General features: G+C 46.9%; 41 protein-coding genes, 1 long non-coding RNA gene, 2 other non-coding genes and 2 pseudogenes across 64 annotated transcripts; 21 read left to right on the top strand and 25 right to left on the bottom strand.

Moving 5' to 3' along the window:
• Positions 1-1,686: 1,686 nt before the first annotated feature.
• On the bottom strand, positions 1,687-3,458 carry LOC112881204 (sugar transport protein MST5-like). The gene is made up of 2 exons (XM_025945886.1): positions 2,415-3,458; positions 1,687-2,298 (listed from the first exon to the last, which is right to left on the bottom strand). The coding sequence occupies exons 1-2, from the start codon at positions 3,456-3,458 to the stop codon at positions 1,825-1,827; spliced, it is 1,518 nt and encodes a 505-aa protein (XP_025801671.1). The 3' UTR covers positions 1,687-1,824.
• A 3,320-nt stretch (positions 3,459-6,778) lies between these two features.
• On the bottom strand, positions 6,779-9,148 carry LOC112879618 (CDGSH iron-sulfur domain-containing protein NEET). Its single transcript, XM_025943957.1, has 2 exons — positions 8,837-9,148; positions 6,779-7,169 (listed from the first exon to the last, which is right to left on the bottom strand). The coding sequence occupies exons 1-2, from the start codon at positions 9,046-9,048 to the stop codon at positions 7,070-7,072; spliced, it is 312 nt and encodes a 103-aa protein (XP_025799742.1). The 5' UTR covers positions 9,049-9,148; the 3' UTR covers positions 6,779-7,069.
• Positions 9,149-12,110: 2,962 nt separating this feature from the next.
• On the top strand, positions 12,111-14,634 carry LOC112880500 (growth-regulating factor 11-like). Its single transcript, XM_025945141.1, has 3 exons — positions 12,111-12,555; positions 13,315-13,539; positions 13,903-14,634. Exons 1-3 carry the CDS (start codon positions 12,297-12,299, stop codon positions 14,217-14,219), a joined length of 801 nt encoding a protein of 266 aa, XP_025800926.1. The 5' UTR covers positions 12,111-12,296; the 3' UTR covers positions 14,220-14,634.
• A 631-nt stretch (positions 14,635-15,265) lies between these two features.
• Positions 15,266-19,235, bottom strand: LOC112880499. Its single transcript, XM_025945140.1, has 4 exons — positions 18,657-19,235; positions 16,491-16,727; positions 16,163-16,380; positions 15,266-15,760 (listed from the first exon to the last, which is right to left on the bottom strand). The coding sequence occupies exons 1-4, from the start codon at positions 18,903-18,905 to the stop codon at positions 15,586-15,588; spliced, it is 879 nt and encodes a 292-aa protein (XP_025800925.1). The 5' UTR covers positions 18,906-19,235; the 3' UTR covers positions 15,266-15,585.
• Positions 19,236-22,272: 3,037 nt separating this feature from the next.
• LOC112880589 (probable protein S-acyltransferase 12) lies at positions 22,273-27,074 on the top strand. The gene is made up of 7 exons (XM_025945298.1): positions 22,273-22,631; positions 24,499-24,688; positions 25,206-25,297; positions 25,972-26,098; positions 26,179-26,264; positions 26,608-26,673; positions 26,745-27,074. Exons 1-7 carry the CDS (start codon positions 22,431-22,433, stop codon positions 26,859-26,861), a joined length of 879 nt encoding a protein of 292 aa, XP_025801083.1. The 5' UTR covers positions 22,273-22,430; the 3' UTR covers positions 26,862-27,074.
• A 133-nt stretch (positions 27,075-27,207) lies between these two features.
• Positions 27,208-33,893, top strand: LOC112880587 (DNA-directed primase/polymerase protein). The gene is made up of 14 exons (XM_025945294.1): positions 27,208-27,563; positions 27,670-27,797; positions 27,869-28,038; positions 28,138-28,284; positions 28,479-28,530; positions 28,884-29,058; positions 29,570-29,652; positions 30,659-30,868; positions 31,279-31,410; positions 31,990-32,122; positions 32,926-33,033; positions 33,152-33,217; positions 33,298-33,554; positions 33,642-33,893. Exons 1-14 carry the CDS (start codon positions 27,491-27,493, stop codon positions 33,720-33,722), a joined length of 1,815 nt encoding a protein of 604 aa, XP_025801079.1. The 5' UTR covers positions 27,208-27,490; the 3' UTR covers positions 33,723-33,893.
• Positions 33,894-34,216: 323 nt separating this feature from the next.
• Positions 34,217-40,902, top strand: LOC112880588 (tetratricopeptide repeat domain-containing protein PYG7, chloroplastic). Of its 2 annotated transcripts, none has more exons than XM_025945295.1 (5): positions 34,217-34,612; positions 35,074-35,125; positions 35,372-35,661; positions 36,205-36,351; positions 40,235-40,902. In XM_025945295.1, exons 1-5 carry the CDS (start codon positions 34,232-34,234, stop codon positions 40,514-40,516), a joined length of 1,152 nt encoding a protein of 383 aa, XP_025801080.1. In that variant the 5' UTR covers positions 34,217-34,231; the 3' UTR covers positions 40,517-40,902. The 2 variants fall into 2 exon arrangements, with proteins under 2 accessions (XP_025801080.1, XP_025801081.1); XM_025945296.1 differs by having other exon boundaries at positions 34,304-34,612; positions 35,078-35,125.
• An 818-nt stretch (positions 40,903-41,720) lies between these two features.
• On the top strand, positions 41,721-43,543 carry LOC112879867 (protein CURVATURE THYLAKOID 1B, chloroplastic-like). The gene is made up of 6 exons (XM_025944285.1): positions 41,721-41,941; positions 42,062-42,159; positions 42,266-42,352; positions 42,447-42,509; positions 42,604-42,641; positions 43,177-43,543. The coding sequence occupies exons 1-6, from the start codon at positions 41,845-41,847 to the stop codon at positions 43,235-43,237; spliced, it is 444 nt and encodes a 147-aa protein (XP_025800070.1). The 5' UTR covers positions 41,721-41,844; the 3' UTR covers positions 43,238-43,543.
• A 969-nt stretch (positions 43,544-44,512) lies between these two features.
• On the top strand, positions 44,513-48,778 carry LOC112879866 (protein SUPPRESSOR OF FRI 4). Of its 4 annotated transcripts, none has more exons than XR_003226203.1 (8): positions 44,514-44,903; positions 45,518-45,615; positions 45,947-46,067; positions 46,189-46,586; positions 46,966-47,081; positions 47,194-48,102; positions 48,177-48,263; positions 48,372-48,426. XR_003226203.1 is itself a non-coding variant. In XM_025944283.1 (8 exons), exons 1-8 carry the CDS (start codon positions 44,713-44,715, stop codon positions 48,441-48,443), a joined length of 1,137 nt encoding a protein of 378 aa, XP_025800068.1. In that variant the 5' UTR covers positions 44,514-44,712; the 3' UTR covers positions 48,444-48,778. The 4 variants fall into 4 exon arrangements, 3 of the variants coding, with proteins under 3 accessions (XP_025800067.1, XP_025800068.1, XP_025800069.1); XM_025944283.1 differs by having other exon boundaries at positions 47,194-47,247; positions 48,372-48,778; XM_025944282.1 differs by having other exon boundaries at positions 44,513-44,903; positions 47,194-47,247; positions 48,177-48,778.
• A 556-nt stretch (positions 48,779-49,334) lies between these two features.
• Positions 49,335-51,547, top strand: LOC112883411 (extensin-like). Its single transcript, XM_025948707.1, has 3 exons — positions 49,335-49,577; positions 49,892-51,208; positions 51,332-51,547. Exons 1-3 carry the CDS (start codon positions 49,496-49,498, stop codon positions 51,361-51,363), a joined length of 1,431 nt encoding a protein of 476 aa, XP_025804492.1. The 5' UTR covers positions 49,335-49,495; the 3' UTR covers positions 51,364-51,547.
• A 106-nt stretch (positions 51,548-51,653) lies between these two features.
• LOC112883412 (mitochondrial amidoxime reducing component 2-like) lies at positions 51,654-54,289 on the bottom strand. The gene is made up of 8 exons (XM_025948708.1): positions 53,971-54,289; positions 53,719-53,868; positions 53,172-53,348; positions 52,987-53,075; positions 52,814-52,878; positions 52,576-52,678; positions 52,071-52,181; positions 51,654-51,945 (listed from the first exon to the last, which is right to left on the bottom strand). The coding sequence occupies exons 1-8, from the start codon at positions 54,122-54,124 to the stop codon at positions 51,817-51,819; spliced, it is 978 nt and encodes a 325-aa protein (XP_025804493.1). The 5' UTR covers positions 54,125-54,289; the 3' UTR covers positions 51,654-51,816.
• Positions 54,290-58,059: 3,770 nt separating this feature from the next.
• On the bottom strand, positions 58,060-61,015 carry LOC112882551 (mitochondrial amidoxime reducing component 2-like). The gene is made up of 8 exons (XM_025947630.1): positions 60,763-61,015; positions 60,510-60,659; positions 59,860-60,036; positions 59,659-59,747; positions 59,494-59,558; positions 59,240-59,342; positions 58,519-58,632; positions 58,060-58,404 (listed from the first exon to the last, which is right to left on the bottom strand). The coding sequence occupies exons 1-8, from the start codon at positions 60,908-60,910 to the stop codon at positions 58,276-58,278; spliced, it is 975 nt and encodes a 324-aa protein (XP_025803415.1). The 5' UTR covers positions 60,911-61,015; the 3' UTR covers positions 58,060-58,275.
• Positions 61,016-61,210: 195 nt separating this feature from the next.
• LOC112882550 (ALA-interacting subunit 5-like) lies at positions 61,211-63,353 on the bottom strand. The gene is made up of 8 exons (XM_025947629.1): positions 63,228-63,353; positions 62,880-62,941; positions 62,685-62,759; positions 62,475-62,591; positions 62,291-62,361; positions 61,910-62,207; positions 61,522-61,817; positions 61,211-61,378 (listed from the first exon to the last, which is right to left on the bottom strand). Exons 1-8 carry the CDS (start codon positions 63,319-63,321, stop codon positions 61,342-61,344), a joined length of 1,050 nt encoding a protein of 349 aa, XP_025803414.1. The 5' UTR covers positions 63,322-63,353; the 3' UTR covers positions 61,211-61,341.
• Positions 63,354-71,103: 7,750 nt separating this feature from the next.
• LOC112882039 (ALA-interacting subunit 3-like) lies at positions 71,104-73,773 on the bottom strand. 2 transcript variants are annotated; one of them, XM_025947002.1, is made up of 9 exons: positions 73,650-73,773; positions 73,356-73,493; positions 72,980-73,038; positions 72,795-72,869; positions 72,582-72,698; positions 72,411-72,481; positions 72,002-72,299; positions 71,570-71,859; positions 71,104-71,425 (listed from the first exon to the last, which is right to left on the bottom strand). In XM_025947002.1, exons 2-9 carry the CDS (start codon positions 73,441-73,443, stop codon positions 71,371-71,373), a joined length of 1,053 nt encoding a protein of 350 aa, XP_025802787.1. In that variant the 5' UTR covers positions 73,444-73,493; positions 73,650-73,773; the 3' UTR covers positions 71,104-71,370. The 2 variants fall into 2 exon arrangements, with proteins under 2 accessions (XP_025802787.1, XP_025802786.1); XM_025947001.1 differs by lacking the exon at positions 73,650-73,773 and having other exon boundaries at positions 73,356-73,643.
• Positions 73,774-73,969: 196 nt separating this feature from the next.
• On the bottom strand, positions 73,970-75,740 carry LOC112882041 (dihydroneopterin aldolase 2-like). 4 transcript variants are annotated; one of them, XM_025947006.1, is made up of 5 exons: positions 75,551-75,729; positions 75,305-75,369; positions 75,013-75,236; positions 74,664-74,868; positions 73,970-74,544 (listed from the first exon to the last, which is right to left on the bottom strand). In XM_025947006.1, the coding sequence occupies exons 3-5, from the start codon at positions 75,179-75,181 to the stop codon at positions 74,334-74,336; spliced, it is 585 nt and encodes a 194-aa protein (XP_025802791.1). In that variant the 5' UTR covers positions 75,182-75,236; positions 75,305-75,369; positions 75,551-75,729; the 3' UTR covers positions 73,970-74,333. The 4 variants fall into 4 exon arrangements, with proteins under 4 accessions (XP_025802791.1, XP_025802789.1, XP_025802790.1 ...); XM_025947004.1 differs by lacking the exon at positions 75,305-75,369 and having other exon boundaries at positions 75,551-75,740; XM_025947005.1 differs by having other exon boundaries at positions 75,305-75,729.
• A 159-nt stretch (positions 75,741-75,899) lies between these two features.
• Positions 75,900-79,556, bottom strand: LOC112882038 (ultraviolet-B receptor UVR8). Its single transcript, XM_025947000.1, has 6 exons — positions 78,938-79,556; positions 78,618-78,757; positions 78,280-78,474; positions 77,528-77,656; positions 77,170-77,325; positions 75,900-76,560 (listed from the first exon to the last, which is right to left on the bottom strand). Exons 1-6 carry the CDS (start codon positions 79,411-79,413, stop codon positions 76,358-76,360), a joined length of 1,299 nt encoding a protein of 432 aa, XP_025802785.1. The 5' UTR covers positions 79,414-79,556; the 3' UTR covers positions 75,900-76,357.
• Positions 79,506-82,459, top strand: LOC112882040. The gene is made up of 3 exons (XM_025947003.1): positions 79,506-79,874; positions 81,238-81,489; positions 82,017-82,459. Exons 1-3 carry the CDS (start codon positions 79,635-79,637, stop codon positions 82,128-82,130), a joined length of 606 nt encoding a protein of 201 aa, XP_025802788.1. The 5' UTR covers positions 79,506-79,634; the 3' UTR covers positions 82,131-82,459.
• Positions 82,460-82,891: 432 nt separating this feature from the next.
• Positions 82,892-85,328, top strand: LOC112882042. The gene is made up of 2 exons (XM_025947008.1): positions 82,892-83,181; positions 84,974-85,328. The coding sequence occupies exons 1-2, from the start codon at positions 83,008-83,010 to the stop codon at positions 85,046-85,048; spliced, it is 249 nt and encodes an 82-aa protein (XP_025802793.1). The 5' UTR covers positions 82,892-83,007; the 3' UTR covers positions 85,049-85,328.
• Positions 85,329-88,447: 3,119 nt separating this feature from the next.
• On the bottom strand, positions 88,448-91,417 carry LOC112881201 (protein ACCELERATED CELL DEATH 6-like). Its single transcript, XM_025945885.1, has 3 exons — positions 90,688-91,417; positions 89,291-89,958; positions 88,448-89,179 (listed from the first exon to the last, which is right to left on the bottom strand). The coding sequence occupies exons 1-3, from the start codon at positions 91,415-91,417 to the stop codon at positions 88,448-88,450; spliced, it is 2,130 nt and encodes a 709-aa protein (XP_025801670.1).
• Positions 91,418-95,095: 3,678 nt separating this feature from the next.
• LOC112881593 (glutathione S-transferase T3-like) lies at positions 95,096-106,866 on the top strand. 6 transcript variants are annotated; one of them, XM_025946367.1, is made up of 8 exons: positions 95,096-95,235; positions 95,331-95,466; positions 102,509-103,089; positions 103,175-103,275; positions 104,126-104,183; positions 104,603-105,589; positions 105,772-106,206; positions 106,284-106,866. In XM_025946367.1, the coding sequence occupies exons 7-8, from the start codon at positions 105,784-105,786 to the stop codon at positions 106,806-106,808; spliced, it is 948 nt and encodes a 315-aa protein (XP_025802152.1). In that variant the 5' UTR covers positions 95,096-95,235; positions 95,331-95,466; positions 102,509-103,089; positions 103,175-103,275; positions 104,126-104,183; positions 104,603-105,589; positions 105,772-105,783; the 3' UTR covers positions 106,809-106,866. The 6 variants fall into 6 exon arrangements, with proteins under 6 accessions (XP_025802152.1, XP_025802154.1, XP_025802149.1 ...); XM_025946369.1 differs by adding an exon at positions 104,433-104,500 and having other exon boundaries at positions 104,603-106,206; XM_025946364.1 differs by lacking the exon at positions 104,603-105,589.
• On the bottom strand, positions 96,386-97,666 carry LOC112881594. The gene is made up of 3 exons (XR_003226494.1): positions 97,595-97,666; positions 96,868-97,505; positions 96,386-96,784 (listed from the first exon to the last, which is right to left on the bottom strand). It is a non-coding gene; the product is annotated as an uncharacterized LOC112881594 (long non-coding RNA).
• On the bottom strand, positions 106,706-111,859 carry LOC112881592 (transcription termination factor MTERF2, chloroplastic). 3 transcript variants are annotated; one of them, XM_025946362.1, is made up of 9 exons: positions 111,196-111,859; positions 110,343-110,480; positions 110,004-110,249; positions 109,793-109,906; positions 109,483-109,665; positions 108,831-109,048; positions 107,916-108,444; positions 107,027-107,826; positions 106,706-106,944 (listed from the first exon to the last, which is right to left on the bottom strand). In XM_025946362.1, exons 1-7 carry the CDS (start codon positions 111,790-111,792, stop codon positions 108,117-108,119), a joined length of 1,824 nt encoding a protein of 607 aa, XP_025802147.1. In that variant the 5' UTR covers positions 111,793-111,859; the 3' UTR covers positions 106,706-106,944; positions 107,027-107,826; positions 107,916-108,116. The 3 variants fall into 3 exon arrangements, with proteins under 3 accessions (XP_025802147.1, XP_025802145.1, XP_025802148.1); XM_025946360.1 differs by having other exon boundaries at positions 107,942-108,444; XM_025946363.1 differs by having other exon boundaries at positions 107,976-108,444.
• Positions 111,860-113,526: 1,667 nt separating this feature from the next.
• Positions 113,527-119,353, top strand: LOC112883585 (TORTIFOLIA1-like protein 2). The gene is made up of 8 exons (XM_025948908.1): positions 113,527-113,712; positions 114,495-115,269; positions 115,690-115,884; positions 115,976-116,078; positions 116,671-117,314; positions 117,845-118,552; positions 118,639-118,820; positions 118,919-119,353. Exons 2-8 carry the CDS (start codon positions 114,643-114,645, stop codon positions 118,974-118,976), a joined length of 2,517 nt encoding a protein of 838 aa, XP_025804693.1. The 5' UTR covers positions 113,527-113,712; positions 114,495-114,642; the 3' UTR covers positions 118,977-119,353.
• Positions 119,222-123,917, bottom strand: LOC112883586 (protein STRUBBELIG-RECEPTOR FAMILY 5-like). The gene is made up of 16 exons (XM_025948909.1): positions 123,651-123,917; positions 123,416-123,554; positions 123,199-123,270; positions 123,052-123,117; positions 122,891-122,962; positions 122,716-122,787; positions 122,498-122,569; positions 122,344-122,409; positions 122,031-122,096; positions 121,694-121,953; positions 121,257-121,528; positions 120,682-120,947; positions 120,444-120,564; positions 120,232-120,368; positions 119,920-120,076; positions 119,222-119,773 (listed from the first exon to the last, which is right to left on the bottom strand). Exons 1-16 carry the CDS (start codon positions 123,754-123,756, stop codon positions 119,639-119,641), a joined length of 2,079 nt encoding a protein of 692 aa, XP_025804694.1. The 5' UTR covers positions 123,757-123,917; the 3' UTR covers positions 119,222-119,638.
• A 91-nt stretch (positions 123,918-124,008) lies between these two features.
• Positions 124,009-124,081, top strand: TRNAE-CUC. Its single transcript has one exon. It is a non-coding gene; the product is annotated as a tRNA-Glu (tRNA).
• Positions 124,082-124,183: 102 nt separating this feature from the next.
• Positions 124,184-128,667, bottom strand: LOC112882044 (organic cation/carnitine transporter 7-like). 3 transcript variants are annotated; one of them, XM_025947012.1, is made up of 7 exons: positions 128,575-128,591; positions 128,402-128,479; positions 127,230-127,498; positions 126,713-126,950; positions 124,988-125,528; positions 124,697-124,899; positions 124,184-124,614 (listed from the first exon to the last, which is right to left on the bottom strand). In XM_025947012.1, the coding sequence occupies exons 3-7, from the start codon at positions 127,496-127,498 to the stop codon at positions 124,390-124,392; spliced, it is 1,476 nt and encodes a 491-aa protein (XP_025802797.1). In that variant the 5' UTR covers positions 128,402-128,479; positions 128,575-128,591; the 3' UTR covers positions 124,184-124,389. The 3 variants fall into 3 exon arrangements, with proteins under 3 accessions (XP_025802797.1, XP_025802796.1, XP_025802798.1); XM_025947011.1 differs by lacking the exon at positions 128,402-128,479 and having other exon boundaries at positions 128,575-128,667; XM_025947013.1 differs by lacking the exons at positions 128,402-128,479; positions 128,575-128,591 and adding an exon at positions 127,678-127,737.
• A 3,745-nt stretch (positions 128,668-132,412) lies between these two features.
• LOC112881200 lies at positions 132,413-136,469 on the bottom strand (annotated as a pseudogene).
• A 4,570-nt stretch (positions 136,470-141,039) lies between these two features.
• Positions 141,040-141,922, top strand: LOC112881199. The gene is made up of 2 exons (XM_025945884.1): positions 141,040-141,837; positions 141,902-141,922. Exons 1-2 carry the CDS (start codon positions 141,133-141,135, stop codon positions 141,920-141,922), a joined length of 726 nt encoding a protein of 241 aa, XP_025801669.1. The 5' UTR covers positions 141,040-141,132.
• A 50-nt stretch (positions 141,923-141,972) lies between these two features.
• On the top strand, positions 141,973-143,545 carry LOC112881198. Its single transcript, XM_025945883.1, has 2 exons — positions 141,973-142,042; positions 142,442-143,545. The coding sequence occupies exons 1-2, from the start codon at positions 141,973-141,975 to the stop codon at positions 143,194-143,196; spliced, it is 825 nt and encodes a 274-aa protein (XP_025801668.1). The 3' UTR covers positions 143,197-143,545.
• A 13,725-nt stretch (positions 143,546-157,270) lies between these two features.
• On the top strand, positions 157,271-157,879 carry LOC112881197. The gene has a single exon (XM_025945882.1). The coding sequence runs from the start codon at positions 157,271-157,273 to the stop codon at positions 157,877-157,879; it is 609 nt and encodes a 202-aa protein (XP_025801667.1).
• An 858-nt stretch (positions 157,880-158,737) lies between these two features.
• LOC112883394 (mediator of RNA polymerase II transcription subunit 8) lies at positions 158,738-164,456 on the bottom strand. The gene is made up of 12 exons (XM_025948691.1): positions 164,134-164,456; positions 163,859-163,983; positions 162,872-162,996; positions 162,586-162,769; positions 162,353-162,457; positions 162,086-162,153; positions 161,066-161,323; positions 160,879-160,932; positions 160,587-160,793; positions 160,319-160,372; positions 159,697-159,757; positions 158,738-159,190 (listed from the first exon to the last, which is right to left on the bottom strand). The coding sequence occupies exons 1-12, from the start codon at positions 164,376-164,378 to the stop codon at positions 159,018-159,020; spliced, it is 1,659 nt and encodes a 552-aa protein (XP_025804476.1). The 5' UTR covers positions 164,379-164,456; the 3' UTR covers positions 158,738-159,017.
• Positions 164,457-165,518: 1,062 nt separating this feature from the next.
• Positions 165,519-167,104, top strand: LOC112883068. Its single transcript, XM_025948287.1, has 2 exons — positions 165,519-166,359; positions 166,450-167,104. Exons 1-2 carry the CDS (start codon positions 165,826-165,828, stop codon positions 167,047-167,049), a joined length of 1,134 nt encoding a protein of 377 aa, XP_025804072.1. The 5' UTR covers positions 165,519-165,825; the 3' UTR covers positions 167,050-167,104.
• A 316-nt stretch (positions 167,105-167,420) lies between these two features.
• LOC112882661 (probable E3 ubiquitin-protein ligase ARI8) lies at positions 167,421-169,164 on the top strand. Its single transcript, XM_025947768.1, has one exon. It carries the CDS (start codon positions 167,461-167,463, stop codon positions 169,072-169,074), a length of 1,614 nt encoding a protein of 537 aa, XP_025803553.1. The 5' UTR covers positions 167,421-167,460; the 3' UTR covers positions 169,075-169,164.
• Positions 169,165-171,772: 2,608 nt separating this feature from the next.
• On the top strand, positions 171,773-177,637 carry LOC112881618 (NADPH--cytochrome P450 reductase-like). Its single transcript, XM_025946399.1, has 18 exons — positions 171,773-172,441; positions 172,564-172,623; positions 172,725-172,801; positions 172,900-172,957; positions 173,046-173,129; positions 173,229-173,265; positions 173,769-173,838; positions 174,012-174,212; positions 174,295-174,387; positions 174,497-174,725; positions 174,808-174,891; positions 174,971-175,122; positions 175,215-175,311; positions 175,512-175,661; positions 175,754-175,831; positions 176,099-176,221; positions 176,426-176,539; positions 177,188-177,637. The coding sequence occupies exons 1-18, from the start codon at positions 172,103-172,105 to the stop codon at positions 177,266-177,268; spliced, it is 2,127 nt and encodes a 708-aa protein (XP_025802184.1). The 5' UTR covers positions 171,773-172,102; the 3' UTR covers positions 177,269-177,637.
• A 1,611-nt stretch (positions 177,638-179,248) lies between these two features.
• On the bottom strand, positions 179,249-182,448 carry LOC112881196 (annotated as a pseudogene).
• Positions 182,449-183,525: 1,077 nt separating this feature from the next.
• LOC112883109 (zinc finger protein 10-like) lies at positions 183,526-184,056 on the top strand. The gene has a single exon (XM_025948342.1). It carries the CDS (start codon positions 183,526-183,528, stop codon positions 184,054-184,056), a length of 531 nt encoding a protein of 176 aa, XP_025804127.1.
• A 2,609-nt stretch (positions 184,057-186,665) lies between these two features.
• On the bottom strand, positions 186,666-188,219 carry LOC112881195 (F-box protein At5g03100-like). Its single transcript, XM_025945881.1, has 3 exons — positions 188,118-188,219; positions 187,045-187,911; positions 186,666-186,941 (listed from the first exon to the last, which is right to left on the bottom strand). The coding sequence occupies exons 1-3, from the start codon at positions 188,217-188,219 to the stop codon at positions 186,666-186,668; spliced, it is 1,245 nt and encodes a 414-aa protein (XP_025801666.1).
• A 1,861-nt stretch (positions 188,220-190,080) lies between these two features.
• TRNAR-UCU lies at positions 190,081-190,153 on the bottom strand. Its single transcript has one exon. It is a non-coding gene; the product is annotated as a tRNA-Arg (tRNA).
• A 136-nt stretch (positions 190,154-190,289) lies between these two features.
• On the bottom strand, positions 190,290-192,763 carry LOC112879359 (BTB/POZ domain-containing protein At3g05675). Of its 3 annotated transcripts, none has more exons than XM_025943595.1 (2): positions 192,735-192,763; positions 190,290-192,371 (listed from the first exon to the last, which is right to left on the bottom strand). In XM_025943595.1, the coding sequence occupies exons 1-2, from the start codon at positions 192,758-192,760 to the stop codon at positions 191,054-191,056; spliced, it is 1,344 nt and encodes a 447-aa protein (XP_025799380.1). In that variant the 5' UTR covers positions 192,761-192,763; the 3' UTR covers positions 190,290-191,053. The 3 variants fall into 3 exon arrangements, with proteins under 3 accessions (XP_025799380.1, XP_025799381.1, XP_025799382.1); XM_025943596.1 differs by lacking the exon at positions 192,735-192,763 and adding an exon at positions 192,515-192,715; XM_025943597.1 differs by lacking the exon at positions 192,735-192,763 and adding an exon at positions 192,515-192,715 and having other exon boundaries at positions 190,290-192,368.
• Positions 192,764-192,796: 33 nt separating this feature from the next.
• Positions 192,797-200,179, bottom strand: LOC112879358 (cyclic nucleotide-gated ion channel 17-like). The gene is made up of 7 exons (XM_025943594.1): positions 199,854-200,179; positions 196,591-197,095; positions 195,708-195,920; positions 195,066-195,370; positions 194,826-194,937; positions 193,906-194,142; positions 192,797-193,713 (listed from the first exon to the last, which is right to left on the bottom strand). Exons 1-7 carry the CDS (start codon positions 199,907-199,909, stop codon positions 193,006-193,008), a joined length of 2,136 nt encoding a protein of 711 aa, XP_025799379.1. The 5' UTR covers positions 199,910-200,179; the 3' UTR covers positions 192,797-193,005.
• Positions 200,180-201,018: 839 nt separating this feature from the next.
• LOC112882165 (trihelix transcription factor ASIL1-like) lies at positions 201,019-205,124 on the bottom strand. Its single transcript, XM_025947150.1, has 2 exons — positions 203,007-205,124; positions 201,019-201,368 (listed from the first exon to the last, which is right to left on the bottom strand). The coding sequence occupies exons 1-2, from the start codon at positions 203,998-204,000 to the stop codon at positions 201,358-201,360; spliced, it is 1,005 nt and encodes a 334-aa protein (XP_025802935.1). The 5' UTR covers positions 204,001-205,124; the 3' UTR covers positions 201,019-201,357.
• Positions 205,125-211,778: 6,654 nt separating this feature from the next.
• LOC112883622 (hydrophobic protein OSR8) lies at positions 211,779-213,079 on the bottom strand. The gene is made up of 2 exons (XM_025948961.1): positions 212,817-213,079; positions 211,779-212,210 (listed from the first exon to the last, which is right to left on the bottom strand). Exons 1-2 carry the CDS (start codon positions 212,907-212,909, stop codon positions 212,085-212,087), a joined length of 219 nt encoding a protein of 72 aa, XP_025804746.1. The 5' UTR covers positions 212,910-213,079; the 3' UTR covers positions 211,779-212,084.
• A 6,482-nt stretch (positions 213,080-219,561) lies between these two features.
• Positions 219,562-225,155, top strand: LOC112879925 (probable protein phosphatase 2C 70). 2 transcript variants are annotated; one of them, XM_025944367.1, is made up of 12 exons: positions 219,562-219,781; positions 219,988-220,137; positions 220,642-220,705; positions 221,668-221,776; positions 221,874-222,027; positions 223,238-223,363; positions 223,443-223,566; positions 223,644-223,720; positions 223,802-223,854; positions 224,477-224,531; positions 224,614-224,792; positions 224,880-225,155. In XM_025944367.1, exons 2-12 carry the CDS (start codon positions 220,021-220,023, stop codon positions 224,884-224,886), a joined length of 1,065 nt encoding a protein of 354 aa, XP_025800152.1. In that variant the 5' UTR covers positions 219,562-219,781; positions 219,988-220,020; the 3' UTR covers positions 224,887-225,155. The 2 variants fall into 2 exon arrangements, with proteins under 2 accessions (XP_025800152.1, XP_025800151.1); XM_025944366.1 differs by having other exon boundaries at positions 219,564-219,781; positions 224,906-225,155.
• A 14-nt stretch (positions 225,156-225,169) lies between these two features.
• Positions 225,170-225,951, bottom strand: LOC112879927 (mavicyanin-like). The gene is made up of 2 exons (XM_025944368.1): positions 225,795-225,951; positions 225,170-225,708 (listed from the first exon to the last, which is right to left on the bottom strand). The coding sequence occupies exons 1-2, from the start codon at positions 225,949-225,951 to the stop codon at positions 225,362-225,364; spliced, it is 504 nt and encodes a 167-aa protein (XP_025800153.1). The 3' UTR covers positions 225,170-225,361.
• A 648-nt stretch (positions 225,952-226,599) lies between these two features.
• LOC112879924 (transmembrane 9 superfamily member 8-like) lies at positions 226,600-230,127 on the bottom strand. Its single transcript, XM_025944365.1, has 7 exons — positions 229,846-230,127; positions 229,045-229,209; positions 228,836-228,945; positions 228,640-228,745; positions 228,409-228,521; positions 228,170-228,323; positions 226,600-228,033 (listed from the first exon to the last, which is right to left on the bottom strand). The coding sequence occupies exons 1-7, from the start codon at positions 229,957-229,959 to the stop codon at positions 226,876-226,878; spliced, it is 1,920 nt and encodes a 639-aa protein (XP_025800150.1). The 5' UTR covers positions 229,960-230,127; the 3' UTR covers positions 226,600-226,875.
• A 4,746-nt stretch (positions 230,128-234,873) lies between these two features.
• Positions 234,874-238,079, top strand: LOC112882832 (cytochrome b561, DM13 and DOMON domain-containing protein At5g54830-like). The gene has a single exon (XM_025947989.1). The coding sequence runs from the start codon at positions 235,108-235,110 to the stop codon at positions 237,772-237,774; it is 2,667 nt and encodes an 888-aa protein (XP_025803774.1). The 5' UTR covers positions 234,874-235,107; the 3' UTR covers positions 237,775-238,079.
• The last annotated feature ends 266 nt before the right edge of the window (positions 238,080-238,345 follow it).

Here is a 238,345-nt window from a genome sequence, read left to right as displayed (position 1 = left end):
TACCATGATTTAAAAGAAAACGAGCAAAACTACCGGGAGAAACCGCGGATTCGTCCCAAAGTTTAAGAAGGTAAAAAATACTTTTTCTATGGTCTAATATGACCAATTCAAGCAACACAGGAAAGCGTCTCGACTGTGAAGAGATTTGCAAAGCACGACGTCAAATTTGCAGGCTTAGCAACCATTTGGTAAGCAAGAATGAGTCGAGAAGGGTTCCACTAGTTGGTCGGCACACAATTCAATATGCCCATCTGACCATCTCTGAATTCAGCCCCGATGACTCGACCTAACCTAAGATTTGGAAGAGATTTCCCCTCTATACGCACACAGGTTCAGTTTGGCACGTCAGAGCGTGAGAGCGAGGCATCAGATATCCAGATGTGTGGCGCAGCTGTAGCTGCGGATGCTCTCCAGCGCTGCCGGATGCTGTTGGGAGCTCATCGGCTCCACTTCTCTGATCGCAACACACCTGGCTGAATTTTCGTGCAGGTGTCAATGGAGACGGCGAGCGGCTGCGGGAGCCAGGCCAAGTCGTCGTCCCCGGCCTCTCTCCTTCTCGGACCCGGAAACCAACACGATGCAGCGCCATGGAGAGGAATGTGGCGTGAGCGCAAGCGCTGAGTGATCCGTACGTCCCCATGTTTTCATCCCGCCGGCGTCGGGCTGCGCCGGCGGTGGGGATGCGACCTCCCCAATCGGCGTCCTCGGGCATCTCGTCGCTGGAGTCCTTCGCCGAAGCCGGTGAAGACCCTGGACCGCCTTCATGCTGAAGCAGGTTATCTGTTGGATACGGCGGCGGCGGAATCCTCGGGGCTCGGTGCCGAAGATACGGGCGGTTGCCGCCGGCGATCGGAGAAGGGGCGTTGCAGGGTGATCTGCGGTGAAAATACGTTTTTGCAAATCAGCCCCTCATTTGGATTGCTATTTTTCTCCGCAATCCAAATACTTACATAACCCCCCCTCCATTTCGGAACGCTACTATTCTCCGCGATCCGCATATTTACACAAAGCCTCTGGTTCGGATCGCGATTATTCTCCGCGATCCAAATATTTACACAAACACCCCTATTTTAGATCGGGGTTACTTTCAGCGATCCGAATATGTACACAAAAATCCCTGGTTTGGATCCCGATTATTCTCCGCGATCCGAATATTTACATGTCGGTCCCTGGTTTGGGCTGCTATTCTCCTCGCTCTCCCATGGCCCCGACCGCCCTTCCCGTCCGCCGCCGCTCGCCGACGACATGGACTTAGGGTCCGTTCGTTTCCGGGCTCTAAAGCCCGGAACCTCTAAACTTTAGAGGCCTGGAAACGAACGGCCCACTAAAGTGCGAGTACTGTAGCGATTGGAGCGCTAGAGATTTTAGATACCGCGACGGCTCTAACGCCCTCTAATGCGCCCTGCTCCTCGCCCCGCGAGCCGCCGCCCTGCTCCTCCCGCCGCGCGCCGCCCTGCTCCTCCCCCCGCGCCGCCCTGCTCCTTCCCCCGCGTCGCCCTGCTCCTCCCCCCGCGCCGCCCTGCTCCTCCCCCGCGCGCGGCCGCCCCGCTCCTCCCCCCGCGCCGCCGGCCCTGCTCCGCCCCGCCGCGGGGAGGAGCGCGGGGCGGCGGCGCATGAAACCGAAGAAAAAAAATGCTGCTGACAACTCGGCACATGAAACCGAAGAAAAAAAGAGAGAAGGTAAAACAGTTTAGTTAGTACAAGATGTGCTAGGAGTATGTATGATCAAATCTACAACAACATTCATGTGTGTTCTGCACTCTATCTATCGATCCATCAAATGTACTTGGCTGATGACGAGGCTTTGCTCGGCCTCATCATCAGCTAGCTCATCTCTAGCGCTATCCTCTTCCTCATCTCGGCGCTGCGCGCGTCGGGGGAGGTGTCGACGACGAACTTCCTCCAGAACCAGTGCTTCTTCCAGATGTGCGCCATCTCCTCGACGGGCACGTTCTTGGTCTCCGGCAGCAGCATGGCGATGAAGAGCGTCATGAGCAGCACCCAGCCGCCGAAGAAGTAGAAGAGCCCGAACCGGAGGTGGCAGAGCAGCGTCAGGAAGATCTGCCCGATGAAGGCCGTGAAGAACATGTTGACGGCCACCGTGACGCTCATCGCCGCTGACCGCACCGCCAGCGGGTAGATCTCGCTGGGGATCAGCCACCCCATGGGGCCCCACGACCAGGCGAACCCGGCCACGTACACGCACACGAACAGCACGATGCACATGGCATACTGCTCCGAGATGGCGCCCGTCCCGCTCATGCCGAACTGCAGCCCGATGAAGGTGCCCACCAGGATCTGCGTGCAAGAATTTGGATCATGGCGACGGCATCAGACACAGAATAACGCATTCAGACACATTCATGGGCAAGCTCGGGAGGGAAGAAGAAGAAGATGAGCAGCGGCCGGCCGACCTGGGAGATGATCATCTGCGTGCCGCCCTGGAGGAAGAGGGCGCGGCGGCCGACCTTGTCGGCGGTCAAGACGGCGACGAAGGTGGAGAAGACGTTGACGAGGCCGGTGATGATGGAGGACACGAGGGAGGCGTTCTGCTTGAACCCGACGGTCTTGAACAGCACGGGCGCGTAGAACATGATGACGTTGATGCCGGTGAGCTGCTGGAAGAAGGGGATGAGCAGCGAGAACGTCAGCTGGGGCTTGTACTTGCCGCCGAAGAAGAGCTCCAGCCACGGGTTCTCCACGGCCTTGGCCTCCTCGCTCGCTGTCGACAGGTCGTCGAACTCCTCGCGGACGTCGCCCACGCCTCGGATCTGGGCCAGCGTCTTGCGCGCCGTCGCGGTGTCGCCGCGCTGGATGAGCGATGTCGGGGTGTCCGGGATGGCCAGCGAGCCCAGCGCGATGACGCCGGCGGGGACGGCGCCGAACGCCACGGCGATGCGCCACCCCCACCCGCCGGGGATCTTGGACGCGAAGTAGTTGGTCATGTTCGCCGTCAGGATCCCCACCGTGATCATCAGCTGGAACATGATGTTGAGCATCCCGCGCTGCTGCGCGGGCGCCATCTCCGAGATGTAGAGGGGGGACGCTTGGATGGAGAGCCCGACGCCAGCGCCGACGAGGATCCGGCCGGTGAGCAGCATCGGGAAGTTCACGGACACGCCGCCGAGGACCGCGCCGCACACGTACGCGGACCCGGCGGTGAACAGGGTCCACTTCCGGCCGAAGGCCCGGGTCAAGGGGCCGGCGAAGAAGGCGGCGGTCATCGCGGAGAGGAAGAGGGAGGAGCAGAACAGCGTGAGGAGCTGGCTGTCGAACTTGCAGTACTGGTTCACGACCACCTGCTTCTTCATCTCCTCGTAGATGGACGGGAAGAACTTGACCAAGAATGGCTCCGTCGACGTCAACCCGGCTGCACGATCACCATGGCGGCGGCGACAACAACAGCAGAAAGCAAAGAAACCCCTCGTCAGAGCAGAGCAATCCCCCTGATTTGGCATTCTAGCCTATCTATGCCATGGTGCTCACTCACAGGTGAGGCCGATGTCATAGCCGAAGATGCAGCCGGCGACGGAGGCGATGAGGCAGGCGAAAACGACGATGCCGGTGATTTCGCCGGGGTACGTCTTGTACCTCGTGGTGTGATGCACGATCACGGCTCCCGCCATTGTGCCCGGCCCCGGCGGCGGCGGAACCAAACCGGTCCGCCGGTCGATCGATCGACGACTCTCTCGGCGGGAAGGGGGCGTCAGGAGGTGTGGGCCCCTCCTGTTCGTCCTTGCGCGGCGGGGGGAAGAATGCGTCAGGGCGGGAGCGGCGAGCACTTAAACCGGTGAAGGGCCCGGCGAGTGGTGCGGCGGTCCCGTCCTAAATCGTAGGACGCATGCCGGTCGTCGTGTCCTCTCCCGGGCGCGAGTCCGTGTCCCCCAGGAACGCCCGTCGCCATGGTTTCAAGGTCAACCACGGCTTTGAAGCTTCTAATCTTGGACACCGCGGTTTCCAATTTTAGCATGCTGCATCATGCGCCGCACCGCACCGCACCGCACCCAGGAACTGATGCAAACTGGAGGCAAATGCAAAGTTCAATTTGCAAGTCTACCCTTCAGATGGATATCAAGCTTGGAGCTGCTGTTGTACAGGTCATTTTTCAAGCGAATCCATCCGCCAGGGTATGATCCTCTGCTGCACAAAGAAGCTACGGCTTGTATAGGACTTGTACGCACCGTAGCCGTAGTGGATTCTGTACTGAGGATGATCGGCCTTTGAAATTCCACGGCAGCTGAAGTTTTCAGTTTGGGAATTGGTCTCAGATGACGCATCCACTGCAAATGCATGCACGGTGTTGGTGAGTGGGAGCAGGTGAGATCCGTCACGGACGCTGCCTGGCCATTGGGGCAGTAGCACCAACACGGCAACATGGTTTGCAGGCGTAGGGTTGATCTCCATAGCACAGTCCATGACCGGCTGACTGCATGAACGATGCATGAGAGAGAGACTGAGCTGAGCTGAGACGCAGTCAGCTGCTGTCTATAGTAGCACGCCACATCTTAAGTTCTTAACTGAACAACTATACTCCATCAAGAACAAAAACTACCAAAATATGACGAAAAACTGAGTTTTTTTTGCTTAAACTGCAAAGAGGAATGAAACAAACACTGGCACGATAGGTTGAACAAAACTTAGGGTCCGTTCGTTTCCGGGCTCTAAAGCCCGGAACCTCTAAACTTTAGAGGCCTGGAAACGAACGGCCCACTAAAGTGCGAGTACTGTAGCGATTGGAGCGCTAGAGATTTTAGATACCGCGACGGCTCTAACGCCCTCTAATGCGCCCTGCTCCTCGCCCCGCGAGCCGCCGCCCTGCTCCTCCCGCCGCGCGCCGCCCTGCTCCTCCCCCCGCGCCGCCCTGCTCCTCCCCCGCGCGCGGCCGCCCCGCTCCTCCCCCCGCGCCGCCGGCCCTGCTCCGCCCCGCCGCCGGGCCGCCCCCTCTCTCCCCCCCAGCCCCCCGCGCGCCGCCGCCCCGCGCTCCTCCCCGCGCCGCCGGGCCGCCCCCTCTCTCCCCCCAGCCCCCCGCGCGCCGCTCCCCCGCGCTCCTCCCCGCGCCGCCGGGCCGCCCCCTCTCTCCCCCCCAGCCCCCCGCGCGCCGCCGCCCCGCGCTCCTCCCCGCGCCGCGCCGCTGCTCCTCCCCGCGCCGCGCCGCTGCTCCTCCCCGCGCCGCCGCCCCGCGCTCCTCCCGCGCGCCGCCGGCCCCTGCTCCTCCCCGCGCCGCGCCGCTGCCCCCTGGTCCTCCCGTGCGCCGCGGCGGAGGCCGCCGAGGCCGCGCCGCCGCCCCCTGTCGAGCGCCACCGAGAAGCAGAGGAACAGTTGAGGGCAGAGAGAGAAGTCGGATAACGAACAGCTCTCTAACAAGAGCTCTTAAATCTTTGGACCTCTAATCTATGGGGCTGTTTTTTAGACCCCTCTAGGGGGAACCGAACACACCCTTAGCCCAGAGCCGCGGCTGATGGTACAATACAATAAGATCGCCCAGTCGCGCTTGCCTACCGCTCCTCGTGGCTTTTGGCTTTCGCCGTCCTCGTCCTTCCTTCCGCCGCCTACTCATCCATGCTCGACTACATCCCCTTCTCCGCACCCGGCGGCCGTGTGCAGCAGTGGCGAAGATCCCCGAGTCATCTGTGTGGTACATGCCGCACGGCGGGCTCATCAACCAAGCGGGAGAGCTCCAGAACGCCGCGCTGCTCAGCCGCAAGCGCCTCCCGCTTCCCCTGCTCGACCGCCACGCCTCCGTGCTCGGAATATCCGACCCCGCCGCCGTCTGGTATCACGCCGTGCAGCTCCTCTAGCACCAGGAAGCGGAGGTAAAAGGCTGCGCCTTTTGCCTTCAAATGTGGCCGGACGGGTTGGACGCGGCAGGTATTGCTGGATTTCGATGTGATTTCTGCCGGCGCATTTCTGCAGTTTTTGCTTGCCGCTTCCTCCGTTCTGCAAGAGATGATTTAGCGATGGTTTGTTGCCTGGAAGATGGCGCCTTGTGAAACGAATCAAGCGGCACTTGTTGTCTTGTTTGTTTGGAAGATGATTCAAGATGGTGCCGATTCCTGATTTCGAAAACATCATGTGTTGTACTTTATCAGAGGAAGACGTTGAGCTCCAATGCTGATGATGCAGCCATCATGTGCAGTTGTAGGCTTGCAGCTGCAGCTGCAGCTGCAGCTGCTGTCCAACGATACCCATTACATGGAACAGAGCTATGGATTATCGTATCGCTACGAGGAACTCGGAACGAAATATATAACCGCGCGCGCCAAAGTATACGCACACCCTGCAATGAAGCGCAACAAGTGCACGGCCCCTGCAGAGAGCAGCAGTGCACAGTGTGCTGCAGCCACTGTAACTGTAAGTGTGTGTGACAGGGTCCTTGCGGATTCATGGTTCCTCGTACAACAATTTTATTGAATGCTTGTCTACGGGCCCAGATGGCAGACCCGATTTACGGATTTAGTACTACATACTGTATGTGCTTGCTTCTGTAAGGACTGGGGTTTTATTTTGGGCACCGTACATTGGAGGTACAAGTGCAGAACTGCGGCAGATCTCGAGTACCTGAATTCAAGTGAGTTTCTTCTTCTTCTTTTTTTGTTTTCCTTTCCCTTCTAGCACATGTTATTATTCAGTAAAGCACATTAACAATATGCCAGGAACAAGTGGTACAATTGTACTGGAACTTCCTGCAAGCAGCAGGTACAGACATGCAGTTATTTAGATGTTCCTAGGCCTTAACAATCATAATGCAACCATCTGGAGAATGTATCAACAACAGAACTTCGTCACCAGCAGAACCACAATCTCATAACTTCATTGAACATTACGCAGTACTACATATCTCCATGATTATCCATCTCTCGGGACTACATGTATCATCTCATCTCTCATCGACCCTTTCCACAGACCTGAAGCTGTCGTATCATGAGCAACTCATTTTATTTTCTGATTGAAGGATCAAAGCAGCCGTGATAGGCTGTTTAGTTGTACACTTTAATAAAAATCATATATCATGACATGCAGATACCGGTCAGCTCAACGCTCAACCTAACCCTAGGACAAGAAACTCCATCTACTTCTTAACGAGCAGGGGCCCCACATTATCACCAGTTGCTTTGTTGTGTTTCACATGGGTTCCATCGCACAGTGGGAATGTTCCTGATCTCCAGCACCTTATCACAAAGAAAGCAATCAAGGTCAGCACAGTTGGAAACGGTGAGCAAATGCAATGTTAAGAGAATAATTATGGAGTTGGTTGGTAATCTAAGTGGCTAAAACCGTGCAGAACTCTGCACATGCATACATCTGTGCTCGCAGTGTAAAAAATCGATCAATCTTTGTGTAGAAGTATCCATAATGAACTGGGTTCAGTTGATACAATTTTGTGCCAGGTAAGACATGCTCATGTATAGGCAGGTGGGATCAAAATAAGCCCATGCTTGATATCGAAAATAGCATCATGGTAATGTCATAAGCATTCTTAGTTCACTCAGACAAATAAATTGTTTGCCAGATGTGTAAAATTTCCTGTGTGTGACCCCCACTGCAGACACAAGAATTTGTTTGGACTGTTTTTTGCTGGCAAATATTCTCACTGGAAGACATTTAGAATTGCATATGGTGTCAGTGCAAGTTCCTCTGCAGTTAGGTCATAACTCCATGTAGTATGGCTCAGTAGATCATTCATATGGTTGCAGTTGTGCTTGTGTACAGAGATATTTTAACTCCAGTGAAATGCTCCATTTTTTTTACCTCTTTAGTATGCTATATGTGATCAAATTTACTGATCTCTGTGACACAGCATCTCTGATATTATTAACACAATAAATTCCAAAGAGTTCTGAGGACCATGAAACAGAGCATTAAAAGTATCAGGGCTTGTTTGGTTCGTCAGGACTAAACTTTAGTCCCATCACATCGGATATTTTAACACCAATTAGAAGTATTAAATATAGTCTAATTACAAAACTAATTGTATAAATGGAGGCTAATTCGCGAGACGAATCCATTAAGCCTAATTAGTCCACGATTTGACCATGTTGTGCTACAGTAAATATGTGCTAATGATGGAATAATTAAGCTTAATAGATTCGTATCGTGAATTAGCACTAGCTTAGTTTTATAGTTAGCTCATATTTAATCCCTCTATTTGGCATCCAAACATATGATGTGACCCAGAATAAAGTTTAGTCCCGGTATCCAAACACCCCCTTAGTCGATCACAAGGAATCTACTGCCTCCAGTTTAGTTCTTTCTTGCATCGACAGTTTAATATTTATTACTGAACACAGTCCGGTTCAGCACCTCAGCGGTACAACTGGTGCTGCATTGAACTAGATATAGCAAATTCAGAAGTACGATGGATAGATGTTTCTTATGTACTTGTTCTGAGTTTTCTCGAAGCTCCTCTCAGGACTAGAATTATGCAAAGCTTCTGTTAGGATCCCTAGCACATTTATAGAATATTAGAAAGGAATCAAAGTGCAGTGTGCAGTGATTTCAAGCACGTGGAGCTGAAAACAGTATCTCCGCTTATATTAACACAAGAAGACGTTCTGTGGCTTATTGACTTGTTCTTAGAATTACCATGGAAATACATTGTTTGGGGCTGAGTTGAACAGGCTGCCACGATATAAAGCAGGTTAAATTAGCAATTCTATCAAGCAAAAACGTTGTGCATTTTAAATTAAAGAACAGAGTTCGGTTAAATTACCCGTCCATCTAGAACACCAACACACTACACGCGATCGTCCTCTGCTCGTCTCTCTTTCTCTATCGGCACCAAGCAAAGCATGGGACATACAGGGTGAGAGGGAATCCGGTGAGAAGCTGGCCGTACCGGCAGTAGGCGGTGAGCGGCTTGGCGAGCTCGCCGGTGAGGACGGTGTCGACCACCTTGTCCTCCTCCTTCCTGATGGCCGGGTTTATCCCGCCGCCCGCGCCCGCCTCTGCCCGCACGGCCACCATGCCGCGCCGGGGCCTCGGCGCCTGCGCGCTGGGCGGGGCGGCGACGGGGAAGCGGCACGCGGCGGCGCAGAACGGGGTCGCCATGGTCTTAGCAGGTTCCAGCAGGTTTGCAGGTTGTTGGCTTCTTGACTGGGCTTCAGATGGAGATTGGTTTGGTGGGAGGCTGGGAGTTGTTGTGGATGGCTTGGGTTCTTGAAGTCGGGGGGAGGGAAGGTGTGCGTGGCCGCCTGCGGAGGGTTTGAGGTGTGTGGCGAGCACAAGCCGCGGCGGCCAGAATCCAGATGGATGGCGCGGCTGCCCTTTAGTTTGTCGCTTCTCGCATGTCCTGTTCTTTTCTTTCCTCTCTCTTTTGGAAGCATTTTTCTGAAGCTTTAGATTTTTCATTTTGGATTGGGATGCACTGATGAACTATAAAATGGTGGTTTTGGCTTGCGCATGCAATTCGAGCAGCCTAATTTTAACCAGGCCGCACAGGACCAGACCAAGGACATGCACGGTGTGGCATGTGCACGGCTAGTCGCCAAGCCAAAACTAAAGGAGCTAGGTCTATTAGTAAAGATTTTGTACACACTGCTAAAACTAATCTTTCTATTAAATCTTTACATGTCAAGAGAATAAAAAGTCCTCACCTTCCATGCATTGGTTTCAAGGCCGGAACCCGGAAGGATAGAGAAGTAACCGTGGCGGTCATCAGCAAGTCAGAGTTGGGGAGAAGGAAGAGAGCACGCGTGGCAGCAACGCCAGGACAGCAAACGGGCCGATTCCATGGCGCCCTGCTGTTGATCGACGCCGCGTACCGACGCGCGCGTACGGCCGTGGCCATCAAAGGCGGTAGGGCCCGGCCTGCCCGGTTGGCCGGTGAGCGCGAACGGGCCCGGCAGCACGCAGGCAGCGGCCACCCGGCCCGGCGGCCTTGATGGCCGTCGCGTACACGCGGGCGCCACCGGCCGCGCCCACCCGTCAACGACGCGGCGGGCGCGTGGGGTGGGGGACGGGACCACCAGCAAAGGCGGGAACGACGAAAGCGTGACCAGAGGAGAGAGAGGAGCCGGCCGGTGGTGCGGTGTGGTGGGTGGTCACGAGTCACGACGGCTCAGGAGCGCCCGTGCCTCCTGACTCACTGACTCGTTGGGTGCGCCCGGCAGCCAGACGGACAGACCCGACGCCCCCACTCGCCAGTCCCTCACCATACCCATATCGGAACTGATCTTTTGTATCCCTTTTCCTAAGCGTAGACAAATAGTCTCGCGTACAAGCATAATTAAGTCATAATATGGACAATGCCAATAGGAAAATACTATATATGGTGTTTAGTAAAGTGTCGTATACTACATTACAATCCATCTTTCCACAACAAACAACCATATTTTAGATGGGAAAGCAAATTTAGCGTATTCTCAGTTGTCTCGGTAGCATGTTGGCATAGCTAGTCAACTATAATTAGAGGTCGTAGAGCCCTATCCCCTCGGGACTATTGGTTACATGATGTAATTAGTCCTCTGAATGCACTTTGTGTTTTTTAATAAGCTCAATTTGTCATGCAAACCACTAGATTTGAAACTTTCATAAACCGCTCTCAATTTAAAAATCTTAAACTAAGTGTGAGTCAAGACCACTCTTTTAAAACAATTGCAGATTAAAAATATTATGAAAAACAGCATTGACTTATGGATTTGCATTGTTTGGGATTCATTATGAATTTTAGTTGTAAATTACTTCCAAAGAACTTGTGTTGGTTGTTTGAACCACCGGACAACTTGCGTAAAGCACTTTAAGAAGCTTGGCTTGACGCGGAAGAACCATCAATTTTTTAGGCATACCTCCAGATTGTCAAGTCGATGACATGTCTTCTATGCCATGCAGCGTGAAGCGTGACACCTGTATGGTCTATTGAATCATCAAACATCTGGTGCAAATCTCTTAAAAAGTTTAGGTTCATGTGGAAGAAGCATCATTTCGTTAGGCATACCTCCAAACTATAGAGTCAATGATGTATTTTCCGTACCCTGTAAGGTGACACTTGCATGGTCATTTGAACCATCAAACAACTAGAGCAAAGCACTTAAAAAGTTTAAATAGTTTGGTTGGCATACATACAACACTACAAATTGTATTATGTTTTCCACGTCATATAAGGTGACACTTGTATGGTAATTTTTGAACCATTACACAACTGGCGTAAAGCACTTAAAAATCTAGATTCCAGGGAAGAAAGGTTGGTTGGCTAGGCATACATCCAAATTATAGCGTGGATGTACATTGTTACATGTCAAGTGCCGACGTACTTTGTCGTGTTTTAGATAGGGATACATGTAGCATGACATAACTCAGAACTATATTGCTAAGCGAACAACTACGATTATTGTGGTCCCTTTTGCAATATTTGAGGTTATAATTGTAAGCTAGCCGAGAGATGCAATTAAATTCCAAAAAAGAAGTATGAACGCGATTTGCTGATAGCTATTGTTCTTATTTGTGTTCAAAACTAAAATGATGTTACAAGAGTTGAATGTGCTTCATCATATGTTCAATGTTGAAAAAAAAAGTTTCAGAAGTAATGATTTTTATGCATATTGCACAAATTCTGAAGATGTGCTAGCAGCCATGGTCTTCCATTTGCAAATAATTAGAGTAGCATATTTTTAAGAAGATGATATTTTGTCATCAATTACAAATTCAAGTATAAAGAACAATATCATCCCAACAAGTATGGAAGTTAATGCAGAAGGTGTTAAAAAACTGGCCAACAAATACTATGTTTCCACAGCTAGTAGCTCCAAATAATCAATTGAAAAAGGAAAAAAGCCCAAGAAACCCGTACATCCTCCATCCTCACCTCCGCTGCTCAACCAAATAATCTAATGCAAACGCATTGTGATTGATTGCACCAGCATAAAAAAAAACAGAAAAAAAACGATGCTCACACAGGCACACAGCACCTCCAGAAGTAGAAAGCATGTCTTTTTAAAACCTTACCATTCCCATGCCAAGCCTGCAACGCGCCACCATTGAATGCCCAAAATCCAGGGTCCATACTCCCACCCAACCCCCCGGGTGCCCCTAGCGGTTTGGGTTCCAGAGCTTCCCCACCCCCCGGGACGCCGCACCTGATAACAAACACCACCACGGCCCCAATCTTTTTTTTTTTTTCCCTCGGCACGGCCCTGTCCCTCCCTCCTCCCTTCCCTTCCCTTCCCCCCCACCGGACCCGCGCCCGTCAAAGCGAGAGCGCCGTATCACCGGCCTTTCCTCGCGTCCCCCTCCGATCCGCGCCCCCCAAAGATACCTTTTTTTTCCCACCCGCTTCCCCGCGCCGCCGTTTTGCTGCGACCATGGCGGCGGAGGGGGAGGCCAAGAACCCGTCGGGCGGCGGAGGCGGAGGCGGAGGAGTGGATAACCCCCAGGTAGAGGCGGCGCCGTCGGTGCCGGCGCCGGCTGAGGGGGAGGCGGTGTTGGTGGCGGCGCAAGGGACGGGGCAAGGACCGGAGGGGGAGAAAGCGGATCAGGAGGGGGAGAAGGACGACGGCGCGTGCAGAGATCTGGTCCTGGTTGAGGATCCGGAGGTGGTCGCCGTCGAGGATCCGGAGGAAGGTACGGTGCCTGTTCTCCCCGGCTATGGCCGTGGTACTACTTGCTGCTAGTGTATCGGCTGTCAGATGCATGGATACGGTAGTGCTACTAGTTCTTGACGTCTTTTCCCTACTGAAACAGTTGCCGTGAAACAGAAAGAAAAGAAAATATTCTTTTTGGGTGCTTGTATCTTTACTTGCCAATAAATTTGTGCAGCTGTTTTGTTTCATCTGGCAAGGCTGAGATTATTTGTTCAGTGTATCCACACTGTAACTTGTCGTTTATAGGTTTAACAGCGCCTTTTGTTGCCAAGTACGAGGGGATTTCAGGGGGTTTCCTCTTGCTCCGTTTTAGCTGTATTCATAGTTTTGTAATACTTTTGTTCTGTTGTTGAGAATACGCGCAAAACATCAGAGGCAAGGGGAATAGTTATTGCTGTTGTACGAATCTGTTAATTCTCTTAGTTACTTAAAGGTTGAAAGCTTCAGAAAAGGCAGTTTGTTTTATTCTAGCTCCTTTATTATGTTCGTTTGACTTGTAGCCATGCTAGAAAACTGAAGACCTTCCTTTCACTCCCTTTGCTGTTTTGTTACTTTTCACTGATACAGTGGACATGAATTTTAAGCTTATTAATGTTGTTCAATCATTATTGTCTGCTTTTGTGCTCACTGTTTGAACTAAGTACTCGAGCATATAGCTACATGTTGAGTATTTATATCTATTTGCCCTTAAAATTCTTAGCTGAGCGCCTCTGAGAACTTTTTTGTATGTTTGTTACAGCTGCAGCAACAGCAGCACTTCAGGAAGAAATGAAAGCGCTCGTGGCATCGATCCCTGATGGTGCTGGCGCAGCATTCACAGCGATGCAACTTCAGGAGCTAGAGCAGCAGTCTCGGGTATATCAGTACATGGCTGCCCGAGTACCTGTGCCTACTCATCTCGTCTTTCCAATATGGAAGAGTGTAACTGGTGCATCCTCTGAAGGCGCCCAGAAGTACCCTACCTGTATGCCTTCTAACCTGTTTCATCATCTGTGTGCTCCTCCTGTGAAAATCTGTTGAATTTTTTGGCAGACCTTCACCAAGTGTTCACTAGATATCAGCGTTAGTTGTTTGCAATGTGTAGGGTAGTACAAGAGATAAATTTATCAATATCATTTTAAGTTGTCCTTGTTTGTATAGGTTAAGTCATATTATTAGCTAAGCAAGGTTAAGATGAAATGCAACTTGATGCACATGTTACTAAGGGATAATGGAGGAACCTGGTTGAATTAGGCTTAGGGCATCTTACTAAATGCATAAAGTTGGAAATTCTTATATATGAATTATTTTAGGCATTCTAACAGATCTGTATAACTGGATTGAACAGTGATGGGCTTGGCAACACTGTGCTTGGACTTTGGGAAGAACCCCGAGCCGGAACCTGGGAGGTGCCGGCGAACAGATGGTAAAAAGTGGCGATGCTGGAGAAATACAATCCCAAACGAAAAATACTGTGAACGTCATATGCATCGTGGTCGCAAGCGTCCTGTACAGCTTGTTGTCGAGGACGATGAGCCTGATTCTGCGTCAGGATCGAAATCCACTCCCGGCAAGGCTACCGAAGGTGCCAAGAAGGCTGATGACAAGAGCCCAAGTAACAAGAAGCTTGCAGTGGCAGCACCTGCTGCTGTGCAGTCTACATAATTGAAGCAGCATTAGTAGTCGCAGAAAGAGCATAACAGCGCTGGCAACTAGCGCCCGCTTCTTATTGCATGTAATCCCCAAAAGACTGTAGTGTGGTCTTAGCTATAACCTCATTAAGCAAGCACAGTGTCTGTGCGAGGAAGCTGCAAGAACTTCCCTTTAGCTGTCACTGAAAATTTCACTCTTAGGTGTATAGTTTGATTTAGCGTTGTCGCGCCTTCGGCCTTCAGGTAGGCGATGCGGCATGATCTGATAAATCCTCCCTGAACTGACAATTTCGCATTGTGACCCAAGAAGCCGATGGAAGAACTTGTGAGACTGGATACTGTGCTTTTTTATGTTTACCTTTGTTGGCCTGTGCACTTATCTGATTTGTCAGTTGTATAACAAGTGGAAGGTCATTAATTTTATGCCTTGTGGAGAGATTCAATTACTTCCTGGATGTGAGCAGAGTAGATTTCAACCCAGTGCTCAGAATGTGTATGTTTTGGTGATAGTATGCCAAAGACTCACCGAATGTCTGGAGCAACCCAATTCGGTTTGCGCAATTTAGATGTCAGTTTTGTTTGTTTGGTTGGGTGGACTGGCATTGAGATTCCTGTCGTAGCAATTTTTTTTTTCTTTTGAAACATGGTGCCATGTTGTTAGTAGTGCCTGAGAGGGCATTTCGCATCGGCTAAAGCTGGAGGTTCCTGCGCCGCAGACGTTGCATCAAGCCTACACACAGTTCGTGTATCTGGTTGTGAAAGTGAAGCTTGAACATGTGCTTAATTTGGGAGATCGTACAACATTAATGGAACAATGTAGATTTATTTCTGTACCTGGTACTTCTTCCTTTATTGAGATGGTGACGCCTGATTTGAAAATCAATTGTCCTTGCATAAATATAACGTAGCATTGAATTTGAGGGCCAGTGAGACGAAGCGTTGCATCAAGCTATCGGTTAGAGAGTTCTGCAAGCATGAAACAAACACCAAATGCATTGTCCAAAAGTTGCAGGAGCATAACGATGCATCACGCGAATCGTGCCTGCAGGATATCGACGCTACCGGCATCAAGCATTGCACATCTTTGTTATACTTGGTGAACGAAAGGAAAGGAAGTTTCGCCATAGGAATTTACATCGCGGAAAGCAATACATTGATGAAGTTGATGGTTCTCTCTACAGAAAACAAAAGAAGAAAAAAGAAGAGAAAACGTAAGTGTTTTCTGGGTCTCTATTTCCTTTACAGTTGCTGCAGCACCCTCATCCCCTCAGATGGTTGTAGTCAGGTAGTCGACACAGGAAACCAGATTAGTAGCAAGTGTTTATATATAGTACACCTGAATGGAAACTAGTTTGATCCAGAGCGCAGGCCTCTTGCGCTCAGAATATCTCCTCCTCTGCCTGGAGCTTTTGAAGCGCTTTCTTTGCATAGATAGTGATTGCAGCAGTGGAAGCTGCGGCGATTGTGAACCCGATTCCATTGTAGATAATCTGATCCACAGACAAGAAGGACCCCTTGCTAGTTGCTACAGCCAAGCTTTGAAGAAGTTTCCCACTGCTCCCGAAAATTAAAAGAGGTTAGATTCTCCGAACAAGAAACAGAAAATATATACTACAGCAGCTCAACATATAAAGTTTATGCTCAAAATACTACAGAATAGGTTGCACGTCATGACTCCAGTTACATGCATGAACAAGCTAACTGACAATATACAGCACCATCAAACTGCGATGATAAATACTAGAAAAACAATTATTGGGTGATTACGAAAAACAGCTATCACAAAAAAGTACATGAGATGTAACGTGATAAATGTTGCTTAGAAAGTGTTGCATATTCATTTAATAACAACACAAATTCACCACAATGGTTACCAAGCATGCTCCACAAAAATGCAGAAATAAGATAGCAACCACAGCGTCAAAAAAATGGAAGGGGCAAGAGATATGTACAAACCTGTATATTGCAAGGAAAGTTTCATGTATGGTTCCAGCCATTGAACCAGCTATGTATGGGCAATATTTGACATTTGTAGCCACAGAAGCATAGTTAAAAACTATATATGGAAATGGAGAAATCCTGAGCAAAGCAACAGCCCTAAATTGATGATGCCAATCTCCTTCGCCAGCAAGCCTTACAAAAGCTGCTTTCTTTGGCCACTTCTCCAACCATCTCTGCGGAACCATTACCAACCAAATGTTCAAAACCAAGTAATTTGCTAATCGGTCTCCTATTCTATTTGGATATAAACATGTGGAAGAAAAGGTGACAGTAAGAGACTCACATGTATCCTACAGTGGAATGCAGAGCCTATAAAATAAGGCAATGACATGCCTATGCTCATCCCCGCTTGGATTATCAAAAAGCCATAAAGATATCCAAAAGTCATCCCCGCAAGCCACATGAATGGTGAAGAAGGTAACAAGACACTTGGGAACAAGGCGATTGCGCCAAAACATATTAGAGCAATAGCTGGTCTGCTGAAAGTTGTTGATTCCCAGTAAAGAATAGGTGCAACAACCTGTCAATGACAACGCGAAAATCAAGGTCAGCAAGAAACTTAGAACACAACTCCAGGGATAATAGGGCGTTGAAAGCTACTGAAGTAAGCCAGGTAACCAGTCTATTCAAGTGGATTATGAGGTGGTCACCCTAAACTGGTGCAGACAAATAGATGATGCAACTGATTCGCTTGATTCAACAGAATGATACTGTAAGTTCTCTGGTCTGCTGAACTGAAGATGTCAGAGTCCAACCTTTAGCATAATGCCTATGATCATCCACTTCCTTGGAGAGCTCTATCCCATATAATTTATATTGAAGGTCGCAAACAAGCAGCGTTGACAAGCACATGACCTCTAATTAGGGCTGCTCCTTGCATGTGCTATTGACCTACTTGTACATAAGAGTCTGATCTGACCTGGTATTGTAAACCTTTGGAAAGGATGATAAGGTTTAATTACCGATTATGGTTCGACTTGTAAACATGAATTTGACAATTATTCCAATCCTTATGTAAAAAGTGGTATCACAACTAATAGCAGTCTGGTCAATTTATGTTGCAGTGCAAGCAGACACTAACGGAGCACCAGTCCATATCTTAAATATAAAAGCCAGTCACAGGCAATGGCAAGCATTAACAGAAAGCTGTGGCTCCTTGGTGTATGATGCTTTTTGTTTTCCAAGAGTTGTTGGACACTAGCAGTAGCAGAACTCTAAGTCAACTAATCATTAACAATGACATCCTCATCCAATCCCAACACCCCCAAAAGTTGGTTTCCAAAGAGATCTATCAATACTCCATGACATAATAAATTAAGATCTTTGAACACACCGCAGCAAAATAAGCTAGCAAAACACAACTTTGCATCACCAACCTCAACACCCAACCAAAACGTTTTGCCAAAAAGGACTTCTAGCGTATTCCTCATGAACTAACCATAAACCCACAATAACAGGAGCATGGAAAGATAATGGAAGCTATTTTACATACAACTACTTCTGGGAATGGCTTTTCACAACGGGAGTTTGCTTCCAAGCAAGAACATAAATCAAGTGGGTCCAGAGCCCAAATGCCAGGACACAATGTACTTCTTCCAGGTAGAAGCTTCCATGTGCCATGTGCCGTTGCTTGTTGTAAATGGGCATGCTTTCCTCCACCAAAGTGAGATCATTTAATTAAAAGGCTATGGAAGAATTGCAAACATGATGTTCTTGACTACTAAGAGTAACAGTACCACATCTTCACAGCAAAAAAAAAAAAATCAAGAACGAGTTGGATTGTGAGATTATTCCTATCCATCCACCTTTTAGTGAAAGCATATACACTACCGAAGCACCAAGAGTGCAGACCCCACATATTGGTCCACTAGATATTAGTGAAAGCATTGACGGATGTCAAAACTTGGTGAATTGGCAAAGAATTTCTCCATCTCTCATATTCCAGCTGGGAATAATGCTAAATTCACACATTGAACAGCGACATCCCCATCCGACCCAGTCATATGCAAAATTAAAATCTAAGCGAAATCTACTGGTAGCTTTCTTCCCACTTTCAAAGAGCTGGCTATTCTAAACTCTGCTACAGATTGAGATCCTAAAACGCTCAACAACCTCAACCTCCAGCTGATAATATAGGCAAAAGGAAAATTAGTCACCTATTCTTACTAGCTAGCCACGGCAAAAAAAACAACCATAACAATACAAATGGAACAATGAAGATGTTTCTACCACAAACAAAAAATATCAGCAAATATCCAAACATTCCCGCACAAATCCGCAAATCACGTCGCAATCGACGGTTCGACGGACATAAACTGAGCAGAATTAAAAGAGAGAGGAAAGATCTCGCGTTGGCGACGAATCCCCGCACGATCCGCGACGGACGCAATCGAGGCGGCGGCGGAAGAGAGGGGAGGGGGCGCAGGAGAGACGGGGCGAAAGCGCGCACCTTCTTAATGACGAGCGGGCCGAGGAAGACGACCGCCGCCGCTCCGGCCCCCGCGAGGAAGATCCCGAGCACGGCTATCTTGGCCCACCACCGGATCGCGCGCCACCGGAGCACCCTGGGGCACTCCGCCGCGGCGGCCGCCTTGACGGCCGTCGCGGCGTCGGCCTCCCCCTTGACCGCCACCTCCACCTCCTCCGGGATCCTCACGTACTCGCCGCGTCTGCCATTGGCGGACCCCGGCGAACCCATCGACCGTGGGGACGCGATCAGGCTAGCATCCGCGGGGGGGCACGGCCCCGGGCTGTCCGGGAGGGGAGCCGCCGGATCGGCTGCGACCCGAGCGGAATTGTGCTCGGGTCGGGCGGGTTCCGGCGAGCTCGGCGTGGTCGGTGAGGGCGCGGCTAGGGTTTGGGTCCGGGAGGCCGTCGGAGCCGGAGGCGTTTATGATGAGGTGGAGGAGAGAGGCAGCGGCATTGGAGCGGACTCGGAGAGAGAGGGGGGGCCGAGCCAGAGAGGAGGAAGGAATTCTAATTTCTGCGAGTATTTTAATGGCGAGATTTTTCCGGTGCCAAATTGGACAGAGAGGAGAGAGGGTGGGAGGGAGGGGGAGGGAGAGAGAGAGAGAGAGTGTCCCAGGGAGGATAACGTGGAATGACATATCTGCCCCCCTTCGGGTTGCTTATTTGTGTGTGGTTTGTACGCGCATTGTTTTTGTGTTGCGTGCCTACAGGCGTATGCGGATTACGATCTGATTACCAGATCAGTGATGATAAGTAATAGGCTACTTGTGTTAGCAACTACACTGCAGCATATTAGAACAATTTCATGTCCATGGTCTCATGTAAGAATCGCATGTATTTGTTTGTGTATTAAATACTACGGTAAAATAGTTGGGTCCCTCTTTGAAGCATAATCACAGCAAGACGGGCACGTCCAAGATGGAGGCCCAGCATAGAAAAATCACAGTATAAATACTGGCCTAAACCCATCCTAGATCTGAACGACTGGCCTCAAAATGTATGACAACGAGATAAAGTCTGTTTGTAGAGGTGTCACGTGCCAAAAGGAAACCCCCCCCACCTTTGATGTTTGCGGTCCGAGGCCGTGCGCGTCAACGGTACCGGGCATGGTGTTTTACATGCCTACCCGTACCTCGCGGGGAAAAAAAAAGACAGGAAAAGGAAAACGTGATTACGCTAAAGCCGTGGTAAACGGGGAGGATGAGCTAGTAACAACCGAGGGCATTTACGTAACTGCCTCACTCGAAGCAGCAAAAGGGTGGAGCTCTGCCGGTAAACGTTGGTGCTCAGAGTTCCAGGCCGGACCGGCGCGTCAGCGACCTGCGAGCGGTCGGTCGGTCGGAGCCCAAGCCCAGCTCAGCTCCGCGCTCCGCAGCAGGAGGTGGCGGGTCGGTCGGCAGCCGAAAGCGACCGCCGACGCGCCACCACCGGTGGGGGCTGGGTGTGGGTCCCACCCCCGGAACACGGTGGCAGTTGTTTCTTGGAGCCTAGCCCACGCTTCCTGACGCGCGGGACCCGCGGCGCGTTTGACGCGCGCTCCTGGAGACGGTGGGCGCGCAGCGGGCGAGGTGTACGTACTCCGTCTAGGAAGAGGGTGGTCAAAAGGTGAAGATTCGTCTCGTTTCGCCCGCAGGCCGAGGCGCCGTACGCACCGTGAAACCTCCCAAAAGGGTACCTCCGTAGATGTTCAATCATGAGCTAGCTCTGGTATATCCAGCTCGATGGGCACGTCCGCCCAGCTCACTCGCTTTTGTTCCAATGATTTGGCTCCCATCGGCTCATCTTAGCTCGGGACAGCGCTTAATTATTGCCCACTCATCTGCTGCCGTTCGTCATCAAATGCCGAGTAAGTTATTCAGGCGTGTTGGTCAGGACGAGACGAACTCCAAAGCTAACCTAACCACATGTGTTCGACCGAGACCAGAAGGATTGGAAGCAAAACATACTCCGGATTGGCCACACAGTGTTTGGTCAAGCCGTCAATGCCGCAATAGTATTCCTCGGAGAAAAAAAAAGAGAAGAGGCCATGTTAGCAGTACTGAAAAAACAATGTCAGGGTAACGAGCTGAGCTGTCTTATCGAACCCCAGTGGACAGTGGTGGCTACTTGCTCATCTCGCGCAGTAATGCAAACAGCTGCACGAGTAAAATCGAGAAACTCCAAGAACAAGAAATGTAGGCACCGACCGATCAGTTAAAAGAGTGAAGGCACGGAACTACAGAAAGGCAGGGTTAGGCTGGCAAGGAAGAAAGATGGACGAGTCGTATTTTTTTTTTTAAAAAAGCAATGTGCCGTCCATGCATCCATAAAACCAAATCTTTGATCAGACTATTGTAGGTTGCAGCTCCGGAACATCGCTGCCCATTGCACGGCGGCATCGCCGTTCACCAACGGCACCGGCAATCATGTTGCGTGGATAAGCAAGCAACAAGGACAGTTACTAGCACCAGTGTACCGTGCCGCATTAGCACTGACGAGAGAAAGTGGCAGACCACACATCTGTAGCAGCAGCTGGGGGCTGCGCACGCGTCTAACGAGTGCTCCTCAGCTAGCTAGCTTCTTGCCACCACGCCACCCGGGGTGTGTTTAGATCGCAAATCTTTATAATATTTAGAACTTTTTGCTACTGTAGCGTTTTCGTTTGTATTTGACAAATTTTATCTAATTATGGACTAACTAGGCTTAAAAGATTCGTCTCGTGATGTACAATTAAACTGTGCAATTAGTTATTTTTTTACATACATTTACTGCTCCATGCATGTATCCCAAAATTGATGTGATGGAGAGTGAGTATAAAAATTTGGAATTTGGAAAGGATCTAAACGGGGCCCTGTACGCCGAGGAAACCGATGGACGGATGGATTATCGACGCCCGCACGCATCCCCCTGCTGCACCAGGCCAGGGGGCACGGCACGCCGCGTGCACGACCGCGCTGACGCCGCGGCCAGGCGGCCGGGCCGGGGCGTGTCGTGTCGCCACCGGGCCGCGCCATGCGTCGTCGTCGTCGTCGGCTCCGCGCCCGCGCCCGCGCGCCGGCCGGCCCGTCGACGCCGGCGGACGAGGTCACGAGGCGCCGCGCGGGATCTAGCGAAATAGTAGGCGGATCATGCGTGTCGCGTTGCGCGGTGCCCGCGCGGCCTCATGGCGTACGGCGATTGAACCTGACCGAACCGCCGAATCACGCCGGTAGCATGTTCTCACCCAGCTCGCCGTAGCAAGCCTGCCGTGGTGGTGGCCAGTGTCCAGCTCGAGCTTGTTCATCGCCCCAACTACCTGATCAGATCCGGCCCAGCTGCGCCGAGGCCGAGCAAACTGCCATTAGCTAGGCTCTACATTGGCTTGGTTGCTCCGAATCGTGTAAATTCTTGCTCGAAAACGCAAACTCCTCTCCTCTGCCTCCATTACTTTTGCTCGAGGCTTTGCACCCTTTTTTTTCCCAATGCCGTGACGCCTTGGATAATGGATATATGCGTCACGGTCAAGTCAACAAAAGCAGTTACCCTACCTTCACTCTACCGGGACTATAGGCGCGAGCGCAACAGATCGGTGGGCCCCGCCGTCAGCAAACAAACCGTCATCACCACCGGGCCCCGCTAGTCAGCGGGCCGCGCCAAGCCCACCCCGCGACAGCCAGCGCGCGCCGCCACCGACGCGCAGCCCCCGGCCTTCTCCCGGCACCCTCCCCGCCTGCCGCCGCGTCGGCCGTTTGCCTCCTCCCCGCAGGCGAGTCCCCCACCTCGCCTGCTTCCAGTGATGGACTGCTGCCGCCACGTGAACCCGTTCCGCGCCTGCGCGGGGCTGCGCGGGCTGGGCTACCTCATGGTGGCGCTCGTGGCCGCCATCGCCGCCGCCTCGTACTACGCGGTCGTCGTCTACGCCTGGGGGCCCGTGCTCCTCGACGGGGGCGCCGCCGCGGCGGGGGCCGCCGCCGTGCTCGCCGCCTTCCACGTACTCGTAAGCGCCGACGCCCTTACTGCTGATTCCCTTTCTGTTAAGATCTATTCCTATAGTGCCGTCAGTGCCGTCACTGCGTCACAAATTTGCAATACGGGGGCTAGTCATAGAAGCCTCTGGAGCCCGAGAGATTCCACAAAATACTGGCTTGACTATCGGTTTCAAGTAATACTCCGAGAAAAGTGCAGAATTGGATTTGATTTCCATGGGTCATCTCTTCATCGATCACATTGGACGCCCACCATCATGACTGCTTTGAAACTTGCGGTCTTGAGATGCTAGGGTTAGTTAAGCTATGCTTGTCCAATGCGCATCTCAGTCATGTGCACTGTGGGTACTGGAGTTATGATGCGCAGCTGTTTAGACCTGTACTGTTGTGCCATTGCGAAAATAGATTTGACTTGTGAAGCAACTCAGTCATGTGTGGGAACAGTTCGGCTAGGTACTGTGGGTGACGATTAATCGTGGTTGACCCAAGGAGTGGAAAGGTTGCTCGGATTGAGCATGTTGGACACTAAACTAGTTAGTGGCGTATTTTGTTGGGTGTGGTAACTGATATGTGTTGGTGGAGGCTAAGCTACAATCTCCGCTCATCCTCAAGCTGCAACTTTGACGTTTCATTTTATATAAATATGTTACTAAATAGTTGTGAAAATGTTTTTTCATAACAAAAATTTAACTATACCATTTTCACATAATTTAGCGGCCTCCAGATGCCTTGTTTTTCATGTTAGTGGTCAAAGCTAGAGAAGTTCGGCTGCACGTTTCTTAAACATCATGTTTCTGAATGGAATATTAACTAAATACGTGTCAGCTTTTTGAGATATATGAGGTTAACTAAATGGCAGCTTCCTTGGAAATTTTTGGGGTTTAGTTCGAATTTGAACTACATAATTTATACTCCAATGAAATACCACTCATCCAGAGTCCAGACACCTGCTTAGGGATTTAGGTACCACTGAAATAATGTGAAAACTGTGAAACTCGATAATGAAGGTTTCAGTCCCCAAAGGAGAAAAATGGCATTAGGTTTTCCATTGGGTATTAATTTGGTGAATACACATTTCTGAAAGTGAGGTGATGCACGTGGAGTGTCGAGATTCTAATATCGTATGCTGTATTTTAAGTTTTAAATCCAGCATACTGCAATCCTCAATAAGGATCATGGTGCCTTCATGACTAACAAGGCTATTGTCGAGTTTGCGAATTTAAATAGCTGAGTATATCTGAATAAAACCATTTTGAAATACACCAAAATTGGATTTGCTAATGAGTTTCCTAACTAAGGCCTTTTTGGCTAGTTGTTCTCATCAAACAGTCTGGTAGTATCTTTCCTTTCATCACCGGATAGCAGGATTTTACGTTGAAGCTTTAGTTCAACTACATAGAATAAAAGGGCCTTCAGAACTGTCCTTCTCTTCTTGGTTATCTTCTTTGCTTTAGCTGCTTTGGCCCTACCCTTACTGCATAGCTCCTTTTGTTTTGTCGTGTATAATTTTTCTTTTATATGTAAATACCAGTACCACTGCAGGGGTTTTCCTGCTGTTTTCTCTAAAAAACAGTCTGGTAGCAGAGAAATCAATCTGCGCTATGTTTTTTTGACATCTTATTTGTGTACTTCACTATTTTTTGCTTTAGCGTTGCTATTTTCTTGCATAAATAAGATGTTCCGATTCCTAGATTCCATATTGGAAAAAAATAACTTTATTCTTGTAGTGTCTGTGAGAATATTTCATTTTAGACATGGTAGCTTTGAGTTATTATATTTTTACTTCCCAACATGGGCTTTAAAACGAGAAATACAAATCATGATTATATTTGATTCTGTCTTGCTTAAACTTCTTCAGGGATCTTGTTTCTTCTGCAGCTTGCAATGATTATGTGGTGCTATTTGATGGTTGTTTTCACTGATCCTGGTTCCGTACCTGAAAACTGGAGACATGATGCCGAATATAGTGGGGATCCTGGTTCCTCTTCAGAGGAGCAAGGAAGTGCACCTAGATATTGCTCTCGCTGTCAAAATGGCAAACCTCCCCGCTGTCATCATTGCTCTGTCTGTAAGTCATGTTTCCTGTTGATGGCAACTAATCTTTCAACTTATGACCACTGCTTGAAAAGTTGCAATCGAGTCCTGGTTGTTTGTTCATTAGTGAGTCTTTTATCAAAGTCACATGTTAATAGTGTTTGTGACAGTTATCGCATATCTACGTTAACTTTTTTTTGCACTGTTCAGTTTTTCGGTTCCTGATCCGGATCTTCTTGTTGATGTTTCTCACTTTCTTGCAATGATTAAAAAAGCAAGACCTGTCAACTTGCTGCAAAGTATTTAGTAGCTATAGTTGCATTGCATATTGACCAGTCCTTGTATAGTAAATTTACCAGATATGCTACATAGCCAAGAAGCTCTTCTATTTTCCTCTGTTTTATTAGCTTGGCTGAGGATCTGCTATCTAGCTGACCTTTATCTTTTTGAAACAGCTTATCTAATTTCTATTGTGTCCTAGGATGAATAAGTTAGATGTCATCCAGTCCTTCACCATGTTCTTGTTTTAACCTTTTCTTTTGACTATGCAGGTAACAGATGTGTGCTTAAAATGGACCATCACTGCATATGGGTAGTGAATTGCGTTGGAGCAAGGAACTACAAGTATTTTCTCCTTTTCCTGGTACAACTGAATCATTTTTAGCATAAACAGAAATTCATTGGTGTCCTGGGTTCGGGCGTCCCCTTTAGCATAGATATAGGTAACCGAACATGTCGCAATGTTTCAAAAAAAAGCATCACGAAAATCATGCATGTAGTATAAACAGAGTACATAAACCTGCACAGATTCAATTTCAAATGTGTGTTTGTCATCTCTTTTATGTTGAAAATTATTTGATTCTCCTGCAATAAGGAGCCTGTAAATGCTAACCAAGGCCTTCAACATTTTCCCTTCAAGTTTAACCATTGTACTTATTTGGTTGTTCTTGCGAACATGTAATACATACTTGACATTACTTTTATGGTTTGGTTTTCTTGAAAATCTGAAGCGGATACTTGGCAATACTTTGCGGTTTGGTTGTTCTTGCAAATATGCAATAAATACTTGGCAATGCTTTTGAGCTCTTTCTGCTGCTAGATAAGTTTGGCAACCATTGGCAAACAGCCCTAAAGTCAAGCCCAGGCTTGTACTTAGAACAAAAGAGATATGACTGCTTTTTAATTTTTATTTTCTCAAACACGCGTGTTCTTATTTACCTATTACCTCTCCTGTAGCAATAGTTCTCTGTTTCCCCATTTACATGCCTTATTTCTTGCTATGTGTTTCTGTTAAAGTTCATTTTCTATCTCATATAGGTGTATACATTTGCTGAGACAGTGCTGGATACCTTGGTACTAATTCCAAACTTTGTTGAGTTCTTTCAAGATGAAAGCAGGCGTTCCAGCTCCCCTGGGGATACTGCTATTCTATTTGTTGCTTTTGGTAAACCTTTTTTCCCCCTTGGAAGCGCCAAACTTACCTCAAAGTTGTTCAAGTTACTTAACAACTGGTCTTTATTGCAGTTCTCAATTTAGCATTTGTGCTGAGCCTTCTCTGTTTCATTGGCATGCACACATCTCTCGTTACAAGTAATACAACTTCTATAGAGGTAATTCTGTGAACATTAATGCTCGTGCTTTAATTGTTTTGCACAATTCATAAATTAAAGGAATGTGTTGAGGAAACATCAAACTTCATCCTGTTAATTTGGAAACTGGCCAAATATGGCCATCATGCACTGCAAGATTAACATGCAGTGTTCATCAAAGGAAATTGTATAGCACGCACATAAGGTTTCCCACTGTCCAATTATTTTAATTCGGATTTTGGTAGTTTTCGTATCCTGCTCTGCAGTTATTTAGCACTACATCCCAATAGATTAATAGCTTGTTCCCTTGATGGCATTTCCAAAACAATACAACATGATTGTCTTGGATCAAAACTTGTTCCAGGTCCACGAGCGAAAGAAGTCAGTTTCATGGAAATATGACCTAGGATGGAGAAGAAACTTGGAGCAGGTAATCTTTATAGCATATTCATTTGTCTGATTTTATATCGTACGTCCCGTATGTAATACAGGTTACTGCAGGTCTTTGGCACCAAAAAATTGTTCTGGTTCGTTCCCTTGTACTCTACAGAGGATCTGCATAACATCCCTGCGCTTCGAGGCCTTGAGTTCCCCACTCGTTCTGAGGCAATTGTCTAATCGCATATGATGTCTAGCATCAGTGTGTTCTATGACATAGGGCCGTCTCACCTGTAGACTATTGGATTTCTGTACAGAAATTTGTTATTTTTTTTTGGTACAGAAACACGCATGCCGATTCTTTTGTACACTAGCTGTAAGAACCAAACAAAGATTCACACGATCGTGTTAATTCTTTGTTGACTTAAACAGTTTCAGTTTTTTCCCCTTGTAGTTACCCTAGAAGAAAGGGATGCTAGCAATTGATGGTTAACAGTTTCCTTTCATTTGAAATTCTTTTTTTTATTGGATGACACGTAACAGTGTTCTATTTTTTTCGGTGGCAAACGATCTAAGTTTGGCCTTTTTTTGGCAGAGAGTTAAATTTCTCTCAAAATAAACCCAAAAAAATCTGGCCTGCCACAGTTAAAATAAAAAACGAAGTCAACACTGTCAGTGCCCATGAAGACCGACCCACGCGTCAGTGACAGTGAGTCCCAGCAAACTAACGACCCGCGCTCAACAAGGAGGGAAAAAACAGTTTCCCGCTCGCGAGCACTTGGTCAGATAAACCCCGCAAAACCGAACGGACCCTAGAGAGAGATCTCGCCAGCGCGGGCGAAATCGCAGCCCCAATCGAGTCGAGGGCGATGGCGGCCTACGATCCCAAGGACGACGTCGACCGCCTCTTCGCCTGCTTCAAATGCGGCGTCTCCCCTCCCCGTACGCTAATCCCCTCTTCCAAAATCTGCTATTTTGTTTTCCCATTTTGCAATGACTCCTGATTCTCACTGTCGGTGATTCGGCTCGCCTTTTCGATGGCCTCCAGAGTCGGCTTTCAGGGAGAGGGCGCTCCCGCGGGGTAAGAAGTCGCGGGTCTCCCCCACGGCGGGGGTCGCTGGTAGCGGTGGCGGGAGCTCCTCTCTTGCTCCCATGCCAGACGCCGCGGTGGAGAAGGTGAGGTCGAGGCATTCCACTGTTCCTGTTTTCCAGACTTCAAGAAAACTGAGGAGTTCTGCGCTTCCTAGCATGGCGCGCCGTCATCGGCGGCGATCAAATTTACAGGCCGCAAGCAGATGTCCCCAATCGTGTTCTACGGTTCACCGCAAGGCGTCCCGGTGAAGAAGCCACTCAGCCTCTTGAGGCTGCTGCGTGAGATCCGCATTGATCTGAAGAAGGAAACCGACTTGATCCCCAGGTGTGGAATTTAGTCCATTGGCCGCATTGGCTCTGGTGCTAACACATAATGCTCGTTTTGGTCTGAGTCAATGTTTTATGTTTGTTGTGGGCTATACAGGGATGTTGTTTGGGCTACATTTCCTAGGCAAGAGGAGGCGATCAGGTTCTCCAAGGCACACGCGCATGCCAATGTCTTCAGCTATCAAGATCATATGACCGGGACAAGAAGGTTCCTTGTGTCTACATACGACGAGTTCTGGAGAAGGTTGAGTCCTTAGTTAACTGCATCTCTTGCATTCCATTTCACTTCTTGTTTGCGTGTGCATAACTGCCCTCTTGCAGTTGAAAATGGGTCAATTACTTCTTAGCTAACTTGAAGTTTTATTTCTTTTCCCTAAATGGCCAGCCATTTGTACAACCTGCACTTAGTCATCGCTTCTTATTTCTGTATTCTTGCAGGTACAATGATATGGATTCCAAGATTCGCCATCACTATGAAGTTATCCAGGAGGTAAGCCATCGTTTGTTGATTTTATGTTCAAATGGTCATAAATTATATGTTGCACCTTGCATGGTATGTTGGTATCTTGCAAGTAAGTCTTTTTTTCTCAAATGGGGTTGATCTATTCCTGTATGGCTGGATCTGATGTGGTGAATAAGTAAAGAAAAGGTTGATAAAGCACATAAATGTCATTGACCTTCGTTTATGGTGCCTATATTCATTGAGTTGGTAAATTGTTTCAAATGAATTCTTGCTTTAACTTTGTAATCTGTTTCAGCAGGCACGGGTTATATTATCCTGTTAAAATATAGTGTTATCTTTTAACTGTCATGTCTGTCCTAACACCTTGATTGTTTCTACAGGGTTCACCTTGCCACATTTACTTTGATCTCGAGTTTGAGACAAGATTGAACAAAAATCGGGATGCAGATGAAATGGTCGATATATTAGTTGCTTTCATATTCAGTGCCTTACGTGACAAATATTCTATTGAAGGTCAAGAAGAGTGGATCACAGAGTTAGACTCATCAACTGAAGGTGTCTCAATTATCTTTAGTTTGATTCAAATAATCTAATCTGGTGCAATCCTAACAAATTGCTATTAAAATTATAGTTGGAATGCGACAATATAGAGCATGCCAATTTGAATTTATTGAAGTGACTTATCTCTAATTTTTTTAGTAAACGTGGAATAATTTTAGTTTATAATGCAGTCTGGTACTGTTATGAATCATTGAATTGTATGCTACATGGTGAACTTCAGTTATAGCAAAGTAAGTGGCATACACTGATTTGCTAGGAAGTCACTATTGCTCAAGTCTTCTTTTTTATGCACTTCACAGTTCACACACAGCTGTTCCATCCATCTGGTATTCATGTTAAAATTGAAGAGTGGAGAAAGTGAATACATTTCAAAAGGGGAGCGAAGTTGAAACACTTTCCATTTTACAAAGTGTTTCTATTATTTCCATCTTCATAGTATTTTACATTATCTTCTATACTGCTTAATGGTAATCACATGACAACTATTATCCTTTTCTCTTCTTAGAGAAGTTTTCACGCCATCTAATCATTCGTATACCCAAGACTGCATTTAAAGACAACTCCCATGTTGGTGCATTTGTCTCTGAGGTATTATTCAGTCTTGATCTCCATTTTTGTTGTTATCAGAAAATATGTTACTTCTGCCGCTACTGTTGATTTACTGGTTATATTCAAGCACACAACAGTTTTAAAACTTCTTTTGAGCAGTATTTGGATATAATGTAGCAAAATTTAACAGCATGGAAGCAAAAAAAAGGTTTTACTGTGGATTGCGTGTTGCATTATTGGTAGACTCTAGAGTAGAGTATGCATGTTGCATAATGCTATAAGACCACATCTTAGGCACAAAACAATCATGATAACATAACAATAAAACAGTTTTGTATCTCTAGCCTCTCTTCATCCACTAATGGAGATGAACTGAAGCCTTTATTTCTCTCTCCATTTCCCCCTCTCTTGATCAATGCAGAGTACAAAACCTGCAACTTGTTTGCTCTTAATCCTTTAAAAGATAACTTGTGTGTGCACCCACATTATTGGAGAAAGGATTCAAAATGGAAGACATCTAAATTATTGCCTACCAATCATGTAAACCTGAGACCTCCACAGTAGGGGTCTCCCCTACTCCTGCTACACACATTGCTGTGGTGTAGATAGTGGATACACTGTAACTGCTGCCTGTATGCTGTAGTGTGCTTTTTAAATTAATGCTGTTTGAAGAAACTGGGTGTTTCTTTAGGGTTATTGCATATTCGTAATTGCTCACTAAAATAGCGATGTAAGGAAATCACCATTTTTTCTCTTTTGATCTTTATTGGTTTCTCTTGTCCTCAAAGAAGAGCCAAGAATGGCTCCTAACTTGTCTGCAGTGTTGTGGAGCTGTTAATAGGAGGATTCATGTTATATCTGTGTTTAAGGACCTTTGGAAGAACTGTCACATTTCTCCAATAGTGTTTCTGCTTTTTAAATCTACATCCATATAAAAATTGCAAGTAATTATCTTTGGATCGACTGTGTTTCAATCCATCTTATCTCGAAATAGAAATGAAACATTGTTTTGGTTTCTGAAATGAAGTTTTATTCCTCCCTACAGGTCTGTTCGCAAATTGCAGCTCACCGTGCAGCCAATCCTGACCTTGATAAGCTGTATATTACAAAAGAGAGCTCTACAGGTCCTGTCGATCAGCTCTTTATGGATACTGCTGTTTATACTCGTAATCGTTGCTTCCGTTTGGCTTTCTCATCGAAGTCTGGGAAGAAATCATTTCTTGTGCCTAGCAGGCGCTTCAAATGCAAGGAAATGGTGAGCTCTTGATCACACATTATTTTTGTTATGAAGTGAATACGCTTTTGAGAGCCAAAGCTAAACTGATCCTGTTTATAGATAAATCCCTCTTATTGTTTTGTAATAGTGTCGTAATAATGTTCTAAATGTTTCTATGAGGCCTTTTGCCTTAATTCTGGGCCGCATCAGACAATTCAGGTGGAAGTTTGCACTTCTGTTTCTATGCTTGCAGGAATATAAAAGATGCTCAGTAGATGCAGTATTATAGTAAAATATGTAATCTCGGCTTCCTGTTTCTTTCCTGTTTTTGTTATGTTATTATCTGTCATGCCAGCAGTCAATAGTCTTCTATATATGTTATTGGAAAGCATATGCGATTTTTATCTGTATCACTATTGCAATCTGACATTGTATTCTAATTGTCACAGAATGATAAAGATGTCTTTATGGAGTCACTTATTTGCAGATTAGATGATAACTGTGATAAACTTTTGATATGCAAACTGGACTTGGAATGCAAGAAAACATTGCATTTTGACTCTGAATTCAGTATGCCTCGAGTAAGTATTTGCAATTTGCATCAGAGCATTATATTTTTCCTGCTAGTGTACTTTTCTGAAAAATAATCTGCAACTACTGAACTTCAAGTATGACTGACTTATTGAAATCATAATGTTATGTTCCCTATATGTTTCCTACATCTATATATAAGACAAATGTGAGATTCAAGGCAAAGGTACTTCAGTTGCCTAAGGGTTATGGATCCTTTTGTTTATCAGCAAACATAGAAAAAGATATAAAAAATCTCTCATCAATCAAGAGACAAAGAGAATCTACGTGTTATGCCCCTTATTTGTGTGGGGCCAGTAAACCTAATAAAAAACAGCCTGAAAAGGCCAGAGCCTGGCCGTGGCTGATTTTGGCTTCATTAATCTTGAACACTATGTTCAGAACTTGTGCATATTCTAGTTTGAAAATTTTGAAAGTATGTTGGTGCCTACATGATGTTATACAGTTGACCTTTTTTACTGTCCTTGAGAGGTACCGAGGTGCTTGGCATTTTTTCCCTTAAGAAAATGAATCAAATTTTAGCATATGCTAATTTTGTATCTATCTTTTCTGTATTTTGCCATGGCCAGATTCAAGGAAGGAACAAGGAACCCATTGCTACTTATCGAAGCGATTTTCCTCATGAATACACCTATGGAAAATCTCCCTTTCCAGCTTTGGATGGCTTTATTGAGTTTATTGCTTCTTTTGGAAATGTTTCAGGTTGTTAGTCTTCCTTGTAATTTTCTTTTTTCTTGCGGGTCTCGTATTTGTCTTTCTATTTGTTCCGATAGTCATTTATATTTCTAATGTGTGTTTATGTATACCCCAGAAGACGTTTTTCCATGTTTGTTGCCTTAGACCTTTTCGAATTTTGTAATGGATGTTCATGTGCATAATCATGTTATAGGACTTAGTTTTACAATATAGCATTACATTAGCTGTGATATAGTTTCTTTCTGTTTCTGAAGGTGAGGAATGGTAGGCTCTCATGCTTGTTTTCAAAAATCAGAATTCCTGAAATAGAACAACTGATGCATACTACTGTCAAATGCAAATCTGGCCGGGACACTGCTATGCATTCTTGTAATTAACTGCAGTTACTTGAACACCTCCGAAATTTTGTGGAGTCAGATACCTGAATCCAAGTTGCATTCCATCAGATTCAGATGTATCCATGTCCAGGTGACATCTTGTCCAATATCTTTGCTTTTATCCTTATTCCTTTTTGCCAAAACTGGATCCGAGTTGGATTTGGGCACCTTTGTGTCTCCAAATACAGACTTGACTGGAGCTGGCTTGTTATCAACTTCATCATTGTCTGTACCCAGGGCTCCTAAAAAATCTTCTGAGGAATAAAAAAGGTTGATCAAATAGTATACAGTATTGGCATGTTTCTACTGTATTTGCATAATGTAATGTTGAAGGCAAATAAATCCTTCATCCTATGATGTGCTACTTTTCAATAATGGGATAATTGGATATATATTGTTACCTGAAACATTGATGCGTTCATTTCACTGCAGGAAAGATTCGATCCTGGTACTGGTTTTCACAGGATGGTTTGATGATCTATAGCATGTCAAGGAGCAGGTACTGTGAGCATATTGGAAGAGAGCATAAGAGCAATCATGGTAACAATAACATTTAAAAAGCAGCAATGACAATTTTTCCCTGCAATATCAGCTGTTTCAAATGCTGTGCTATTTCTTGCTCACATTAGCTAATCACCAGTTATGTCAAATGCACCAGTGATGTACATTGTTGATTTCCAAACAGCAGCGTACTATCAGAAGTGTTATGACCCCGACTGTCAAGGTAAGCTAGGAGCATCCATGCATTGATTCTCAGTTCACAGATTATCTTTTTTCTTTCATAACATCAATGCTTCGGAGTAGGTTACCGTTCTCCATTGCGTCCTGTACCCTGGGATGTGATGCCTGAACTTAGCTCTGTAGTGGAGTCAGCCAAGACAGAATATCAGGGCGAAGTTGTGGAAATCAATTTCGACGACAGCAGCAGGAACGGGTGTTATCTGTCTGATGGTAAATCTGTCATGGAGAGTCATGAGGAGGATCCTGGTTGGTGGGAAGAAGCTGTAAAATTTGCTGACAGCATCGAGAACATCGAGCACATTTCTGACCTGTGTTACTCGGTTAGTAGTACTCTTGGTTCTCTGTTGTTGATTTTGCTGTGCTCAGTCTGCCCAGCTGTTATAGCATACCGTTCCACGTATTTGCAGGATGATGATGATTTCTGGATGAACGCAGAAAGGATTATGGAGCAGATTGAGGGGCAAAAAGGATCACAGAGCAATACATAGGGTTTCCTGCAGTCGCATTGCTACTGAACACGCCCGTGCTATTCGTGTCTGGGTAATCGTTCCGTGAGTATGTAGTTTCGGTTTTGTGGATGTAGCTGTTCCTCAACGGTGGTGTAATGCCGAACAGAAAATTTTCAAATAATGTTTATTTTAATAGAAAATTGCAACAACTGGTGGTAAACTGAAAACTGTTATGTCGAAGCATCCAAAAGCCGACATTTTTCTGCGAAAGGGGAATTGTACTGAAAATGATGAAGCACTATCTGCCAAATTGCAGGAAGCACCCTGGTACAAAGGATTTTCCGTACACAACCATGGATGCTCCCTTCACCATCTTCATCGCCGGCAACTCCGGCGATCGCCGGAGCCCGGTCGAATCCACCTCCCTCTATAGGAAGGGAGGGGAAGAACTCACCCGCCATGCTAAAAGAATCGCAATTTCCTAAGTCATCCATTGACTGACGGTGTCGGTTTCTTGTAGATGGAGGCTAGCGAGTGACGGTTATGCTATGGCAACGGTTGGATCCCAGAACGAACGGCCCAGATTTCGCGGCAGGACAATAAACGGCTGTGGTCTAAGCGGCGCGCAGCAGGCCTATCTATCTTCCAGCTCGGGAATCCCATCCTCCTCGGCTCGGCCATGGCGCGCCTGCTGCTCTTCCCGTCGCAAGCGTGGGTCGATCCCGGCCTCCTCCTCCTCCGCCCGGCGGCGCCCTCGTCGGTCTCCAAGCCTCCCGCGCACAGCCACCACGGAGGTCGTGTCTTCATCGCCCGCGCCGCTGAGCGCGCCTCCGGGCCTCCTCCCGCCGGAGCTCGCCGCCTCCGGCTCCTCTCTGCTGTCCGCCGCCGCCCTCTTCCTGCCATATGCTGGAAGGAAGGTGCTTTTCTTGGTGAGCAAGCCCAGCTTGTAGGGGTTTCCGTACGCGCCGAATGATATCTTCTTTTGTTTGGAGCTACCAAATCCTTCAGCCTTTTGGAGTATACGGAGTTCTGTTCCATTTTTAGATATATTTTCTTCTTCAATTAAAGGTACTTAGGATATCCTGCAGTTTCGTTTACAAATGCTCGTCTCCAGATAATTTCAGTCTTTAACTTGTTCTCGATGCCTGCTAATTCTAACTACAATGGAATGAACAGCTGAGAATGTTTAAAAGGGTGGGCTGTAAATGTTTAAACGAGTTCAAAAATTGCGGAAGTAAAGCTTCTTTTCAAACCTTGCATTGATACACCTATGCGCACAATGGCTGCTTCTTTTCTTGCTGCTGTCTTCATTAACTAGAAGAACCAATTTTCACCACTATGTCTTAGCTTCAATCCGATCTTAATTGGGGTTTGTTTCTTTGTTGCTAAGGAAGGCAGATCACCAACCAGAGGAGTCATTTTAGCTTCAGAAAATGTAGATGGTAAGTTTCTACCAAACATTTCCAGAAAAAAAGTCGCATATTGACCTCTTATAATGAGCATTTCAATATTTTGAAACTACATATTTACTGTTTGCTGTTAAGTGAGAATAGTCTCGATTGGTAGTGTGATTGTAAATGTGTGATAATGAGGCTAGCAATGTGATCCTATGCTGTTTAATAGTGCTTCAAGTTAGGAGTCACTTCTCTGCAACTGTTTTTACTGATATATGCTGTCCTATATACCAGAAGCTTTCTGTCACCCTTCAGACAAGGATAATAGGAGAAGCAGGAATTTGCTTCTTCAATTCGGTGCACTTCCATGTTGCACTACAGTTTGGTTGAGTACTGCACAATCAGCACAGTCTAGTGTGGGAACAAAGTTAAATATGGTTTATGAGGTCGGAGAGCTGTTTGAGCTGGGAATTCAGCTGTCATATCTTCTCATACTACTTGGTCTGCTTGGAGCTGGTACATTTTTTGTCATTCGTCAGGTTCTCGTTCGTAGAGAGCTTGATCTTTCTGCCAAAGAGCTGCAAGTAAGCCTCTCGAAAATTTGGTTTTGGTTGCATTACAATATAGAGCTATCTTTTGCATTTAAAATCCTACAGAAATGACGTGGCCCTGAAGTGTAAAAATTTGTTTTGATATAGATACTGCATTAAATATTGACACTGTGGATTAGAAAATAATACCATATCTTCCTTCTGTACCACTACCAGAATTCTTTCTCCATCTTAAACCTGACTACTCCATCCATTCTTCTCTATTTAGCTTACTCTATAGAAAAGAAGGGAGTATCTCGTTTAGGAAGAAGCGAAGTTACATGCTGTTATGAAATTGTAGTACTTTAAATTTGTATTATTTAGAAATAGAGCTGATCTACTCCATGATAATGGTTAAAATCCTCATATCAAGCTAAGAGAAGGCCATTGTTTGTGCTGATAGAGGTGGCCTGATGTGGATGATTCGTAGAACATAATAAAACTGCCATCAAATTTCATGAGTTATTCTAATTTCATATTTACATCTTATAATAATCTTTCTTGCGATTTACTAAATCCCACCAACATAATTACTAGGAACAAGTGAGAAGTGGTGATGCAAGTGCTACAGAGTATTTTGAGCTTGGAGCAGTTATGCTACGGAGAAAATTTTATCCAGCCGCTATCAAATATCTGCAGCAAGCAATTGAAAAATGGGACAGAGATGAGCAAGATCTTGCGCAGGTTAGTTATGCTCAACTACTTGGTAAATTTTTCTGCATTTTAGAATCTAGCCAATGGCATGTATGCATTCTGATAGGCATCTGAACAGTTTTGATTGCTTTCTTGATACGTTATTTTGGTTTGCTGAGTTAATCACCATAAGCTGTAGAATGACCCTTTTATGGCACCCGAGATCCAATGCTCTGTATTGGACAGTTTATTTTCTTGTTACCCATTAAAAGAATAAGCTAGAAGTATCCAATAATATGGAAATGTGGAGGGTTGTGTTAGGTTTGGCGAACCAGCGTAAAAAATCAGCCACTCTAATGGAAATGAAACCCATAAGAAATTCGTTGGGGCGTAACCCTCTTAGCGACGCGCTACATCGGAACCCGGGTGTGGTGTTAAATGGGCAAGGGCCGGGTCGTCTTCCCCTTAGGGGCGCGTCGTATCGTGATCCGGGTACGATGATAAGTGAGCAAGGGTCGGGTCGTCGCAGCCTCTGTGGCGCGCTACATCTGCGCCCGGGTGTAGTGAAAAATGAGCAAGGGTCTTCGCATTTCTCTCGACGGGTGCGAAGGGTAAGGAAGCTAGCCGAGCCAACTAGGATTCGTCTAGGTAGTTGGAACGTAGGGTCTCTAACAGGTAAGTTAAGAGAGCTAGTCGATGTAGCAATTAGGAGGCGTGTAAATATTCTATGCGTGCAGGAGACTAAATGGAAGGGCCAGAAGGCGAAGGAAGTGGAGGGTTCTGGCTTCAAGCTTTGGTACACGGGGACAATCTCGGGTAGGAATGGTGTAGGCATCTTGATCGATAAGAGCCTTAAGGATGGAGTTGTAGATGTTAGGAGGCAAGGCGACCGGATTATCCTAGTGCGGTTGGTTATTGGAGATTTGGCTCTGAATGTGATCAGTGCCTATGCCCCTCAGGTAGGTCTTAGTGAGAGCTCCAAGAGTCAGTTCTGGGAAGATCTTGATAGCATGGTTAGTACCGTGCCTATCAGTGAGAAGCTCTTCATAGGAGGAGACCTCAATGGCCATGTGGGTGCGACTAATGTAGGATATGAGCGAGTACACGGGGGTTTCGGGTATGGTAGTAGGAACGAAGGGGGGGAGGATGTTTTGAATTTTGCGTTGGCCTACGACCTGCTGTTAGCGAATACCCTCTTTAGAAAGAGGGAGTCCCATCTAGTGACCTTCCATAGTGGACAATACTCGAGCCAAATCGATTTTATCCTTGCTAGGAGAGAGGATAGACGTGCCTGCTTAGATTGTAAGGTGATACCTGGGGAGTGTGTTGTCCCCCAACACAAGCTTGTGGTGGCGGATTTTCGTTTTCGGGTACGTGCCCACCGGGACAAACGTGCCAAGATTGCGAGAACGAAGTTGTGGAAGCTTAGAGGGGAAGAGGCTCAGACGTTTAAGGAGAGGATGCTAGGCGAGGGGCCTTGGGAAGAAGGAGCAGATGTAGATGATATGTGGCTAAAGATGGCGACATGTGTTCGGAAGGTGGCCTTAGAAGTGTTTGGTGTGAGTAGGGGAGGCAAGCAGGAAGTGAAAGAGACTTGGTGGTGGAATGACGAGGTGCAAAGGGCTATTAAGGAGAAGAAGGAGTGTTTCAAACGCCTTCACCTCGACAAGAGCGCAACCAACATCGAGGGATATAGATTAGCGAAAAGGTCTGCAAAGCGAGCTGTAAGTGTAGCGAAAGGTCAGGCTTTTGATGACCTGTATCAACGGCTAGGTACGAAGGAAGGAGAGAAGGACATTTATAGGATAGCTAGGACCCGCGAGAGGAAGACAAGGGACATAAACCAAATCAAATGCATCAAGAATGGGACAGGTCGACTTCTGGTGAAGGATGAGGAGATCAAGGACAGATGGCGAGAATACTTCGACAAGTTGTTTAATGGGGAACATGAGGGTCCTACCTTCGAGTTGGACGACTCATTTGATGATACCAACAGACGCTTTGTGAGGAGGATTCAGGAGGCAGAGATCGGGGAGGCTTTGAAGAGGATGAAGGGAGGTAAAGCGATGGGTCCCGATGGCATCCCCATTGAGGTGTGGAGATGCCTGGGCGAGAGGGCGGTAGTATGGTTAACTAAGCTTTTTAACCTAATTTTCCAGTCAAACAAGATGCCGGAGGAATGGAGGAGAAGTATATTAGTACCGATCTTCAAGAATAAGGGAGATGTTCAAAGTTGTACTAACTACCGGGGGATTAAGCTGATGAGCCATACGATGAAACTTTGGGAGAGGGTTATCGAGCATCGCCTAAGAGGATTGACAAGGGTGACCCAAAACCAGTTTGGGTTCATGCCTGGGAGGTCGACCATGGAGGCGATTTTCTTAGTACGACAGTTGATGGAGAGATATAGAGAGGAGAAGAAGGACTTACACATGGTCTTTATTGACCTAGAGAAGGCGTATGATAAAGTACCGAGAGACGTCATGTGGTGGGCCTTGGAAAAACACAAAGTTCCAACTAAGTATATTACCCTCATCAAGGATATGTACAAGGATGCGATGACTTGTGTTCGAACATGCGATGGCGATACCAGTGACTTTCCAATTAAAATAGGACTACATCAGGGGTCAGCATTGAGCCCTTATCTATTTGCTTTGGTGATGGATGAGGTCACAAGGGACATACAGGGTGATATCCCTTGGTGTATGCTCTTTGCTGATGATGTGGTGCTAGTTGATGAGAGTAGGGTAGGGGTTAATATGAAGTTAGAGCTGTGGAGACACACGTTAGAGTCGAGGGGGTTCAGACTGAGTAGGACCAAGACCGAGTATATGATGTGCGACTTTAGCCCGACTAGGCATGAGGATGGGGACGTTAGCCTTGAAGGTCAAGTGGTGGCCAAGAAGGATACTTTCCGGTATCTAGGATCAATGCTTCAGAAAGATGGAGACATTGATGAAGATGTTAGACATAGAATTTCAGCCGGGTGGTTGAAGTGGCGGCAGGCTTCGGGCATCCTCTGTGACAAGAAGGTGCCACAGAGGCTAAAAGGTAAGTTCTATAGGACGGCGATTCGCCCAGCGATGCTATATGGTGCTGAATGTTGGCCTACAAAAAGGCGACATGTCCAGCAACTGAGTGTAGCAGAGATGCGTATGCTGCGCTGGTTCTGCGGGCATACAAGAAGGGATAGAATCCGGAACGATGAGATTCGAGATAGGGTCGGGGTGGCACCTATCGATGAGAAGTTGATTCAACATCGGTTGAGATGGTTTGGACATGTACAACGGAGGCCTCCTGAGGCGCCGGTGCGTAATGGAGTTCTAAAGCGGGGCGATAATGTAAAGAGAGGTAGAGGTAGACCTAGACTAACTTGGGACGAGACGGTTAAGAGAGACCTTAAGGAGTGGAATATCGCTAAGGAATTAGCTATGGATAGGAGCGCTTGGAGATTAGCAATTAATGTACCTGAACCGTGACCTTTGTTACTTTTTGTTTAACCCCTAACCCTTCCTTTGGCTTGTGTACTTTTTGTGTTTCTTATTCTTGTTTTCTGTGGGTTTCATCTCTAGTCTACCCCAACTTGCTTGGGACAAAAGGCTAAGTTGTTGTTGTTGTTGTTGTATCCAATAATATATACAGGCTGATCCTGTTACAAAAACACATATATGCTGTGGTCAAAGTTGATTGTGTTAGTACAACAGTATTTAGAAAGTAAACTAAACAACTATTTATAAAGAATGTGCAGCTCTCTTTGGCACAGATTGCTACTTCCAGGTGGAATCATACTCCGTGTAACATGTATTCCTTATCCTGATATTGTATCCTGAGTTCGGTACATAATTTATGCTTAAGAATTCAAAACAGTAGAATCATGTCCAGGGTTATCTCATTTCACACGCTCTTTCTCAGACACTTTTTCTTTGTTGGTCAGGTGTACAATGCCCTGGGGGTCAGTTACAAACGAGATAACAAACTGGACAAGGCAATCCAGCAGTTTGAGAAGGCCGTGGAGCTCCAACCAGGCTATGTGACGGCTTGGAACAACCTAGGCGACGCGTACGAGCAGAAAAAAGACCTGAAGTCGGCCCTCAAGGCCTTCGAGGAGGTCCTCCTCTTTGATCCCAACAACAAGGTTGCAAGGCCGCGCGTGGACGACCTCCGGCAGCGCGCCAGCATGTACAAGGGCGTGCCTGTAAAGTCTGAAAAGCGATAGCTGTATTCCCTTTTGGGGCTAAAAGTGTGCATTTGTCCAGTCCCCATGGCAGAATAGCAGTTCGATTTTTGAACGGTAGCATTTGTAAACATGATGAGAAGCTGTAGTACCCTCGGAATGGTTCCTGAAGAAAGGCAGATGTAATATGCTTATCTTGTTCGCCCCAATGCAGAATGTGCTGTAGGAGCCTGTGATTCTGTTCGTCTGCTGATGTGCTGTATTGTAAGATGGAGGCGGTGACAGAGAGATTGCCATAGAGGGCCTTACAAGGTTTCTGCAGCAGTGTTGGGAGGTGTCGTCCGGGGTTTCTAATGTTCATTTCATTCTCGAGGAAGCTGCATATATGTTTCTTAATGCATAGTAAAATGAGTGGTTTTGGGGATTTTTGGGTGAATTCGTTTTGTATGCGTGTTTAATCATGTTCATATTTTATAGTTAGATGCGTGCTCGACCCAAAAGAGTTAGTGGCAATTTCATTGAGAGCAGAAGTTAAAGCCTCTGATGGCGCCACTCTTCTTTGATATGGGGTGTCCTAAGTTCTCTATAGTGTTTTTTTTTGTGACAAAATACATAGTACGTATACATGTGTACCTCTCTGCAAGGTACTAGTACATATATACATAGTATATACATGTACTAGTACAAAGTTTTGCGATATAATGAAGGTTCCTAGGTGTGATGCACTGCAAAAGTGTACACTAAGAGGCTGTTTGATACCTCGGACTAAATTTCAATCCCTATCTCATCGAATGTTCGACACTAGCTAGAATATAGACTAATTATAAAACCAATTGTATAAATGGAGACTAATTCGCGAGACGAATTCATTGAGCCTAATTAGTTTATAATTTGACTACGTTGTGCTATAGTAAATATGTACGAATGATGGATTAATTAGACTTAAAATTCAGCTTGTAAATTAGTCTACATTTATACCATTAGTTTTATAATAAATCTATTTAGTACTCAAATATCTCATGCGACGGCCACGAGACATCCCTAAGCGACGACGTCCTAGCCGAGTCGTTATCCGCTCGTACCGGATCTATGTTTTTCCCCTTCGAAACTGGGGTTGGCAGACACTATCCGTAGGGCGATTCCCGACCCCACAACGTGTGGTGCGCGCCCTGCCCAAAATCCGCTCCCCTGCCGCTCCACCACACTCGCACGCCCGCCGTCGCTGTCGCGCGCTCGCGTCCCTCCCTCCGCCGCGCGCCTCCCCCCCTGCCCCCTCCCGCACAAAGCCGCCGCCGAGCCAGGCCACCCACCTTCCGCCTCCTCCCCGCCCACCACGTGATCTGATCTGAGCGCGCAGCTGCTGCCATCCCATGGCCACCGCCTGCCGCTTCGCCGCGCCGCTCGGCCTCGCCACGCTGCCCCGCGGCCGCGTCCCCGCCGGCGTCGTCGTGGCCGTCGCCCAATGCGGTGAGAGCACCTTCCTCGCCGGCCCCGCCGCTTGCTCTCTCGATCCCGCTCTTCTCCTAGTGGTTACGCGACGGTGGTTATCCAGCTAACCGCGTGCTTTTTAATTGACCCGACAAGCAGGCTCCAAGGTCTCGAGAGGCGTCGCCGTCAGAGCAACGTCCGGCGGCGAGGGCGTGACGGAGGATGTGCCGGAGATCGTCAAGGCTGCCCAGGACGCGGTCAGCATCCCTACGCCCTCCTCGTATTAGTCTCCTTTTGAGTTGCTGCTAGCTGCCTGTTTGCTGCTGCGCAATTTGCGTTACCGTGAGCGTTGTCTCTAGGCAGTGGGACAAAGTTGAGGACAAGTACGCCGTGGCCACCATCGGCGTCGCCGCCATCGTCGCGCTCTGGACGGCGGCAGGGGCTCTCAAGGTACAGGACGAAGACGACCTGCTATAGGTTTACCTTGCTCTTCACTTATGTGCAGATATGTGAAGTTGAAAACATGCTCTTCTTGTGCACTCAGGCCATCGAAAAGCTTCCTCTCCTGCCTGGTGTCCTTGAGATTGTTGGAATCGGCTATACTGGGGTAAGTTCTGAAGCATTTCTACTTGCATAGATTCTGTTGAGAGTTATTACTGATGGACTCCTTTTATGAACATCTCTGGAATGTGTTGCTGCAGTGGTTCACATACCGCAACCTCGTCTTCCAGCCAGACAGGTGAGACACACTGTTCTTGCAATCCTTTTTAACTTTACAACTTCGTTCTGTAATCCACCTTTCTTCTTCTACCAAGACCATATTATTGTTCCTTTTCTCTTCCTGAACCATAAAAAAGTACCACAAGTAGGAAGTAAACCGTGGGATGATTAAGTTCTTTTTGTGACCTATCAAATAGCTTATGAACACTCTTCAATTAAAAGATACATGTCTTGAATTACACCAAATTTAGTTTTCCAGGACTTAGCTGATGACAATATGTTTTACGTTATGCCGTGACACAAATGATATAACAGTTTTATGCTTAATTCTACTGAAAACTGCTTCAGGAATATTGTTGCAAAGAGATCATTCTTTTACACAAATTGCTTTGCTATGAGCTTGTACCTGACCGATTATGTTCTTGATGCAAAGACAGTAATTTTTTTTAAAGAAGAACAATATTATTGCTACTATGCTTGCATAAAAGAGGAACTAGCTATAGTTTGGTATATTTTCTAATGCTTATCAAGTGTTATGTGCTGATGAATTACAGGGAAGCTCTTATCAGCAAGGTCAAGAGCACTTACGAAGAAATCACCGGGAGCAGCAGCTGATCAAGCATCATTTAGGGATCCGTAAGCAGATGCTAGAATTGCATCCGCGAGCACTGAGCTGCCATGCAAGTGAAAGTGCTAACATTTGAGACTCGATCATGTACTGTTTCTGGTCCTCTGACTTGAGTCAGAGAGAAACCTCTGCTGATGAGCTAGTCGTTTGCTTATATTGATGTAATATTTATAACATATTTCCAGTTCCTTTCCAGATTACTGCGCACTCGGAAGCCTCATATGGGATTGAAGAGGACATTGATTGGCTCGTTGATTTTTAAAACAATTCAGACTTATAATCTTTTGGCTGAATGTTTCTGTACCAATGAGCATTGATATATCTTCTCTTAAGAAAGAGCATTACTTAACACCCCCCCCCCCCCCCCCCCTTTTGTGGGACTAGAAACTGAACTCCAGCTGAAGACCCGTTAAAGGCGACCACCAGCTAATTGAAAACAAGAGAATACAAATTATCCAATCCTACAATGTTCTTACTAGTCATTGATCAACTTTTATTGTACACATACAAACTATGAGTCCTGAAGGTTTCCTAGTTTGCCTTGTACACAGAACGTATGATATACCTGTTCTGCCCTTGATAAAATGCCAGTATCGAATTCGAATGAGTGTTTTACTTCTTTGCCGTATGATCTACCCTCTCCTATATCTTCCCATTCTCTTTCTGTCCCTGGCTCTTTGCTGCCTTCTGTGGCTGCTTTCATGTCGATCATAAGAAATGACGAGCAGTGACCCATCATCGCGTTTGTACCTCGAGAACAGCTAACCTTTCTGTTTTCATGCGTGTTAACAATGCAAAATAACTACTCAGATCATTAGATGGATTCAACCCGGCCCCCAATGCGAAGTGGAGTTGATTCTAGATGATTGGTCGCCGTCGGTGTCTCTTCTTCATGGTATTCATGTTTGCAGATCGCCTTTGGGCTTGTGGAGCTTTTGTAGCTGAAAGGTTTCCAAGTTATGAAGCCCATTCATGTGGATGTTGCCGCTAGAATTCCAGTTAACGCAGACACAGGCTTGCTGATTGATTTTAGCACTTAGCAGAGCAGCTATCTTCTTCGTGCTCGGAGCTCGGGGGGGACGATTCCCAATGGGCCAAGATGGTCGGTTAAGAAGAAAGAGCCTTGGTCCAAGGCCCTAAAGGAGAGGCCGTGAGAAGGGGGGGAAGTCCACCCCCACGTCGGTCAGAGCCCGAAACCGAATCACCACCAGCACACGGGCACCGCGGTCCGCGGTGTTATATTTGCAAAGAGCCCCCTCCAAATCCCGCACCGCCCGACCAAGCCCCCAACCCGCACGAGACGAGAGCCGCCGCGTCCGCTGCGTCTTCGCCCGCGCCTTCTTCCTCCCTCCCTCGCTCGTTCCCCCGCCTCCCCGGCCTCGCCGAAACCCTAGCCCTGTAGCCCAGGCCCCGCCGCCGTAGAGGGAAGGAGAGAGCGGCGTCAGGAGGAGGGGGGGCGCCGATGGGGAAGAAGAAGAAGCGCGTGGAGAAGGTCTTCTGCTACTACTGCGACCGCGAGTTCGACGACGAGAAGATCCTCGTCCAGCACCAGAAGGCCAAGCACTTCAAGTGCCACGTCTGCCACAAGAAGCTCTCCACCGCCTCCGGCATGGCCATACACGTCCTCCAGGTCCACAAGGAGTCCGTCACAAAGTGAGAACACGCCCTCCCCTTCCCTCCCGCTCCTCCCCTCCCTCCTCGATCCGCGCCCGCCTCGATCCGGCACGGTTGGGTGGATTGGGGGCTCGGCTCCGCTGATTGCCGCCGGCGCTTTGCCCTGCTTGATTTGATCTGTTTTTGGCCCCTTGTTATTGCACGGCTTAGTCGGTGGATTGCACGTGCGCCGCCTGATTGGCGCAACTGTTGAGGGCTGAATTTTGGGAAACACCCTCATTGTCTGTGCATCCAAAGTTTTCTACTCTTCCCTTCAATTTTTCAATTTTTTCTAGTCTTTCGAAATTAAATCCTCTTCGACAGCCCCTCTTATTATGACCTGAGTGTTGTTCTGGATGATAAGCTTGTGTTGGGAGTTGTTATGAGCATAAGCCCGTAGCTTGGCGCTTTGCTCGTTTTATTAATGTCTGTCATACTTGATTTGAGCATGTCGGTGTTTACAAACATGTGAGCCTTGATAACCTCTCACTTGAGTTTATTAGCCTTATCTGTTACTCCCACAAAAGTGCATTTTTTTTCCAAGTACAACTTTGTGCACTAATAACAACTCTTAACCGTTAGTTACGGATATGTTAAACCATTTTTGGCTACAGGGTTCCTAATGCAAAGCCTGATAGGGAGTCAACAGATATTGAGATCTTTGGAATGCAAGGAATCCCTGCACATGTATTGGCTGCTCACTATGGAGAAGGTATGACGGTTTCTCTACTGTATTATGTCCCCCCTATGTTTTATGGATCACTGGGGAATGCTGAAAACTGTCATGAATTTAGAAGGGCACTGTCTCTGTAGTTTCTTGTTTTTGATAGTAGCAGTTGTTTTGTCGTCTTCTCACAAGGAAAACACTATATATCGGAGGTTTCTTTAATACTCTTAACAAGCATACAAGGCTCACATAGAGGAAAATCGATTATCAACGCACAGGAAATAAATTGACTTTAAGAGCTGAACTCGCTAGTTTACATTTTTCCAGAAAGAGCGTTATAAGTTCCCACTTTACCTGACACCTGTTTCACGTGCAGAGGAAGATCCTTCAGCAAAGGTAGCCAAAGTAGAAGTGCCGCAGGTAAGGCCTGTTATTATGCCTAATTCGCTAGGCATGGCATTTCCTCCACGACCAGCTTATGGTGTAGCACCTCCAATGTAAGTTCTTTGCTTCCTCCTGTCTGCTTGCAACAATTTAATATTTGTGTTCCCCATTCCATATGTAATCATTATGAGCACTCATTTTGGAAATTTTCTAAATCTTTCACATTGCTGGCAGCTATAATCCTGCACTGAATCCTTTGATGGCCCGACCTCCAATTTGGCCTACTCCACCAGCACAAGCTTGGTATCCACAACAAGTAGCATACCCACAACAACCACCAGTTTCAGTTGCTCCAGTAGTTGCTGGGATGCCACCACAACAGCCACTATTTCCTATTCAGAATGTGCCTACTCCTATGACATCAGCACCTGCTAATGTACTTCAGACATCGTTTCCTATGGCTCCTCCAGGAGTACCTTCACCTGTTGCCCCTCAGATTTCCCAGCCTTTGTTTCCTGTTAACACTTCCGTTGTCAATGGAGCTGCAAGTTCCCCATTTGTAGCATCTGTTGCACCTGGAACCATCTCGGCAAGCTCTCCTCCAGCAGTTGGATATGGAGCCAATAACCAAGGTAAGTTGATCTTTAAACCCTTTTTTTCAATGGTGCAGTAGTGCAGTGTGCTATATGCCTATGTCTTCATTTCCTGTGGGAAAATATGGTTGACTTCAGCATGTGCACTGTTGAATTTGTGTAGACGAAATCAAAGACACACATAGACAGATAACTGTTATTATCACATCTTAAAATGACTTTATTTTTGTTATCCTGAAAGAGAAACTAGTTTGATAGGAAATGTTCTGTATATTGCCCTTTTTATTTTTATAACTTCAATATATTGTCATGATGGGACTCAGGTGAATGATGCTTGTCTATCCAGTATTTGTTTTTGTCCATGGTGCAAGGTATGCTCTCAATGAACTTAATTACATGTGCTTCCCCCCTTTTCCAGGCACTGGTGGTCCAGCAGTTGGATCTTCACCCGCAGTATCCAATAACAAAGCATCTGGTACCCAGCCAGCTACAAATGAGGTTTATCTGGTGTGGGATGATGAAGCAATGTCAATGGTATGCTTCTACTCTTTATCTCTTGTTCTTTTAGATTACTTGTGCTTTTGGTGCATTATGGCAATATGACTTGAAAATGTTAATAATCTCGATTGTTTGTTGACTTCTGTAGGAGGAAAGAAGGTTGTCGTTGCCCAAGTATCAGGTGCATGATGAAACTAGCCAGGTAAGTTGTGTATTTTATGTTTAAACTATTATTTTAGTTTCTCATACTTAAGTTCCCTGCTGTTCTGCATTGAGTGATAGAGATATGATGTTTTGATGCTTTCAACCAATTCTTACGTAAAGTGTATGCATGGTATTTGTATCTTTTTTTTTGTGCTGTTCTCATCTAGGCAGTTCATTGTAGGGTGGTAGGATAAATGTTAATATTAGGCTGACATTATTAGCCATGCATGTTGCGTCATGCGCTTGTGTGTAAGGAGTGAGTGAGTGAACATCTTGGAAGGTTTCACTACTCTTGACTTGTTTATTATATAGGAATACGAACTTGTCCTTTTGTTTTCCTTGGTGATACTATGGACACAATAGGTACATTTGGTGATACAGACATTTCTTTTGTGCCTAACTTAAATGGTAAATTAAAATAGCATCTCAGTTTACAGCCAATTCTTATTTGTTCCGTGGATAGAACTGCCACTTTCATTTTCACTTATTTTTTTGGCACATGGAAAATTAAAATAGTATTCTCAGTTTACCTACTCAGTTGTGAACTTACAGTCACAAGGGTATGTTATTCTTGAATGTTTTGTGGGGAATATGAAATAGGCTCATCCAGTCATAGCAATGTTAGTCTGAGATGATTCGTGTTCTATGCTACCTTTTTACATTTTCACAATGTCTCCGCTGTGTTTATTTGATTGATCACCTATATCCTGCTGATTTCGCGCACATGAGGAGTTCCAAGTAGGTATTTACATTGTTCTTCCTAATAGTAAGTTTTCTATAATCTGACAAATCTCGTGGTGCTGTGATAATGACCTGAGGGTTATCGACCAAGCCCTGGACGGTTGGCAAATCTGTATGTATTTAATTTCAATTGAAGCATTATTTTTATTCATTGCCAATTCACTGCATGCAAATATGGGTTTGTAGCAAAATAGGTGGCTGAGGTTCTGCCAATACGGTAGCATTTATTGTAGCTTAATTTTGGTCGAGAATGTGGCAAGAGTTTTGCTCCAGGTCAGCTTTCATTTGGCCAGCGAGCCTGAGATGGTGCTTGAATCTTTGTTCCTGAGGCATCTACCATATCTAACACCAAGTTTTTTGTTTCGTGATTTGTATGAACAGATGAACTCAGTTGACGCAGCAATTGATCGAAGAATATCAGAAAGTCGGCTAGCAGGACGCATGGCCCTATGAAGAAGCTGGGCCTTGCTTGGTAGATTACCCCTTTCAGTTCGGCGATGGACCCTGCCTGTGTGCATGTATCGCCTTTCAGCAGTGGTCCTGTTCATTTAGTTAGTCGATGGAGTTACTGCAGTTAAAGAATGTGCTGTTTCTGACTTGTTGGACGGTGTCGAGCTTTTGCTCTTGTATCCTTCCAGCTGAAGGAAATGAATGTTAGTCTTTAGAAGTTATTTGGTCCATTTTTATTTTACCTCACTGGGAATCTGATGATGAATTGTGGCAAGTTCTGCCCTGTTATAGCCTAATGATATGTTCCTGATGGTTTTTACTGTTTGCAAAGCAAACTCCAAATTGTTGCCTATTTTAATAACGTGTCCCAACTGTTCCAAGAATATCAGGGATGATGCAATCTTGGAATTTTCTTTCCACTGCCCTGATTATTCGTCCTTTAAACTTTAACCTGGTTGGAAACTGTTGTATGTAGAATCTCTCTTGAGTGTCATGTGCAACTGGTTCTTTTATGGTTCCAGGTATGTTTCTAGGTGCTGCAAGTTACATCCTTAGTCCCTAGACCTGTAGATCCTCACAAGTCACAAGATGTGTGCATGACTATACCAAGTAGTAGCAGTGCCCAATTCCGAGTGGGGCCTATCTTGAGTGATCCCCAAGCAAATGAAAAGGGGAGGGCGAGACCTTCCCAATCTGCATTTCTCTGGGCACGAAGCAAGCATCTGTGCCAAGATTGCCAAAGGAGAAAAGGGCGCCGGGCCGGCAGCCGAATCCGAAACCTCAAAATCACCAACGAATCCAATCATTTCCATGCTGCTTCACTCGTATACAGTGACGCTTTTACCCCAGCTAGCAGCTACCCAAGTGAGGTGCGCTTGGCTCTGGCAGAAAAGCTCACACATGGCTCGGTCTCGGCAACTCTTTCACTGCTCTCTTCAGCCCTTGCTTCACTTGTCTGTCGAGCTCAGCTTTAGGCGCCTTTTGTTTAACCAGGGCATGGCTGCTATAACAACCCCGGACCTACGGCTCGCACGGTCGCCACGCATCCTTCCGCCATGGAGGAGAGCACCGCGTGCCTGCGCCCGTTGCGCCTGCTCTTCGTCGTCTTCGTCTCCTTCGCCTTCGTCGCGCGATGTGGTGCGTGTGATGTGTCCATCTCCTTCTTCCATGATAATCTGTTCTTCAGATTGCATTTGGATTTTGTGTACGAGAATTTTTGGGTCATCATTCAAGCAACCAAGTAGTTGCTAGTATCTTGTTCTAGTACTCTGACATGACTGTCAAAAGATTCATTTATTCTACCAGTATCATTCCTTCAGTAAGCTTCTGCCATTGCTTGCTCGTTCCATACTTTTCCTTCTGCTATCAATTCCTTCCACTAACTCGCTACGACAAGAAGTAATGAATTGCTACCAGATGATTAACAAGAGCTTGTCAATTTGATTGGACAGGAGGAGCAAGAATGCTGAGACCAGAGGAGCTGCGAGTGCGTCACCACCACCACTCTTCCTCTGACCCCTACTACAGCACGCCGGTGATGCCTCCCTACGGAGACGTGTTCGGGCCGCCAAACCCCCCTCCTCCTCCCGGCTCTCCCAACTGCGGCCTCACCCCGGACGCGCCGCCGCCGCCGTCGGCGACCACCGTCCCGGCGCCGGCCTTCGTCTACTCGTCCCCGCCGCCGCCGGAGACGGACTACTACTACCCTCCGCCGTACATCAGCCCAAACCCACCAGATATCAGCCCAAGCCCACCTCCCACGGATACGCCGCAGCTCCCGCCAATCGTCTACCCAAGCCCACCAGAAATCACCCCCAGCCCACCAGAGGTCGCGCCATACCCGAGCCCACCTGAAGTCGCACCATACCCGAGCCCACCTGAAGTCGCACCCAGTCCGCCAGAGATCGCGCCGTACCCGAGCCCACCTGAGGTGTCCCCAAGCCCACCAGAAATCACACCGTACCCGAGTCCACCGGAGATCTCCCCGAGTCCACCAGAAATCTCGCCAAGCCCACCGGAGATCTCGCCGAGCCCACCGGAAATCGTCCCAAGCCCACCTAGTTACGAACCTAGCCCGCCGAGCTACGAACCGACCCCACCGAGCATTGTGCCGAGCCCGCCGGAGTACGCGCCGGAGCCACCAACCTACGAACCAAGCCCGCCGGAGTACGCGCCGGAGCCGCCAACCTACGTTCCGAGCCCACCGGCGTACTACGCGCCGGAGCCACCAGCATACGTGCCGAGCCCGCCAATCTACGCGCCGTATCCGCCCGGGATCATCCCGAGCCCGCCGGAATACGCGCCGGAACCGCCTGGACTCGTCCCGAGCCCGCCGGAGTTCGCGCCGGAGCCACCAGGGTTCGTCCCGAGCCCGCCGATCTACGCACCGTACCCTCCGGGGATCGTGCCGGGCCCGCCGGAGAACGCGCCGGAGCCGCCGGGGGCCGTCCCCTCCCCAGGGGGCGGCTTCATGCCGCCGGTGGTGTTCCCGCCCCCGTTCGCGACGCCGTCGCCGGGGGGGACGGTGGGCTCGGAGTGGTGCGTGGCTAAGCCGTCGGTGCCGGGGCCTATCGTGCAGCAGGCCATGGACTACGCGTGCGGCTCGGGAGCGGACTGCGACTCCATCCAGACGTCGGGCCCGTGCTTTCGGCCGGACACCATGGTGTCGCACGCCTCCTTCGCCTTCAACAGCTACTGGCAGCGCACAAAGGCCAACGGCGCCACCTGCGACTTCGGCGGCACTGCCATGCTCATCACCAAGGACCCAAGTAAGCCATCTCAGTAGCAGAAACCAACAATGCACACTGCACAAACGTTGCAGAATCCAACAACAGTTTCTTCAGCTCAGGGCATGTAATCTAACCTGGTATGATTTTCCTTTTCTTTTTCAGGCTACGATGGCTGCCATTACATTTTGATGTGATCCGTCACAGGGTCCTTTAGGAGCTGGACCCCTAAGCAACATTTTCTGAAGATTAGAAGAACTAGAGGTACATGCTGTTCTAATGATTGTGAGGGCAGTTGCAGTGGATCACTGATTTTGTATAGGGTAAAAGACTTCATCCATCCTATTTAGACGGTTTCTAACTCCTTTCCCCCTCTTTTTGGTACACACTTCTTATTGTTTTGTATTATTCTGAATAAGGAATGTAATTTCATAGTGGTTAATAAGTCTCTGATGAAGGCACAGGCACAGCTAATTCATGAGTAGTGTGCAGTGGAAAATCCTTTTATTGCATCATCCAATAGTAACAGCCTGCTGTTTCTTTTAATCTGAGCACAATGCACATGACAAATGCATTTCTCACGTTTTGTTGACAATTTGGTTTAAATGTTACTATAGTCTATTGCACATGGGAAACTGAAAAGCCCTGATTCAGGCTGGGGCTTCATTAGAAGAAGTGAATGCCTGCTGAACATAAACTGGATCGCCAACCTTGATGATCTTTCCTTTGCTGTTTCCTGATAGAGATTCCTTGCAGACTAAATTCTGACCAAAGTACACCTAGAGAAATCGATTAAAATGTTCAGTTCTCAGTGGTCCTGAGGATGTTGAAGTAAAAACTTGCAAGGCCACACACAACTTCGTAACGGTCCAAACGGATGAAATGAGCTGCATGATACAATTACCTGCCGTTTATTTTTGTGGCTTGGACGCAGCACTTCGTCAGACCGAAATGTCATTAGAGTTTCAGTTGGTTCAGTGCCAGGTATTCCATTGTCTTGATCAATGGTTGGTACCTGAATTAGTCAACAACAGTAATTAAGCAACAGAGATTTTTTGGCTTGCTGAAGTAAAAGGTGCCATCAGACTATCAGAGTATCCAATTTCTCAGTTTCTATGTGACATGAAAACCATCATTATATTGTTTGAAATCCACAGATAACTCATTAACCATACTACAGCGTACAGATACGATAAATTGACTGACGGGATAAGTACTTAATAGATCATACATGCGACATAAAAGATATCAGAATAAGATTATCATACAATCACGTAGTTCAACAATGGGACCATAAAGCCATGTTTGTTGGACCGCTGAATTTTTTTCATCAGTTATCATGTTCCTTTCCAGACAAAAACTGCATAATCAACTTCAAAGCTAGGAGAATATTAGTGACAGCATCTTACTTTGCAACGGTTGCATAACTTCACACCTTGAAATGTTAGGTTGTTTATCTTTATGGTTTTCCATAGATCCTCTGAGTATGGTTGGCATCCATCCACTAAAATACTGCCAAAAAATCAGCTTAGTAAGAAGGTATGTACGCAGTTAGTAACCAGCTAGCTATCAACTGCAACAGGATAACCCAATTAAAAACAATCTATTCAGAAAACAAAATTACAAGTGAATATGCGTGATGCTCACTTTGGTCTGAAGCGGTTCATTGGTATAGGTTCTTTAAGAATCTCATTTAGTGCATCCAGTGAGCCCTGCAACACAAGTAAACGGGCATCATGAACTGCAAGTTTGTGTTTGGCAACATTCCTACAGGACACTTATCTCGAAACTGAATAGAAGTATGAACTCATGAACTGTACCTGAGAGGCTATCAGAAACGGGAAGCAATCTGTAAACATGATCTTGTAACCTTGGGCATAATCAGGATCGGTCGGTCTAGTTTCCGACGCTGTCAAAAATGAAGCAGAACAAGCTTTGTCCATAAGTAACAGAGAAGATCCTCTAACTGAGCAGACCTACTCCAGGGAAATGTCAAGGTTGGTACCTTCTTTGAAGCGCACCAGTCGACTTGGCTTCTCAAAGTAAGTGGAGAACCATTCGGCTGCTTCGGCTCCTTCATCGTATGCAGAGCCAGACCACTCCCACACAGAGACATCATCAATTGTGGTGCGTTCCGCAGCAAGAGGGATCTTCAATGGTTCCATTCCGCGTGCTCTGATTACTGCAAGATTTGGAGACGTGTGGATAAAAATTTGTCTTTAGGGGTCTCCTTTGAAACTGAATATGGAGACCTAACGGGAAAGAGTGCACATGTGAAACCGAACATGTCATGTTCATGAACTGATAAACTTTTGGCCTCTTTTTTTTTTTTAAAAAAAACTTTGGCAAACATTTAGCAGAGCGATAGCCTTTTCCGTACAGAGTAATTGCTAGCAATTGTGGATTGATCAGCATGGATTAAGGTTGTTCGTACAATTAGTTCCATTGCCCGCTAGCAAGATGAGTAACAGGTACTAGCAGTCGGGGCATTGCAGTGCTATTGTAGTCTATACATGCGGAACAATCAGAGAAATGAGTCCGAAGAAGAATACCCATGTGGTCGTCGGCCGTGGCTTGCCAGTCCTCGGCGAAGGCCTCCGGCGGCAGCTCCACCTGGACGAGCGCGAGCTTGGGCTCCACCCGCTGGGTGTAGGCTCGCCCTTTGGCGTTCACCACCACCCACTGCCGATCCCACCGGAACCCTGCGCGGCCGCCACCAGATTACAGCCCGTGACTCGGACATCTCAGGGAGGAAGAGAACGCGATGGACGGACTAGCTCTAGCTGAGTGCAGAGGCCGCATACCAGTGGAGACGATGGGGGCCTGGGGCACGGCGATTCCCCGGCAGGACTTGATGGGGTAAATCAGGATGGACTTCACCGTCGCCGCCGGCTCCCCATCGCCGCCGCCGCCGCCGAGGAGGGAAGAGAGGAAGGAGGCGGCTTTCTCCATGGCCATGGCTTATCGCCCGCCTCGGTAGGCTGGAAGAAGGAAGATGGCACGTGGTGCTTGTGGACTGTACTGGGTAGTGAGGTGATGGGGGCTGAAATGGGAGATGGAGCAGGAGCAGATTCTTGGCTGGCTCGGTGCCGTCTCGTGCAGCGCCTCTGCCTGCGGATGCGTCCAACATCAGCGCGATGGCATGGCGGCATTTGTTTAACTCTCGCCTAGACAAAAAGAAAAAAAAAACGCATCTTTTCCAATGAGAAAAAAGGTAAGATAAACTGCCCCAATCGAGATAGGTTTAGCAATTAAGTAAGGCCGATTAATCGAAAGAGAACCGTGTGGTGAGTGTCACCGGTGGTCGTGATGATTTCCCGGTGGCGGTAGCGTAGAGTCCGCACCATGTAAACGGCGGAGCTGACATTCCCTGTCGCTTTCGCCGCGACACGTCACTGCGCCGCCGTCCACATCCGGTGACCATCGATCTCTCTTCTCGAGTTTTCATCCATGCGTGAATTAAGACGAAACAGCTACGAGTCTGAAGAACCACTAGAACTGACGTTTTATGTCATCGAACGATTATCTTCATTTTTTGGGGAAAGAAAAAAAAACAATGCACCTGGAACTTGTGCTTTTTCTGTCGCCATAAAAAAGATCAAGACAGGCCCGTCGTCTGAGCATGCCACATAGAGGCTGGATTTCCCTGAGCAAACCATGGTCATCCATTTTGGTAACTTGGCTGTTTAAGCTGGATTTTGCAGAGAGGTTCTTGCCATTCTGAATGTTGTTTGGGCATACATGCTACATGCTTGCCTGTTCACCCTCACCATTTAGTTGCGATGAGCTAAAGCGTATGCCGTTTGTGATGTTGAACAGCAAGGTGCGAGCTCGCTGGGGATAATGGAGCTCCCATGTGAAATAGCTTCAGGTTCGCGGTAATTCCTCGACCTCCTCAAGATCCCTCATCTGCTTATTGCAATGGGTTCAATTCCCCCCAGTCTTCACATACCCGTGTTTCCAATGTATGTTCTTCAGTTCATAATAGTCTTCAATACATGAGAATTGGTCAGTAACATAGCAGCCGCATTTCTGCCTTGGATGGTTCTCTTCTGCTACATGTCAAGTTTATGATATATGCAGGCTGGCTGCTTCATATCCTTGGTTCAGAACCCTTATGCAAGCCTTCTCTGAAGATGCGTGTATTTCAAGAAGAAAATGTTTGAAGCAATGATTTGTAGGCAATGACATCAAAACTCGATGACAAGTGCCTTATCAGAACTCAAGCCTCCCGTACAACTTCAGAAGCTTGGGAGCGCCGCATTCGCATCCCAGACCATCTGTTCTTCCTGCTGTTCAAGTTGGAAAAAGGAAAAGTAAGCAGCTGAAAATTGTAAGAGACGACAGAAGAAAAACGAATAGCTTTTGACATGCTGAAAATTAGGGATGAAACTCTGACATATACATTTCCTAACAGGTTGCAGGTTTGCTTGAATTGCACAGTGTACAAATTCTTCTTCTCTTTTGTGCGCACAAGAGAAGTTTACTACGTACATGTTCATCTTCACCCCCAGCATTTAGATACCATGACTGGAGCTGTATTGTCATTTTCAGCTGCTTATAACGAGTCTTCAGTCTTTAGATATCTCTATTTTCCAACAAACGTTCGTCGGTTCAGAAAAGTTCAGCTCCCATGCAAATTATCCAGTAAAATATCAGTCGCAATTCTACCTTCCGTGGTTCTTATAAACTTGGCCAGTTGATGATTTATGTACAGGAATAATTCCCGGAATATACATAGATGGTACTTGGTAGTCATACACTGAATTTCTGAACCAAACTGAAAAGGACAATGAGGTTTGAGAAACAATTGAGCTTAACATTTAGGCCGGGCCGTCAGTGTTCCGCACAGATGATCTTGCATGCTGGAACCTGTTGCTGAATGCTGACTGCATCTTCAAGCTGTCGGTGACCAAATGGATCATCTTCGAAGAAGCAACGCTTATTTCAGTTGAACTCAAACGAGTTCCTTGTTATAAATACAGTACAGGTAACGCCCGGCGACGGGAACGAGATCCTCTGCAGTAGTTGAAACTATGTGAGAGGGACGTCCGTCATATCTGTACGTTCGCTGGACATCGAACGGCCTGCTCGTCAAAGCAAGCGAAAGTTCACCCCGCCAGTCAAGTACCTGCTTATTTGACCTACAAGCAAGCCAATTACTCATCTTCCACACTCGTGGTTGTCTTCTTGCTCACTCGTTCCATCCATCCGCCGCCGGGGCATCGGAGAACCGAGAAATAAGCTCGGCGCGGCGCAGCGCAGCCACATCACATTGCCTCTGCCTAGCCTGCATCACTGCGGGCAGTTTTCTGAGCGAGGCCGGCAGCACAGCAGCAGCCAGACAAGCTAAATTTTCACCAGCCTGGCACCCTTCCTCCTGCGATGGGCATCACCAGCCGCCCTCCATGCGGCGGTGCTGCGGGGTGACCCCCCTTTGACAGCCGCAGCAGTGATCGGACCCCTCGCCGGCGGCGAGCCGTCAGAACTCAGAACCACTCCACGATGACGTACTGATGGCAAGGCCCAGGCAATGCTGGAGAGCGAGGGACGGTATCCGGCTCGGTGGAAGGAAAAGAGCAAGGTGCGGCACCCCGCGGTGCTGAACGGCGACGAGCGAGCCATGACACCCGACGACGCGGTGGGCGGCGGCGAGATGCGCGGTGGAAACTGGAAAGCGGCGTTCTGTTTTTTCCTGCAAGGTGCGAACGGAAGCCGTGTCCCGTGTGTAGACAACCTGGGCTTTTATTACTTGATGATGGGCTGGTTTATGGGCCGTTTGGTGATGTATTTCTTCTCCTGAACGTGCGCGCCGTCAGATGCCCATCCGACGTCCCAGCGCAGCCAGACGTCCCTCCGTCGTAAAGAGAAAAATGTTAGGGGACCGGCGACGACGAGGTCCGGCGCGCAAGACGGGAACGGAGGCCGCGGCGACCAGAATAGGAAGGATGAGGAAGTCTCTGAACTTGAAACAATGCACTTGGAACGAGCGCCGCGCCGGCGACCCTCGCACATCGCGGGACGCGGGGCACTGGGCAGCATCACCAAGCGAGCACAAGCCTGACTGCCGCCGAGAATGGATAGGAGGGACGCGGCGATGGATATCCGTTGCGGAATTGGATAGCGGAGAACCGGAGGCTACTCGGGGCGACGAAGTGGCCGTCGCCGTCGCCGTCGCCGGAGCAGAAGGGAAGAACGCACGGAGGGCATCTGCCGGAAAAGGGGGACCGTATTGCAAAAAACTGAGATCACAAGTTACATATACCCCTAACCGCGATGCTAATTAATTAGGGGGTTTGTACAATGTTCGGAATCGTATTTTACATTTAACCCTCTAAACTGGATCGCGATCCAAATTAGGGGGTTTAGTGTAAATGTTCGGGTCACATCACAAATACCAGATTGTAAAATGTCAGCTCCGACTCGCCGTGGTTCACAACGGCGGCGTGATCTCGCCACGGCCGAACCGGCCGCCGACCTCCAGCGACAATCCGCGCGCCCGCGCCTCGCGGCTAGGGTCTCCGGCCGTCTCCCCATCCCGAAACGGCGAAACCCACCACACAGCTGATGACAAGAATGCTGGAGACGAGGGAGATGGAGGAGCAGGCTGTGCTGCCGCCGCCCACGATGAACCTCTGCGCCGCAAGCTCTGGCACCATGATCCCCTCTTCTGTTTTTTTTTGAAAAGATCTCTCCTCTTCTTTCACTAGACAGATTTGAAGGTTCATGGGAAGCACTGACATCAGCTTCTGATGATGATTGATTGCAGCCTGACAGCAAAAGGAAGGGGATACAGGTTTCTTAGAATACAACTGACTGCTACCTTCCTAATCACATTGGGACAGTCATCGTGCATTGCTTACCTTTCTAATCACATTGGGACAGTCATCGTGCATTGCTGACTCCATAAAACGTTAATTGTCTAAATGAATTCAACGGATTATCTACATTTCTTTGGGCAACCAGCATGTCTGAAGTTCTGTCAGACAGACTTCGATTGCAAACAGACACACATGTACATCACTAAGATCCGTGTTGAATATACAGTTCATGGTATTTTGCATACGCAACAGAGTAGAAGTGGCTGTTACGTAGCCCTGATTCATCACTCAGGCTGGCACTTCACCAGATGAAGAGAATGACTGCGTGACATAAACGGGATCGCCAACCTTGATGATCCTTCCTTCGCCATTAGCTGACAGGGATTCCTTGCAGACTGCATTTTGCCCAAAGTACACCTATGGAAATCGATCAAAACGACGGATGTTCAATGATTTAGGCCATTGTTAACCTATTTGATGAACATGGTGGAGTAACAAACAGCACATATAAGATCGCGAGTGACAAATCACCTGACGTTTATTTTTGTGGCTTGGAAGCAGCACTTCTCCAGACCGATATTTCTGCAGCGTTTCAGTTGGTTCAGTAGGACTAGGTATTCCAGTGTCTTGATTGATTGTAGGCACCTGAATCAGCCAGCACAAAATGAATAAACTATAAGTTTTATCTATATAATTGGCTTGCCCAGTTAAACAATGCACATTGTAATACTGAACTTATTGGTTTCTATGTTCCAGGAAATTATAGTCGGCATGAATTATATGACAATTTTACAAAGATTACCTCATAAGAGCAGAACTAACTATTATTAGCTATCAACTTACTAACATTATCACATAACTCAATAGATGATGTAACCACGCAGTAAATAAAAATTTTGAAGCCACACCCTAGGACCATAGTCTTGTCGCTGATTTGACAATGCAAAGAAGAAAAAGAAAAGAAAAAAAGGATAATTTACAGAGTAACAACTCAGTAGATCTCCAATCATACAACAAGCTTGTTGAGACACTGAACCTCCTATTAACTACCATGTTTGCTTTCACATAGGCATTTCATAATTATCTTCACAGCTAGAGTATTTTTACCTTGTTGATACATAATGATCCACCTCTCTGATGTGAACTCACCCTGGTATGCCAGGGATATTTGGGATGACAGTGCTTTTTACAGCCTCCATCTTGATCAATGAAATATGTAGGTGGATTTATTTTGAAAAAAAAGTATTTTTACCTTGCAACGGCCGCATAACTTCACACCTCGAAATGTTAGCTTGTTTATCTTTATTGTTTTCCATAGATCCTCTGCGTATGGGTGGCATACCTTCACTAAAATACTGTCAAAAGAAATTAATTTAATAAGAATTAAAGCAAGCACATGAATTACAAAATCGATAGGTCAATGCTCCACAAAGTAACTGTTATAATTATCAACCACACCAATTATCCTTAAAGAAGTCATTCAGAAAAATACAATGCGCAACTCACTTTGGTCTGAAGCGGTTAATTGGTACAGGCTCTTCGAGTTTCTCATTTAGCGCATCCAGTGAATCCTGAAAATAAACTTGCATTGTTAGGTAAAGTTTTTTGTTTTAGCAACATTTGCAGATAGTTTTTCATCTGCAAACTACAAAATAGAATGAAGAACAACACCTGGGAGGTTATCAGAAATGGGTAGCCATCAGAAAACATGACGTTGTAACCTCGTGCGTAGTCAGGGTCGGTCAGTCTAGTTTCCGACTCTGTTAAAAAAATATAGAAAAATCAAAGTTCTCCATAAGTAGCATAGAAGATCTCATCTAGCAAAATAATTCCAGGCAAGTGGAAAGGTTTGCTGGAAACAACGGTTTGCACCTTCTTTAAAGCGCACCAGTCGAGTTGGGTTCCCAAGGAAAGTGGAAAACCATTTGGCTGCTTCAGGTCCTTCATCATAAGCAGAGCCAGACCACTCCCAAACAGATACATCATAGATTGTGGCGCATTCTGAAGCAAGAGGGATCTTCAATGGTTCCATTCCAGGTGCTCTGACAACTGCAGCATGTAGTGGGTTGAATAAAAACGGCAACTTTAGGATTTTTGTCCTAAGTAAAATGAGAATAAAAGGGCTAACGCCTATTGAATAACAGCCAATCAACTGGAAGCAAGAGGAATACTTCAAATGTTAGAAAGGCAACAGGACAGATCACAAATAAAAGTAGCCGTAGTTTCAGTTCTCTTTGTGGACAAATGTTTCGATTTCTTGCAGATAAGTTAGTACAATTAGTAATTCTTTTTTTCTTTTTGCGAGTATTACAATTAGTAGTTCTGTGCGCTTGACCTTTTTTACTTTATTTATTTATTTATTTGTTTGTTTGTTGTTGTTGTTGGCAGAAAATGTGCAGTTACATTCGACTATAGCAAATCAACAAGCATTTGTCACTGTACGGGTAGTTGCTGTCTACTGGAGGATTCATAGAGTCATGGAGAGAATCAGAGAACTGAACAATTGAGCAGAAACCCCATACCCATGTGGTCGTTGGGCGTGGGCTGCCAGTCCTCGGCGAAGGCCTCCGGCGGCAACTCCACCTGGATGAGCGCGAGCTTGGGCTCCACCCTCTGGGTGCAGCCTCGCCCTTTGGAGTTGACGAGCATCCACTGCCGATCCCACCGGAACCCTGCGCCAGGATCAATGCGGAGTGAGAAAAAGCAGGCGTCTTCTCGAGCGAGTGAAGGAAGAGGAGGCGATGGAACGGAGAGCAGCTAGCGGAGGCAAGGTACCAGTGGCGGTGATGGGGGCCTGGGGCACGGAGATGCCCCTGCAGGATTTGATGGGGTAAATGAGGACGGACGTCACCGTGGCCGCCGGCCCCCCGGCGTCGCCGCCGCCACCGAGGAGCGAGGAGAGGAATGAGGCGGCCTTCTCCATTGGGTCGGGTGGGGCAGGCAGGCCTGGGCGCAGCAGAGCAGAGTACTGCTAGTCTGCTACTGCAGGTGAAGCGGCACAGAGCAAATCTGAGCCCAGTGAATCATGGCATCATTTCCCCACAGAGTAGATGACGCAGTCTGCCACGTGCCACAGAGTAGAATGTGTGGTGGCCGACATGTACGGCAGCAAGATATTTATTTATTTATTTATTCATCCTTCTCTCCTTTTACTAGAAAATTTTTATAGATAATTTCAAGTCAAACAACTGGAACTGACATCAGATTACATCACAGTAGCCAGTTCCTGTGAGGCTGTGACTGCTGGCTGTACATTATTCTTGATTTTTGGGTGTGCATTACAAACACAGCTACGGACCAAAGCTGAAATCACCGATCAGCGTAGGACGCTTATGCACTGGATTGGGAGCGCGATCATCGTCGTGCAGGCCCGAGCCGGGGTTCCTCATCGCTGCAAGCACAGCCAACCAATAGCAATCAGCACGGAAGCTAGACAATGTCAGACGAACAGAGAGGAATCTGAATCTCCGATGGATCGAGCAACGCCTTGCGTTGAGAGCAAGGCAGCTGCTGCTCGATCGGTGGGCCACTCACACTGGGACTGGGCAGAAGAGCCCGAGCAGCGTGAGGAGCAGCGCCAGGCCGAGGCACGCCGCGCCGCCGGCCAGGTACGCGCGCCCGAGGAAGCTGCTCTTGCCGCCCAGCGCGCCGGCGGTCGACAGCACCACCGCCTTCCCCCCGCCGAAGCTGTACGTGTTGTACCTGTTCTGCACGGCCACCGTGACCACCTCGCCGGCGCGGAGGTCCACCTCGATTCTCCCGTACAGCTTCCGGAACGTCGGCAGCGCCGCGGTCCGCATCCACACCATCAGATCCTCCTGCTCGCTCAGCTGAGCGTAGAGTTGGCGAACACCCAAGGTGAAGCAACCAAAAAGATTTTCGACCGCCTGCTGTTCCAGGAGCAACTTCGGGACGAACTTACAGGCTTGCTCGGATCAAGCGTCCCGCCGCCGATGAGTCCCCCGCTCTGAAAGTTCCTCGGGTACACATGCTTGCCGAACAGGTGGTCCCTCTCGCTCCTCCACGAGATGCCTCGCTTGTTCACCGCCAGCGTCTCGTTGCGGCGAGCGAAGCTGTAGGTGTCGTTGAACAGGCTCCACGCCACGAGCCCGCAGGGGACGATGGGTCTTCCGTTCGCGGTAGCCTCAGGCTTGCAGCGTCTCGTGTCATTGGCACTCTTGGGGTCCCTCAGCTGCCTGATGTTCCGGCTCCTCGCGTACCTGAAGAGTGAAGAGAAGAGCCGGCTGAGTTTAGCTTCTGTGGGAATTCGTCAGGAGAAGTGATCAGCCACGGTTTTGTTTACCATCTGTGGTTCTGGTAGAACCTGTCGAGTTGATAATATACGTAAATTGGCTTCTTCATATCCTTGGGAACCTGTAAAGACAAGAATATATAGCCTAATCTTATGAAAACTTTCACTGTCATTTGAAAGCAGAAGAGAACCTTCTGTCTTTTTTACTTCCATTCGACAACTGCTTTAGCTTTACCTTGAGCAACCTTGTACAGGACTTATCTTGTGAAGGGTTCTGGATATAAGCAACTGGATTATTATGCATGTTTTCTGGTACGCACGCAGTCTCATATCGATCTGCCACTTCAACAACCTATTTCAAGGCAGGAAGTCACTCGAGACTTGAATTTTAAGAGCTGGGTATCTACTACAGATCTGTATGATGCACATCACAGCACGAACATACCTTACTCGAGATTGCCGTGCAACCAAGACCTATCAGAATAAAAAGTATGCCCACAGACGCAATTACAGAAATAGCCTGATCATCCACAAACTCAAGTTACAGATAGCCACCACATATTGAATTCCTAAACCATATTCGTGTTGTGAACTTGTGCTAGAACTAAGTAATGAAGTGAAAAGAAAAACATGAACTCACAATGGGATACGTAAGTATAGGTTTGCATTCTCCTCGAAGCTGCTGCTGAGTAAACCGACAATCTTCAACATCAATTGAAAAGATAGCAGTAAGTACTTATCCGAAGTTTAAACCACAAAGGTAACACCAAAGTACCCCATTAAATAGACTGCTTTAGGCTACTTCTAGCTTCATAAACGACCCTCCTCTAATTTAGGAAAAGAAGGGATCCTTTGCAAACAAAAAAAAAATTGCAAAAGCTATCACAGATATCATAAACAACTCTAGACTCAGTCGATGCTAAGGAGAACAATTCAGGCTGCAGACAGAAATATAAAATTTGCTTTTATTTTATCTGAGGAAACTTACACCGAGGCTTGTTGCGCTTCTTCGTGGTGGCAGCAGGTCCATCCTGGGTGGAGGTGGAGCTTGGTCCAGCTGCACCACTATTCACTGGCGGCATTGTTGTCCCTGGTGAAGAAAATGTCCAATGAATCAGTCCTCCAAGCTTGATGAGCTTGTTTTAGACATAAAGAAATGGTGATGTATGAGTTCCAGAAAAGCTTCACCAGGAGAGTACAAAAGGAGGGAAAGCGTCAAGCAGGCTTAGGAATAGAGATGAAGGAAAGAATTATAAAAGGATAGACAGACAACCTGTCCTTCAGAGCGTCTGGGAAACAAGAAAGGTAAGGATTGATCCGAGTACGCATGATGTGATGCTCAGCAGCACTGCAGAGCAATATCGGCACAGTTCTGGTTGTCTGTTATAAGCTCTTCTGCTGGGAGATCCACCTGGATCCTTCCACACGGCTTCCAGAAGGTCAGGAGTGCCACATTTTGCATCTACGTGATCAGGTGATCCTGTTTACTTCCCTTTCAAGTTGGAAACAGAAATGTGAAACTTACAAAAAAAAAGCATAAAAGCTTTTGGCATGATAAAAATTAGGGCTGTGAACTCTTTTTGACAGACTACCAAATATAGGATATCCCAGTTCAGTGACAAGTTCAACCACGTACACTTACAGGTTTGCTTGGATCAAGCCTTCCACAACCAATCAGAGTTCCATTCTGAAAGTTCTTTACATACACACACTTGCTAAGTGTGCTCTTTCACTCTTCCATGAAACATCTTGCTTGTTCATCCACAGCATTTAATTGCAATGGCCCATGAGTGAAGCTGTATGTGCCATGGAACAGGCTCCAAGCTATTGTTCCACAGAGCGCAATGGAGGTTCCATGTGCAGTGTGTTCAGGCTTGCAGTATATTCCCTTATATTATTGAGCTTCTAAGGTTTCTCTGTTGCTAATCACTACAAGTCCTCACATTTCGAATGCATGTTCTTAAGCTCAGAATAGCCTAACTTTCGTAGAAATTGATTGATAGATGAAATATCAGAACACGTTGCTACCTTTTATGGTTTTAGTATGACTAGTCAAGTTGATAATAATATATATGTAGATTGGCTTCCCTGTACCCTCAGGAACCTACAAATAAAGTAATAACCTTGCGAAAACTTACGCTGTCAATTAATTGATTCCAGAAAGTGATAATCCCTTATTACTTTCAGATGACAAGTTTTTTCCTTTTTACCTCGAGCATCCTTGCGCATTTCTTACTGTGGATATCAGCAGCTCTTCTTTTTTGCAGCGTAGCATGTTTGATTTCCTGGTACACATGCAATATAATTAGAAAGGTCTGAAATACTGTACTGATCTACCCAATCGGATTGAAGATTAAGCTCACAAACACAAGTATAGGAATATCCTGATTCCTCGAAGCTGCAGATGGTAATCAAACATTACACTGAATATCTGAGCATACCAAATACTTATGTCGCGGGAAGGGAAAAAAAAAAGCTGAAACGATGAAGTTGGAGCAAAAAAGAAAAAATTGAACTCACAATGCATTCTGAAAGGTATCGCTGAGTAAATGGATGATCTTCAAAGCAATCGATAGGATTTGTGTAAAGTGCCAGATCACCGCCACCGGTTGTTCCCGGTTTGCCGCGGCCCCGTGACCTTCGATTGCCGTGTACATCCACGACCGCGCGACCTCAAGCTGGCCGGCCATGGCGGCTCCTGCGGATCACCCTGATCCCGCCTCGGTGCGCCCATGTCCCGCCTGCCGGTTAACTCGTATCTCCACCACGATCGATACTCCCGTCTCAACGGATGATAGGAAGAAGAATGTTGAAGAGGAGAGAGATATGGATTAGGAGGAGGTGGCCGCGGCGGCGACAGCCATGGAGTCATGGACCTTCAAGCCGCGAGCTCCAAGCGCTGTGCAAGCAAAGCAGTGACTTGTGTCCTCTCTTTCCACTTGACAATCTCTAGTTCAACATGTGGCACTGATGCCAGATTCCAATCGCTAGCAATAAGATGACACTAAAAGGATCATCTTCATATGTTTAATTTAAACTGGCTTGCAATTTGTGCTTTTGCGGATGCCATAAAAGGTTTCAACATCTGGGCTCGTTGCATGCATACAACAGACTTTATGAATTTCTGAATGTCTGAACTTTGGACAGACAACCACACACACCATTTCTGAATGTCTGAAATCTGTTTGACATATACAAAGCTGTTGCTAGCAACAATTATCCATTTAGCTGGTAGTCCTTTGCACACACAGACACAGTATGAAAACAAACAGGAAGACGTTGTTACGTAATAGATACTCAGGCTGGAGCTTCATCAGGAAAAGAGAGTGACTGTACCGGGTCGCCATTCGCCAACCTTGATGATCCTTCCTTTGAAGTTTGAACAGTTTCTGACAGGGATTTAGCCCAAACTACACCTATAACGATCGATGAAAAGATGGTCAGTCTTCACTGAATTAGGCACCATTATGAACGTACTACCTGAGCATCCTGAATTAGCAACGCCAAGATGCCCACAATAGTCTGACGAGGAATAAAGACAAGACGGTTTGCAAGGGACAGTTACCTGCCGTTTATTTTTGTGACTTGGATTCAGCGCTTCACCGGACCGAAATGTCTGCAGGGTTTCCTGCCTTCCCCCACCAATTGAGTTCCATTCTGAAAGTTCTTTACATACACATGCTTGCCAGTGTGCTCTTTCACTCTTCCATGGAACATAGTGCTTATTCACTCTCATCATTTTATTGCAATGGCCCATGAGTGAAGCTGTATGCCTGCATGTGCCATGGACCCAGCACCAAGCTACGATTCCGCAGGAGGCAATGGAGCTTCTACAGTTCTATGTGCAGTAGCTTCAGGCTTGCAATATATTCCCTTGTAGTGTTGACGTTCTTAGGATTTCTCTGCTCCTGATCGCGACAACTCCTCACGTACCAAAGTTTCGAATGTACATTCAGTTCAGAATAGTCTAACTTTTGCCGAAATTGGTAGATGAAATACCAGAAACATTTCTACCTTTTTATGGTTTTGGTATGGCTAGTCAAGTGGATAATAATATATATGTAGATTGGCTTCCTCTCCTTAGGGACCTGAAACTACAAATTAAGTAATGAACTTGTGAAAACTTCCGCTGTCAATTGGCTGCAGAAAGTGACTCCCTTATTACTTTCAGATGACAAGTTTTTTATTTTACCTTGAGAATCCTTATGCATTTCTTATTGTGGATATTAGCATGTCTTTTTTTTCTTTTTGCGCAGCATGTTTTATTTCCAGGCTGGGATCAACCACTTCAGCAACCTAATTAGAAAGCAGCCAGTTATTCTATTTGAAGAACAAAAGGTCTAAAGTACTGATTTGCCCAATCGGACTGAAAATTAAGCTCACGAACACAAGTACAGGAAGATCCTGATTCCTCACAGTTATACTAGGTGGCTCCGGCGAACCACCCTGACCGCGCCTCGGTGCGCCCATGGCCCGCCTATCAACACCAATCTATACTCCCGCACTCAACTGATGATAAGAACAAGAAGGTTGAAGAGAGGAGAGATGGATGAGGAGGATGAGACAACGGCCGACGGCCATGGAGTACGGATCTCCAGCCCACGAGCTCCAGGCGCCGTGCGAAGAAAGGCAGTGACTTGTGTCTTTTCTTTTCACTTGATAATTTCAAGTTCAGCATGTGGCACTGACACCAGTTTCTAACCACTAGCAATAAGATGGCATTAAAAGAATCATTCTCGTATGTTTGATTTAAACTGACTCACCTGCAATTCGTGCATTTTCGGATGCCATGAAAGGTTTTAAGATATGAGTTCGTTGCATGCATACAACACAGATTCTGAATTTCAGAATGTCTGAACTTTGGACAGACAACCACACACACAGTTTCTGAATTTCTGAAAATATACATAGATGTTGCTAGCAACAATTATCCATCTAGCTGGTACTCCCTTGCACACACAATATGACAACAAACAGGAGGCAGTTGTTACATAGTAGTTTCAGACTGGAGCTTCATCACGAGAAGAGAATGACTGCAGAACATAGACCGGGTCGCCTACCTTGATGATCCTTCCTTTCCCATTTGCTGAAAGGGATTCCTTGCAGACTAGATTTTGCCCAAAGTACACCTACAGCGATCGATAGAAAAGGATTGTCAGTCTTCAATGAATTAGGCTACCATTATGAAACCTGCTTCCTGAGCATGCTAAAGTTCGAAAGTCACAGATAAGATGCCCATAATGGTCTGACGAGGAACAAAAAGAAGACTGTTTGCAAGAGATAATTGCCTGCCGTTTATTTTTGTGGCTTGGTCGCAGCACTTCACCAGACCGAAATGTCCTCAGAGTTTCATTTGGTTCGATGCCAGGTGTTGCATTTTCTTGATCAACCTTAGGAACCTGAATCAGTCAACGAAGAAGCTGAGCAATGGGTTCTTTTGTGTTGCCTTGCAAAGTAAAGGGTGCACCTTATTCTCAAATTTATTGGTTTCTATGTTCCCTAAAAAGTATGCCCATAGAAAATTATGCTGTAATTTCACCGCAAGCAGCAGTTAACTTACTTGAATTATTGCTATGCAGGAAATAAGAATTTTTTAAAACCTGAATCATGTAATTGTCGCTGATCTCATAATGAAAAGAAAGAATTAAGTGAAAAAAAATACACTGTTCGCCATTCATAACATCAGGAATATCAGGTTAACATCTTGAGCTACATCCATTACGGTACTAGTATGATTTAGAAAGCTAAGCGCCACATACCAGGAGCGCGTGAAGCAAAATGAGACGCAACACATCTACATGCTTCATCACTTACAGATTTAGAGTGTTAAAAATGGATCAGATAGGAATGCTAAAGATTCCAGGGGAGTAAACAATAACAATATCAGTATCTTTACCTTGCAGCAGTCGCGTAACCTGACACCCATGAATGTTATCCTGTTGATCTTCACTGTTTTCCACAGATCCTCTGAGTACGGATGGCATCCATCCACTATAATACTGTCGAAAGATATCAGCTAGCTTCATAAGAAAGCGAGCACAGGCACAGCAGCTATAATTTGTCAAAGATAGGTTAGAACTGCACTAAGCAACCTTGCTAGTAGTTATCAATCACAACAGATGACCCAAGCAAGAAATTCAGAAAGTACAAACTAGCACGCGAATTTTCTGCTCACTTTGCTCTGAAGCGATTCATCTGTACTGGCTCCTTAAGAATCTCGTTTAGCGCATCCAACGATCCCTGCAACAATCAGAGTATTGCAGCAACGTTTGCTGGAATCATCTGTCTGGAAAACCTCTGAAGAATCTGAACACTACCTGGGAGGCTATCAGAATCGGGAAGGCATCAGCGAACATGACTTTGTAACCATGATGTAATAACATTTGTATTCTACTCTAAAAGAAGTTTATGCAAATAGTATTGTTTGTGATGTCATTGTAATTTTTTTGTCCCAACATAGACCAAGGCATCATCTATGTTTTTCCATCATAATATTCTGTGGTGGGACGAAGAGATTAGTAAGGAAATCACCTGTTACCAAAGTCCTATCTTAATCTTTCTTTCCAAAATTTATGAAGAATTAACAAAATGTAAGTATGTTGGATTTTGTTTCAAAGGATCGCGATAAAATATATTGTGATTCAAAATCCTAAAAAAGGAATAGATCCACTGTTATAATCCGGATACACAAAATCATAGCACAAAAATCAGTTACTAATTTCCATCATTTTTAAATTCTGAATTTAGCTCCTTGTTAATCGTATTCAACGTGGACTCTTTGGTTAATCAAGTACTATTAATTTCCTTTATGTTCCTTAGTTATTTCATTAGAATTGTATTTTCGTATTTTTTGCCATTGAAACTTGATGAATAAGGGCCGGTTTGTTTGCCCTATAGTTTCTATATTCTAGCTTATATAATCTCATATGGACAGCAAACACCTCATTATTCTTCACTTATACCTCCAGATTATCATAATCTCATAAAAGTTGTTCAACGTATGCTTATTTCAGATTATATATTATAGCATATATTTAAGTTGGATTATATTATCTGATCATGAAACAAATAGGACCAAAATCTTGCTTCCACAAAGAATAACTTAATCACAGCATATGACAATTCCATTCAAAGTAACGTAACGTAATTCTAAAGATGCATAGGAAAATGACTTTTGAGTACATGTATTTCGGAAAAAAAATTAGGCATCTAATTTAGGTAGGCAAGTTCTCAAATTCCAAGTACGAAACTTCTACTTAGTTAAAAAAATGATGGAATTATTCTGATATATCTAGCGGATGAATCACTTCAACTTCCCCTACTTATCATCCCATGGATCTTTTCCCTGCTTGGCTGCTGATGGAGAGTCTGCCTGCTGACGCGTCATTTCAGGAGTTGCTCTTATGTTTCAGATGTTCAGAAGCCTACTGTGAAGGGAGCTTCAGGAATGCATGATAATTCGGTTCAAGACCTTAACCTTCCTGGATTTGATCGCAAGCACGCCGGTGCAGTAGAGGTTTGCTTGGGAGATCTGGATCGGAGGAGCTTCAGAATGGCAGCTGCTGTTCTCCTTGGCTGTTTTTCTCTAGTTGCAACTTCTTTCGATCAGATACACTAATTATTATAACGTCTGTCCTCACCAGAAGAATGCCCTTGATGAATTTCCATCTCTCTAGGACAATAGCCATTCACTGATAAATGGAGCAACACCTTTGTGGTTTGTGCCTCTCCTGCTTCCAGAAATCAATGAATATATGTATTATCAAGGAAAATACCAAACTCATCTTGTCCAGTATCAGGATATGTCTCGATCATCGGCGAACAACCGTCTATATATATTTCTTGTTTACCTGCGTTCCAGATGGCACTACCTCACAGCGCAGTGCCCTCCCATAGCAATTGTCCGGCGTTCATCAACCATCCAGCCGTTGCCTCCGATCCAATCCATGAGCTCAGCGCAGTTCACTGACACGCACGCGGCACACCTGTGGGTTTTCAAGCAAAGATCTTAGCGTGGCATCGGACACGCCATCTCCGCCTCACGCGCCATCTCCGCGATCTGGTACGTGTCACAATGCCTCGCCGTTGAGCTATGGCAGCGAGATCTCTGGGGACTGCCTTGTTCCTTTAAAAAAAAAAGAGATGTATGGGACTGCGATGCAATCACAAATCTTACAAACGTGCCTCGGCCGATGGAGATCCGATCGCTTGCGGCGTAGGAAAGAACGTGGGATCGATGACAGAAACGCTCTTCACTGCGGCAGCGAGAAGGCCAACGTACTGGCTATCCATGGCGGCGGCGTGGTCGATGAGCTGCTACGTGATATGTCAGCTATTGACCGATCGATTGGAAGGAAGAGACCTGTGGATGTAAGTGGGTACCTATTTTTTGATCAACTAATTAATTATGATGACATACTACTATAGTTTATTTTTTTTCCTAAATTATTTACGTAGAATACATTCTAGCTTATTTTATCAACTTTTTAAGTCAACCCAATAATCCAAAATATATATAACTTGCATCCCTACTTGTGCTGCTAACTCGCAGTCGATTTATGCAGGCAGTGTCCTCCTAGTCCCGCGCCATCACGCTAATGTCCGATCCACACACACGGATTTGGTACCCTCACATGGAGACATGCGACGGACGATAGAGGAAGGAGTACATGGCCCATCTTTGGCTCAAGAAGCAAATATGGATGTCTCAGGAAGTCATTTTAGAAATATGTAGAGATTAATTGTATTTGATATGAACTCTTTGTGTTAGTCTTGATCGTTAGGTCTTCATAAAATCTAACAATTTAACTTGGTAATTTCTGATTCCTCTCGACGAACGTGGTGGTTTTTTTTAACACTCTCAGTGCATAGAAGACCTGAATTCTGTAAGCAGCCAACCAACATGTCTGAATGTACAGGAAGCAAATCATTTTCAGACATGTACAAACCGCATGCGCGGCAACGGCGTGTAAATACAGCGCTGCAATCTGTCGGATGCATTGCATATATACACGACGCAGCTCTATAGCTGTTGTTCTTCGTCCGATCTTTGCAAGGAATCGCCAACCGGATCCAAAGCCTGAAAAAGAAACGGCTCCAATCTGTACATGATCCTAGGCAAACATGCGTGGTCATCGTGCAGGTCCGCCGGACAAAGGGTACCGCAGCGCTAGATGCTCCTCTCTCCTGCAACCAGAACCCATTTCCATCATTCCAAATGCAGCTACGAGCCTACGAGCTGTGATCAGAGGAGCCTCTGAACTGAACAACAACTCGTGCGCAGAAAATCAATGGTGCTGATGTTCGGCAGGGGATCAGTAGGCCACTCACAGCGGGAAGGCGAGGCAGAGCAGCGTCAGGAGCATCGCCAGCGCGAGGCAGGCGAGGCCGACGACCACGTACCCGCGGCCGAGGAAGTCGCTCTTGCCTCCCAGCACGCCGGCGGTCGACAGCACCAGCGTCTTCTTCCCGCCGAAGCTGTACGTGTTGTAGTTGTTCTGCAGAGTCACCGTGATGAGCTCGTCGGCGTGTAGGTCCACCTCGATCCTCCCGTACAGCTTCCGGAACGTTGGCAGCGCCGCGGTTCGCATCCAGACGATCAGGTCCTCCTGCCTGCTCAGCTGTTCAAGTTTGTATAAAAATGTAGGTAATTACAACTCACGAATATGAATCACGGATTTTCAAATACTGAAAGTTAGAACCCAAACTCAAAAAAATAAGGAAGTCTTTACTGACAGACCAGAACAAGAGAGTTGAACTTACAGGTATTCTTGGGTCAAGCGTCCCACCACCGATCAGAGTCCCATTCTGAAAATTCCTCGGATACACTTGCTTCCCAAAAATGTCCTCCCTTTCGCTCCTCCATAAAATGCCTCGCTTGTGAACCATCAGCGCCTCGTTGCCACGAGCGAAGCTGTACGTGTCGTTGAACAAGCTCCAAGCTATGAGTCCGCAGGGGACAACGGGGCTTCCATGCTCAGTAGCTTCAGGTTTGCAAGATTGTGTGTTGTTGACCTCGTTAGGACTTCTCAGCTGCTTATCACTACGGCTCGTCACATACCTGTGCTTCCCAATATATTTTTCTTCAATATACTAATTGTCTAAGATCAACAAAGCTTCCCTTATAGAAAAAATGGAAACTTGTCAGTAAAAATAGCAGCCACGTTTTTACCTTCTATGGTTCTGGTAAAACTTGTCGAGTTGATAATATATGTAGATTGGTTGCTTCATATCCTTAGGAACCTACATTCAAAGGGTAGTCTCCCATCCTATGAAAACTCTCTTTCAACTGAGAACAGAAAATGTTTCAAATCTTTTTTACTTTCAGATCATAACCGTTTACCTTGAGAATCCTTGTGCAGGTCTTATCTATAGAAGGATTTTGGATATAAGCAATTTTGTTGTCAATCATGTATCCTGGTACACATGAAGTTTCATATTGATAGACCACTTCAACAACCTATTTGAAAGCAGTAAGTTACACCAAATTTGATTTTTGAGAACCGGGCTCAGAGTACAGATTATATATATAATGCGCATCACAGCTAAAACTTACCCTATTTGATGCTGCAATGCAACCAAGGCCAATCGGGATAAAAACTATGCCCACAAACAAAAGTACAGGGATAACCTGATCGCCCGGAGTTAGTTAGAGATAGTCATCACATATTGAATTTCCAAACCACACTCATGTTGAGAAAGAACTAAAAAAATAAGGTACAATGACTAAATTGAACTTACTGTCTGAGGCGCCAGTATAGGCTTGCAAGCTGGAAGCTGCTGCTGAGTAAACGGATGATCTTCAAAATCAACAGAATATACTGAGATAAGTACTTGTTTCAAATTTAAACCACTAAGATAAAACCATTAAATAAACTACTTTTAGGCTACTTCTAGCTTTATGAATCACGAAGTCACGATCCTCTAATCTTGGAGACAGAAAGGCAGTTTTCCAGTTTGCAGCACATCAAGTCATATTTGGTGACAATCTGTAAGAAAACAAGGTAGGCTCCTACATCCTGTTCATGGGAGCAAACATCCCAGTCCTCAAATTACAACAATTCCGGATGGAGAAAAAAAATACAGAATTTCCCTTCTTTATATGAGGAGAGATTACACTGAGGCTTGTTGCGCTTCTTCATGGTGGCTGCCGAGCCATCCTGGCTGGGGCTTGGTCCGGCAGCATCACCATTTGTCGGCACCATTGCTTCCTATGGTGAAGAAAGCGCCTTGATGAAGACTCCGGCCTTGCAAGCTGGAAGAGCTCAATGCCCCCAAAATGTTAGACAGAAACAAATGATGATGTAGTGGTTTCAGAAAGCTTCAGCAGGAGAGCACAAAAAAGTGGCAAGGCAATAATCAGGATTAGGAGTAGAGACGAAGCAAGGAACTAAAAGGTTGGAGAGGCAACCTGTCCTTGAGAGCCTCTGGGGAACCAGAAAGGTAAGGATCACCTAACCCAACCGTCCACGTCACTTTCCTCCTGCTTCAGAAGACTTTGGTGGTTTCCACAGGATATTATTGGCTCAGTCTGTGTATTCGTATTCAATAAAAGAGGGGAACAAGCCAACGGAACATTGCTGGAGGCATTTCATAGGTATCACAGCCAACGCGCAACAGCCAAGGAAATCTCAGTGCAAGAAGTTTCATGGAGGTTTCATAAGTACAAGAAAGTTTCATTGCCATTGATATTTCTGATGTCAATAAATAAATTTGAGCTTGGGTCCCACATGACAGCTCCAATTTGCTCATAGTTTTGATAGAATGGAACAAAAGAAGGTACAAAATTTACAGAACCACGGACCAGACATCAGGGAAGGAAGGTGCAATATGAAAAATATCAACCGGGCTGATAATAAGTATCCAATGCCGGAATTTCATCTCCATCCAAGCTTTGGCTAGAAAAAAACTTAATTGCCTACTTCAATTCCAATAAAACTAGATCAATTTTGAGCCGAACAGCTTCTGAGAGCAAACATTCAGTACAAATTGTTGCAGTATATACATCTGAAGGAATGCAATGTTGAGCAGTCAGAGACGCCATTGACAGATTGAACATGGACATGTCATCCTCGGTATGCTAGTGCAGTGGAGCTCATGGTGAAATTCCTGCCATGTCCTTTCTATACCTAACTATCTCAACACCTAAATAGTCGATAATTCCTGGTACAGAAACATGAGGTTTCTTAACTTCAACTCGTACAGCAGATATTTGAGGGAACTTGAGCAATGTGGCACTTGCAATCCGATGAGCCACTGACTCCAAAAGATTCTGAGATGGTCCTTCAACCACATCCTTGACAATTCTGCGGAGCATGGACACAGATCAGGACTTTGCTAACATGAAGGCATAAGTCAGGAAAGAGAATATGTCAATATAATCAAAGTCTCAGTTCACTGATTATACATACATGAACGCGGTTACCTGTAAATATCCGTGTAACTGACTGTATCATATATGCTGTCAGTTTCACCAGCAGTGCTCAGATCCATCCAAGCATCGACGTCTACAGCGAACTTTTGGCCCAGTGTCTTTTCTTCTTGTTTCACTCCATGGAATCCGTGAAACTGCAAACCTCTAAGTACAAGCTTATCCTTGCCAATCAACTCCCTTTCAGCCATAAGAGGACCTAAAACATAGAAAAAAAAATCATTCTAGTAGCACTCGAAAGACCGCTTTCGGGTCTTCAGATGATTCTGTTTAAGTTGTCTAGGCGACTGAAAATATTGGCAGAGGAAGTCAGCAGAACCAAAAAAGCTCTGATCTTTCTAACCTGCAGCGCTTGTCAATTGGCTGTGTTGGGATCTGAAGGACGCCCTGTGAACCAAACTAAATTGGGGAGGTGGCTGCGTGACAGCAAGGAAGGAAGGGGCACAGGCTACCCCTGAATTTGCGCACTTGGGCAGATGAGCAATCTGACGCGCCCACAAGGTAGTGAGCATAACAGCAGGTGGAAGCCAGGAACACCTAACTTGCCTAGAGGTAGAGGGATGGATGCTGAGACAGAGAAACAGAATCGTTAGGCAGCAATTGCAAGTAATGTTCCCATACCCTACTTCCTGAACCTTATGGATCGTAGTAGGCTCCTAAAAGTTGAACGAAACCAATCTACTCGCCACACAATTCGCACCTAAATTTGAAACGCAAGAAGTTTTTGTTAAAAAAAAATTGGAAACGCAAGAAGATTGATTCGCACGAAGAAAGGGTCACAGGATGCGGGAACTGAAGCAGCACGAGCAGGCAGCAAGCAGGAGGAGAATCTCAAGGCGCCGCCACACCCTGCCGGCGGGAGGTGAAGGGGAGTAGAGTACCTGAGAGGCTGGAGAGCCCCAGAGCTAATCTGAGATGAGCCGGACCACGTCGGAGCGAGTCAACGAGGAATCTCTCCCGCCGTCCTCCTGGGCTGGGCTGCGGCGCTGGGCTGAGGTAGAAGGAAGCGGCGGCGGCGAAAGACGACGAAGCGAGGGAACGAACAAAGGCGCCAGCGTCCACACATTCTTCTCGTTCGTCCGAAGATCTTATCTTTCACATATTGCGGTGGCAATATTCTGCAAATCTGCATTTGGCTCTGGTCTGTAGTAATATTGCATGGATGATGACGATTTAGGCAACAACTCTGTATTAAACTCAATGGCAAGAAAACCAAGCAACAACTCTGTATTAAAATGAATGACAGCAACTTTGCATAAAACACTGGTTGGTTCATTGAACAGCAACTTCTGGCCATCTCAACTAGAAACAGAATCTATGAATCTTTGGTCAGAACTCACGAGGGCACACGTTGTACATTCACGCTTTTCACAGTATCATCCCTTCGTGTCACAGTGCTACAGAAAACCTAGAACAACATCTACCCATATAACTTTCAGTGCTAAAATTTAGGAATTTGAATCAACTACAGTTGTCTTAGCTGGACATAAGACAGCCAGAGAGCCTTTCCTTTGGTTTTATCAGCATGGGCCAGGCTTTTATTGTATCTTGCAGTTGTCGAACTTAACTCATCAGGACTTTCCAGCTTCCACCAACAGGCACAGCGGGATTGAACCGGAAAAGAACAGGATCCTCTCTGGAACGAACTTGGATGTAAGAGTGTAGACAAAGCAGAAACCCCAGATGCGTCATTTCTCAATTTGTTGCGTGGAGACCAAGCACATGGCATGGGAGGCTCCTATTGCAACAGAGATGACATGAGGAGGTCCCAAATCTTCATCACCGTCTCTGAGGAAATTGACCTTGACGGGAAGTGGCTGAACTTCTGGTAGACCAGGGACGCCTAACTGGCAGTCTCTTGCATTTCCCCACATGTACAAGTCACCTTTCTCTGCCCAGGCAAACATAAGTTCAGGTGAGTTGCTTATAGTGAGGAAATTTGATTACCTGCATATATCTAATAGGATGCATGATGTAGAACTACAATAAAAGCAAAGCAGCCCAAGATCCACAAACTAAACTAACCCCATGCCACAAAGAAGTGTACCTTTACGCTGCAATATGTCTGGGAATCAGAATAGAATTGAGCAGCCTGTACTCTAGCGTAAATACACTAGGACTTCTTTAACTTAACAAACTAAAAGATAGCACAAACTGACATGAAAGTGACTTCATCTGTCTGTTGTATCTAAATTACAGGGTGTGTTACCTATATACAGACATAGTTTCTTCAACATCATAACATTTTTATCTCTGGAATCATATTCAAAATACAGAATCTAATTCAGTTTACATGTAACCATGTGGTGGTATATCTTCTGGCATTTCCTGCCGATCATCAGCAGAGACATCTATTAGCTTTTCTAGACCAAGCTTATTTTGTAGAATATTTTTAGTCGACTAAATAACAAACAATAGGTAAGTAAGACCAAGAACATATCAAGAGTAACCAGTAGAGCAATGGGGTAGTGAACTAAGAGAAAAATTATCTAGATTTCACCTGATATAGCAGCAGAGGTCGATCCTCCACAGGCTATATAGACAATTCGCTCCTCAGATAAAGCTTTGATGGCAAGTGGGACTCTATGGTTTTGAAGGGTTGGATGTCCAAGTTGTCCATGCCCACCATGCCCCCAAGATAGAACTTCACCTTCATCTGTAAACAGTTTAACAGTGGTGAGACATTTCATATAATGCTTTGGTGCAACAGCCAATGTGTTGCTACAACTGCAGTTTGAGATTAATAGTTAATACAGCTGAAACAAATCTCTTTTTAAATACAGCGGATTTATATTGGTGCCTGTAAGTTCTAAGAATAGTTCATGAAAGATCAGACTCTGCAGGTTTTAATAACTTACCAGTCAAAGCTAGAGAATGATATCCACCACATGCTACTTGGATTACATGGATATTTTTCAGACTAGGGACAAGCTGTGGTCTCCAATCACTGAAATTGCTTCCTCTACCCAGTTCGAAGTTTGAATTTGCTGGAAATGATAAACAATACGTAATTATTCAGCACATCACTAAATGAGAGGTGCAACCAAAACTCAAATATAATAAGTTCTCCTACAGTAGAAAAATGAATGGATGCATTCCTTTGCCATCTAACCTGAAAGAACAGAATAAAAAGGTGCAGATTCTTGAATTTGCTGGAAATGATAAACAATACGTAATTATTCAGCACATCACTAAATGAGAGGTGCAACCAAAACTCAAATATAATAAGTTCTCCTACAGTAGAAAAATGAATGGATGCATTCCTTTGCCATCTAACCTGAAAGAACAGAATAAAAAGGTGCAGATTCTAGGATATGACAATTGGAGAAGGAATGGATACACATCCATTCAGGAATGTGTTGTCAATGCTCATATTAGCTTGATACCTTAATGGGTCAATTTACAGGGTGGCCAAATGAAAGCAGCTTAACTGCTCTTCAGAGACAATACCAAAGAACAAAGTCATCTAGTCTATGTCTGACAATGAAATGAAGGGTCTGGATATGCTAACAAACACTGACTACTGCTATGCCATCCAGAGAAAAACAATAACTATCAGTAATGTGTATGAAAGTATGAGTTGTTAGATGATGTTTAGTCACAGCCTAACCTCCCCAACTCCATAATTGCCCATCTGAAGTCAGCGCCATTGTGAAGAAGCCACCACAAGCTACAGCAGCAACTGGAACAGGCAATGCATTCACCTTGGAAGGAACACTGAGGGAGCCAGCTTCACCTGGACCACCTCCACTCCCAAGCCCCAGCCTTCCATCGCCTTCATCACGACCCCAGGTGTAAAGTTCACCTGTCAACAAAGTGCAATTATCAAAGATGAGAAGTTTCAATAGCAAGAGGCCAGAATGGCATGACATTACGCCATCTGATTGCAAAGGATGGTATCAGATGATCCAAGACTATAGTTTAGCATTGAGAGTGAAACAGACCGACCTGAGTCAGTGATTGCTGCAGTATGTGCACCACTTGTAGCAATGTGCGTTATCTTCCCTTCCCAAGGGCCTTTTACTTGCCTTGGCAAAAGCTCCCTATGGTATACATAATGCCCCAGAGCTCCAAATCCACCATAACCCCTGCAGACTACAGTAAACTGAGTGACGCAGCAGCCACATCCATCAAAATGCAATGCATTCTTCGCACAATTCGTTCATGGAGTAATAATACATGGAGTTTCCACCAGTTAGACATCTAATTACGGAGTACTAAACTTTTCAAGAGCAGTTTTCAAATCAGCAATAAGGCAGTTTCCTCACCAGGTGAAGACGTCACCGGAGGTGGTCAGCGCCGCGGAATGGATGCCGCCTAGCGCGAGGAGCCGGAGGTCCCGGAGGTTGGGGTTGTGGCGGGGAACGAAGGCGGACGACTCGTCACCGAGGCCGAGGCGGCCGCCGTCGCCCTTGCCCCACACCCAGGCGCCTCCTTCGACGAGGAGCGCCGAGTGGAAGAGCCCGCAGGAGATCCCCACCTCCACGCCAGACGTTCCCCCCTCGGAAGGGAGGCGTCCGGGGGTGGGCGCGAGTCGCGGGTCTGAATCGGGGAGAAGGAGATGGGCGACGGGAGATGGGTAGAGGCGGCGCTCCTCCTTGCCGCCGCCGAGCTGGCCGGACGCGCCACGGCCCCACGAGAGGAGGTAGAATGGGGTGGTTCCGTTAGAGTAGAGGGTCGGGGTGGCGTTCGAGGCTGACGAGGTGGAGAAGAGGCGGCGGTGCGGGAGGAAGCGGCGGAACATTGCCGGCGGCGGCGGCGGCGGCGCGTTTGGCCTGCGAGAGACGAAGAAGAGGGGAGGACACGACTACTGATATGAAGTCGGGTTTACGGGTGGGAACCCGTTAATATCCATGTGCCCGTTTAAAAGTATCAGGTTACCGGGCGCGTCCAACCTCCCCTTTGCCACCGCGTCGCCACCGCACCAAGGGAGGTCGGCGAGAGCAGCTGGCAGCCGCGGAAGCCATGGCGAACAAGGCAACGGCGGCGACCTCCTGGCGGTGGCGGCTTCTGCTTCTGCTCCTCGTCACCGTGGCTGCCCTATGCTGGATTCCCCCGGCGATCGCAGCAGCTGCGGCGGCGGCGGCCGCATCGACCGCCAACGGAGCGCGGAGGTCGCTGCTCGGCTTCGTGGAGGCGCAGGGGAACGCCTCCTACCAGTGCACGCCCTCGGGGCCCTGCATCCCCTGCCAGTACTCTGAGAAGGTTGGCGATTCTCTCTTCTTCTGTGGCTAAAGGAACGCATTCTATCGGGATTTCGCATGGGGGAAAAATCGATCTTGTTAGGTGACACGAGAAGATTGTGTTAGATTTCGTCGTTCCAGTAGGACTTGGGGATCGCGTGATTTCTCCTTGTTCTGTTTCTGTTGTAGTTTATGTGGTTCGTTTTCCTGGGTTAGAGTTATAGAAGTTTGTCATGAAAAGTGCAGATCTTGCTTAATGTTAACTGAATATGAGCACTATTTGCTGCAAATATATGTTCTTTTCGGTACTTCGATTTATTTTACCTAGTAAATTTGTTTCCAGGCAGTGGTTAAGATTAGGTTGTAGTTAGGACGCAATTTAAATGCAGAGTGTCTCGCCCTATTGAGGTAGCATCCACAAAGATGAACACAAAATAAGGTAGCATGGAGAGAAGGCTTTAATTATCTAGTGATGTTTAGTTATTCTCAGTCATTGAATAATTTACACAGTGATAATTAGGTTAAGTGATTCACGGATTTATTTGACTTAGTAACGTACAACTTTGCTTCAGGGTGTATGGGGGAGGTAGATAAGGATAATATTGTTATTGCTAATTATGCTTCGTTGTTAAAATTATTACAGTTATTTGATTATTCATAGCTTATACTCCCTCATATAAATGAGTACGTTAGTTTTATTGCAAAAACAATCTTCCTGTGAACGTTATTTATTTTCAGAAAAGATATTACAGCTTGAACCAAGGTTTGTACTTGTACATTTCACCTTATCTTTATTGGTCTTATAACCATCAATTCTGATCACCACCCTTATACTCCCTCCAACTTGGTAATTTTGTTGTATCAATAATGGCTCCTTTTTTCAAGCTTCACATTGATTTGCATTGAAAATATATGACCTTCATAATGGTCCCATAATGTATTCGAACCTAGATTCCTTTGGGCGCGTAGTGAGGCTGATTTTTCGTCTTATCTGTTTCAAAAAAAAATGGCAGCCTTCTCTTACATCGGTATTTTTTTTATGATGGACCATGATTTGCTCAGAATATAGATGAACTTTCCAAGCACTACCAGTGCTGGGGCTTATGCATTTATCTGTAGTATCATACTAGGAAACTTAAGTTGGATAGCATATGTGCATTGTGGCAGACAGTCAGAATCTACTCTCTTGCATCACTAGTCACTAGCAAACACAACAGATCTAAAGCTGCTGCTTTTTGGAATCTACTTAATTGAGTTGACATTTAGCAGATATCTAGCCTGGGTTCAGATTACAGTTTACAACCATTTTAGTGTCAACAACTGAAATGGTATGCTTGAGTTTTTTCCCATCATGCTGGCCTGACAATAACACACCATTTTTTTAGAATGATGAAAAGTACAGCTGCAGCGAAACTGGCTATCGCCTGCCCTTGAAATGTGTACAAGCACAAAATGTAACAAAAGAAGGAAACAAGAGCAAGCAGAGGAAGATATTGGATGATGCATCCACATCAGGCGACACGAAATCCCAATCAGGTGGCACAAAATCCACATCAGGTGGTCCAAAGCATTATACTACTTACAGGAGTTGTGTGCCACTGGAGGGTGAAGAGAAGTTATCTTTTCTTGGTTTTGAGGTATTAAAATCATAAAACTTCTCTTTTATTAGTACACAGATGGTAGGGCTGTCTGTCATGCATTATTTATTTGCTGTAGTGTAAGTTTTCTCCTATTGCTAATACCACAGAGAAAAAGGAAGTGAAGAACAGACTGAGAAAAACCGGTGGAGGGTGAAGTGAAACAGTTCCTGCATATATTATTATATTGCAAAACTGGGCTCTGAATCCCATCCTTAAATAAGAACGCACGCACTGACCTTTTCTTCTCAGTTTGCGACAGTTAGAGCTTTGTGCTTTGACCATGCAGTTTGATATGGATTTCAAATACCTGCGAAATTGAAGGGTTCCAGAAAAAAGGACAGCCTGTGTACCCTAAAAATGCAAAGCATGTGTTTAACCTTTCTACCAGACGCTTGGTCCTTCGGCACTAAAATTCCACATCCTATTGATGGCTTGTTTTCTTTTCAATCTTCATTTGTCTATGAGAATCCAATAAAAAGTTCCTTTTGTTTTTAGCATGAATCACAAAGCATGTTCTTTTGCAGGTAATAATGGCTGGGATGCTGCTAGTAAGCGGCCCATTTGTTTATTACCGGAAACGGCGTACAAATCTTATGCAGGGAGCTGCAAGAATCCCAACGAGTCCTCCTAGGTTCTAGTATGGATGATAACTGATTGGAAGCTTTAAGTTGACTTGGTGCATCTTTCTTACGGTGCTTTTCCTCTATCATTGTATTACTGTATTTACACATGTAATTTTGGAAGAGGCAACGAGCTTGTTAGGTCTCACAGGAGTAGAAAACCACAGTGGGTAGTCTCACTGTGCCTTGCTTCCTTGAATCAAATCTCATGTATTATGTATACAAATTTATCATTTTGTTACCGCAAAGAAGTTGCCCTGGCCAAGGAACAACTTTGTTGCTGTCCATCAATTGTTTAACTTTCTGCCTCAATGCAAAAGTGAATGCTATCCTGACAATTATAGGTAGGTTGGACTTGTAAAATTGCATTTTTTTTCTGGGATGACATCGTACACCGATCTATTTTCTGAATCAATCATTCGTAAACACATGTTCTACTTTATTTTTCTTGTATTGCATAAAGTGCTGGGACCTGCATTCATGTCTAATGGAGATTCAAATGGTAACAATTTTGAAAGTTGAAGCTGGATGACAGAAATGGCAATTGTGGTAGGTGCAGTTGATGAGTTTATTTCATATTCTAAATTAGGGAATTTACCAGACCTCAAAGAAAACTGAACGTTCTTTTCATGTTCATGCATTTCGAGCAAGGACATAATCAGTCAAGCAGCAGTAGCTGGATTTCTATTTTTCCTTCAAAAATCCCCAAATGGTACAGTAATGCAATTAGACAAAACAGCAGGGTCCTTTGTGAAAAAACGCCGTCCACAGCACAATTCCCCATCGAGACATCGACCCGTCCGCACGAGTCACTGCTCTGCACGGTCAGGTTCGCACCGGCACCTCGCACCCCCGATCTGATTGAATCCGAGCAGGAGCAGCGCCGGCGGCGACGATGGGAGGCGACCATGGCGGCGGGCACGGGGGCGGCGACTTCCGCCAGAAGGTGTGGAGCATGACGGGAGGGCCCTACTGCCGCCCCGTCCACTGGCGCCGCAACACCGCCATCGCCATGTTCGGTGTCTTCCTCGTCTGCATCCCCATCGCCATGAAGTCCGCGGAGCTTGAGGTATACATGCGCATCCCCGCCATCCAGCCTCCTCGGCCCCTGCTGCTCCTTCCCCTCCCTGGCGGCTTGAGGATTTGAGCTGAGCCCTACTGTAGCCTAGAGATTAGATCTGTGGCCAACGAGTATCTATGCGGCTGGTAAAATTTCTCATCGTTGGAACCAGGAACAGCTTATTCATTGTACATAGCGTGCATATCGAATGTGGAAGCGATGGCTAATTCGTTTATCGGGTACTGTTGCTCTTCATTTGGCTGTAAAACTCAAAACTTGTGGGTTATATTTGGGCAGTACCTGTTATGCTGGTGGACGTACCCTTAACTTTGATTTAGTTTTGCCATGGAATACAATTTGGGGATATGTCTTTACTTATTGGAGTGGGTTCGTTAGAATGCTATATAATGGGGTTGGGGGCGCAAAGCCCTGCAAGTGCTTTTGTGAAATGATCGGTAGTTACATTGTGACGAGCATGCTTGTTTTCATTTTGACGACTTGCTCATCACATTTTAACCAGGCAGGCTAAGACCAGGCATGCTTCACTGATACATGTCAAAAGACTCCTAAAACCAACAGCTAAGAGATTTTTAAGCAACAGAGCTTCTGACTTTCAGAATATATGTTCATCTAATGGCGATTGAGGCAGTGTACTGGTCCTCCCACCCTCTTAGCTTCTGATTCTGAAGAACTTCATCTAAGCATTCATGGTCCAGCGCTCTCGTTTGCCACCTGTGTCCCTAAGCCGGTGAGCTGCTATTTCTTACAAAACCCACTTGTCAGGGAAAGTGTATGGGTAGTCTTGGTGCAAGTAATCTACACAATGGACTTCAGAATGCAAGCTATTTGTTGAATATGCAGCTAACCATCCAACACTGCAAGTGTTTCTTGTAATTCATCTACGCTCATGGTTGAACCTCTTTCACCCATTCTACTGGATGCCATCCTGCTTCCTGCCCATCTAGTGCCTGCACTTTTAGAAAACCCACAAAAGTTAGTTGAATGAATTGACGACCTTATGACCTTGTTAAAGTATAATGTAAACATCATTTCGAGAAAAAAGCATACACCAGCAAGTTAAATGGAGCATTTGGGGATTTCTAGCAGGGCCATAAGGATTTAAGTCTAGTTATAGTAGGCATGGGCTGCTCTCCCTCGACATATAGGTACCCTAGTGTGGCTTAGGGTACATAATTTACTTACTTTTTTGAAATTGTTGCATGGATGTATGGAGGTTTGTCACTGTTATATATGCTGGATGCTTCACAAGTCTTAAATGGCAGTTGCTGCTATTGTATCTATGAGCATGTGTTATTTGAAATGCTAAACTGAGCTTGGGTCGCTCCCTTGAATAATATGGTATGATAAACTGAGCAGAGTCAGTACTCCGGAAAAATGTACTGCGTTTGTGCTAGTTCTTGTTGACACCTGTCAAGCATGCCACAAAGGTTACAGGGTATCTGTTATATGATATTCTGTATGACAATTCCTGAAATTTATTCTTTTCACTTTTTAGAACAATCTTAGATTTCTCATTACTAACTTTACGTAAAGCAGGCTAATAACATGATTGCGTGCTAAACTAAACACCTTCTTGATTGAAATTATCTACACATATGATACAACCAGACCTGCTGCCTTTGTAATATGGATCAGATTCTAGAGTTGGCCTTATTTGTTCAGCCTTGAGCCTTGTTGCTAAGAGGCAGGTAGAAAGACTTAATTTGCTCATAGTTTTGTTTTACAATAGTTTGTGGAAGTCACATTTCTGAATTCTGACAATTGTAATGCTTTTATGCAGCAACGCCCCCATCATCCAGTCCGGCCAATCCCATCGCAACTGTGGTGCAAAAACTTTGGCAAGAAGGAGTATTGAAGCACCTGCCAGCTAGCATGGAGTGGGGCACGTTGCTTTTGCCTTCTTTTTGTCAAAACTTGTGCTCAGATATAATGCTGGATGAAGTGTTATGAGCATATTCTGGAACGCTTCATGTAATGTCTTTTGACTTTTTCTTTTATCATGCCATGAGAAGTGCATGCTGAACTCAAATAAACTGGTGATTCATAAGCCTCTGATAATTTACTTAAGGTTGATGCTGTGAATGTAGACATGGCAGGTTGGCCTTGCATACTTACTGTTGAAGTTCCTTCTTGTATGTGTGATGCTGTTGCTATCCTTTCAGTTCGCTTGAAAGACGAATCTACTTGAAATCTAGTTTGATAGGTTTGCGAACATGAAACACTTCTTTCTTGACAGATGGCTGAGTTTGGTGATCTGGCTGACACTGGAGAGGTGTAACTTCTCCATAGGTAGCCAGTTGCACTCAGTGTCAATGGTTGCCTAAGATTTTGAACATTCTGATCTAGTGCATGAAAATTTATAATTCGATTCTCAAATTTTTTTTGTCTATTCCGATTGTCTATGCTTCTGTGTTGGAAAAGAATTCAACATGCTCCTGTACTGAATTCTTAAGCGAATCTTTTCTGGTGTGTGTATATCTGGGAGTGAAAAATAAAGGTGTGACTATATGCCTGGGACAATTTTTGTTATTTATCTGTGAAGAAAAAATACGTGCATATCCAAGCATCGGGTATTTTCTTCTGACACTTTATCTGCGCAGAAAAAATAAGTGCAATATACTCTTGCTGTGCACTGACCGATGTTATGCAGAAATCACCCAGTCCGAGCAACCCCGTCCCAGCTCTGTCAAGGAGGCGCTCCGAGTGCACCTGCTTTTCTTGCGCTCCGAGTGCGCGTGCTTTCCTTGCGCTCCAACTAGCATGGAGTGCAGTAATGCACTGTGCACCTGCTCTCCTTTCCTCAGCGAGCAGTGCTGGAAGAAGTGTTTCCTTAACCATGTCACACAAAGAGTGGCTGGTGAACTCGTACATGAAACTGGTGATTCATAAGTCTCTCCGTGTCCTCGCTCTGCTTCAACCTGTGCCTGCAGAATGCCGACTGATCGTTGTCTTTAGCAAGGCCGGTACCGGTAAGTGATAATGTTGAACGTTCTGGTTCTGGTGGAGCGTCCTCATCAGGCCGCAGAGGTTCCAGCCCAGCCTGGTGCTCGTCCCAGTTTGTGGCCTGCTGCAGAGGCGCGCTGTTCACGCCAACTGTAGTACTGTAGTACAGTAGTTCTCTATGGCCTTCTTCGCTTGCCGGTTGGCCGCCAGTGCAGATGGGCATGGGCGACGGCAGGCAAGCGCGCCTTCGTCGTCGTTGTTCCCGCGGCCTCCGCCCGTCCGCCGCGCGACCAAGCTCTGCGGTGCCGTCCCTCTTCGGCTCTTCTTCGTCTACGCTGCGTCCGGGGGTGACCATCGTGGGATGCCGGCGCTGCTCCTCCTCGGCTCCGACTGCCCACGGCGACGGCCTTCCTCGACGAACAAACTGCACAGCGCGAAGCTCCGCAGCCATTACCCCGGGGGGGGGGGGGGGGTCTCCCACCGCGCCGAGGGCGTATACGCCAGATGCACGGCCGGGCCGCCTGGCGTGGACGTTCCCGCGGGCCGGCGAGCTAACGCCGCCGGGCACCGGCCACGCGTGCAGGGGTTCCTGCGCGAGCACGACGCAGGACGTACGCGCACATCCGACGGACCAGCACCTGGGTGGGAACTGTACAGGCGGCAGCTCGCCGGCCGTGAGTGCTCACGGGGGAGCTCAGGACGGCGTCGGGGTGGACGGTATCTCGTTCGCCGTCCAGACCCAGGGTGGACGGTATTTCAAATACCGTCCATCCCTGGGGTATTTTTAGCCGTCGGATCGGACATACACGGTCATGATTCGATGTGGATAGCTGCCAGCAGCGAGGCTCTTCTGCGGTTCCGCCTTCCTCGAGCTCTGGCGTTCCCCTGTCTGGACATTGCGCGGCGCCCAGCTCACCGGTGGCGTGAGCCATGACACTGCCCTATAAGGCAGCGGCTGCCGGCGGTGGCAAGAATATCCTCCAATGCCGGCGTGGTGCTGCCGTCGGCATCCTCGCCTTCCTGACCCGCCTCTTCACCTACCTCCCCCGCTCCCCGACGTCGGGGCCGTGCGATACCTCGACGCCGCCGAGGCGGACCCCCTGATCGCCCCCTCTTCATCATCAACCTCCGAGGCGCAGCAGTCGGCACCCAGAATCCGCAGAAGCTCGTGCTTGTGGAAGCTGGTTTCACCAATCCAAGTCTGACATTCTGGCCAGCTTCTACTCCAGCAGGAATGCTGGATCATGTGGCACCGGATCCGGTTCTCTCCAACTAAAAGAATGGCGGGAGCTTGCCAAATCTAGGTGCAAAACCTCGAGCACTGCCTCTTATCAGGGCAGCCAGGAAGCGTACGTGTGCTTATAGCAAAAATCCATCTGGAGAGAGCTTGCCAAATCTTTCTGGAGAGAGCGCCGGCCGCTCCCCTCCGGTCTGTCCGTGCTGCACTGCCCCGACCTGGATCCCGGCGTCTTCTCGAAGCTTCCCCGCATCCTGTGCGTGGTGGAGGGCCTGATCCTCTTCTGCCCCTGCCGTCAGCGCAAGTGTGTCTTCAATCAGGAATGTACTTCATCTTGTTGGAATATTATGCGTGCAACTGCAGTATTATTAATTTCTGAATATCAACTATAAATAAAGTTTAAATTAGCGTGTAGTTAGGAACGAATGACCTCAACTGCCGTCAGCGCGTGTGCCGTCGACTGCAGTATTATGCAACTACTGTTTTGTTTTGATATATGAGTGTTTACAATATTTGAGAGTATTGCACCTCACTCAAAGAGGATCAGAAATTACTCTCCTCAGTTAACCAGTAGTTTATTCTTCCCAAGTCCTAATTCATGGGAAGTCATATATGTTAGGTTGCTAGTATAGAAATTCACATGGGTCTCATACATATCTCTCTCGATGCATTCTGTATTACATTGCATGATAATCCTTTTCTAAAGGGTCTGTCAGAGTTTTATCAGAAGCTGCTCATAAGAGAAGACGCATATGTAAGCGTCTGTCTGTATTGTGTTCTGTAAAAAAAAATATTGGAAGAAGCCCTCCAAACACACCCCTAGTATTGCTTTGACCATTGTTGGGCATTTACGATGGCACAAAGCGTAAGAATAAAGGAAACAAATGATGCATTCATGGATGATACATACAAGGGAACAAATGATTTATTATTGGAACATCACACCGATTGATGATACATACTGTGTACTTTTGGAAGGAAGAGAACAAACATGGCGCACACACAGGTTTTTGTGCCCTGGTGAAGTAGCAGGATGGTAACCAAGGCAAGGCAAGCGAAGGGTACTGTAGTGAACTACTTTGCATGCACATGCACCGCCATCCGAATTGCTGCTGGGTATCCGAAGATTATTATGAAGGACCAGAAGTTGACAAACACATTTACAAAGACGTTATAGAACGTAAGCCCAAAAGTCCATGCTACATCCATTCGAGCTCCCAATCTTGCACGGGCCGTATCTGCGACACGAAGGATCTGCCAGGCTTCGGAGTTCCCGTAGAGCAAAGATACAAAAATAATCACGCAGACGGCGGTCGCGGTCGCGTGAGCAATTGGGGCCAGCACCAGGTACAACCCCAAAGCAAAGGCGACGACCAGGCTTCTCCCAGAACTCCGCAGCAAGAGGGCAGAAACTTCGAAGTACCAGGAGCGCAAAGAGATGTCCATCGCAGGCACCCCAGCAAAGACGAGGCTAAAGGTCGCCATGCACGAGCAGATGAATGCCAGCGTGGTGGATAGGATGAAGGCGTCAAAGGCATAGCTCCCAGCGAGCAACGGTGTGCCGATGATGCCATCCGAGCCGGCTTGCTGCTGGTAGCCTCCGGGCAGCGTGAAAGCTGACGCGAATGTCACGGTCGCGACAAGAACAGACACAACGCCCAGCATCTGGGCTGCATTCGTTAGATGCGCCGAGACCTCGTCGTCGTCTCCTTTTGGGATGTGTTCTCCGAATAAGAGGTCGGGGCGGCTTCCACCGCATGGAGCTCCCACAAATTGTAGTGACAACTGTATGAGACCCCTTGGGTTCTGCATGCGAAGATATATGTTTGTGTGTGTGTCTATATATATATAATTAAATTTGTGTAAATGATAGATATATATATATTATTATGTATAGTAGTAGTTATTGTTACTTACCGAATCATAATAAAACGACGAAGGGATTCTAACCCATGAAAGGTCATAAGGCGTCAACGCATCCTTGTTCGGTATGCTCAGATGCACGTGCCGATTCCGGATTAGGCAGTTAAACACGGGCAGATTCCCAACGTGGACGGCTCGGTGGACGGCCGTGTCTCCGTTGTCATCCTGCATGTTAAGCACGGACGATGGGAACGATCCTTTCGGCGGCGCCCGGCGGCAGGCGAATTCGACCACGCCGTACGCCTCCGCCTCGACGGCGGCGTGGAGGAAGGTCCTTCCTCCGGCGTCCCGCAGGGTGGCGCAGTCCGGGCACGCCTCCAGCATGGCCCTGACCGCGTCGAGGCTGCCGGCCATGGCCGCGACGTGGATCGGGTACAGTCCCTGAGCGTCCGGCTGGTACGCCGCGCATCTGTTGGCCTCCAGCAGCAGCGCGACCGCCGATCTGGGCCGCGGCCAGACATCCGGGAACCACATGGAAAGAATCCCGACGTACGGCCACCCCTCCAGCGACGCAGCCAGGTGGAGAGGGTTGCTCCCCGTCTTCTTGTCCCTTTGCTGCGCCAGATGCGAGACGAGAGGCACGCTGACCGCAGGACGGTCGTCGCCTGCTTGCTGCACGTCCACCGTCAGGTCCTTGAACCAATTCAGAAGCATGGCCAGCGCTGCGTACACATATATGAGGTTGCAGCGTGGATTTAATTAATTCGGATCATCTATCTCCACTCTTAGGCTTCATCCAACAGTGCCAATGCAAGTCAGCTAGCTTATGGGAGTAAAATACAATATTTTGTCTAGGTGGAAGAGAGAGAAATAAAAGAAAGAGGAGCTTTATCTTGATCAAAAGATAATCTTATACACGTATTCCAAGAGTATGTGAGGCTGATACGTAGATCCATCTATATTTTGAGTTGTGTGCTAAGAGTTTCACCATTAATAAAGTGATCTCTTATGCTATCTCTTAATTGCTATGAGCTAGCAGTTGGCTCAACTTTTGGAGGAGGCCTTATTAATTGTCAATCGATCCATCGGGGTACTAGGTAGTACTTATAATTAATAAGGAACCAAGCTATATCTAGTATTACGTCCGTTCCAAAATATAGCAATTTTTAAACTTATCAAAGTCAAACATTTTCATCTTTAACTAATAATATCTTAAAAATAATTACTTTTAAATAGAAAAGATTTTATATTGCAATAATTGATTTCATTATGAATAAACTAATATTATTTTTATATTATCAATAATCTTTATGTTTTTTTACTGTCAAAGTTTAAAGGTTTGATTTGGAGAAAATTTGAAAATAGTTATATTCTATAATGGAGGTAGTACTAATTAAGGAGGAGAAGAAGAAGCAATAGTAGTAACAATAATATTTTTACAAGCTACGTACCTTCACCACGAGAAATAGCGGCATGCAACGCATTTTGACCGTTCGGTCCCGAGTAGGACAGGTCGCCTTTACTCTTATCGAAGATATACCGTGCAATATCCAGTTTACCTAGTGAAAGCGCCAGGTAAAATGGGGAAGCACCCTCCTCTCCCTCCTGTGGAACGGTGGCCAGGCCTGGATCCTCCAGCAGCAGCGCGTCTATGCAGGTCATGCTGGCGGCGCGGACCGCCTGGTGCAGGGCGGTCTCCCCGCAATCGTTCCGCGCCCTCAGGAAGTCCTTCACGGCTGTCCCGTCGTCGCCGGCCACCTCGGCGGCCTTGAGAGCAACGAGGCAGGAGATCATGTCGGCGCTCCCGGCGCCGGCGCCGCGGTGCAGGGGCGTGTCTCTCTTCTTGTTGCGCGCGGCCAGGAGGCCGCTGTTGCCGCGGTAGATCGTCTTGGCGCAGTCGACGAACCGATCGCCGCAGGCGCCACCGGCGCGGGCGGCGACGACATGGAGTAGGGAGTTCCCCTCGTTGCTGGTCACCTCGTTACAGTAGGGAGTTCCCCTGCTCGTTGCTGATTGCCCCTCGTCGTCGTCCAGCCTCAGCAGTTCCTTAAGCCGGTTGTTGTCGCCGCGGCAAGCAGCCATGAACAGCTGCGGATCTAGTGTGCCCACCGGCCGTGCGTTAGCTGCTGCACTTGCGGGAGCAACTGGTGGCAGGGCTGCTTCGCCTAAGGCGGCGGCCATCGACCACTGCCTAGCTAGCTAGCTTGTGCGAGGTAGATGGATCTGTTAGTACGTGGGCCTATAAATACTCGTCCCTCGTCGATCGACGCGCTTGGAATCAGTTCTTTACATTTTATATTAGTAGTAGTAGTGCACACACGCACACACACTGTGCAACCTTTCCGGTCACCAGCACCGCGCAAGCATAACCTAGGACCACGGCTCTTTCCGGGCGCTTACGAGGAGACGCCCTTTTCTATTAAAAACAAGGGTCGTCTTCTGAAATTATGGGAATCGGACAATGAGCACAACTTTCATTTACTTTTTGAAGGCATGTGTGCCTACTATATACGTACCCCCAGTCTATACTCCTAAGTCCTATATGACGGGACACTGTACCGGTGAGTTTTTGTTGTTAAAATCTTCACGTTTCATTTTATATCATTGTTTTTAAGATGACTGTCCCATCATCCACGATGAAATGATAAAGAAGAAGCTTTCTGTGAAAGAGCGAGGTGCTGGGGAAACGTTGGTGGTGGTCATTGCCTTATCAAATAGACCATCACCTGCAAAACAAAAAATAAGGGTGGGCTTCGAATATCTGACTTTGGTCTAAGATTTCGTTGGCTTTATTTGGTTCCACTGGAGGGGGAGGGGACCTGGAGTGGCTTCAGTTAGAATCCACTGTGATAACCACTCAAAAAAGAAAAGAAAAAGAATCCACTGTGATAATAATACTGACCGAGAGCACAGAATATTGCTCCTACGCTGTGTAACAAGACCATAAGGAAGAAAATAACAGTTCAGAAGGCTTTAGATGCGTCCGAAAGATGAAGTGCCAGCCGGTCTCATTATTGCCATACCTCATCCGTGATTGACTTCGAGCTGACTGCCTGGTCAATGGTCATCCACACCTACCCTCGTTGTAGCCTCTAGCGCAAGCGCAACTGCAACGGACCATTTTATCACATAGCATATCTTATACTATCTATTAATTAGTCTTGTTAATTATGCTCCGACTGCACAGCAATCTTGCTAAGGAAAAAGAAACATTAGAAAATCCTAAAAAACTGCTAAACATCCATCTTTTGTTAATTATGCTCCGACTGCAATGGACCATTTTTTTTTAGAGAGAGGATAAGGGTTTTGCACCTGGAGGGTAGCCCCCACCTAAGGGCTTTCGGGAAAGGATTTTTCAATCGCCATTTTATTTCGAATCTTCCAAATAGCCCAGGTTATCCCTGCAAAAATGAAAAGTGCCAAACCCCTTGACATTTTCACATTTTTTGTTAACCTCCCGGCCGACATGAGGTCACTAAGATCACGAGGGCAACCCGCCCAGCCAAAGGCATCCCTCACACGGCTCCAGGCAAAACGAGCCAGAGAGCAACTTAAGGAAACATGCTTCGTGTTTTCAAGGTTGCCACACAGGCAGCAGTGTATACCCCCTTCCATCCTCTTTTTTTGAGCGAGGTCGCAACCTGCAATTTATCGTGTTTCATTTGCCAAAGAAAAACCTTGATTTTTAAGGGGAGTTTGGATTTCCACACATTTTCTGCTTTAGGGATGCACACACCCCTGTGCGTGACAAACCTATACAGGGACTTGGTGGTGAATGTTTTTGAGTTGTCAAGAGCCCAGGTCACTGTATCTCTATCACCCTCCTCTAACTGTTTATCCTGGAGAAGGCCAAGGAGCTCAGCCCAGCTTGCCTCCTCCCCTGGGGCTAAGCTTCTCCTAAAGCTAATCATCCAACCATCACTATCCCAGCAGTCCGCCACCAACACAGTTGGATCTTCACAGATTCTAAACAGGTCAGGATGTCAGTCTGCCATCCCGCACTTGGTGGATCGCCCCCACTTCATAAGATGTTTGACTTTGTGCAGCCCCTACCAGAATTGCGAGGTCCCCTTCCATTTTGAGTTGAAGAAATTCCCATCAGGCATGTATTCGGCCTCTAGCAGTTGCAGCCAAAAGTGCCATTACCCCCTTTTACAATTTTCCAAATCCACTTCACAAGCAAGCACTCATTCATGATCAGCGAATTTATAATACCCAGACCACCCTGGTCTTTTGGTCTGCTTGTGAAGCGCAGACTTTAATCAGTCCTATATGCGTACGATGAAAATAAGCTAACAGCTTCCCATCTGCTTATCATTTTTGTTGTTCTGCATGCGCCCTATCACGAATCACGATGCACGGCAGCATAGAACCAGAACGGGCGCGGCGAAGCGCGCTACCCTTCCCGGTACCTTCTTATCGCTGAAGAAAAAGGAGGGACCGGAGGTCCTTTGCCTACTGTTACTGATTCGCTAATACGATGCAGAAATACTGCATTGGCGCGTGTCATGTAGTAGCAGCCGTCGCTGCACGCACTGCCCACGCTGTTGCACAACGTTAACTCGGTCGCATCGGCTCTTTTCCCTCGCCACGTATACCTGTTGGGTCATGTCCCTGTGCCTCCAAAAAATGTATCTCCACACGTATACCGTGGAGCCACGTTTTTGTGCCTAAAAAGTTCATTTCCAAATTTAAAGCCAACGAAATTACAAGAAAATTACAAGATGACAAGATATTCATATGAACAGCTAACACTACTAGAGGAGGGTATTTAGTCCGGATTTCTAACCTCCTTTAGTCGTGCGTGCGGAAACCCGAACTAGGTACCCGAAATCAAAGATTTGGATCATTTGTTTTAGTTGCGATACCAGGACTAAAGGGCATGTGCAAAGAAAAAATATTTCGCATCCAGGAAAAGTGCAATTTTGTGTTTGAAAAGATTCCCACCAAGAGTACAATTATAGAGGTTGGATCTCAACTACCCGTCTAACTAAGTGGTCAGATTTGATTTGCATGCCAAAACTAACTGCATGTAGATGGTATGAGAATCTTTTCATGCCACTACGAGTTGCACTTTCATATAACGGAGGGAATAGCTCTCTGGTATTTTGATTATAAATAGCAAGTGATCCATGAGACTGAAAAAAAAAATAAAGAGAACCAAAAGCAGCTGTACGGGCGCGACGAAGCGCGCCGGCCCTCCTAGTAATCCCTAGCTGCAACACCCCTCCCCCTCCTTCGTACTAAGTCCTAATAATCCGATCACATCTTTTTTTTCTAGGGCAATAATCCGATCACATCTGGTACCTTGCTAATGACGTATGCAGGGCAGGTCCAGATATTATAGAGTAGCCTGGGCCGGAACTAAAGAACGAGGCCCTCAATGTAAACATCAATGAAACATTACTGAAGGATTATACATGAGCATTTTTTTTAAAAAAAACAGCCCAATAACTCATTTGAGGCCGAAAATTTGCGCTCACGCCTGGCCCATGGGCATGTTTGGACCTTACTTTTGGGCTGGGCTCGGTACTTTCAGTTAAAAATATAATTAATTTGTTGGCCCGGGCCGAATTGTAGGCCCAGCACGTCCTGGCATCGATCGTGTTCCCAACCAAACATGCATGGCAAATGGCAATAGAAAATACAGATATGTATTATGTAGTGGTAACGGGGATGGGCAGCGGCCAGCTTTACAGCGATTCCAAACAGTAACGACAAAGGCTGCAGTACTCTACTATGTAAGTTATTACAAGTGATGATAAACCACGTGCCGCGCACCTCGCCATCGACCATCCATACAGGACATGCTTGGTCTGTTGTCCTCGCCTCCTCTCTTCGGTCTTCCGTCCTAGCTATGCTTGCTTGCTCTGACCGATCGAGATCTACCCCAGCACCGCGTCCGCCCGGCCCGCCGGAGGGCATGCATGGGCGCTGGAGTCCTCAGCACCCGAGCCGATCGAGTCCTCGGCTCACCTACTTGCACCGATGGATCGCTGGTGAGCTTCCTCCGATCCCCGCCTTGCGCTCCTAGCTTCTTCCTCCTCTACGTCCCGCCCGTGCGCTAACCCTACCGCTGCCCGTTGCATTGCAGTCCCGAGAACCGGGCGCCCGGCCCCCTCGGTCGTCCGGCGCCATGCCCCTCCTCGTCGATCCATTCCTTCGCCGTACGTCGAGACACCTTCTACATACTTCCGGCGGCCGCCCCGGCATTAATGCCACCATGATCGGTGAGGCCTTCTCGATCTTCCTCGATTTCTTGCATGAGCACGAGCTCGCGCGCGCGCGCGCGTGCCTATATATTTTGCTGCTGTTGATCACCAGGACGGATAGTTCGAGTCGAGTTAGTAGGGCAGCGCATCTTGGTTTCCGCCGCCAACATTGTTCGGCCTGGGGCCAAAAATTATGTTTTTACCGCCGGGTGCTTTCAAACCAAACACATACATCAGTAGCTAGCACGTACTATAAACCGGTGTGTCAAAAAATCATCCGAAAACCCCCATAAAAAATCATCAAGCACTGCAGGAAACGACTACTTTGCCGAGTGTCCCAAACACTCGGCAAAACCTAAAAAACACTCGGCAAAGGCTTTGCCGAGTGTTGCACTCGGCAAAGGGGATACGGCACAAGAAAACACGGCAAAGGGTACTTTGCCGAGTGCCCTGCACTCGGCAAAGACTTTGCCGAGTGCCCAGCCCGCACTCGGCAAAATTGTAGCGCCGTGACGGGGCAGAAACGGTAACGGACGTTTTGCCGAGTGTCGGAATTCCGGCACTCGGCAAAGAAGGCATATTTGCCGAGCGCCGGGATTCTGGCACTCGGCAAAGAAGGAAGGTTTGCCGAGTGCCATAATGCCGGCACTCGGCAAAAAGGAAGATTTGCCGAGTGCCGGAAATCCGGCACTCGGCAAAGATTCTTCCTTTGCCGAGTGCCTTGTATCCGACACTCGGCAAAGATTCTTCAGGCCAGGTTTTGCCGAGTGCAAACACTAGGTAAAGTGACAAGAACTACCCATTTTAATCTATTTTTTGTATTTAATGCACACATATATATCAAAAAACATATATAAGCACAAAGACCACCAACATCATATCTATATCACGCATATCCCAAATCGGTTCACAAATATCATTACACACCATAAAGATCTCACAAATGCATGTCTCACAATATAGTCTACATAATGTTGAGATGTCACAAAAATATAAGATGTCCACAGAAATAAGATAAGTGATAAAAAATCATCATGAAGGACGCCAATCCGGCTGAGTTGGAGAAACATAAGGGGAGTTTGAGGCCGCCGATTGATTCTGCAAGGAGGAGAAGCGATCGCATGTGTGAGACAAGATGAATGAAGATTAGACATGGCTAAAACTTATTTATACTCACAGGAGTAGAAAACTCAGCAGGAGGCCGTAGAGGTGAAGCGAACAACGAAGGTGGTGGAGATACACCCGCTGCGGCGCCAAGAGTCTGCATGTAGGCAAACATGTCCCTCATCCTCTACTCGTTCTCCACACGTAGCCTCCTCTCTTCTTCTAATTGGGCCTGGAAATTTTTCACTCCAATGTTATGATAATACAAAGAAATGGTATAAATAATCAATAAACGACGGATAAAGAAGGAATGACCTGAAGTGCCTGTATGCGGTACTGTGAAGTGTCCTGCCGAGGTCGTATGACTGGGCTCGCACTCGTGCTTCTTGCTCTAATCTGAGATAGACTAGGAGTAGAGGACGAGTCAATTGCGCCGTCGGCAAGCCAATACCGCCCATGATGCTTACCTCCTCCAACCCTCATAACAACTTCTCCATCAAGGTCCTCGGTAGCCGGATCAAACTCTGGACCATGCACATCCCTTGCCATCGCTGAGTACGCACTGAGGCGGGCGTGGGCCATCGGGTTGCTGTATGCCTCGGGCCCATCCTCCGGGTTGTATTTGACGTCAGACGTCGCCTTGCCCTTGTGGGACATAGCATATGCCTGAAAGAGGGAGCAAGGCTGGCCACCATGTGACAACGACTGGAAGAAAACAAGCAAGACGATTAGAAATCATGCATAATTGAGTATTACATTAAATAAATACATTCGCGTACCCATGCTTCGGCGTATCCGCTGAGGCTGCGACTGCCTTGATGGTGTGGTGCACCTGGCATCATCAAACGCCGCTCCCGACAAGCGTGGTGCGACTCCTCCCACTCGTCCGAGCACCACTTGTGCACCATCTGTTGCCAGCACTCTTGATGCCCGAGGCACCAATAAGGAGTCATCTACAGGGCATCAAGTATTTGACATATTAGAAGATGAAATTAAGCCTGCTTAATGTAAAAAGGAATGCATATTAATTTTCTTTATTTACCTGCAAGTACTGCTCCTCAGTCAAAGACATGGTTCTTACTTCCGTTTTGGAGACCTTCTGCCCAAGGACGTTGGCGTGAAAACTAATAATGGCCTGGATACGCGCCTCATAGTGTATGTCCACGACTCGTTTCTTACAGACTCTGGTAGCCACCGCATCAGCTTTCTCCTCAAATCCATCCTCACATCTGAAGAAATCCTGCATGCAAACACGATGTATACCATTCATTTTTTTTAAGAATGTGAAATGAATGCAATGTATGTAGCACTTACCCACAACTCCTGTTTCACCCGCTCCGCCTTGTTGTTGAATACCCTGCCATCCCGATCTTCAGCATCGGGGGCGGCGGCGTAGTGGTCGAACGTATAGGCCGGTTCCGTCACTCCAGCATGCTCAACCAGGCCAGGAAAGTGTTCCCTGCACAGAAGACCGAGGATGCCATTGACGGAGCGTTTGTGAGCGGCACCTGCACTCTGCACAATCATTCAGGACCTGCACAAATGATTAAGACCTCTTAATAGTTTCAACTTTGAATTTGAACATATAATATGAAGAAATAAAATATAAAAAATTTCTTACTTTTCCCCTTCGGGTCGAATCAAAGGGCGTCTCTCACGAGGTATCGGTCGCCTGGGGAGACTGGCGGGACCTGTACATGTGATTAAGAAAAATTATTAGTTTCAACTCAGCATTTGAACATGTAACATAAAAAAGCAATGAAAACATATAACGGTTATTACCTAGCCAAATTTTTAACACAGCCTCCGCATATGATATCATGACATCTCGACAAGTTTCATAATTTTCGAACCACATTCGCTTTTTATAAAATTTAAAAACAACTGGACCACAAGTTTGTGGTCATGCCTCGTGAACATGAGATGGTTGAAATTTTTGTCTCCTCATGGATAAGGTGTCGAAGTAGGCTCAATAATATGAATATCATTTTTCGATTCATTTTTGTCCACTCTTCGAATGACTTGCAGTTCAAATTTGAATTATTCCAAGAAATGCAATCAAATGAAATAAATTGACTGAATATAATAAACACTTCGAGTAATTGGCAAAAAAATTGATATGTACTTCAACGTAACGTCGGATCACAACACAAAAAGTTTGGGTTGAAAAAGAAAAAAAAAATCAAATAGGGTTTGCCGAGTGCCCACAAAAAGCACTCGGCAGAGACCACTTTGCCGAGTGTCTTTGCCGAGTGTCTGATTTGTGACACTCGGCAAAGCTAACGGCCGTTTGCTGCCGTTCACAGCTGACGGAGCTTTGCCGAGTGTCTCTGTTTGCCGAGTGCCCGACACTCGGCAAAATATATCTTTGCCGAGTGTCACTTTTTGCTGAGTGTCGGGCACTCGGCAAAGAAAATCTTCGCCGAGTGTTTCCTTTTACCGAGTGCGGCACTCGGCAAATGTCATATTCGCCGAGTGCCCGACATAATGCACTCGGCAAAACGTGTGGCACTCGGCAAAGATGCCGTCTCCGGTAGTGAAGGATGCATGGTTACGGGAGCTCTTCCCCAAATTTTAGGATCCCATGTTTTACGAGGCTCAAATATACATAGCCGATAAAACTCTAGTCTACCATTTGGTAGACTATATGTATGTCCCGAAGGATAATACGAATCACCTCCTTTTAGGTGACCAGAGAAGTACCTGCGTCATGGTAATGATCGGGGGTGCCGCACAGGCAGTCGACCTTCAGGGTGAAGAGCGCATCCAGCTCTTCAAAGTCTATCCACCTCTCTGGGCCGTCCTTGCCGTGGTTGTCCAACACGAGCACATGCATCTGCTCACCGCATAATCTATATTGGAAGCAGACGACAACGTGTGAGCCGTTCTGGTGGTTACCGTAAAGCCTCTTGCTTTCGGCCCTGTCACCTTCGTCCCGGCCACACCCACGATAGACCCAGTTATTCTTGGCGGCGTCAAAGTGAAAATACCAGGGACAGACCCAGAGCCTGCCAATGCAAGGTCCCTGGTCCAGCAGCTCAGCCACGCGCTCCTGGGTAAAGCCGTCGTCGACGCTATGCTTCTCCCACTTCCGCAGTCCAAGCAGCCCTTGCCCCAGGGTGCTGGTGGTCAGCACGCCCCCAAGGTCCTTTGTCAGCACGCCCCCAAGGTCCTTTGTCTTCTTTAGTTCATCGCCGTCCTTTGTCTTCTTTAGTACATCGCCGTCCTTTGTCAGCACGCCCCCAAGGTTCTCTGTCTTTTTTAGTACATCGTCCATAACTGCCCCCTCCTCCTCGCCCTCCTTCCAGCTGCCTACGCGCTTGCACGCGTCCCGCAGCTGGTCAAACCAACCCTTGGCGGCCTTGCAACCATCAGGGAACTTGCCGGCGCCATGGAAGGACTCGTACACCTGCTTGTGCTTCCCCTCGATGGCCATGGTGCTGGCCATAATCGTGCAGCTATCTGCATGGAGCCATGGAGATGAAGCAACAGTAATAAGATTGTGTACGTAGAATTGAATAGCCGGCCATTATATTCCATCTTCATGGATAGATCATCGATACTGCTCGTTTAGATTTATATCAGAGCTAGCTGATTATGTGAAGTGCAGAGGCAGAGAGCGTCTCGATCACTCACTTTTTGCCGTCTGCTTCATGGGCCGCAGACATCCCCTCCAGCTCTTGGAATGCTCCACTGCTCGCCCGTCGCACTCCCGCCCCAGCACGGAACAATCCAGTCGGAATGTGTTACTCCAGCTGGAGAATAATGGCGTTGCCAGCTGCCACCAATGCCGCCCGCTGATGCCGTCGTCCCGGCCGCTCAGCTCCCCGTCCACAGGAGGAGCTGAATGAGCCAGAACAGAGGAAACAAATTAAAAATGCGTTAGTGTGTTATTCGATCGCCTAACATAGTATTTTGTTTCTTGTTTCAGTTTGCATACAAAGTGTTGTTCTCACCCTAGCTCGTCTCAGGGCTATAACTAACTCACAACAAGAGACGGCATTTGTTGTATGTGGCGGCTATAGTACATATTACATAGGTAGTTGGAACGAAAGACGAGGACAACAACTTTACGATGATGACGATGATGATGATAATAATAATAATAATAATAATAATAAGCATAGATATGCATATAACGGTGCTATATATACACCTTTCCTTCATCCATCACGTGCTCATCATATCGGGAAAAAGGAAATCTTGTCAAATGCGAAAGAGAAAAACAAGAAGAGACGCGGCGGCGGTACATATATATACCTGGAACAGTCTGCTTCATGGGCCGGCGCAGGCAAGCTTCCCGCGTCACTGGACCAGTGCTGGGCTGCCCCAGCACCGAACAATCAAGTCGGAGGGCCCATCTGTTCCGCCAGATGGGCCTCCAGGTCACAACTCGCAACGAGCCTCCAGGAAATCCATACCAGTTTGTGACGGCGAAGGCCCACGACTCTACGCTGAACAAGACGACGGCCATCAGGCGGTCGTCTCGCTGGAGCAACGCCCCCAAAACCCCAACCATCTGTTCAGGCAATGCAACACAGATGTTCAGAAATCAAAAGAAGCACAAACTGAGTTCAATGGGAATTGAAAACTATCACAGCGGGGAAAAACATCTAGGAGCTATGTGGATGTTTTTTATTACATGGAGCTCACTAGCGAATGGATTCCATAAGAGAGCAAGCATTCTTTGAGAGGGTTGACGACATAGGAATGAGCTATTACTTCTTAAAAGTGTGTGTGGATCTTCTTAAAATGGGAGAACCTATAGCTAGACCTAATGAATTAGCTTCCCATTGTTACCAAGCATGTGATGCTACAATAATGCTTGTTCACTAGCAAATGGACTCCATATATAAGAGCAAGCATTATTCTAGACCTAAGGAATGAATTTAATTATAGTATCTCATGGATGTAAAAAATGGGAAAACCTAGCTAGCTAGCTAGACCTAAGGAATGAATTTAATTAGATGCCTGCGCTCACCTTCATGACGGCTCCAGGGAGGAGCCGGTTAGCTCCGGCGCCGCGGTGGCTGGGCTGACGCCCCCGCCAGTACTTGAACAAGCTGCCCGCCAGGATCGCGAGGAATAAGAAGAAGGCTTCGCTCAGATACGGCGCCACACATAGCAAGCCGCGAAAGTGCCCAAATCTTGTGCCCTATCAAAAAAACGGTAATAAGCCCCTTGATTTCGGGCTTCAAGCAGCAGGGAGGCCCTAGTACTACTAGAAATGCCAGGCTAAGGCCCTGCGCCTCGACTCGACTGCTCCTGCATCGCGGATGGCAAGATCGAGGAAGCTAGAGCAGTACGGGAAATCGATCGCGGCAGATCAACTTGCGCGGAGGCAGAAGAGAAACCCTCCAAACGAGCCCACAATGTTGGTGTCCTACCTGATGAGGCTGCATGACGACGTTGTTGGAGGCGACGGAATTGCAGAAGACGGGACCGTCTCTAGTGAAGGTGCGGCGACGTGGATCGGCGGCGCCGCTACGCTGAGAATGACGCCTCGAACGAAGACGGGGTGGTGCGAACGAGCGGAAAGATGGGGGTATGTTTTTCATTTTGGCCCCTCGAGGAGACTATTTTTATAAGTAGATCCTCGATAAAACTATTAGCTCCGCCGAGAAAATGCTTTGCCACGTCAGTTGAAGATGCTTGCCTTTTAGCCTGTGGGACAAGGCTATTATTCTATTAATCATTTTCCATCTTTAGGCCATTGCACTGCAGGATCTAAATACCATGTTACATGCCACTAAAATGCAAAATTGTAGACTCAATTTGAGCAGTTAAGGTTATTATCATGCACCAGTTCACCTGGAACAAATAAGCGATATATGCTTATTCTATCAGTATGTGGTTTTATCTTTTCTTTTACTGCAGTTGTTTAGAGTAACTTGTATTGTGTCGTAATGGGTTATCTGCTGTTCGTAACTAAAATGATGCATTAATATGGATGCAGAATATTCCTTCATAAGGAAGGCGGTTATTTGGAGCAAAGGTAAATTGGGGCTCTTTTATTTTGTTATAAGAGATCCATTCAGTTAGCTGTTCTTTCCAAGAGACTGGTGCTATTTTAGTTTCCCTTCTCAGAATATTTGTTTCTATGCATTGGTGCATATACATGTTAACTGATTTGGGGTTAGAATGCAGAAGCAGCTAAAAAAGACACAACGCATGATTTTTCAATATTCCTGATGGCAATTTTTTCAACTCCATCCGTTCCAAAATATAGGTTGTTTTGGCAAATTTAGATACATAGATTTTATTATGCATCTAGATACACGATATTATACATAGCAAAATCTATGCATTTAGATTTGCCAAAACGACCTACATTTTGAAAAGAGGGAAGTAGTGCTCATAATTTTCTGTCCGAACTGCAAGCACTAGGTGTGACTGAAAATGCCTCTGCTGCTCCTCACGAGTCACGAAGTGGAGGACCATACTCGATCTCACCAGACACCAGGTATGAATCAGATGATGACAACCTGGCAGCAGCCAACTCTATGGGTGGATGCGATCCCTATCTGCCAGTACCAGGTACTTGAATCTTGATCCACATTTGGATCTGCCTGCTAAGCCATGCAGCTGCCCTCCATTACTGATGACAGTTATGTGTTTGCAGTTGCCAATGACATGTTTGATCAATTGCCTGGCTAGATTCGTGAAGCCAAAATCTGTTGCCTGGGTGCATGGTGCCTTCTGGACAGTTGTCGCGACACCACAGTGAGTAGCCAATTTGCAGTTAGCAATAATCTGAATAGTTTCTTTCCTTTTTAACTCCAGTTGTTGCTCTCTTTTCTTGGATTATGATGTGAGCATGTAGTAGGAAACCTTTTACAATGCAGTATGATTAATTGATTATGCTAAATAGAGTATAACGACAACAGGGTACTTGGGCTTCAATCTTTTGCATGATGTCCCTATCTTTTTAGCATGGTTGTTTCAAATGCATTGCCTAGAACCATAGCTACTGCTTGCATATTGAAAAAAAAAATCAGATATCATTTATTTTAATGTTATTCCCATGAACAAGGATAGGTAAATAAAAATATATTCACCATTCCTTTTATTTTATAAAGATCAAGGTTCCTTCGTCGTTTGTTGTCATGTATATACTTTTAGTTTTAGTTTCATGCTCAGGTTCAAAGATTCCCTTTATACATGACAGGTTAATGTTTCCATAGATTGTTAGGACAGTATGTATCAAGCGTAATATATCTTCCCTGGAACCTCCTATGTAATTTCTTTTTGGAGACTGGAGAGGGTCATGTGCATTTTGCACTGACATAGATGCATAAAGAACAGAGTGTAGATTTGAGCTTGTGTATATGTGGAAATAAATGTGAAGCATGTGGGACGACAAATGGTGTGTGTTCTTGTCTCTATTGTATGATCTGGTAGGCAGGTTAAACAAAATACCTTCCAAGAGCTGGAAAATATTACCATATAATATGTGACATCTGTAACTTGATCACCACATGGTCACATGGAAGCTTTAAACTTGTTCTGTTAGCTACGATACTAATCATAAATCCATAATGACCAGTTGCATTTGTGTTACTGCTACTTGCAGGAGCCAAGCATACATTGGGAGAATAACATCTCAAAATGTAGCAACGACACTTTTTGAGGTAACATGTTTTGTTCTTTTTCTGTTTCCATGGTTAGCTTTTTTACCCTCTGGTTCAGTGTAGTTTTCTTATCTGTAATTCCTTTGTTGCATTGAGTTTGGTGGTGATGTACAAGTACTCAAACAGCATTATCATTTTGGCAGCACAGCATCATTTATATATCAGTTTGCCGTCAGTACTGTCAAATCGAGACCTGACAAATTAAGATTAGTTTTTGGAAGATAATACCAATTGTGCGAATGCCACCAGATTCTGGACGGTGCCAAACCCACACAGAAAGAGCCTGCAATATTTTGTGCCCTGCATTTGTTTCTCGAGTCAGTGCCGTCTCTAGCCAAATACTCCTAGTTCCATGCGATGGTTTGTTTTACCTTACAATGTGCTTTGATCCTGTCTCCTGTGATCCTGTCTCCCACCAGCACGAGAATGGTCTTGCGGTGGCGCACACGCCATGCGACGGGTCGGCGCCGAAGCCTGCGAGGAGCTCCGGGTGCGCCGGCGGCGACTCGACGGCCGGCTGCTTCTGTGCCTCGCACTCGCATCCAGGAGACCAGGACCCAGCGATGTCAACAACTCATCATGGGGCACTCGGCGTCCCCGACGAGGGAGTACGCCGATGACGATGAGACGCCAGCTGGCGTCCGAATCGATACGAGATCGAATTAAAGTGGCACGCATGCAGATGATCTTGTTTAGGTTAAGATTTCACAGTATGCGCCAAGAACTTTTGCTGCCTTTCAAAACCGGCTACGGATCGGTGCCCAGGTTGAGGTAGAACTGGCGATCCAAGAGCATCTCCAAGAGCTCCCCAAAACATCTCCCTAAATCAAAATTAAGGGGAATTATCCAAAAAACGTTCTCCAACAACTCCCGTAAACAGCTCCCTATTTTTATGCCCCCCTAAACCTCCCTCAATCGTAGACAGAATCGGGGAAAAAATACGCCCCCCGTTTCCGTCGTCGTGCCGTGGCGCCAACATTTCGTGGTTGTTTTTTTTGTTGGCGCGCACCTCCGCAGGTCCGCCGCCTCTCCCTCCGCTGGCGTCGCCTTCACATCGCCCCTCGGTGCTGCATCTGTCTCCCGCCGCTCCATCCTCGGCTCCGCTGCCGCAACCTCCTCGGCTCCGCCGCCGCTCCATACTCGGACGGGTGCACTCGATCCCCCGAGACCTTGTGCTGGCAAGACCTAGCAGGCTAGGGTATGGGCCGCCGTCGCCCGCCGCGTGTAGGGGCCTGATGAGGACGCGGCTGGCCGGCTGCTGCTGCCTGTGGTGATCATCTCCTGCTCCATCTTCTTCCTCGCCGTCGCCTTGGTGCCAAGATTCGTCACTGTTGAATCGGGTTGCTGTGGTGCCAAGAGTCGCCGACCAGCAGATCCCCACGCTCCGTCTCCCGCTCTTAGAAAAGGTTTATAGTGGATATAGGTTGTATGAAAAGGTTTATAGTGCTGCATCATACAAAAGTGATCTGCTGCATCTTACAAAACTGAAACTTTCCTGTTAGTGATGTAAAAGACTTATACGCATACTGCTCTATAAAACTTATATGGTTGTATTGTATACTGACAATAAGAAGCATAACTTTTGTAGGCACTTGTGAGAATGGCTGGAGACAGCACGTTTACGAGCTTGTTGAATGAGACTCTGGGCAACAATGGACAGGAGTGGAATGGTTTAGGCAGCCCTCCTGAGGAGCAGCAGGACACACCCTTTTACACAACTCCCAGCACCCAAGGAAGCAAGAAAGCAAGAAACAAGAATTTTTGTGAGTCTGAAGATATAGTACTTGTCAGGGCTTGGTTGGGCACAAGTACTGATGCAATTCCATGCACAAATCAGAAAAAAAGTGCTTTTTGGACTGGGGTTCATAATTTCTACCATTCGGAGAAGGAAATCATAGTACATCGTAGCTCAAATTCTCTATCTCATCGTTGGAGCACTATTCAAGAGTCTGTCAATAAGTTTTGTGGATGTTTTACTGCCATTGAGGGCAGAAATCAAAGTGGGAAGACTTTTGAAAACAAGGTATGTGTTGTGAAGTTTCTATATTGATAATGTTATTAAGTAACTATGAATAACCAGGGGTAACTTTAACTATGCAGCTTATGGATGCATGCGTCTTATACAAGGAAGAAGATAAAGAAAAGAAGTCTTTCCAGCTCTTGCACTGCTGGAATATTTTACGCCATGAACCAAAGTGGCATCAGAAGATGAGTCAAATGGCAGAAATTAAATGTTCTCAAAAGAAAAACAAGGCTCCTGATGATTCAATATTGGATTTAACTGGAAACGAAAATGATGATTTGCCCAATGCTAGTAACAATGATATTGCAACTCCAGAAGGTGATGCACCTAAGCGGCCAATGGGTAGGAAGAAGGCTAAACAACTTTTACGTCGAGGTGGGGGTGATGCATGCATTGAAGCATTGGATCAAATGTGGGAAAAAAAGAAGAAGGCCGATGCAGAGAAAGAAGCGAAGAGAAAGAAGCTGATTAGGTGCTCTCAAATACTCAGCTTCAAAAATTTCAACAACAGCTATGACAAGCCTTCTCATACTCTCGATAGCTGTACTTTCTCCAATACAAACGTACTCATCTGTGCTATCCGCTGCTATTCCATTACATAGCATACGGAATGCAGCAGTTACCTTCTGGAGGCAACTTAATCCGAGTTTATTAGCCGCATTTCTTTTTTGCACGAAGTAATCATCATGATCTACCGCACGCATTATGCGCAAGAACAGAGGTCGACTCATTCTAAACCTGCACGTATGAGAATAATTCGTCAATGCTATGTAACCTCGTACATGACGAGGAAAATATAATAAATTGACTAATTACAAACCTTCTTCTAAAAAACTCAGCACCGTACGTTGGATCATCGGAGAAGTAATCTTCGAATAGTTTCCAGTGCCCTACTTCTCTTTTACGACGAACAACTTTGTGCCCAGGGACCGAACCACCATGTTTCGGCTTATTGCAAGACTGATAATACGTATACATGATTTCTGATGCGCCAATTAAAAAGTCATCATCATCAGAGGAAGATGACTCAATTGCTAAGTCCAACAGGGATTCTCGATGCTTGCTCATGCTGCAGATAGTGAATACAAAATCAAATTACGGTGACTTCCGGGGAAGCTGCGATCTGAACGGAGGAAAACGACGAAGGCACGGCAGCCGGCGCTGGTTTCACGATGAGCTGCACGCAAGCAACTCGTCCACGGCAGCAGATCCGTTTTTTATGGCTGGAAATCACTTTTCAAACGTTTTATGGAAAAAATAGGGTCATTTCAAGGAAGCAGCGCAGCATTGCATATTTGGCATCACAGCTATGGGCAAGAAATGAAACACCGACGCCCTGATGTAGCTGGTCAATGTAGCGGCAACCATCTTTGGGTCAGCCCTCAGGCCAGATCGGCATAAACGCAGGATGGGAGGCCATTGAGAAGCTTTTCATTCCATGAGAATGATGGGGACTACGGGTATGCATGACCAATAATTCCTCGAGGATCATGGCCTGCATTGATTCCTGTAGCCATTCACACGACAAATATGTAGATTGTTGAGCGCCCTTTTCCATTTGTTCCTAGCTGGAAACCACATTATTTTGCAAATTTCCTTTGTTTGCCTGAAGGCCTGAACCTGAAAGAACAATATGACAACACCAATTAACATGCAAGCAAGAAACTTTGAATTGCGAAAAACCAAGGTGTTCATCACCTTGATTGTACCTGCTGAGTCAACACGGAACTGTTACCTTTGCTTAGGTAACTTCATGTGTAGTGTGTTACCTCCTTAATACCGAGCATTGGAAAAGTGGACTCCCATCTGAAAAACAGCCTCCTCTGTGGAAGCATAAAGCTGTACAGTTCAGGCATGGTGCATTGCATGGCTGGCCCTTCATTTTAGTCCAGAAATCAACTGCCTTTGCTTCATGGTAGAGGTTTCTGAAGTACTCCTGTTCCCAAGTACTCTTCAGCAAAAAGTTCATCATTCTTTGCAAGCATGTCTGTCAAACTGTACTCTATGTTTTTACTCTGTAGTACCCGAAACCGCGGCTTTATCTTCCCTTCTAGTGAATAACTGAAGTACCTAGGATATTCTACAACTGCTTTAAGTGGTTTCTTCATGCTCCTTAACAGAAACTCAAGCTTTGGTTTCATAACAAGCTCGATACTGTAACCCAGAAGTGGGGAAAATCTAAAGATCATTGAACGCACGTCTTTCTTAGACAAACCCACCTCCAATAGGTAGTTCATTCTGTAAACATTGAAATAAAGTTACATGTATCGAGCACTTATGAAAAGATCATGATAACATACTTGACAAATGAAAATCACATGGTTAAACTTTAGGACAAACGTACAGCAATGGTTGAATAAGAAATTAAGTACCAGGAGTAAGAAACTAATTGTACAAGTGGATTATGATACTGACCAAAATAACTAAAGAGCATCCAAGATTGCAAAACAAAGTATCACTAAAAGGCACAACCATCCATGTAGGGAAACAACATTAGCAATAATGCAACCAAAGCTTGCAGAAAACTAAAATGGATCATGGAATGATTAAAAGGTACAGTAAGTTTTGCAACATAAAATGTCTATCTGGGATTCATTTTCAATCACGCGAAGTTGCAGTCATACCTGGGAAGCAGAGTATGATTTATGTCCAACAATAAAATCTCTGGATACTTCCTTATGATGCGAGGAAGATGATGTTTGGAAACACCAAAGTCAACAAGAAAGTCAATTTTCTTCTTGAGGGTACTTTCCACGTTTGAAGCAAATATTTCGGGAGAACGACACAAAATCTTTCCCACTGTTTCCTTATCAAAACCCATTTCGCTGAAAAAGAAAACAATCTGAAACACAAGGCAGAACAGTTACTAAGATAACAGTAATTGGAGGATGGAGCATCGAAGATGTATAAAAGCAACAACTCAAGACACAAAACCATCCCCAACTATGGATATAAATGTGCCTACTGTGGATACAGTTACAGATAGACAGCAAACTAAAATATTAGATGTTGAGTTATTATCCACTTGATTCATGCCCCAATCCTAGGTAATTTCATCTTGCCTCATTGGGAAAATAGATCTGTAAAACTGAAAGTAAATATATGAAAGGTATCATCCATGTCAACTTAAAGGACTTATGATGGTAGTTAAATAAACTATTCGTTTTACAGAAGTTTGGTTCCAGTTTGTTAAGAAAATTATAAGCAACCAAAAGAAAGTTTTTCCTTTACCTAATGGAATTATATGTAAATGGAACTATAATAATGATTACACACCTGCAGAAACTCGTTAGGTCTTCTCAGCAACAACTGTGGACTAGATGTAATAACTGGAACAACCATTTTCTTACTGATGCCCAGATCATCAAACAACTCCAGAATTGAATTCATTCTTTTTGTAGAGCAGCCAAGAATATGAGGCCAACTTTTCGCAGCAATACCAAGGACTGTACCAGAAATCTGAAAAAGCAAAACAACTGACTTACTACTCCTGGCAACAGCAAACATAAGGAAGGACAGTGTAAATAAATGAACAGGGAATTCAGACATACATACATAGCAAGAGAATTCTTTTTTTTTCAGTTACCTTTTTTCGGTTGAAGAATGAAAGAATCCGCCTGTAGTTCTCTATCACACCTGTTGAAAGGATCCATGGATACTTCAGCAACATCCTCCCAATATATTCTTGTTCAATGCCAGCCTAGAAAAATTTAGGAATGGGATAGTTAGTATTAATGCATTATATTCAAGTGACTACCAACCTAGAAGGTTCCAGTAGACACCACAAACATAAATACCTTCTCCCATTCATGAATCCTCGGCTTGATATCATTTTCAATGTCAGAAAGAATGATAGGAGGAAATAACAGCAGAACTGATGAAGTCCTTGGTTTTGGAATTCCAATGTACTCAAGAAAATCAATCAATGGATTTAGATGATTATCCTCAGAGCAGAGAAGCAGCATTGGAAATGATTCGATGAGATAAGGAAATGACATATCTCCATGTCCCAACATGCTAACACCACCATACCTAGCCTCCATCTGCAATAACAGGGTTCAAGAAAAATATAATTCTTCTGATACTCAGTGCAATGAAATTGAATGATAAACAATAGTCGGGACTGTGGAACTTACTTTTTCAAAAAATGATAAAGTACTTTGAAGTGCATCATCTGCAGGTATTGATAAGTGTGTCATCATGCGCTTAGCATTCCTTCCAATTATTGTTGCATAATCACTGCTTGAAAATAATATTTCCTTCAAAAACTTAACCTATATGTGATTAAACCATAAGAAATGAGTACAGTGATCTAGTGAACATATTATAGTGCCAACCCCAACTGCAACTGTTAAATAAACATATTAACCACTATGATCCATTGTACTTGTTTTTTTCGCGACCATGCCTGGGCACGTTTTTCATTAAGAGGGATCCATTGTACTTGTGACCCTATAGATATAATGTCACCATGGACTAGTGTTAATGAAAACTTGGTGCCTGAACTAAATTTCTAATGTTAAGGATTCCATTAAACAGTCTTCCTGCCATGATATGGGAAATGGATGTACTGTTGAGATTCATTGCGCAAATGAGAATAGGAGGAAGACTCACATAATCGAACACATGCTTTGTGCAGGACTACAAGCTTGCAAAAGAGATTGTGAACAATTCCATTTTTCTTTTTTGCAGGTAATATATCAGTTTGAGTGCTCCCTTTTTAAGTTTAATGCTAGCTCAATTGAACTTTGTTCAAGTTCAGCCAAACACACCCGAGAAGAGGTCATGCGTGGATTAGGATGGACTAGTAGAAAAATAAAAAGTAACCCTGCAGTAGCAGTTTCCACAGGTTTCACCAAATTACGTTGCCAAATTACAACATGTACAAATTTGAGAAAAATCATACAAATCGAATGTGAAGTATCATTTCTTATAGACCGAACTCACGGAATGCAAGCAAATTGAGCCCAAATTGGCGTTAACTCTCACCCGATCAATCAGCACAGGGAGGCCAGCGGCCGCAACATACGGCGCGATGAGCTTGGCGGAGGAGAGCCGCACCCCGACGCTCTCAAGGAGCGGCACCACGCCGTGGTCACGCCTGCTCCGTCCCATGAGGTACACCTTCCTCCGGAACCCGAGGCTCCCCATGTCCATCTCGACGGCCCCGCCGCGGCCCACCCGGGCCCCGGCACCGGAGCTCCACGACGCCCAGAGGCCGAGCTCGTCCAGCTCGCGGACGCCGTCGGCGAGCATGGCGGCGTAGGCCGGCGCGCGCGCGGCGATGGCGGCGGCGTCGGCCGGGGAGGCGCCGCTCTCGCGGAGGAGCTCCGCGACGGCGGCCTCCGCCTCGCGGGCATCGTAGGAGGGCGAGGAGGAGGCGGACGTGGACGAGGGCGTGGCCGTGGGCGAGGCGGCGATGGGCCCGCCGCGGCGGCGGCGCGGGAGGAGGAAGAGGAGGGGGAGAGGGTGAGGGTGCGTTTTGGGGTGGAGGCGGGTGCGAGGTGGGAGAGCGTGCAGTTGTAGGGTTGCAGGTTTGGGGACTGGAGGATGGAGGAGCGGGAGAGTTGCCGCGGCGGTGGCCATGGCCACGGCGGAGGGGCGGGGGGAAGAAGAGGTGACGTGTGAATACCCGCGCGCTTGTAACGTCCCCGCGTGCATTATCCATGGACAAAAAACTTCGGGGAGAAATCACTTTTCTTACCAAAAAAATTCACGATTATTTTCATTACCGGGTTTCCCTCAACCAAATTTGCCAACTTTCACAAATTTTAGTTAGTTGGTTTGGTGCTAATACTTTCAAAGAGTTTATTTCAATGAATTTTCAATTTCTTTTCTTCCCCTTCCTATGAAAAAGTCGTTGATGATTTTTTTTCTAGAAGGGTTTTGCGGAATAAATTGATAACCAGAAGAATATATCCTATTTGCAATAACGTACCCCTCAGTCTCTTATAGTATAGATTAAACCGAACTTGTATCAAATGACAAGATTCTTTAGGAACGTATCATAAATAAGCTAATTTCACGAAGGAACTGAATGAGAAGAATTAGCTTTCTAAAAAATTGAGCAGAATTAAGGAATTAGCTTTCTAGAAGTATGCTATTCATGTGTCAAAACGGGTCCAAACACCCTAGGAGCCCATCGTTGGCTTCTCATGTTTGTCTATATTTGACCTCCATTTTTAACAATGTACAAAGTTTGAATACCCCAAATTTCATATCGTGTAGTTTTGATCCTTGAGCTTAGTCAAAGCAATTTAGGGTTGATGTGACAACGACTTTTAATTTAGGTGAGAAAAATATTTGAATGAAGGTGGAAAAGTATCCAATCACCTCCAAAAAAATGCAGAATAAATCTTGGAGAAATTTTAGAACACAAGGAATCCCAAAACAACTCAGAGATTCAAACAACCCTAAAAATCTCTACCGTCCATTTTTTTTAACAATTCACAAGGTAGAAACCATTTTTTTACAATTTCTAGTTGATCCAAGCATATAGATAAATACGAATGGTGCGTGGATGATGCATGCATTTTCCCATAGACGCACATACTGCTACTGACTAGCAGGACTCAAGGAGGAACCTGCCAAGTGCCAAACGAAATCAAAATGGACACAAGCACACACAACCTTTTGAACTGATGATGTTGATGCGAAACCTAAATCCGTTTGAATTGAGCAGCAAGTTGTGGCTGTGATGGAACTTTTGAATTTCGGGCCGCGTCGGGATGGGCCGGCATGTGAGTGACCAAGAAAAGATATGACTCCATGGGCCCGTCGATCGTGCCAGCCTTTTGTCTAGCCCTACCCCAACTACCCGCTTCGGATGGATCAGTTCGAAAATGTCTCGCTTGCCTGTGGGCCCGGACCTGTCTGTCGTCGCAGCTCCACGCCCGCATGCGCTCCTGCATCTGTCCTATAGTGGCGGGATTCAAACACGAGGGAATATCCGAGAGCACGCAGTCACTGAGTCGTGGGTCCACGTTACGATGGCCCACATGGCAGGAGCGAGGCCCTCGGGCGTGAAATTTCGAATCGCGGCACCCACAAGCGCGAAAGCGGCGGCAACTCGCCACCTCGATCGACTTCCCTATCGCTCATCTCACAGAAGCTCCCCGCGCCCCCAGTCATGACGTGTGGGCTCACCCTCTGCCGGTCCCCACGTGTCAGGGAGAGAACGGCGCGGGTGAGGAGAGGCCGTCCCCCGGTGATACCGCCTCGGAGACAGAGAGGTCAGCGGAGGGGGAAGACTATTAGTCCTCGGAGTTGGCGCTCTCCTCCTTCCCCCTCCCCTCGGTGTGGGCACGAGAGAGAGAGAGAGAAAGTATAGAGAGAGAGAAAGTGAAAAGGCCTGCCAATTTACATGATTACCGCGTGGTAAGTTTGGAATTCAAATCGCTACTAGTACTGGAAGAGGCGAGGCTTCCATTCCAAGCCTGCGCGGCGCTCCTCCGGGCGGGCTCTCGCACTCGCGGAGAGATCTCCGAGGATCCCAGCTGCCCCCCTGTATGTGCTGTTCCTCCTGCACCTGCTTGTCTTACGCGGTTGCGCATAGTCGAAATCTTAGTTTCGCTACGTGATTGAGTTCTTTTTTTTTTTGGGGGGGGGGGTGTGAGGCGTGGGAGTGGGGATGGGTACCGGCGGTTTCAAATTTCTCTCCCCAAGGTTTGGTGGCAATATCATGCTTTGTTTTTTAGGCTGCATTCGTGTGTGATTTTGTCTTTCGCCCGGATGGGCTCCAGTTGCTCTCTGATCTCTAGATTCCAAGGGTTTATCTGTTCTGATGTAGTGATGTTCAGCAGTTCGTGCAATGTGCAAGTGTAAGCGTGATACAGGGTGTGGTGCTGCTCCAGCTCAACTCAAGTTACTGACCGTTCAGTTTTGGTTGGCTGTTTTTTAGTCAGTTAAATTCCGTTTTGATGCATTTCTGAATCCAACTAGTGTTGATTTACGGGCAATTAAGCACCAACTGTTTGATGAGCACAGATTCGATCTTAATGTGCGATAACCTGATTATTTTCAGAGCTCAAATTTTATTACCTCTTAGGTGCAATGTTAGCCTAAACGGTAAACGCTAAACAGTCGGTCATCTACCTTTTAGCTATTTATTTGGACTAAACGGCCATTTAAACGGGTTAAACGGTCATTAAATGAGGTAAACGGCTGATTAAACGGACACGGCTAGTTACCATGTAGCATGTATACGGGCTAAACGGTCATGTAGGCGAACAGTCTTAGGTGTATATACCTGATCTCTCATTTGAGTTCCTGTGCATTTTGTGTCACAGACAGGTAAGGAATGGGTGGGGAAGCTACAGGAAATACAGTCACCGTTCCCCCGGTGGAGAAGGCATCGGCCCTCTCCTTGTACGTTTTCCTGTGAGCTCCCTGCTAATTTGTTCACGGAGCTGTATCTTGTGAGAGCATTAGACTACCATGATGAAGTCCAGTGCGGTTACTTCGAAAGGCAAGGCCGTATTTGAGCTGAAGCACAGGCTAGTCCAAGCTGTTAACAAGATTGCTGACAGAGACACTTACCAGATTGGATTAGATGAGCTTGAGAAGATGGCGGATACCCTGGCCCCTGATATGATCGCCCCCTTCTTGTCATGTGTGGTTGACACTGATGCTGAGCAGAAGAGTGCAGTGCGGAAGGAGTGCATCAAGGTGATTGGCACACTGGCACGCTTGCATGGGAACCTACTGGCACCACACATGGCGAAAATGGTGTCCAGTGTAGTTAAGCGCCTGAAAGACACCGACTCAGTTGTGAGAGATGCATGTGTTGACACTTGTGGTACCCTTGCAATGTGCGCTAGAAGTTATGGGGATGGTGGTGCAGCACTGGTGGCATTGGTGCGCCCCCTGTTTGAATCATTGGGTGAACAAAATAGATATGTTCAGGCTGGGTCAGCATTGTGCTTGGCGAAGGTTATAGATGAGAGCAATTACTTCCCTGGACCTGTTCTCCCACAGATGCTTGTCCGTGTTGTTAAGCTGCTCAAGAATCCTCATTTCATGGCAAAGCCTGCTGCAATTGAATTGATAAGAAGCATTATTCAGGTTTGCATTCCTGCTTTTGTGTAACCAATGCCATTCCACTCTTGACATACTTTTTAATGTCTACAGATTACCTTGTTCACCTGATCTTGTAATTAGTACCATTAGACAGAAGCATTCTTCTGTGTGGCAATATATGTTCCTTATTTAATGGTTGCTCAGTTAGTTTGCCACAGAAAATACTGCAGTCTTCCTACAAAGTCAAATGTCTTTATTACTTCTTCGATTCTAGATCATGCATCAGATTGCTAGGTTGACTGGTATCTATACATTATGTAAATTCAGCAATACTTCTTAACATCTTTTAAGAAGTAATCATCATCATCTTCAACTTGGCAGTTGGTTCCACTTCTACAGCTTGTAACTGCCAGTAAGATCTTACATTGTGTTACTGTCCTTTTTTGCTTTGCTCCCGCTTTTCAGGCTGAAGGTGCTTCTACGGAGCAGGTGTTATCATCAGCTCTAACAAGTATTATGGATGCACTGAAGAGTAGTGACTGGAATACAAGGAAGGCTGCCTCTCTAGCTCTTTCAAGTATTGCTGTCAGTTCTGGTTATTTGGTTGCCTCTTTCAGAACTTCCTGCCTTCGCTCCCTTGAGCGTAGTAAATTTGATAAGGTACCTTATCCCTTCTCTCCATTGTACCTGCGCAAGTTAAGCTGTAACATATTTTTCTAATGATTTACTGACTTCATGCCTCCTATTATAGGTAAAACCAGTACGTGATGCCATTATACATGCAATTCAGCTGTGGAAAGCTATTCCAGGGTCTCATACTCCTGAACCATCGGAAGCTGGATCATCAACAAAAGGTACAGAAGATGTTCCTTTAATTTACATTTAACAGTCGATGTGAGCAAAACAGTTATAACACTATTTTTATTTGTTGATTGCTTTCAAATCTGCTAATCCTTATCTTATTGTACTTGTTCATTCACCTCATTAAGAAATTTGTTCTATTACCAAATATAAAGCTAATCAAACACACCTGATGTAGCTATATGTAAGCACCTCTCTTCTTGTTTGTTGACTCTTCCAGCATTATGCATCTTAACTCTAGAATCGTCAACCAAAAGAATCAAATAACTAAAAAAGTACTCTAGGTGCCAAGGCAGCAATGCTAATGCTCTTAGATGATTGCTAATATGGATGCTAACCTTTTCTTTCTGGGTTCTATTTTTCAAGTTTATCGTGTGTTTACATGGCCATCCAAGAATACCACAATACCATGATATGGCCTTCGTATAGTTTTTGATTAACACATGATGCTGCTCACTAATGAAGATCCTTCTACTAAATTATTTGTTACATGACCTCTGCATTATTTCTACATTTTTTCTGTCATTAACCACAGTCACACAATCAGCTTAGTTTCTATTGCCAATCATTTTTTTTTTCTCACAGAGAACTTCTTTGGTGACCGTCATGATGCCAGAAGTATACATGATGGTGGATCAAGAGATACTTCTTTTAGGAGAACAGATCATGGGCCTTCTGTATCTGTTATCAGTGGCAGTTCTATCAATTCAGCAAAGCGGAGATCTCCTTTGTCCATCAACAAAATAGCCCTAAACAATGCTGCAAAAGTGCATCACTTGAAGTCTGGTGATTGGCGTGTTGAGGTGTCAGTTCCAAAGCAGAATATGATGCCATTGGCTGATATTGATGAGAAGGGGTGCAGTAAAGTCTGCATCCTAAAAGATGCAAAGAGAAACACATATGAAATCGTTGATGAAGACAGTAAGTTTGACTATGACATTGAGGATGATAAACAAGAATGTTCCTCTGTGTCAGAAGTAGCCAGCAGGAGTTGTGAGACAAAGCATGTCACTACTGCTCAGGAATGTGTTGAAGATTGTGAATCCACACAGGTTACTGAACGATGTCCTAGGGGTCGAGAGAGTAAGAGCATAGATTCAACAGTTACAGATGTTACTGCACATGGCACACATAGTTGCTGTCTGAATGCCATGAATGAATTGGCACTTATTAGGAAGCAACTTCAAGAGATGGAAAGGAAGCAAGCAAATCTTTTTGACTTGTTGCAGGTAATTGTCATATTTGAGTAGTGAAGATCTTGCCGATTTGATTTGTGTCTATGTTCTATATTTACCTAATATGGCGTAAGTATATTTATAGAGCAGTGTGGTAATCTTGTACGTTTTAATGCAAGGCTATGATTTCAGTCATGGGGTGCATAATATCATTTCAAATTAACTTGCAGTTCTGCACTATACACTTTACGTTCTTGTACTAGCCTACTATATTGTTAGGATTCTTGATTATTTATGATTTTGTTGAACACTGGCACCCTGAACTGTGAATCTGTGGTCTTATTTTGGCATTTTGCTTTCTGCAAACTCTGCACTGCCAATTTAAGTAAAAATGGCAATGCATATTGACGGTAAGGATGGTCATCATCAAATTCTGTCAATTTTTTCCATACTACTGCATGTCCGCATCATGTAGGAAAAAGCCATGTGGCATATGCAAGTACAAATGAAGACATCATGTATGTATTATAAAGAAGTGAATTCATATCTTTTGTCAAATGCTTACTCGCCCTGATTAATTGTAGGAATTCATGTCCAACTCTGTGGAGAACACGTCAGTGCTAAATTTGAAGGTGCACAATTTGGAGAATGCTGTAGACAAAACTGTGTATACAATCACTCAGAGTGAAAGCCGGTATCATCTTCCCGGTTCCAAGTTTTTTAAGAACCAAAGCGTTTCTTCTTCACCCAGGCTTTCTACTTCTACATCTAGATCATCTGTGGATGCTAACTACAAGCCACCACCAATTTCACACTTGAAACATGAGAAGAAGTGGATGCATGATCTACCATCTAAGGGCTCAAACATGTGCACTAAAGAGGGAGCTGAATTTCCGAAGGATCATTCTCGCAGCAGATTTAGGAAGCCTGGGCCTGTGAGCTCAGAGAGTAACCTGGGAAGATACGGCCCAAGCTCAGTGAGAAGTCAAGCATCCATGGTTAAAGGGACTTTGCCAGTTTCATTTACCAGTTCCTGTGAACAACCTGAAATGCAAAATGCATTGTGTGCCTCTAATCAGTCTGGTGAGTTTCAAGGTACTGGCGACATGGAGCCTGCATACATGGAAGCCCTAAACTGTGGTGATTATGATGAGCTGATTGACCTAATGGATAGAACTGGACCAGTTCTTGAGAAGTTGTCCTGTGAGACAGCAAATGAACTTCTAAGGGTTATCGTTGGCCAATTTCTTAATAAAAAGTTTTTTGACTTGGCGCTGCCTTGGCTGCAACAGGTAAGTTGACTATAATTTCTTTTACAGTAATGCCCAAGTCTGAAATGCTGCAACTTACTCATTACAAATTTGGACTGCTTGCCCAGTTAGCAGATTTAAGCACGATTTATAAGCCAAGTCAACTTTTTGCATCTGTGAGAGCACAAAAGGAGTTTCTTTCTGCATTGGAGGAAGCTGCAACAAGTGGATCTACAGAACCAGCCATTAGGATTGCCATTGCACAACTTGCATTTAAACTGACCAAAGCTTTTGAGGTTAGCCCGTGCAGGTAATCTTCATTGCCAATTGACAGAGATCATACATGTCTCATCAGTTCTACTACATTTGAACTTCTTGTATTACTGACACATCATTCTGCTTCTGTAGGAAAATTTCAGCTAGAGTGTGCAGAGGAAATGAAACTATCATGGCCACTGCGATGTGAAATATTTCTCACTATTAGAGATGTAGCAAATTTCAATGATGTAATCTAGTGTATGCTCAGGCCACGAAGCAGTGCTCTTTTCAGATAAAGGACGAAACAGTGCTTTAGTGACCAATTTCTTTTTTCTTGTAGCCCTACAACCTTCACGATGCTGATGATCTGTTTGATTAGTGTGTGAAAGACCCGAAGATTTCTGCATAACCATTGATAGTTTGCTAGTTGAAAACATTTGTGTTTGAGCTCTGTGCTGTAGGCCTGAATTTCCATTTTGCCATTTGGCATGACAACGAGCCTATGAGTTTGTGCTTGATGCTTGTTCACAAGGTCGTACAAATGTTTATGAATCATCTATCACCTAGAAATACTATTTACCTGCATATCACTGCCTGCAGCATCAGATCTGTGTGCTTTACATGTGGTAAAAACAAGGGGAAGAAGAGTTCAATTCAATTGCTATATCACTACTCACTACAAGAACATGTGCTCTCATTTACTTTCACTAAGTTAACCAACTTGTTTGTTTTCACACAGTTTGAGCAATCAGATTGTGTAGTAAAGCCTTTTTTCTTTTGTACAATGGCATGACAAGAGCGGCACATCTAAGTTCTGTTTCAGAGTTTCAGCAACAGGACGGCAACAAGATGGACGCAGAAGCAGAAGCATCACCAGTCTGAGTCGTCACTTCGCTGTGAGATGCTGCGGAGGCCGCCCATCCTCCTGCTGCTGGTGGTGCGCTGGACGCATTGGAGCAGCGATTGCACCACCTCTGATATGGACGGCCGGGATTCTGGATCCGACTGCAACACCACCAGAAAACCAATGTTCAGAGTAATTCAGAGTTTCGGAGCTAAATTTGTTTCAGGTGATCCATGGCCTTCAGCATTGAAGCTGAAAGAATTCATCACCGAAGGAGGATCCTCTCTGCGTATTTCTATCAGTTGACCTGAACACAGCGAGCGAGGACATCGGCGAAGCGGGACAGTGCTTTCGGCGGATACAGGCCACGCAGAGCAGGATCTGCCAGAGCTCCCAAGGCGTTGCTGTCACGAAGCTGTGGAGTGACAAAATTGACCAAGGACTGCTCCGTTCTAGGCTTTGAGCTGCAGTCACAAATAACATCAGAAGATGAACTGCAGTCATGCTCCTGGGCGTTGCTGACAAACACAATGTTTCGTAGGCAAGCTTTGCCTGCTCTGGAATCACAAAATGTGCAGTCCAAAGTGGAAGGAGGCTATTCTTTTTTTTCTTCAATTACCTGTCGTAGGGCTTCCGACCGGTCAATAGCTGAAGCATGACGACACCGAAGCAGTAGACATCGCTCTTCATAACGTAACCTGATGACCCTGGGCACTCTGGAGGATTGTACCCTGGTCCCAGGCTCTCACTTGTATCCTGCAGAGAGTTGATATCACGTTGCCTTTACAATCATACCTGTTCATCGAATGCAAGAAGAGACAGTACGCAAACCTCATAGAAGTATGCAAGGCCGCAGTCGGTGAGGTGAGGGTTGAGGTCAGCATCAAGCAACACATTGGATGCCTTTATGTTCTTGTGGATCACTGGTGGTGAACAGGCGTCATGTAGGTACCTGAACCAACAAGAAGTCTTAACACTTTTCTTATGAACTCTGAACATCGTACCCCTCTGTGCCTGACGATGCATACAGAATTCTGGAACTAGGCTTAAATGTTACTTGGCAACTTACTCCAGAGCACTAGCTGTACCAATAGCAATCCGCACTCGGGTGTCCCAGGTCAGTGGCTTGCTGTAATCGTCAGACAAGTGCAGGAAGTCATAGAGGGATCCATTCATATGGTAATCATAGACCAGCATGTAGTGCCCAGGCTCTGAGCTGTAACCAACAAGCTCAGAGATGTTTGGATGGCGCAGCTTGGAAACGCTGTTCACGAGATCCACGAAGTCACTGCTTCCTGAGAAGCTCAAAGGATCAAACTTCTTTACGACCAGCACCTGAAATTTTTTTATATGATGAGAGACGATAAGGACTGTGGGAATGCAACACCTACAGTCGATATGAAGTTCAAACCTCTAGATCCTACTACAAAAACATATTGGATGCCTATTGTTCAGATTAATAGTCAAGTTTGGTTCGACTATTTGATGCTAGTATTGTTGGGAATAACTGATGAGTAGCTTGAAACATATATGGACATAATATAGTACATAAAACTTAAAATTTTGGATGCAGAATAATATTTGTGTCATACTTGCAAACATATTCCTTCGCCATGGGTTTAAGGAGGCATGGTAAGATCTTACCCTTCCATCGGTATATTTTGCCTTGTAAACGCCACCGATTGTCCCCTGGCCTAGTAGCCTGCTACTATGGAAGTTGCCAGTGGCTGCTTGCAGGTCTGATGATGAATAAGTCACAAGGTTGATTGGATCTGTGCTCCGCCTCGAATGGTTTAGTTTGTTCTCGAACTCATTGTCACTAATCGACTTGCGAGGCACTGCAGGTGGTGTCCTACTGCTTAGTGACGAAGAAAGCTCCAGTGGCTTCATGTTGACAGCTGAAGATTCCTTATGAGCTATACAAAAAAAAAAAGAAAGCAATATGTAAGTGTTCATCCCTGAGATGCCGCACAAATCATCTGGGAAGGAGGCCTTTCTTGACTCATCATGATTTAATGACGGGCGCACAATGCATAACTATATAATTTTTTTAATTATAAAACATATCATGAAATAAGTACCTCTGCCGTCATCAACTAGTGGGGCAAATGATCTGTTGTGACCTGAGTCGTCCATGAGGTAATGAGATGAGGCAGAGGAATGGTTTCTCTTCAACACAGACAAGAGAATCAGAGCAGCAAGAAGCACCGCTACCACTATTGCTCCGATAACGAAACCATTTATTCCACCGCCACTCCCTCCACCTGAAGAAGCTCCCAGTGTAGAGCCCTTCTCCATACCAGGGGGAGCTGATCCGGACGACCACTGGTTCCCTCCAATCCTTCAGGATGTGTCAAGGACTGTTAGAATTTATCAAGGGCAAATAATAGGATTATATTGGCTGGAATTACTACTTACTGTAGATTGTTAATGTCTTTTAGTTTACTTGGGATCCACCCGGTAAACTTGTTGTTCTGCAGATTCCTTGAAATAAAGGGGAAACCGTTATAGCCTAGTTCTCAGAAACATAAGTGCATTTTTCAGTAAATATGCACAGTATAATATAACGAGTATCTGTTACATGCTTAAAATCTGGCAAAACAGTTTACAGCTATTGGCATTTTACTATATTGTACTGCTGTGCACAGCACCGCCACACATACGTTCGGAGTCATGAATTCATGATAGAAAAATTGGTTTTAATGCGATATTTACTTTGAGATATACTTACAGATCCTCAAGTGGAAGTTTGGCCAGAACATCTATATGACCACTGAATTGGTTGCTCTCCACATTCCTGGACACATTTTTGAAAAGAATAGCACTCATTGTAGATCTGGAAGAGCACGCAGGTTACTAGGACGTGTAAATTTCAGTTTCCTTACAGTGTCTTGAGGTTTCTTAGGTGCTGAAAACTCTGGGGCAGGCTACCTGAGAAGCGGTTGAATGAGATATCCCTGATAAAACAGTTGAGGTAAGTCATACAGGTCATCAAAAATGGGATATAGAAAGGCTTAGTGGCTTACTACAATAACATCTTAGCTACTAGAAAATAAGTTGCTGTTTCAATTGCCAAGAACTTATAATTTTCTGCTTAACTTACAGTGTTGATAGCTTTGGAAGCTGTGAAAACATATCTGTCAACTGCCCATTTAGGTGATTCTTGCCTAAATTTCTGTGGTTCAATAAAATAGGAATTAGAGTGATTAATGCAAACAAAAATAATGATCGTGTGAAGGGAACATAAATAAGAGCAGAATGCGAATTGGAGTTCCTACAGTGTTTCCAGATCTTCCATTTGAGATATTGAATAAGGAACTCCTCCATTAAAAGAATTTCCATAAAGATTTCTGCGTTGGAAAAAAATAACAGGAAAGAATGCTCGGATCAGCCTGAACCCAGGAAACTGTAAATGGACGCGAGAATAATGGAAGCTCACAATTGAACCATGTTTGGTGGAAGCTGGTACGGAATATCGCCGTTGAGATTGTTATTGCTCGCATCGCTGTACTACGTAAAACAAGGAAAATTCAACTAAGTTGCATTACTACGATGGTCAGTGCAGGAAGTCGCTATGGCAACTCACAATTTGGTTACTGATTTCAAGCTTGATAGCTGATAGCCTAGCGTGCCGCTTAGTCCAAGCCCCGCCAAGTTACTGCTCTAAGCAATATGGTTAGAGAAAAAAAATGCAGTGAGTATGTTGCATTGCTAGAAAAAAGGCTCTTAGGACTTTACCAATCATCTTCCCTCTTTTGCTCCAAACATATTGTTCTAGACAAATTTTGAAAGCAACTACGTACATTTCTGTCACAGACTTGCCGCTGCATTCTATTCCCTTCCACTCCTCGTCGTCGCCACAGGGATCGCCGCCGCTTGATTTCCAACCGGACAATTGAGATGGCTTGTTCATGCTATTGAACATCACATTAAGCGCCGCAACTGAAATAGTGAACCAGCAATGCACAGAATGTTCAGAACCATGACCGATGTGATGCATTCACGGAGGGAAGAACAATAGGACTTGCCGACCCTCACCGTCAGGCTGGTCAGTCTTGGCCACCGCAGCCACCGCCACGGAGAGGAGGACGGCCAGCCCGACGAGCTGCGGCTGCGGCGGCAGGGGGCGCCGTCGCCGAGCCATCGTGCGCCAAGGGGAGCACGGCGCGTCTCAGCTGAGAGCATGCAGGAGACCCCCACGCGCGTCACCTGGCCTCTTCTCCTCTCTCTCATGGACCGTTGGTGGGAAGGAATGCTTTCTAAAATTAGGAAACGGAGGAGGAAGAGATGGTGGCGGCCATTGAAGCTGCGAGAGTGGCGGGAGGCCGCTATTCTGTATAAAAGGTTGGCAACTCTGATCCGAAGAAATAAAAAATCAGTGATGCTCCTCACAACATCCGTTGTAGTCTAGCTGGTTAGGATACTCGGCTCTCACCCGAGAGACCCGGGTTCAAGTCCCGGCAACGGAATTTTTTTTTGTTTTTTCGCCATTTTTATATATGGACAACTTTGAGTATACAATATCAGTTGTGAAAGTGTTTTTAGATAAATTTTGAGATGTTTAGAGTCCAGACTGCAACTATCTTAAGAGAACAAGACCACGTCTCAAAACATCAGTGTACATCTCTATTGAAAGCAATTTCTAATCAGTTAATAATCTCATGACTCCTTTACTCTTTCTTTCCCTTTGCATCCTCTATCAAAGAACGGACAAAACAAAATGGCCTCTGGACCTTGATTCTGTGTGTATCCCACCGAGTCGCAAAACTATTCAGCTCTATGCGGCGATGTGGTCGCTCAACTTTCGGCCACTTGTTTCCAGGGGGAAGTACGACACAGCGATGCCGGAGACCAGCATCACTGTGATGAATATCAGGATGGCTGCCGTCTGGTGGCATGCGTGCACCAGACCAACGGCCACAAGGGGGCACAAGATCCCACCAAAGCGAGCAATTGAGCTCGCAAAACCGACACCAGTGGCCCTGACTGCAGTTGGGTAAATCTGCAGGGGCATAGATCTTCAGAGGTTGGACAAGCGAGTTATGTAACGTAATGAAGTATATGCTCTTAAAGAGTAACCAGACCTCAGGGGCATAGATGTGCAAAACAGTGAAGCTTGCTGAGATGCAAACCCGCGCGCCGAATAAAAAGACGGTTGTGAGAGCTTCTGTCTGAGCGAACATAAGTGGAGCTATGCACAGGCAGCTGATGTAAAGCATGGAAGACATCGAGAGCTTGCGCCCGATCTTGTCCACGATGGCAGCAGACAGGAGGAGGCCAGGGACCTCTGCATCATTGTTGGCCTGAATATGAATAATTTCGAAGACATGGTTTCTGAAGATGTTTTGTTGACCATAGGCCAATAACACACGTACCTCCAAAGCTGGTGATGAATACATTTCTATAGAGATTTTCATCATTTATGTGGGCTGCTGTGGTCAGTTCTGCTCCCTCTTCTGATCCACAAATCCTATTTCCATGATTCAGTTCTGATGTTAGCAGAACAAGACCATAGTACAAGAATGCATGACCAAGAAAAACTGTCCAAAGTAGAAGACTTGATCTGATTAAGTTTGGAGATAGAAGCTTCAAGATGGCATTGAGGCCTCCAATCTCAGATTTGGTAGCAAGATCACCAGTATTATGTTTCTTAGTTGTTACCAATTGTGCCGTTTCTGAGGAATCCCCAATCTCATGAAGCTCTGTCCGATGGCCAGAGACAAGTCGACCAGAGGGAAGAGTAACACGGTTCACTCGCGCCATTGTTTCCAAAACATGAACTGCTTCGGCTATTCTACCCTTCATGCATAGGTATCTTGGTGACTCCAGTGTCACTGGGTAGAAGAGTAGTAGAGCAAATGATGGCAATGATGAAAGTGCCAGCAGCCACCTCCAGCCAAAAGCTGGCATAACAGCCTGCAAATTAAGCAGATAAGTAAAGAAAATTGTGGAGATTTTGGAAATAGCAATAGTCACAGATCTGAATGAACATGCATGTCATTTGACCACTTATGCCAATATAGTGCCATTAGATATATGCATATATATTACCATTGATGTCAATGTTCGCTTCATTAAAACTATGTACGAACAAAAGACCAAAGCACATCCTAATCTTGAATTACAATTGCTGTAATAAGGACAGCAGAAGAACATCTGCACATGGACCTGTGATATGCAGCCAATGCCCGCAGACTAGCATACCTGCTAGTACCTGCTAGCATAAGCTGGTAGCTTGACAAGCCTAGTTAGTGCCATACTGCCATTCATTTGTTTGCGGTGCATCTGTCTACTTGAATCAGGGACCCTCTCCACCAACCCTTCCCCTCGTCTCTCCCCTCTAATCTTGTACACTGGTTGCAGGTATTAGCCCCACAACCTGATGAAAGCTCCTTGGATGATTGGTGGGACAAGGTGAGAAGCAGGGTGGATGGCCCAGTTAAAAAGGGGCTTAACTCAATTATAATCTTGGTGGCATGGTCGCTGTGGAATCACTGCAACCGCTATGTGTTTGATGGACTGCAGCCAAATCTGAATGGACTTCTTTCATCCATCAGGGAGGAGCTGCACCTGTGGGATATTGCTGGGGCTTGAGGAATTGCTCACATCCTCGCCCTGCTACCAGCTGGTTAGGATAGTGGTCCTGGTCTTGGGTCTGGCCCAAAGTATAAGGGTAATAGAGTGATAGTTTGTGTGTGTGTGAGTGTGTGAGGGGGTTTTTCTACAGGTTTTTTCCCTGAAAACAAACAAAACCTGTGTACTGGGTGTTCTCACCCTCTTTCTTCTTAATATATTGATACGCAGATCTCCTGCGTGTTCGAGAAAAATCTTGTACACTGGATCTATTCCTAACCTAAATGGAATATATGCAGTTCTGCGTGCTAAAAGAAAAAAAAGGACATCTGCACTGAGCAATCAAGATGGCATGCTGTGTAAATAAATAGAATGCAACATCCACTGAAGCGTTTACCCATAACCCCGATATTTCAGAAAAATCTGATATTCTATATGTTTAGCCAACTAAAAATATCTCAAACAGCTAATGTACATAAGGCAACTTGGAAAATTTGATCTTAGTTTTGCTAAAGATACTGACTTACCCAAGCAAGAGAAGCTTCCATTATTGTGCCAACAGTCCAAAATGCTGAGAACATAACCATCCAAGTTCCTCGGTTAGGAGCAGGGATGAACTCTAGGAACCAAGAACCTAGAACTGGTCCACCACCCAGTCCGACACCGACCATAAACCTCAGTACAATCAAAGATAAGTAATTTGGAGCAAAAGCGCTAAGAAGACCAGCCCCACCAGTTACAATGGCTGTGAAGTTGAACCCAACCCTGTAGAGAAGTATAAAGGGATCTAGAATGAGCAAAAATTAATTGCATGTTGGAAAATGGGAAACTATCACTGCGTAAAATGTAGATATGGGAAACAAAGAGGATATTCAAGGATTAGAACTAAATCCAAAAACTTCAGCATGCCTAGCTTAAGCTTCTTACTGACATTTGTGTGCGATTACTCCATTATGGTTGCAAAAGATTGCATTGCTTAAGGTTAGAACAACCATAATAAAATCCCCACAGCCAATGGAAAAAAGGAAGTGAAGAAGAACCTGCCTTCTTCCATAGTTATCTGAAACAATGCCCCAAGCATATGCTCCTACAAGCATCCCCACGAAGACAACACTTGTTATGAGACTTTCTGCCTGTGCAGAAAGCTCCCATTCAGCTTGAACCGATTGCCCAACAAATGACAAAAGCATCATCTCCATCGCTTCAGAGATTTTAGCCATCCCGGAGTATGCAAGGACAAATGCGTGGAATTTCCCAAACCCCATGGACACAAGGGCCTCATCCACAGTATAAGTAGATACACCATCCTCCATCTGAAATAAGCAAGCAGAAATGAAGAACAGATGTGGGGATGGGGGATATGGACTAAGCTTTGCTAAAATAACTAAAGACCACAGTTTTCTGTCCACTGGTAAATAACTAACTCCATAGTCAAACAGAACAAATGATGGTCTTTTCAAATAAGAAGTAAAACTTCCGCTGTTGCATAGACCTGATATTCACAGCGCCAGAGATCCTGATCGCATATCAACCTGCAATCTGGATATCACATATACCAACAGCAAAAAGGAAACCTATATGAATATGATACCATCAGTTAACCTTCTAAATTCATATATAACTACTCAGTTTGGGAAGAACTGAATTTGGCACATAAGAACAACATGTGCTTCTAAATTGTAACAACCAAGTAATTAGCTTACTGCTTAACTGAGAATTTCCAATCCTCTGTGAAAAGGCACAGTAATTCTTTGCACAGTCCAACTAAAGTGGGCAGCTTTTGCTTACTAGTACTGGCAAATAAGGTTCAGATTTGTCTCCTCAAGCGAAGAGTGCATCACAAAAACAGGTAACAACGTGGACCAAGATTAACTTCCGAATAACCTAAACAGTAAGGACATCAAAATAAAGCTCAGATTTATCTCCTCAAGAGAAGCCTGGCACAAAAACCGGGAACAAGGTGGACCAAAATTAATTTCCGAATAATCCAAACGTTCGGGATATCAAAATAAATCATATTTCCAACTGAGAACAAACTACTGGTCAACTGAACACCGTGTCTCCCCTCCCTCGGGAGGGGGGAAAAGAAGAGAGCCTGCAACACTGAATCGGGGAATAAATTGCACCGTGGACTCCCGTTACCAAATCCAGAACCAATCCCCACTAAACTGAACGCCTAGACGCAAAGAATCCACTGAATCATAGAAATCCCATACCGGAGAGAGAGAAACCAAATCAAGAATTGCAGCCCGCGTAGCGGGAGAGGGGCGGATGGGATCAGCGGACTCGCCAATCTAGCAAGCAGGTTACGAGGAAGGCATGAATGGAGGGGGCTCGATCGATGGCTAGGAAGAGGGGGTGAGAAGCGGGACTGGTAGGTGAAGGGTACCTCGTCGGAGCCGGCGGCGTGACCAGCGCGGCGCCTCCGACTCTCCGGGAACGTATAGAGGGCGGGGCGACGACGGCGACGACTGACTGACTGGGGCGGCCCACTTTTTTTAGACTTGTCGTTTTACACCTTAGTACCTCAAGAATTGCGATATTTTTCGTCCTATGCACAAAAGTGACACCTTTTCCCGTTGGATTTCTTGGCGAGTTTGGTATAACAACAACAAATCTTGGGTCTCACACAAAGAAACTGAAAAGTCTCACTCAATCCCAGAAGTTTTATGAAGTTTATACTAGTACCGTTTGAGTATTGCTAAAGATTCATAGCCATTTGAGTTATCATTCACCGTTCAATCTCAAATCAGATATATGTGTAGAGTAAATAAATTATATCAGTTTGTAGCATTAAATAGGTTCTTTTATAAGGTCTATTTGGAAGATTTTTTGAATGGATGGTTCAACCATTAAATCTCACATTATATTTTTTATTTACTATTAATAAAACATCTGATAGATACAAAATTATTTATGGCATACATATACTTTGATTAATTATTTGTCAAAACTTGTAAAGTTCAAATATACGTCCTACGAAAAGAAAATGAGGTGTCAATGACTCAGCCATTTGATTCATCTCACCACTGGAATCAAATATGTGTAGAGTAAAATATATTGTATCAGTTTGTAGAATAAAAGATTATCAGGGTGCTTGGTAGAGCTGGTTGCAGCTGCCACTATGGAACGGAGAAGAGCGGGTGGTTCTTTACTGAGCCGCAGCCGATTGGGCCTGGCCGCAAGCCTGCAAGTGGCCATGCAGCTGCAGCCGATGAAAAAGCAGAAGCGAGCACAATATATTTGGATTTGGATTCTTCAAAAGGATGGTCGGACCATTAATGTGTATTTGGATTTGAAGGATTTTTCTTTTTTCTTTTGCGGGTGATCTGAAGGATTTTTCAAAAGGATGGCCGGACCATTAATTTCTCTTGCATTGCTACGTAATCAACATTCATATATTTTGAGTTTTTCACTAATCATTGGTGTAAAAAAACTTATGAAGTTTGACCGTTTCAAATCTTAATACACCCTATTGAAAAGGAAAAGGAGATGTAGATTTTTGTTTCTTTTCCCCCTCGAGGACGGACAATCAATAGTGTACTCAATTTTGCAAGACGAGAGAATGCAAAGTCCTTTGGGTCAGGTCCTCGTTCCTTCTTTTTCTTTCAGATCAGAGGCCTCCTTCCTGCGCGCCGTTTGGAGCACGGACCGGAGGTCAGCAATCAACAGAGCGAAAGATCAGATCACCAGCAGTACACTGTACCGATCATCGTTGACTTGTCTCGCAAAGCTCATTAAATTTCCAAGAAAAATTCTCAGCCATACGCTCCTGATTGGATGGCTAGCTGCTAGTCGGCCAGCCGCACACGCACGTCGCGGTACTACGTGACGTCTGGGCGCTGGGCGCCGGCCATGAGAAGCATGGGAGCTCAGCGCGAGCCGGGTCACGCGTCGTCCGGCTTGCCGCCAAATGGCTGGAGCACCCTGCACCCGCCGCATTTTCCGCGGCCGGGTAACAGCACCCCGGCGCGCACCGTTCGGCTTTCCCCTCCGCTCTCCTCCCGTGTGTTTTCTTTCGGTTTCGGCGGCGCGCGCGCGGGGCGATTAGTAGGTTAGAGACGCCACGCCATTCCCATGACGCCAACCGAACCCGGTCGCCGGCCGACTCATCCCGCTCGCGCGGGCGTATAGATAGCGCTGCCGCGCCGCGTGCCGCCCCGGCCCCGGGGCAGCTGAGCCTGCCGCAGCCAGCCTATGACGACGGTCCAGCAGGCGCCGGCCGGCAGCTGATCGATCGATTAGCTTAATTACTAACTAGTAACCACGCCATGCGGTCGTCGTCATCGTCGCCGGCGTCGCGGACGCGGCTGCTGCTCCTGCTCGTGGCGGCGGCGGCGGCGGCGGCGGCCTGCTGCATGGCGCTGGCTGGCGCGTGCGCGGTGCAGCGCCCGCCGCCGTCCTCGCCGGTGCTTGGCGTGGGCTCCTCCCTGGTGGCCGCGCGCGCGAACCACGGCTACCCTGCCGGCGGCGATCTGCCGGGCGGCGGAGCGGCGGCGGAGCAAGACTACGGGTTCGTGGATCCGACACCGGACACGCGCCGCCGCGGGGGGACCGCGCCGATCCCGCACGACTGACCGATCGATGATCGTGTCGATCGGCTCATGATGTACTTACTGTATGTTCCACTTGCATATAGATACATACATACAGAAACCGTATATAGGTAAACGTATACTCCATGTAGCATCTTCTTTCTCCCTTTAGCATGCAGCACGTACGTATATACTGTACTCGAGCTGCTGGCTAGCTCCTCTGCGCGTACACAGTTGTGTGTATCAGTGTATAACAATACCTAGCGATAACTGTGAGGCCGAAAATGTTATTGATCAAATTTCCAAGTACTATTGATAACATTTAATGATCCTTATAAGGTAGCAGAGCTTTCTATATGATTTTAGTTTAGGTGAGAGAATCAGTCTTTGCACTGCCACGATTAACAACGACAGAGTTCTGGTGGGCTGCAGTTGGGCCAAATGAACTATAAGGCCGAAAACTTCACTTATTCATTCATGTCAAACGACTGCAGCTTCTTTGTAATACTGGATAGCAGAAGACAGCCAGCCACATATGGTACATACTACCACACATGGTGAATGGAGGAGATACAAATGCTTTCTAGCATATTACGAGGCGCATCATTATCTTTTTTTATCTTAACTTCCTTTAAGTACTAGTACGATCTTTGGTAGCTGGCATAGGGATCTTGTTTAGGTAGAGATGAATTTGTTTCAGGCTCTGCCATCTTTCTTCCCGCGGGAAATCTTGAGAACAGCCGGGATGTGGACGTTCAACAAATACAATCTCCAATTGATGCAGTTGGTATTTTAGAGTAGAGTAAAATACATGAATAGCCATTGCACTTGTTAGCATGTTTTAGATCAGCCATTGTATTCGAGCAAGTGTAAATTATGGCCATTAAGTTTGTCTGACTACGTCAGTATCATTATTGGTTCGTTAACGGTTAATCACGCATATATTGATGATGTAGGATAGACTTTCGTATCTTATCGTGCAATATGGTAGATCACAACTCATATATTTCTATTGATAATCTATTTTTTCTTTTATACTATCATCTTCCCTACTTCTTTTTAATTTTCTTCTATAATATTTCTGTGTAGCCTCTTATAGTGACTGTGGAGGGAGGACCGTAACAAAGACGGTTGTGTTGTCAGTGGTGTTTGGCAAGCCTTAAGATCCATGAGTAGGAACACACATCCATATGCGGAGTAGGTGACCTGGGGCAAGGTTCAACGCTTACTTGCATACCCTGCCTATTTATCTATTCTTTACCACTGCCTAAGCTCTCTTAGCTCTTCCCTATTTGACTAGAAATAAGAGAGCCAGGGCGACGAATGGAGTACATTTAGTAGATTGATCATTTACCATTGCTTAGGATTCTTAGGCCTATAACTATTTGTCTAACAAGAAAAATGATACCCCAATCCATGTCACGATTTGGTCATGCTAGATGATACGACACGGTCAAACCTAATCCATATCATCCAGTTATGTAGTATTAAGAGAAGCCAATTGTTATATTAGACTAGTGAAGGCAAGTTTAGTGCCTAGATTTATAGCTTACTAAGTAAAATAGCCAAACTGACATACGTCAACAAATCTAATCTAATGACCATAATTTACACTTTTCTAAGTCTGGTGACCAAATTGAAACACGTCGACAATTACAATGACCATTTTATGTATTTTACTCTTTAGAGTACTTATATCATAAGCCTCACCATGCCTTGAAGAAGGCAAACGAGTTTGGCCAGAAGCATGAAGAACTTGTAGTTCCGATTGAGCTTGCTGTGGAACTCCGATAACAACCCACCGAGTAATAAGTTCACCAGGTACAGCATCTGCTCATCACCACAAGATTTTAAAGACTCCGTCGCATTATTGCGATGAGGGTATTTGTTGGAAAATATGGATTATTGGGGTCCATAAATGCCTTGAAGCAAAATGTCAAAATGTGTACCTGGAGTGGTGTTTTATACGCGAGAACCATGCATGCGTGGAAATAAGGGTATCTGGTGAACAATAGGAGCTTCTTATGCTGGATGGTCCTCATGCCATCCCTCACGCGAGGGTTGATGAAAAAGTAGCCGTGTGTTGACTCCTCTAGAAGGTAACATTGCAGTGGATTTTGGTGGGCTGAGGTCACATGGTAGCGAGCTGCCATGGCTACCATGGCAGCATTGGCCACCATGTCTCCAGGTATCTATAAAAGATTTAAACACTCTCACTTGTGCTTCCTTTCTGCTATACCGTATCGAACAGTACTCACCGCATCGATTGCGCCACTGCGATCGCCTATGAAACATGGAACGGTTTGCTCATCGTAGCCAACGACCAGGGCATCAATTGTCCTGCAACCAAAACATGGTGCAGTGGCGACCGATTTAATTTGGACAGGTAATGATGGTCAGTTTTGTTCCTGAAGATGAAACGATGCTTTTGCTGATAATTGTGGTCAGTTTTGCATACCTAGTTCCTTCTATCCATCCGGGAAACGGTTCCTCGAAAGTGCTGGTTACAATACTTGGCCGTACTATGACATCCGGGAGGTCTTCCCTTACAGAGCCAAGCAACATCTCCCCGCTAGCCTTGGTGAACACGTAGATGTTGGGCCAGCCAAAATGGTTGGCCCTTTATTAAGAGAGAAAATGGGGTTGATTAGCCGCAGGTCACTATATATTTATTCACTTGATGAGAGGATTAAGAAAAAGGATGTGTCACCAAGTATCTAATGTATGTTTACGCATGTCGTATATACGTACTGCACATATACTTCTTCAAGCCTAGTTCCTCCATGGTCTTCTTTTCTAACTGTTGTGAGCTAGTATCTTCAGTAGCAGAGTGTGCCGTGAGTGTTGCTTTCACCTCACTAACTAGCTCGAGCTCTGCTTCAATGTCCAAGTGGCAGTCTGGCTTGGGTGTTTCACCCATCCGGATCAGTTTCTCCGGTAGCAGGCCTTCTTGTTCACCGGTTAATACATAAGCTACTCATCAAGAATCAAGAAAATTAAGATCATCAGCACGCTAAGCATCCTAATAAGTAGCTAAGTTCATGCATAGCTTTGCTTATTTGACTCACCGGTGGAAACATGGAGGAGCATTTTGAGACCGGCACACTGCTTTGCGAATTGGCAAACGTTCATGGATGCCAGAGCGACGTCGTACCTGCGCACCGATGGATCCGTGGATAGTGTGTGGTGTAGCACGCACAGATTTGAGAAAACTTTCAAGATGTTCCTCCATGTGCGTGCGTACCTCTCGTAGCAATTGGCGGTCGCAGCTCCATTGACGATAATGTCAACCTCCTCCGCCAGCTGCTTAGCCTGGAAGCTGTGGATGGAGCCCAAGGTCCTCATGTCTGATGATGCCCGCCAGCTATAAAGATGCGGGGGCGCGTGGCTTCTGTGCCTGCCGCCGCCCGCATCTGTCTTGATCTGCAGCGCACTGTTCTTCCATCCAGGCTGATGGATGATGCAACAGCTAGTGGCTGTTCATTGTAGACTACTAGACTTGTAGCATGAGTACGAGTACAGTAGATAGTACTAATACATAACCCCATATACCCAAGGGCCAAGGGCCCAAGGCAGTACTCAGCTAGCTTATATTACATAGTCTAGATATGGTGGTTGCCAGCTGGCCGGTGACACAAAAGTTGGTTAGAGATAGGCGGCACAAATTCATTAACAAAGGCCACATTTGTTTTCCGAACGAACAAACAGAGAGGCGGTGGCGATGCACGTCGGATGTCGCTGCCGGCCGGTGTGCCTCGATCATGCCTGCGCTCTACATTTGATCCAGCTTTACTTTTTGAACGAACCATCAAGCTCGTCCTACGCTTCATTCTACTACTTGTCAAGGTAAAAAAAAAAAGTTGTGACCTTTTCTATTTGAAATAAAGAATAGCTTTTAGACTTGTTGTTGGTCAGATAAAAAATAAACCATTAATACTTTGACTTCGGACAGACTTTAGCTTGCAGAGCCCCGCGAGCCAAAATTGGCTCCTCTCACAGCAGGCAAAAGCTTGACAGCGCAGACAATGAGGTGAATTTGCCACCCATCCAGACAGGGGCGACGCTGCGTTAACGTTGTCCTTGCCTGGTGCACATGCACCATGTTGAAAAAGAAAATTCCTACTAGTTAGCTAAATTTTACCATTAACATTGCAGTAGCTTCCTTCTATCCAATGGAGAGTGCACCAGGGTTAGTTCTAATCTAGCTTCGTCCCTGCATCCAGACACGTACGTGTAAAAAAAAAATGTAAGTTTCATTGGTTTTGTCCGGATGTAATATATGATTGTGTTGATGTTGTTTTACTTATATATATAATTTCTTTGCTACGTCTCCGATGATCAGGCTGCCACTACCACCGTGCTTGATTACTACATCTGATCATTGATGAAAGTGGGCGTGGTAGCTTTAATTTGTTTGCTTATTATTAGTATCCGTCCCTAAAGTTGATTTCATACTAGTATAGCTAGTACACGGGCCTTGAATTAGGTAGTTGAAAGTTATGATTGAAAGAAGAAACATATAATAATGTGGCACAGCACACCGGGAAGCATTAATTTTCAGTAGTGCAATGTGAAAGCAAAAGCTGCCGTATATAGTTACACTTAATTGGCAGACGCAACTGTAGTAGCCACAACTGATCTGATGATGATGGTATACTTTGCATCTGACATCCGAGGACATTCAGGCGTGTAATTTCATATCTGCCTCCCCATGCTTGCCACAGAGCTTTGGGGTAATGGATTGGAGCGCCCGTGCTTTGGTTGTTAATTACTCCTTCCCAAGCAGGAAAACTAAAGTTTCAAATAGCTGGCTATAACTGCCGCTAAACCCAGCTATAATGCGGGCTAAATGCTAGGTATAGCCCGCTAAACGCCATAATATACTGCTACTAAAAGTCTTAGCCGGCAATTTAAAACCATTTGGAAAAAAAAAGACCGTGAGGAAGTCCCAAGGCATGGTGGCGATAAGCTAGACTGAAGAATAAAAAAAAAATTACTTGGGCAAATGAAAGGGAAGTGCCAATATGGATAAACCAACCCTGCTTAGCGTTGATTGGGCCAAGCGGCTGTGCGAACCACTGGCCCATGGGCTTGTCAACGGCAAACCAGGGATATAGGAGACGGCCCAGCGGGGAAATGCTGTGGACATCTCAAGGACGGAGGATGGATGGAATGGAGAGCTTTTTTCAAAAAAGGGTTTAAAAAAAATTAAATTCGAAAAAGGGGTGCCAATTTGGAAAATTTCTAAAAATGGGTACCTCCCGCCCGATCAACGGGCGGGATGCGTGGGGCCGGAGACCTCCCTCCCATCCAACGGGCGGGAGGTGCCAAATTTTTTTCTAAGCCCCTCCTGAGGGCCTCTTCGCAAATAAATTTTTTTTCTTATTCGCAAAGAGATCCCTGACGCGGCCGTGGGAGCATCCCGCCCGCCCAACGGGCGGGAGGTTGGGGACCGTACAGTACGGAGGGGCATCCCGCCCGTTGGGCGGGCGGGAGGTCCCCCCAAAAATTCAAATTAATAGTTTGTTCTACCAGGTAGTGTCAGTGTTTGTTCTACCAGGTAGTGTCAGTGGCAAACAATTATTTTTAGTGCCAAGAAGAAACCTGAGTGCCTGGGCACGATATGAAGTTTGCCATAGAACTGCTTGTGCACTCCACATCCCTCCATGAGTGGAGGCGGGGTGCAGACATACGTGGACGTGGACGGCTTGTCAGGATCGTATGACAGGGACGGGTGGTCAGGCAGCATCGCGGAGATCACCTAGAGCTTACCGTGCGAAATGTTCTCGAGAACGGGTACCAAGGCTGGGGCAGCCGGAGCACCGTCGGCACCGGACGCCGCGCGCTCCGCGTCGACGATAGCAAGCACCGAGGGGTGAGGCCGGCCGACGGCGTGGTCGTCTGCACCTCCCGCCCGCCCAACGGGCGGGATGTCTTCGGGAGGGGTGTCTTCGTAAATAAAAAAAAATTATTGACGAAGAGACCCTCGCGAGGGGACTGGAAAAATATTTGGCACCTACCGCCCGTCCAACGGGCGGGAGATATCCGGCCCCACGTCTCCCGCCCGTTGATCGGGCGGGAGGTACCCATTTTTGCAAATTTTTCAAATGGGCACCCCTTTTTCGAATTTAATTTTTATTTTAACCCCTTTTTTAAAAAAATCATGGAATGGAAGGGAGGAATACAACCATCAGATTCTTCTTCAGGGATGCGGCAGCGGCTGAGAAGTGCTGCGGAGGAGCTTGCTGCTGGTGCCGTTCGACGAGAGCGTCCTCCTCCCTGTGGCACATAGCCCACGCCATGGACCTCTGCTTTTTCGCCACGCGGGCTTCGACTCCTTTCCAAAGAATCTCTGACGACAGTGCGGCTGCATCCAGAGAGAGATATATCCAACTACCTGCTCCACCTCCACCTCCGTCCTGAGTTCCTGACATGCTAGCTGCTGCCCGGCTCCAGGGAGGATCTCTTCTCTCTGTAGCCTGCGATGATATCGAGCTCATCATGCTCCAGAACGACGATGAGCTACTGCTCGACGAGAGGACTCGCAAGCCACGGCAGCTTCGATTCCCAGGCTATTTGTTTGCCGACAGACAGTCCAGGGCCTCCTGCTCCGAAAGCGTTCACGCTGGCTTCGGTGTCGACCCGTCGCGCGGCGTGTGCTCCACCGCCCGGCATCCGCAAGACCATTCTCACCGAGTGACTACCAAGGCCATCGTACGCGCCCGCCTCTGCGGCGTTCACCCTCGCCGCCAACGGCGCCTAGCTCGTCGACGGGCTCACCATGGTGCGCCGGACATGTTCCAGCTCTCCTGGGATAGTGTGATACGGCTGCTGCAGCGGGCTCGGCGGCTGCCTGCCGGGGATGCGCGGCACCTGCGCCTCGCGTTCCAGGCGTGCGATAGCTGCGCGACATCATCCTGGAGGCTGGACATGTCGACATCGAGTCATCGAGACGGCACGACACGGGAGGAACCCGTCGAGGTCGCCGCGGCGAGCTCTGGCGCGGCCGGCATGCGGGCGGCGGCGCGGCGCGCGGTGCGCGGCGACCGGTGCGTGGCGTGGGCGGCCCGCGCGGATTTCGACGAGGGAGGAAAAGTTGGGATTTGGGAAGGGACCCTTCCGCCATAGCTCTCGTCAATCTCCGCCAGTCAATCCTGATCCAACGGTTAGTATTGACACTAGGCGCGGACGGTATTTCATTTACCGTCCACCCCTGGGTGGCCTGCCGCCCGCCTGACCGCCATCATCGGCGGCAACCACGCCGCCGTGACCTCTGTCACGTGATACCGCGCAGATGCAGGAGGTCCGAGAGGCCGCTGAGCTGCCGCCGGACTGGCCTCGTGCTCCTCTGTGCAGCCCGTCCCGCCCGGAACGGGAACACGGCCATGCTCGCAAGGATGTCGCGCGGCGGGCGGGATCCATCCGCGTCAACGGCGTGGAAGTCGAGGACAAGCACCTCGGCGAGAGGCCCAGGCTGGTGCGCGGCGTGTTCCGGATCTCCTGGGAGACGGCGCGGTCAATACTCAACTCAATAGCTAGCCTTCGTCCGCGAGGTGGACGCCGTACGTCGGGAAGGCGCGGCGGTTCGACGCCGACGGCGAGGTGCAGCGCCTGCTGATGGACCTGCTAGCTACGGCCGGACGGCGTTCCAAGGCAAAGTGGTCGAAGTGCCCGTGCTCGTGTCCGCAACCAACCGTGCCGACGCGCAGGACCGAGATTCGACGGCGGCGCGGCGGACAACTTGCGTGCGCGCCGCGCGGTCATGGCAACGAGCCGCGAGGACATGCTGGACCTTGTGAGGGGAGGGAAACGTCCGTCTCCGTCGTCCTGGCCTCCATCGCGGCTGCTATTCACAGCTGACCGGGGCTCTTATTTTTTTGAAGAAAACTACGGCACCCCTTAGGGTGCCTGAACTTTATTGCATATATAATTGCATACATAATGAACAACAATGTACAGGTGTTGTAGAGGTTACAAGGAGCTAGCAAACTAGCCGGAAAAAGAGAGCAAACACAAAAACTAAAAAAGCTACTCCAAATTTCCACTTTCATCCCATCAAGAGGAAAGGAACACCTATATGACCAAATCTTCAGATCCTCATGGCAGCATTTAGAGATCATTACATTCGTTTCATCCTCATGGCGAAAAACCTTTGCATTTCTACACTTCCACACGTTCCAGAGAATGCATGAAAGTACGGTGCTCTTGATCCTATAGTTTGATTCCTGGATAGGATTCTCCAACTAAAGCTGCTCAACTCCAAGGGGTTGCGATAGAGAGCTCACATCAATACCAATGAAATTCCAAGCGCTGCGAGGGCAAGCAAGGAACAAGTGAAAGCAGTCCTCCTCTTCAAGACAGAACGGGCATTATCCTGTAGCTTGCGTATTACAATGGTGAAGACGAGACTTTGTGCTTAGTCTTTCCCGGTGTAGAAGCCAGAGAAAGAACTCACATTTTTTAGGGGCAAAGCTGCGCCAAATGGCTGGGGCGAACGGGTCGTCGAGGTGATTTTGGAAGGAGAGGAAGTAGTGATCTCTTAACGTAGGAGGCATTCCATTGCCCCGAAGAACCCGTTTGTCCATGATGGTGCTATCCAATTCAGTCGATGCCAACAATGACTGAAGCTCCAGCTTTTCATCTGTTGCTGCATGTGTCAACCTCGGCCGAAGAGTAAGGAGCAGCTCTTGTGTTGATAGCACCCTAGCCACTGACGCATTAGGCCGCAAGGTGTGTGAAAAAAGAGCAGGAAAGGTGTTGGCAAGGGTGTCAGTTCCCCACCACAGATCATGCCAAAAGGCCGTCATCTGCCCGTTGCCAACGATGACCTTGGTCTCGTCCCTGAAAGAGGGCAACAGCGCATAAATATCCTTCCAAATGGGGGTTATCGCCGTGATATTATCCCCAAAGTCGAAGTTGGTTGACCATCCATAGTTCTGATGAAGCCAATCTATCTAGGGAGCCGATGGAGCACAGAGAAATTTGAACAGAAATTTCTTGGGGGACTCTTATTTCTCGTGGTTAAATCCGGGACACCCAGCCCCCCTTTGTCCTTTGGGAGGCAAACATCATCCCAAGCAACTTTGCATTGGCTCCCATGGCATTTATCCTCTCCCGTCCACAAAAATGCCCGCTGTTTCTTAACAAGTGAGTCAACAGACAACAGTTCCTTTGTAGAGATAGGATGTTCAAAAATACCGTTTGCAGAAGCTTTAATGATTAATTGCTGCAGAACATCAGCAACTAAAATAAAGAGATGAGGTGATAAGGGATCACCTTGACGCAGTCCTTTCATGCAGTTTATCCACTTACCAGGAGTACCATTAAGAAGGACAGCAGTTTGACTAGGATTCAAAATATCCTGCACCCATTGCCTCCACCTCGGGGCAAAATTCTTGGCTTCAAGAATAGTATCAAGCGCCTGCCATTCAATTGAGTCGAAGGCTTTTCTAAAATCAAGCTTTAGAGCCACAGTAGGAACTCGGCGTTTGTAACAGGTTTGGGTTAGCTCAGCCTCAGCTGCATAGATGAAATTTTCAGAGATACTACGGCCCTTAATGAAGCCGGTTTGGTCAGGGTGGACAAGGAAAGGGATGAGGGGCTGAAGTCGGGAGGTGAGAGCTTTAGACACAATTTTCAGAGGGCAGTTTTGCAAAGAAATAGCCCTGAATTGATCAAACCGGGGCTCTTATTCCTTCTTAGTGACGTGACATCACTGTAATTTGGTGCATGATTTGCGTTTTTGTCAAGTCGAACGAACATTTCAACTAACTCTCCTGCGTACTAAAAAGAAAAGCAAGCGTATCACTCCTCCGTTTGTTCATTGATAACGATGCATGATCACCAACGACAACACGCAAGGAATAATGTCGCCAGGGATGAGCAAGGAACATACTAAACGTTTACAATTTGTGCAAAGTATGAGTGATGCAGCGTTTCAATTGGTCTTTGTTCCAACCAGGAAGGTAGGATGAAAAGCAGGAACATGAGGTACGGTGATAGTGATATGCCGTCAGCAATTAACAATCTTGGCGACCTGCTTTACTCTTGGCAGCTGCAGATTAAGAAATACAGGGCATGCATGCTCTCGAGGCCGGCTTACTTCAGTCGGCAGGACAAGAATCACAAGTTGTTCCCTTTTGCCTTTAGACTTGATCGCTTTTTAATTTGTGTCTAAACAAGTACGATCAGATGGCCTCGTAATCACGTCTCCTGCTGGTCACGTCGGCCGGTTCTTCTTCCTTAATGTCTTGGGTTACATAGCTATTTGTTCTAGCATATGATGAGATCTTCTTCTGCCTTTTAGTCTGTCGCTACTACTACTCTGAGATAGAGAGCCAAATAAACTGAATGCCTTGATCCAACCGATCGAGGATCGAATCGAGTGAAAGGAGGAGACAGGATCACAGGAGATGTCCGTGGATCTGTCGAGAGCTGTGGGCTGGTGGGAGGAGTGGCAGCTGCGGATCCTCGTGCTGGGCAGCCTCTTCCTGCAGCTCGTCCTCTTCGCCGGCTCCATGGTGCGCCTTCGCATCCCGATGTCCAGGTTGTGCCTTTGGCTCGCCTACCTCGGCGCTGATGCCCTGGCCATCTATGCGCTCGCCACCCTATTCAACCGCCACAAGCAGCCGCCTGGCGCTGGGATGAGCAGCAGCCTCCTGGAGGTTGTGTGGGCGCCTGTCCTCCTCATCCACCTCGGCGGCCAGCACTCCATGACGGCGTTCAGCATTGAGGACAACGAGCTGTGGAGGCGGCACATCGTGACCGTGGCGTCTCAGGTCACGGTTGCCCTGTACGTCTTCTGCAAGTCGTGGCCTAGCGGTGGCGACAAGAGGTTGCTGCAGGCAGCGATCTTGCTCTTCGTCGTGGGAATTGCCAAGCTCATCCAGAAGCCATTGACTCTCAAGAGCGCAAGCCTTGGCGATGTTATGACCTCTCCGATGATTGTCTATCCAGAAAGACGAGAAACAAATGCAAGATTACTGCGGCTCCTCTGCCTTCCTTTTCAGACAGTGGGTCAAACCGAAGATGCAGCAACAATGAAACTAGAGGAAGAACATGATTTATCACTTGAAGAATATGTACAGGAAGCAAGGGAGCTCGTGCGGGAGACGCGGGTACCTGATAAGCAAGAAGATCGTTTACCACGGGACCTTGACAAACTATTTGTGGATATTTCAGCTCCATATTCTCGTCGGCTAAGCCAGCTATCATCTTTCCTCATCTTGCGTCACCAACACATGTGTCAAAATATGGGGACAGAGCTGCGAATTGCATTTGGGCTGATCTACACCAAATGGAAATGCGTGATCAGCTGTCCTGGTCTGCATTTACTGTTTCTGCTTCCGTTCCTAGCGCTAGCTTCCTTTGTCCTCTTCGCTCTGAGTCACCATAAGTACGAAGACGAGAATGACGTCAAAGTAACATTTGTCTTGTTGTGTTGCACAACTTTGCTGGAGTTTTTATCCTGCGTCCCCTGGGTTTCAATTTGTCGAAAGTGCTGCAAAGGCTTTTTCCACAGTAATTTCATTTCAGGAAACTTCATCTTTTCCAGCATGGTTGCCCAGCATAATCTCGTGTCATTCTATGCACGGCGAAGCAAGCCCACCCATTTGATGAAGTTTTCCGCTCTCGCCTGTTGCAGTGGTTATATTAACAAGCATTGGTACATAGACCAGGCACCTGAATCTGCATGCATACAAATCACACAATTGATTGCAGGACATGTCAAAGATGGGTGGAAGCAATACATAGTTGATGCTCCCAGTTACAAGAGATTCAACAATTTCAGGGGGCAGTGGACCCTGAGCAGGCACAAGTTACATGGCCAGCAGCTGTGGTGGAGTCTGCAGCAGGTGCCATTCGACTGGAGCGTCCTCATCTGGCACCTAGCTACTGAGCTCTGCCTTCACCACCCAAGAACATCAGCTGCAGTTGAATCATTACCAGCCGCTCAATGCAGTAAGCTAATATCCAACTACATGATCTACCTGCTCTTCATTCGTCCAGAGATGCTTATGCCCGGCACCAGGCAGGGTCTTTTCGTAGCAGCCTGCTACGATATCGGGCTCATGCTCAAGCGTGGAAATGAGCCTCCACCAGAAGATGCAAGAACGGTTGCGCAGCAGATTCTTCGCACATCACAATCACCGTTGATAGGGGATATTGGGATCATGGTTCCAGGAGCCTGCAAGGTCGCCGAAGAATTGATGGAGCTGCTGGAGCACAAGAGGTGGAAGGTGATCCAAGGCGTGTGGGTGGAGATGCTCTGCTGCTCCGCCAGTAGCTGCAGGGGCTACCTGCACGCCAAGAGCATGAGCGAAGGTGTGGAGTTCCTCACCTCTGTGTGGCTTCTCTTGTCGCGCATGGGGATGGAGACCTTCGCCGACAAGTTCCAGAGGCCCGAGCCTGGCCAAGGCCAAGGAGAAGAAATCGCTGCAGGCGCGTCAGCTTCCGATCCCCAAGACATCGTCTAAGGAGAAAAATTGTTCCCCTTATGTGTGTCAGGCGGTTACTTTTCTCTTTGGAATACTCATCACTTCTTGATCGTCTGTTTAGGTCGGCGCGCTTCGCTCCTTCTGTATTGTTTGCTGCTGCTTTTCTTGTGCAGATTAATTTGTAAGCTGGTCAGTACTGGTCCCAATTTCCATGTCAGTCGAAGTCTTCTCTCTGGTTGATCCGATCCGATTAAACATGCATGTTGAGCAGAAAAAGGCCGGCCGCGGACGGGATCGTTGAGCAGATAACGCCAGCATCCCATACGTGCATGTTGACTTGTTGACTAGCATAAATTCGCCTCCAAGTCAAGTCCAGAGGCCATGCAGTTGCAGTCCAAGCTTTGTCTTCATCAGTGCATGTTCCCTCTTATTTTGTTCACCTGTACTATATCTAAACTAGCGCATGTTCCCTCTTGTTTTGTTCACCTGTACTATATCTAAACCTGTATTAGATTGATCTTTTTTCTCTCGAAAATGCAGGAGAGCTGCGTTTCATTGTACTAAGAGGATAATGGAATAAGCGGCTAGCACTCTCGCAACGTACTAAAGCACGCGGTTGTGATTTACAGAAAACATAAGACAACCTAAGAGGGGTATTAGATTGATCTTGTTTGGCTGACTGGGGCTTGCCTTGAGTGCAAGAACCTTATCTGTGATTTGAGGTGGCGAGTTGAGTTGAGTTGTTTCCCTTCTCACTGGCTGAAGCGTGTATATATAGTCTGTCGATGGAGCTGCTGGCCCGCAATGCTTTCTCAGAATTCAGACTGTGCCCGCGAGCCGCGACGCCACCGGCCGCCCCGTCAGTGCTTTCCCACGGGAGCAGCTTTCCTCGCGTGGTGCTCGGTCCCAGCGGCGTAGGCATCACCGGAGGCACCCCCGGCGGAGGCGGATGCCGGACCCTTGTGGACCGCCGACGCCGCGCGGCTAGTCGGAAGAGTAGGCCTGGCTGGGCTCACAGGCTGTGAAGATTCTTGTCGGCGGTGACTCGGAATCGGGTGCTGTAGACGAGCTCATTGGTGGCGGCGTCGACAATCCGGCGGTCGGCACCGACGAAGGGGTTCGAGGAGGCGGCGGCGGTAACAGAAACGGAGGTGATTGGTTCCCGTCCCTGCACCCCGGCGGCCCGGCGTCTCGTGCAACCCCGGCGGCCGCGGCGGTACTAGAGCCTGGTGGCTTGAAGGGCCGTTTCCCTTTTGCATCAGCTGGGCCAGGCTTGAAGGGCACTGTGCTAGTACAGTGCAATATATGATAGAAGGACATCGTCCTTCATGCAAAGATCAACAGAGAGGTGTCATGCCCTGCCTTCCTTCTTCATGTCGGAAGCCACCTTGAGAACAGCCGGGATGTGGGTGTTGAACAAGTACAGCCTCCAGTTGATGCAGCTGGGATCAAAGTTAAACGCGTACCCATCGCCATGCCCTGCGCCGCCTGTCGTCGTCCCCCACAGCTTGCTCAGATTCGTGTCATCAAAGCTTCACACACAGATTCCACCAGGAGAAAAAGGAAAGTTCAGCTAGCATTACATGTTACGGAGAGAATAATCAAGTAAATAATAAGAAGATAGTAGTTTGTAAAGCTCATCACCATCCCTTGAAGAAGACATATGGGGCATAAAGCTTGGCCATAAACATCAAGTAATTCAAGCTTCTGTTGAGCTTATTGTGATGCTCTGTGAAGCGCCCACCGAGTAACAAAACAGTTCTCTAGATAAAGCACCTAAAACATTTCCAGGTCCTCACCATCACCACATGATCTAGATGAATCAGGATACTTATTAACTGTGACCCTGCACAAGGAAGAGAAGTGAGTACCTGGAGCCGTGTCTTATTCGCTAGAACCGCATACGCATGGAAATATGCATATCTGCTGAATTTTATGCCTAATCGCCCTCTTGTCAGTCCCCACACGAGTATTCATCAAGCAGTAGGCATACGTCGATTCCTCTAGAAGATTGCATGACAGTGGGTTCTGGAGTGCCGAGGTCACATTGCAACCAAAGCAATAGCTTGTGAGGTAGGTCCTGCCAGATCTATAGATTCACTTTGGATCTTGGTAACTGGTGTGTAAATCAGGGAGAGAGAAGCAATCGGCTAGCTTTTGATGCGGCGACTTCAACCTTTTGTTTTGGTGTGTTCTACGGAAAAGTCCAGTTCCTCCAACATTGTTCCGGTTGTGAAAGGTTGTAAGCCTGTGTTGCTTGGGATGCTCCCCCTGCCGATTCATCGGAGGCTAGAGTTTTTTAAAAAAAAAGGGATAAAAAAATTCGAAAAAGGGGAGCCGGATGGGAAAAATTCGGAAAATGGGTGCCTCCCGCCCGTTGATCGGCGGGAGGCGTGGGGCCGGGTACCTCCCGCCCACTGAGCGGGCGGGAGGTTCCAAAAATATTTCGAGGCCCCTCCCGAGAGTCTTTTCGCGAATAAAAAAGTTTCTTATTCGCGAAGAGGTCCCTGAGGCAGGCAGCGCTGTATCCTCGGACGGAGCTCTGACTCATCCATATCATTACGAATACGCTGTGTCTGACGGCGCCCTCTCTTAACCCGTGCTGATCTTGGGTCTGGAATATATATAACAGGATTCGCTGTCTCAGTGAACGATCCAACCAAACGGAACCCCATAGATCTCATACTGCCAGGTGCTGGCAATTGTCTCCTTTCTGAAGTAATGGGAAACGTATATATCGACAGGATGTCGAATATCCGCACAAGCAGTCATTACATGAGAACAAGGTACGTGCAGCAATTTTGACCTCATGCATGAGCAACAACAAGTTCTATCAAACTTGAGAATGAACTCCTTTACAGGAGTTTGACGTCTCATGCAACGTCGCGCTCTGTCTTTAGGAGATACCTCAAACTAGAGCTCCTGTGTACCACATTGCCGTACGTGGTGTAGCCGGGCGCTAGCTGCCTTCTTAGTCATATATTCTGTCATCATTTTCCCAAAATATCTGTCAGGATCTTGCATGAATGCCTGATTTTTAGTGAACCAATCCCTAAAGTAATCAGTATACCCGCGGACGATGAATTCCATAATTGCAACCAGTGGAAGCCCATGAACACCTCGCAGCACCCAATTGTAAACCTCGGCAAAGTTGGTGGTCATTATGCCGTACCTTGCACCATCAGTATCGTAAAGTAACGCCCACTTCTCCTTCGGTTCATTCTCAATCCATTCAGAAAAGGTTTTTACCGCTGACCCAGACCTTCTGCGAGTACGTGCAGTATCTGTTGGCAAAGGACACAAAGCCTCTGCTTCATTCTGTGAAGTTCTGTTTTTTGATGCGTCCTCGCTTCTTTTCTTCCCAGTCATTTCATCAAGTTTTTACCACTGCTTGTTAAATTTTTGCTGATTTGTTTCCTTGCATTGCCTCTTGAACATATCCATAAGGTGCTTGTTCTTGAATTGCCTGAAAAAGTTTGCACCGATATATCTCATGCACCACCTACTGCGAACATCACGCCACTTGGGCGGCTCTCCGGTCTCCACACACCCCTCCTGCAAATCTAGTATTGCCCTCAGTATGCCAGCGTGACGATCATGAATCAGGCAGAAATCTTCCCTATCCCGAACGACTGCAAGCTTAACCCGTTCCACAAACCAGTACCAAATGTCTATGTTCTCACTCTCAACAAAAGTAAAAGCAACAGGAAGCAATTGATTGTTTCCATCCACTCCAATAGCCGTCAGCATTTGCAATCTATACTTTCCTATGAGAAAAGTCTCATCGATGCACAGGAGAGGCCGGCAGTGTTGGAATGCGTTAATGCACGGACCCAAGCTAAAAAAGACCCGCTGAAAGGCCCTTGTTTGGTTTTGGTAATTGATGGACAACTTAGATGGACTAATAAGTGTTTATGTTGAGATACACAGGAGATTAGTCCACACAAAGATACTAGTGTGAGCAACATGTGCCATGGAGGAGAAACGGCTAAGGGTTGATGCTATGCTCATATAGTGTGATCGAGGAGCTCATTGCATATGAGACATAACATGGAGTTATGTGACCAAAATGGAGAAGATCAAGACAAGGCTTGGCTTGATGGACCGGTCGCAATGGAGAAGGGCAAGTCAAGGCTTTGAAGCGAGGGACCGCGAGGCGGTGAAGCTTGAGCAAGATTTGGCGCCGATGGACCGAGGCACGGTGAAGAGCGAGCAAGGTCAAGATCGATGGACCAAAGAGGTCATGTGATGATATGGAGTGGATCATATCATTCAAGGAAGATCAAGCCAAGTGTTGACTTATGAAAATGATCAAAAGGCTTGATGGAATTTGGTGCTTGTGTGGCATCAACATTTGGGAAAATGAAATGAAATGCGCAAGGCAAAGGTATGACTTGTAGGGCATTTCATTTCACCGGTCAAAGGTTGTGTAGAGAAGTGCATGACCGGATTTAGGATAGATGGCCGTACTATCAAGAGGGGCAAACTTGTTTGCATATCGGTCATCTAGTGCCACTTGAGCGATCTAACATTGCGATGTTGCTAGGATCGAGTGGCGTGGTGAGATCAAGTGAAAATCCTTTGAAAATGATTGTGAAATGCTAACACACATGCACATGGTGTTGTTCACGTGGTAGTGTTGGCACTTTTGCAAAGGAGAAAGAGTTGGAGTTGATGTTGATCAACTTTGGGAAGCAAGAAAGGTTTTTCGGTTTTCTCCGGAAATTAGGTTGTCTCTTGGAGTGGAATACTGCTTTGATCCATTGTGTTTTGGACCAAGTATTCAGTTCGGTTGTGTAGCCCTCTGAATTAGCTTTTCATAGAGTCCAAGATCACCTAATTTGGACATCGGAGCTAAGAGTTATGGCCGTTTTACCGAGATACATTTCTGCTGGAAATAGACCTGCGGACGGTCCGCCCATGGGGGGCGGACGGTCCGCCGTTATCCCGGATGAGCTCTAACAGAGCCATTTTTGGCTCTGTTGGTGGTCCAAAATGAACTGCGGACCGTCCGGTCCATGGGGGCGGACGGTCCGCCATTAAAAGCTGAAACAGGCGCAGATTCTTGGTAGTTCTATCTTGGGTGTCCAAAATGAACTGCGGACCGTCCGGTCCTTGGGGCGGACGGTCCGCCTCCTACTGAAAATTCTGGAACAGAAACACTACGGTTTCTGTGTGTGCTCACTTTTTGAACTGCGGACAGTCCGCCCATGGGGTGCGGACAGTCCGCCGGTCACTTCCAGGTTTAGTCAGAGATGTTTGCAAATCGGTTGGTTCGAAGTTTTGAACCGCGGACAGTCCGCCCCAGGGGCGCGGACAGTCCGCCCGGGGCTCTAACGGTCGACTCTGACACATAATAATTGCAGTTCTAGCCGTTGATTTTGAATGTGGACGGTCCGGTTTCTGTGAGGCGGACAGTCCGCGAAATCTCTGTTTTCACGGGATTTGAGTGTAACGGCTAGTTTGGGGCCTCTCTCTATAAATAGAGGGTGTGGCCGGCCATTTGAGGGTGCTGAGCACCTTGGGGACTTGGTGTCCATGTGTGAGAGTGCTTGAGAGCCCTCTACTCACTCTAACTTGATAGTGATCATTCAATTGAGTGAGAGAGCGATTCTAGTGCGATTGCTTTGAGAAATTGCATCGAGTGGCACTAGGTGATCGTGTTGCAAGCCGGTGTGCTTGTTACTCTTGGAGGTTGCCACCTCCTAGACGGCTTGGTGGGAAGAGACTCCGTTGAAGCCCGCAAGAAGATTGTGTGGTGCTCCGGAGAAGAGATTGTGAGGGGTATTGTGCTCACCCCGCGGGAGCCGCGAAGAGCAACTCTAGTTGAGCGAGACGTGAAGAGCAACAAGTGGTTCGTCCGGATCATGTGCTAGAGCTCGGTGTGAGCACTCCATGTGGGAGAGTGTGACTTGAGTCACCACTAGCAAGAGGATCGGCGGCAACCTTGGAGCTTGTCTCAACGGGGATTAGCTTGGTGGCAACCAAGTGAACCTCGGGATAAAAATCACCGTGTCGATCTTGTCTACTCTTCTCGGTGGTTTGCATTTTCCAAATCACAAGCCTTGTATTTACATTCATATATATCTTGTGCTTGTGTAGTTGCTCTCTAATGTTTAGTTAGTTTGTGTAGCTTGCTAATCATCTTCTTACTTGTGTAGCTAGAAGTAGAGATCATAGTGTAACTAGTTAGCTTGTGTAGTTTAATTAGTTGCTCTTGCTTAGATTGTGTAGCTAAGCAAGTTGAGCTCTTGAGTTTGTATTGTGTATCCTTATCCTTGAGCATCTAGTGAGCTTAGGTTTGGCTTTGTGCTATTGCCCATTAGAATTGTGTAGGAGCTCCCCTTGTTTGTAAAGTACTAGTGCTTAGACTTGTGTGGCTTGGCATTAGAATTATTAGGAGAGCTCTTACTAGATTGGCACTCCATTTGCTTTGTGTAGGATCTTTTTGGAAGTGCCTTAGAGTCATAGTTAGAGGGGTGAAGTCTTGGCTAAGCGAATAGTTTCAATTCCGCATAAGTTTCGGTTAGCCGGCGCAATTAGTTTTAGAAAGGACTATTCATCCCCCCTCTAGTCCGCCATCTCGATCCTACACCCGCTGCAATATGTAGGGCGGATCTTCTTCTCTGTCTAGACTTTTCAGGTCATAATAGCTTCCAGGATTTCTCTGACATAGCACGGCCAGCAATCGAGAAACATTATCATATGCAGCTTCGAACGTAACAAACCTCATCTCCAACACCTTCTGTTTTGCACTCCACGTCTTACTGTACGAGATGGTATTCTTGTACTTTTCCTGAATATGCCTGATAATAGATTTTGGTTCAGATGACATGTTCTCTACTATCATCCCGTACATCTCATTTGCGATTTATTGCGATGTAACGTTGCGATGGGTCTTCTGCACCCCCGGCAAATGACATGTGTGCTAAGTAACAATTGAGCATTTCCAATAATCTTTTCATTTACCACTATAAGCATGCACCCGCCACGGACAGCCCTCCTTCACACATACCACATTGTACTTACGAGATTTGCATTCCACTGTTTTAAACTCTCGCATAAGAGAGAGACCAGCACTTAACAGCTTCCTTGACCTCTTCAATTGAGTGGTACCTCACACCCTGAATAATTTCATTCTCCCTGCAATCCGAAGGCACGCTAGATCTGTCATCTACGACAAGATGACTGAAGTAGCTGCTTACCCATTCTTCAGGCACATCATCGTCATCATCAGACGAATCGGCATTCATTGCTTCATCCAATTCATGTTTTTCGTCTTGCAGCTGTTCAATAATAAAGGGTATGTTCTCGCCCTCATCAGCCACGCATTGAGGTGCTGCGGTGACACCTGCCTTAATGTTTGCCTCCTCAAATTCTTCATCAATATTTTCATCCACCGGAGCAGCTTCAATGTTTATCAAAGGGTTCTGGTGCACACTGATAAGAAGTACCAATGGCCATTGCCAATGTCTTGCATTTTGCAGATAAGTTAACCAGTCCTCGTTGCTTGCAAGTGGCATCAGCTCCCAGATCAAAGCGTGAGTGGTACGATTTATGACGCACTGAACACTCACAGTGTGTGTCTCCTGATTAATCCTTAATCCCCTCATTAACCAATTACATAGTGATTCAAATGTCCTCTCGTGCGGTCTGGTAATTCCTCTGACCGCACAGTTGAATTCACTTAAATCTACCCCATTCGGCCCATAAATCACATTTCCTTCTCCGTCATATATATACTGAAAATACCCTTCTCGGAAGACATATCTGTCAATCATTAATAAACTAGTTATACTACATATTAATACACAACGACCCTAAGTATCAGCGATTCCCATATTATATTTTCCAGAATGTAAACTATTCAAAATATAAATTATACTAAAAATAATTGAAAATACTAAAAACTATTCAAAACATAACTACTCTAAGAAATATTTTCTAGATTATAGTTATTTTCAAGTAATTATACGGCTAGAATGAGAATATACCTCCAAATCGACGTGTGAACAGGGCTTCGCCGCTTCCTGTTCTCTCTTCCTCTCCTCCCTTTCTTTTTTTCTGGTTTTTGCTGAATAAAATGATAATTTTGGGGCAGGTGGGGGCTTATATAGTTGGGGGGGACCTTCCGCCCGACCAACGGGCGGGATGCCCCTCGGCACCGCCTCCCGCCCGTTGGATGGGCGGGATGCCCCCGTAGGGACCTCTTCGCGAATAAGATAACTTTCTTATTTGCCAAGAGGCTCTCGGGGGACCTCCCGCCCGCTGGATGGGCGAGAGGTCCCTGGCCCCACGTTTCCCGCCCGATCAACGGGCGGGAGGTACCCATTTTCCGAATTATTCCCAACCGGCTCCCCTTTTCCAAATTTAATATTTTTTATCCCTTTTTTTAAAAAAATCCTCAGAGGCTACTACCTACTAGATCTTGTTGCTAGCAGCAGGTGGTTTAATCTTTGCAGGTTTTAGTTTCCTTTACTGCTTTTTCAGTGCGGTCTTCAAACTCTGACGAGCGGCGAACAATTGAAGGAAGAAGAGGAGTAGAAGTTTTTGATGTAATTTTATTTTTTTAAGGTCATTTTGTATTGAGTTGTCCTTATTTTGTATTAGCTATATATTATTTTCCTTGGTAAATATAAGATATGATACACTCTTTGAGTGTCTTTCTCAAACAAAAAATAAAGCATGTACTGATCATATTTTTTGCTTTGGATGTATTTTTATTTCTTCCACTGGTGGGAACAATTCGGATCCATTGTTTCCTTTGGATAATTATTTATTGATTGATGGTAAAAAGATATGCACTTCATTTGAATATGGCTTTATGTGAATTAGCTAGTACATATATGTGTGTCTATATACACACACACACACACAATATAAATCTCCTTGTTTCCCAAAAAGAGGTATATATTCATATAAGTACCTGAGTCCTTCTATCCATCCGGGAAACGGATCCTGAAAAGTGCTTACTACAATGCTTGGTCGTACGATGACAACAGGGAGGTATCCTCTCATGGTGCCAAGCAGCATCTCTCCCATAGCCTTGGTGAACGAGTACACGTTGGGCAACCCGAAGTACTTGGCCCTTCAATTCAAGACAGCATTATTGTCTCTCAAGTGAGATGTAGTGAACAAAAAGGTTTTATTTGTAATGAACAACGCGCGCGCATGACTGACAGGATTTTGATGTGCATGCGTACCTCTTCAAGCCGAGTTCCTTCATGGCTACCTTCTCTAGCTGCTGATGAGAGGCATCATCAGCACCAGAGCGCGCCATCAAAAGTCTCGCTTTGGCCTCGTTAGCCAGCTCGAGCTCGGCTTCAATGTCGACGCGGCGGCCCTTCTTGGAGCACGCGCTTGTGGGCAGCCGCGTCGTCGGTCGCCCGCGCCAGCAGGTAGAGCCTCTTCCTAGGAAGGCGGTGGAGCCGGTGATGAGGATGGTCCTATCCCTGAAACACCCTGCGACCTTATTAGCAGCGTCCATGGCTGCCGGGCCGGCCGGACGTGCGCCGCCCTGACCCTGCTGCCTCCAATCAAGCTACCAAACTCTTAACGATTTTTATACGGTAGATATGCGTGTGATCAAGCTCGTGCTGCCTTGTGTCTTGGTGTCGTCTAACCGTGCCCAAGTGCACACGCATATATGTAGGCAGGCGGGAGTCATCATGCATGCAACAAAGCGTACGTATAGATCGCCGCGTTTCTCTTTTTTTTTATTTATTTGGGCCATTAAAGCGTATGGGTGTCGATCGTTTTCTTCGTTTCCATTTTTTCTTTCAAAACCTTGGATGCATGGTGGGTACAGATCGCTTTCTTTCTTTCCACATTTGGAACAAAGCAACGATGACTTTTATATGCATTACTGCATCCAGACCGATTTGGCCGAAATGTTGGGCGGACCAGTGCACCAAGGCATGCAGCTGCTAGCTGGCTGTCATTGATTACAAAAGAACCAATCACAAAGAAGCAAGTTAAGCACTCAGCATTCATTCATGCATTCATATTGGGAAGCTGCTGAGCTAATCACCACTCATGCGAACGAGGCACCCGGTGCTGGAATTAATACAGCGCACGCTCCATCCTCTCGTCTTGGTATGCGTTTTCCCACCGCTGGCGCCTAAGAAAAGGGTCTACTCCCTCCATCCTGCAAAAATTTCATTTAGAAAATTTCAGACATATTACTGATTGTGACCATATTACCTCTAATTAACTATAACAATTGTGATTAAAGATCGCACTATTTATTTGATTCCCTAACTAGATCCTCAATAAATGCAAATGCATTGGAATCTGAAAAGTAACATGTACTTAAGCATTTGATTAGCTCCATACTCTTCCTTATGCAATTATTTTTTGGTATTTGATATTGTTTTAATTAAATAACTTTACCATATTACTTTTTGTGGGATAAAATTTGAAGGCTAAACGAATAGTCTTTATGGGACGGAGTGAGCAGAGATTTATGGACGTGCACTGTATAGCCTTTGATTTCCCCGCTCATCCAAATCCATATTAGGTACGTCTAGCTGCTAGGCTCTCCATATCAAATTATAAGTTATTTTAATTTTTTAGATACATCATCTTTTTGTGAAACTTAGATATACCATTTTTACTATACGTACGTAGCGTATATCTAAATATAAAATAAAAATATATATCTAAATTTATCAAAATAAATTAAGCATATTTAGTTTTGTTTTCCTCTTACCGCTAGCTGCTAACTGCCAGCGGCCAGGCGAGATTATCGTGTACGGGTCATGTGGGGAGGCCTTAATGCTCCTGCTATCTATCACGTACGACAGCTCGGCCGACGACAGGACGCACGTAGACGACCGTGCGCCCGGCCGGCAGCAGGCTACCATCACTACTGTGTCAACGTACACTAATCGCAACCACATACAGGGCCCGACCCGGCCATGCGCGCCAGCAAATTTAGTTTGATTCTTCAACACACGAAAACCACCTCGCTCTCAGCAATCATCCACCCCGCTCCGCTCTTCAACATACGGATCCGAGTCCGAGGGCACACAGCAGGAACACACGGGAATGACCGCGGCTCGCTCGGCTCTAGCGCACGAGGTCAAGAATGGACCGGCTCGCTCAAGCCCAGGCGAAGGCCAAGGTTCCCAGCGGCCAGCGTAGGCGTCTAGGCGAGGCTCCTAATTTTTCAGATGTGGATCTCTTTCTTTTTGATGGCGGAATCGGGCGCCTCCTCGATCGTTCGCCGCCGACGCCGCCTCCCTCGTCTACCGCCGGCGGTACCCCCCGGCTCTGCTGACACTTTGACGAGCTATGGAGGGGGCATGCGGCACGCCGCCGGGCCACGGCCGCCTTCCTCTATAGCGACGCACTACGATTCCATGAAGGCCAAGAAAGGACGTACACGTACGGCTCGACGGGCAAATGCCGGTGGTTGGCTTGGCAACGCCACTCGCCGGCGGAGACGTCCGTCTAGCTACGGCGGTTTGGTTTGATTCCTCTTCACCTCCACTAGCTACAACCAGACCACAGATCACAAGGGAAGGGATTTATTGGTTCCATGATTTTTTTATTGGAAGAGCAACCTGGCGCGGCGCGGCCTCGCAGGGACGCTGCAGCAGATTCATTCCATGATTTTGTTGGGTTGCTAGAAAGGCAAGGATGATCTTACGTGCACGCATCTCCGATCCCAAGCATGCATGTTCGAGTTCCCTCACCACCTGCGTTCGATCGGTGATACTTGGCACATACTAATTGCTAGCTAGGGAGAGTTAGGGGCACTGCTCCAATCATCAAACGGTGCCTTATAGGTCAGGGTTAGTTTTCTGGAGCTGAGAACAGGTAGGGATATGCTGGAAACTCCAAGAGAATACCAAAAGAAGATTATTTTATTGTTATGGTGCTGGTGGTCAGCTCGTAATAAAGCTAATGCTGGTGAAAGAATGAAGAGTGCCCAGGAGGTTGTCAGTGATGTCTTCTATTATATGAATGCCTGGAATTCAGAAAATCACCAAAAAGCTCAGTCAAGTAAGCATACAGGTTCTCAAATATGGAAAGCACCACCTGTACATTTTTATAAAATAAACTGTGATGGATCCTTCCTGCCAGGAACTTGTAAAGGTGGATGGGGCTTTGTAATTCGAGATCATCTTGGACATGTGGCTGCTGCAGGTGTAGGATCTGCTGAATTTCTTCTAAATGCCCGACATGCTGAAGCCTTGGCATGCTTAAAGGTCCTGGAGCAGGCTGCTTTACATTATAATTATAGAAAAGTCCAATTTACATTCTTGATATATCATAAAAATTCAATTTTCAACCTTTAACTACAAAATCGGATAACAGAGACTATCCAACCGTTGAAATCGGACAAATTTGACCCTTTGGTGGTTTTAAGGTGGTATTTCATTTTATGAAAATTAAAAATATTCAAGTTTAAACTAAAAAATTATAAGTAATTTATTTTTCTAAAAAATGTAAACACTCTACTTGTTAGTCGTGGATCCAATTTTTTTTATATTTCTAGTATTTATTTGCTTGTAGTTATACCTATTATTTTTAAATAAATAAGATAGAAATAGAGCAGCAACAGATATGTTACATTTTTAGAAAAAATTTTGTGCTAGTTTCATATTTTTCTATTTCAAAATAAATTAGTTTTATTTTTTATATATCTAACTAGAATATTTAAAAAAATACAGAATCGCCTTTAAAACCACCGAAAGGGAACTTGTCCAGTTTCGACGGTTGGATATCCCTTATTGTCCGATTTTCCGATATTTTGTAGTTGAAAGTTAAAAATTAGATTTTTATAATAGTTCTAAACTGGATTTTTCCCTTACACCTCGTCAATAGTCGAATAGCTAGCAGCCTAGCAGGGTATCACAACACAAGTCACGCCTGGTGGCCGAGTTCGCCATGCAATGCAATCAGCAGGCTGCCACTCCACCATCCCTACCTCGTCCGGTCGTCCCAGTGAAAGAGAAGAGAGGCATCTAGATAGAGAGAGGGAAGATAGATTTTCCAAATAAAAGAGAGAAGAAACCCACACACAGAGAGATAATAGGCCAGGATAGGAGGAGAGGATGGTGGATCTGACGAAGGCCGTGCAATGGTGGCAGGAGGAGCAGCTGCGGGGAGATCACCGCCTACACCATCGAGGACAACGAGCTGTGGATGCGGCAGGTGGTCACCGCGTGCTCGCAGATCACCGTGGCCGTCTACGTCTTCTGCAAATCCTGGCCAGCCGGCGGCGACAAGCTGCCGCTGGGGGCGGCGGTGCTGCTGTTCCTGCAGGGGGCCGACGAGTGCATCTCGAAGCCGTACCGCCTCCGATTTGGTACCGTCGACGGCCTGGTCATGTACTTGGATCGTACACGGAGGACGACGCCGTCGTCAACCAGTGACGGCGACGGCCCTCTCGACAAGTTTGTGCAAGCCGTAAGGGGCTACGTTCTTGGTGCCAAGAGGGGCGACCCTCCTCCTGCAGTCGCTGATAATGAGATGAAGCTTCATCCTGTGAAGCAGGCTCTGGACATCCTGTCTCCGTACGACCCTGTCCGGCTTCAACTCCTCAAATCCTTCTGGGTGCTTGATGACAAGGAGGCGTGGGGCACGTTGAGAAGAGGGCTCTGCAACACCTTTGATGCTATCTATACCGGAAAGAAAATATCACTGATCACACGGAACATGCTGGACGCCATCAAGAACAAAAGGAGGGGACTCTGGTTGGTGCGTCAGCTCATGCTAACGAAGAATCTGTTAGATCTGGGGAGAACCATCATGCCTCTGGTAGCCTTGGGCCTCCTCCACAAGAGCCACAAGAACAAGGTTACAGTGCCTCCATGCATCGTCTGGGGCATCTGCTGGTATGGCCTCAACAGGTCGCCCAGTATAGCCTCATTGGGTTCTTCATGAAAAAGCACGCCAGGTGGTGTGAGCTGCTACGGAAACTTGTACGCTTTGTAGCTGGTGTCGTGGCGCACAACTGGGAGTACAGCGACTCCATTCTCACCAAGCGCCTCTACAGCATGGATCCAGTGGGGCCCCCGTCATCCAGCGGCATCATCATGTTGGGAGAAGCATATGGGCAGCGCCGCCACCTACAGGACGTTCAACGATCGGAGGGGGGCGTATGGCCCTCGGGCGCCATGGATGCGACTCCGGCCTGCTGCGCTCAAGCTTGATGGTGCCGTTCGACGAGAGCGTCCTCCTCTGGCACATGGCCACGGACTTGTGCTTCTACGGCTACCACCACGACGACGCCCCTGGCCCTGGGGCTGGGTGCGCCGCTTGGTGCACGGCGTCTCGTCACCACCGAAAGGCCGCCCGGTGCAGGGAGATGTCCAACTACATGGTGCACCTGCTGTGTGAGAACCCCGAGATGCCATTGGTCGGCGCGAGGCGGCATCTGTTCAACGACGCCCATAGAGAGCTCTTTGGAATCTTCTGGAAGGGAAGCAGACTAAAGGATGAGAAGGAACTCGCGCAGAGAATCGCCAAGGTGGAGCTCCCGCGGCCGGATCCAGAGGAGGATTCTCGACAAGGGGGAGGCTTCGTCCACGACGCCCGCGCTCTCGCTCAAGCCCTGCTGGCTTTGGGTGATGACGAGATGTGGGAGGTCATCGAGGGCGTCTGGATGGAGATGCTCTGCTTCCCCGCGGGCAGGTGCAGAGGGTACCTGCACGCCAAGGCCTTGGGCACAGCACAGGCGGTGAGTTCCTCAACTATGTCTGGCTCCTGATGTCGTACATGGGGATGGAGACCCTGGTGGAGAGGATGCAGAGGGCGGAGCTTCCCGGTGCGGGAGGAGACGCCGGCGCCGAGCTCCACGCCGGCGGCGCTGCGCGGACCACTGTATCCGGCGGTGGAACGGGTGATGCTTGCTCATCGGGACCATTTCGTCCCCGGCCTACTCTGCTCCCGGTTCGATTGCGCGATCTGCTTCCCCGTGGAAGATTGCTAATTGATTGTTGAGTGCCATGATTGTATTTTGCTTTTATTTGAGATGGAGTGCCATGGTTGTTTGCTGATTGGTGTGCTTCTCTCTGCTCGTCTTGCTCCTCAGCTTAATAAGAGCATTGTAATGCTGTGTGTTCCTTGTTACTACAATGCTGCCTACCATCTGTGTGTGTTTGTGTGAACATCTGATGACCAATTTCCAGTACAGTTTTCCTTCTTCATATTACAACAATAGTAGAGTCTAGCTGCATTACCTACCAGATTCATGTGAGTGCAGACTTTGGCCGGCAGGGCTCCCGTGGATGGAGCCACCTGATCATAGAAACGCCGGTACTGTTGCTCTTCATTTCATTTCACAAGAGTGCACTGTATTGGCAGTGTTACTTGTGCCCTTCACAAAGAGCGTTCAGAGGTCTCTAGGTTAGAGATCCTTTGGGAGCATAAGATTATCCGAGTGCATGATCTGCACCTTCCGGCCGTTCCTGAAGAAGGGATTGCATGAGGCTCATTGGGCTGCCAATCCTAGCTGTTGAAGAAAGAGATCACCAGTCCGAGAACTGGATCGTAATTTGTAAATAACCCCGTGAGACCGTGACTGTGCCTGTCTTACCCGTATGCAGTCTAACAACAGGCACGCACGTTAGGCGATTCCAACAAAAGAGATATACATAGCAGACGGATATATGAGACAAACACAACGCAGAATGTGCCAGGCTAGACTTAGCCTGCATCTCACCAATGGTGATACATCTACATCAATTTACAACAAAAAAAATGGCTATCAACTTAACATTTGAGTCATTGACAACTATAAAGGATACGCAGAATAATACGAATTGGTGATAGACTGGTAGCTCTTGCTCTATCTTGTGGTGTGTACAATTGTCCCCATGCTCTAGCAAATTGACGTTAGCTGTTGATCATTGCTGGTTTTGTTGTCTCTGCTGAGGGAAATTGGGATTCTGTGCCTGATTCTGAAGGCCTACCATGCCCTGTTGCATGTTCTGAGCACCGGCCTGCATGTTCCCGTATACCCCTTGCTGCTGTTGCTGCATTCCCATCATGCTGCTATTTGTGGCTCCCATACCGAACACTGCAGCAGAAAACATTGCGGAGAATTGCTCAGAAGAGATAATTATTTGGACAAAAAGGTAAAATAGACTGTCAAAAGTGTGTGCCACAATGACAATTCAAAATCAAGGGCACTTAAAGCTTTGCATCTGGCAATGCTTCCAACACTGGAGCCAAAGCAGCATACTAGCACTGGACAAATGCTAAGAAACTTAAAAGAGGAAAGTGCTCTGACTTTTCCTTGGTACTCTATTCTTGATGTTTTTGTAATGACATCCTACCTTTGCCTTACAGTAATTTCCAATATATTTTGCCCTTTTGAATTGTGATCATGCCTCCATCATCAGTCGCATACACGTGCCTCTTCTAAATCTAGGGCCAGTTTTCTACCAAATATAATATGCCAACAATGCTACCAAAACAGTTGATAGTGGTATATGATATGTCTCGAATTCATGGCTTGAACAATAATTTCATCCACTTGACAATGGTAACTTACAAAAGCTTGAGGAAGGAAACAGTACGTACTTTGGTCAGTCAGCATTTGGGATGGATGACTCCTTTGTGGATGCCCACCAGCCATACCATACTGATCAATAATCATCAAAACAATAGAATAAATACAAGAAGTTATGTGTGAAGAACAGCAGACGTTCCGGAAACAGAGCAAAAAAGGCAGCAAATGCTGCAATCTTTATATAAAAGTGCTTCTTCACTAATCATGAAATCATGTCCATGATGGACAAGATAGCATTAACATAAGAGGAAAACATAAAACCTTAGCTATTGCAAGAGAAGCCAACTGCACAAATTAGCACTTAACTACTGCCCAGTCCATCAATTAGAGAGGCGTGTGCTGAACTTGTTTGGGAAAACCAGCTTTGGAATTGACAATATGAATCATGCAACTAGGCAAATAATAGGCCTTTATAATCAGACCACCCTACAGCAAGACTCCCATGTACAATACAGTAATAAACTCCTCCTTTCTAGACGATTTACAAGGGTAAAGGGAAATACAGATTGTCATTGCCCAGTAATTATGATGGTCAATTATACAACACATACACAGAATTATTTTCTTCAAACAGATTGAGAATATTATTTCTGACTAAACCTGGAAAAAGTGAAACAAGATAAAGGCACTGACCTGCATTTGAGGCATAAGCGACTGAGATTGCATTGTTCCAGGCATATTGGCCATCTAAAATGAAAAAATAAAGGCAAGATTAACCAACCATGAGACCGTGTACAGAAAAAATATATAGATCAGACTAGCAACTGAACAAACTAAAAATATTTTCTCATTAGTTCCTTCATGACATCATAGATGCATATTGATAAAGTCCAACTATCCATTAAGGAAACCGTGTGGACTTATTTTCCACACTAAATTATTAGGAGAAAGCATATCTAACCATTTGTGAGTTTGATGACGCCTGTGCAGCAGTGAACATTGCACTATTTGCAGGTCCAGCAAACTGGCCCAAGTGACTTCGTAGCTGAGTTCCTTGGTTCAATTGACTCTGAGCCATGCCTGGTTGCATACGTCCAGGCTGCATCTGCCTGTTATGAAACTGTTGTGACAAGGCTTGGTTGTACTGCATTTGTTGTTGACCAGAGACCTACAAAAGTTTTTTTTTAGAAACTTAAGTTTTCGGGGGGGGGGGGGGTGTCTATTTCAGCAGCAAAGTAAGGCTATCAATTTGCCTGTAGTTTTTGTTGAGCTTGCCCCTGTAAATCTTGTAGCTGAGGAAGTGTGCTCTACAGGAAAGTGTGGATTGAGTAAGCACATGAAATGGAATCACATACAGAATCGAGAAGGAAGACACATATACTAAAGAAAATCTATAAAACTAAAGCATGTCCAAAGCTCCAAACGTAAACATGTCTTTACCTGTGCTAGCATCCCAGCAGCTGATGGCCTTAGCTGCTGTTGAGCATGCAATTGCTGCTGTTGAGATGCTTGTATCAGCTTCTGCCTCTGCTGTTGTGGTGTTAGATGCTGCTGGGGTGAAGGGGTATTCATCATATTGGTGCCAGACCTAGGGGAGTTAGCATATGGCATTGGAGGAGTAGACACATTCTCAAAATTAGGGGTTCCTGTGCCTCCAGGTGATGGCGCAGGTCTTCCAAGTAACTGCCCTCCAGATGCCTGCAAGTAGTATCAAGGTTTTAAATCATTTTTTCACGGGTTTACGACAAGGTAAAAAAATGTTATAAAAGCTATCATAGAAGCTATCCTTCATTGTGAAAATATATAAAACAATAAAAATTACAAAATATAAGTCCAAATGGAATGCTAGTACATGCACATCCAACACTAATACAATGAATCATGTTAACAAGACCATCACAAAATCTGATAACGGCACAGTCTAGACTCGTTTAAAATGGATATAATCCTCATCGAGTTCATTAGAAAGATCTTGAGATGCATATATATGTGCACCAAGAAGAACTGGGCCCCTCTAGAAAAGACCACTTTGAACATGGCCCAACTCATTTGGCTCGTCTACTTGGAGCTAAGCATAGCATCGCTATTTCCCACTGCGCACCATTTAGCGGCACTATTTCGCAATATAGCGGCCGTAGCTAGCATAGCGGGCTGAGGTTCCTTAGCTTAACATTTTAGCCAAAAAAACGAATAGATAGAACACTAAGTAGTATGAAAGGCAAGAAAATTTGAAACTGAGATGGAAAGATCAAACAATTATCTGAGTTTGGCTGTTGCCATTCCTTATGAACTAAAACTATCTTAACAACACCATGGGGAGATGACTGATATCATGTAAAACAGAATGAATCACGCCATCCAATCTGCCTCTTTCTGAAGAGGTTTTCAACCAAAAGGGCAATAAGATAGATCTCTTCTAATATCATGATGACAAATCAGTTAAAATTATAAAACAGAAACCTGAATCGGATTTCCCTGGGTGTTGACACCACTAGGTGCAAATGTTGAGGAACTTTTGGGATAGCCACCTGCAAATACAAATAGCAATTAGATGCTGATATTGAAGCTTTCTGCGAAATACATCTCCAATGCAAGTGTCAACGAGTGAAGCATATAAGGATTTTTTATGGCACATGTCACAAAAAATGAGACAACCCAACATGTCATAACTCAAAACAGGGAGAGGATAACTAATACAATTCAGATACACAACAAAAATTTGCGTACCAGAATTATCACCAACATTTTGTGCCCCATCCCCAAAAGGAAGTACTTCCACTAAATGGCTAGGAAGAGATTGTGGCTGCCTCTGGTCTCCAGGTACCCGTAATCCTGGCAATCAAATAATTTCAGCAGGGCTAAGTACTGAAGCTGTAACACGAATAGAAGTAAAAGGATCATTTATTTTGGAAATGTAATTGTATATTTTATCAACATTGCTAAAGCATTATGTCTTTCACCTTCACCGTAATTTACTGCTGCTCTAAGTAAGCCTTCCTGCTCCTGTATCTTTGCAGCTTGTGCTTTGTCCAATGTAGGAACAAGATTTGTCCCCTGACGACTTCCTAGCCCATAGCTCTTACGGCAGTCAGCAATTACTTTCTCAGCAGTTTCGCATGCACTCCCGATCATGTCAATTCTAACCTGAAAGGAATAATAACAAGTCCATTCTACTTACTAGATAGCCAATAAATCAATCAGGTACCACTTGCTATAGTTTTTCATTCTTCATACTGAATTGCTCACCTTTATCTTTTCAATCTGTGTAGGAACCGGTAAATTTGTTATTCCAGACAATAATTGCTCTCTTTTTGTAGTTTCCTCAACTTCCATCTCAGGCAACAGTTTTGATGACAACATCACAGGTAGTACTGCAACACTCACACAATGAAATAAGAATTATGCTGCACTACTTGTAGCAAATTACTGTACAAACTGAGTATTCACATTATGCAAATTGGGAACACTAAATTGCAAGGCATCATGACCAGTTAGAGCAACCAAGCATTTTCCAATAGCTTCTTAGATGGACTCTTCATGTGTAATACAACTTGTGAGAAAAAAAAACAAAGAAACGGCATACCAAAATATAACAACATTAGCTCAACTGGCCATACTTCTAGACCTCATTAATCCCTACTTCAATAGCAAAGAATCTAGAATTTCTTTTCCTCCAAATACATTGAAACGTAGATGAATCAAAGAGTTGGGCAATGTTGAACCATGAACAGCCAAAGACTACCTGGTATTCAGTCAAATAAGACAATATTTGTTTGATGGATTCCTTTGAACTCAATACAGTTGGTTACTGAACAAAACTCATTAAAATCAACATTTAAGTTAAGACATAAACAGAGAGGGTTTATATTAGATAATTTCTTCCTAAAATTACATGCTTTGATTTACCAAAAGGTTGTCATTCAGGCTTTATTTACTGAACCAATTAAAATTTTATAGACAAAGCTAATTAACACTAGGCCCTTAAGGTGTTTCCTGAAACCGCCATCTCTGAACAGGAAGAAGCTCCATTCCACAACTGAATCAGTACACCCAGAGATTGAACTAGAACACAGATGACAGATGGAAAACTATCCAATATTAGAGAAAACTACATATAAGTTATGATTTCTAACAAAAACTATCCCATTATGAACTAACTTGGACACAGAGATAAACACAAATATGCATATCCATAAAGCGGGGAAAATTAAAGGATATTTCAGAAGAGCATACTTGGAGCATTCTCGGCATTGACGTTCCGGGGGTACACAACAAACACCTTGGACACATTCTTAATGTCCTCCACGATGTTGAAGAGCTCCATGCTCACCATCGAGAACTGCCCGAGCACGTCCTGCCTGCAATTCACCATACCCCAGGAAGCCAAACCACGCCCGTCAGCAATCGCGCAGCGACACAACACCAGCAGAGATACCGTAACTAAACCCTAGAATCCCTGCGGACATCAATCGGGAGCCGAGGCGAAGGGAGGAGAGCGGTTGAGTTACCACTTGGGGGAGGCGGCGGGGTTCGTGCGGGCGATGACGTCGAAGTCCTCGAGGATACGGGAGATGGCCTTGTACAGCCCCACCGCGCGCGCGCGCATCCCCTCCAGGTTCAGCTGCTGCTGCACACCTGCGCTGAGCCGCTCGACCCGGGGAGCCGCCTGCTGCTCCCCTACGGGCGCGCCCGGGGGCGGAACGCCAGGGCCGGGTGCTGCCCCTAGCGCCGCCGCCGCCGCCGCCGCGTCCATCGCCGGAGCACTAGCGTGGGAGCGGTGGTGGTGCGGCGGAGTGGAAGGGGAAGGCGTCCTCGAATCGGAAGGTGTCGGGATCTCCGGGGATCGATGCCTGTGAAAGCCTGAAAGGGCGGCACCGCCAGTTTCCGTGCCTGGCTTACACTGACATGTGGGACCGGTCAGTTTCAGGACCCTACACTTGCTTACTTGCTTAAACCGTGCGGCTCCTGCAAGGGCAGTCCCAACACAAGACACTACTATAAACACTATGAAACTACACTGCTAATACATAGTTTCTTCAAAATAAATTGTTATCCAATCGTATCTCTACTCTCTCTTTTCTCCCCCTATCATCTCTTTATTTGTCTTAGTTTTCGAGTAGATATAGTTTCTTACATGAGACACGGTTTCTCATATTTTTCCTTCTCTTCTCGTTAACTCTCTCGCTTTCTTAACTTTTTCTTACCTGAGAATGTATTTAATGTTATGGAAACCAGCTGAGTTGGAGGGTCGGGCCGCCCTAAAATGGTAGTCCTAACTCCTGAATCCAATTTTTCAAGCTGCCAATTTTGAAATTTGAATAAGGACTGAAATCTAACAAAACATATTTGCACGACTCTTTCTTCAATGAGTGCATATATACTGTCCTTTTGAAGTGCCATAAAATAATTCTGTAAGGCCTACTCTTATTTTTGCCAAAATGCAGTTGAGCTTTTAATCTCAGTTAGAGCAAATTATTGGGAAAAGGCATGTGGACAAAGGGAAACATTGGATGAGTTATCTCTAAAAGGTGGTGTATACATGATGCAGTTGCACCTCAACAATCAAAATGCTATCACGTTGCTAGCTTTGTTTAGGCATAATTGTCGTTCCAATGAATTTGTTTCGGGAGTAGTTTACTGTTCTTCAAAGATTTACTACTTCTGAACCACTCTTTCTTTTTTATAATACATGGATCAGGCGTGCAATTGCGATTCAGGAAAGAAACTCGACAATGAGACGTCATTGCGCCATTACGCTCAGCGTTGGTACCATCAACAATTCCAGCAGATATAAATTCAGATGGCAACGTCACAGCACAGTACTCAGTGCTCACCAATATGATGCAAAGCAAGCAGCGTAGCAGTAGCGCTGCAAGTCTAGTCTTGAGCCCGAAGTTATTGCATTCCGTATCGGCAGTACCACACGATCCGATGCGCATGCGCCCCATCGCCGCACACCACGGCCGGCGCCACCGCGTCGAGCTCTGCAAATACACTTGCCGCCGCAAAAGCTCGACGGCCTCCGAGTTCAAGTTCGAATTCGAACTGCCGCCTCACGAATCGCAACTAACCCCAACGGCTCCACCACTCCACCAGCCGCCGCACCTACAAGAACCGGCAAAAGGCTCGTAGCCAAGTTCCTGCAACTCTGCAAGTGCACCGAGAATCCGTTGCCACCGGCGCATCGGCGGCGACCCACCATGTCCCGCAAGAAGCCACCGGCCCCGGCGCCGGCCGTGGCCTCCACCGGCTGCTCCGGCCTCATGTCCTGCCTCTCCATCCACCGCCGCGGCCCGCCGCAGCCGGCGCCGAGGGGGGGAGCGGACGCGCTGCCGCGCAGCAGCGACGCGGACGGCGGCAAAGCCGCCGATGCCGCGGAGAGGTACTGGAAGAGGATGCGGCTCCTGGAGGAGGAGATCAGGAGGCTGAGCGAGTGGCTGGGGCAGGAGGAGAGGCCCGCGCCGCCGGGCGCCGAGGCCAGGGAGGAGGGCACCGGCTCGGTCGTCACCGAGTGGTCCAGGAACGGGGCCAAGGCAAGGGAGGTGGGCTGCAGCGCGTCCAAGATGTGTGCCAGCGTCGGCCACGGCGCCAGCGGCGTGCAGGATACGGTGAGACTGGAGGACGGGAGCTACCTGCGCGAGGTGAGGCGGGTGCGGGTCGGGCGGCCATGGGAGAGGCTGGCCGTGCAGGTGTCGCGGCCCGTCGTCCCCGTGGACGCGGCGAGCGCGTCAGAGGTGAGCTCGATGAACCTCGTGAATTGTGTTGCGCGTGCGTGATCCATTATCCCCTGTTTCGGTCTGACAACTGGATTGCCTCTTCGCCAGGTTCTTGACAAGATGGCAGCGATGAGGGCCGAGGACCTGTGCAAGTTCCTCATCCAAATGATGCCGCTGAAGGACATCACCGGCCAGCAGAACCCCGGCGAGCCCGTGCGCCGGACGGCGAGGCTGAGCTCGGGGGACGACCTCCTGGAAGCGCTCGTCTTCAAAGCAATGGGCAAGCTGGAATCTTTGGTCCTGGAAGGCCTGAAGATCCAGATGTCCCCACCGGCTACCGAACCCGCCGCGGTTGCCGCCGACCGGAGGCGGGACGAGGCGGTGAGCAAGGACTGCATGGTCCACGTGGTCCTGGTGCAGGTGAGGGATCCGAACGAAAGGTACGCCGCCATTGGCGACCCCATGGTCGGGCTCATCGAGGCGTCCCTGCAGAGGAGGGACGGCGCGGTGAAGCAGGAGGTGCGGGGCCTGCACGCTGCCGGGATCAGCCTCATTAGCAGGAAGCCAAGCGATGGCAGATGCATGATGTGGAGTGCTTCTCTGAAACAATGCAGGGGATCACACGACGGCGCCGGCGCCGGCGGACTTGATGGCGATGGCTGCCGATGCTCTTGTGTTCGGAATCCGAACCGTGTGTTCCAACGGTAGAGATCAGGCTGTCAGGGTGTTGTTACCCTCAATAACAGTGCAAAATAACACTCCATCTGAGGATGTGTCTGAATCTGACCCCACATGTCAGTGACACTAGTGTTGCTCTTTTTTTTCCCATATATATGGTGTCCATTATTGTTTACAGAATTTTATACGAGGAATTAATTTCCTTGCTAGCGGTGACGTGTAGCGTACGTAGGGCTTGCGACGAGAAAGGAGATCGAAGACTAGTTCCACACAGATCCAAATTCCCTTCGAACCGACTCACATAGCGAACAGGAGATCAATCCGCTAAACGAGTCCGATCGGTAAAGAGAAAGACCCTAAATCCCCGCAACTACATTATTAGCGTAACTTGCCTTAAAAAAATCAATTCTCCCGGACGGGCTCCTGGCACGCAGCGCCGCCATGGCACACAAGGGCAAGGGGGGCGACTACTATTGCGACGCCGATGACGACGACTACTACAGCACAGAGGAGGACAGCGTCTGCCAAAGCGGCAGCGAGTACGGCGGCAGCGACGACGGCGGCGGCGTCAGTGATGATGACGACGACCACCAGCAGGCCATGGAAAGGAACGATGACGAGGACAAGGAGCGCGGCGAGGGCTACGATTTCGAGACCGAGGACGACGTGCGCAGGTGCCAGGACGAGGTCACGGCGAGGATGTCCGAGCTGCTGTCGGTCCCGCGGGGCTTCGCCGCCGCCTTCCTGCGGCACTGCCGGTGGGACGCCGAACAGCTGCAGAGCGAGTGGTTCTCCGACGAGCGGCGCGTCCGCGGCGCCGTCGGCCTGGCGGCGGACCGCGGCGACGTCCCCACGGCGCTCAACGACCGGCCGCTCGACTGCGGCATCTGCTTCGACCGCTACGCCCCCGGCGAGATGAGGTCGGCGGGGTGCCCGCACTACTACTGCCACGAGTGCTGGCGCGGCTACATCGGCGCGGCGGTGCGCGACGGCCCGCGGTGCCTGCTGCTGCGGTGCCCGGACCCGCGCTGCCCGGCGCCCGTCGTGCGGGAGCTGGTCGACACGGCGGCCGCCGACGGGGACCGGGCGCGGTACGCGGTGTTCTTTGTCCGGTCGTACGTGGAGGAGGGCACGAGCAAGTACGTCCGGTGGTGCCCGGGGCCCGGGTGCACCCTCGCCGTCCGGTCCCGGCCGGGGTCCCGGCCGTACGAGGTGCCGTGCGCGTGCGGGCACGTCTTCTGCTTCCGGTGCGGCGAGGACGCGCACCGGCCGGCGTCGTGCGACACGGCGCGCGCGTGGGTGGCCAAGTGCAGGTCCGACGGGGAGAACACCAGCTGGTTGCTGTCCAACACGAAGCACTGCCCCCGGTGCCGGCGCGCGATCGAGAAGAACCAGGGGTGCAACCACATGACGTGCGGCGCCCCCTGCGGGCACCAGTTCTGCTGGCTCTGCCTCGGCTCCTGGAAGAACCACGCGGGCGACAGCTACCGCTGCAACCGCTACGCGGCGGACCGGTCGGAGTTCTCCGGCGAGAAGGCGCGGCGGCGCCAGGGCCGGGCGTCGCTGGAGAGGTTCCTGCACTACTACGAGCGCTGGACGGCGCACACCGCGTCGCTCGCCAAGGCGCGGCAGGACCTGGACGGCCTGCGCGGCGGCGGGCTGGACCTGTTCGCTGGCGCCATGGGCGTGCCGCCGACGGAGCTGGACTTCCTCGCGGAGGCGTACGCGCAGGTCATCGAGGTGCGGCGGGTGCTGCGGTGGACGTACGCGCACGTGTACCACCTGGACTCGGCGCGCGACAACGTCGAGTTCTGCGAGTACCTCCAGGGCGAGGCCGAGGGGTCGCTGGAGCGGCTGCACCACTGCGCCGAGCAGGAGAGGAACGAGCTCAGGGAGGACCTGGGCATCTACGGCGCCGCCTACCCCGCCGGGTACGCCGCCGGCAAGTTCGCCGAGTTCAGGGAGAAGCTCTCCAACCTCAACCTTGTGACGCGGAACCACTTCAGCAAGCTCGTGGAGGGGTTTGAGTCCGGCATGGCCGAGGTCGTATCGTGACTTCGTGGGGTTTAAGTGCTGTTTTCCTTTCTATTTGCGCATGTTTCTTCTTGTCGGTGCAGAGCTTTTACTCGTCTCCTCCAAAGTCAAATCGGTACATGATGATGAAGCATCGACTTAGGGTGTGTTCGTTTCCGGGGTCAAAAATTTAGAGGGGTGAATCTTATTATTTAGAAGTATTAAATAAAGTCTAATTACAAAATTAATTGCAGAACCCCGGAACTAATTCGCGAGACGAATCTAACGAGGTATATTAGTCCATGATTAGCGGATGATTACTGTAGCATCACTGTGGCAAATTATGGATTAATTAGGCTCATTAAATTTGTCTCGCGAATTAGCACCCAGCTGTGCAAAAAGTCTTATAAACAGATTTTATTTAATACTTCTAAATAGCAAGATTCTCTTTGATGTGATGGGTCTAAAGTTTAGAGGGTAGAAAACGAACAGGCCCTTAGGGTGTATTCTTTTCACCCCTCTAAAATCCGAAACATCTAAACTTTAGAGGTCCGACACCGAACAGCCCTCTAATTCGGCCTCTAATAAGACTGCGATTCTTTAGAGTGAGGGAACACTCTAAAATTTTTAGAGGGCTCTAATCGGAAACGAACGCACCCTTACAGAGTGTCTGTTTGTTTCCCACCCTCTAAACTTTGGACCCATCACATCAAAGAGAATCTTGCTATTTAGAAGTATTAAATAAAATCTGTTTATAAAATTTTTTGCACAGCTGTGTGCTAATTCGCGAGACAAATTTAATGAGCCTAATTAATCCATAATTTGCCACAGTGATGCTACAGTAATTATTCGCTAATCATGGACTAATATACCTCATTAGATTCGTCTCGCGAATTAGCACTAGGGTTCTGCAATTAGTTTAGAGGGGTCACATCAAAGAGAATCTTATCATTTAGAAGTATTAAATAAAGTCTAATTACAAAACTAATTGCAGAACCCTAGTGCTAATTCGCGAGACGAATCTAATGAGGTATATTAGTCCATGATTAGCGAATAATTACTGTAGCATCACTGTGGCAAATTATGGATTAATTAGGCTCATTAAATTTGTCTCTCGAATTAGCACACAGCTGTGCAAAAAATTTTATAAACAGATTTTATTTAATACTTCTAAATAGCAAGATTCTCTTTGATGTGATGGGTCTAAAGTTTAGAGGGTGGGAAAGGAACAAACTCTTAGTAGCATCCGGACCTGTTCGAGCAGCACAGATAAGTTTGCAAGCACAAGGTGCTACGACAAAAATGCTAGATCGTTGTAATGAATTCGAAACTTTACAGTGGAAAACTCTTGGCGCACTAGCGGTATAGCAGAAAATCCAGTGCATAAACGCAAACACCTCTTGGTGTCGTCTCTTAGGGCTTGTTTGTTTGCTTTATAAAATATATATATAATCTAGCTTATGGTTTAAGATAATATGTTGAAAGAACACTGACGAACTCAGGGAACCGGTACAGCAGACTTCAGCTTCCAGGATTCAGTTAACTGACGAACTAAGAACTGAACACCGACGAAACCGATGGCCTCAGTAACCGCAATCCTGACATTCGACGACCCAGACGACACTGACGGCTGCTCCATGGCGTCGGCACGGAAGTGCTCTACGAGAAGCAGAGATGATTGATCGATGTCCCAAAAAAAGAAAAGAAAAGCAGCTGCTACTCCTGTTCACTGTGCCAAAGTCAAATACTCAAATGTCTATTTTTATTTGTGTAGCATGGATGCCGAGTCAGGCCACTTAATACGATGAAAGCAATCAGTCTGAAATCAGATTATTAACCAAATACTGTATGATGTAGCATCCGAACCTATTGAGCAGCAAGTTCCTTGGCACAAATTTAGTCTCTTTTCTTTCATTGCTAGGTGAGACAAAAATTCAGAACCTTAGGAAACCGACTGATGTTCGGATGCAAAAAAGATTTGAACTGGCCCACGCGCCCTAAACCCTAGTGTGCACAACATCGCCCAAAGTTGAATTCGGCCTAGTCCAACTCCCTGTAAAAAATCGGTGTGGAAGGCTTCTCGGTAGTTGCATCTATCAGAGGCAGCCAGAACTGCCATTGGATACACATACAACTGAACATGGCTGGACGTGACCCCAGCCAGCTTCCGCGGCACGGCCGAAACGGAGACGCACCTGCAGCACTGTCCCGCAAGAAAGCGCCTCGGGCCCTGACGTCGTGCGCTCGTCCTCCACCCAGTTCCGCCGCCCGTTCTGGAGCTTTCTGCCACCATATATCTCCTGATACCGACCTGGTGCCCTTGCACGGCACCCGTCTGTCAATTTCTGCCACACACAAGTGGCAAGTCTCGCTGCAGGGAGAAGCACACACGCCAGGATTGCAAGAAACCAAGACGCTGAGCCCCGGCTTTACTCTGTTGTTTCTGGTGGTGTTCAGAGCACGAGCCTACACGCTTCTAGTCGTCGATCGTTATGGTTGGAGAGCGAGGGGGGCGAAAGGAACCGGGATCTTGCGAGAGGGAAGAGACCACGGACCGGACGGAGTGGTGGTGGTGGGGGCGCGTCGAAGCCAAACGTGACGGTCGGTCGCGATGGACTTGGCTCGACTCGGCCCGGCGTGTCACCGCGCGGCGGCACCGATTCTTCGGGCACAGAGACCGGTGGCCTAGCGACAGCCACAACGCGAGTCGCGAGCCAACCCGGCAGGCAAAGCCAGGCCACCAGCGCTCGCCACCAACCAAAACCCCCAAGTTTTTGGCCCCGATCGCGCGCCACCCGCGGCCAAAACGCACGAGGGGCACCCCGGCTCGGCCGCTCGTCCCCGGCAGCCTGCGCACGCCGCCGCCGCGGCGCACGCCCGCGCCACATAAAAATACCCCCCGTTCCCGGCCGGCGGCCGCTGTCCCGACTCGACCAGCAGCAAATCTCTGTGGCCCGCCCGCCCTCTCCTCTCTCGCGTGCGCGCATCTCCACTCCACCGCCTCGATCCCATCGAAGCGGACACCCTCCCCGCTCGCGACTCGCCCCCCTGCGCAACCCCGCCCCGCGCGATGGACTCGGCGTCGGCGGGGCTGAAGCCCTCGGCGCTGGACCTGCTGGCGGCGCTGCTGACGGGGCGGGGCCCCGAGGGCGGGGCGCACTGGGCGTCCTCGCTCGCCGAGAACCGCCACTTGCTCGTGCTGCTCACCACCTCCCTCGCCGTGCTCGTCGGCTGCGGGGTCGCGCTGCTCGTCCGCCGCTCCGCCGCGCCCCGCGCTGGGGCGGCTGCCCAGGCGCAGCCGCGGCCCCTCGCCGCGAAACCCAAGGACGAGCCGGACCCCGACGACGGCAGGCAGAGGGTCGTCATCTTCTTCGGGACGCAGACCGGCACGGCTGAGGGCTTCGCCAAGGTTCCTACTGAACTGTGCTGTTTGCTTTTTTTTTCATTGGCACAAGCAGAGCACGGTGCTCTGCTCTTGCTTCCGCTGCTGATTGGATTGAAGTTGATGGCACTTTCGGCGTGGATTTGTAGGCGCTCGCGGAAGAGGCCAAGGCGAGGTACGACAGGGCCGTCTTCAAGGTGGTCGATCTGGTATGCTGCAGAGGCTTCATCCTTACGCTGTTGCTTAAAAAAAATCCGTGCTTCTAGCAGCTCAACTGTTATGATTGATTGCGTGCTTCGTTGGGGTTTAGGATGACTACGCCGCCGAGGACGAGGAGTACGAGGAGAAGCTCAAGAAGGAGAACATTGCGTTGTTCTTCCTGGCAACGTAAGAACTGCCAGTACCTACCACTTACTAAGTCGATCAAAGACATAGGAAGTGCGTTTTTGGTTAATTCTTAACATGTCTCATTGTGGTCTTTGTAGTTATGGTGATGGGGAGCCAACTGACAACGCGGCGAGGTTTTATAAATGGTTCTCAGAGGTTGGAATGCAAACGTACTTTTATGGATGCAGTTGTGTATGGGTCCATTCCCTCTTATTGATTGTCTCATCTTCTGGTTGGTCTGCAGGAGAATGAGAGAGGTGAGTGGTTGAGTAATCTTCGGTTTGGGGTGTTTGGCCTTGGAAATAGACAGTACGAGCACTTTAACAAGGTTTGTTGGTGCGTCTACATTGACTTAATCTGTATAGTGGTTTGTACAACGCATACTAATTTTGTTCCTTTTTTGTTTGTCAATTTGTTTCTGCTGAAGATTGGAAAGATGGTTGATCAGCTCCTTGCAGAACAAGGTAACTAAATTAGAGTGGCCACATCACTGATTCTATCTCAATTCAGATTGATTTAAAGCTTTTGACCTTGCATACAGTATTTATGTGTGTTCTCACTGAGAAGTTCTGCACGCCACTCCTTCATAGGCAGAACTACTTCTTTTAGAATGCATATTAAGTGCTGCACCTTATCTTAATTACATATGTGGACATTCATTTGCACTATAAACACATTGCATTTTTCATTAGTGTTATTTGGTACTAATGCTCAAGTGCTCAACTGCTTAAAGGGTTGAATGCTATCAATTTTTTTTCTGCCTGAGTCAAACTTTTAAACTTTATATAAATAAGCCAAATCGGCGCTCATTTTCATAAAGTACTGAGCAATTGTTTCACAATATTTTTTTCTCTCAGCGAGATGCATTGAATCTTCTGCATCATGTGTTATGCTTTTCTGAGTTTTCTTGTGTTCTTGATACACTAGAGTGCAATTAACTCCTGTCCATTTTTCACATCTATTCTAGGTGGCAAACGTATTGTTCCTGTTGGTCTTGGAGATGATGATCAATGCATTGAGGATGACTTTAATGCATGGTATGAATTGCAACGAACTTAGTTGCATGGATGTTTTTCCCCCTTTTCTGATGATTCATCTGGCTTATCTTGCGTATAGTGCTTTTGTTTATGGACATGTCAACTTGATTTCAACAATAAACTAACACTTGCACACCGAAGCTAATGCCTTCTGTTTGTTCCTTCGATTAAAGGAAGGAACTTCTATGGCCAGAATTGGATAAATTGCTCCGCCAGGAAGATGATTCTTCAGCAGCAGCAGCAGCAACTCCTTACACAGCTGCTATTCCGGAATATAGAGTTGTGTTTGTCAAACCAGAGGATGCCACAAACATCAACAAGTCTTTTAGTCTCAGTAATGGTCACGCTGTCTATGACATTCAACATCCTTGCAGGTTTTTTTTTATTTGCTTTCACACGCCTGGAAATTTGCGCTGCCCACAGGGTGAGCTGATGCCAACAATGCTTTCCTTGCAGGGCAAATGTGGCTGTGCGGAGAGAGCTTCATACACCAGCTTCTGACAGATCCTGCATTCATTTAGAATTTGATATTGCTGGAACTGGACTCAAGTAAGTATATTCAATAAACTGGATTCATTAATTCTGAAAATAAGAGTAGACATACGTTATTGTTAGATTGGACTTCAGAATGCTAATAAGTCCTCTTTTGCCTTACTAGATACGAGACTGGAGACCATATTGGTGTCTATGCTGAAAACTGCATTGAAATTGTTGAAGAGGCAGAAAAGCTGCTAGGTTATTCACCGGATACTTTATTCTCAATTTATGCTGACCAAGAGGATGGTACCCCGCTTTGTGGGGGTTCTTTGCCACCTCCTTTGCCATCCCCCTGCACAGTCAGGACTGCACTTACCAGATATGCAGATCTATTGAATTCGCCTAAGAAGGTAAAAGTATGTTTTTTGTTTTCATCAATATCTATCTGATGTTTTTGTTCACATTCATATTATTCGTCAATGGTTGCTGCAGAGTGCTTTGCTTGCTTTGGCAGCTCATGCATCTGATCCCAAAGAAGCTGAGCGGCTTAGACACCTTGCATCTCCTGCTGGAAAGGTTGGTTTCTAAAATAGATCAATATACTTTCTGACGTTGGTATTCTAATTACAGTTTCTCACATGACTTTCATTGGCAGAAGGAGTATTCACAATGGATAGTCACGAGCCAAAGAAGTTTATTAGAAGTTATGTCGGAGTTTCCATCAGCAAAGCCTCCACTTGGTGTCTTCTTTGCAGCTATTTCTCCTCGCCTGCAGCCAAGATATTACTCAATATCTTCCTCACCGAGGTACCCATTAGGCCATTACTTTTATATAATACCTCATTTAACCTGGGCAAGTTAATCGATCAGTTAGGACTGATGCTACTATATTGCTGCAGAATGGCACCAACAAGAATTCATGTGACGTGTGCACTAGTATATGGGCCAACCCCTACTGGAAGAATTCACAAAGGAGTTTGTTCTACTTGGATGAAGGTACATGTTATATATTCTTTCATGTTTAGATGGCATTTTCTTCTTCTCTTTCTTTGTAGGTGAATCCTGAAACGAGGATATAAATATTTTTAGTATAATTTTATGCATGTATTCAAGCATAAGTTACCAATCCTTTGAAGTTATTTGTATCACTCATCATGTCATTCAGTAAACATTTGGTCTGCTAATCCTACTTACAGCATTCAACTCCCTTGGAAGAGAGCCAAGAATGTAGCTGGGCACCAATTTTTGTCAGGCAGTCAAACTTCAAACTGCCTGCTGATCCTAATGTGCCCATTGTAATGATTGGCCCTGGGACTGGCCTGGCACCTTTCAGGGGGTTCTTACAGGTTTGTTTTTGTCTTAAGTTGCCGTTGTTCATTGTTCTTCAAGCTATATCTTTCTTTAAGATTTTTTATGCTGATGTTTTTTGCACTGGCAGGAACGATTAGCTTTAAAAGAGGCAGGGGTGGAACTAGGCCATGCTATCCTCTTCTTTGGGTGCAGAAATCGGAAGATGGTATGGCTTGTGTTTCAACACTATTCATCTCCGTCGACAGTTAGCTTGTAGATGTCTATAATTGCTGAAATCTTTCAGTCTCGCTTCTTACATAGAAAACACCAAGCCATCGTGTGATGTGACCATTGTTCCTCTTTCAAAGATCCTTATCTGCCAAGAATTTTTGCGCATTGCTGTTGCATACATAGATGCAGATCTTACATGTTCGACTTGGATGTACTTCCTAGCCTCTTCAAAATTTTACTGATTCATGTCTTGTTTTTTCAGGACTTCATATATGAGGATGAGCTTAATAACTTCGTTGATACTGGTGCCCTTTCCAAGTTGATTGTAGCCTTTTCCCGCGAGGGTCCTACTAAAGAGTATGTTCAGCACAAAATGGCACAGAAGGTAAACTGATTTCACTGCTGAATCATGTTTTGTTCAAAAGAATACTATTGACCAGAAACTGTCGGGGAGTATCCCACAGCATGATCTTTTCATATTATATAAATATAAAAAAGAATACAGCAGGTTTACAAGGATATTAAGTCCCAACAGAGCAAAAAGGCTAGTATACTCCCCCTTTTTTCACCTTTCCTGTAATCTTCCCAGGCTGCCGAGCTTTGGAGCATCATTTCTCAGGGTGGTTATATTTATGTCTGTGGTGATGCAAAGGGCATGGCTAGAGATGTGCACCGCACACTACATACCATCATCCAGGAGCAGGTATGTCTAGTTTCACAAAGTTTGTCGTTGTATCGCTGGCGCCTGATGCTTTCTAGATTTAGTTAGTTGCTTTACCAAGGGCCTAAGAAGTTGGCAGCTAGACTGCTCACTCTGGTATTCAAGCTTTTGGAACCACCACCAAACATCTGTATTGCAAATCATGGCTGACTAATGTCAGCATATTAATGTCAGAGTTTTGCTGTTTTAGGTCTACCATGTAACTACTCTTAGTTTCTAAGAATGTATGATTTTTAGACTTACACTTAACATGTATAGGGATTTTTTATTGATGGTTTATCCCTTCTTCATATGCCTTCCCTGAAAGTAACATCAAAATAAGGGTAACCAAATCATGTAGAAAGCTGTGGTTTCTGGCCAATTATTTTTTTTAAAAAAATCCTGAGATTTCGTTCGCTTTGAGTAGTGCCAACTCAGCTGCTGAGCCCCCCTAGCCTCCTAATTGCGATTTTTGGTGCTGTTGACTCAAATACAGTGAGGTGCCAGGTTACCTCACTGGTCTTGAACATGTGCTTGCTTGACTTGTCTTGTGACACCTCGATGAATCTTTGCTACTGCTATTGTTTCACAAGATGTACAGTGCAGCGCTTCTATTTACCGCTGAACGTGTTACCTTGGTGTGCTCTGCAGGGTTCACTGGATAACTCAAAGACAGAAAGCTACGTGAAGAGCCTACAGACGGAAGGGAGATACTTGAGAGATGTTTGGTAACGTGCTGCACACAGAGAAACGAGCCCGTAGTTGCGAGTTTCCCCACAAATACAAAAGAATGTGTTCGTGTAGGAAGCTAGTGGAGCCAACTGGATCTGTTTCAGTAGGAGGTGTACAAGGATCTGAAATATACAGATTAAGCATCATTAATATGAAGCATAGCAGGGTTGTTTATGTATAGGAGTGCAGCGAGCTATTATTTATTCAAGAAATCACTGTTGTGATTTCTGATACTAAACAAAACAGCCATCAGATTATCATGCTGTCTCCTTAGGCATCGCGGTTTAACACTTTGATCTGCAGACTTGTGTAAATCTCATGGAAAAGTTTTGGAGCGGTGAAATTGTAATGTATGATGTGTGTCAAGCACCAGTGCAATTTTGGTGAACGGTGGTAATGGTATGGGGCTGTTAGGAGACGTGGACAAAAGATATCGAGTCACAGAACGAAGCTATACAAAAACTGGACCCATGTTATGGATGCTTCCACTGATTGATGCTTAGACGATGGCTATTGGCTTCGCCTTCGGACGTGTCAGTTTGATGCCAGGCGAGGCGCATCGGATCTTCGCTTGTTCAATCTTTGCCCTGACAAACGTGATGCAGGCGCAGGAGGCCTGGCCTGGCACACGCATGCGGTCGACCAGACTGCCAGAACCCAGACAGAATCCGGCATGGCATGGCATCCTGTAGCCCCTAACTTTAACTCACCGCCTCGTCTATGCAGAGGCGGACAGGAGGGGAAGGAAAGCGCACGTTTTAGGTGGGGTTTGGTTTGCTGTTTCAAGTTACTTAGATGCTAATTATAAATATTAAATATAGACTAATAATAAAAAATTTTATAACATCTAAATTTATTCGCGAGACGAATCTATTAAATCTAATTAATTCATGATTAGCCCATATGATACTACAGTAAACATGTGCTAATCATAAATTAATTAATCTTAATAAATTCGTGTTATGAATAAGATTTAGGTTTATACAGTTAGTTTTATAATTAACTAATTATCATTGAAATATTTGAAGTAACAGAGCTTAGTAGGAAACAAACACCCTCTTATCCCTGCCGTGCCGTGCCGTGCCGTGCCATGGTTCGTCTTTTGGTCGCGTCGGTGAAGACGCGAAGTCATGCTCATGGTTGCTCATGAGGACAAATCTCAGTGGGGAACAGGGGCAGTACCAATGTACCATGCCGCAATTGCTGCCAGCCTGCCACCACGCATGTGAGTGAGATGCATGCTCACCATGCCCGTCACCACGCAACTAGTCTGAACTCGGAACCTCCGCGTCCAGTACCCCGCTGCCATTTCCTCCCTTCTTCCCGCGAAGGCCAGCCATCTGAGTCCGTTGGGCGCATGCATCGATCAGGCCATTCATCGGTTCAGGGTAGTTGCGTTCAGTTTTAATTTTTAGTACAGGTCATATCACATATTTAGATAACGATTAGAGGAACTAAATATAAGTTAACTGTAAAACTAATTGCATAAATGGAAACTAACTCACAAGATAAATCTATTAAATCTAATTAATTCATCATTAGCACATATTTACTGTAACACAATATTATCAAATTATAGACTAATTAGACTTAATGATTCATATCGCGAATTAGCCTTCATTTATGCAATGAATTTTATAATTAGCTTATATTTGATACTTCTAATTAGTGTCTAAATATTCGATATTACCGGACTAAATTTTAGACCCGAGTGACCAAACTTACGCAGAGGACGCCGCTAGCCATTCAACGGATTGTTTGTTCATCGACGGATGCCGTAAATCCCAGACGCGTTTCTCGCATGCACCGGCCGATCGATCGGTGCAGCTGAAAAAGGACGGAGTGGTCAGAGCGAACAGAACAGGTGAGCTAGCTCGATCGCTTGTCGCGTCCCGCCACGGCACGACAGCAGCACAAGTCGCTGTGGACAAATGTATTTAAGGAGCCATGGCATGACACGTCTAAAAACTAACTAATCAATTACCCAAAAAAAGTGAGTTCTGAAGCATGGCATCGGCGGCAAGGCTCCAGAATGTCCAACTTCACTGTCGCTCTGATGGCGAACAGTGCCCGCTGAGCTTCCATGAGAACATCGATGGGCAATGTAGAGCACTTGCTACAGTTATGATCAGTCAAGTAGCACCTGAGAGGAATCTGATGGGCCTCCAACGTAAGACGCTCGAGACATGTTACATTCTCAGCAGCATGGCATGCTAGCTCAATCAGGCTCTTTGAAGACGTGAATCCAAGAATCTCTACACTCTTGAGTTTGTGGTGGTGCTGTTCTCGCATCTGCCTCAGGTCTGACGGATCTTCAAGAATTGAGACACCGCTGTGGTAGCCACATATATCACACAATATGAATAGCGACAACTTACATCCAACAAGAACGTCTCCAAGGAGGCCAGAGAAAAATAATCATAGGTCGGAGGAAATGTTACAGCGATGAGAGCAATACTCAGATTCTTGAGGTGGACATATTTGCTATGCAGCATTGGTGTATCGGCTATCTGCATAAAGATGTCAGATTAGTTACTCCAAGGTATGGCTGCTGTAGTATATGGATATCGGTAGTCCAGTCAAAATTTTAGAGTATACATACCTCACTTCGCGAGTGTATGGTAGCAGTCTCAAGGTTTGGCATGCTGGATGGAAGTTCAACACGAGTGTAACGGACTGCGCCGGAGAAGGACATGTGTAGGTTCTTCATTTGCAATGTCTCTCCAAGTGACAATTTAACTCTATGACCTCCTGTAAAGGAAAAGCTGGATATGTTTGGAGCTTCGCAGTCTATCACTCGAAGCCTGCTGCATTCAAACACCATTAGGTGGCTGAGACGCTGCAGCATGCAAGGTACCTTCAGGCAAACTATCCCACCACAGTACATGATTTCAAATTGGTCCAAAGCCAAAGAACTAGAAAGCAGGGACCGTAACTCACCCTCCTCGATAAAGACATGAGAAAGATGCGGTCTTGTTAGGGTTCTTAAACAACCAAGTTCAGATATGGGATGAAGGAACAACTGTCAAGGTGAAGATATCGTATTGAGTCTCCACTCCCATTAGATAAAAGTGAGTATGGGAAGTTTGTATTTTGCCTTCCATGGCAGTGCTAGTGTGAGTTCCTCGATTCCTGGTGTAACAGCAGTCTGAAGCCAACTGTCGAGATAACACGAGTCCTTTGCATTGCAAAATTTGAACATATGAATCTTGAGTTTCTTCACACCAATGCCCGAGTGCTTTCTCAGAATGTGTCAACTTTACTAGAGAAATCTATGGCGATCTCATCATCATTTTCATATGGTTTTTAATTTAATCCCAATGTTGTCTTACTGAAATCGAGGTTGGGATGGCTTTTCCAGGAATGTAGAAAAGCACGAGAAACACAGGCGGCTTGGGCAGCATCTCGCATTGGCATCAGGGAGTGTATATGCAACAAGATATCCTGCACGCAGAAGCCATGGGAGAGAAGCTCAGCATTAGTTAGAACTGTAAAGGCAAACAGTTACTTCAGATGGATCGGAGGAGGGAAAGAACAAAATATAACACTGTAATCCAGCTGATATATGCGCATTATTACATAAAGTGTTCTTGGTGGCTACTTAAAAAAACACTATCAGCAGGCAGAGCTGATTAGCTGCTACAAAATCCATCCATACCTTTTTACTTACTAGAGAATGTGTTACTACCCAAATCAGGCATGTAGTGCCCAACAATACCGATTTCTTTGCATTTGTGCCAACTAAGATGGATGGGATGATGTTTTGTTGTACACTAGTATGCTAGTTGACGGTAGATTTACAGAAAGAACATGCACTTCTGGACAGGGCAACAATAGTGCATCAGAATTTTAACAGCATATGCAGTCATATAGTAGAACTGAACAGCTTTGAAAGCTAAAAGAAATGTGACATAAATCTTAATAAACTGATCGGTTGAAAACATGCCATCCTACTAGGATATGCAGCTCTAAGTTACAATGTATTGTCTGCGAGGTCTAATGAGGATAAAAGTGTCACTTTTTAGACTTCATGGGAAGTAGAACTAAACCATAACACAAGACATGAATTATGACCGGCCTAGAAAGCAATATTCCATGAAGTAGAACTAAATGATACCACAAAGACATGAACAACCACCAGCCTAGAAAGCAATATTTTTGTAGTTCAGTCGATGGAACACATAGATGATATGGAGATTAACTGCAAGTCCTCATCATTGATTGTAATTTTTACAAACTCCAAGTCTAAGAATTTCCATCTTTTATATGCATTGAAGGCCATAAGAAGGTTGCAACATTATTATGCTTTAGAGAAAACCATCTGTACTGGAAAATTAATTACGCACAGTTGCAAAAAAGCGAAGTTATCAATGCAGCATGACTGAAGGAGATCACAGCACCAAAATATCAGACCATAATATATTATTTAGCCAGCACAGGTTAATTGATTCGTGCAGTTCAAGCAGCCACCGCGAAATAGACAAATAGTTTTTAAAGAAATAAACAGACACACTGGCACAAAGTCTCTCATTATCAAAATGCCATGCCATGCCATACCTGAACATATCTGTATTTCACCACTCTGAGAGTCATCATCTTGCGAGCAGGGTGAGCCCTTTCTTTTAGCCCGCGAAGCAATCGACCCATCTACAGAACATCATTCATGGTTACGAAAGGCACAAAGAAGTGCAACAAGCAAACCAATGCATAGAGAGGAATCCGTTTGTCTCTTGTTTAAGTTCGTTCAACAACACTGTCAATTTGTTTAACTTGTTTAACACATATTATTTGCAGAGCATAGCAGGCTCTCCCAGATCTTGTCCATCTAGTTCAAGCCAATGGAACAAGACAGTGGAAGGCTTTATTTTTCCAGATTCACATCGAAACAACAAGGAGATAGGTAGAGAACCTAGCCCACTCAAACAATTGGTAATTGGCACTGGCTAATCCATCCAAACCACTAAACAGTGAGCCTGTTAAAAGAAAGACATTTTTTTGTTCTCCATATGGAGTAGTGGTTGGCTAAGAGATTGAGACTGCAACAAGCCACTGCGGCTGGGCATGAACAGAACGGAGGAGGAGGGGGCTGCTGACCAGGGGCTTGGACTTGCCAACGCCGGCGGCCCGCCGGCTGCCGCTCCATGGACATGTGGCGCATGAGATTCAGGAGGCCCATGCCCGTCTCACCTTTCTCCGGAATTAGATCTGCTCTCTGCCTCCCCCGTATATTTATTCGGAGGTGGAGGGTTAGCGGTTAGGGGATTGGTTTGGGATTTGGGAACCCAAAAGGAGCTCAGTCCAATCCCAGCCGGTAGCGCCATCATCCCCTGGTGAATTTCGACTGGGATCCGATGATCCAATCCAACACGGCGAACTCGGAGGAGAGAGGGAGGAGGAAGAAATCGCGTCGGCACCGGCACCAATGCAAACTCCACAGCACTACTCGGACTCGGGCGCATCGATCCATTAAGATTTCAGAAGGCGCAGAGGCCGCCGCTAGCCATTCAATGGATTGTTCTTTGTTCATCGATGGATCGGATGCAGTAAATGCCGGACGTGTCTCTCGCATTGGATAGATCGGTGCAGCTTGCTGAGAAAGGACCGAGTGGTCAGAGTCAACACACTAGCAAGCTCGATCGCCTTGTCGCGCGCCGCGATCTGCAGGTGCCATGCTGCTAGGGAGGGAGAGCACGGGCGCGGCGATCACTGACGGGTGACGTGACTGACCACTCGTCAGGGAAGCAGGGTAGCCCCCCACACCTGAATATCTGGGAGATCCACTGGCTGGACGCGCCACGCATTCACGCACGTGCGCCGCGCTCCACTGTTCACGGCTCGTCCGCTAGCCCAGCCGCTAAGCCCTAGCAGCCCGGCCTCCTTTCACCTCACCGGCCTGCACGTCGGCCGGCCGATGAGTTGGCCGCGGGGAACTCGACCTTCAACTTGTGCGTCTACGAGGGAGGAAGGCGTACACCTCCGAATACGCCACGTACGTACACCCGCGCGCGCACCTGCACTACCAAAGCGTACGTGCACACGAGTAGAAGTTGACCGGACCCGCCGGCCGGCGCTTGCCTTTATATACCGGGGCTCTCACGCTGCCACACTCTGCTGCGTTCCGGGAGGTTCTTCTTGGTGTCCACCGGCCTCGAGCCTCCGAAGTCCGAACTCGCGATACCACTTGTTAGCTCTCCCGTCCCCGCTTCCTCCTTTCCCAACACCACAGCGGAGAAAGGCTCGGGCGCTTCCTCCGGCCGATGGAGAACAACGAGCCGGTGGCGGCGTCGGGCGCTCACGGCGGCGTCAGCCTCGACCTGCGCCTCGACGACCTCTCCCCCCGCCGCCGCCGCTCCCCCGCCGCCGGCGTCGACGACCGCCGCCCGCCGGGGGAGGCCTTCGCCTGCAACTACTGCCACCGCCGGTTCTACAGCTCGCAGGCGCTGGGCGGCCACCAGAACGCGCACAAGCTCGAGCGCACCCTCGCCAAGCGCAGCCGGGACATCCTCGCCGCCCCCGCGCCGCCGCCGTCACCGGCCGCCGTCTTCCGCTCCGCGACGCCGCGAGGCGACGACAACAGGGACGATGGCTTCCTGCTGCCGGCGACGTACACCTCCACGCGGTCCGCGGGCGCGGAGGACGCCACGGCGCAGCAGGCGGCGCCGCCGCCGACACCGAGCGTCGTGATGGACATGGCGGGCTGGGGGGCTGAGGCCGACGGCGGCTGCGGACGCCTCGGCCTCGGCCACGGCCGGAACGGCGAGGAGATCGACCTGTCGCTCAAGCTCTGATAGATCAGATGCTTGCATGCTTGCTTGCTTCATCAGTTGTTGCATCTGCAGGCGTACGCCCAATCTCTCTCTCTCTCTCTCTCTCTCTCTCTCTCTCTCTCTCTCTCCGGCCGATCCATTGCAAGTCGCCTTAGCTAATTAATTGCTTCCTAGCTACCCCACTCTTTGATCAGGTGCTCTCTAAGCTTTGACTAGCTAAGCTAGCATATATAGTCGCTACACAACTTGCTGCAACAACTAATAATCCTAGATCTATATATAGCTAGGCCTCTCCATATATATGGTCTCATTTATTATTTATCTACCTATAGGTATCATGGACATCATGGTTATATGTATATTTCCTGCATGCTCTAAAATGTTTGCATACATGTGTTGATCACAGTTGATGAGCTAGCATATTATATGGTCCCAGAGAAAGCTATCAATTTAATTATTGAGAATAAGCCACAAAAATGTATCTAGCGATGGTTCATTTGTTTTCCAAAATGATAAGATCTTTGCGCGTCATCTTTATAGAAGTACTCAAAGAGCACAAATGTTTGGAAAAGTTCAGCTGTCGGCTACATGTGGCCTAAGCAGAATGCCAAAACCCAGAAGAAAAGAATATCAAGTGTCTATTGCAGGGAGAATTAACAAGTTAAATATGCTCCACTTCTACTTTTGTTTTTCTCGTGCTGTAAAAAACTACCCGACTGAAATCACTCAACATGTCAGGGCTACCACCAAACAAGTAAGCAAGGGCTCCATCATGTTGCTGTTTTGGTTTGGTAAATTGGTAGGGCTGTTCTTGCCTTTGCTTGGATCTTTGGTAAAGTTGCGGCTAGCTATAGGTTTCTTCTCGGAACTTGCTTTTGCCAGACTGCAAGAGTCTTTGCTAGATATATATATATATAGCTCCCCAGCGCGCTCTGAATGGAAAACGCACTGGGCCGCCCGGGGCTCAGGATCTTTCAGTAGTTACAGGACGTAGCTAGATGCGATCATATCACTGCAATGCTGTTGCACGATGCGTGTCGAGGCATCGGCCGATTAGATGTTTACTGAACACACAAGCTATGGAGTATACGCATGGTAAACTTACTACATGCCTGAATGGATGTTCAAGCAGAAGGCTTACTCGTTCTGCACAAGTTGTGACCCCGCACGCATCCAGGGTGACAAGCCATACTGGAGCACCTGCCGCTTTGGGGCGACATGGACAGTGGAAATTTGACGTTTTCGGACAAGGTTAGCATGTGGCCTGTCACGGAGAAACGGAGCTGGGTAGCAAGACTTTGGTGTTCCTTTTCTGAAAGTTGATTTGCCATGGCGGTGATGGCAAGTATAGACTACAGACTAATGCGGCCGCGCAAAGAAAGAAAAAAAAGGTAGTAGTAAACGGTCGATGGAGAGCTGCTTATCGATATCTATCTTGTGAGTGTTGCTTGAGTGTACCGCCCAAGTAGGAAACTAGCTAGATGCCAGCACCGCACCAATGCAAGTTCACATTTTTTTTTTCAGTTCAGATCAATCACATACATATATGTAGTAGCGTCAACAATCTCTCAGAACATATTATCTAAAGAAAATCTCTCGGAACAGTGCGGTGATATAGACTAATACTAGCCTAATGCGTCATCAAGGAGTCATATCAAACTGATTCTTTGAAAAGAAAACACTTGAAGCTTGGAATGAATCAACAGTTAGTCGCGTTCAACTTGTCACTAACATATATTGTGATTTGCAATAGGCTAAGCGGTTTCTGAAACGATTTCCCTGTTGGCGTATGCATATTAAACTAGCTATCAGGCAGTGTACGTATGCTGGTACAAATTAACCTATGTATGCATGCATGCATGCAAGCAGCTGATAGCTGCCCCCTAATAATATAAATCCTAATATATATAGCTAGCATGGAAAAAGCATAGCTTAATCAATGCACAATACTGCCTTATTGGAAGCTAGCTATCTAGGTGCATGGCTATAAGATGGCGACAACGGCATGTGTCAGTGCCCAGAGCTGCTGCCCTAATCTCGCGCGCTTGATTCTTTTCCTCCTCCTGCACAGTCACAATCATAGCTTAATCCTAGTGCATGTGACTAACACAAACACAAGAGAAATCACAGTCCTGAAGACACCTACCAGCTCAAGTCACCACCGGCAGCTTCTTCAGGCAGAGCAAGACTCCAAAACCGGACCGCCGCCGCTGATTGGTCGTCTACAGCAGACTCGCCGGCAGCTAGCAGCAACAGCCGAGAGCACACGCACGTCCCGTTCGAGAAGAGCATGGCAGCTGGGAATTAAAGTCAATCGAGCTGCATATCCAGCATGCGATCCGCGACGGGACATGAGCTTGCCTAGCACCGGCTCGGGCAAGCATCGCGTCGTATCCGCGCTGCCGAACCGTGCCGTCGCGATGTCTCGGGGGGCGCGCGCGGTGATGGGTTCAGGAGACGGAAATCTCAGGGAGGACATCGACATCGACATCGTGTTGGAGCCAGATGAGGCAAACGGACAGCCAGGCAGTACCGATGATGAGCGTGCCGTGCGCGCGCAGGCTCCTAGCCACGCAGTTCAGCTAGCTTACGTCACGGTGTAGTATCCATGCCATGGTCGTAGCGTCCTATCAGTGGTGAGGAAGGAAACCCTTGGTTACTCTACTTCTTCCTGAACTGTTCTTCAATCCAACCGTGGCGCGTCCTTCAATCCAACCATTGCTAGCATTCCTAAACCGTAAAACAAGCCTGATTGACTCTATCACCCTCGCATTCAATACAAAGAACTTGACAAAGTTAACGTGTGACTCATTGGCTCCATAGTTTCTCAACACAATTTTCTTCAGGCGGATGTTGATATGATTGTGGTTATTACCCCACACATTTTCACTCCCTTCGGATAATGTCTGAAAAGGCCAAATAAACAGAAAAATCTGAAGGTTGACACCATGATGAAGCAAAAGAGACTTGAGATTCTTGTGAAGATAAAAGTGAGGACGACGCATATACCTGAAAAACTGTGGGGCCAATCTCAAGTCTGGGATAGTGGTCATAGATATGTCCCAAAATACCCAGTTTTGGCGCCGACATCACGCAGATGTCCATCTTGTGATGTGACATAGCCTTATGATGATGAAATCTCTCCAGGCAGGGAGCATCCTCGATGATGAGTTGCTGCAAACGGAGGTCTCCCACACCTCGACCTACATCAATGCTTCTGAGGGTAGGGGACGCGATCCGGACACGAGAGCAGCCGTCGTTGTAAGTTAGCAGCAACCTCTGCAGGGCAGGGCAGCCGGCGAGCAAGGCATGCAGAGAGCTCTCCGAGTCCGAGATGATGGCATGTGAAAGCTGCAGCTCTTCGAGGACCGGCAAGCGGATACTGATTCCATCCGGGAAACGGCAGGACCAGAATCTGGCGATGCGAAGCGTGCACGAGAAGCGGAGCGCTGATGCGGGCAGCGGCGGAGGATTCCGCCGATCCCGAAACGGAATGTCGAGGCGGAAGTCGAGCTCCTGGAGGTTGTTGAGAGCGCGGGAGCGGAGCCAGCCGTCCAGGATCGCGGCGGAGCGGGAGCGGGAGTGGGAATGGAGCTCGTTATAGTAGCGCGCGGGCGTGGAGAAGCAGCGACCGGGGCCCGGGTGCGAGGAGAGGATGCGGTGGACCTTACCCAGAGGGACGGGTTGGGAGCGGAGGTCCAGGTTGAGAGGAGCGGAGCGCCAGATGCGGCGCCACCGGGAGGAGAGGACCTGCGTGCGGGCGCCGTCCTTGGCGGGGAGGCGGGAGACGATGTCGCCGAGGATGGTGTCGGGAAGGTCGCTGATGCGGTCCACGCTTTGCCCTTCCCCTTCTTCTGCTCGCAGTCGAAGCCTCCCCTTCCATTGGCTCCGGTGACCACCCGCAGGGCGTATCTGGAATGGCGGCCGCCGGCCGCCGGCGGTGGACATTGTTTTTTTCTTCTTCTTTTGACTAGGGGAATTTGGGGAATTGGAACGGTCACGAGCGGTTCAAGCAGAGACCCTTATTTTTTTTTTCTCGTGAGAGAGGGGAGCGGGCGATACTGGGCTCTCTGCTTGTACACCATCTGCTGATAGGCCCGGCCCAGGAGAAGGAGGCCACCTCCTGGGCTGGGCAGCCGCTTGGTTGGGATCAGTCCAGTCCAGTCCAGTCCAGTCTTCCCCATTGAACGCTTGCTTCTTTAGCTCCCTGCCTGATTCGATGGAAATTACCTCAAAAAAAAAAAAATCTGTACCGACGCATCGATCGGTCGATTAGATGTTCAGCAGGAACACACAGCGCAGCATCCATGTATCCTTGGAGTGTACGCATTGTAAACTTGCAGGCATGCTCACGACGAACGCTTACTCTTTCTACACGAGTTCTTGCCCAGCACAAATCCAGGATGTGCTGTGCCAGATCCGAACACCTGCCGCTTTGGGGGACGTTTAGTCAGTGGGAACTTGGTGGCGTTTACGGGCATGATCAGCATGCGCCCTTGTCGCGGAGCTATCGACAGGTCTTTTTCAGAAAGTTGATTTGCCATGGCAGTGATAACAAGTACTTGTGGAGTTGTGATCACGAAGAAAAGAAGAGTAGAGTTGGAAACCTCGTAGACGTTAGCACCGCGCGCATGGTGTATGATTCTGTTTTTTATTTTTCTGCGCAACAGAATCACTTTAAACTTGGAATCAGCAGAAACTAGTTGTGTTCGACCCGTCAGATACACTCTGCTGGTGTACGCATAAATAAAACACAATATATTAATTACAGATGGCGTCAACTGCAAAGCTTTGGGTATGTTTGGATGCGCTAAAATTAAATATTAAATTTTAGCACCTATTAGCACTCGTATTCTTGCTAAATTTTTTTAGTCTTGGTTAAAATTTAGTCCCATCCCATTAGCACTTGTGTTTGAAGAAACTAGTACTAAAATTCAGCACTTTTAGGCGTTAGCATTTCGATCCAAACATCCTTTTAATCGATGCGCGTTACATTACACAACGGTCATAAGGAACAGGGCATGGCGTACTTGACGACTTCACGGGCGAGCTATGTCTGCCTCCCCAATCTCACCTGTTTCCTCCTTGCTCATTGCTGAACAATCACAATTCACAATCCTGGTAGCTGCATCCTAAGAAGCCGTAATAAGCATCTCCAACAGATTACTCTATTGCTAATACTATTTTTTATATTTTTAGCAGTGAGTGCTGTAGCAGATTACTCAATGAATAGAATAGAGGGAGCAATTCTCCTACATTTGAGTAAGAGGGAGGTGTATTTTGACGATTTACCAAAGTATTAGCGATGGAATTGGTAATCTGCTGGAGCATCTCCCATTACCAAAGGGTAAAAGGATAGTTTTTGGATGTCAGGGGGCGATACTGAGACGCTACCGATCGAGCAAGAGTCCGAACCGGTCAGTAATCTGCACCCGGTGATTGGTCGCCAACGACTTGTTGCCAGCTGACGATGCGTGTTGATCAGCTGCTTGCTCCTGCCTGGTGTCCTGGTCAAATAATGTCGACAAGATCAAAGCACATGCGTGCGTGTACGTGCGTTCACGTCCTGAGCACATATATAGCTAGCCACATCTGATGCCTGAAAGGTCGAGTATGGTGGCTAGCCGCCAGCGTATGCATCTGATGATCGATGACTGATCAGCTGCTAGCACAAGCTCGCGCAGACAGCTGCCAGACCGCGGCATTGATCGATCCCTCTCGGTAACGGCGGCAAGGGGGGTTTCAGGAGAAAGCTCAAGGAGTGGATAGAGCACATCTTGTTGGAGCCAGATTAGGCAACGAGAGGACAGCCAAGCGCTAGTACTGGGGCACAGGGACACGCACGCACTGAGGATGAACTTGCCGTGCCTCAGCATCTCAGCTGCAGATCATCTGCTAAGGTGAGGATTAGCTTACATTATACTGTAGGCCGGTGCAATTGACGTCGTACGGGCGGCATCGACGGGTCGTGTCATCTTCTATCACACGAGTCCGTGGTGACCTGTGAGTTCAGCTTGGGTCAAAAAAACCAAAAAAAATATAATTCACGCCCAGTGGGACTCGAACCCACAATCGCCTGATTAGAAGTCAGACGCCTTATCCATTAGGCCATGGGCGCTGTTATATTCTGCGAGGCTCGGTAAACGTATTACTACTAAGGGTCGAAGTTCGTTAATTCGCTGCCTACTACTCCACTAGTACTACGCGACCTAGAACATGGTGGTAAGCGGTGACTCAACAATGAAGCCCTCACGAACAAAAGAGGCAGGCACATGGATGCTCATGATTAACACCCGAACAATTAACATGTCACACAACCAATCCCCGATTCCTTTCTCAAGGACAAGGTTAACTGATCACACCAACTTATTACTAGCTAGCTTCTTTTCCAAAAGCAGGAAATGATGCCCTATTAATCACAGACTGTTGCATAGTCCAGCGAGGGACTTTGTGTAATCTCCTATATGGTTGCCCTCCCGCCTGTCAAGAGTCGGGCACTTGATGTTATCAAGATTCAGGTCATGTACTGTGATATACTGATATTGCCAATTCCAACAGTGACCACAGATATGAGATCGCCCATTCCGGCAGCAAGAGCCGTTTTCTGCACCGCCCATGCGGCTCTGCCTCCAGCATCTCGCTTGAAATCTGAGCGTCTTCTAACAAAAATGGCGATGGACTCGTCCAGTTCAGGTATTTCTGGTTTGCTCTGGCCATTTGTCAACCACAGCAGTGCTTATTCCGGTTTTGCAGCATAGCTTCAATCACACATAGACAGACCATGACTTGGGTATGTTGACCAGGATATTCTGTCATCTCTATAGTGGTGTCTACTGCTGCGCATTCCATCAGACATGCTCAATGTAAGTTCATAAGGGGAGATAATCCACCAAAAATTAACTGACAACAAAACTGATCATCAGTGGTGAGTTGGAATCATAACAATGGAACTCCATGATGATTGTTTCAGTGAAAGGCAGACACTCAATCCTATAAGGAGAAGTCTGACAGTCAAGAATCAAGATACCCGATCGATGTTGCTCAAGAAAGAGAGCCTTCTTTTGGCAACCTTCGATCTATAACACCAGGCTTCAAATGCCTCTGTCAAGTCAGGATATCGGACATGCTTCGACTGGAGCCATTCTGATAAAATCTCAGCTTGACTATTCGACGGCAGTGTCAGCACAATTGAAACGATTGCTGACTCCAAGCACTGCCAGACCTCGTTGTCCAGGTTTGCCTTTGGTGTCTCGGCATCACCGTCATCATCATCGTGATTGGCCTGAACAATCAAAGACTTTGTTGTCCTTGCGAAGGTAATCCAGACATTCACCATATGATGACGTTTCTCAGTTGGAAGAACAATATTGCCAAACGCAGCGGCCTCCAGTACCTTTGCAGACACCTCTACCACCTTCAGCCTGGTCTTCAGACAGTCATACCCAGGGCATACTGCATCAATAGCTTCAACCACATCAGACGACACTCCAACCCAGTAGAGAACAATGCACTTCATCATCTCAAGCTTGCTCAAGATCTGACAGGCCCAGGAGACGTCACAAACAAAAGTATGCAGCTCCAGCTGAAGTTCGCCGATGTCACCAACAAGAGATGTTTCCTTATTTTTCGTCAGTATAGAACTCAGGAAATCACTGAACCTGCTCAGCAAACCAGTGACACAACCCTTCACCTGAGACTTGACATTGACGTTGTCAAGGGCTATCAATGGTGCGTCGTCATCTTCGGTGAGCATATACTCAAGCTGCTCCTGAGCTGCAGACTTGAGCTCCCGCGCCGGACCAGCTGCCGACGAGCGCGTCGCGTGCCGGAACGCCGAAAGGAAGATGCGGGTCACCGGAGCCGGATCGATCGGCCGGAGACGCGCAAGGATGCATTCGTACTGCGCGCCGAGGCAGGGGACGGTCCTCAGAATCTCCTCCTCGTCGGCCTCGTCCCAGGGGGCGGCCTCGATGTAGCCGGCGCAGGCGGCGGCGATCTGGGCGCAGCCGAGGCTCACGGCGGCCTGGAGCACGCCGAGCGCGCCGCGGACGCCGAAGCGGGAGCAGGGCTCGGCGGCGTATAGGAGGCGGAGCGCGGTGACATGGGAGCTGAGGTCGAGCTCCTGGCAGTAGACCTCGACGCAATAGCGCGAGCCGAGGATCTGGCACGTCGGCCAGGCATCGGAGAGGCGGTCGGCGATGTAGGTGCTGCCCGCGGCGAGGACGGTGGAGTGGCAGTAGAGCCACTCGTCGCGGCCCTCCGGCGTCCGTAGCCGCACCACCACGTCGCTGGTCGCCTGGTCGCCGATCTTGGGCCGCCCCGCCCTCATGCCACTGCTGGATTGGGGAGCGAAACGACCATCACGAACAGCATAGCTCAGCTATCGGAGCATAACTTTGCCAAGAGAAAAACGCAAAACAAAATCGGAATCGAACGAAGAAGGGAGGGGATTAGCAGCTTAATCTCATTTCAATCTCACTTCCTGCGGTGAAGACTGAGCGAGGAAGACGCCGACGAAGGCGAGGCTTGCAGGCGCGGCGGATAGGGGAGGTAGCTAGACGGGGCAGAGACCAGAGAGCAAAGCCAAATAGCACAAGAGCTTCAGGATCCCGAATCTCTATGTACATTGGACGGTGCTTGAGCTAAACCTTTTGTCACCCAGTGCTGTCCAAGTACTGGACAAGTCATTGATGCTGTACCTGAACTGGAGTACTGAACAGCGCATCGTCCAGATTCATTGGCATCTCTGAAACTGTGCATATGAGGCTTCAGAACTCTCAAAGTTCTTATGCACTGCAAAGATTAAGTCTATACATTATCAGGGTAGATTCTGGAGTTGAGGATGTAGATACAACTTTTCTATCACAATTAACAACACCTAAAACTCTTGCGCGGTAAAATCTAAAAGTTACAGTGGGGTACTAAGGTTGTAATTGTACAACATGTATTTCCAGTTGCAAAGCATCAGGTTCAATCGAAATGGTCTGCGGAGAAGTCGGGCTCATCAGGCTTCTGCAGCCTGCGAATAGCTGTGTCCTCAGCACGGAACCTTCTGGAAGCAGATGCGAGCTTATGCATATGGGCAATGGCACCCTCAGCAATCGTCCTACCACCGCTTGAGGTGCCTTCCTGTCTGGGCTTATTGGCAACTGGGTGATCCTCTGACCACCATGAGTATGACTCCCATCGGCTGAGGCTCTCAGCAAGCTTTCTTCTCTGGTGCTGCCGCCATGCCGCCTGGATGAAGCAGGCAGCCCATGTTCTCCAGTGGTGCGAATAGAACCGGAATGTGTGCTGGAGCTTCTTGCTGTGAAGCCTCCGGAACTGGTTTGCCACAAATTTGAGGTCCTCAGCTCGCAGGGCGAAAGCTTCAACCTCTGTGAGGCTCCGTACGGTCCTTGTGGAAAGCGGAAAGTGGACATTGGTCTTCGGAAGCAAAGCCCATGTCAGCAGCTCTTCACCTGCGAAATCACCTGGACGCAGGATGATGGAGTTGAAGAAGTTGCTACGGCCACCGTTGGTTGTTGAACTCTCCAGTTTGCCACGAATGATGAAAAGCATCTCGTTCACGGGATCACCCTCGCGAGAGATATATGTATTCTCAGGGCACAGGAAAGACACCAGCCGCTCACAGATGGCATCAAGAAGTTGGTCATCCATCTCAGAGAAAAAAGGGACCTGCATTGCAGAAAGGAGTAAAACACGTGCCGGGGAATGGATATAAAGTTTCAACTAGCTGTAGAAGCAATAGCAAACAGAGCGTCATTTTGTTTCTTTCCATCCAAATACAGCAAGTATTCCATCAGAAACTTTCAGAAACTAAAAATTCTACTTATTCAGCTGGGAAGATAGAGTATAACCACAACTTACACGTCGAACAAGGTCCAAACAAAGATGGCGCTGCACGTCCCGACGTATATCAGCAGGCAAAGCTTGCAAGATGGACTCCTCTTCTACTCCTCGTGTTGAAAGCCATTTAACTTGAACAAACCGCCGGACACGTTCTTGAAGGTGAGCTGGGAGTTGATGATGCCTCATCCACTCATCCATGTCCCTTTGCCTCAGTCTCCACTCTTCAAGCCTTTTACTGACAGACTGCAGGTATGTCTAAATGAAGAAGAATAGGAAGTAAGTGATCTCCGCATCAAAATCTAAGTGGGCTATTATCAATGTGGAAAATGGCTTACTGAATAAAGAAATAGTAACAGATTTATTATTTTTCAAACCATAAAATGGATATTCATACTTCATATATTTGATGCCCATTGTGCAAATGACAGAAAAATATGATAGCCCGGCACCTTTTTTTTCCCTCGAAAGGAGAACTGCCCGTCATTATATTAAGAAGGAATAAAGTTGAAAGTACACAGGGAGACAAAGTAACTAACAAAAAAAAGGAAAGAAATAAAAACAACACAAACACAAAAATAAAAACAACACAAACACAAAACACAAGGAAAAACAGAAAGAAAGCTGGAGTAAGAGCTGGGATGAACCAGAAGCTCTAGCTCCTCTCTCGTCTCTCCCTATTTCTCTATACTTGGAGCACCGGTCAACCAGTGAGCACATCAAGCTAAGATAGCATACCACTTATTGTGCACAATGAAACTGATAACATGGTAATTTTGCCAAATTAGTTCACTTTTAACAATTGCTTACCAGTTTATCGCATAGTGCAATTACTCATGCCAAGTTAATCCTAGGATTAACAAGGTAAGACAAGCATAAGTATGAACTATCAACTCAAAAACTTCCTATTGCAGTTCAGAAGAAAGAATTTATGAAACTACCTGCATATTGCCAATCAACTGAGCAAAGAGTATGAGACTGATAGCACCAATTGCTATTGCAAATGTGTTCTCAACAATAAACGCACTTGTCACTAGAGGATTCCCACTTGAACTGAAAAGGTGACAACAGATACAAAATAAGATTAACATTAGTAATTGTATTAGAGACATACAAACCCATCCCTATCTAAGAGGCAACTGAAAGAACATAAGGTAACAGAATAATATGATGGTCACTACCTAAGCTGCAGCAAGCCCCACCATAGACAAAAGAAGTATTTCTCAGCGAGTGGAGATGAGACAGCGCCTTTATTCAGTGCACTATAAAACATTCCGTAGTTAAAAGATATATTATTATTATTGGCATCACACTTCTTAAATATCCCTGTATTTTTCTGCCACTCATGATAACCATTCGAATCAATATTCTCACAGCTTATAAATCTAAGGCTGCAAGATGTATTCTTGAACTCCAGAAGGCACTGCTGATCCCAACATGTAATCTGCCGTTCAACGGAGAGAAGATAATATATTGCACCAGTAATCTGCAGCGATGCACACAGGTCATAAGTAACATTATATTAGTATCGAATATATAAAATGTAATGAAACGATTCAAGATTTTAGTAATAGCACTGTTTCACACAGTTGAGCTCACATGAATGTCTACTCTAAACAGTACTGTTTCTTTCTGCACATCACAAATCTGAATTTTAGTACAGGATATGTTTTGTCAAATCAGAAAGAAAGATTTTAGATCCCAAATGAAGAGAAGACAAGGCAACAACATCAGAAGCAAAGAAATCATGGCTTGTGATGTGCAAATTAGCAACCCCACGAATTTTATAAATAATTTGAAAGTGGCAAATGAGATGACCATACGTGGCTTGCAAGCATGTAGAGCAGAAGATTGTATGCTGCACCTCCCCAAGCTGACTTTGCAACTACTCCAACAGCTTTGATAATCTGATTGCTTAGAGGAACGATGAGATACATTCTTATGACATATTGAATCACAATTATGAGAGCAAATGTAGTGTTCCGAACGTTGTCGTCTGACCTTTTGATTACAGGCATAATTAACCACACAGTAACCTGCAAAACAAAGTTACGCCAGAAAAATTCAAGTCATCACTACAGAAGTGTTGCACTGTAAGACCAAGTCATGTTTATTCAACATTAGGGCTAACCATTGTTCAAAAAAATTTAGCTGTGCAGGCAACATTGCTCTACAAGAATTTAATTAAGCTAATTTGCCGATCACAATTGAATGTTATTGTTTTTGAATGTTTGCTTATGATCTAAAGTGGATTTGAATTAGCTTCAGATGATATCGGACACGAATACTTCAGAGTTCTGAAACATCAGCGCAACTATCTTTTTGCTCTTCCAGGTTGAAAGTTAGGGTCCACCTTTTTGAAGTCACAAGCTGGCTCTTACAATTATATCCTTCTGCCAAAAAATCAGCAAAGATAGGAGCCAGTAACTTCATCAGGAGGCACTGAACATATGACTTCATTTGATTACCTGATATTAAGGGAAATAACCCCATGGGGCCAACCCAAAGGCCAACCAAGCGAATCCTACCAAACCATATCACGTAGATGCTAATGAATCGATTTAGTGCAAAAGTATATGCATATGTTATTGTTATAGTTACTGAACATGAACTGAGCTGATTGTGGTACCACTAAAAATGGATGTAATATAAGCATTTAAATTAAACAACGAGAGATGCAACAACATAACTCTGTGAGGTCCTTACCTGTGGAAGTGGCACAGCTGCAAGTACGTCTACAAAGAAGTCAGTTCTGATATATCTTCGTCGAATCTTCTTAATATCCACAACAAGCTCTCCCTTTCCAAGGACCCGGGACTTCGGATCCACATATGCAGTGTGAAACTTGATAGCTATGTTCAACATGTAAAACAAATCAGCAAGTGATCGTACGATAGTGATTCCTATGCTCAGTCCCTGATCCTTGGCGACACATGAAGATCCATTATCATATTTTCTAACCAATGGAAGGTAATAGAAAAATGGATCAATGAAAAGAGCAAACAAACATGCCATAAGGTACACCCTGTTCCATCTCAGTACAATATTACTTCCAGGATCTAGAATACGCTGGTGCCATGGTTTGTTGCCTTCATTTAACACCTTAAGCTTCTCAGGATTCTTCACATCTAGTCTATTTGCACCAAATCTGTCGGCACGTACAGCTTGATATAATGGCTTAGATTGATTTTGTCTCTCGTCAGGAAAGATCCTAAAGGCAGGATAGAAACTTAGTTAGAAGAATAAGTAAAGTGTCAAAATGATTAACACATCAAGACCCATAATTTTGAAAAATCATGTGCTTCAAATCTTCACTGCTTTAAAAATCTCATTTCGTGTTAGTGATACGTCATCCTCGTCCAACTCCAACCCTCTGAGATATGCTAACAGGTGGGTGGGTGGCTGACGAGCCAGCTCGGCTCTTTAGGACTCATTTCATAACGACTGCGGGCAGAGCTAGGCTTTGATGTAGGGGTCACCTGACCTCGATGGATTTGTGAAAATCAGTGAGAATCACTGTTCAGCACCGCTCTCTAAAGGCAAAGACCTCAGCGTGCCATAGGAAAGACCCAGCCGCAATTTTCAGCTGGCTTCGCCCCTGATAACGAGCTAGCTCATTAAGGCTAACGAGCTGAAATCGAGTTTGGCTTGGTTCGTTCGAAAAGCTCGAGCCGGCTCATGAGCAGAGCATTGTTCAATATTAATGGTAAGATCAAAGGCGATATTAATAAACATATGATAATTTCAGGATGCTAATAATATCCAAAAGTGCAGCTCATGATGATGATATTACAGAAATAAATAACACAAATCAGTAACTTACAGAAATAAAAAACACAAAACAATAAATTACAGAAACAAATAGCACAAATCAATAAATTGAGATAAATAGATGTGTGGAGACTGAAAATAGACTTAATTAGCAACAGATTTGACTTACAAGTTGAATGACAATTTTTTTAGCCAAATAACAATACCACTGTGTTAATAAACAGTAAGTTTGGAATTGTCATATTTAGTAAGCCTAATGTGCCAATCGAATAGGTCACGAGTGGTTTACGAGCTGGCTCGTTAAGAAAATAAGCTGAAATCCAGGCTTGGCTCGGTTCATTTGAGAGGTCGAGCCAAGCTGAACTAAGATGAACCTATGAACAAGCCGAGCCGGCTAACAAGCCACAAGCTTTTCTACCAGAGTACCATTCCTAGGTGGGTCCGAATGCCTGATCCCATTCACCTCCGCAGCCACTGAGAGGTGGCGATCGTCTGTTTGATGCTACAGCCAGGCCTCCCCATCTGCTATTCTGCTTTATCCTCCGCTCCCATCTCGCAGCCCACTCCATCAGAGTGCCTCCTCCTCTCGGTGTCCACCTTAGCTCCTTCACCACATGCCATCACCAATTCTGATAATCGCCATCTCCACCCTCCACCGCCCACCAAAACCAACACCTTTGCCTTTTCACATTTACCTCACCAGAGTCATCACCACGACAGTGTACATCTCCGCTGCACTGAAGCAACAAATCGCGTTGCCACCACCTCTCTCCAGCACAAATGCGGGCTAATCTAGCGAGGCCAAGGTCTAGACCACTACAGCCACACCTGCAGCGGCATGTGCTCACCAGGCCGTGGAAGTGCACAGAGAAGGCTTGTGATGGCATGATCTGATGACGCCGCAAGATTTGGCCTTGCGACGGTGACTGGATCAAGCGGCGCATGGGCATGTAAGCAGATTGATGGCAACATTCCGTGGCTGGCACACTCCAACCTGGACGGTGATTCACATATCTTCCAAGCTAATCCTGTGATCTGACCTTTGTCTATGGTCGGTGATCAGCAATATGCCAGTCTGTGACATTTAGTTGGGCTGGCAAAAATGGCCAATGAGCTAATGTCCTGATTTGTATTCTGTAACAGGAAAGTTCTCTTTTCGTTGGATGCAATTTACATGCCATCAGCTTTTACCAGATTCCCATGAATCAGGCTTCTAATTATCAGGCAAACACTGTCAATTGTGGTGAAGGTAATGATTCCATGTTCGGTTGCGGAGACTGTAACGATCCCATACGATACTGCTTACCTTGTTTTGGTAGACATTTCTGAAAATATGTTTTGATTTTTTTCCTAACTTCGATGCAATGTTTCTGTTCCTCCAAAAAAAAAGATATAATGTTTCAAGTATCACGGAACTTCGTCCCAAATGCTTATGCAATGCATGTAGATTACAACAAAATTAGAGTGTTATATGTGATAACTAATGCTGTGTATTGCAATGGAAAGCTCTGTTATCATTTTTTTTCATGGTTGCAATTGGTTTGGTATTCTGTGGCAACGCTCGGGCATCCTGCTTGTATTGAGATTAACAGCTGATGAAGCATCTGAACACAGCATTCCCTGAAACATCTTCACCCTGATTGGCTATAACCATTAGTTCATCTATATATCCATAAAAGACTGGTTCAATTAAATGCACTTCTTTCCCTTTAAGGGCTAGAAACTCCCACATGAATCTTTAAAGACAAATAACCGTAGAAACTCTCCTTGAAAAGGAGAAAGAACTACACCACTTTCATTTCTACAGCCACTTTTCACTTATAATTCTGGACTTTGGGTTGATCTCCAACAAACCCCTCTTACTTTCAATCTTAAGATTTATCTCTACCCTCTATTCAATAAAGCAACTAAAATCCAGAGTCAAATCGGATCAAAGCTTTCAATTGGTCCTCTCCCACTCCTCGAGGTAGAGGGGGCATATCGCACAAGCTATACGCCAGACCTCGTATCCCCTCTTGGTTGGAATCGAGCATAAATCTTCCCGTCTCCGCTCTCTTGCTCCCCAAAAATCAAGCCAAAGTCAATCCATTCAGCAAAATTGTAACAGCTACTCATCGACTCCGGCAGGCCGATGCACGAGGTCAAAATTCAAATACATCGCAGAGGAAAAGGAAGCCGTGCGGAATCAAGAAACTCACCTGTTGTTAGGCCTCCTCTGCATCTCCACCTCATCCTGGACCCTGGACCCAAACATGGCGGCCGCGTCTGCTCTCCCACCCTCCACCCGTGCAAATCTGGCGCCGAACTGCAGCGAGGCCAGTCAGGGGATCAGAGGGGGAGCGCAGCGCTTCCGGTTCCAAATCACCACCATGGCAAACTCGAGACGCTCAATTTGACGATTCAGAAGAATGGAAGAACTCGAGTAGAAGGATAGAGATAGAAAAGAAAAATGCGATCTTTTTGCGGTTCTTTAGCCAGAGGGGGGAGATGGGAGGGTGGACCAAGTGGTGACTGCCGCTGCGACTCTGCCTGTTCGCATACTGCACACGTCCGGTGGCGGTCAAAAGCTTGGGCCACACAAGAAGCCCACACAAGCTGTGCAACACAGCCACTGACATGTGGGGACAAGTGTGTCTCGGTTACTAATATTCCAATTACAAAAATTATACTTTAACTGGCAATACTTTTTTGTGGGGGCGAATCTTACTGCCCGTGCAAAAATTTGATATAAAAGTTGTTTTGCCCATCCAAGAGCACTCGAGTTTTTTCAGCTGTTGAATGGCCATTTTTATCGTTGTGTTCTTCCGGCTAGCTGCTGCTTCTCTGTTCTCTTAACGATTGTGAGGCCCTACCCTGCACGGCAGCTTCTTTGCCACCGCCTCGTCCGTCACCACCCCAACCATGCTGCTTGCACAGTACCCATCCTCGGCTCTCCTGCCACGAATGCCAGGCTAGTTTTCTGTAGCGGCCTTACCTCTAACTAAACTCTTAACATCATCGGGTCGGAGAAGAAGCTCCACAAACGTAATCACCGAAAGATGATGGCGCTAAAAGCTTAGGTGCCAACCTCCAAAGGGACACCCGACTGCAATTGAGGTTTTCTCAAAAGATTTATCCTCAGTGTTATCGGACAGCAACAATTTTCTGGAACGGAGGTAGGAAGCAGTTCTCTATGTGATTGTTGCAGCAACAAAGACACGTCATTTTTAGAACTTTCACAAAAAAAAAACACAGTTCGGTTCATGTTTACTTTTGTTCTTCATTTAGCCGACCTTTGAATTGGATCCGATCCGCATAGTCAAACTCTCCGGAAAACTAGCTAAATTACATAGTCAAGTGGGTAAAGTCTCAGCAAGATACAGGTTATCACGCGAATGCTGCTTCATCTCTTCACAATATGGGGATGGGCTTGTACAAATGGCGGTTGTCAGTAGTTTACTTCAGGGACAGAAGGGGATAGATAGCTTTCAGACTTGTAAATCACTGGTTCAAATTTTTGCTTTTGTAATCCCACTAACGGGGTAACGACCATATTGTCGCTCTCATTATTGCATTTTTAATTTAATTTTACAGCTAACTATTTCTCCACGCGGTTGGATCAATCAGACACATACAATTGTGCACGAGAGGAGTGCAGCACCGAGGACACCTAAGGCCTGCTTTGGTAACAGAATCAGCTGCTGAGCATGAGAGAATGGCACATCACCCTGAACCTGAAAATTCACAAACCCAAGGGTGAGAAGATAATTGGCCACAGCAAAATAATATAAGGGAACAATGCAGCTACACAATTCAGTATATTGCTTCCTTTTCTTTTGAAAAGCAGTAGTATATTGCTTCTGGTACAAACAAAATTTGTTCTATGACTAAACAAGCACACCTGTAGAATTCTTTATTTCTTTTCATCCAAATTGAAATCTGAATACCTACATAACAGTAAAAGACTTGTGATATAAAAATGCAGAGTCCCTGATACAACACAATAACGACTGAGGCCACATGACAAACAAGGTAACAAACCGCAATAGAAACACTCGGAAGTAGGAACTGAGAAAAAAAAAGCACACAAGAACAAAAACCACTCAAAGCAGTTTCAACTTCTCAATGCAAATCCTTCAGGAACTTGGGAGCCCCTATTGTTTGCTTTATCTTCCTTCAAAAAAAAAGTGTTTGCTTTATCGAAACACAGTAACACATCATAGTGCTAAGCACAAGGCTATCAATATGGCATTTATGGCTGATTCTGCATATCGGCTAGCAAGTGCACAGATTCATCAGAAAAGAAGTATGGCTCAACTTTTATGAGGTCAATCTTGTTTACATAGAGGATCAGAGGATTCTTCTTAGAAAGTTAAAAATTTCACCTGAAAACAGAGGAAACAAGAAGTAATCCTAAATTTCAATGTTTTAAGCCTATTATTGACACACCAGTGCTTCCTAGAGTACACAGCCACTAAGTTCAGTCTATTAATATCCCCAGAATGTTGTCAGAATGATGGATCACTCTTGCAATTATACTTTTGGGATGTACAGAATTGTAGAATTGCACTTGAATACAAATCATTAACAATCAAGTGTGCTAAAGCATGCATATGGAGTAAGTAGATGGTATTTCACATTTACACTTTACTTCGAAGAATAAAAAAATATGGACTTGCAAGATCCTTTTATTGGAACCATGTGTTTGCAACATATGCGATAATTTTATTTAGGTCAAGTTGTTTTGGGGGTTGTGAAAGAGGTAAAATTGTATTCTATTCCATGCATTACACCAAATCTTCATTCTGAAACAAAATTGCATGCCCATTATATCAGTCTGCAATCAATCCCTTCATCACCAGTAAAGAAAATACGGTCCCAGAACGATATTTAAACTTAGCACATATGTCCAAGTACTATGGCAGGATCTCAACTCAAAATACCAATCAGGCTCCATGCATATTACAGGGGCTTTATATGCCCTGCCCAACTATTTACAGACGGTGAATATTTTGTACTGATGGTTTTGAGTCTTCAATGGAGAAATGATGATCCACAAAAATGGATTGCTAACACCCAGATAAGAATAAGAAAAGGCAGGTAACAACAGTGAAATAGAAATGTAACAGTCCTACCACTACATAAACTCTCAAGGTGTCCTACAATTTTACATAATGATCAACTTCTCACAGAGAAAACTGCTATAATTAATTTAGGCTGAAGTTTCCATCCTATCCATGAATTTCAGGAACACAGAGGTACAGACTTAGCAAATGGAGCACTCTCACAGAGAGAAAACTACACACTGATCCAATTTTAGGAACTTTTGAAGAATTATAAACATGCTATCAGTATGTCGTGTGGACACTAACCATTCTCGCCTTTCTTCGTATGCGTGTCCACTTCAGCTGTTACTGACGAACTGCCACCAGTCTTTCCACAGCCCTCTTTCAATCTCTTTGCAAAAAGCTTAGCGATCTGCAAGTGCGTTTTTGCCATGATTTCTGTTCTCTTGAGCTCCATCTCCCCCTTCTTAATCTCAGCTTCAACCCTCATCTTCTCTGTCTCCCTGCACATCTCCATTCTGGCATGCTCAATCTTCAAGTATGAGCTAGCCAGCAGCTCGATGCTCTTTGCTATATCAAACTCTGTGCTCTTTCTCTTCTTGGGCCGGTCCCAGACCTTGTCCACCTCCTCGGCGTCCTCGTTCGCCACCTTACTCCTCGGAGAGCTCACGTTGGCATCGCTATCTGCAGCCCTGCTCTCCTTCTGCACGCTGTTGTCAACTTTCTCCGCTTTCTCCGGGACAGCGCCATTTGTGTCAATGTTCATCAGATCAGAGAATACACCTGGACCCGCATCCGTCAACTGCGCGGTAAAATCTGCTTCTACCTCGGCCTCTGCTTTGGCCGGAGCCCGCAGGTCTATACTGTTGCTCAAATCTGCCTGTTGCACCTGACCGGAGCAGACGGCCGGCCCTTTGAGCAGCCCGTCCATGCGGGCAAAGAACCGCCAGGACGGGCCGGCGGCGGCGGGGCCTGCGCGCGCCACCGCGGCGGACTCCGCCCGGTACCGCTTCTTCATGGACTCGATCTTGTTCTTGCACTGATTGGGGGTCTTGGCGCTGTTGCCGCCGCCGCCTGGCGGCTTCCCCGCGGCCGCGGCGTCGTCGGCGCAATGCGCGGAGACCTCGCGGGCGATGTCGACCCAGTCGCTCCACTTGAGCTTGGCGCGGTTCCGCAGCAGCCACTTGGCCTCGTAGGCCTCGAGCAGGCGCACGATGCCGCTCTCGCTCCACTCGTCGCGCTTCTGCGGCGGCGCGGCGGCCGCCAGCGGCGCCGCGTCGGCGTCGGGGAGACCGTCCATGGCGGCGCGGAAGCCGGATAGGGAACCCAAATCTCGCAGCCCGCACAGGCCAAATGATTGGGGCGACCGAGGCCGTAGCTACGCCATGGCGAACAGCTCTGATGGAGTTTGTGGCATGTGGGATCTTTGCTGAAGCTACTGCCGCATGAGATCAAACAGCTGTGCCAGACTGAATTCTCAGAAAAGGAGGCACTCCAACCTTAAATTGCCCGATCAGACAGAAAGATCGCGGCAAAAGGGGCCCGGTGATGCTGAGACCTGAAAGCCCAGGAAAGCTTGACCAAAAGAAGCAAATTCCGGGGGGTGAAAACTTGCTTACACTAGAAAGGCAGGGCCGTTTGTTTCCACTGTGCACGCTGGCAGCAGATGGGCGCGTTCGAGCAGAAATTGCTCAGGACACGGAGGCGGGCTGGCCACGGCAGAGAGATTCAGCGGGACGAACAAGTCCCAGGTAAGCAAGCCGATGTCCGAACGGAACACGGAGAGGAAGAGGAGACCGAGCTGGTGAGCTGACTGAGCTGGGGGTGGGGGGCTCAAGAACAGTCAAGGCCAGGAACGAGAGGGAGCAGGGTGGCTCGACGGGAGCGGCGGGATCCGAGCTCCCAAATGCACAGGAGGAAGGGCGCGGAATTCCCGGGGAGAAAGAGGGAGTGCGCTGCGCTCGTCTCCTCCCTCCCTCCGCGGCTGGGTAGGAGAGGAGGGAATCGTCTTCGCGGGTGCGGGGCGGAAGAAAGGGAGGGAGCACGAGGTGGGGGAGCGCGGCCGCGGAAAGTGGGAGACCGGAACCGCCGCCCCGACTCGGCCCGTCGTCCTCTTCCGGGCGCGGGCGGCCTCCCACCGCCCGGCGCGCCAGCTGCGGGGGCCGCCGGGCCCCGCGCGTCAGCGAGGCGGCGTGGTGGAGTGGAGGCGCGCGTCGGACCGCATTCTGGGTTAGGCGGGGGCGGGGCGGGGCGGCCGCGGAGTGGGGCGTGACGCCAGCGCTGACCGGATCCGGGCGCGGGGCGGGAAGGATCGTGGGACTAGGAACGGGAACGAACGAACGCGTCCGCGGCGCGGGCAGGGGAGATTACGGGAGGGGGATCCCGTGTCGCGGCTCACGAATCAGAGCGCCGCGGCGGCGGCGGCGGCTACTAGCCGGTTGCTAGGCTTTCGTTTGCTGGCGTTGGCCGGCAGCGCGGTGGACTCTACCGTGCCGCGGCGCGGGAGCGGGGGTGGCGGGTGGGGGAAAGTCAGTGGGGCCGTGGTGGAACCCACCGCGTGCGGGGGTGCCCTCGTTTTCCACGGCAGCCAGCGGGCCGCGCGCGGCAGGCGGCCGCCCCGGCGGTTGGTGGCGACCTCCATGATCCCGCCCGTCCACGCGGCCGCGCCCGCGCGCCGCCCCCACCTCGCTTTCGATTTCCACTTGCCCCCGGTTGGTGGCCGCTGGCGTGGCAGCACCGCGGCATCCTTTTCTTCTTCCCCTGGCCGGCCGCGGGGCCGCGCTTGTCCGCCTTCGCGATGAAATTGCGCTGCGGAAACAGAAACGCTGCGGCTTCCGTTCTATTCTATCATTGCTGCTGCGGCTGACCGATTCGGGACGGCAACCGGTAGCAATTGGCTGCCGCCACCATTCGCGGTGGCAGGAAGAAGCCTGTCTGCTTCAGTCAGGAACGTGGTCACAATCTGAGAGTACTGACCTGGCTTTGCCGACGTGGGAGCGTACTGTAGGCGGTCAGAGCATCTCCAGCAGTTTTCTAATAAATATTTTTCAATAACTGCTAGTTATCACGGACATCCCAATAGCACTTATATTATTATTGGGAGAATTATTTTTCCAATCTCCTAATAATCTCATCCCAATCCAACTACTTTATTGGGAGAGTTACAACTCCTCCTTTTATTTAGGGAGAGCTGGGTGAATTATTAGGTTATCCCAATAATTATTAGGAAAAGAAAAAGATTAAGGGATACCGCTCGAGCACTATTTTCTTATCAACTCTCCCAATATATAGTAGTTGGATTGGGGAAAGGGAGACGGCTCAAGATGATCTTAGGTCAGGTAATTCGGATGCTAGCTATACTGAAGCAACTGTACGGTACAATTAAAACACAAGATTTAGGATGCGTTTGGATCCTTGGCAAGGATTACTATGGCCTCACTATGCTACGCTCAGTATTTGGATTTGCCCAAAGAAACCCTCGCTTCTAGAGGCAAATTTTGCTTCGCAGGGCAAGGAAAAGGAAAAGCTTGCTTCTAAGGGAGAGCTGAATTCGCTCGCCTCCAACGGCAAAATCGATACTGTGCGGAGAAAACGAGTGTCCAACCAGATCCTTTCCTTTGGCAGAGCTCCAAAAATAGCTCCAAATCCGATTCCGGCTAAAGCCTTGCTATTGGGTTATTTTTGAAGCGCCTCCATGCATGAAGCTGTTGGTGAAGCTCAAAACGGTGGTTTCCGATATGGTGGTGGAGCCACATTTTGTGGCTCCGGCTCCTCTTCAATCCATTAATGAAAAGCAGAATGAAGCTGTTTAGCATGTTTTTCAAAATGGTTTCAACTGCACTAAAAAACTGCTCCACTAGAGAAAGTGTAGCCGGAACCCTCTTTGAAAGAGCCGAAACCTTACCAAACGGCCCTAACTCCGCTAGCTACGCAAAACTACCAAACATGCTGCAGTAGCAAGGTGCGCGTAGCTGAAATCGGCTGCTCAGCAAGACTACTAAACGCGCTCTTAATTTTTTTTTATCCCATGTAAAATACTCTTCGAAGACGGCCAGTAGCAGGCTGCCTGAGCGGCTGAGCGAAGCTTAGCATTGCCCTGCCGGGAAGGGCCGGCCTACCTGCGGCGGCAGTTGCTTGCAGAATATGCCATCCAAGTCAGTGCTAGCTGCTGCGCTGAGCAGAGGAGAGTGGCAGCCACCACACCCACAAGCCTCTCCGCTCTCTGCTGCGTGCTGCCCGGACTGGGTGGAGTACGGTCTGAGGAGACGTCAAGTCCGTGTCAAGCTTCTTCCGACGAGCACGGGCAGAAGGCATCCGCCCCAGACAACCTGCCGACCACGCTAGCGTGGCGCCATCTACACGACCTGACGGGCAAAAGCTTTGGGCAGCACCGATCCTGACCGTCCTTTTAAAAAAGGCACCGAACAGTAGCGGCACTTTGTTCCCTTCCCATCGAGCGTTTCTCGGTTCTTTCGCCCCACCGTCGTCTACTGAAGTGCTCGCTAGAACATCGGACGCGATGGTGCCGTGGATGATGGAACCATGGAAGAACCCCAGCCGCTACCCTGCGCGCGTTCAGCGCTCGGCTTTGTAGCGAAGCGTGTAGGGGCCAGTCAGGGCGCGACGAGGAAGAACCTGATGAGGGTTGACGGGGGCATGGCATCAGTGACCATGTCGGGGTGCTGCTACTCATGGTTGCCGCACAACGCGGCCTTTTTCATGTGGTCGCCGGTGACATACGAGACCTAACCGCTGACCGCGAGGCGTTGGTGACCGTCAAACTCGAAAGCCGTAGGCCTGGCGGACCCAATCAGATCAGATGCGCGCCATCCACGCCGCAATCGACGACCCCCGGGTCGGGGGATGAGATGCCGCCCGCCCTACTCAAAATCCAGCGGGATTTTCCAACGAACTTCCGAATCTATCTTGATCCGCACCGCGGGTAGATGGCGATCTGGTTGGGCCTCTCTAACCGCCTGAGAAACAAGGGAAATTTTTGGGCTGGGACCGGCGTCGCTGCAAAGCCCAGCACGTTTCGTTCCCCAGAGCTCGGGGCCCGTGGGGGCATGACTCCCCGGGAAACCTATATATCTTTCGGTCTTTCGGAAGATAATTTTTTCTTTATTTTTCAATGTTTGAGATTTGTTCAAAACTAAGGGTGTGTTCATTTCACCCCTCTAAAACCCGAAACATCTAAACTTTATAGGTCCGGCACCGAACAGCCCTCTAATTCGGCCTCTAATAAGACTGCGATTCTTTAGAGGAGGGAGCACTCTAAAGATTGTAGAGGGCTCTAATAGCAAACGAACACACCCTAAATGAATGAATCAGATGAAAACACGTGCTATAGCTGTTCAACATGGACTGACTTGTATGGGAAGGAGAGGGCACGTGTCAGCCTTCAGTTGGATGACGTGGAGTGACGGGATTTCTTTGGATTTGAAGCCTTGATTTTATTTAAACTATAAATGTGTTTTGTATTCCGTTTGCATAATCGTGTTACTTAGAACTTATACAACAAATAAGATCCAATATAGATATTTTTATTTTTATTTTTAAAAATAAATATTTGAAGTGTACTAATTCAACATTTTGATGTACATGTTCAACATCTTTGATACACCGCTTCAACAAATGTTGAATTGGATTATTAGAAATGTTGAATCTAATATTTAAAAATGTTGATTATATCAATCTAATTTTTTGAATATACTGGTCACAAAATGTTTAGCACTGATAACATATTACTGTTACAGTTAACAGAAGAATAGAAAAGATGGCGTACCGCTTGATTACCTTGCCCTCTGCGGCTGTCCGTGCTCAACTGCTCACGCATTAAAAAGGAGCTGATTGGCCTGCAGCTGCTGTTCTGATGGGAAAGCTGCTGCTTACTGGTGATTTCCATGCTTAAAATATTTGCAGGCTGGCGATGGTGCAGAATGGGCCGTGATAGACCGTGCGACAGAGGGCCTGTTTAGTTCGTTTTTCGTTTTTGCAAAATTTCACTGTAGCAAAGGAATCTTACTAATTTGAAGTACTAAATGAAGTCTATTTGCAAAACTTTTTGCATGGATGGGTTGTAAATCACGAGACGAATCTAATGATGCTAATTAATCTATAATTAAGCAATAATTAGCGGATGGTTACTGTAGCATCACTGTTGCAAAACATGGATTAAGTAGGCTCATTAGATTCGTCTCGCGATTTACAACCCATCCATGCAAAAAGTTTTGTAAATAGACTTCATTTAATACTTCAAATTAGTAAGATTTCTTTAGCATCTTTACGTTTACAGCTTTTTTGCGTTTTTGCGGATGGAACTAAACAGGCCCAGAGAGCTTATTCACCTTCCAGAATATAGATAAGAGCCCCTATGGCTACCCAACCATTGGGCTGAGCAGTGAGCACGGCTACGGTCCTGGTGGGTCCACCCAGCGCTGCCGCCTCGCCTTCCTTCCGTCCGCGGGCTCCATGTCTCGGTGTCCCGCCCATGCCCAACGCACGCTGCGGGAGAGCAATGGCGCGGACGCAGCTTCGTGGCTCGGCTGGTTCCGAAACGAATCACAGCTTCGCAGCGGCTGGCATCGCGACGGAGTAGAGATGTAATACTCTCTCTATGCCAAAAAAAAATAATACAACTCTCACTTCTCGAGAAGTTAAACGATCTCAAATTTAATCAAACTTATGTAAAATAGTATTAATATTTATATTATAAAATTAATATCATTAGATTAATTATATAATATGTTTTCATATTGAATTCATTTGGAGATACAAATGTTATTAATATTTTATGTGAATTTGATCAAACTTAAAATTATTTAACTTCTAAGAAGTCAGAGTTATATTTTTTTTTTAGAACGGAGGAACCAGCTGACAGCATTTGGCTGCAAATTGTCCGTCCTTGGGTTTGTTGGGACGACAAGCCCGGTGCTCTGTGATTCGTGCTACCAACGATCTCCCCTCAACCTCTGCTAGGTCACCGATGACGCCACTCCAGCTCCGACCAAGAGCACCCCCAAATGCCGAAAACAAAATCCGAATCAGTGGCGTTATTCTTAACAATGCGAGAGAGAATCAGACGTGATATTGTTCGGAACGCGTAGACTACCAGGCCACCTGAATCAACCAGCGCATCGCACTATCGCCGTAGCAGATTACCAGCAGCATAAGGGCAGGCGGCATGCTCAGCTGGGCAGGCGAGGGGCAAGGCGATCGTGGGCACTCCGCCGTACAGCAACGCAGACAGGATCCTCGCAATCCGAAGCGTCGATAAACAAAGCTCCCGGAGCGGCCGCGCACAATCTACACGGGCGCTCGCGGATCTAGCAGGATCGCTGGGCGGCACATGGGCGCCAACATTCAGCGCCGGGAACTAGGCGTTCCGGGCTCTATTCTACAGGCTGCGCGCCGAGCCATCGTCGGCAATCGGCATGGCACGGAGATGTCGTTCAGAAAAGGCACGGATCAGAAAAGGCACAGTGGTGACGTTGGGCAATGGAGAAAAGGCTAGTTTTTGGCAATCTACTTGGCTGAATGAGCAGGCACCAATGGATCGCTTTCCTGATCTCTTTAAGTGGGCTTGGAGAAAAAATAAAACAGTAAAGGAAGAGCTACAAAATCAGAATTGGACAAGAGGCCTTTGGAGAATGCAAACATCTGAAGAAATGGCAAGTTTTGTTGAGCTGTGGGATCTCGTCCAGAATGTGCAACTAACTGATGAGCAAGACCGAAATACTTGGAGATGGACGACAGATGGGATTTATACCGCAAAGTCTGCATACAATGCGCAGTTCCATGGGTCCTTCAACACTTTCGGAGAGGAAGATATTTGGCGAGCAGAGGCTGAAGGGAATCACAAGTTCTTTGCTTGGCTTCTGATCCAATGCAGACAAGTTACTGGCTAGGCAATGACCATGGAACCCAATTTGCACTCTATGCAACCAAAAACAAGAATCAGCGCCACATCTGATCTTGCACTGTAATTTTGCTCAGCAAGTTTGGGGCAGGATGGAAGAGTGGGCGCAGTCCTTGATCAAGAAACCAGTTCAGGGGTTGGAAATAATGGATTGGTGTGAGAAGGAGTTGGCACATTTGTCAAAAAAGGCAAGAAGACTCAAGGCGGCCTTGATGATCTACGTTGCGTGGAATATCTGGAAGGCAAGGAACAAGAGGATCTTTGAGCAAAGAACAATGTCACCAGGCAACATGTTGCAAGAGATCAAAGCTGAAATGCAGTGCAGGTTTATGGCCTGTGGAAACCTGGAGTTTTCTTCTTTTAGTGTTTAATTTAGCTTTTCTAGAGTTCAAGTACTCCTTAATTTATGTAATATCGCCAGTGTAAGCACTCTGAACCTTCTTCTCTCCCGGCTTAAATGACAAAGCGGAGCTCCCGCATTTTCTTCATAAAAAAAAAGGAAAAGGCACGGATCAGATTCACAGCAGTACAGCATGCACGGATCATAACCACATCAGCAACAAGATACGATCCGTCGAGACGAGGTATAACTCTTTTAGTTTATATCAGTGATGATATGTGCCAAGTCAAAGAGGGCAGGAGCAACAGACAAATCCGAATTTCTGCACGGCACATGTTTTTTCGGTATGTCCACTCACTTGAGGTGTTGGAGACGAGCATTCTTTGATTTCTTTTGTAAAAATTCTACTCCCTCCGTTCTTAAATATACGGCGTTCAGGACAAGTTAACTGGTTCAATCGCTCATCGTTCAAAATCAAACTAATTATCCTGTTCTAAATCGTCATATATATTAAGAACGGAATACAATTTATTGCCATTGGCTCACCATACATGTGATACACCGCGGCAGAATAACCTCAAATTTGAATGCCCATCAGTGTAAAATGTTGATCACAGCTATATATAAAACCAGTGCTGCGATTCTTGCCATGCTTAAACTACACAGTCCAGCGAAGCATGATTACAAAGTAAGACATTTCCTAGACAGTGAAATTAGACTGGCAAAGCATGAACATTGGCTCATGTGGACATCATCTTAACCCAGGTAATAAGAAAATTTTCAACCATTATATCAATGAAAAAGGAGGGAAAACTACAGGTGTATATTTGCATGATAGCACCAATCATAAATCGCAAATGCTCCAGAAATAGGAGTCCCATCTTATTCTTTCTTACAGTATATCACAATTACAGATTGGATAAACTGGAGCGCAGTTCAAGAACTTGACAGACTGAAATATAACGTCGAGAGACCTCAAGATGGGTAAGAAAGATTCACCACCAGACTCCAGACAGGACCACTTGGTTACACCAATATTGAACTACCAGATAATAATTCACATGAAAATAGCAACTCGACTCAACTGTGCACTGTAAAGTTCTTAGGCATGACACAAGCAAACGGGCTACGCGAGGGTATAGTATTCCCTCTCGTGCCGGTCAGAGTCGAGGGCAACAAGGACATAAATGGCGTAGATGATTCCAGGGACATAGCCAAGGATTGTGAGCAGCAAGCAGATGCAGAACTCCATCTGTGGAGATACAAAAAGGCTTGCAATTAGTATGTTACAGGGACTGGTAAAATCAGTAGTATTATCACGATAAGACAGAAATATGTATGTCACTTCATTGCACTGGGCTTCATGATTCAGATTAGTCAAATTATCTATTGGATCTGCGCACTCTTCCATTAGGAACAATGTGGCAGTGCAATGAAAATGGAAAATTGCCACAGACTGGTCCTAGACACGGATTGTAATATTGCTACACCAGTGGAACAGAATGATGAGGGGCATTTAGAACATGAAGTCGTGCTCCAGTCCTAACATCAGCATGAACCCAAACTGAATCCCAGCACGACGACGACGCGATTCGCCGCTAAAGGAATGAAACAAAAGCAGGACATCTACGAGGACGAGGGACAGGATTCAGAGGCAGCACAGTGTCTGACGCGCCTGAACTTGGAATTCAGACCAAAGCACCCTTCTCCCCAAACATAGCTCGAAGCAAGCTAAACGCGGGCAACGGATTCTCAGACCACCTAGGTAGAAACCCCGGCTTAGATCCGGCCCACGATACGCACGCAGAGGCGGAGCATCAGATCATGGGGGCAGAGAAGGGGATGGGGGAGGGCTTACGCTGCAGCAGCCGAATCGGAGGAAGACGCCGAGCGGCGGGAGGATGACGGCGAGGAGGATCTCCAGGAACGTGCAGCAGCGGCCGTCCCCCATCGTGGCCCCGGAGCTGATCGGATCGGAAGCGGGGTGGAGACCGGAGATCTGTTCCCTGCCCTGCCGCCCCTGGTGCGCGTCTCGCGACGAGTGGTTTCGTTTCGTCTCCGTTTCCTTGGTCGGTCGGGCAGCCGGGCAGGGAGGGAGAGATGGGATAGGATGGGATGGGGTCGTGCCGCTGAGGCGCTGACTCCACCGTGCGCCGACACGCCTCTCCCCCGTTCGACGGCCGGTGGTGCGGGCATGGGCCGCCGCAGGTGGGCTCTGGGCCGACTTATGATTGGGGAGGTCGGACACAAGATTTTTTTTAAAGGGTTAAAAAAATAAATTCGAAAAAGGTTGCCGATTTGGAAAATTTCAAAAAAAGTTACCTCCCGCCCGTTGGGCCCGGACCAACAGGCGGGAGGTGCCAAATATTTTTCTAGGCCCCTCCCGAGAGTCTCGAAACTTTTCTTATTCGCGAAAAGGCTCCTAACGCGGCCGCGGGGGCATCCCGCCCGCCCAACGTGTCGGTGTTTTACCGGCTACCCACTGAGGGGTATAGCTAAGGTGGTAAGTTTAGGTGAGGAGACGCCGAGATTAGGAACTCGAAGGTGCAAGGAACACAAGATTTAGACAGATTCGGGCCGCAAGGTGCATAATACCCTACGTCCTGTATGGTGGTTTGTATTCCCTTGGGTGTAGAAGTTGTGTTTTGAATGGGTCCCTACCCCCCTCCCTTATATATCCGGGAAGTTAGGGTTACATGGATCTAGTTAATACTAGCCAAGGAATCGTACCCGGGTATAACTCGAGTAGTTTCCTTCTGTACCGACTAGCCTTATCTCCTGCTCAAACGAGTAGAAAACAATATAAATAAGAGATAAGACGGGTTTTTATCTCTTAACCCTGTTTAAACTACGTTATGTACATAGCCCCGTAGCCCCGGGTCTGACACAACGGGCGGGAGATCCGGGCCCGTACAGTGCGGAGAGGCATCCCGCCCGTTGGGCGGGCGAGAGGTTCCTTGTATAAGCCCCCACTTGCCCCCAAATTCCCATTTTATTCAGCAAAAATCAGGAAAAAAAAGGAAAGGAGGAGAGGAAGAGAGGAGAGGAAGCGGCGAAGCCCTGTTCACACGTCGGTTTGGAGGTGTATTCTCGTTCTAGTCGTATAATTACTTAAAAATAACTATAATCTAGAAAATATTTCTTATGGCAGTTATATTTTGAATAGTTTTTAGTATTTTCAATTGTTTTCAGAAATATTTCTTAGGGTAGTTATATTTTAAATAGTTTTTAGTATTTTAAATTATTTTTAGAAATATTTTTCAGGGTAGTTATATTTTGAATAGTTTTTAGTATTTTCAATTATTTTTAGTATAATTTATATTCTGAATAGTTTAGAATCTGGAAAATATAATCTGGGAATCGCTGAAACTTAGGGTCGCTGTGTATTAATATGTAGTATAACTATTTTATTAATAATTGACAGATATGTCTTTCGAGAAGGGTACTTTAGTATATATTACGGAGAAGGAAATATGATTTATGGGCTGAATGGGTAGATTTAAGTGAATTTAACTGTGCGGTCAAAGGAATTACCACACCGCACGAGAGGATATTTGAATTCCTATGCAACTGGTTAATGAGCGGATTAAGGATTAATCAGGAGACACACACTGTAAGTGTTCAGTGCGTCATAAATCGTACCACTCACGCTTTGATCTGGGAGCTGATGCCACTTACAAACAACGAAGACTGATTAAGTTATTTGCAAAATGCAAGTCATTGGCAATGGCCACTGATACTCCTTGTCAGTGTGTACCAGAATCCTTTGATAAACATCGAAGCTGCTGCGAGGGATGACGATGTTGATGAAGAAGTTGAGGAGCCAAATATTGAGGCAGGTGGCACCGTAGCACCTCAATGCGTGGATGATAAGGGGGAGAACATACCTCGTATTGTTGAACAGCTGCGAGACGAAGATCGTGAGTTCGATGAAGCAATGAATGCCGATTCGTCTGATGGTGATGAGGATGTGCCTGAAGAATGGGTGAGCAGCAACTTCAGTCATCTTGTCATAGATGAGGGATCCAGCGTGCCTTGGGATTGCAGGGAGAACGAAATTGTCCAGAGTGCGAGGTACCCTCTTATGCGAGAGTTCAAAACAGTCGAGTGCAAGTCTTGTAAGTACGATGTGATATGTGTGAAGGAGGGCTGTCCGTGGCGGGTGCATGCCTATAAGGGTAAATGGAAAAATTATTGGAAATGCTCAATTGTCACTCAGCACACCCAATTGTTCAATTATTAAATCTTTTTTAGAAAAAATTGATAACAATATTACTCTGCTTCCCATTACTCATGCAGATCGATCTGATCAACTACGCGGAGGTCGAAGTTGCATCTCAGATCACGTTGTTTGACCGTGGAGTACGTGTACCGGAGGCACAGTACAAAGAGAGCTTTCGTCAGATTCATGACACCTTGACGCGAGCGTTACGTGCACTGACGTGTTGCAGCAGAGACGACGTAGGGGCCTCCAGTTCATCTCATGCGTCCACCCACGTGTACACAGCTGGCCCATCGACCTCTGCAGCACCGCACGCAGCGTCCAGCGGTACTGCCGCTAGTTCGAGCTGTAAGTCCTTTATAATTGCCATTTCAATCAACTTTGATTTACACGACTAATTTCGTTTATTTTATAGTCATGCACTTGACAGTAATGGGGCCTCCTCCTGCAAGAATAGAGCTTCAGACGTTTGGCGCCTATGCTCCAGGAACGTCTCTCCCGTCGGGTTCGACACCAGCTGCTCCGTATTCTCAGAGCTATACTCAGCATGCGTGGTTGATGGGAGTTCCTGCACACGATGGTCTGTTCGGTGTGCCGGACTGGGACAGCAGCTCCGTCAGTTTGTCGGAGTTGGAGGGCGGCGGCGCCGGGCCAGACATCATTGGCCCCTCCCAGACGTACGACGCTCCACCTCCACAGTCCCAGGATGACCCGTTCACGCCGGCGCCTCCTCCGCCTCGTCCTCACCGTGCTCCAGATGCACTCACTTACTCGGAGGGGCACATACGCCGACGGTCTAGGACTAGGGGGAAGGACCAAGAGAGCACGAGGACCGGGACAGGCGGACTTGATACTCCTGATTCGATGGGCTCTGTATATTTAACTGTTTTTTTATCATACTATTTTATTTTTAATGGCTTGATGTATCATACTATCGTAATATTTGGATTCTACGTTGCAAAACGTTATCACTTAACCATCTTCATATGAGTTTTAGATACCGTAATCTTTTTCGTAAAATTGAACTAAAATTTTTCTGTATACAAAAAAGTATGGCGAATAAATCTTGTATTTGAAAAAAGTATGAATTTTAAATAGTTTGTAAAACATAAATTTAAACAAAAAATAAGAAAGAGGTCACCTCCCGCTCGTTGGGCGGGCGGGATGCCTTAGGGGCCTCTTCACGAATAAAAAACTTTTCTTATTCGTGAAGAGGCCCTCGGAAGGGGTTTGGAAAAAGATTTGGCATCTCCCGCCCGTTGGATGGGCGGGAGGTACCCATTTCTCGAAATTTCCCAAATCGGTACCTCTTTTTCGAATTTAATTTTTTAACCCTTTTTTAAAAAAAAATCCTGCGACACAATCACACAATCCCCTGTTCTCCGTCCAACCATACATATAATCTGAAGCCTTTCTTTTTCGAACTTTCACCTCATTTTCCACCAGTGGCAGAGCAGTTTGAACTTGAGGACCAGTAGGCTAAACTGCTAAAGAATTGAAGGACAATGAGTTATTCCGCACGGTAGAGGAATATACTATGCTCAAGTAAGCGGAAGAGGAAGTGAGATTATAGTGTTATTATCCCATGAAAAGAAGCACTATGATGTTGTTTAAAACCAAAAAAGAAGAAGAAGAAGAAACAGTAGACGTTGCACACCGGCCGATGGCGGGAAAGCAACCCCCCATCTTTTCAAAAAAAGCATGCACGATCACGAGCGCGAGCATTGCGCCTAGTGCACCGTGTACTCGATCGCGTACGGATACCCATCTACCTTTGCCCCCCACCTTTGTTAAATTTAACTGCAACTCGCGCGCGCATGAGCCACGCACGCACGCACGCTGCTGGGAGGAAATGTTTGCAGCCTCCGGTAGCCTGGCCTTCTCCGGACGATTCGGCCAGGAATCCGTCGTACAACAAGCCCACATTCCGGATCGCCAGGGAGGAGACGACCTGGGGACCAGCAGCCTAGCTAATAGCTAACCCGCACCTACTGTCACAGCACAGCCCCCCAGCCAATGCATGGTCATGGATTTAACTAATCCGCATGCCGGTGGCGCAAGTTACCGGATTTGGCAAGGCAAATCCAGCGGAATCTGGACCCCCCCGCTCCCGGGCCTAGCAGTACAGCCCATGGTGATACTGATAAGATATCTACCGCCGAATCTTGGTGGCAGGTCGCGTCGCGTGGCCACCTTATTTTTTAGCTCGCCAACGCGACCTGCGTGATCGCTCAGGGCCGGCCGGTCGATCCCCGTTGAGAGAGAGAGAGAGAGAGAGCGAGAGCGAGCGCCGAAGGATTTGGAGGAGCCGACGGGCGTGGCGTTCACAAAGATTCTTGCTTTGCGCTGACTTGTATGGCCAAGTTGAGGGTACAAAGCTACAAATCCACGGGAAGCAGCAGGCACCCCCCGGCCCGAAGAGGTTGATAGAAGTAGAGCTCCAAACCGTCCCCCTCGGGGCGTCGTGTCCGCAGCAGATTCTGTTGTCTAGTTTGATGCCACGGGTGCGCCAACTTTGCTCGTAGAATACTGTTGGAGAGTAGCTGACGTGCTCCTTTCTTTCCCAATCTTTTAAGGCGTGTTAAGTACACCGGATGTCGCCTTTGTCGCCGTCACCGGAGCGCCGCTCGTACAGGCAGCCGCCGCCGCTGTTTTTAGCTTTATATCTTGCCGTGCAGCTGCCAGGTGTCGGTCGCCTTTCCCCTCTTTTTTTTTTTTATTTTCTCTCCCCCTCTAGAAAGTAGAAAGGCCTGCTGCGGATGGAACAGGAGTGGCGACACTCGTGGCCTCGCCAAAGGTGCCACGGAAAGGACCTGTGGCTGTAGAGCTGTTTTGATCTCCGTTTCACCGTGCAACAGAGGCGTGCGGCTGCTGCTACTTTCCAGTCATCTCGTCGGTGATGGATGGTGAAAAAAGGAGGGAAGAAAAATCTCCGGCGCGGCATGTGGTCGTCGGAGCTCCAGCCACCTGGGGCGTGAAGGTCTGGCGGCGACGGCGCAGGATTCTGCTACGTCTCGGCGATTTCGCGGCGGTCCAGAAATTTGCAAGGCGCGCAGTGTCAGCAGTGGAGTCCCGATCGGAGGTACTACTGCCATCGATCCGAGGGCACGAGATCTTTTTCCATGTGGTTCAGGGATTGGAACTGACACCACCGATCACAGCGATCGTTGCGTTTCCTTTCCTTTTCCTTTTTCTATGACGTGTCATCGGCAGTGTCCGTATCCACACATGAGTTGCTGGGGGAATTTCATGAAATTTGAAGAGCGTGCCAGAAAATTCCAACTCCACTGATTCAAATTGTACATGAAATACGTCTTGGAATTTCAAATGTTTGGACTCACGCTTCAGGTATGTAAAGAACTTGATCATATATCCTGTCCGTCGCATGAAAGAATCCCCACCCAACAAGTGCATTACGTGACCTTGGGCTTCAATATTGAACTAAAACCTCACCCATTGCCAAAATTCCCGATTCGACACGCTTGACTCGGACCAAAACTTTGGTCGATAAGCTCGGTCCAGCAAGAAATGTGTTAGATATGCTTTAAAACTTCACTCGACCTTTGATCAGGTCCAGTATATAAGCTGTTAAGCAATAACATGCTAATGCTACATTACTATTTTACACGGCTCGAAGGATATGGGTGGTAAACGGTGACGATATGGATGATGGTGGCGAGCTTAATGGTGGGCATAAGCTTTTGCACGGGGATGGTGAACCGAACGAATGAAAGGTAACCAAGGTTTTCGACCTCGATAAAATAGGAAAGTAAGAGAAAGAAGGAGGAGTGAATGAAAAAAAGGTAACCAAAGTTTTCGGCCTTCAGAAAATAAGAAAGTAAGAGAAAGAATTAGAAAATAGGAACACATATTCCTTCCTACACGTAGGTTCTGTTTGAATATATATCCCTTGTAAGTCCAGCGTGAGAAAATGAAACGCTGCTTGGAGGCCGTTTCTCGTGCTTGCATGATGCCTGTTGCAAGCTCGCGTTTTGCTCGACGCGAGGCCTACATACACGCATTCAACACGGAGCCTTCCATAAGCTTTTTCTAAGTTTTTCCGGTCGAAGCGACTTGAAAGCGGTTCCAAACAAAACCACTGTTAAATTCTGTGACCGGAATATCAACATTTACAAGATTCCTATGACTTTGAACACGATACATCATGCAAAAAGGAAAAGGCCGCCGTACACCTCCAAATCACATGGAAATAGCTGGAGATCGAGAGATGATCAGCCCATATGGACGGCCATGGCGTGTGGTGGATGGAATGGAGCCGGTGGCAGGGCAGAAGGAAGGAGGGAGGGGGCAGCGAGATAAGTTGGGAGCTGGCGGTGAATAGAAAAACGAGATACGCAATCTTCCCCGAATCCCCCACCCCACCCCGGCCCCGTCCCTCCTCGCTTCCCTCCCTCCCCCTCTCTTCCTGCGGGCGGCCGCCCCCACCGCACCGAAACGCATCTCCTCCCCCACACCGCTTACAAATACGCGACCCACCTCACCTCGACCGTCTCTTTCTCGCATCGCCGCTACGCTCGGCTCCCTCCCCCTCCTCCTCCTCGTCGCCGCCGTCGTCGTCTCGCGCCACCGCCATCATCCTCGTAAGTCGATCCCGGCTCCTCCTCGCAATCGCTCGCCCCCTCCCCTCCCCCTCCGAATCGCTGCCGCGCCGTGTCAGGCGGTCTCGTCCCGCGCGGCGGCAATCCGGGCGGTTGGGCTTCGGGGATCAACCTCTCCGCGGCGCCGTGGAATGCGTGTCGGGCGGTTGCGACTGACGACGCGTCCCTGTGTTTTGCTGCGGTTGCAGGGTACCGCTCAGGGTCCGGACGGGGAGGAGCAGATGGGGGTGTACCTCAGCACGCCCAAGACCGACAAGGCCTCCGCCGATGGAGAGAACGACCGCGTCCGGTTCGGCCTCTCCTCCATGCAGGGGTGGCGGACCACCATGGAGGACGCGGTGAGTTGCCTATGATCCCCTAGCGATTTCCGATTGGGTGGGATTGCCTCCCTACTGTTCCGTTCGATGGTAACAAGACTGGGTTGGGGGTGGATTTTGGGCGAGATGGGATCTGTATGTGTGTATGTTAGCGGCTGCTTACATTAGAGGTTGCGATCCAGTTGTTATGTGTAAATTTGCATGATGAATTGAGTGCCCAATTGGTGTTTCCCATCTTTCGGGAACGCGACAACCTAGAAGCAATCTGTCGTGATTCGGTCGGCCAATGGCGTCTCCCCTCCGAGCGAAAAGCTCGAGATAGCTGTTTGTTGGCTTGCCCTGCTCGTGCAGGGAGCTTGTTAATTGGTCTGATAAATTGATTCTGATGGTTTATGATGAAAGCTGGCACGCGCTACGTCGCTTGCGTTATGAGTTGTTTACTTGTTTGCGTCACTTTGAACGAATCATCTGCATAAACATGTCCACTCTGCTTTGAAAACTGATCCACTATGTATTGCATCGCAGCATGCTGCTTTGCCAAACCTTGATGACTGCACTTCCTTTTTTGGTGTTTATGATGGCCATGGAGGTAAGTCCCTATATTTCCTGTCAAGGTTATGATACTGTGTTCAGTTGCATTATTACTAGGTAAATCTGCATTGGTTTGAGTTCCCTAGAGAACATGTTACATTGGATTTTCTCATTATGCCCAATTGTCAGTAGATATATCAGCTTTCTGTAGTATAACTGAAGTACAGTAACTTATCCTTTTCAAAAAAAAATGCAGTAACTTACTAACTTCAGTATTGCTTCCATGTGCCAAATGGATAGACTGAGATTTTATAGCAATTTTATTGCCAGCCAGGGGCATGTTCATCTTCTTTTGTGAACGTTTATAACCATGACAACGGTGCTGATGCTATCATAAATATTGAGTGTATATATCAATGCCTTGCTGAGAAGTGTTCCGTGCACGCTTCTTGGAAGGACTTTTTATAAGTTATGGCTGCTAGTCTTATTCAAATTAGTGCAAAGGATAAAACATATAATGAGAAATGAAAGAGGGGAGCGGTATTTTCTAAAGTAGTGTTCTGATACTGTTTGAAAAATCCACCCGTATAGAAGCTTTGTATTTGCTGCCTAGCCTGTCAATTGTGCTAGGTGCCCTATTGCTCTCACTGAAGAAACTGCCGGTGAAGTTCATTGATGAGGACACAATGGATTTTCTTAAACAATTAAAATGCTAATGAGCAATATTAACGTTGGAATGATCTCAATTAAACCTGTTAACAACGTAGCACTGGCTTGTTTGTATTCTGAACTTTGGTTGTCCAAAATAGTAAGCTCCTATTGTGGCAGTAACAAGCCAACAATCCAACAGTTCTGCATTTCTGTTTTAATGAGTACTTGTAACTTGGAAGTAGTACATAGTGTAAATATCACTTCTTAATTCAGGTCAATAATCTTTGCGTACTTTATTGTGTAGTTATGCATTAGATGAGCAGTTGTTTTCTCTGGTAGCATGACGTAGTACCCCCTTTTTTATTTCAGGAAAAGCTGTATCTAAATTCTGCGCAAGACATTTGCATAAACAAGTCCTCATAAATGATGCAAATTCATCGGGTGATCTACCCGCTTCTGTCTATAAAGCTTTCTTAAGGTAAGTTTCAGGCTTCTTGTTTAGAATGATGTCAGATTTGAAAAATTGACATATTTCTGTTGGTTTAGTAAACCTTAACGACATTTTGATCTTTCAGAATGGATGAGATGATGAAAGGTCAGAGGGGGTGGAGAGAATTGACTGAGCTGGGAGAAAAGGGGAACAAGATTTCTGGTATGCTAGAGGGCATAATATGGTCCCCCAAGGGTGGAGATTCAGATAATCTAGGGGACGGATGGGAAACCGAAGAGGTAAAATGGCTCTTCTGTTTTTTCATCGTCAAGCATTACTTTTCTGGTGTGTGGATTTGTGTTCATTACCTTTTCTGGCGTGAAGCATTGAAGTAGTTTATCTTAGAATACATATTTCATGGTAGCTTCTCTGATGTTCACTGGCGGAGCCTCTTTGGGGCCATAGTGGGCTCCGGCCCCCCTTGTCCTGGATAAATTTTCAAAGGATCTACAAACCAGCAATTTGTGTTTGACGCATGCATCTGCATGATGCTCATGCATAAAGGATGGTAGCCTATATTTACTGCATACACACTACTCTTGCACATCTGCATGGCTGCATGCACGTATATTCTCCCATGTATTTTACTTTCATCAAGTAGTTCATTTGCTTTGTTTGGATATTAGTACTACTGCACACCAGTGCTTAGTACCAATTAGTTAATCATCAGTTTTGTCTGCTTGCCTATTGTAGTTCAGCTTTGCTTCTCTATTTTCTTTCTTGCTTCTAAAGTCTAAACCTCAAGAGCTGCTTCCCCAATAAATCATTTATTCCCTAGTTTGTATAATTCTTATTTAGAGCAGGTGTTAATACTAGGCACTAGGCACGACATATTGTAGCAATCGCGACCCCCCCCCCCCCCCCCCCCCCCGAGGGATTGACTGCTAGCTCCGCCACTGCTGGTATTTATTAATGGAATCCATATTTTGAATTGAGCTTAAAGGGATGTGGGGAGTGGTACTTTCAGTGTTCATCACCCAAACTGATTTGAAAGCCCTTAATATCATTGCCCTATCAACTGATAGGATACCTTTCTCAAGTAGATATCATGAAAACAATAAGAACAAAACAAATCGATTCATTGCTGAAGATTTTTGCTTCCCAGACTTTGGTCCATGGTTAAACATGAGAAGATTATGTTCCATCTTTTCAGCTGGCTAAAGTGCGGAACATCTGATGAGCTTAGGTCATTTGGTGACAGACTTAACAATTACACTAAAGAAAATTTTTGTACATTTATTTCAAAATTTCATACACTGTGATGTTCCAATACAAAGTCCTTTCATGTAATAAAATTTTTGTAGCATGGATGTTGCTTGCATTAATCACAAGATTTGCAGTGCCGGACCAGTGGGCCTTTTACCTACCTTTATTTTTCCCCAATTGTTTTGTTAAATTCTGGTAAACTTAGAGCATATCTTAACCCTTTTAACAAAGTTACTATATCAGGGTCCGAATTCAAATTTTCCTGGGCCGACATCTGGAAGCACAGCTTGTGTGGCTGTCATAAGAAATGATCAACTCATTGTTGCAAATGCTGGGGATTCCCGGTGTGTTATCTCACGGAAGGGTCAGGTAACGATTTCCACGTCCAAATCTCCAGACATAAAGTATAAATACCAGACTATGAATTCTGTTCTCATCTGTTGTGCAGGCGTTCAATTTGTCAACGGACCACAAGCCAGATCTTGAGGGAGAAAAGGAGAGGATTTTGAGTGCTGGTGGATTTGTTGTTGCTGGGCGGGTCAATGGAAGTCTGAATTTGTCAAGGGCAATAGGTCTCTTCTCTTTCACAAGAAGGAAACACTTTGTTGTCACATACATCATTTTTATTTATTTTTGGATTTTCCTCTAGGTGACATGGAACTGAAGCAAAATGAGGTTTTGCCAGCTGAGAGACAGATCGTGACTGCTGAACCTGAGTTGAAAACAGTGAGTTTTGCCGATCCCTTTCTATCAATACTTCCTTTTCTTAAACAAAATTCACTCAGGATTGCTTTGGCTTCTGATCAGGTCAAGCTTTCTGAAGATGATGAATTCATTGTTTTAGCATGTGATGGCATTTGGTATGATTTCAGTTTTTCTACTCAGTGCAGATTTGTAACTATAACTCAGTTACATTGTTATGTACATTTACATTCATTTTATTTGGCTTCTGATCATACATAGATGTGAGCTAATATCTCTTGTGAGGTAGGTTGCACCAGGGTTTGCAGTTGTTGATATGTAACTGCAGTTTTCTAGCATAGATGGTTAGGTGTATCCATATTGTACACTATTAGTTTAATTCATATTGGGGATCCTTATTTTTTCAACCTACGTGAGCTATATGCCTAGACCGATATGAGGGACATGTTAAACAAAGCAAGCACCTCTAACTTCCGTTAGGGCCAAATATTATGCATATTCATTGAGCAGGGGGCATTAGAGAAATGTAGGTGGATGGTACTGGGAGCTCTATCGCAGTTGTCTGTAAGACATTGGTGGTTCCACAGAATAAAGCTAGTGACCTAGATAGAAAAGCATAATCATCTTTGAGGCTGTAAACCTGATGTTTTGGTTTATTCGCTTTCCATGCTGCTAGCTAGAGATAAGTTTGGCATTAACACTTCTGCATTAAATTTAATTGGTACTCTCTTTTTGTATTATTGTTATTGATTTGTTGATACCCGATTTCCCTTATGACAGGGACTGTATGACAAGTCAAGAAGTGGTTGATTTTGTACATAAACACTTAAACACTGTAAGTTTAGCACATAACTTTGTTTGATACCATTAAGTTTTAAATTCTTTCACTCATCCACCCAAAAAAAACTATTCCACAGGAGGATAAGCTATCCGATGTGTGTGAGAAGTTGCTCAACAGCTGCGTGGCACCTACATCTGGAGGCGAAGGATGTGATAACATGACTGTTATCATTGTTCAGTTTAAGAAGCCACTCTCTTCAGCTGCTACTTCTAGCACCGAGCAGCCTGCAGCAACTCCAGAAGAGATGCGACCAAAGTAAGTTTTCCTTGTAGTCACACAACTACATCATACACAACAGTCATTGAAGTCTCAGTGTTGTAAAATCCCAAGTTCCTCTTTCAGAATTTGAGCCCTTGCCTTTTGAACAGCGAGCTCGGTGGCCCAGACGACCCCCAGAAGTAGGATCAAGTAGCACACCATGCTGGTGGAGCTCTAACCGGTGGGTGATAGACAACAAAAGGATAGCGAGTGGTGTACATAAGAAAAGGGATTCTATTCGACAATCTCTATAGGGTTTATTCCTTCTTTCTAGTGTTCAGAGTCGTCGCAACCTGTAATACATGGTGTGTTGTTTCTTAAACCGGGTTTTGTGAAATGCATGGATGAGTTGTCAGGAAATAGCTTTCTTCTCAAAGTAGTTGGCATTGGGCCCGGATCATCCCATCTTTTGCTGAATCTGTAGCAGTTATCGTTCTGCTAAACATTACTCTGAGATAGGCAGTTTGGCTTGCAGAGATGTTGATGAAGACCCATGAAATGGGAGCAAAAGGGGCAAAGCACACAAATAGAACAAAAATGTTCAGAGAAATCTGGGAATCATGCTCCTAACAGAAGGCACCAACGGCTGCTGCGGCGACAGCGATTGCCGCCAGCCACAAGGCGCTCCTCGTCCTGAGCGCCGCCGCGGAGGCCTCCCCCTGCGCGCCGGTGCTGCCGCTGGAGCCATTGGAGGAGGAGACGTTGTGCCGGAGCGGGTGGACGGTGATGGCGACCTTCATGCCTTGCCGGCAGAAGCCGTTGCCGCAGATGAAGTAGTAGCGGCGGGCCTCGGGGAGCGGGATGAAGTCCTTGCCGGAGGTCCAGTTGCCGGCGACCCCGTCCATGGTGCAGTTGTCGTACCCCGTCTCGTTCACCTCGAACACGTTGTGCGTCCCCTTCTGGTACCGGAACGCTGCACAGCCACGTCGCGTCATCGGCACTGAGGCCTCGAATGGAGCCGAAGCGGATCTACATTTTGCTCCGCCAGGGAGGACTTACAGATGAGGTCGCCGACGTAGAAGGTCTGGTTGCCGGACCAGAGGGAGTAGTTGATGTTGGGGTTCCACCCGTGGTTGGCGCCCACGATGTGGTCCGTCGCCGCCGACAGATCGACCGTGAAGCCGGCGAGCACGGCGACCACCAGGAGCCTCGACATTGCGGCCGTGGGCGACCTCAGCATCAGGGCGAGGGCCGTGGTTGTGCGCGCAGAATAGAGGCGACGAGGAGAAACAGCAAGTTGGAGCGCTGTGCCTGTGCGGGGAGGAGAGGTCGAGAGGAGACAGCAGCAGCACCAATGATATTGCTGGTGTCAGGCTCGAGTAGTAGTATGTTTTGCTGTGGATTGTGGCCCACTTATTTTGCCGGGACACCACGGGATTTCAGCAGATTTGGCGGGAACTGAACCATTTACGCGCCATGGCTGGCCACCAGCCTCCCAGGCCCCAGCGGCCAGCCGCTTTGGCCTCCATACGGTGGCGGCGCCATCCACTCTCCCCGCTGGAATGTGATGGAGCATGGCTGCATGGGCGCTTCCCAAGTTCCTAGTTCCAACAATTTTATTTCTCCCATGGTGCGCTACACCCGTAGTGGAATCATGCCGGGCAGCTTCATGATGAATTGCTGATGCTCCAAGCAAATTCTGGAAGCAATATAATGACTTGATGATAACACATCGCACATACAAAACTGTCAAAACACTAGACTACAGCACAAATGAGATTGGAAGCAAACTGATTGCCATCAGGGCATTTCACACTGGTGGTGCTGGAACCTTACAAGTAATTCAATCAGTACCAAGCATACGGAACATAATGAATTGAATTTATATAGCGGCCCGCAAAAAATGTCAAAAGGTACAACTCCGTCACAATGTGTTTACCTTATATTCATCTGAGTTTCAAATCACTAAAGTGTATCATCTGACAACAACCAAACATGATCATTCATAAACTAAATCCTAAAAAATAACTTTTCCTGAAAAACCTTAACGAAAAGGGGGATAAGTCCCCACTCCACTTTAATCATACAGTTCTCTTGACTCAATCACTGAAACATGAGCAATTCTCTGTCGTGTTTGCACCTAATCAATCTTCACCGACGAGTAAATCAATCTTGTGAACCAGAAGCAGGCACAGAAACCTATAGTGCCGGTCAGCACAAAGAAGGCATAGGAGGCGAGAAGCATGTACCCGAAGTACAAGATGCCAGACACCACCTTAGTAATCTGCAGCTTTGTGAAGAAGTAGAAAGCAGCGTACAGGAAGAGATACAGAGCAGAGGATCCTGAGGTGAGGTAAGACCTCCACCACCACATGTAGTCCTCACTGCAAAGCTGGAAATAGCAGAGCACGATTGTGATCTCGGCGCAGGTGATGATGAGGATAACAAATACAAGGAAGAGGAAGCCGAAGATGTAGTAGAACTGGTGCAGCCAGATGGAGGTGAGGATGAAGAAGAGTTCAATGAAAACTGCCCCAAATGGGAGAATGCCTCCAATCAGAATGGTGAAGATTGGATTCATGTACCAAGCTTGCTCAGGTATCTGTCGTGGAATTTTGTTTGTCTTCACAGGAGGTTCCATGGCAGGTTTCTTGAACCCAAGATAGCTCCCAACAAAGACAAGAGGTACTGAGATGCCAAACCAGAGGAGGACCAAGGCAAACATTGTGGTGAAAGGAACAGCACCAGATGACTTCTCCCCCCATATAAGAGCATTCAAGATGAAGAAAATAATGAATGCAACGCCTGGAAACAGGAAAGCCGTTTGCAGGGTAATCTTCTTCCACTCTGAACCCTTGAACATCTTGTAGAGACGTGAAGAAGTATAACCAGCAAGCAGTCCCATCAAAACCCAGACTAGAAGCATTGCAGTCATCAGTCCTCCACGGTTTGATGGAGAAAGGAAACCCAACACAGCAAAGATCATTGTAACTAGCAGCATGCCAAAGAATTGCACACCAGTGCCAACATAAACGCAGAGTAAGTCAGAGTTGGTGGGAGGACGGAACACATCTCCGTGAACAAGCTTCCAGCCGGTTTCCTCTTGTGCTTCTTCTTGAGTTTCAAGCTGATTGTATCTAGAGATATCTCTGTAGAGAGTGCGAAGCATTATCATGGCTACCATACCAGATAGGAAAAGCACGATCATGAGAGAGTTCACAATAGAAAACCAGTGAATCTGATCATCAGTCATCAACAAGTACGTGTCCCAACGGGAGGCCCACTTGATTTCACTATCCTGCAAAAGTAGTAGAAGGTTCCAATTAAATCATCATGGATAAGCATTCTACGAGTATACCTTGTAGGAAACTGCTTCCGCTAAAGCAGCTAAACAAATTTAAACTAAGCAACTTCTGAATCCCCCAATCTGGTACCTCAAAACGAACATCATATGTGAATATGATCTCCTTTCCAGCTTCAACCTCCTGAGGAGAATCCGAGTTTGTTACAAATTTGCTCGCATGAGGATCACACGTACTCAAGCGAGTGTCTGCGCCATTCCATTTATCGTCAAACTGATGCTTGACACTGGCAAAATATGTACCAAAATACCTTAGGTCCATTTCTAAAGCAAAAGACAAATAGATGCTTGCAAGCAAAGTTGAAAGTAAACCTGTATGGGTGGACCTCAAATCCCACTATTCTAGAAAGTTCTGAATCATCATCCCTGTGATACTTCACTGTAAATGACAAATGGTTGTGGATGAAGTATTTCTCGTCCTTACTCTGAAAAAAACATTTGTATGGAAATTTATTAGTCCAATAAATAGACAAAGGTTTCCAACAAAAGATAAAGATCACATAATAAAGTAAGCATGAACTGATCATGAGCATAAGGACTTACTCCAGTATACTGGCCTTTAGCACCAACATGATATCCACCTTGATAAGCAATACTGTTCTTATCTTGCCTTGCAATAGGTACAACTAGCGGGAGGTTGTCCAGAATCCTGTGAGGCAACTTATATAACTTTAGAAAAACATTGTGCTAACTGAAGTGCGACGATGCCCACATGGCCACATAGGTTCATAGTCCTTACATGTTCACACGGTATTCATCCTCTATCTTTTCCTTGAGCTCCTTGGCTGCTTTCTCATCAATGGTTGCTTTGCAGACAATCTGACACATCTTGGGCTCTCTCATTTGGAACTATATCCCAAATAACAAGCAGAATGATAAAATCTACATTAGGAACCTTACCCAAGGACATAAAGCCTCAATTAATCTATTATGTCATACAGTACTAACCACATAAGGAGAGTTCTCAATTCGATCACCACGAAGAACCTCACCAAGATTTTCGGCACTGTCGACTATGGTAGCTGGCTTACAGAATGGAAGGGAGTAATATGTATATGGGAGCTGAGTCTTGATTGATGTCAACTTATTCACCTTCACTTGAAGCGGATCACCCTGTGGACAAATTATGAGACCAGTTTAGCAAACGCTAGCAAAATAAAATGTTATGATGACACAATGAATGGAATCTTCAAGAGATCAGATTATATGATGTAACACCTCATTTACGGACTTGTGAGTCGATGCTTCATTCAAATATTTTACAGTAGATGTAAAACCTTGAATTAAATAAATTTCCCTTATCTAAAAAAATATTTTACAGTAGTGCAGAAACAACACCAAACTCCAGCTTCCACTTAGGTTATGTTAGTGTACGGATACAAGATCGCAATGTTGACTTTTCCACGCAGGCTACAGCTTCTGATCACATCAAAATCTAGGGGTTATATTTCATATCAGGACGAAAGATCAGGCCAGTAAACCAAATGGAACGGTTGCGCTAGTTTGCGAATTCACGTGTGAATCCCATGCCCACCTATGGAAGTACGGAACGAAACTAATTGAACGGGACCAACGATCGTGGAAGCTGCACACAACAGACGAACACTCGAGCTGGTCAGCTGGATCTCGGATCCCAACCCCGGGAGCGGCACCCCGTTGACCAGATCCACCTCCGAACACGAACACGGTTACACAACCATTCCCTGGAGCACAACGAGGGGGGAGGCAAGCCGCAGGGACCCAACGAACCTTCGCGAAATCGCTCGGGGCGACGCCGGGGAGGTAGAACCCGGCGGCCGGCGCGGCGACGGCGAGCAGGACCGCGAGCGCCGCGGCGCACTGGAGCATCGCCGGCGCCCGCATCGATGAGGAGGCGGGGGGAGTCACCGCCCGGGGAGATCGGGCTCCCGAGATCTGCGAGGCGAGGCTGCGGGTGGTCGGTGGGTGGGTGGGTGGTGGCTCGCGGGCTCGGCGTGGCGCGCGAGGTCGGGTGGGTGGAGACGACGACGCGCGGCGCGCTGCGAGGAAGAAGCTTCGGGCGACCGGTGGATCTTCCCGGGTTTTTATCGGCAAATAGGCTTTACGATCGGGCCCCTGGAGGAAAATGTAATTGCACGGACGGCGTCGGTCCGTTTGGTTCGAAAATTGACCTCGTATGCCGTGGCACGTGCGAGGGGCGTGATGCTTGTTTGACCCGGCGATGACGGGTGGATGGTGTTTGGAGGGCCACTGCTACATGGACTTGTAATTCGATGTCGCTTGTACAAATTCCGCAGTGGTGAACTAGCTAATCATCGGACGGAGTGCGTTCTACGCTTTCTAACGGGACGTGCTAATCATGGGTGAGCGACAGCTGATCCCTACTAATGCTAAAATCCTCCTCCTTGTAGTGCTGCTCGCTCGCTTGTGCTAATGGATTGCGGCAACTATGTGCTGATGAAAATTTTGCACAAATAGGAGGGGCGCGTTTCGCCGATACGTGCTTCACCTGGGCACGGTAACATATCTAGTCCAATTGCTCGCAAAATGTTTAAGATAGTCTTCATCTTTCGGCGAGCAAATACTAATCCGTCTATTTCACTAATCAAAATGTAGAAGAACAGGTAAAAGAAAAGGAGAATGATTCTTTTCAAAGCTATATGTCATAGAATTCATTCACATGAAATGGAAATAACAAATTACATTGTGTCGTAGAATTCGATTTGTCTTTTTAAAAAAAGAGCATAAGAAGGTAGCTAATGGCACGTGGAGGTGCCAATAAAACATAAGTATCACAGAGAGTATTTTCAAAACAAAAGGCTTAGCGCGTTTTTACTTTATGGAAGGTGTCTAGAGTATCTTTGTTTCATCTCTCCTTTTTCCTCCCCTCTCTCCTTTTTTACGGCATGTCTGTCCATCATCTTTCTAGGCATCTTTACATGACTTGGGTGTTAAAAGGTAATTTCTTTTTCCTACTTCTCCAACGACATCAATATCAACATCTATAAAAGGCACTAATCAACATCTTTCCAAACAAACATATAAGTAAGAGGACAATTTCTACTCATACCACCACAAAGTGTCTTGAATCTAAAAGTCACCACTATCAGCGCTTGAGGTCGGACTAGGGGTGGTAACGGATCATGGCTCTGTTACTTTCTTCACAATCCAACTTGATACCTATATATTATTATTAGCTCAAAATTGTATAAGGGTCCGGCCCTTAGATTATTTAAGATCCTTTACCACCCCTAGGTAGGATCTCCAACCACTGCAACACAAATCTAATGCCATTACAAATATGTCATAATGTATTGTAAAGATACTTTTTGTAGCAATTTAAAAAGTGTCACATGTATTGAGATACTATTTGAGGCAGTTTAAATTATAGAGATATTTTTTTAAGTCATTTCGTAAAATGTTAATACAGATTATTAGAGGCAAACTTGAGACACTTTAATTTTTTACCTTAACCCTATAGAGGCATAGTTTGAGTCATTCCTTTTAATCTTGAGACATTATTTAGATCATTGAGGCGTATTATGGAATACTCATAAGAATTATACTATATGTGTAACAATTGTTGTAAGGTTGAGATGGCTAGCAAGTTGAGGATTTTGCAATATGGTGAGAGGTCTTGAGTTCAAAGTTCTGTCCATATTTTTTTGATATTTATTAGTGCATCTAGAGGGTAGAGACATAACAATGTGCCATTACAAGTTGTCTTATAAGCTCCATCTATATTTACAGAATGTCTTACAGAATATAGCCATTACAAGCTGTCTTATAAGCTCCATCTATATTTACAAATTGTCTTATATAATATCGAGACAATTAACAAAGTGTCTCTTCTATCAACGAGATATGATATTTATTAGTGCATCTAGAGGGTTTTTTTATATTTATTAGTGCACCTAGAGGGTAGAGACATAACAGTGTGCCATTACAAGTTGTCTTATAAGCTTCATCTGTATTTACAAATTATCTTATAGAATATAGAGACAATTAACAAAGTGTCTCTTCTACCAAAGAGATACTAGTTGTAGTAGCACCTCTATGAATATTTATTAGTGCATCTAGAGGGTAGAGACGTAACAGTGTACCATTACAAGTTGTCTTATAAGTTCCATCTATATTTACAAGTTGTCTTATAGAACATAGAGACAATTAACAAAGTGTCTCTTTTATCAAAGAGACACTAGTGTGGTGGCACCTCTACGATATATTGAAAAATGACTCTACGATTACGTAGAGACAATATCGGTGACACATCAATTACAAATTACAAATTGTCCTTAAATAAAATAGTTGCCCGGTTATAGTTGGCTAGATAAGTGGCAAAATATTTCATAGCATTTAACAATGATTCACTCATTAATAGCCGTGGAAGAACCAACAAAAATATTTTGTTGTAACCATCAAAAGAAACTTAGAGCATCTTCAAAAGCTTTTCTAAAAGGAGTTGGATTGGTAAAAGTAGACAAACTCTCTTAAAATCAGCATCCAACAGCCTCTCCATATTGCTCTCTTCGCTATCCCGCTGGACATCCCAGCCCCCGCGCTCGGCGTCTATACCGAGCCCGTCACCCTCGCCATCCCCTCCTCCTGCGCGGTCGCGGACACGGATGCCCTATCTTCCACGACAAGCTGCTCCCGCCGGCACCATCTCCCACGTGGAGTGGCTCCCCGTCGGCTCCATCTCCGGCAACGAGCTCAAGGACGGCGGCGCCGTGCCTCCCCGCCGGCTCCATCTCTCGTGCGGAGCGGCTTTCGGTCGGCCCCATCTCCGGCGACGAGCTCGAGGACGGCAGTGCCGCGCCTCCCCGCCGGCCCCATCTCCGGCGCGGTGCTGCTCCCCGTCGGCCCCATCTCCGGCGACGAGCTCGAGGACCGCGAGCTACTCCGGGCGCCGGTGACCTGCGGAGAATGGCGAGCGGCTCCGGCGCAGAGGGGATGGCTACGACGCCACGAGTGGGCCAGGATGAATATGAAGAGTGATTTGGCTAGTCCGTTGGAGTTTACCGAAATATGGAGAAGGAATCATGGCTAAATGGATAACTAAATGGAAAATATAGAGAGTGAGATTTGGCTAGACTCTTGAAGATACTCTTATAGCAAAAATATGGAAAACAGTCAAAGTCAAAGACATCAATCCTCTAGAACTTTCTTAATACCCCCCTTGCCTCCTGATCAAGCAAAGAATGCCTTTAGCCAGCCAGCCAAAATACAGGTAGCTAACATACCAAGCATCGGTCCCTTTGTTCCATTACATGTAGTCTAAGCAAATTGTTTCACAAGTCCTTTTTACCTTGAATTATCTTAGATAGGTAGACGCGGCAACTTTATAGAATTTCTGGAAGAGTAAATTGCATTCACAGTTTTTCGAAAGAAGATTGCGTCCTCTTTCATAAGCTGACGAAGCACCCCAAAGTTACAGTTACATCAGATTTTTCAGTACAGCTAACGAGAGGAGGAATATTTTTCTTTACGATATAACCCTCCATTAAAATGAAGGCAAGAAAGTAACAAGATTCCTGCCAGGAATTTTCTAGCTCTGCACCTTGCAGTGTGGTTGCTTGTGCTTGGCTACCGGTATCGCACCTTCGGACGCATCCGCACCAGTCGCCCCCACCGCCGCCGCGCCCGACCCTGACCAAACTGGGGGAGGATTAAGTGACTTTCCTTCAGCAAGTCACGTTGCAACTTACCTGCCTGCATCCACCGTACAAATCACATTCAACGGCTGGTTGTAACTTACCACTCAAGTTTCGTCCTTCCTACCAGTACTAAGCAACTTAGAAAGACCGCTCGGTACTCGCGGCGCTCGTTCGCACCGCCATGGACTCCCTCCCCCCGCATGGAGCCACGCCTTGCTGCACCGGAGAAGAGGACTGCAGGACCGGGACGCCGACGGCATGCCGTAGAGGCGAGGGAGGTGTGGGAGACCTGCTGCCGCCGGGAGCATCAGAGGTTGTCGTTGCCGCCTCCGCAGGATCCGCATGCCTAGCCGCCGCAGCCATGAAAATTTGCATCCATGTTCCTATGGCCAAACCAGCTACAAAGGACCTGCATTGATCTTCCCCACGGCCAAACCACGAGTACTGAGCTTGTTCGTGCCCCTATTGTTGGAAATCGAACTGAATTAACTCAAATTGCTTGACGGGATTGGCAAAATCGGTCATGAGTAGGCCACATGACCGATCAATTTATGTTGCATATAGATTAGGAGTTTGAATTTTGGAGAATGGACGAAGCTTGTAGCGGTCGCACAGGAGGGACTTTAGCGAACCGTGCCCTGACTGTCCCAGGCTTCTCCCCACCAATGTTGCCGCGGACCACAACCATGGCTGGCTACTCGTGTGCCCCGCGAGGTCCTCGTGGCCACTCTCCCAGCAAGCCTCGCCCGCTCGTGACCTCGCGCCAGTTCGTGCTCGTAGGCTGCGCGTGCGGTGCGACATCGAGGACAATTCCGGTGAGATGTGCCTGCTCAACCTCATCACCGGCGAGCGCAAGCTGCTCCCGCTTGTCGATGACGTCGAGGGCCTCCAGGTCCATCAAAGCGGCGGCGGTGAGATTCGCCGGGGAGGATGCGCAGGCCGCAACTCGTCGGATGAGTGGAGGTAGAAGAAGAACGAGCTGAGGCTGACATGTGGGCTCAACTATTGTTTTTCCTTTATTTTGATCCAAGAGGAAGGACAGATGCTGGATACGATTTAGAGGGTATAGATGCGTAGATGGTAAGTTACATTGTGACTTGCCAGAGGCAAGTCACTGAATCTGCGTCCAAACCCAAGTGGATCTCGGCAGCCGGCGAGCCGCCCACCTCCTGCGACCGGACCACCCCCCTGCGACCGCCAATATCCGCCCGCCGTCCGGTCGCCTCGCGCGCACCGAGCCGCACCACATCGCCGCCCGCCCGCCTCGCGCCTCCCCCTCCCCTCCCCAGTAACCCAGCCCCCCAACCCCCTCCGCTTCCAGATCCCTCCGCCACCTGCCGCCCCCAGATCCCGATCCGCCGCCCCGGCCGCGGCCATGGCGGCCGATCCCCCCCTGCTCGCGCTCCTCGCGGGCGCGCTGCTGGCCGCGGCGCTCGCCGCCCCGGCCGCGGGGGCCGCGTCGTGCCCGCACACCAACCTGACGGCCAACTTCTCCGCCGACCTCACCATGCTCCAGCACCAGCTCCGCGGCACGGTGCGCCTGGCTGCCAACGGCACCTGCGCGCTCGAGCTCTCCCGCTTCGACCTCCTCGCCGCCTCCCCCTCCGCGCGCTTCTGGGCCACCGACGGCCCTTCCATGGCCGACCTCGCCGCCGGCCGCGCCTTCTCGCCGCTCCCGCTCAACCGCACCTTCCGGAACGCCTCCCTCGAGCTCCCCTTCGCGCGCCCGCTCCCGCGCCTCCTCGCGCTCTACGACCCCGACACCTCCTCCGACTTCGGGCACGTCTTCCTCCCCAACGGCACCGCCTCCGAGCTCGACACCTCCGCCGCCGCTGCCACCGAGCGGGCGCCCACCATGTTCGACAACTGCATCCCCCTCTCGGGGACGGAGACCTACCGCCTCCGCTGGACGCTCAACGCCTCCGCCGGCACAGTCGAGATCGGCCTCGAGGCGGCCATCGGCTCCGAGTACTACATGGCATTCGGGTGGGCGGACCCCAAGGCCAACGCCCCCGCCATGATCCACGCCGATGTAGTTGTCGCCGGCTTCACAGAGGAAGGTACGCCATTTGCCGAGGACTACTACATAAGCGACTACACCGAGTGCACGCTGGGGAAGGATGACTCGCCGGTGTCTGGGGTTTGCCCAGACAAGGTCTATGAGGACGGGAAGAATGATTCAGTCCTGGTGTATGGGCACCGCCGGGATGGAGTGTCCTTCGTGAGGTATGTGAGGAAGCTTGATTCTGACGATACCAAGTATGACGTGCCAGTGGGTGCCACGGATGAGATGGAGGTGCTTTGGGCCACTGGGAAGCTGCGGCCGCCGGACACGCTGCGGCAGCACTACCTCCCACAGAATCATGGGGGGCCAAAGGACACAACCTATGGGTTTGTCCGGTTGAATTTATCTGAGACAGTGGACAATTGCCTTGGACCATTGGATGCAGACAATAAGGAGGATCAGGAGAGGATCATCGCAGATCGGAAAACACCACTTCTGGTCACATCTGCTCCAGCAGTGCGCTACCCAAACCCACCAAACCCTGACAAGGTGATTTACATCAACAAGAAGGAGGCACCGCTGCTGAAGGTCGAGAGGGGTGTGCCAGTGAAGTTCTCAGTGCAGGCTGGGCATGATGTGGCACTCTATATCACTTCAGATCCAATTGGTGGGAATGCTACATTACGGAATAAAACTGAGGTCATATATGCTGGTGGGCCTGATGCTCATGGTGTACTAGCGACTCCAAAAGAGCTGGTTTGGCTGCCTGATCGGAATACACCTGATCTAGTCTATTATCAGTCACTGTATGAACAGAAGATGGGATGGAAGGTTCAAGTGGTTGATGGAGGCCTTAGCGACATGTATAATAACAGCGTTTTTTTAGATGATCAACAGGTTACTTTGTTTTGGAGTCTGTCAGCGGATTCTATATCTATTGCAGCTCGTGGCGAGAAGAAAAGTGGATACCTTGCTATTGGGTTTGGGAGTGGGATGGTGAATAGCTACACCTATGTTGCTTGGATTGGCAACGATGGGGTTGGGCGAGTAAAAACCTATTGGATTGATGGAAAGAGTGCAGCAGGTATCCACCCAACATCTGAGAATATCACATTTGTCCGATGTAAGTCAGAAAATGGCATTATTACATTTGAATTTACACGCCCTCTTAAACCTTCTTGTAGTGGAAAGGTAGAATGCAAGAACATCATTGATCCAACGACACCCCTTAAGGTTGTTTGGGCCATGGGTGCAAGCTGGTCAGGAGATGATCTGACAGACAATAACATGCATTCAGTCACAAGCAGCCGGCCTATACGAGTTTTGTTTTTGAGAGGTTCGGCTGAGGCAGAACAGGATTTGCGTCCTGTTCTGGCTGTTCATGGGTTTATGATGTTTGTTGCCTGGGGCATCTTGCTTCCTGGTGGGATAATGGCTGCCCGGTATTTGAAGAGCTTGAAAGGTGATGGCTGGTACCAAATACATGTCTATCTGCAGTATTCAGGAATTGCTATAATGTTCCTTGGTGTCCTTTTCGCTGCAGCCGAGCTCCGTGGCTTCTTTGTCAGCTCAGCGCATGTTAAGTTTGGTGTGCTGGCCCTATTATTGGCAGTTTTGCAGCCACTGAATGCTAAATTCAGGCCTAGTAAACCAGCTAATGGGGAGGTTCCATCTCGGAATCGAATCCTGTGGGAGTACCTGCATGTTATCACAGGCAGGTCGGCGATTGTTGTTGGAATCGTGGCACTTTTCACGGGAATGAAGCATTTAGGCCATAGGTATGACAGTGAGAATGTAGAGGAGCTGACTTGGGCCTTAATGCTGTGGGTGCTTTCAGTTATAGTTATTGTGCTGTGCTTGGAATACAAGGAGGTCAAACGAAGGAGCAGTGACAGAAGCGTCAGAGGGCATTGGGTATTAGGTAACACGGAGGAAGATGATTCAGTTGATCTTTTGCATCCTGACGGTACAGCCAGGAATTCAGAATCTAGTTCTTCTGGCGTGATGGAGGTGCAGCTTGAACCTCTCAATAGATGATGTAGATCAAATCTGTCAGATACAAATACACCTGTTCATTCAATATTCTCTTATATGGATGGTGAGGTCCCGCCAGCGTGACAATTTTCTGCTTCATAGAGCTCTGGACTGGAGTTTTCATGGTGGTTCTACTAGGGCAGAATGGTTCCAGGCTTGACAAGATGTTCAAGTTCTGTCTTAATTTCGTGCATCACACTGTATAGTGTACATTCTTTGACAATAGACAGGTGTAATTTGCCACATTGTCCTAGTGATTCTTTTTTTACTATTCATATTTATAGAGGAAAAGAATTAATTGAGGTGCCCATTCGATTGGCAGCAGTGATGTGTGTGCGAGTGTCCAAAGAATGGCAGTGTATCCGCTGCTCACGAGCAGAAGGTGCTCAGATGCGCACATTAAATCTCACGCGTCCATCTCTCATCCAAGGGTGGGTTCCGTTTTTTTATCTACCCCCTCCCGCACATAGGACTTGGCAGTTCATTTTATGGCATATTCCCCAATCGATTGAGGAGGGCAGGCAGGAGGGCGAGCACGCGTGGCGCGGCGGCGGGCCAGGCGCGGCGCGGCGGC

The sequence above is a fragment of the Panicum hallii genome, chromosome 2 (assembly GCF_002211085.1).
Source record: "Panicum hallii strain FIL2 chromosome 2, PHallii_v3.1, whole genome shotgun sequence".
Taxonomy (NCBI): domain Eukaryota; kingdom Viridiplantae; phylum Streptophyta; class Magnoliopsida; order Poales; family Poaceae; genus Panicum; species Panicum hallii.
The sequence above is the reverse complement of the archived record's forward strand: the minus strand, read 5'-3'. Positions and strand labels throughout refer to the sequence as shown.

Coding starts and splice junctions, on each gene's coding strand:
- LOC112883412 (XM_025948708.1), bottom strand. CDS start 54,124: ATGGCCATGGAGAAAGCCGCCTCCTTCCTCTCTTCCCTCCTCGGCGGC. Junction 53,349..53,718: donor CACGGCCGACGACCACATGG/GTATTCTTCTTC, acceptor CAAATCTTGCAG/TAATCAGAGCACGCGGAATG. Junction 52,879..52,986: donor CGTTTCTGATAGCCTCTCAG/GTACAGTTCATG, acceptor CTTGTGTTGCAG/GGCTCACTGGATGCACTAAA.
- LOC112881198 (XM_025945883.1), top strand. CDS start 141,973: ATGGGGACAGAGCTGCGAATTGCATTTGGGCTGATCTACACCAAATGG. Junction 142,043..142,441: donor ATGCGTGATCAGCTGTCCTG/GTCTGCATTTAC, acceptor AATTGATTGCAG/GACATGTCAAAGATGGGTGG.
- LOC112883586 (XM_025948909.1), bottom strand. CDS start 123,756: ATGGCTCGGCGACGGCGCCCCCTGCCGCCGCAGCCGCAGCTCGTCGGG. Junction 123,555..123,650: donor CAAGACTGACCAGCCTGACG/GTGAGGGTCGGC, acceptor TCACTATTTCAG/TTGCGGCGCTTAATGTGATG. Junction 122,570..122,715: donor CTTCCAAAGCTATCAACACT/GTAAGTTAAGCA, acceptor CTGTTTTATCAG/GGATATCTCATTCAACCGCT.
- LOC112879618 (XM_025943957.1), bottom strand. CDS start 9,048: ATGGCGACCCCGTTCTGCGCCGCCGCGTGCCGCTTCCCCGTCGCCGCC. Junction 7,170..8,836: donor CCGCTCACCGCCTACTGCCG/GTACGGCCAGCT, acceptor CTTTGTGATAAG/GTGCTGGAGATCAGGAACAT.
- LOC112883585 (XM_025948908.1), top strand. CDS start 114,643: ATGATGAAGTCCAGTGCGGTTACTTCGAAAGGCAAGGCCGTATTTGAG. Junction 115,270..115,689: donor TGATAAGAAGCATTATTCAG/GTTTGCATTCCT, acceptor CCCGCTTTTCAG/GCTGAAGGTGCTTCTACGGA. Junction 115,885..115,975: donor AGCGTAGTAAATTTGATAAG/GTACCTTATCCC, acceptor CTCCTATTATAG/GTAAAACCAGTACGTGATGC.
- LOC112883411 (XM_025948707.1), top strand. CDS start 49,496: ATGGAGGAGAGCACCGCGTGCCTGCGCCCGTTGCGCCTGCTCTTCGTC. Junction 49,578..49,891: donor CGCCTTCGTCGCGCGATGTG/GTGCGTGTGATG, acceptor TTGATTGGACAG/GAGGAGCAAGAATGCTGAGA. Junction 51,209..51,331: donor GCTCATCACCAAGGACCCAA/GTAAGCCATCTC, acceptor TTTCTTTTTCAG/GCTACGATGGCTGCCATTAC.
- LOC112882042 (XM_025947008.1), top strand. CDS start 83,008: ATGGGAGGCGACCATGGCGGCGGGCACGGGGGCGGCGACTTCCGCCAG. Junction 83,182..84,973: donor TGAAGTCCGCGGAGCTTGAG/GTATACATGCGC, acceptor GCTTTTATGCAG/CAACGCCCCCATCATCCAGT.
- LOC112882551 (XM_025947630.1), bottom strand. CDS start 60,910: ATGGAGAAGGCCGCCTCATTCCTCTCCTCGCTCCTCGGTGGCGGCGGC. Junction 59,748..59,859: donor ACTGGTGCGCTTTAAAGAAG/GTGCAAACCGTT, acceptor TTTTTTTAACAG/AGTCGGAAACTAGACTGACC. Junction 59,559..59,658: donor CATTTCTGATAACCTCCCAG/GTGTTGTTCTTC, acceptor GTTTATTTTCAG/GATTCACTGGATGCGCTAAA.
- LOC112881195 (XM_025945881.1), bottom strand. CDS start 188,219: ATGGGGAAGACTGGACTGGACTGGACTGGACTGATCCCAACCAAGCGG. Junction 187,912..188,117: donor GCCGGGCCTATCAGCAGATG/GTGTACAAGCAG, acceptor AGCCAATGGAAG/GGGAGGCTTCGACTGCGAGC. Junction 186,942..187,044: donor TTGGCCCCACAGTTTTTCAG/GTATATGCGTCG, acceptor TGGCCTTTTCAG/ACATTATCCGAAGGGAGTGA.
- LOC112883068 (XM_025948287.1), top strand. CDS start 165,826: ATGTCCCGCAAGAAGCCACCGGCCCCGGCGCCGGCCGTGGCCTCCACC. Junction 166,360..166,449: donor ACGCGGCGAGCGCGTCAGAG/GTGAGCTCGATG, acceptor CCTCTTCGCCAG/GTTCTTGACAAGATGGCAGC.
- LOC112882041 (XM_025947004.1), bottom strand. CDS start 75,181: ATGCTCACTACCTTGTGGGCGCGTCAGATTGCTCATCTGCCCAAGTGC. Junction 74,869..75,012: donor CCAATTGACAAGCGCTGCAG/GTTAGAAAGATC, acceptor TCTATGTTTTAG/GTCCTCTTATGGCTGAAAGG. Junction 74,545..74,663: donor AGTTACACGGATATTTACAG/GTAACCGCGTTC, acceptor CATGCTCCGCAG/AATTGTCAAGGATGTGGTTG.
- LOC112882661 (XM_025947768.1), top strand. CDS start 167,461: ATGGCACACAAGGGCAAGGGGGGCGACTACTATTGCGACGCCGATGAC.
- LOC112881618 (XM_025946399.1), top strand. CDS start 172,103: ATGGACTCGGCGTCGGCGGGGCTGAAGCCCTCGGCGCTGGACCTGCTG. Junction 173,130..173,228: donor AGTACGAGCACTTTAACAAG/GTTTGTTGGTGC, acceptor TTTCTGCTGAAG/ATTGGAAAGATGGTTGATCA. Junction 175,662..175,753: donor CTTTCAGGGGGTTCTTACAG/GTTTGTTTTTGT, acceptor TTGCACTGGCAG/GAACGATTAGCTTTAAAAGA.
- LOC112879924 (XM_025944365.1), bottom strand. CDS start 229,959: ATGCGGGCGCCGGCGATGCTCCAGTGCGCCGCGGCGCTCGCGGTCCTG. Junction 228,522..228,639: donor CTAAAGGCCAGTATACTGGA/GTAAGTCCTTAT, acceptor TGTTTTTTTCAG/AGTAAGGACGAGAAATACTT. Junction 228,034..228,169: donor CATATGATGTTCGTTTTGAG/GTACCAGATTGG, acceptor CTACTTTTGCAG/GATAGTGAAATCAAGTGGGC.
- LOC112881593 (XM_025946364.1), top strand. CDS start 102,952: ATGCCTCTGCTGCTCCTCACGAGTCACGAAGTGGAGGACCATACTCGA. Junction 103,090..103,174: donor TCCCTATCTGCCAGTACCAG/GTACTTGAATCT, acceptor ATGTGTTTGCAG/TTGCCAATGACATGTTTGAT. Junction 104,184..105,771: donor TAGCAACGACACTTTTTGAG/GTAACATGTTTT, acceptor TAACTTTTGTAG/GCACTTGTGAGAATGGCTGG.
- LOC112882044 (XM_025947011.1), bottom strand. CDS start 127,498: ATGGAGGATGGTGTATCTACTTATACTGTGGATGAGGCCCTTGTGTCC. Junction 125,529..126,712: donor TGGAAGCTTCTCTTGCTTGG/GTAAGTCAGTAT, acceptor CTTAATTTGCAG/GCTGTTATGCCAGCTTTTGG. Junction 124,615..124,696: donor TGCACATCTATGCCCCTGAG/GTCTGGTTACTC, acceptor ATGCCCCTGCAG/ATTTACCCAACTGCAGTCAG.
- LOC112879358 (XM_025943594.1), bottom strand. CDS start 199,909: ATGTTTGGGTCCAGGGTCCAGGATGAGGTGGAGATGCAGAGGAGGCCT. Junction 197,096..199,853: donor CAGAGGAGGCCTAACAACAG/GTGAGTTTCTTG, acceptor TCCTGCCTTTAG/GATCTTTCCTGACGAGAGAC. Junction 194,143..194,825: donor AGTTGATTGGCAATATGCAG/GTAGTTTCATAA, acceptor TTCTTCATTTAG/ACATACCTGCAGTCTGTCAG.
- LOC112879359 (XM_025943595.1), bottom strand. CDS start 192,760: ATGCGCTGTTCAGTACTCCAGTTCAG. Junction 192,372..192,734: donor TGTTCAGTACTCCAGTTCAG/GTACAGCATCAA, acceptor TCCCCAATCCAG/CAGTGGCATGAGGGCGGGGC.
- LOC112881201 (XM_025945885.1), bottom strand. CDS start 91,417: ATGGCCGCCGCCTTAGGCGAAGCAGCCCTGCCACCAGTTGCTCCCGCA. Junction 89,959..90,687: donor CGCTATTTCTCGTGGTGAAG/GTACGTAGCTTG, acceptor ATGTGTACGCAG/CGCTGGCCATGCTTCTGAAT. Junction 89,180..89,290: donor CGTCGTTTTATTATGATTCG/GTAAGTAACAAT, acceptor CTTCGCATGCAG/AACCCAAGGGGTCTCATACA.
- LOC112880500 (XM_025945141.1), top strand. CDS start 12,297: ATGGCGGCGGAGGGGGAGGCCAAGAACCCGTCGGGCGGCGGAGGCGGA. Junction 12,556..13,314: donor CGTCGAGGATCCGGAGGAAG/GTACGGTGCCTG, acceptor TGTTTGTTACAG/CTGCAGCAACAGCAGCACTT. Junction 13,540..13,902: donor CGCCCAGAAGTACCCTACCT/GTATGCCTTCTA, acceptor TGGATTGAACAG/TGATGGGCTTGGCAACACTG.
- LOC112879927 (XM_025944368.1), bottom strand. CDS start 225,951: ATGTCGAGGCTCCTGGTGGTCGCCGTGCTCGCCGGCTTCACGGTCGAT. Junction 225,709..225,794: donor CTACGTCGGCGACCTCATCT/GTAAGTCCTCCC, acceptor GTGGCTGTGCAG/CGTTCCGGTACCAGAAGGGG.
- LOC112883109 (XM_025948342.1), top strand. CDS start 183,526: ATGGAGAACAACGAGCCGGTGGCGGCGTCGGGCGCTCACGGCGGCGTC.
- LOC112880589 (XM_025945298.1), top strand. CDS start 22,431: ATGGACTGCTGCCGCCACGTGAACCCGTTCCGCGCCTGCGCGGGGCTG. Junction 25,298..25,971: donor AGTATTTTCTCCTTTTCCTG/GTACAACTGAAT, acceptor TATCTCATATAG/GTGTATACATTTGCTGAGAC. Junction 26,674..26,744: donor GGAGAAGAAACTTGGAGCAG/GTAATCTTTATA, acceptor AGGTTACTGCAG/GTCTTTGGCACCAAAAAATT.
- LOC112881199 (XM_025945884.1), top strand. CDS start 141,133: ATGTCCGTGGATCTGTCGAGAGCTGTGGGCTGGTGGGAGGAGTGGCAG. Junction 141,838..141,901: donor AGCTCGTGCGGGAGACGCGG/GTACCTGATAAG, acceptor TGGATATTTCAG/CTCCATATTCTCGTCGGCTA.
- LOC112880499 (XM_025945140.1), bottom strand. CDS start 18,905: ATGGGTTCGCCGGGGTCCGCCAATGGCAGACGCGGCGAGTACGTGAGG. Junction 16,381..16,490: donor CATTCCACTGTAGGATACAT/GTGAGTCTCTTA, acceptor ATGGTTCCGCAG/AGATGGTTGGAGAAGTGGCC. Junction 15,761..16,162: donor ACTTTCCTTGCAATATACAG/GTTTGTACATAT, acceptor TTTCGGGAGCAG/TGGGAAACTTCTTCAAAGCT.
- LOC112879867 (XM_025944285.1), top strand. CDS start 41,845: ATGGCCACCGCCTGCCGCTTCGCCGCGCCGCTCGGCCTCGCCACGCTG. Junction 42,160..42,265: donor TCAAGGCTGCCCAGGACGCG/GTCAGCATCCCT, acceptor GTCTCTAGGCAG/TGGGACAAAGTTGAGGACAA. Junction 42,642..43,176: donor CTCGTCTTCCAGCCAGACAG/GTGAGACACACT, acceptor GATGAATTACAG/GGAAGCTCTTATCAGCAAGG.
- LOC112882832 (XM_025947989.1), top strand. CDS start 235,108: ATGGCGGCCGATCCCCCCCTGCTCGCGCTCCTCGCGGGCGCGCTGCTG.
- LOC112882165 (XM_025947150.1), bottom strand. CDS start 204,000: ATGGACGGTCTCCCCGACGCCGACGCGGCGCCGCTGGCGGCCGCCGCG.
- LOC112881592 (XM_025946362.1), bottom strand. CDS start 111,792: ATGGCCACCGCCGCGGCAACTCTCCCGCTCCTCCATCCTCCAGTCCCC. Junction 110,481..111,195: donor TCCCTGTGCTGATTGATCGG/GTGAGAGTTAAC, acceptor AATCACATATAG/GTTAAGTTTTTGAAGGAAAT. Junction 108,445..108,830: donor AATCATACTCTGCTTCCCAG/GTATGACTGCAA, acceptor CAATGTTTACAG/AATGAACTACCTATTGGAGG.
- LOC112882040 (XM_025947003.1), top strand. CDS start 79,635: ATGGCGAACAAGGCAACGGCGGCGACCTCCTGGCGGTGGCGGCTTCTG. Junction 79,875..81,237: donor CCTGCCAGTACTCTGAGAAG/GTTGGCGATTCT, acceptor CCATTTTTTTAG/AATGATGAAAAGTACAGCTG. Junction 81,490..82,016: donor TATCTTTTCTTGGTTTTGAG/GTATTAAAATCA, acceptor GTTCTTTTGCAG/GTAATAATGGCTGGGATGCT.
- LOC112882038 (XM_025947000.1), bottom strand. CDS start 79,413: ATGTTCCGCCGCTTCCTCCCGCACCGCCGCCTCTTCTCCACCTCGTCA. Junction 78,475..78,617: donor TGCAGCAATCACTGACTCAG/GTCGGTCTGTTT, acceptor CTTTGTTGACAG/GTGAACTTTACACCTGGGGT. Junction 76,561..77,169: donor GACCTCTGCTGCTATATCAG/GTGAAATCTAGA, acceptor TTGCCTGGGCAG/AGAAAGGTGACTTGTACATG.
- LOC112880587 (XM_025945294.1), top strand. CDS start 27,491: ATGGCGGCCTACGATCCCAAGGACGACGTCGACCGCCTCTTCGCCTGC. Junction 27,798..27,868: donor CAGACGCCGCGGTGGAGAAG/GTGAGGTCGAGG, acceptor TGCGCTTCCTAG/CATGGCGCGCCGTCATCGGC. Junction 33,218..33,297: donor TTATGACCCCGACTGTCAAG/GTAAGCTAGGAG, acceptor GCTTCGGAGTAG/GTTACCGTTCTCCATTGCGT.
- LOC112879866 (XM_025944282.1), top strand. CDS start 44,713: ATGGGGAAGAAGAAGAAGCGCGTGGAGAAGGTCTTCTGCTACTACTGC. Junction 44,904..45,517: donor CACAAGGAGTCCGTCACAAA/GTGAGAACACGC, acceptor TTTTGGCTACAG/GGTTCCTAATGCAAAGCCTG. Junction 47,082..47,193: donor ATGATGAAGCAATGTCAATG/GTATGCTTCTAC, acceptor TGACTTCTGTAG/GAGGAAAGAAGGTTGTCGTT.
- LOC112881197 (XM_025945882.1), top strand. CDS start 157,271: ATGGCCCTCGGGCGCCATGGATGCGACTCCGGCCTGCTGCGCTCAAGC.
- LOC112882039 (XM_025947002.1), bottom strand. CDS start 73,443: ATGGTGCCGACAAATGGTGATGCTGCCGGACCAAGCCCCAGCCAGGAT. Junction 72,300..72,410: donor TTTTACCAGAACCATAGAAG/GTAAAAACGTGG, acceptor TGGGAAGCACAG/GTATGTGACGAGCCGTAGTG. Junction 71,426..71,569: donor CTCTGCCTCGCCTTCCCGCT/GTGAGTGGCCTA, acceptor TTCTGGTTGCAG/GAGAGAGGAGCATCTAGCGC.
- LOC112881204 (XM_025945886.1), bottom strand. CDS start 3,458: ATGCCAAATCAGGGGGATTGCTCTGCTCTGACGAGGGGTTTCTTTGCT. Junction 2,299..2,414: donor CGCAGATGATCATCTCCCAG/GTCGGCCGGCCG, acceptor TCTTGCACGCAG/ATCCTGGTGGGCACCTTCAT.
- LOC112880588 (XM_025945295.1), top strand. CDS start 34,232: ATGGCAACGGTTGGATCCCAGAACGAACGGCCCAGATTTCGCGGCAGG. Junction 34,613..35,073: donor GAAGGAAGGTGCTTTTCTTG/GTGAGCAAGCCC, acceptor TTTGTTGCTAAG/GAAGGCAGATCACCAACCAG. Junction 35,662..36,204: donor TTTCTGCCAAAGAGCTGCAA/GTAAGCCTCTCG, acceptor CATAATTACTAG/GAACAAGTGAGAAGTGGTGA.
- LOC112879925 (XM_025944366.1), top strand. CDS start 220,021: ATGGGGGTGTACCTCAGCACGCCCAAGACCGACAAGGCCTCCGCCGAT. Junction 220,138..220,641: donor GGACCACCATGGAGGACGCG/GTGAGTTGCCTA, acceptor ATTGCATCGCAG/CATGCTGCTTTGCCAAACCT. Junction 224,793..224,905: donor CCAGAAGAGATGCGACCAAA/GTAAGTTTTCCT, acceptor CCTTTTGAACAG/CGAGCTCGGTGGCCCAGACG.
- LOC112883622 (XM_025948961.1), bottom strand. CDS start 212,909: ATGGGGGACGGCCGCTGCTGCACGTTCCTGGAGATCCTCCTCGCCGTC. Junction 212,211..212,816: donor TCCGATTCGGCTGCTGCAGC/GTAAGCCCTCCC, acceptor GTATCTCCACAG/ATGGAGTTCTGCATCTGCTT.
- LOC112882550 (XM_025947629.1), bottom strand. CDS start 63,321: ATGCCGCCAGTGAATAGTGGTGCAGCTGGACCAAGCTCCACCTCCACC. Junction 61,818..61,909: donor CGCTTGATCCGAGCAAGCCT/GTAAGTTCGTCC, acceptor CTCTACGCTCAG/CTGAGCGAGCAGGAGGATCT. Junction 61,379..61,521: donor CTCTTCTGCCCAGTCCCAGT/GTGAGTGGCCCA, acceptor CTGTGCTTGCAG/CGATGAGGAACCCCGGCTCG.
- LOC112883394 (XM_025948691.1), bottom strand. CDS start 164,378: ATGGACGCGGCGGCGGCGGCGGCGGCGCTAGGGGCAGCACCCGGCCCT. Junction 163,984..164,133: donor CCCGCCGCCTCCCCCAAGTG/GTAACTCAACCG, acceptor GGTGAATTGCAG/GCAGGACGTGCTCGGGCAGT. Junction 162,154..162,352: donor AAATGTTGGTGATAATTCTG/GTACGCAAATTT, acceptor TTGTATTTGCAG/GTGGCTATCCCAAAAGTTCC.